The sequence below is a fragment of the Eptesicus fuscus genome, chromosome 4 (assembly GCF_027574615.1).
Source record: "Eptesicus fuscus isolate TK198812 chromosome 4, DD_ASM_mEF_20220401, whole genome shotgun sequence".
NCBI lineage: Eukaryota > Metazoa > Chordata > Mammalia > Chiroptera > Vespertilionidae > Eptesicus > Eptesicus fuscus.
Window position 1 is genome coordinate 47,889,503 of NC_072476.1, and position 288,358 is coordinate 48,177,860.

A 288,358-nucleotide genomic window follows, 5' to 3' on the forward strand; every position below is an offset into this window, starting at 1 on the left:
ATCTGCAAATTAGAGCACTGACCCCTAGGTACTTAAGCCTTCCCTCGAACTTGCACATGCTGCTCAGATGAGTATCTGGTGTTAGTGTAAAAAAATATTCAAACCTGTAAAGAATTTTTGTGAGTTTATTTGAGCCAAGCTGTCGACACTTGCCAGGAAGCAGAATCTCAATGTATTGGGATAATGCTCTGGAGAATGGCAGTTTTTCACCTTGTTTTATACATTAGAGTCAAAGGAGGAAATGTAAGTGGGTTACATGAACTCCATTGGTGATAGACTAGGGAGGCAAGAGAAAGCAAGGGGGAGGGAGAACCTCTGGGATTGGATAAAAAGTAAAATGAAGATACATACTTCTTTTACTTAGGTGGGTACAGAATAGTTAACAGTCAACAATTAACATGATAACAATAATAATGAAGGAATTTATGGTCTCTGTCCTGGCACCCTGACACATTTTGTTGTGTACTGAGGGGTCTGGAAAAAGGGAAGTTACAAGTTAACTCTGACATTTCAGTTATGTTATCTTAGATGCAAAAAGCCAACAGGCTCAGTAAAGATTGAAGTTGATCTTTGTCAGGGGAGAAACTGGCCTAGGACATGACTACCCACTATAAACTGCTTTTTAATGAAAAGGGTTTAATTTCAGACCATCCTTTGTGGTTACTTTAGGTCTCGAGTTTGCAAGGCTGCCACACAGGCCTTCCCTGAGTTAGTCAGGTTAGCATGTGGCCCTTTTTTCATCCACATTGGGAACTTCTCCAGCAGTGCACAGGTTAGACATGCAGTGCCCCTTATAAAACACAATCTTTGCCAGCTCCTTGTCTGGGTGTGCAGCCAAGCTAAGGAGGGCCCCGAAATCTCCTCTGACCATGGAACAATGAACTCTAAGAGGAAGAGTTCTGACTCATGATTCCCTTTCTCCCCTTCTTCCCCATTGGAGGATGGAGGAATTAGAAAGTATTCAAGTAAATGTGAAATGTGGAACATTGCTTAAAATTGTGAGTTTCTTGAAGATGATAAAATCATAACTAGTGTTTCATGGCCACCTAGTGGTCTAAATTGGGCTTTGCAATTGGAAATTTAATTTTCTCTAAAATATTAGTCTAACTTTGCTGTCTAACCACTCTTACGGTCAGATAATATATGAGAAATCTTAGATTTACTTAAGAGACTGCTAGTAAATATGAGAAAGTCAAAAATAGGGGTCACTTTAATTTCCAATTGTTTGTTGCTAGTATATTGATCTTACATCTTTCAATATTGTTAAACTTATTTAAGTCTAATAACTACATAGATATATAGATTTCATAGAGTTTTCTATATAGATGATCATGTCACCTGTGAATAAAGACAATTTTACTTCTTCATTTCTAATCTTGGTGTCTTTTATTCCTTTTTCTGGCCTGGTTGAACTAGCTAAAACCTCCAGTACAATGTTGACTAGAAGTGATGGGAGTAGACATTCTTACCTGTTTCCTCAGAGTAGGGGAAATAATTTTGTCTTTCATCCTTAACTGTAATGTTAGTGGTACAGTTTTTATACTGGCCCTTTATAAGGTTGAGAATAATCTTTCTATTCCTAGTTTGCTGAATATTTTTTGTTTGTTTGTTTTTAATCCGGATCAGATACTGAGTATTTGTCAAATGTTTTTTTCTTTATTTATTAAGATGATCATATTGTTTTTCATTTTTAGTCTGTCAACATGGTGAGTTACATTTCAAATGTTAAACTAACTTTGCATTCCTGCCAGGGTTCTTGTCTCAGTTTTACAAAGGGTTCAGCAATCTGGAGAAAGGAGCTGATACATAGATGATTAAGAAGGAGTCCAAGGATGAAAGATAATTTTGAAAGGCATAGGGGTCAGAGGATCTTCAGCTAAAGGAGCTGAAAAACTACTCCTTGTCTAAGGACCCCGTGCTATTTATTAACACAATTTGTCCTAAGGCAAGGTGGAGAAAACACTTCAAAGGGTAAAGTTTCAAAGGGTAGGTTACAGAAGCATTGTTAGTTTGGGGAATAGCCTACAGCTATTCAGGTGTTTGGTCAATAGGAGGCAATAAAATGCCCTGAGCTGTCTGGCAGCAGACAATCCTATTCAGGTTTGGGGGAAGTACCGTTTAGCTGTTCCAACAGGTAAACTACATATGTGACTCAGCCCTTGTTGAGCTGCCCAAGCTTCACCAACCTTTTGGTGAAACTCTTGTAATTATTACATGCTGGAATTGGTTTCCGGCACATTCCTGAGATAAACCCCACTTGGTCATGATGTATTGACATTTTAATATAGTGTTAGATTTCATTTGTTAAAATTTGGTAATTGTTGTTTCTATATTCAAGAGGGATGCCATTATGTACTTTCCTTATAGTATTTTTTTCTGGTTTTAATATCATAGTAATGCTGGCCTCATAGAATGAGCTGGAAAAGTCTTTCATTTTCTGAAAGAGTTTGCTGAAATATTATTTCTTCTTAAATGTCAGATCAATAATTTTTTTCTATCACATTTCTTCTTAATAATTTGCCAGTGAAGGAATCTGCAAGTAGAATTTTCTTTGTGAGAAAGTTTAAAACTCCAAATTAAATGTCTTTAATAGATACAGGGCTCTTCAGGTTATCTATTTCTCTTGAACAAGCCTGGTAGGTTTGACTCCTTTAAGGAACGTGAAAGTTTTCTCTTTTTTAAGGTAGGAGCTGATATCATTGACTCGAGATCTGTGTGTGTGTGTGTGTGTGTGTGTGTGTGTGTTTAATAGATTTCATGGCAAAAATACTCCCTGTAATTACTGCTTTAGCAGTAATTCCATCAATTTTCATATTCTACATTTTCATTGTTATTCAGTTAAAATTTTTCCTAATTTCCTTTTGACTTCTTTTGTGACCCATGGGTTACATAAACATATGTAATTTAATTTCCAAATATTTGGCGTTTGTCCAGATAACTTCCTGTTATTGATTCCTAATTTAATTCCATTGTGGTCAGAGAACATACTGTGTATGTCTTTTGTTACTCTATCTTGATTGCAAACAGAAATTCAAGCCCATATTTTTGGACTTGTAGCTTGTTTTTAATTTTTGTGCTATGAAAAACAATTCTTGGGTGAAAATGAACTTGGAATCTTTGCACTCATTCTTTGGTATTTACCAGAAGCAAAATTTTGAGTCAAAGAATATTTACTTCCTTTTATAGAATTTGTACATACTTCTAGGTAGCTTATTTTATGCTTTCTTTATGTTCAACAATGTGCAAATATTTCCCTCAGATCAATAATTATTTTCTATCACCTGTTCTTAATGACTGCATATCATTTTATTGAAACACCAAATTATATTTAACAGTACTCTATTGTTGGACATTTCCACTCTTTCTAATTTGGGATGAATTTCCATAGTGCTTTAAGAAGTGATATTGTAGACCATTAATATGTGGAAGAGGATGGGCCTCATAAAAGCAGTGATTTAGGAAAATTAGTCAGGAAGTGGTGCAGAGGATAGATTTGGGTTGAGAAGGACTGAAAGTAGGAGATCTGTTCCCTACTAGTAGGATTTTAATCTAATACCACAAACATGAGGATGAGTGGAAGAAATATTAAAACAAAGGAACCAGTCACACTTAATGACTGATTCAGTGGCAATTAAAATCAATTTCTATCTTTAAAGTGGTAGCATTTGTAGACAAAAGTGTGTCTCCATATTTATCATTAAAATACCTATTGTCTTAGCATTTGTTCTCACTTGTTAAGCAGTAATGTTTCTAATTACTCAAGAAGCATTTCTTCATAGACTATGGGAGAAAAAAACCTGGGAAAGATGCTTTTAAAGCAATTATATCTAAGTTATATATATATAATTATGTCAATTATATATATAACTTTACATGCCTTTATAAGGAATTCTCTTAGTTTCAAAATGTTTTATTCCTTTGAATTATATCCTTACCATATAAAAAATAGTAAATTTGAGAACTATTTCTAATTTTATTACACATTTATTGTTATCTTGCAATGTTTAAAAGCAAAACCTATTTGATCATTGACCTAGAGAAATGGGAAGTACACTATCTAATTCATTATTGCTCACTTAATGTAAAAAAAAAAAATACTGTGGTAACCAAAACGTGCCTGAAGAAAGTCCAGTTTCCATTCAATTTGTGGTCTTCAGGAATTGTCTAGTAGGTCTGTTGTATAGCTACCTTAACCACAAACTCACACAGCAGCCAAGAAGCACCAACTGTAAATTTATCAATTTATGAATTATTTCTCTTACACATTAAGTCCCATTTGCAACTTTGATGGTCTTAAGCTGTTTAAACCCTTTTATGTCTATGTATATAGTATTGGTCATGACTACCTATTCAAATTCATCCTAAAGATCTAAAAATACTATAAATTTCTCCACTACTTTCTTAACACTCATTAACTAAGTCTCTGAAGTGAAAACATTGACGGCATTTATACTATGTGTTGTAAATTTCTGTTTAGTGTTGTGTTAGCAGTCAAAAACTCTCTTGATAAAATATAATGGTCTTTCAGGCAAAATAAGTATCAGTCTATTTTCAATTTTTTATTAAATACTTAATAAAGGGAGTGGACTGACAATTCTTGGGGGAAAGTGGGTGTGGGGGATGCGGGAAGAGACTGGACAAAAATCATACACCTATGGATGAGGACAGTGGGGGAGGGGTAAGGGCAGGTGGTGGGGTGGGAACCAGGTGGAGGGAATCTATGGGGGCGGAAAAGAGGAACAACTGTAATAATCTGAGCAATAAAGATTTATTTTAAAAAATGTTTGATTCTTAACCCCCAGTACTTCAGAATGTGATCTTCTTTGCAGACAGCATTTTTACAGAGGTATTAAGTTAAAATGAGGTCATCAGAGTGAGCCCTAATCCAATGGGACTAGTGTCCTTATAAGAACAGGAAATTGGAGCATAGTTATGCACACAGGGAGAATGCCATGTGCAGATGAAGGCAGAGATCAAGGTGATGCATCCACAAGCCAAGGAATGTAAAGGCTGCCAATAAACCACTAGATTCTCCCTCTCAAAAGAAACCAACCCTGCCAACACCTTAATCTCAGACTTCTAGCCTCTATAACTGTAAGACAATAAAGTTCTGTTGTTTAAACCATCCAGTTTGTGGTACTTCGTTACAGCAGCTCTACTGTGCCTTAAAATAAGGGTCTTGAATGGTAGGGCAACACCCTTAATCTGATCTATGCTGTTGGCTTGATTCTCATTGTCTAGTCCAGAATGTTTTAGAGATATACTTATAAATAGTTGGAGCCACTAAGATCCTTTAGAGCAAATTCTTAGTATTACTTCAGTGTGGAGGTACAGACACACTGATTTTTTTTCAACACTGTAAGGCACAAAATTATTAGGCTCACAAATATTTTAGATTCTCTGGGACAGTTGAAATTCTCTGCTACCATTTTAGATTTTCTATTCTTTCCTTGGCAGAGATATATTCCCTTCATTTCTCTTTGTAGACAGACTAGATCTAGATTTAGTTTATCTTTCTCTTGTAAAACTTTACGAAAGTTGCAGAAGCAACCAACCTACACCATTATGAACTTTTCCAATGATTTAACAGGCTTGATCAAAATGTAATCTCTCTTCTAAAGGCAACCATTTATCAACTGATTTGCCACTGAATATAAGGGTTTCCAGTTTTCCACACCTATCCTCACCATCTGCAGTTTGAACTGTTAAGTCAAGGAAACATACATTAATATCCTTTACGCAGTGCCCCACTTTTAAATGTTTTTATTGGTCAGAGTTCACTTGCAGAGAACAGAATCCATTTTAGCTAGTTTAATCAGAAAGGAATTTAGTACAGGTTTTGTTATGGTTTAGAGAACCATTTGGAGTACTGAGAAATAATCAAGGAATCCTTTGAGAATAGTTCAACAGAGTGGGACCACCAATGCTGATGCTCCTATAGCTACTGGGAAACCACCAAGGCCATAAAGCAATCTTGACCTAGGGTGGGGGATTGGGAAACAAACCTGTGGTAGAATTACAGAAGCAGCAAAAGCATGATTTCTACCTTGCAAATCTCTTACAACTACATCTGATTAACAGGATCCAAGTCAATTCAGAGCTCTAGCTATCAGTGTGTGGGAAATGTTTGTTTTTCTGAACTATGATGTTCCCACCTAAAAAATAGGGGTTTCTATTTCTGTGAGAGAAAAAGGGGGAAGGAGATAAAGAACAACAAGTAGTTAGAGTGTGAAGGTAAATATATTAGGATTATTTCTGACATAGAGCAGGCCCTTAATGATTGACACATTTATAGAAACATAATACAAGTTCCTTCTTTAAGAGAGAAAATGTGAAATCAGAAATATAAGATCAGGTTCGTACAAGGCAAACTATACCACAATCATTTTTTGCTTTTGCTTATTCAAGTACAAATACACTGTTCTCTGAGCTGGAATAATTATAAGTATAACCTTCTGGTTAATAAAGTTAATTATCTGGAGGAGTAATTGACCTTAAAAATGAAAGGTCCTGACCTAATTGAATTCTCTTATATTTTATTCTTTTTCAAGTGGTTTTACCTCCCCATGTCCTCTGATATCCATGCTCCAGGGAAATAAGGGCTCTCAGATGTGCATCAAGTCTGATTTTACCTCGTTAAACATTTCAGTCTTAAATCTAGATTTGTAAAATATGCTTTAGCGGAGAGGTCAGCATTGTGGGTCACACAGTGTTTGCGCAGTTTCTCAATCATGACGTTGTAGTGTGACAGTCCGGCGATTAATCAGTGCTCCTATGTTGAAACAAAACTTTATTTACAGAAAAGGTTAGAGGCCTAATTTGGAGTGTGAGTTGTCATTTGCAAACCCTTGTTTTAAATAATTGCGTGAAGTAAAAAACAAAACAAATCCTTCATCAGAGGTACCTTGCTGACCACTGAAGATGTGGACTCTAGTTGGCCCATTCTCTTTTCCCGGCACATTTAGAGTCCTATCTTTCACACATACACTCAACCTAACTTCCAGTGTTTGAGACATCTTACAGTCATAGAACAGCGTTCTTCTGAACATTTATGAACCTAAACACATTACATTTCTTTAACGTCAATAACTTTCTTCATAAAGAGACAGCAAGTTGCTACCAACTGTGCTCCGCCACACCTGGAGCAACCTCTATGTTCTTCTGGGGGCTGGATTCACCTAAAATTCCTGATATCTTTCACACACCGTGAGTACCATGAGCCAGCGTGACTCCCCACACAGGACAGAAACTCTGTTGCCCCTGACAGGACATTAGCTCTTTACTGAAAGGGGAGAATAGCCATAGTGACCAAGAGCACAGGGTTCCTATCTGACCATCGCCATTCATTAGGCTTTGGCCTTAGGATAATTACCCAACCTTTCTATCCTTGAGTTTCCTAATATGCAGGATGGGGGATCACGGTAATACCTACTTAGAGCAGTGCCTGGACTATTTATATCATTTATGATTATTGTAATTTTGTTAATTGGCCTCCATTTTCATCTGAATATTTTGATATATGAACAATAGGTAAAAGTTGAGTTTTGTTTGCTTGTTTTACTAAAACATGCCCTAAATCTTCTTAAAAGTATATATATATATATTTTTTAAATGAATGAGCATGAACTTTAAACAGTAGGGCAGATAGCACAAAAGAGTACAACACAGGAAGTAATAGAAACAAATACCATGGACAATTCAGTATTGTACCACTGATTCTTTTTTTTTTAAATTACTTTATTGATTAAAGTATCACATATTTGTCATCACCCTCCTCCCCCCGTTCCCTTCCCAAACCCCCCCACACGCATGCCCCCCTCCCCTTATTGTCCGTGATCACTGGTTAGGCTCATATGCAAGCACACAAGTCCTTTGGTTGATCTATCTCCCTTGTCCCCACCCTCCCCTACCTTTGCCTGTTCCTCTGGCCCCTTCTTTTCTAGGAATTCTTACACAGTAGTCACACTGGGCTTAAATGAGCTAGGTCAGTGGTCGGCAAACTGTGGCTCGCGAGCCACATGCGGCTCTTTGGCCCTTGAGTGTGGCTTTTCCACAAAATACCACATGCGGGCGTGCATATACAGTGCGGTTGAAACTTCGTGGCCCATGTGCAGAAGTCGGTTTTTGGCTCTCAAAAGAAATTTCAATCGTTGTACTGTTGATATTTGGCTCTGTTGACTAATGAGTTTGCCGACCACTGAGCTAGGTGGCACAATGCAGGGAGGCTTGTTAGCAGTCACATGCCTAGACCTGCATCCCCAAAGATTCTGATTTAGTCGTTTTAGAATAGGGTTTGAAATCTTTATTTTAGAAATGCCTCTCATAATGCAAATGAATGGGAGACTTGCAGACCTTTGTGCTCCACACCCTCACCCTTGTTCTCCCTCAAGTGTTCCTCCCTCACGCCCACTATCATTGCCTGTGTGCCCCGCAGTGCCAAAAGCTGTGCCAGCCTCGGTAGCACTGTCTCAAATACTTACAACAACCCTGCAAAGAAATAGTCTTCATCACATTTTACAGGTAACATCTTAGTTAGTTGTGCAAACTCTTCTTTCTCTCTCCTTGATAAGAGCATGTAACTAATAGTTGGTATTAGTTGATATTAGTTGATTTGTTTAAGCATGTAAAAAAACCTCCTTGAAGGGATGGGCCAAGTGTCGTACCTCTTTGAGTCAGGGAAGGATTACAAGGAACAGAAACCCATTCAAGACATGAAGGATTACTGAAATGATATAGAATTTCATGGAATCCAAATGTAGAAAATGCAGTTTGGCCTTAAGGAAACTCATTTAAACACAGCCTTGGGTGTTTGTGATATTTGTAACAACAAAAGAAAAGCGTAACTCTTATGTATGTATTCTGACATATGTATAAATGGCCTCACCCAGAAAGTTGCTCAGGCTAGGTGCAGAAGCTGCCCAGGAATGCAGGAATTCCCCTTGTCTCCACATAGCCAAAGCTGAAAATTTTCAGGTCCTCCTTCCTTAGAACTGAGTCTAGGACATCCTGTCCCATCACCCACACCCTTTCCCTGTCTCCAGGCCCATTGCTGGATACAACAAAGGGAGAAAGTGTGGCCAGGGAAAAGGGGCCCTCTATTTCCCAAAGGCTCTTTCACCCTAAATGAGAGAAAAATCAACTCAATTTGACTTGAAAAAAACATGCACACATTTATTCGGTTATATAAATAAAAGGGTCAGAATTAAATTCAGCTTTGGAATTAGCTGGGGCCACTTTATAAACTGCCCCAGTTTCAACAGGTTTCCTACAGCAGGTATTTTATCCATATTTGCTGAATTAAATTAAAGCTATGGATTTTCCTGAGTCAAATGTTCTGGTTAAATTTGTCATAGTCTCTGGTTTTGATTATAGGGATTTTATTTTAAATTTATTTTTAGCCGAAACCGGTTTGGCTCAATGGATAGAGCGTCGGTCTGCGGACTCAAAGGTCCCAGGTTCGATTCCGGTCAAGGGCATGTACCTTGGCTGCGGGCACATCTCCGGTAGGGGGTGTGCAGGAGGCAGCTGGTCGATGATTCTCTCTCATCGATGTTTCTCTCTCTATCCCTCTCCCTTCCTCTCTGTAAAAAAATCAATAAAATATATTTAAAAAAAATAAAAAATAAATTTGTCATAGTCTCTGGTTTTGATTATAAGGATTTTATTTTAAATTTATTTTTATTAATGGTAATATTTATTGATATTTTAAATATTTTATTAATACTTTTCAGTATGCAATAATTAATTTTCTTTTTTATCAGATTTTGGGGGACAGATCTTTTTTTATTTTTTATTTTTTTAGTTTTTAAGTAGTTGGGGATATTTGTGCATGTGTGATTTTGTTTCTAGATTTATTATCTCCTGGTCAGAAATTGTGGATATATTATTTCTGTGTTTTGGATTTTTTTTCCTGTTTTTCTTTTTGGAAATGCTTTAGACTTGTTAATATAGTTAGTCTGATTAGAGTCAGAACTTGTAAGAGAAGCTAAATGAGTTTTGTCTCTTTAGGGTGAGTTTCCATATGGCTGGTCAAATACATTACAAATCTCTTTTGTACTTAAACTCGGGATGAAAAGTTTATTTTTCCATATTAACATTATTCGGAAGGTGGAACTGTCTGTTGTCCTATATGCTATAGTTACATTGTGAGTTTTAATAATAATAGTGCATCCTTAAGGAGTTGTTATCAGGGTTAAATGAGTCAATATGTGTAAAATGCTTAGCACTGTGCCTGGTCCATAGTAAGTCATTAAAAGCTCTAGAGGACATATATTTTTTTTCCAAACCAGCAGTTTTGCTTTTAGTAGCATTCCAGTTTGATGGACATAGGGTGGTTTTTAATTACCCTAACTTGTAACCAAGAAAAACATGACAACAGATGAAGAACAAAAGGCAAAGAAACAGAAACCACCCTCCTGGACATAAGTGTGATGTAATGACCTTATGCAGCAATCCCTTACACAAAAAGAAAAGCCATTAATTTTGTCTTAAACATGTTCTACTGGGTTCTGTGAGGGAATATGCAAAACTGCTGAGCAATGCACCCACATCTGAATCCTAATAATAAGAGATAATAATTTTCTACTTTTCTGAAAAGGGTATGAGAACCTGTTCCTCTCCTCCATTAAATGGTGTAAACCGCTGGGTAGGGATTAGGCCAGGCGTCCTCAAACTACGGCCCGCGGGCCACATGCGGGTGTTTTTGCCGTTTTGCTTTTTTACTTCAAAATAAGATATGTGCAGTGTGCATAGGAATTTGTTCATAGTTTTTTTTAAACTACAGTCCGGCCCTCCAACAGTCTGAGGGACAGTAAACTGGCCCCCTGTTTAAAAAGTTTGAGGACCCCTGGATTAGGCCTTCTATTTCTGTTCCCCACATATGCTTGACAGAGAGCTATGAAACCCATTGATATTTGTGGGAGTTAAGAGTTCCAGTTTTAGAGTCTAGCAGACTTGGAGCAAATTTCAGTCTAGCTACTCAGAAACTAATCTGTCTTAAGGTAATTTGCTAGTTATTATTGGCCAATTATTATGGTCCTTGTTTCCATATAAATGGGTAATACTTTGAGATAGTTGTGGAAAAGTGTTTTGTGTAAAGTTTTACACACTTTATATTTCATTGAATCCACTTAGCCCCAAGGTAGGTGTGTTTTACTTGTGAGAAGATAATGAAAAAGTAATCACCATACAAATTATTATTCCTTTTATACATAGACATTGAGGTAAGATTTTTTAAAAAGCTAGTAATAGCAGTTGGTGTGTGGTGATTCTTTTAGTGATGCTAATTTCAAAATTTATAAAGTACTATTTATTCTCATTGCAAGTCTATCAATAGTGACTAATGGAGTAGCAGTTTTACATATACTGGTAAATATAATTCCTGGTTTTACATATACTAGTAAATATAATTTGCCAACACCTGATTTTTAGAATTCAGATTTGCCAAATATCCTATCAGATGGGTGACTTCACAGCTACTGGGTAAAAAGTTACCTTTACTCCTGATTGGAGTGAGCCTTTCAGAACCAGAGAGACTGCAGTAGCCCCCATATCTCTGTCAGGTGACCCAGACAGAAGGATCCACCTTGAAAAAAAGTTTCTCCATGTGTGTCTTGCTTTCTTTCGTCTGATCTGCTGCCCACTTCCACAACGTTTAAGTGGAAATCAAGGCCCTACTTCAGACCACGTGGCACATCTTGCAGTTTTATTGGTCCTATCTACCCAGCAACCAGCTGCAGCATAGGGATCCTTCTTTGGGAGTTTCTAACCAGAACTGCTTTGGTTCTGCAAGAGAAATCCAGAATTCTTGGGGTCATAGCTCAGCTCTGCCATCAAATCTGTAACTCAGGGAATATGTCCTTTCTTGGGGCTTTACATTTATCTGTCTGTAATGGATATATATGGGACCATTGGGCCACTAGCATCATTTTAAGTTTCTTTCTGGATAAGATGCTACATAGTGAAAGTAAACTTGCTTCAAAGTAAATAAAGTAAGTGACTTGTAATTCAAAAATAAAGTTACCTTCAAAGAGATGAAAACCAGGACACGTTAGAGGCTGCTACAGCCACCTGCCACACCTCTTCTCTAATTTCAAGGTTGTGTGTCCTCTAAATTCCCTTATCGGAGAACAAAGATGCGCCCTGTGGCAATGACTTTGTTTAGTGCGTCCTCTTGGAGCGCTTTCAACTCTGAGTCGGGAGCAGTGGGGGCAGAAGGGCGCGTCTCCCTCCGCACAGGAGCCTTTTCTAATTTGCCTTTTGGTCCCGGGAGGGTAGCGCAGCTGCGTGGTACGACCTCTTAACAGCCCAGGAGACTAAGCCCGCCTAATCCCTTCCTGTCGCCATTCACCCCCCCGTGGTGTCTGCATTTCCCCCAGCTGGAACCAGCCCTGGGACCCCAAGCCCGAGCCCAGCCCAGAGGGAACTTCGCTACCCATGGAACCCGGGCCGGTTCCCGCCACCTCCCACCCACGCGGAATCGTTCCATCCCCCGGTGACCAATCGGCGCTCCGCACGCTGCCACGCCAGCCAATCCCAGGAAACACACGTTGCCCGGGCCAACTTCGGCTACTAGCCCTGCGGGGCACCGGGTTCGAGCCGCGGGCGTGGCTAGAGGTTCGGCCCGCCTTCCCCCGTGCAGCTTGCTGCCTTCTAATTGGCTGAGACCTGCAGTGGCTTGACGCCCATTGGCTGCCGTCGCCCGCGGCCCCGATGGGCGGGGAAGCTTGGAGAGCGGAGCGCGTCAGTGTTCCCGAGAGGGGCGAGTCGGTTCCCCTTCTGAGGCTTCCCCGCTGGGTACCCCTCACTCCTCGCTTCTTCTCAGGTAGCCTGGGGTAGCTGCGCGGGGGCCGCGGGGGCAACGAGGCGGCTCCGAGGGAGGGAGGGCGGGAGGGCGGCCGGCGGGCGTCCTGGGCGCCCCGCCCGGTGCATCTTCCCGGAGCTTTTGCTTGGAGTGGGGCGGGGGAGGCGGCCGTGGGGGCGGAGATGGCGCCCCGTGGCCTCCCGGAGGGCACAGACCTCACCGGTGAGAAAGAAAACGGAGTCCCGGGGCGGGGAGGGGGCGATCCGGAAGTAACCCAGGGCTTGCTCCTGGTCTCTCCACACGACTCACCGGGATTTGGACGCCGATTAGGCCTCCGTTTCTTCATTTGTGAAACGGGGAGGGGGCGGTAATAACCTTGCTTCCGGGGCCGTGGTGAAGATGCCTGAGGTCGCGTTCTGTGAAGGGCACCGTGCTTCCCGGTGTTTAGAAGAAGCACAGACAGCAGAGGGTCCATCCTCCCACCGGAAGCATTGACTAAGATGATGACGATAAAAGACAGCTTTTTCCAGGGCGGACTATAGGTGCCTTCCAAGTTCGGTGCTAAGTGTATAAACTCCTGTAACGCCTCAGTAAATTCGTGTTATTACTGTCATCCTTAATTTACCATGAAGAAAGATTACCTGAGCCCTAGCTGGTTTGGCTCGGTGGATAGAGCGTGGGCCTGCTGACTGAAGGGGCTCTGGTCCTACTCTGGTCGAGGGCACACGCCCGGGTTGCTGGCTCGATCCCCAGTAGGGGGCGTGCAGGAGGCAGCCGATCAATGATTCTCATCATTGATGTTTCTCTCTCTTCCTCTCTGAAATCAATAAAAATATATTTAAAGAAAATATACCTGAGGTATTTTGGGTTCAGAAACCAGAACAAAATATAACAAATCCAATATGATATATATATATATATTTAAAATAATTCTTTATTGTTGATAGTATTACATATGTCTTCCTTTTCCCCCCATTAACCCCCTCCAACCCGTCCCGCCCCAGGCCCTCACCACCCCATTATCTGTGGCTATGGGCCATGCATATATGCATACAAGGTTCTTGGTTGGTTACTTCCCACCCACCCCCTCACCCACCCTCCCCTGACTTCCCTCAGATTCTGCACTCTGTTCCATGCTACCATGTCTCTGGATCCACTAAGTTCATCAGTTTGTTACTTAGGTTCCACATATGAGTGAAATCACGTGATACTTGTCTTTCTCTGACTAACTTATTTCCCTTAGCATGATACTCTCCAGGGCCCTCCATGCTGTCTCAAAGGGTAAGAGATTCCTTTTTACTACTGCATAGTCATATTTTTAGTGTAAAGTCTCTTCTAGCCAGTGATCAGCTTTCCGCGTTTTACAGAATAGATCTTTAGCCTCTGAATTCAGAAGCCCTGGGTTTGAATTCTGGCTCCATCACTTACTAGCTGTATGGTCTTAGACAAGTGACCTGATTTCCCTATTGCCCCTTTCCCTTTCTGTAAAATAGGAATAATTATAGGGTTGGCTCTTAAGGTTCTTTATGAAGATTAAATGAAAAAATACAATTTAAAGTGGCCCGAAAATTGATCACACAGTAAATGATTCAAAAATGTTAGCTTTATTCTTTTAAGTAAAGGATTAGAGCATTAGGAGCTTGAACATTATTAACTTGGACATAAACTTAAAGTTGTGATATTAGAACTTATTATTGCTGTAAGTGTTGTAAAAAGTCTCAACATTGTTGTAAAGCTTGTGCTAAAATCAGTCAAAGTGAGCACTAAAACAGAGGGACACTAGTCACATTGCAGAATAGGCTTCCCTGTGGCAAATGCTGCAGCCACCTCTCAAAAATGAGAAACTCCATAGTTGACTGAGTTAGGAAAGCTAAATTGCCAATTCAAGATTGATTGGAAATCATGCATGTGCTGAAATTTTTATGTTAGGCAGAAAATATAATTTAATGTACAAGGCATTGGTTTGCACCACATCTTGGGGGAAAATCTATGGCATGTTAAATTGAAGCTATTCACATAAATGAAACTCATATCTATTGGTTAATGGAAGGTCGATTTCTATATGAGCTTCTTTAAGAAATGAATTCTGACTTAATTTTACTACATAAGTAGAAACAGATTTTTATGGCATTCACTTTTTATTAGGGGTTTATTATGGTCTATAAAATACAACCTGTGGCCATTTCACTGGACATATATTTGACAAAAATTGGGGTTGTATTGATCAATGACTTATGGTGCTTATAGGAAAAATTTAACTGGGGAAAGCTGTCCACTCTATAATGACACCCACTATCTACACCAGGGATCACTTCAAAAATATGGACATAGAAAACATGAACAAAAAGGTTAAAGTAAGTAAAACATGAAGATAGGCATTACTCAGCACTGTGTAATAAAACTGTCAAGAGCATATAATCTTATATATGGAGCTCTTAGATTCTGATAAAGTTAAGTGGTACTTGTTCTCTCTGAAATGTAAGTGGTAGAGTTGGAGAGTTTCTTGATAAAAGGTCAAGAAAGGGAATAAAAGAATTATTAAGAGGGAGTCCAAAATGGTATTTAAAACATTTCCTGACATCCTCCACAGGTGGAGATTGCAGGAGGGCATATGGTATGCTTTCCATTCAATTAGCATGAATACCCTGTTATATTAGGAGAGCGCCAAGACTTTGATAACCCCAATACTGTCCCTTTTTGGTCCTGGAATATATTTCTAGGGATCCTCTGTCATGCCTGCCCACCCAGGTGGTTTACACAATAACCATTATACCCTTTTGGACTTAATCTTGATGAACAAAAATTCATGCAAGAATTAACTGCCTGGTTAAATAGTTCATTGGCTATAAGAGAGCTTTCCAAGTTTATAGTTTGTTCTCTTCCTGTCCTATCTCCTACTCCACTACCCTTAAAGTGAATCATTAATAATTTTTAATGTTTTAATTTTTGTTATTATTGCAGTTAAAAGTTTACTTGAAGGGTGGAATACATCCATTTTGAAAGCAAAAACTAGATTATATTCATCAATGTCATTCTAGGACCTGGTACACTAGATGCTTGATAAATAAAATAGTAGACCTCTTTGAGAAATTGTTGTTTCATTACATTAATGGAAGTTTTAGTCATTCAGAAGCTCAAGGATGATTAGTATGAATGGACCTGCCTTAGATATCTTGAGGCCTTCCAGGCTAGTAGCTCACCATTATTTTTCTGTTTTATTCACTGTGTTCCAACAGCATGCTAGACTTCACATTTCCTGCCCCAAAGATTTACAGTTAAATGGGAGAAGATGACACGTGAATAATTGCATTACAGCGTTGCTGTGAGAAAACTTGGGAGGGGGAACTAACTTAATTTTCAGGGGAATCCAGGAAAGAAGAGTAGAACTTAGGTAGTGAAGCTTGGCCAGTTCATGAAGGAGCCCATAAGCCATATTAAGGAGTTTGGACTTTACACTGGTCAGTAGGAGTGAACGATTACTAAAGATTCTTATCTTTATAGGTAGTTTTTATTGCTTACATTTTGTGTGCTGGATTTGCACAGATAACGTTGTTTAATAGTAGCGTTTCATTTCCTCTTTGATTTCTATCAAATATTTTTTAAAAATTATCTGCCAACCACAGGATTATCTGGCAGGTGACTTTGGGTTTAAATAACATTGTTTTAATTATGATGATCCTAGTAATAGATAAATGAAATTTCTTTTGCAAGTCTTCTCTAAGAACTTATGCTTGTTTATAACATATTCTTGAATAAGATCATTGTACTAGCTATCAAGTTGGCAATCTCTTGAGTGGAAATGGGATATATTCCTGACTGGCAGACGTTTTGAATGTGCTCATTCACTTTTAGTCTTTGGGTAGGACCTGTACTTGTTATATATTTGGCACCACTTACATAGATCCTAAATTTTACATTATTGAATTTTCTCTATATACTTTTCCATGTTTCTGTGATATGCCACTCCACAATATACCACTTGGGATAAGGATTATTTTGAGCTGAAGGCAGTTAATAAGCAGCAAATGAAAAAATAGCTCTTTTTCCTCCCACTATCTGCCTAAAAGTAGGACGTACGTTTCCCTTTGTGAGGGTTTTCTCTGCCCCCTCTCCTACATCAGGAGGAGGACAGCTCATCACTGGAGACAGATAGTTGGCATCGAGATGGTCTGCACAAACTTTACTAAAATAACCCTATCTTCTATTGTTTTCTTCCATATAATTACTTCCCATAATTTACCACCCCTAGAAGCCCAATTCCTTTTCCTCATCTTGTCACTTCTCCAGAATTAATCACCCTTTATTAAAATGCTGTATAAGCCTTGGGTCTATCTACTACTTTGGGTCTCCACTTTTTTTTTTTCCTGTATTGATTAAACTTTGGGGTAAATAAAATATCTTAGTGATTGCCTCATATGATTTTGATATTTGTTTTCTAAAGTGTTAGGATACTTTTTAAAAACTTATTATTAAATTTTATCTTTAGTTAGAAATTATTTCAAACTTATAGAAAAGTTGCCGGAAGAGTGCAAAAAACTCTTGCTTATCTTTCCACCAGATTTACTGTTAACCTTTTGCGGTGTTGCTTTCTCTAACCTATAGTTTTTTAATTTCAAACCTTGCTACTTGTCCTAATAATGTCCTTCATAACAATTTTCATTCTGGTCCAAGATCCCAAACAGGATCAAGCATTGCATTGTTTCATGTCTCTCTCTTTTTTTCTTTATTGTTCACAGTATTACAGATGTTCCCTCATTATCCCCCTTCACCTAGCCCTTGCCCCTCCCCAGTCTTCACTACACTTCTTTTTTATGAAGGCCTCTGAGCCTTAAATTAAAATGTTAACATCAAATAAGATTTGTGTACCTTTTCTCCTGTTAACCTTTTGTCAGTTTAATTCCCACATTCCGAGACAGAACCTTAAGAGGGTAGATAGAGAAAAAAAGTTTTTTTCCTCCCCTACTGCTCTATGTCATTTCAGTGTTTATCGTTTTTAATGGCTTGTATGCTCTGTGTTGCGCTATTTAAATATTGACTGCAACATTGATTTATTTCTCTCACCTTTAGTTTTTCCACCAGTGGTTTTCAGTCCTGGCTGGATGACAGAAAGATCAGTGAGGCTTTTTAAAGGACCTGGATTTCTGGAGCCTATCCCAGAACAGACCCACTGAATCACACTGCCTAGCAGTGGGCCCTGAAAGCTAACATTTAAAAACAGTGTCAAAACTTGAGGGAGGCAGAAGTTAAAGTGGTAAAAGCAAATCTTATTTGAGAACTACTGCAATGGGAAAAAAGAAACCTCAGTAAAGAACTGCACTTCCTACTGAATGCAACAAGGATAAGTGGGAGTTTATAGCCAAGGAACAGGGAAGATGTCACTGGAGGGAAAGTTACTAAGGGGAAGCATTAGGGGTAAGAGGGATTCTGGCTAAATTGACTGGATAGGATTCTTGCTGAAGGCAGGTCAGAGTGGTTGAAGGAGGGTGGGATGAGGAATTTTTGAGGGTGGGGAATTTTCACTAAATTGATTTAGCAGGATATTTGCTAAAACAACCAAGGGGGCTAAGGACAAGCTCAAGAGCTAGGCCTAGTCAAACATCGGACTCAGAGGAACTAAGGAGAGCGTCTTTGTCAATAGCAGCAACTACTACAAAATACAACAGGTGATTCTAATGCATGCATCTGTAGTTGAGAATTGAAGGCTTATTTCCATAGAGGCTTGATATGTCATTAAAATCTTCTCTTGGCTTGATGGGTCTGTAAATGGGCAGCTTTTCCCCCAAAACCCTTTCTCCTTTTTGCTTTTCCTGGAGAGTACCATGGAACCAAAAGGAGACAAAACGAAGACCAAATAATTCTTGTTTTGAATCAAACACACTTAGGTGCCTGATGTGATCCAGGCAGTGTTCTCATTAGTGAGGCTATGGTGGTGGATAAGGCAGACAAGGGCCCCTGCTCTTAGTTAGGGATGTCATGGTCGAAGAGTAGAAAACAGTATACCAATAAGTGAACAATTTAATTTCAGATCATGATAAACACTGTGGAGAAAATAAAAGAAGACTATAATAGTGACTTAATAGAAGACTGTATTAAGGACAAGAGGTTCAAATCGAAAAATTGTCGTCATAGGTTGTTTTTGGTCATGCTCAAATTTGGGATCTAGCAATCCAGGCAGAGAAATAAATAGCAAGTCCAAAGGCCAAAGTCTGTGACAAGCTTGGCCTGTTTGAGAAACAGAAAGAAAGCTGGTAGGACAAGAACATTGTAGGTAAATGGGTTGAGGGGTGTGGATAGGAACCTCATGTGATTTCAAGGTTTTGGACTTTGCACAGCTGGCTCAATTACCCTTTTACCAGCAAATTCTTCAGATGGGAAGGCTAAGGCAGTTTGAGGGAAGCAAGAGATGCCCATTAGGCATTAAGCTTCTGGATCTGGGAGTGGGTGCTGTCTCTCGCCCTCTTCCCCTGGCTTTCCATATGTCGGCTTCAGGGTAGCCAGATTTTTTTGCATGCTTGCATGTTGTTCAAACGCTCCCAAAGCAATCATCCTAAAAGAAGCCTGCAGAACCTGCATGGGCTTTTCTAAGAGAGTCTGGGAGTCCTAGACTCCACCTCTCCATGGGAGGTGTGTCAGAGAATTTGCAGCAGTGTTTTAAAACCATCACATAACAGAATCCCTTATATTGTTATCTTTCAATATTAGTCACCATTTCCTTTTAAAAACAATGGTGAACAGTACCTTGTCTTTGGGATTATTAATGAAATAGTACTTTTTCCATTTTATATAGTTAAAATGGTTTCCTTAAAATTAACCATTAGTTGACACTGTACTAGTGGTTCTAAAAGTCTTCATAGGACCTTTTTCCTTACACTGTTAACTGATTGAATCCTGTAACACTTCATCAAATGCAATACAATATTAAGTGGAGCATTTTAAAAATGAGAAATTGTTTGGAGTTCTGTAGCCCTGTCTTTAGAAGAGGTTTCCAGTTCTGGTTCTCATTTGTTTGCTAGAATGAGTTCTAAATCTGTTAGACAGTAAAATAAAAAAAAATTTCAGTAGCTAAAATCTAAGGAAGTTTTTAAAGATCTATGACTTGTGTATTATTTTTATATTTTGGAAGTAGCAATTTTTTTTTAAGTGATCTGGAATTTTATTCCTTTTCATTGGATCCTATTAGTAAGGAAATATAGGATTGTATTATTTTTTATATGAGTGATTTTAATAACTTAAAATGATTCTCATCCCTAACTATGTGTTATTCACTTTGGAAATATTTAGGAAAAAACCTATATGCCCAGGACCTACTATCAGAGATTCTGATTACTTGATTTGGGGTGGGGTCCAGGTATAGGTCTTTTTTATAGCTCCCCAGGATATTCTATTATGAAGCCACATTTGAAACCCACTGCCCTACTGCATCAAATTGTGTTTGCTGATGCTGATTTTGGTCTTTGTAACAGGGAAAGAATAAAAAATGGAAGGCCTGCCCGATGCTGCTGCTTTTGCAACTAAACTTAAAAACACTCTCATCCAGTACCATAGCATTGAAGATGATAAGTGGCGTGTTGCAAAGAAAACGGTAAATTAGTTTAATTGGGGTGTATCTTCTGTCTAATGAATTGGTTAATATCTTTCAGAATAGTATGGGAAAATGTGGACCATACTGCAAATGTATGTGCAGGATAGATAATTTTCCTAATAAAGTGGGTGGTTTAGCAGGTCATAAAGGAACAAACATAGTGATCCTGTACTGCTTTCGGTAGTTCTTTAGATATTGGACATGAGAATAGACTTGGGCAACAAGAGCCTAAAGGCTGGCCTCTTAAGTCAACAATAAAGTGTATCATGTCAGTTTAAGGAAGTATAGTAATTGGTAGTTTGGAATAGTTTCAGTTTCAGATATTTCAACAAGCCTGTGAGAGTGACCAGTTAGTATTTTTAGCAACAGGACTTGCCCAAGTTATCTCATGGCTGAGTGTTGACAGAGCCAATCCTAGAATCCAGGACTCTTCCAGTTAAGTGCTTTAGCTATTCTGTTATGCAGAATTTCTTGGGTAATTACCAGAAAAAATTGTAGGGATTAATTCAAGGTAGCACTGTCAGAACATATGTGAATTGTTTAATATTTTAAAAGATATGAGCGAGTTCAGAATGAAATATTTAGGATTCTTAATGTCTTATTCTAAATGTGCCAGTAGACAAGATTGGAATAAGGAAAATAATGAATGGCCAGTGAGATAGTGCCATCACTGAATCTTCACAGTATTTGGGGCACATTAAGCTACTGAAAAATCTTTCTTGGAGGTCTATAATTTAAATAAAATGTGAAGGATTTTAGGATAGAGGAGAAATTCAAATGTGGATCATTTGATGGTATAAATAACTTTATGCATCTCTGAATATTTACTTAAGTTTTAATGCAAACACTAATGCTCTAGACGTATGAAATTGTCAGTTTTATATCCAAGGTTCCGCTTATATAATTATCACCATTTACTGTTTTTTATTTTTCTAGAGAGATGTCACGATTTGGAGAAAACCTTCAGAAGAATTTAGTGGATATCTGTAAGTAAATTCTAGTAGTTTTATGTAGCTCTTAAGACATTGCTAAATGTTTTATACATATACACACAGCAACATTAATGATTACTAAATGATTATTGCCAGTAAAATTAGGCCTCTTCTTTTAAGATTTAAACTTTCTGAGAAGCAAGTTACCATATGAAGTCAAAGCCTATTTCCATAACCCTTCTGGACTGAGTTGATGGTGAGGGGATCATAAATAATGATGTGAAATGACTGATAAGATCTTAATTTCTTAGCATCCTATATAATAAAAGACTAATATGCAAATTGAATGAACGGCATAATGACCGGTTGCTGTGTCGCACACTGATCACTGGGGCAGATGCTCAACGCAGGAGCTCCCCCTGCTGGTCAGTGCACTCCCACAGGGGGAGCACTGCTCAGCCAGAAGCCCAGAAGCCGGGCTCATGGCTGGTGAGTGCATGGGCGATGATGGGAACCTCTCCCGCCTCCACAGGAGCACTAAGGGGAGCGAGCCTAAGCCATCAGTTGGACATCCCCCGAGGGCTCCTGGAATTCGAGAGGGTGCAGGCTGGGCTGAGGGACCCCCCCCCCCGAGTACACGAATTTTTGTGCACTGGGCCTCTAGTCTCTCTCTCTCCACACACACACACACACACACACACACACACACACACACACATATATAAAAGCCTAATATGCTAAGTGTTCGACCAGTTGCTATGATGCACACTGACCACCAGGGGGCAGACGCTTTGACCAGTAGGTTAGCTTGCTTCTGCAGTCCGGCCAATCGGGACTGGGCGAGATGGGCCGGACACGCCCTGGAACTCTCTTGCGGTCCCTCCCCAGCCCCAATTGTGCACCGGTGGGGTCACTCGGCCTGGCCTTGGCCCTCTCGCAATCTGGGACCTCTCGGGGGATGTCGGAGAGCGGTTTCGGCCTGATCCCCAGAGGCCAGGCAGAGGGACCCCACCGGTATATGAATCTGTGCACCGGGCCTCTAGTTATGTATAAGATTCTTCTAATACCCTTTTACATTTACTCAGTGCTATAGTATACTTTATGCTAGGAATTTATCTTGGAGAAATCATCAGAAAGACAATAGTTAAGTTCTTATCTCTTCCATCACAGCATTACCTATATATTAGAAATTAAAAACAACTTGAATAATCAACAGTTGATGAATAATTAAATTATGGAACATGTGACATTTTACATTTTTTTAAAAACACGTTTTCAAATATTATTTAAAAACATAAAAAAATGCTCACCATATAAAGTGAATATTCAACTGTATATAGCACAATTGTGAGTTGACTTTATATATTTTTATATATTGAAATGTTTTTATTAAACACCAAATGTATACCTCTAGATGGTGATTTTGTGGGTGGTTTTATTTCCATTTTTTGGTATTTGCAGATAGTTGAACATGAATTATCCCTTTAACCAGAAAAAAATAATTGCTTTCTAAAACCAGTGGGGACAATTGCTTTGTGTAATTATAGTTGAACTAGAGGCCTGGTGCACAGATTTTTGCTTCAGTGGGATCCCTCAGCCTGGCCTGCGGGGATTGAGCCAAAGCCAGCTCTCTGACATACTCCGAGGGGTCCCAGATTACAAGAGGGCACAGGCCAGGTCAAGGGACCCCACCAGTGCACAATTGGGGCCAACGAGGGACCGCGGGAGGGCTGCAGGGCGTGTCTTGCCCAGTCCCAATCGGCTGGACCCCAACAGCAAGCTAACCTACAGGTTGGAACGTCTGCCCCCTGGTGGTCAGTGCGCATCATAGCAACTGGTTGAATGAAGGTTTGGACACTTACCATATTAGGCTTTTATTATATAGGATGTTCACATCCATGGGACTCAGCCCTTTCTAAAATGAAACTGGGGTCTAGCCCCACTTACTATATACAGAATGTTTTGAAGTGAAATACCAGAGATAGCGTTTTCAGAGAGATGAGTCATACAATATTTATGATGAGGACTGAAAAACTGGGGTGGATTAAGCATTGTAGGCCAGGGTGGAAAGTTAATCCTTTAGATCAGTAATTCCCAGTGGGGGTTGAAAAGAGTACATAGCATTATGCTTGGTGGTTTGAAAGGACTTCATACAAGAGCTAATCTGTGAGCTGAGTCTAAAAGGAATAATTGGAATGGAAGACTGATTCATATTCCAGGCAGAAGGAATTGCATCTACTACATACACACAGATGGGAAACACTTCAAGTTAGTTTAAGGAGGTAGAGTCTAAAAGGAATAATTTCTTAGGGAATGGAAGACTGATTCATATTCCAGGCAGAAGGAATTGCATCTACTACATACACACAGATGGGAAACACTTCAAGTTAGTTTAAGGAGGTAGAAATTGTGTTTGTATAGCTGGTAAAGTATGAGGGTGGGGAGAACATATATGTGCAGGAGCTTTGAATGCTAAACTAAGGGATTCAGTATGGTACTATCCCCACCTCCCAGGCCCTCAAAGGATCTTAAATTTACTCTAATAATATTGTTAAGTAGCATTGTAAAATGAGAGCAGTAAGAGTTCAGAGAAGAGGTTTTACTATATAGACTAGAGGCCCGGTGCACAGATTCGTGCACAGTATGGTCCCTCGGCCTGGCCTGAGGGGATCAGTGGACCTCCATGCCACTGCAGCCCAGCCTTACCCGCTAGCTCGTCGGGCTCCAGCCCTGCCTTTGCCATTGCTTGTTACCTCAACCACTGTCGATCCTGCACAGTATGAAGTAGTGCATGAAGCGGCAGGCAGCTGGGGAGGAGCTGGAGCCTGGGCTGGGGGCCGCACAGCTCCTGCCCATCCCGGCCCTGCTGCACCTGCCGCTGCCGCCGCCACTAGGTAGGCTTGCTGCCACTCCACTGTGGTCTCCGCATGCCTGCCCTAGGGCGATACTGGCACGCCCACGATCACACAGCTGCCACTCATCATCACATCCTCGCTCCTTGTGTGGCACCGGAGAAGTGGCTGTGGGCTCGTGCCCAGTCAGTCCCATCCCCGTCCCAGTCCGGATTGGGGAGGGGAGTGCAGGGGGAGTATCCGCTATCCATGGGAGAGACTTGTGCCTCCATAGCTGCGCTCGCCAGCCATGAGCCCTGCATCTGGTGCTCGTCTGTCAGCTGAGCGGCGCTCCTACTGTGGGAGTGCACTGACCACCTGGGGGCAGCTCCTGCGTTGAGCATCTGCTCCTTGTGGTCAGTGTATGTCATAGCTACTGGACGGTCGTCTGGTTGTCCGGTTACTTAGGCTTTTATATATATGGGTAGGTTGTTGTCAGTTCTTCCCTATAAAGTATAGTGCTACAGTAAACTTCTTAGTATGTCTCCTACACGTGTGATTTTCCTGGGGTATGTACCTGGGTTTTAGGGATGTGCATCATTCAACTTCACTAACCATTGTCAAATTGCTCTCTGAAGTGGTGATAGCAGTTTGAGAGTTCTCGTTCCCTTCCACTCAATACTTGTCACTAAGTTTATAATTTCTGCCAATCTGAGGCACATGAGATGACATCTTACTAGTATTTAGTTGATTATGAGTGAAGATGAACATCTTTTCTAAATTTATTGACATTTCAGGTCAATCTTATCATGTCCTTTGCCCATATTTTTTTTCATTGACTTATAGGAATTAATTATATATCCTGTGTAATAATTATATTCTGTTTATATGTGTTACATATATATTCTTCCAGTCTATAAAAATATGTTTATACTAATAACATGTTAGAGTATAACTGAGAAAAGAATAGCATGCAAAATAAATGGAAACATTACAGTGTTCTGCAGATTGTTTTTGGCCATGGCATAACATGACGGTACTTTACCAGTACTATGTTCGTGATAACATAAAATATAGCCTTCAGATTTCTTATTACATTAGAGGACAAAGAATACATTCTGACAAAATAATTGATAGAAAGGTTGTTGGGATTTACTCCCTTTAATAAATATTCATTGCCCTAGCTGGTTTGGCTCAGTGGATAGAGCATCGGCCTGCGGACCAAAGGGTCTCGGGTTCAATTCAATCAATCAATTAATCTTCATTGACGTGTTTGCTCTAGTTAGTTCTGAACTACATACGAGGGCATGCTGAAATTTTTCATTCAGTAGTATTTGACTTTTTTTTTCTTTCCAGTTTCAAAGCCCAAGGTATTATAGATGGTGTTGTTAATAATATAATGGACCATATACGCCCAGGTCCCTGTCGCTTGGATTGGGACAGCTTAATGACTTCATTGGACATTTTGGAGAACTTTGAAGAGGTATTTGTTTAGAAACATTACTTCAGATTGTGTGTGTGTTGTGTGTGTGTGTGTGTGAGAGAGAGAGAGAGAGAGAGACGCGCGCACATGTGTGTGTGGGAGCATGTGTACACACTTGCATTCATTGCTTTGAGAATAAGTAGTCATGGCAGAGGTCTCACAGGGGACTCCTTGCTGCCTTTTAAAAAGCTTGAGCTTTCTCATATTACCTAATGAGTGTTAGTCAGCAGTGAGTTTATTTTCTGAAGTCTAAGATTCTGAAAACACCACTATTACTGGTAGATTCAGGTTTCCAGGTAAATTGTATGTAAGTTTTCTGTTGAAGCCAAAATCAAAGACCAAAGATGTCCCTCTAAACAAAAGTGGCTTCCTGTCTTTTTCTATTTTTATTAATTTAGTTCTTGCCATGTTTGAATTTATTTTTAAATATAATTTTATTGATTTCAGAGAGGAAGAGAGAGGGAAAAAGAAATAGAAATATCAATGATGAGGGAGAATCACTGATCAGCTACCTCCTGCATGCCCCCTACTGGGGGTCGAGCCTGCAACCAGGGCATGTGCCTTGACCAGGAATTGAACCATGACCTCCTGGTTCATAGGTTGATGTTCAACCACTGAGCCATGCCGGTTGGGCTAAACGTCTTTATTAAATCATGTGGTGTTTTAGTGAATGTATTTGTGTATTTTATCTTAAACACCTAAGGGCTACACCACCTACTTCCATGGATACAAAGCGACTATTGAATTAGAGATTTGGATATGAGATAACATCTCTACATTTTTATTATATATCTTCTTCATGTATATATAGCAGCAGTGAGATTTAGAATACAAGTCTAAACCTGTCAGAATCACTGTAAGAATTATTACTACTAATTATAAGACATTTTAGATGAGTATTAGTTCCTTACTAAGGATGAGCTTATGATCTATGCGTCTGTGTCTGTGTCCCTAGAGTAGTAAGTAATATCTGTTAACTTTTGTCCTTCAGAATTGCTGTGTGATGCGTTACACTACTGCTGGTCAGCTTTGGAATATCATTGCCCCAAGAGAGTTTGTTGATTTCTCCTACACTGTGGACTATAACGGAGGGCTTTTATCCTGTGGTAATGATCTCAAAACCATATACTGTCTTTCAATTTGTTTTAAATATTTGAGTTTTCTAGGTTGGATTTTTTTCTCTATGCAAGGTATGTTCTCATAATTATTTTATAATCCTAAGCTTCGTTTAAAAATGCTGAACCCTAGGGATTAAAATAACAATATCAAGAAGGGTTTTGAAATTTAGGTTTTTATTTCCAGTTACATGCTATCCTCCAGATCAGTGGTCACCAACCGGTGGTCCGCAGACCATTGGTGGTCCGTGAGGTCCGAAAGGTTGGTGACCGCTGCTCCAGATCACAGCTAACAAACATGGATCACATGACTACCTCTAAGAAAGAGATCCAGTAAATGAAAAATAGCTTCTTAGTCACACACACACACACACACACACACACACACACACACACACACACTAATAGTCTTGGTATGTGTTAGGATATTCTCCTTCTCTGAGTTGTGTACAGTTTTTCTTTTTGAAACTAAAAATAGTGCTATTAGAAGGTTCCTGCTTCCTAAGATATATCTATAGGTAAGTTAATATGTTTTCTGTATATAGCTAAACAGTTGTAGTTAAACATCTATTTGTTTATTTTTGACCAGCTACTACCAAAGTTGGATATGGGAGTGCCTGTGGAGAATGGTGGTACCATAGGTTTTGTTTTGTTTTGTTTTTTAATACATTTTTATTGATTTTAGAAAGGAAGGGAGAGGAAGAGAGAGAGAGAAACATCAATGATGAGAGAGAATCATTGATAGGCTGCTTCCTGCACACCCCTTACTGGGGATCAAGTCTACAACTCCAGGCATGTGCCTTGACTGGGAATCGAACCATGACCTTCTGGTTGATAGGTTGACATTCTATCACTGAGCCATACTGGCTGGGTCCATATGTTTGTTATTGGCACCTTGAGGCCCGGATGCTACATCCAAGATTCTTAGTTTCCAAGGAGTTACCAAGACGACATGATGCCATCTATTATGAAGGGATTAGAGTTTCCGCATTACCTGTCTTAGCTCCCTGCCAGAAATCTACTTGATAATTATTTTTTTTCATTCTTCCATGGTCCCTCTTAGGGCTGAATTTTCATCTACAGGGATAACCAGACAGATATTGAAACAAGAAATCTAATATTTTAAATGAGAGTTTTAGACTTATGTCAGTCACTCCTATTAATAGTATTGTTTTAAAATTGCCTTGTAGGGATCAGCCTTGACTGGAGTGAGAAGAGAGCGGAATTTGTTCGTGGATATAACCATCCCTGTGGTTGGTTTTGTGTTCCACTTAAAGACAATACAAACCAGAGTCTTTTGACAGGCTATATTCAGACGGATCTGCGTGGGATGATTCCTCAGTCTGCAGTAGATACAGCCATGGCAAGCACTTTAATCAACTTCTATGGTGATTTACAAAAAGCCTTATGAAAGGCATAAGACCTTTAAACTTGTAGTACTATGACCCTCTGAATCAACTCCTTCTTTCAGCTCCATGGCCTGTAAAAATCATCACCCTTTTCTCTCATCTTTATAGCTTGTACAAGAATTTGAGATATTTTTGTGTTATTTTATTCCTAAAGTAAATAGCTGTCTAAGCATTGTAGTTTTCTGAAATAGTTATTTGCACTTTGTTTATGGCAGTCTGTGTGTCTACGAATGGAGAGCATGACAGAAATCCACCTCGAAGTAGATAACAGGTCTTTGACTCAAACTCTTAAGAAAATGAATAGTGCCTCAGTATGAATTTTTGGCTGCTTGGAATTTAGAGAGAGCACAAGCTTCATGCTGTTAGGTTAAAATAATCTATTTTAGAGCTTTATGAACATTTTGTAAAAGTTTTAATTTTTTTAAAGTTAAATATTAGTGCTTTTGGTATGCTCTATGAGTTTGCCAATATCTTGGAATAAAGAAAAGGCTCTTTATATTTTATAAATAGGAACTTCATTGTCAACTGGCTTGCACTGCTCCAAGTACTGAAAAGATCAGAAATAAATGGGTGGATATTATAGTAACTATAGATTCAAATCAAATACAATTCAATTTTGATACCTAGATAGCATTATTTTGTGAATACCTTTAAAAATATGATTGTTTTTTATGTGCATTTATTTTGGGGGTCTTAAAACATTTATGCATGAAAGAAGCAGTACAAAAACTGCCAACTGTGTGATGGGGACACACCATTGATTGGACAGTAGTCTGAGTTTTGTGAAGTGGCTCTTGGTATCCTGTATTTAGCAACAGGGAATCATCTCTCTAGAAGGTCAGATTTAATGGATGTTCTATACATGTTTCAGTTTTAAAGGTATCACTCAACTCAAAGTATTACTAACTACTTCATAAACATTCATAATTGTGATGAAACTTTTGTCTGGAACTATAACAAATGCATTCAGAGATTTACCCAAATGCTAGATGAGACTTTTTGTAACTAGAATGAACAATAATAATTGCTCCCTTGATTCTATGGCTGCCTTAAAGGAACATTCTACATGATTTGAACATCCCAAATGACTCTGGCTTTTGAACTGTCCACCTAGTTTACTTCTAAAATAAGAACCTGAGGCATCTCAATGTGTCCAGGCAAATTTTTGTATGTATCTGTTTGTGTACATGCACACATCTTGAGATCCATTTCATTGTTCAATGTGAGTTCTTTCTGTATTATTATCATTTTATTTTCTTTGTGTGTGTGTGGTTAATACAGGCAAATTTTTGTATGTATCTGTTTGTGTACATGCACACATCTTGAGATCCATTTCATTGTTCAATGTGAGTTCTTTCTGCATTATTATCATTTTACTTTCTTTGTGTGTGCGGTTAATACAGGCAAATTTTTGTATGTATCCGTTTGTGTACATGCACACATCTTGAAATCCATTTCAGTGTTCAGTGTGAGTACTTTCTGCATTATTATCATTGTATTTCCTTTTTGTGTGTGTGGGTTTATAGGGGTAAAGTGAACTCTGGAAATGCATGCCAGATAGGCCACAAAGAGCACTAGAGCATATGGTGGTTCAAGTGCATGAAGGTTGGATCTGTGTTTTACTTTACTGTGTTTTCCTGAGTGTAAAGAAAGCATAAGTCATAGATCCTCAGACTCATTTTGATAAAGTGAAAAAAGTTGAGCTGGTTTTTATCTTTATATTTTTGCTATTAGCAATGATGTTTAAAAAATAAGTAAATAAATAAATAAAACAAGTAAACAAATAAAAGGTTGTAGTACTACAGTATCCGTGGTGAATATCTCACAAGTTGTAGATTGAAAATAATTTGTTTCAAGAACTGACAGAAACAATGTGTAAATGATCCTATTTTCTTAGATTGAAATTTATTAATATTTTTTTCTAAATTGTAACTTTGTTGCTGGATTTTTCTCCCACTTTTTTCTTCTTCTTGTAATAGGGAAAAAAACTCAGTAGTTTAGTTTTAAGTTTCCTATGGAAATTTATTAAATGTTAGTTTTGACTTTATGTATTTTTTTATTTGTTTTCATTAGTGTAGAGTAGGAAGTTTCTTATATTGAAGTATATTATCTAAGATGGAGAAATACCAACAGATGTTCAGTTATAAGGTGCCCAGATTGGGTAAAGGATTTGTAACAATATTGTACGTAAGGGCTGTGATTGCCTGATCTGGGAACCCTTAAACACAAATGAACTGTCCACTCTCAGTTACTCTAATGTTCCCTTTGTCCTATTCCACTTATACCTCTTGTGAATGATTACATAATCCACTGTTTCCTGTAGACCAACTGCAGGTAACAGGATAATCATAGAAAAATTCTCATTGCAATATTGAGTCATATATATTCAAATTTATATTCAAATTACCTAAAATTTATATGCAGTTTCCAAATGGCACTTCAGATCTACTGGGCTCTAGCTGTATACTTAAAAACAAACAGCTTTATTGAGGTGTAATTTACATGCTATACAATTTGCCGGTTGTAGTATAGTCCAGTGATTATACATTTATAGTTGTGCAGCCATCACCACAATCCAGTTTTAGAACATTTTCATCTCCCAAAAAGACCCCTTTGCCTGGTGGCAGACTCATAACTAACCAAAGTTTAGCACAGTTGCTAGTATACAGAAGATGATGAAAAAAGATTATAGAATAGGATTTTGTTTTGTTTTTAAGAGTAGAGTTGTATTTGAATCTAAGCTCAGGAACCTTGTGTTAATATATTGAAATATGTTATCGCCAAGTACCATAATGATAAAAATTTAAGGATGTGGGTTGGGATTAATGAGTCTGCTGTTTCTATAGCATTGCTTTAGAATAGAAAAAGAATATGAAGCCATATGTCATTTTAAATTTTCTGGCAGCAATATTAAAAAAATAAACAGCTGGGGTTAATTTTAATAATATAGTTCATTTAATTCAATAGATCCAAAATATTATCATTTCAACATGCAATCAATATTAAAAGTCATTAAGCTATTTTATATTCTTTTATATGAATTCCTTGAAATCTGGTGTGTATTTTACTAATGTGGACTTGCCACATTTAAGTGCTCATTGTCCACATGAGGCCAGTGGCCTGTACTGAATAGCCAGTTCTATAGTGCATGTATTAATTTGTTATTCTATATTATGAAGTGGAGAATTTCATGAAATTACTCTTAAATACAAAGCCTTTTCTGGTTACCAGAGCTTTCGGTGTTTACTAAACTGGGACTGCTGAACATTAGAAATAAATCACTTAGTAGTTCAATAAAATAAAAATGATAGCCCTCCCAAATTTCCTTTAAAGATAACTTTTCATAGGACAGTTAATGAAAGCATATAAATCTGCCTTGTTATTATGTGGTGGATTATTTTTCTTGCTTATAGCTAGTTTGTATTAGAAACGTATATACAGGAATACTACTTGGCATAGCACTGTTTTTAGTACATGGTACCTATTTATTTTAAGGAAATTAATTTCATACTAGAAAAGGTAATTTGTCATAAGTGATATTTTTGCATGAAATACTAGTTTTATTTATAACTCTTGATTGGTTAACTCTTGACGTTTGACATAATAATCAGCAAAAAATAATTATGAGAATTTAGTGTTCTACAGTTATATATAATAGAAACTTCTACAGTATTACAGAGGTTATAAATGTTTAAAAAAATCTCTTCATTTCACTGTTCATTGAGGTTGGGTATGTTTGAAATTGTAGATTTCTGTGTCTGAAATCGTCTCTCAGTAAAAAAAGCTTTTAAGTGTAATTCCCTTTGTTATAGATAAAAGTTTTACCTGTTTACTCAGGAACACACTAGCATCCTTAAAATATGTTGTTAAAATCCAGTGTCTTTTTTATTTAGTAGGTGCTGTAGCTATCCCAACCCTATGGGCAAATGAACAGAACCTAGGGAAGGTTGGGGAATGGACCAGACTTCCATTAGAACCTGTATTGTGTAATTATTAGTCTGATGTATCTCCCTTGCCTTTATTTTATTTTTTTACTTTTATCCCTTGCCTTATTCAGCTTCTAGAGAGAGGTAAGGGATGGTGGGATCTGAGTATGGAAGAAACAGTAAATTAATCCCAGAACACAGGAAATTGGACTTATGATGTCTTCATTATTTTGTGGTTTCCAAAGATTTTCACATGTATGATTAAATAAAAATTCATCTCTTGCAATTCAATAAAAGCTATACTATATTGCCGAGACCGGTTTGGCTCAGTGGATAGAGCGTCGGCCTGCGGACTCAAGGGTCCCAGGTTCGATTCCGGTCAAGGGCATGTACCTTGGTTGCGGGCACATCCCCAGTGGGGGGTGTGCAGGAGGCAGCTGATCGATGTTTCTCTCTCATCGATGTTTCTGACTCTCTATCCCTCTCTCTTCCTCTCTGTAAAAAATCAATAAAATATATTTAAAAAAAAAAAAAGCTATACTATATATAGATTTTATTTTTAAGACATCTTGTAATTCTTTTATGAGCTTATCTGTAAAGTTAGAGCTGTTATTATACTAAAAGCATGTGTTAATATAAATAAAATGTGTATATATTTTTAAAATCAGAATAAAATTTCTAGACTCATGTAATTTATCATTGATATTATCTGTACAAGTTGCTTTAACCTTAAATATTGACAAATAGTTGCATATATCTAAACTTAAAGTTTGTAATTTAACTTCCTGAATTCTTCCAAAAGCATACATATAAACTGGAAAATAAAGATTAGTAACACAGATGGTAACTCCCGCTAGTGTCTCATGTAATATTAGCTACAATACTGCTGAATCTTGATGTGCTGTTATATAGCCAGGATGCTAATGAATTATTGTGCCCTTATTACAGTAACATATGGACACATGTACTGTAATATTTATTGTACATATGTTTAAATAATTGTGTTAATTTGATTAGGAATTATGGTGATAATTTTATTTGGAGTTTTAAAAAAGCTGGAAGAGATTGCAAAGAAGTGCTTGATCTGTGCTATAAGAAAGCAGTTATGAATACCATGGATAGTATGCATTAGAAAATATGACTATTAAATGGTTTAAACAAATAGGGATTTACTTTTCTCATAAAAAAGATGGGTATAGGTAATTGTTAGTGTTTATTTATCAGCCAAGAATTCAGGGCTTCTGGCTCAGTTCCTCCTCATTTTTAACTCACAGTGTTGAGGTGACTGACCAGCCGTGGACATTACATGTGTGCTCCAGTCAGGAAGTAGGGGAAGGCATGACACCACTCATCTGTGTCTTTTATCCGGAAAGCAAAAGCTTTCCCAGAAGCCTCCAGTAGTTTCTCTTTCCAGTAGTCTGGGTGGCATGACTACTCCTAGCTGTAACTGTGGCTGGAAAGGCAAACATAAAGATTTCCAGCCTTTTGGAGAGCGGGCATGACTCTGGATAGCCAGCCATAGCTTCAGTGGATCAGCTCTGGGAAGTGTGTATAAGTTTCCTTCAGATGTCAATAGGAGAGTGACAGACCCCCAAAATAGAAGTGAAAATAGCAAAGTAGTCATTCACTTCTTCATGAAACATTTACATAGCTACCCTTAATTCAGGTAGTGAGGTGATGGAGCGTCCTCTGTAGGTTAATGGCTAGTGTCACATGACATCCAACATGAACGATCTGTTTGTATTACACCATGTTCCTATTCCTCAGGAGCAAAGGGTCCACTATAGATGAAGGCTCCTATAGCCGGCGGTGACAGAAAATGGATGGAAAATGTGAACTCACATGTGTCCCAGGAGTGAAGGTACATCCACAGTACTTGTGTTATCAACTGCACAGGTAGTTTAGTGGCATGTAGTATTCTCTCTCTCTCTTTCTTTTTTTTTTTTTTTATAAGAGAAAGTTTTAGAATATTACGGAGGTAGAAGTGAGCCAGTTGGGCTGTGTAGGCTCAGGAAACAAATTACGGAGGCAGGAGGGCCCTTGGAGCTGAGAGAGAAAGGCAAAGGCGATGCACCTTGGTGGGAAGGGGAAGGGAGAGGTGCTTCCCAGAGGGTTTTGTATTCTCAGAAAATACTGGAGCAAGTGTAGTGTGCAAGTACCAAAATAGGCTTTCCGCTCATTTGGATGGTATTCTTTCTCAGGAGCTCTACCTTCCTACTTAGGTTTTGCTTTAGTGACATCCCTGAAGTGACAGCTGATTTTTTGTTAAAGGAAATAGTCCAGGGATTGTGCAAAATGAGGTTGAAATAAAAATTTGTTTCATATAGTCAAAATGGACTGGCAGATGGGAGAGGTTTTTGTTTTCCTCAAGCACTTGCCTCGATTAAAATGTCATTTATTAGGCTACGTGTGTCTTTTCAACAAAGTGAGGATTTGGGATTCAAGGGTAGAAGCAAGCTGTGATTCTGAGGGAAACTGCTGTGTATCTCCCTCTCAGATCTCTCACACAAAAGATTGCTAATTGAGTGGCTGAGCTTAAGAAGGACTTTCAGATCTTTACAACTCGTGTGGCTAACCAGCAGCTTCTTAAGAGTGAGCATGCGGTTTTGTCCGTCTCGTTCTCAGGTCCTGTAAATTCTAAAGCATCATCATGAAGTGATGACTGAATAGCACTTGGTCCAAATAATACTAATCTCACATTAGGATTGTGTCCTTAGAATAGGTTTCCTCAAACACAAAAGGGGATTTGTGTAGTGTTACTGAGAAAAAAACCACAATTGAGACGGCATTATTATGCAGCTATCAGAAATGGGGAGATTCCACAAAAATGTTGGTGTTTTAGTGCTAGGTTGATACCAAAACATTTACAATTACAAGCCTGGAAGAAAAAATAAACAGGAAAAGAACGCTTGCCTTTGGAAGACGTTATGATGTTAATTTTCTGTATTTTCAAATCTTTACAATGAAAAATCAGTTTTTATATGAGTTGTTGCATTTACCTTGTACCCTGTGAAGTGACTTTCCAGTGCTGAGAGCACTAGGTTGGGCTAGGACAGTGGTCAGCAAACTCATTAGTCAACAGAGCCAAATAGCAACAGTACAACGGTTGAAATTTCTTTTGAGAGCCAAATTTTTTAAACTTAAACCTCTTCTAACGCCACTTCTTCAAAATAGACTCGCCCAGGCCGTGGTATTTTGTGGAAGAGCCACACTCAAGGGGCCAAAGAGCCACATGTGGCTTGCGAGCCGCAGTTTGCCGACATGGGGCTAGGAGATGGGCAGCCCAGGTCTCTTTTCAGCCACTAACTGTGACCTCAGGTAAGGCATGTCCTTTTTGGGTGTCATATCTCTTTAACAAAATGACTGTGTTGGATTAAATGATTACTGAGTTCCCCTTTTAATGGTGTTATGATTTTAATGACATCACTGTATAGTGTTAAAAAATGCTATGAAATGTATAATTTCATCCAAGAGAATGGGAAAACACTCAAGGAATGATTCAACTCCATATTTCAGATGTAAGGGAAACATCCATTGTGTTCCTCTTGACTTGTAACATTTCAAAGCACAGAATGCACAGTTTTGGTGGGCTCCTAGATGATTTATTATCATACCGTACATGCAGATTGCTTTACAGATTTCCCAGCAGCAAGATAATATGCTATTGTCATGTGTTGTTTTTGACACATCTAGGTGACTTAGTCAAAGTAACACTGGCCCTGGATAAGGTTAGTTTCAACAGTTTGCCAATATCCATTTTGCCTCGTGTTGCATATTATTCCTTTATGTTCCTGGGAAACACCCAAAAATGAGCCTATGTAGTCATTTAACCAGGTTATCCAACTTAAGTCTAAGAAGGAGCTACAGTTGTGTGTGGCTCTCACGTTGCCTGCCCAGCTTTGGGCAGCTGAGCCAATGAGTGTGCCGTGTGAGAACCGGGACCCACTGCCAGTCCCCACCATTGAAGAATAGGGTAGCTCAATCAAAAGCTAATGGACATGGTTTTGATGAGCTCTCTACAAATGTTTTCTGCATTTACATTTATGGCCAGGTTAGACTTACATGTTTACTTAAAAAAAATTTTTTTTTCAATATATCTTTATTTAAGGAGTCGATAGCACCATTTTGACAAGCTTTAAAAATGAAATGTTCACAGCTCCTTTTTCAGTGCGTTTCCATCAGAAGTTGGGAACATATACTAGAGGCCTGATGCACGACATTCGTGCAAGTGACTCGGCCCTTGCAGCCCAGCTTCACCCGGAAGGTCGGTCTATTTGCATATTATGCTTTTATTATAAATTCCTCCAAATCCTACATGCACTTGTTTTTGGCTAATGACTGGCTGATCTAAACTACTGGAGATGTAGGTTTCCTTTATATAATGGTGTCCTGTCATCTAATCCTTCATACTTATGTCCCTCTAGTTCAATAAACTTTTGACAACCCAGGAATACAAATTTCTCTACGAAAAACTAGAAAGACATACCAGATAATGCCACATAAGCCTGAAGAACCCTTGTAGGAAGTAGTCTTTTCTTAATGCCTGCTAAGTTGTGTTTTCTGATCCCTCCCTATATCTATATCTTAGTTTCCTTTTCATCACTTATATGATAGTCAGTCTTTGTTCCTTCTTTCATTTCATTTGCCCTGAAGAATAATGCAGCCATTCACAATCACAGGCATGATCTGAAACAAACGAAGTGGCAATACAACTAATGTATATATGCCGTAATCTGATCCTAATTGGTATTAAAAATGTTTTGAAGATGGGTGTCAAACACTGCCTGCAAAGAATGATATGAAAAGGGATTTATAGAAGGGTGTGTACTGGGGCAAAAGAGAGATGAAGAAAGGACTTGACAGGACCAGCTTGATGTTTGAGGAAAGCAGTTGTGAACATTTTTAAATTTCATTGTCTGAGACTTAGCTTTTTTAATGTACAGGTTATCTTTTGAAGTGTAAGTGTGCAGATATAATTCTATCTCAACTGCAGGGATTGCCTTTTCAGATCAGATCATTATTAAAGGGTTAAAATAACTATAGCAGAAGTAACTTGATGCAGGCCTCCAATGGTAAAGCTTTAGCAGGTTGTTGGGTGATTTCTAGAGTCACAGGGAGTTATTCAGATATTGGAGTTCTGCAAAATGTACTCAGATAACCACTATCATTATTTACTCTGCTTTGTCAGTGGAGACCTCGCCAGTGCAGTCTGCATCAACTGATGATGTGCAAAAATGTCTCTGATGTCTTGGGTGATTTTTATTCTGCTTCTGGATGCCCCAAATTAGTAAAGTGCATAGGAGATCACAGAGGGCTATGTCCTCTGAGGAAATGCTGTACATGTGTCTTCCAAGAAGAAGAAAGGAGCATGGAGGTCTCTAATTCAACTTTGCACAAGATCCGAGACTTTTGCGCAGTCTTAGCAACACTTCCCTTAGGTTTCAGCCTTTCAACCCCAAGTTGTTCCTTCACATTGCCTTGCATTTCTTCACTCTAAGTTTTTCTGCCAGATGCATCCCCTTCCACCTCCCCACCTGCAAAGACTCTCCCCATCCTTCAAATCCAGCCAGTGTTCCCAGGAAGCTTTCCTTGATCATTCCAGGCAGAAAGGGGCTTTTCTTCTTTCCATCCCTATGGGCTTACTGTCCGTGTAGATGTAGCATGGGCTACACATGTAAACTTGTTTCTCCAACTACAAAGCTCACTCCTAGAATAGCTGAATTCACCTCTGACTCCTTCATTGTGTATAATAGTTTCTCAGTGAAAGTTTACTGAGACAATGGTTTCCTGGAATGGGATACTCCTGGAAGCTTCAAAACTAGCAAATCATTTCCTTAAAGTGTGCTTGTGATGTAGGTCTAATGTCCCCTAAACTCCACAGTTTGAAATGGTTCTGAGAGGAAAATTAGTTATTGACTTTGGTATATTCATTTCCAAGAGAAGCAGGCAACCCAGATGTTGAGGGAAATGTAGAAATGCTTTTAAGTCTACTAACAACTGCCTTCAAACTGAGCAATTAGGAAAAATAGGCAGGTAGGAATGTGGAATCCTAATCTAGATTTTATCTTTTCCCTCTTCCATTCTAATTGTCTCCCTCCTACATACATCAACTAGGAGGAGCTGGCAAACAATTCATCTCTTTCCTCTCCTACCCCACCCTCACCCCGAAACTCTACATTCCTACATAGTGTCTCAGTGGTCACATCATATTACTAATTGCTACAACAATTTCTAGAAAACAATACATTAACAAGAGTCATGATAATTTTAGGTATTCCTAATAATAAGCTGGTAATAGGATTTCTACTTAATACTTCACTTGTAACCTTGGCTGCAGATGTTGAAAGTCAAACACAAAGGTCATTTCTCAGTATCTGGATGTCCTGCTTCCCCTAAGGCAGAAACGATGGAATAAATAATTTCTCTGTGACAGAAATAGACTTTAAAAAGGGCCCTTCTTGGGTTTCTAAATATGTAAGAACAGTAAAGGCAAGCATTTACTCAAGGCCCCCTCTTTTCAAATAAATTATATAACACTCAGAAAAACAAGGAGATTGAAAAGAAGCTTTCTTGCATGAAATTATTGGCCATCTGCCTGCTCCCTGAGCTATTGATGAGCAAGTCATTGTCATGGAATGTCATAATAAAGCACATTTCCTAAAAATGACTAAATGAAGATTCAAGTGATATGAACTACTTGAAAATATTTGGAAGGACTCAGACCAAAGGGCTCTCTTATTTCTTAGCTTACTAAGTAACAGCTCTGAATTGACTTAACTGGGAAATAGCACTGTAAGATATCATTACATGATTTTCAATGTAAGGATCCAATTTCTAAAACATGCTCAGTGCTAGAAAGCTTTTTAATTCCCCTCTCACCCAAGTCAGTTCATACTCTAAATTTCTTTTTTCAGGAATGTTGCAATTTTGAATTTTTAATTCTGTAGGGAAATTTTACGGTTAAGTTGTACTTCCAGCACAGTTATTGTGGTAAGACCATCTGCAATAGAAATAAAGCTCACCCAACTTCCTAAGAAGCAAATGAGAACAGGAACCTTAAGCTGAGGAGAAGGAATCTAGAGCATAGGAATCTGTATTCCCTAGATGTCACCAAAAGGCATGGGGTGCCATGAAAAGCCAGGGTTTGTGGTGTTCTTTTTTCATTAATTTTTATTTTCTGTAAAGGGCTAGATAAACATTTTAGGCTTTTCTGGGCCATATGGTCTCTGTTGAAACTACTCTGTCCTGGTAGCATGAAAGCAACCAGAGATAATATATAAATAAATGAGAATGATTATGTTCTAATAAAACTTTATTTTTTTTTTAAAAAAGCAGGCCTCTGGTAGGTTTGGTCTGTAAACCATAGTTTGCCTAACTCCTGAAAACTGTTCTTGGGAGGTTTAAATTTATTTCCTTGGGCAATTATGTGAAAATTACTTTTTAAAAAATGCCCATGTTTTATATGTATATCACAAATACCATAGAGAAAAGAATGATTAGCATTCAAATAAGAAAGAGTATAAACATCAGCCCCTAACTCTTTTCCTAATGATCACCTTTCACTGATACCCTTAGTTCATTGGGCATAATGAATCTCACTTAAAACCTTGTCTGCTGTTCCTACTCAGTGAACTCATAGGAAATGTTAAAACTTCAAGGGAAACACAGCAACATCTGTCAGACATGGAATGCTACTATATTGTTTGGACCTAACTACTTAATCAAGTGGGCATATCAGGTAATTCTTTTGGCTTTAGGGCAGCCATGAAAATATTACTGAGACAGGGCGTGTGAAGAGAAACACCTTAGGGACTTCTGGCATGAATAATAACCTTGACGATAACAGTGTAAACAAAATTGTCACTCATGAATACGCTATCTGTATCCTGTGTTACTGCATATTAGCTGCATGATAGGCTATGAAACAGGTCAGGTTAGAGGAGGCAGTCATGAGATAAGTTTTCAACTTATAGTCATACTTGTATCCTTTACAAACCAGATTAGCTACCATACATGTACCCAGGAAAAGACAAAGGACAAACCTAGTAAATTTTTATCATCCACAACATACTCAGATTGAGAGTGCTTAGGGAACAACTTTCAAAAATTTAATGTGAATTCTATTGCATTGAGTAGCTTGAAATGATCTTTTAAATGGGCAAGAAAGATTATTCTTTAATCCGACTGAAATGAAGTATTTGTCATTATGCATACAATGAATCACAGCAAAGATCTCATGGGTATAAATATTCCATATCCATGGATTTCCAGGTCAAGATGTCCACGTCAAAATTTCTTCAAAATGTGCTGGAAAAGACTCTTAAGAACTCAGTATAATTTTGCAGTCTTAGTTCCAAAGTAAGTTCTGGGATACCAAGGGCCCCACATTTCTGCAGCCAAGTGTGGGACCTCACAGTCCTAAAGGGCTGCCTGATGGCCAGAGACATGGAACAAGTGGTAGCAAACCAAGACACTGGGAAGAGCAAATGACTGGTGGAATCCCATTCTCCATTACTGAGGAATGGCAGGCAATACACCAACATTCAAACGGCATCACCTTCCATCAGAGCTTGGGAAGAGGTTTTCTTCCATTTGGCTCGTGTGCGCTCAGCCAGGTCAGATGCCTAGAGTCTTCTCTAGAGCAATGCCCGATTCCTGCGAAGAAGGAGATGGTCCCGTCCTGGGAAGACCTGCAACCTGCCCTAGGTGGACCTCTGGGCCAGGCGACAGAGGAAAAGCTGAGTGTTGAAAATCAAGCAAATCCTGAAGTACATCACAAGCATTTATGAAAACTAGAATTTTAAACACGGAAGCATACATTAGTCAAGTTTGTTATTGCTCTCCCAGATAAGTATATAAATGGTTGGACTTCATAAGCTGAGGCGATCTGAAAGGCGTAATAATGACAAAAATTGGTACTTAATAGGTCAAAATATAGAAAGAGGAAATGCTGAACTTGCTTACTATGGGTGGATAGCTGATTTCTCTCCTGTGGTCTTTTATTTTCTCTATTTGCCGAGGGACCAGAAAATTCCCCTGAGTGGTGCCAGGGGAAGAAACGGATGTTGAAAAAATTATAGAAAATGATTGGGTACATTTCTGCTTATCATATGGTTATGAATATTATAATACCAACATTGAGATTACATGTGCATAAGTGTTTACAAAACACTGAAGACACACACACACACACAGAGTCTAACCATTACTTGGTACTTAACCAGGAAGTGTGCAGATGTTAGCTATGACCCTGATCAGGAACACATCAGTGATGAGCATTAAGAAAATTGGAATATGACCTAATACACAGCAATTACAAGGACACTACAAATGCTATTATGTAGGTAAATGTCTGGAAACTTTGCACCATCTAAAACAGTATACTGAATACTCTGCAATGACAAGTAAATTACATAATGGCATTGTAATTATGTCAATTATATATGAAGTTAACCCTCATCAAGAAAAACCTAGTGCTGATTCACTTTGTTGACTTTTTCATTTTGCATTTGCTTTGCAAGAATAATCCTAAAACAGAATAAATGGTTTACTAATTTTACTCTTTGCCTTTTCTGGCATTTACTTTTTTTACCCTAATTTGGAATGCAACCAGATGCTTCTGTAAAAAATAATAACACACACACGTATGCATGCACACACACTGAATTATGAAACAAAATGGCTCTCTTTAAATCTTCAGTTTGTGGGCAACCCAGGCAGTTACCTTGCATGTGAAACTGGAAAAAGGGATTGCTAGATATTCTAAATTAGAAAATATGTTTAAAATGCTATGTAATTGAGGTCACAGTATAAGGCAAACTGTTCTTTCTTTTTAAGTCTGCCACTAAAAATGGCTATGGAACATTGAGGATTATTCTAAAATAGCAGTATGTAAGAAATATCTAAAAGTCATTTGAATCCATGTGTAATGGCAGTGTTGATTCAACCCTTCTAAGAAAATGTAAAAAAAATAAAAAATAGCCAGCTGATGGTCATATCCACACTTGGGGGCTTATTGTCCTCATCGTGTAATCTACATCATTCAAATTTGGTATGTGTTAGTAGATTTCCAGAAATAACTCTTGCCTGCAACACAAGGATGGTGCCAGCCGAGTCCAGGCCTACAAAATCCTGTTAAGGTTCTGTGTGCAGTCCTTCCTGACTGGGGAACATGGTTCACCCACAGTAAATATGGGTCCACAAGGATACTGCTAGGTCCATGGCAGTACTCAGGAGAGACTAGCCTCTAGTCAAGATTCCAGGGCCCAGAGGGATCAGAGGGACTGTGGCCAACTGACAATTGACAATGCCCAGCAAAGTATTGTCCTCTACGAGTCATGCTGGGAAACACGCCTCTGAAGCACATGACTAAGCAGAAGTGGCCAGCAGAGTTTTTACTTATTTCAGGCTATGACATGTCTGAAATATTTTCCTTTTGGCCTCCTATCAACTCATCAGTGTGGAAAACGGAAGCAGCTCAAATCTACTAACCTAACATAGAAACTCAGGTGTCGTTTTGTTTAGAAAATACTCTAGAACAGTACTGTCCCGGTACAGTAGCCATTAGTCACATGTGGCTATTGAGCACTTGATTTACCAAAGGTGTAACATACACTCCTGATTTTGAATAAGTATAAAAACAAACATTTAAAATATTAATTATTCATGTTGATATGCTAGAATAATAGTTTGGATATATTGGATTAAAATATGCAGTTAAATTTGCCTAATACTTTATTTTTTCAGTGGCTAAGAGAAAATTTTAAATTACGTATGTGGCTTGCATCATATTTATATTAGGCAGCACTTGTTCTAGATGATAACTTCTTCAACCATATTATTCTAACTCCTACCTTATTCATGTATTCATGGAATGAATGAGCTTCACAGTTTGAGAAAAATCACTGGGATTCCAATTAGGCTTTTTAAATAGCAGAGATCAAGATTGTCCTTTCTGGGAAAATAACCTAGGTTATGCTATGCATCTGAACTTATCTGAAAACAAAAATCAATAATGTAATATGATAACTGTCAGCTCTAAAATGCAAAACATAATTTATTGTTCTTTGCTGAAATTCCCTTAATTCTTTTGCTTTAAATATAATTTGACTAGGGGTAACATTATGAAGTAGTTTGTCAAAATAAAGCTCAATCTGCCATTATTTAGTTAAGTAATCTTTGAGAGAGATGATCTATCCCATTTCAACAGGTAATATCAATGTTTGTAGTTCTTTCAAAATGTTAACCCAATAATTTGAACCTATGTTGTATTTCTTTCTTTTTTTAATATACTTTTTAAATTTTAGGTTGTATGTTTATGAAATCTTAGATTGAATCTCTTGTCTGAAAGGACCAATTGTTATGAAAGCTTGACTTGTTTTCCACTGAAATGACTAAATTAGCCACTACTTAGGCATTATTAAAACTTAATCTTTAACATACAAGTCAAGATTTAAAACTTCCAGTGATTTTTAAAGAGTGCAATTTATAGATTAAAAGTAAATTACCCTTACATCCTCTAGATTTGTGACCAACAGGCTGAGAACAGCTGCTGTAGAGCCTAAGACCATTGGAAAACACAGATATTTACATTATGACTCATTAACAGTAGCAAAATTACAGTTATAAAGTAGCAACGAAAATAATTTTATGGTTGGGGGTCACCACAACATGAGGAACTGTATTAAAGGGTCGTGGCATTAGAAAGGTTGAGAGCCACTGCTCTAGAACTCATCAAGGAATAGGCATGTGTACTCATTTAGAGGGGTCAAACTCTCACACACACACTGGCCTGGCATTCACAGTGCTGTTTGTAAAGTCCACAGGGCCAACCACTGACGTCAGCCCTGGGCGTTGGATGACAGAACTGCCCTGGGAACAAAATGGAGGTGGCTGGGAGGGACGATATGATCTGATCTTTCAACTAATTGCCATTCTATAATAAGATCCCTTTTCCCTCTCTTCTTCCCATTTGAAATATATGGAACTTTTACTGTACATACCTGTGAAGTCTCACTGGGAAAAGTACACCAGGCAATTTATCTTTTTTAATGGAAATCTTAATGCTTAGTAAAAAAGGCATTCTTAGAGGTTAAAAATAGTGAGCCCTTTATAATAGCTGAAATGGAAATTTTGAGAGAGATAAAGATGGAAAGAAACAGACAAGAAGAGGATAAGTACTCTCTACTAGTTAATAAAAATAAAATAAAATAAAACAAAAATCATCTTTCTCTGAGTCCAGATGATGTGTCTCACTTGAGGGCTATTTCCTCCAGTCAGCGACCTGTCAGGCCCCTCAACTACGGAAGATGAGAAATCCTACCTTGTTTTCTTCTCAGGAGAATAGCAGTAAAGGAAGATTTGTGCTTGGAAAGCAGAATGTCTGCCAAGGTCCAATCACCCCGGAAACCAGAGATTTTATTTCACTGTCCAATATAATAGCTTTGAGGAAGTACCCAAATAATTTTTTTAAGATCTCTTTTTTGGAATAGTATTTTTATGTGATAGTCATTTTTATTATAATTTTGTACATTGAGTGTAATTCTTTCTTGAAATTATGAAAATGTACCAAAATGTGATACATAATTTCATAAAAATGTTCATTTCAATTTCAAATGAAATAAATCTGAGGTAATTTAAATGTGATTTCTATAAGGGAAAAGTGTTTATATGAAAATCAAAGAAATACTTTTGGGGGAAAAAATCATAGTAAAGTATAAAGTCTAATGTTACAGCATCTCAAGTCTGACTTAAAATCAGTGTTTTTTCTTCCTTTCTTTTGTTTTTGTTTTTTAAGGTAAATAAAAAGTTGCACTGTCCTAAATTGACATGAACACTTTCAAAGCTACATTGCAAAATGTGGACACTTCATTCCAAGTGTGAGAAAAAGATATACTAGCTTTTCAAAAATATCTCTAGTTTATAAGCAGTATATCTAAATAACCATCAATTGTAAGGGAAAAAAAGACTTAACAAAAATGTTTCCTTATTCTAGTAAAATCAATAATGATTTTTTAATAAATGATCTTTTAATGAAATACTATTCCCACTCTATTCAGACATTTTGGCATCAGCCTGTGGGGTAGATTTTTCTAAATATTTGAAACTTGGTAATTATAAAGTTTATCCATAACAATGCTCCTATCTTTAAAGTTGTACATGCTCATTAATAAATCCAATTTTACCTGAAAAATAATGAGACAATATTTGTTATTCTAAGTCCTAGTCTTATCCTGTCCTTATCCCTTTTTCTTCCCTAAAATTCTTTTTTTTAAATATATTTTTATTGATTTCATAGAGGAAAGGAGAGAGAGAAACATCAATGATGAGAGAGAATCATTGATTGGCTGCGTCCTGCACGCCCCCTATTGGGGACCCAGCCTGCAACCCAGGCATGCGCCCTTGACCGGAATCGAACCTGGGACCAATTGAACCTGGGAACCTTCAGTCCACAGGCTGACGCTCCTTCCACTGAGCCAAACCAGTTAGGACTTCCCTAAAATTTTTTACTCCTCCCTAAGTGTTGTCCAGGAGAAGGACATCTCATTAGATAGCAATGAAGGATGAATTGGTAAAATACTTTCCTTAGGATTGTAAAATGGAACAATTGTATGATAGAATATTTTTGGTTATTAGTAATATTGAATATATAACTAAGGATAAAATAAAAAAGCATTCTCTACACAAGCTTTGGAACATATAGCTTCATGGCCCTTAAAGGATGCTTCAGTTTCTTACTGTTGGGTTTTTTTGCACATGCCATACAACTATAAAGTATAACCATCTCCTTGTAAACACTTTAAACACACTGATGATAAGTAAAATGTGAATGTCATAGAAATACATCTTAGAGCACTACCTAGCACTGGCTGAGGAACAGTCCAAAAAGATGACTGCCTTGTGAAGAAATCCAAAGGGTACTGGATGGTTAGGTTTTCAAAGCAAAAACCATTTGTTAGTATTTACTTCAAATGTGTGCTACTGGTCCCTGAAAATGCATGTTTTTAAATGTTGTGTTTACTTATAATTTCAAATTTAACTCTCATTGGTATTAAGTATCCATTACGTACCATAGAAAACACTATTTTTCATAAAGCAGTCACATGCATTGAAGTTAGGATTACCAACTGATATATATGTATTTTTTTGCACCTCAAAAACAGCATCACTAGAGCGCACATCATGCTCCCACACCTTCCTTGCTGAAGAACGAAACGCATGAAGTACCAGGAGTTGGCTTCCAGGTTGGAAAGAAGCCAGCTTAGTGCTCTGGCAGGACCACATCGTTCTGCTCAGCTCCAAATCCCAGAGCAGGCTCTTCTTGCCCTTCTTCAGACTCTCCTTCCTCCTCCTCAGTGTTCAGCGGCTCCTCGGCCGGGCTCTCCTCCACTTCTGGGTCAGCCACCTCTATCCCATCCTCTGGTGAGTCGGGCACCATCATGTTGGCCTCAACATCATTTGTATCGGCATCTTGATCTTCTTCTGGAGCCCATATCTTCAACAGCTCAGCCTCTGCCATCTCGGCTGCCAATTGGGCCCCATCTTTTTTAACTTTCTCTTCTGGAACAGCTTCAACAGCTTCACTGCCATCCTGTATTGGAGATGGCTCTCGGCTGGCCTTCTGGTTCTCCTGAAGGCTGCCATGGCTGCTGCTGGCACTGCCCAGCCGGGAGGAGGCCACCACGGCCTTCACTGCTGCCTGATTGGAAACAGAGAAGGGGCAGGTGTCACCACCACTGAAAATCCCAAACTAGAGCCCAATCTCAACTTCGCATTTAGGAAGTTTGCTTTTTATGTTAGTGTTCAATCTTTCAAAATATTATTATACCAAGACTGTTATATGAAAACTCATTTGGAGAAATAACAGAAAAATCTCTTTAATCCCAAACCGGTGTGTGTATTTAATTATCTGGATAATTGAAAGCCCGAGTAAATGTGCTTGTCCATGGATTACCAGTTTTCAAAAATTTTAGAGTGTGTTTCCCAAAGTATTTGTTTCATGAAACATTGGTTCCATAGATGTATTATAATAGAGGTTATGGGGATAAAAGAGTTCCATGGTCAGATTTATTTGAGAAATACCGAGTTAAAATAAGGTTATTTAATCCAGAGTATTTTAAATTAGTTTAACCATGAAACCCTTCAGGTTTATTTAGTATCGGCCTCTAAGTGATGTCCGAGTAGAGCACCATTTTTTGCCCCCAGCTATTCTCTAAAATCCTTGTATATATAGCTGGTCCTAAACACCAATCTATAAGAGAAAAGCTATTTTCTCTATTCCACATATGCCTTATAAAAATAGATATATTTCTCCGGATAATTTTCTATATCATTTGAATTTTTAAAATTTTTACCAAATATGCTAAGTATTTATCTATATTATAAAACATAGTTTTTAAAGATTGTTTCCCAATATTCACATATTCAAGGAAGAAGACAACTTTCTGAATAAATATCAGTTTCCTAAACAATGCCATTTAAGCAGGTCAGCTTTAAGTAAATGAGAAGCAGTGATAATGTATTTGGTGATATACAATATACAACACATTTCCTTTAGTTAACAGTAAATTACTATTACTATTACAATAATTTAAGACTGTAAGTGGCTTTATGCCAGCACGGTTGGGATCTCAAAGCAGGATTTTCCTGTTACCGCAGGAGATGAATAATAGTATTAGATGAAGAATGGTGGAATTGTCTTTGATAGTTCAAGATAAGGGAGACATCTTTAAAACAAACAAACAAATCAAATGCCATCTTACCTTAAGCTTGCGCCGGGCATTGAATTCTTGGAGCTTCTTTTGAGCAGTATCCATGTGTACAAAATTGGCTGCTTTACCTGTGACCCATGGGTGCTGGAGAGCTTGGAAGGTAGTCAGTCGTTTCTTAGGATCCAAAACAATTAATTTCCTGACCTGAAGTGATAAAGAGCCATAAGGAGATTTTTATGGAAATTTGGGTTTGCCCCTCAGCTTGTGAACTTCTATGTCTGATTCTGTTTCCCTAGCTTCACCACTGAATATACTTAAAAAAAATTTTTTTTAAAGCTATCAGAGGCCACCATGGGTAAGAATGGCTTCAGGCAACGGTAGCTGAGGGAGCGGAAAGACAGTGGTGTATGCCACCTGAGAGCCCAAACTGTGAGAAGACTTTCCAACAGAGGTCAAAGAAACAGGTCCTGGCTGGCCTGTGGAGTGAAAGCTCTTTCCAGGAGAACCGGCATCTGAATAATACTAGGCTGCACTTCACATCACTTAGAATTCAGAACTTCTAATACGTCTCAGTGAAGATGGAATCATTCGCTCATCATCATCATTCATTCTGTGGGGATTAAGTGACAAAAATGGGATAGTATCATAGCCTTTATGATTATGCCACAATGCATCCATTTACAGTTCTCTCTAATCCTTTGGGGATACTTGAATAAGCAGAATGCAGGGGTAAAACCTATTTAGAATCAAAGTAAGGTGTCAATGGCTTGGGGACATGATTTGTTTTAAGAACTGAATTCTGCCATGGCAGCCCATTCAGGGAGGTTTACCCCTACTCCTGAGAAAGAGCAGACAATAAATTGCCAGGAAGATCAACAACCCAAATACAGCTAAGAAGGGGGGGAATGAGTCAGAGACTATTTAAAGTCAGAAGGCATGTTTAAGCCCTACTTCCTGTGACCCTAGACAAAGACCTACTGTGAATTGAGTGCTGATGGACACTCTCCTGGGCCCTTTTGTTACATGACCTAATTTCCTTTGTCAATCCATTCATCCTATATAATAAAAAAAGCAGGGCTCATAGCTGGTGAGCACAGTGGCAGTGGCGGGAGCCTCTCCTGCCTCTGCAGCAGCCTACGGGGAGCGGACCTAAGCCATCAGTCAGACATCCCCCGAGGGCTCCAAGACTGAGAGAGGGTGCAGGACAGGCTGAGGGACCACCCCCCTCGAGTCCACGAATTTTTGTGCCCTGGGCCTCTAGTGTGTGTGTGTGTGTATACACACATATATATATATATATATATATGAAAATCTGATAGTCATGGCTATCATCTGTTGAATTCATATATATATATATATATATTTATAATATATATGTATATATATATATATAAAATTTTAAAAACGCATATAATCCTTTGCATAACTTATCAATTCATAAAGGAGGGATGGAAGGAAGCTCAGAAAGATTTAGTGACTTGTCTAAGGTCAACTTGTAATTGGTGGAAAGTGTATTCAAACTCAGGTCTGTGTTACCTCAGAGTTCATCTTGTGGTCACTACACAGTAGTGCCTCAGGCAGTCAACTTCTCTGACCTTTGGTCTACTCAGGTGTAAAATGAGGAACTTTGAATGATTTAAGGCCTGAGGTCTTTTCTAACTCTAATAATCTAAGAAGAACTGAACACAGGCTATCAAAATCATGCAGCATGTCAAACGAAGTATAAATATCCACTTCTCCTTTTGCTTTTTTGTAAAACATGCAAAGAAATGTGTGTTTGGGGTAAAGACACTGAATTTGTAGAGGGCAAAGACGTGATACTGCTTAGGCTTAAAATCTGGGAAGAGGTGGAGGGAGGTAGAGATGATTAAGAAAACGAATGCACAGCAATAAATGAAAATCTGATAGTAGTCATAGCTATCATCTGTTGAATAGGTGAACATAATACTTTTTATGTAAATGATACCTAATCTTTAACAATATCCTTGACAATTAGATATTTTCCTCCCATTTTCCAATTATTGTTTCCCTCTTCCTCATGATTACCATTCTCCTCCTCATGAAAATACAAAGAATTTATTGAAAGACAATAGGTACTGGAAATTTACATATACCAGCATTAATGTTTACATTTGAAGATATTGAAGCACTAAATTGTTAAGAAACTTGCAGAAGGTCAGAGAGATCCAGGTTTCAAACCCAAACCTTACAAATATCCTAGAGCCCCCTTACAATCTGACTCCCCCCTCATTGGCACTGTTGCCTCTGTTGAAGACAGAACAGATGTGGGTTCTGCTAGTAAGTACAGATTCAGGATTCCTTTGGTTCTGAAGCTTTATAAATTTATTGACTAACAGAATTTAGTTAATTCAAGAAATATCACTGCTAACTAATGTTCTTATACATTTAATGTTGGAAGGGATAAAAAATATGAAAGGAGGGCTAAGTAAAGGAATTATTATTGAGCTGGTGGTCGTTACTTACCATATATTATATCCTTTAAGTCTCCCAACAATCTAGTGATAGTAGATTGTGTCATTCTAGTGATAGTATCTAGTGTCATTCCAGATAAGAAAACAAAATCATAGACAGGTTATATAACAAGCCCAAGGCTATACCTTTAGGTTGTGAGGAAGGGGGCACTTGAATCCAGCTGTGTCCAACTTTTAAAAACCAATGGTCTCTGTCCCGATTCATTGTTTCATTCAGTAAACATTTATAGTCTGTATTACATGTCCATATGTCACTAAGATCTGGGCACATATGTTTCATCCTCTTCCAAAGTTTAAGGAAGGCTTTTGCACAAGCAAATATAAGTGGTGACTATCATGAAAGAGGAAGTCGAAGGGCAAAAGAATAATTTAGCAAAGGGAGGAGGAGGGACTGCCAAAGAGGGGCAGACGAAGCCTCCCCGAGGATGTCAAATGACAGCTAAATCTTGAAGATAAGAATTACCCCTGCAAGAGGGGTGTGTGTGTGTGTGTGTGTGTGTGTGTGTGTCTGTGTATGTGTGTGTGTGTGTCTGTGTGCGATGGTGGGGAGTCAGAGGGGGGAGGAATGGAGGAAAGAACATTACAAGGCAGAAGAGAGAACAATGGCCCGAATCCAGAGCTACATGGACCAGGGACTGGAAGTCCGGTGCACTGGAGTGCAGAGACCAAAGGAGAGCAATGGGAAATCAGCGGCACGAGAGAGGGTGACAGGCTCCAGACCAGGCGATGTGAGTAGATCTTGTTATAGAGCTTGGATTGATCCTAAGAGACTTGACATGATGTGATTTATTTGTAAGACCATACCTGTGGGTCCTGTGTAGAGAAGGTCATGAGAAGAGGCAGGAAGGTCAGACAGGAGGTTGTGACAGTGGTCCAGTGGGAGAGATTGGAGCGTAGGTTGGACAGTGGTGGTGGCGGTGGAGAGAAGTGGATGGATTCAAGAGATGTTTAGGAGTGTGGGGCCTGACTTGAGGGCAAAGTTGGGATGACACATCCACACGCCACACATACTCCCTCGCTGCCTATGCACACTGAAAAAGTCATGGCCTATAGGGGATCTGCCTCATGAAAGAACGTGGATGGTAAAGAGAAAATGGAGGGGGGAAAAGCTTTGGATGAGGGGTCTGGAAACCGAATTCTTTAGTTCCTGACAATGACTTTTGCTAGGAAGCTATGTGACCTTTGACAGTCATTTCATTTCTCTGAGCTTTAGCACATTCATCTTAAAAATGAGGGAATCACCTGGCCCGTGTGGCTCAGTGGTCGAGCATCGATCTATGAACCAGGAGGTATGGTTCGATTCCCATTCAGGGCATATGCCCAAGTTGTGGGGCTTGATCCCCAGTGTGGGGCGTGCAGGAGGCAGCCAATCAATGATTCTCTCTCATCACTGATGTTTTTATCTCTCCCTCCCTCTTCCTTCCTCTCTGAAATCAATAAAAAATGTATTTTTTTAAAAAATGAGAGGAAGTCATCTTAGATCCCTTGGAGATCTAATCTCTGTGATTCAAAAGTCAGCTTTTAGTAATTTCTGCATAATTTTTTTCTAGAGGATTGGTGGTAAATGTTTAATTACATGCTAGTATCCTCTTTATTTTAGAACTGGTGGGCCATCTCCCCATTCACTTCCTGAATGCAAACAAACTTCAATGTAAGCCTAAGTGACAAGCACAGTAAATCAAGCCAACAACAGCAAAAAGCAAACAGAATGCACTGTGAGTACAGTGTAACTTACTTACAATGCCAATGATGCATCGTGGGACTTGTGTTAGTATCAGGATATTTTAATAAGTTTAAACATTTCAAGAAAAAAATGTTTTATTTGAAATACAACCAAATCTAGGTAAAAGCCAGCCATGTTAAAACAGAATTCTTCTGTGTAAATTATGTTTAGACTCACCCAGCACATCTGTCTTCATAAGCAAGGCTCTACATTGACTAAGTGGGAAATGATAATTAATACTGTAGTAATTTATAATCTGTGATAACTCAGCTAATGATGAGTCAAGCATATCTATTTTTCATTATGTATAAAGAAAATTTATTAGCTTGTATTGCTTTATTAAAAATATAATTATAAAGAAATAAGATATTAAGAGGGGCAAATGACACTGTCCATTAATAAGCTAAAAATGAATGTGAAGGATTTTATTTTATTTTGTTTTGATCACACTTACCAAGTCCTTGGCATTTAGAGATACTTCATCCCACCAGGGGGAGATAAAGTAATATTCACAATTCAGAATTCTCCTGAACATGAATTGATCGCCTCTTTCATCATAGAATGGCTCAAATCCACAAAGTCTAGAGGGACAAAAGATAGAGAATAAAATGTCTTTTAAAACTTAAGTATCTTTCACCAATATTTTTGCAAAAATTCAAGATTGTTCTTTCTCACAGCTTCTTGTTATGAATGCAAGTCTACTCAGCACAGGTATGAAATTGCCTTGTCTCTTTTGAGTTTGTAAACACACAATGATGTTGTCAGGAAATAGGAATAGATACAAAACCAATTTAGGATTTCTAAGAACAGTTATGCTAATCTTAGTAATTATGACACAAAGCACCAATGACAATAGCTGACATTATTATAGGCATCATGCTTATGATTCTCCATAAATTTTTTCACCAGGATTCGAGAATATAGAGATTGATTAGAGTTCCGGTTTACTAAAAAGTGGAAGAATTAGGATTTAGAGAATAAAGAGATTTAAAGGTGGGAAGAAAAGATTTTTCAGTCATTTTTACTCAGCCCTATTCACTGAATTCCTACATATAAATAAACATTATATTTCCATTGCATTCCAGTTTGGACTTCAGAGTGAACAAAGACAGGAGCTAAAACTACTGTTGGAGAATGGCCTTTTGAAACTTCATCCAGTGAACAGATAAATGAGCAGCCTAGAGTCTCCTCCACCTTGTACGGGACCCTCGCTGTCGTACCTCTTACAGACATTTCACTATGTTCCCGCTCATTTTCCACAGCCGGGTCAGAAAAAGAAATGAATAGAGGAAGTGGGAGAAAAGAAATGGAGAACCACCTGTGGCATCCCACAGAGAGAGGAAAAGTGAGCTCCAGGTCCAGGACCACGAAGCCTCCACTGTTTCTCGTCAGTGGTTCTCAACCTTCCTAATGCCGCGACCCTTTAGTACAGTTCCTCATGTTGTGGTGACCCCCAACCATAAAATTACTTTCGTTGCTACTTCATAGCTGTAATTTTGCTACTGTTCTGAATCGTCATGTAAATATCTGTGTTTTCCGATGGTCTTAGGCGACCCACAGGTTGAGAACCGCTAGCAGGGCCGCCTAAGACCATCGGAAAACACAGATATTTACATGACGATTCATTAACAGTAGCAAAATTACAGTTATGAAGTAGCAACGAAAATAATTTTATGGTTGGGAGTCACCACAACATGAGGAACTGTATTAAAGGGTCGCAGCATTAAAAAGGTTGAGAACCACTGTTCTAGATGGTGAAGGTTCTGAAATCACTAGGAACCAAAAGGAAACTATAGAAAAAAAAAAGTCCCTGCCAGGGCATGTGTTGCATTTGACAGGGAATGGGGCAAGGAAGGGGGGAAGCATGAATAAGTTAAAAAGCATTTCCCCAAAGTCTTCCTGGCCAGATTGGTGCAGAGCACGAAATGGTTTGCATCCCAACACACTGTGTTTCTAAGAAGAAACAATTCCGCACGACCTTTTGCTCTGGGAACATCCCTTTGGGAGAGTCTTTGTCTTTTTCAAATATTCAGGAGCAGCCAGGCAAAGGCAAGGTCAGGGGTGCTGTGGCCCAGGCCATGCACCCACCCTCTCCCACTGCGGTGCCCACACAGAGGATCCGACTCCAGCCTAAGGCGAGAAGGGAGCGCATGTCCACACCTTGACAAGCAGGCAGCCCAGCCTCCCCCGGCCCTCCTGTGCCCTCACAACCCTAGAAAAAGAGCCTGTTGGTTAGTCGTGGAGAAATGAGCCAACTTTCCAGGTTTAGTTTAGCTTGCGTTTCCCTTCCTGGAAATCTAGAGAGAGAAATGACAGCTCAGAAGGTACAGTACTCAAATGCCTTTCTTTCATTTCAGTCATGTCAGCAAATGTGTGCATTGGTGACAGAGGTAAAAAGTGTATGTCATGTCAGCCTGAAGTGCCAAAATTGAAAGAAATGTGACACACAGCAGAGTGCACACCTACATACACACGCGCGCACACACGAGTCAGAAACCCTTCAGAAATGGGAAAATTAGACTGCCGACAAGGACCATTTAGGAGGGTGTTACGATTACACTGGCCTGATGTGTGAATGTATAGTACATGCCACTGCTCCAAGCCATTGGGCAGAACTACAGTGTTGAAAGCTGAAGGAGAGTTTGAATCTCTGACATTAATCTGATTCTGACTCTGACCTCGGCATTGTAGTAGTTGTTTTTGTCTGTGGGGACAAGAGTTTAGTTGTAAAAGGTAGAAGGACCAGAATTCCTGTGAGAAACAACAACATGGCCTTCATTTCCAGTCTACTGTCATCCTTAGAAATAGCAAGGTCATAACACAAAATGGCCCGGTGGAACTTTCTATGGTAACAAAGGAGATGCACAGGTCCAAGGGCACAGTTCACAGTTCAGATGCCAGTGAACACCCCCTCCCCCAGGTGGACTTCACCAATTAGTAATGAGCTACAGAATACATGAAAAGTCCCAGGCCCCCTGGCAATGGCAAGGAGACACCCTATGGGTGGTGTTGCTCTTACATCAGTCAGGGGCCAAGCAGACGTACAGTCCTTGGTTCGTCCTAGCTCGATGCCTGTGTGGGTGGCCAGAGCTGTTTCATGCCTGGGGCACATAAAAAATAAAGGCCCCCAGGCTGACAGGAGTTAGACCAGAATTAAGGGATATTCATTGTAAGCAGCAATCTTGTTTTCATTCTGGGGGTTCCTGCTGCTACTTTCAACCAACACCTATTAATCAAGTAACTAGGGGAAAGGACATTTAAGATTATTTTCAGGGCTATATGATGTGTCTCAAATGATCACAGATTTTTCTCTTCATTTCCCCTTGTCAGTGACCATACCATGGAGTTATTTCATTTTTTCAGGGTGACTGTAACTTATTTTCCTACTTCCATCCCTCTGAGTTCTTATACATCCTTAATGCTTTAACCCCTCCCATAACATTTCAACATGAAATTGTAACTAGGTGGGCATAGTTACATTTTTGGGGCACATATGAATCATTATTTGTGTAGTTCAGTGTTTCACTTCATGTTACTAAGTATGATATGTCCCCTCCATCATTCAGGAGACAATAATCTTTCCCAGTATAAAAGTGATCTCAAATATAAGCTGAAGGAATTTAGGAATTCTATCATGTGGTCTTAGGAATTCATGTTAATGAATTAAGAACTTAGTGTGGCAAATAGAAATTACCTAACATTTTTCACTTTCATAAGAAAAAACATGGTCTGTACCTCTCCAAATCTTCCGAAGCTTCAATGCATTCAGGAAATATCTCTGGACATCACATAATAGCCTCTGGCTACTTAGGGGTTGCTTGTTGACCCTTTTGTCTTAGCTACTGACCAATGTCTATGCTCAGAGTTTACTAACTTGGTTGGGGGTCTGACCCCAGTCACCCCATGCCTAGCCATATTACCTAAACACTGCAATTTCTAAGATCACTATCAAATTAAAAACAAAACAAAACAAAGCCCTCTTTCTTCCATTAACTGAAATGTGTCCCCTTTCCAATTCATGTATTAAAGCTCTAACCAACGTGATGGAATTTGAAGATGAGGCTTTTGGTAGGAAATCAGGGTTAGAGGAGATCATGAGGGTGGGACCTGAGGCTGGGATAAGTACCATGTTAAGAGACACCAAAGAGCTAGCTTCCTCTCTCTGCTATGTGAGGACACAGTGAGAAGGTGTTTGTCTGTAAGTCAGGAAGAAAACTCTCACCAGCTAGACATACTGGCATCTTAACCTTGGACTTCTAGCCTCCAGAACTGTGAGAATAAATTTCTGTGCTTAAGCCACCCAGTCTGTGGTATTTTGTTATGGCAGGCTGACCTGACAATATACTTTCTTTTACACTCTCTAAAACCCCTTTAGAGAATTGAATATTATAGGTTCCAACAATTAACCTTGCAGTATCCTTTAAATGGCAACCAAATCTGCTTGCTTTGAATTAAATTCTGGAACTCATTGATATCTTGCTTTGTTGCTGTTGTAGGCATATTCTTCACTCTTCTATCATTCTTTCTTATTTCCCCTGTATTCATCTGCAATTCCATCATCTCTTTGGCAAGTTTCCTCAAACCCCTTGTTTATTAATAGAAGGAGCTCAAGAATGGAATTGGGGATACCAGAGAGTGAGAGATTTAGCCCATTTTTTTTTTCTACCTAATGTTTCTCTGAGTTTACGGTATTAAACTCAAGGTCCCTGAGAACCTAACAGAGAAAGGAAATAAAATTGATAGCTAAAATGCATTTAAGACATTCGTGATGGGAAATGTCTTTGGGGTTAAGAGATTAAATATCTATTTGCCCTTTAAAAAGGACTAATTATTTTGACAAGATGCAAATAGGTAAAATAACAGCATTTAAAAGAAATGAACATGAGTTTCACATACATTATTATCACCAAATAATGAATGGTTCCCCAAATCTGCTCTGCATTGCATAGCAGAATGAGACACAGAAAGCCCTGGACAGGAGTACTGGCCCTGAGAAAATTACAAAATAAAAAGCAATGCTCAATTTCAGAAAAGTATATCACTAAGTATGTTCAGTATGTTGTAGAAAATCACAAAAAGTCAAAAAGTAATCTTGCTTTTTATGAGGACCGTGAGTAGCTAGCAAATATTACAGTAAAGGCAGACAGTTTGCATGAAGATTGCTTTCCTTCACTTACAGGATGTAGGTGATTATCCCTACAGACCACATGTCCACCTCAGGTCCGTAGGCGCAGCCTCTAAGAATTTCAGGTGCTGCAGGAAGAGCAAACATTGTGTTAAATTGGTGTTTAAATTCAACACTTACATTTTAATAACAAGCAATGGGGAAGAAATGAATTCATCAGCATAAACTTCAGAGGGTTTTATAACCAATCTTCTCTCCCCAAACCAAAGTAGAAGGCTACAGATTCTTACGTCTGTGTTCGTGGGAGAGATTATCCTCTCTGCCTTTGGAGCGCATAAAGAGAAAGCTGTTAGTTTTAACATTCCACATCATGCAGAGCTCTGTCTCAGCTACAAAAGATCCTTTACTTCAAAGGGAGCTTTGTACACAGAAAGGGAAGGAGAAGAAGTTGGGCATGGTAAGGGAAACAGGCACAGCTATGCTACCTTGAGAGCTCCATCTGTTTGGAGCACGGGCGTTCGTGAGTGTTTGTGTTTGACAGTGTACAGGCCGGAGGCCGGGTAAACAGTGGGAAGGACTGAGAAGTCACTAGTGCTGAAAGGTTGGAACAGGAGCTGGGCGGGCCCTGGCATATGCCCCCGGATGGTGTTGAGAACTACAGAGAGCCGCTGTCCCAGGGAGTTTGGGACTCTGAACTGAGAAAGGAGGACTTCTCTGAGTAGAACGGGGCTGCTCCTGTTAGCCCTGCCCACATTGTGAAAGAGGAAGGCGTTCTCAACCACAACACAGCCCTTAGTACAGAACTGTGAAGAGCTCTTTTATGTTTTTATTACTTTGGAGCCGTGAAAATGGAGAGTTAACCGAATCCAAGCCCCGTGGATTGCAGGTGGTGTTGGTTTGCCTTACTAACAAAGGAAGAAAAGATGCTAGCAGTCTACCATCTATGCAGAAATAAGGCTCAGAACTACAGCCCAGAGCAGCCTTTTTTTTTACTGTAAACAAAAGTGCTGTAGGTGTCAGTGGGGTCCCCAATGAAGGAGCTGACTGATGAATGCCGAGAGCTCCTTGAGGGAGGCCGTGGGGCTGGGGGCACCACACGCCTCCTTCCCTCCGGGGACAGGAGAGCAAGTGAACAGGACGCCCTGTCCCTGTAGGCTGGAAATGCCATACTGCCAAAGTGAGCTGTCCGCCTGGGACTCTGGATTTAACTTACAGGAAGAAACAGTGGCTATTCCACTGACATTCCCATGCTACACCCTCCTCCCCATCCTTTCCCAATCAGGAGCTCCTCATTCCTGTAGAACTTGTGTTCCATGCGACATAGAAGAGGAAGAGCTTGTATGGTGAAATGGTGTGCATTACAACACTCTTAGCAGCAAGTCAGCAAGATGCACCCTTTAAGGAATCATATCTGGGCCAAGTAGTTCTCATGCATAGGCAAATTATTCCTAGAAAACTTCCCTTTTAAGATTCAATTAACATAATTAAGGAAAATGCATGCTCCATGCCAACACCATTCACTCTGCCAGGTTAGCTTTCATTTCCCAGAGCTATCTGTACCCCACAGACGGTTCCTTTGGACCCCAACAGCCCCAACACTGAATTCCCACTCACAAATGCTTTGCTCATCACAATGCATAGGAAACTCAAGTTAGGCTGCCACTCTCCTGAGGGATCCTACGTCTGTCTTTGCCTCTGAGAGCTGTTCAGTCTGGGAACTGAAATGCATGCACAGGTCTTCACAGCCGTGAAGGGCTACCAAGCCCCACACTGCAGTTTAAACAGAAATAGGGTGGGCAGAGTCTTTTATAGTTTCTGGGTCTTGGTTTCAACCTCTAAAATCTGAGTGAATTGGACTGGCTATTTCCAAGTTTACTTTGAGTTTTAGCCTGCAAGCCACAGCAATGTTGGTAAAGGGAAAGTCACTGACAGTTCAAGCAAGAGGAGAGGACATGGAACCTGCTACCCTCCCTCCCTCCTGCCAGAGCGCCGTCTGTGTGTGCTGCTCCATGGGCACCTTTCTTGTTGGCTCCAGTGAAATCAACCCTCCCATCCTGTGCTGTTTAGAGGTCAGCACCCTGTCGCAAAGGTCAGACGCTTTTGCTGGCCATTCTTCATAGCTCCCAGGCCAACAGCCTCCAATAAAGTGAATACCATGGAATAAAATTCTCTTCGAATCCACTTTATAGGGCATCTAGCATTCTTAACTGCCATGGCAATATCTCCCTTCATAGCACTGGGCACAACCTCACATTCCAGAGACAATTCATCTCCTTGTAAGGCATTATGTTGCAATGCACGTGAACTTGTGGTATGACAAGCTAAACTTTCTATCATGAGGCTCAGAGACAAAAGGAATATAGAATGTGTTTGTCCTCCATAATACATTTCTCTTAAGATTTTTTAAAAAGGAATTTATAATATTTATTAATCATAATATAAAATTTGGGTAAAAAAACTCTAAACACCCAGACACAATTAGATACCATTCATACTATCCTTTAAATGTTTACAATTACTAGTTAATGTGACCTTGACTTCAGAGCCAGCAGAACATATTCTTGTAATCTATCCGAAACCTTTCCAAGAGCCAAAAGCTTTTCTAGAATGAAGTTCAGGCTCTGGCACGCCAGGGCTTCAAGTCTCCCAGGGATCAAATGTCCTTGCAGGGGATTCTACAAACCTGTGATTTTCTTAGAGTGAGAAATAGTTGACGACTTTCAACTTAGTTCAAGAAAAGGCATCAGATAGCCCACCTTTAACATTATAAGCATATCTGGATGTCCTTCATATATTTTCTCAACTCATTGCCGTAAAAAACAAACGAACAAAGTGGAGGAGGGAGAAAATAATATCAGGTGTAATCGTTTTTAGAGTTTAAAATAATTTAAAGTCACCTTTTCTGAAATAGTCAGTAATCATTTATTGATTTCCCTGGCTATCTTTTAAGTCTCCTTTTCTGCCTGACACAAGTTCCCAGCCACTTCCTAAAATTACCTTATCAGTCATGCTATTGTCCATTGAACACTAAATACTACAGAGGTCCTAGGAGAAAACATACTCCAATCTCCAATGAAGAATAATTTTGGTAGATGGTTTTGGAATTGCCAAGATATCAGACATACCTTTTAAAAAAGCAATTTTAGCTGAATATAAAAATTGTATTAAAAATTCCAACTCTAATTATAATACTTATTCACCAGTATACCACTTAGACCTCACAGTGCTCATTTTTTTTATAAGACCATGGTACCATTAAAATATCTAGAGACTGAGAATCTAGAGATAGGAGGGATTGTCAATTTATTAAACTCACTGTACCAAGTTCTGGAAATGGTCTTAAATAAAAGCATCAGGTATGAGTCTGACACACAGGGACCATTCGTGTAAGGTTTTCCCTCTTTTCCTAAAGCCCGAGGAGAAAAATTAAGGTTGATTTTGGTCCTTGATTGTACCTTCATTTTGTCAATGCCCTAGGGGGGCCTTTATGATCCCTTCCTACCTAAAAAACCAACAAAGTGGAGGGAGAAAATCATCTCAGGTGTAATACAGAGTGGCATTCTTTATCAGAGGACTTTTTCAAACTACTGTTAACTGTTTTGAGAAAGACAAATCCAAGGGAGACTAAGGTGAATGAAATCAACAGGTTCATTCATTCACACATTAAAGAAATATGAGTGATTCGTGAAGCACCTGCTGCATGGCAGGCATACTGTTAGGTGGTGCTGGGGGAAGAAGAGTGAGGCATTAGAGGACAAGCCTGCCATCATGGAGCTTATAGTTTGGAGTGGGGAGGAGAGGTTGGTCAAGAAAACCATGTGAAGAAGCGCAAAGTGGTGATTGGAAGTGCTTGTAGGGAGAGTGTCTCTGATAGAGGGTTGACTTGGTCAGAATGAGAAAGCAGTTTAACCTGAGATGTAAAGGATCCAGAGCAGTTAACTAGGCAAAGTGGGAGAGGGCAGTGGCTGGGGAAAGAGAGAGAAGAGGGTGCGGGGGGGCGGAGGGGTGGGGGAGAAAGCACATATGAAGAGACCTGCGGCAGGAAGGAGCAAGGGGCACCCAAGAAACTGGGGGAAGTCAGTGTGGCTGGAGCACTTAGCAGGCAGGTCAAGGCCAGGCTACAGATTCCAGTAGGTCAGGGTTGCTGTTTGTTTTTGAATTCTTTCCTGTGCTTTCATTTTAGCGATTCAAAACATGTGTGTGTGTGTGTGTGTGTGTGTGTGTGTGTGTGTGTGTGTCTTTTTTTCATCTTAACACCTGAATCTATCTTTACTCCTATACTACAGCATAGGGCATTTTCACTGTAGAGGCTTTTCTTAAATTCAGAGTTTCTTGGGGCCACAAAAGTCTATGTTTTAGGCTCTAACTCATCCTTTCCATTTTTCTGGACTCTCTTGGTCTTTTTTTTTTTTTCCTTAGGGTCAGGGTTAGGGTTAGGGTTACGGTTAGGGTTAGGGTTCAGGCTCAGGTTAGGGTTAGGGTTAGAGCTAGGGTTAGGGTTAGGGTTCAGGCTTAGTTTAGGGTTCTCTCTTGGTCTTTTAATATCCTACATAATAAAAGAGTAATATGCAAATTGACCGCACCTTTGCTATGCCCAAGCTATGACCACCAGCCAATCAGGGCGAGTATGCAAATTAACCAAACCAAGATGGCAGTTAATTTGCATATCAAGAGAGTGTGGAAAGAAGCCAAGATCTGCAGAAGGGAGCGAAGCTATGGAGAAGCAAGCAAGCGGGGCAGGGGAGAAGGAAGGGAAGCAGGCAGGGCGGGGAGAGGGAAGGGAAGCAGGCGGGGCGGGGGAGAGCGCAGCAGGAAGCCCTATTGCAAGAATCTTCCTGCAACGGGCCACTAGTTATAAATATCAGTCAATCCACCTCTCACTTAATATTTTTCATTTAAGTTGTTAAAAAGTTGTCTTTGCCATGTGAACTGTGTGATATCTTCTTTAAGATAATAGCACAGAGGCCACTCCTCTTTTTAAAAATTTATCTTTATTGTTGAAAGTATTACAGATGTCCCTCTTTTTCCCCTATTGAACCCCCCTCCACTACTGATGGATGAAGAAAGTTAGCCTGTTTCTTTTTCTTACCTTTCCACTTTTGTGGGATGAGGTGGAGTATAAAAAAATTAACCAAATTAAAAATAAACCAAACTCATCCTAATATGAAAACTATTTAAGAATCTCTTTTGTAGATGAGATGCAAATATAAAGTCATGGACTTAGAATTCAAACTCTGACTAGTGTTTAGTATGGCAAGTATTGTTTTGTTTTTTTTTTTCTAAAGGTGCTATAAATCTTACTGATAACTATCACTGATTCTTTTGAAACTTTTTATTTCATGCATATCTTTTCTGCAGCAACATTCTAAAATGGAACATTTTGCAGGGTGTTCAGGACCCAAATAACATATTTTAAGTAAGTCTTCTACCCACTTGCCATCAATCAATTCTTCCTTCTGACCTCTATCCCACACATCATTCCCACCCTCACATATGATAACAGAGCTGAGCCTCACAGCCCTGTGCATTCATGGGAACAGCTGGTTCTGTTCCTAAAGTAGTCACAGTTACAAAGAAGTGGGTGCAGAACATGACATAGTATGGAGAGACAGGAGTTAAGGAATACCAGGACCTTAAAAGATGATCTCTAAACCAAAGGAAACAGGAGAAGTGAGGCTATGATGTTGGTGAGAACCTCTTTAGACTCCATTTTATCAGCCATCTCAGGCCAAATTATATTTGGTTAACTTTGATTTAACTAGGTGGTTGCCATACTCCTCAAGTTGACTACACAGTTACACACAGCTGTAGTGGTAATAATTAAAAACCATATATCTGCTGGGTAATTCCAAAAGTAGTGGTATTCTTCCTCTCTTCCCTTGTTGGTAGCCCTGAATCCTGAGAGATAAGTCAATCAGCTTTTGTGACCATTTCCCAACCCAGGGAGGCAGCCTCTTCTACTGCTGACAGCTTTAGATGTTAAAGGAGTGTTTTATACGTATATTGAGCCCCAAATCTGTGCCTTACAGCATTCATTCACAATTCCTAATTCTGTCCTGTGGAGCTTCCTCTTCTATTTGATATCTATAAATGATAAATGTGGTTCTTTCTCCTCTTTCTGACCTCCTAATGGTATTGCCCAGGGATCAATCTGGATCATTTCCTTTTCTGCCTGGAGAGTCTCATGACTTTAAATAGCACATATTAGCTGATAATGCCCACATCTGTATCAACCACCATGTCCTTGCTCCTGAACTTCAAACATATACACCCTTCTGCCCACATGTCATCTCCCTTGGATGTCTAACAGGCATCTCAAAATCAACAAGGCCTCACCTGCTGCTCCAAAAGTCTCCCTCATCTCAGGAAATATTAACTGTATCCTTCCGGTTGGAGCTCCCGGATCCCCTTCTCCTACCTACTGTTTCCCGCCTTGTCACTGCACTCCAACCAACCAGCCTCCTTCCTGGACCTTAAAGACACCCAGGTGTGTTCCTGCCTCAGGACTGGTGTCTCTGTCCCCTCTACCTGGGATGTTCTTCCCTAGACAGCACACGGTTTGCTCTCTCCCTCACCTCATTCAAGTCTTTGCTCGTATGTCCCCTCTGAGTGAAGCCTTCCCTGATCACCCTGTTTAAATCGCAGCCCAGGCCCCTAGCACTTCCTATTCTCTTTCCTAATTCCATATCCTTCCATGGAAATTGTCACCTCTTTTCATCTAACGTACACAGTCACTTTGTTTATTGTCTTCTTCCACTAAAATGTATCATCCTTAAAGAGAAGAGTTGTTTTGTTTTTCACTTCTATACCTCTAGCACCTGTACAACTGCCTGGTGTGTAATAGTAGTTCACTAAAGATTTATTAAACAAAAAAGGAGCAAACATCTACAAAATTGAAGTTCCACAGAATATACATTGTTTAGGTCAGTACCAGACCAATGCAGAGACCTCAAGAGATTCATTTCCTGTAGATGTAAAACTCCCAAGACAGCTTAAAATAAGCCCACATTCAACCTGCAGAGTCCTGTCCTCTGCAAGGTCAAGAACAAAGGAGCTCTGGCCTTTCCTCACCACTTTTTCCTTTACCTGGCACTTGCTCATTTGGATCAGGCACCGTGAGCATGCCTCTGGGACAGTCATATGATGCTTGGGGACACAGTCTATCTCAGGGACAAAGAAGGGCTGTGGTCCGGAACAGAAGCTGGATCTGGGCACCCTCGACCCACCTGCTTAACATTCTCTTTCTTCCTCTCACCTTCCCTCTCCCTTCCTATTGTCGACAAGCCCCACGGGAACCCTCGTGTACACACACCATCTGTCAAGCAGAATGTTACAGAAAGTGCAGTTGACATTTTACTGTGTATTTAATTCTTCTAGTTTTAAAAAAGTTCAGAGTAAGAAGAAAGTCATCACTGGGGGTATTTAATTAATTCTCAGGTGAGGTCATTTCTTACATGTTTGGATTACCTCTAAAGTATTCTTACTATTTCACTTCAGCTATTTAGTCGTCTCGAAAAGAACTAAACCACTTCTTTTATGAAGGTATTTTGAAAGCTTGTATTTTATGTTTACTTCTTTTCATTTAGATTTTTCTACATTTTTTCTTAGTAGTTTGTGTTCTTGTGGCAGAAATCTCTTCTGACTGTAGGTTGTTGAAAAATTGTTTTGAATTTTGGTATAGTGAACATAATAGCTTATTTCTAATGAGACCCTGGGAAATGCCAAGAGATAATAAATTCTTAACAGCTCTGGACCCTGGAAATAGAATTTGAATAAATAGATAAATAGAAATATGAAATATAAAATACACAGTTTAATTGAACATATAAGTGAATTAGATAATTGGTATTAGGAATATTTTTATCTCACCCATCATCATATTAGTTTCTTTCCTACTCTACCAGCTCATAGAGTAGGCCCTTGAACAGCATGAGCATAAACTGCACAAGTTTACTTACACAGAGATCTTTTTCAATCGATACATACAGTGCTGTAAATGTATTGCCTTTTCCTTGTGGTTTTCTTAAAACATTTATTTTCTCTAGATTACTTTACTGTAAGAATACAGTACATAATAAATACATAACATACTGGTATATGCTAATCGAATGTTCATGTGATCGGTAAGGTTTCACATCAACAGTAGATTATTAATAGTTAAGTGTTGGGGGAGTCTAAAGACATACATGGATTTTTGACTGCAAGGGGTTGGCACCCCTACCCTTGAGTTATTCAAAGGTCAACTATCCTTCTTTTCTGTGATTGCTATGGGTAGGTTTTAGCTATTTAACTCTTAAATAGCTAAACAGTTAAGACATTTTGGTAGTAATATTGCATAGTGACATTGTAGCACATGTATCAGGAGTCATGGACCAATGGATTTTTTTTTTAAAACCAATTTTTTTCCCCAAGAACAAGAGATTGAGAATTTATTTAATATTGAACTCTTCATGGGTTATTTCAGAGAACTAGTCATTGATTTCATTTAGCTGGGTCACAAATTTTAATTTTCTGGCCTTGAGTTTTGTTTCAACTGGGCATATTTCCCAGGAAATAATATTTGCATAAGCACGCAGCATCTGTGATTTTATTTTGAGATTTACTTATAAGAGAACCCTCTGGGGTAAAGGGTTTGTGAATGGCTTTTCCTTTTTGTATTTCTTGACAAATGACAAATGGTATAACATAAACACCCACTTTCCAGTATACATAGAAATAATTGACCTAGGATGCAATCACTCTTACTGTATAAGCAAGGAAACAAGCTCTCCATCAGTTATATGGCCCTCAGACCATATAATTTGAGTTAAATGTAAAGTCCCCATGTAAAGTCATGTATGTATCTAGGAGCACACTAGTCTTGTATTTGGGTCTCATTTCTAACTCATTCTATAAATGGACAGTTTCCTTTCCACCTAAGTATCTCAGAAGGACACACACCAAACTGATGTCAGTGCTTATATGTGGTGAGGGGAGAAGGGGCTAGAAGTGAGGGTGGACTTCACAGGGAACTTTAGCCTGGTCTATAAACGGTGCAATTGTTTGTAAGACAGTTCAATAGAAACTATCATTACTAATTTTTAAAAATTCAGAACTCTGCATCTTTCCCTGGCTCTAGGCCATCCACTTCCTTTGCCCTGATGTTACTGTGACTTCTGTTTTCCCCTAACTCAGCTTTTCCAGTTTTTCTGTGTTACTCTGCACAGGTGTATTTTTTAAAATCCTGCGCCCCCCCCCCCACTACTCCCACTTTGAAGTAATATTTTATTACATGCTGAAGTAATATTTTAGTGAACTTCCTTAGGTCAAGAGAATGCATAAATAACTCTGTTTATTTATACATAATTTAGACCGTGCTCTTGTAATTAAATATATGGAACTTATTTGTTTTTGACTTCCAAGCCTGCCTCAGCCTATAAAAGTAATTCCATGCATATGTTTAGTACATGAGTCCACAAAAGCATTTTAATTTTCATTTCAATTCTCTCTCTCCCCCCAACCCAGTTTTCTTGCTTCTTTCTCCTCCTTTTCTCATAATATAGCAAATGACTGCTTCCTGGTGAGCCTCTACCACTCAATTCCCTCTTTCCCAATTACACAGCCCTAGGGTGATCTGGATGTCTACAGAGGAAAAAATAGTAAGTGGAAAATAAGCCTTCATCATAAGGTGGCATTACCTGTAAGACAAGGCTTGTTTATGGCAGGGACAGGCATCTGATATAGTAGTTTTACAATCATTTTTATCTAAAGAATAAATGATTGGACTTAGGAATAGGTCAGACACATTATCTGCTGAGAAGCTGTTTATGAAGTGACAATAAACCATGTGTAGATTTCTGACATGAGAAGGCCAAGAAAGAGCATTTACAATAGCTTTCTAATTTGTCTTCTTCTGACCTCTTGTCTCCTCCAATCCATCGGTCATAATGTCATTGTCAGGATATTTATAAAATACTGATTTGACTTTAAAATATGATGGTTCTGATTAAGAACCTTTGATAGATTACTACTATCTACCAAAGCAAGTCTGAATTGTTTAGATTGATGTACAAATTCTTTGAAAATATGGTCCATCTGACCTTTCCAAGTCCATCTGCATCCTCTGTATCAAGGAGTCTCTGTTCCAGTCGTGCAAAGTGATGAAGTAACAAACAGTCCCTGAACTTGCCCGGTGCTATCACTCCTCTGTGACTTTTCCTGTGCCTGCTGGCAAAGAATGCTTTGTGGCCTCCTCTTCAGTTGTTAAACTCCTACACACCCGTCAGTGTCCAGCTCAAATGCTCCTCTCTGTACCCTTGAGCTTTTGGCTCAGATAAATATAAAATGGATCTTAATAGACTTTGACTTATTATGTACAGGTCTTTCTTTTATAGCCCATGGAATCCTTGGAGGGCGAGACCGTACTGTACTTGCTCTTGTGATCTCAGTGCCTAAAATGGAGTCCATTAGACAGCTAATGTTCATTTCATCAATGAATGAATCATTCATTCACAGAAGGACCATTCTGGTATGCTGCAAAAAAGAATTGCTCTTAATCCTATTATTAAAGCCCTTGGAAGGTTGCTGTTCTCTTTAGTCACAGAAGGGACTCTGAGAGATCACTAATGTAATTGCATACTGGTTTTCCCAAGCTTTAGGCTGTTGGCAGATGAATTTAGCCATTGGGGGGTGGGGGGGAAGGGTGAGTTTCTTGCTGGCATGGGTTAACAGCTATTATTCTGTCTCTGGATTGTGGAGTGTGTGTGGGGTGCCTTCAGGCAATCCTGGGAGATTGTGCAAGAGGATGTGAGGGCTGTTACACTGTCCATCTCCAGAGATTGAAGCCCTTCTGTTAATGAGGCTAGGCCAGTGCCATCAATGAGAACTAGGGACTACCCCATTCTCTCTGCTGTCCTATATACCATCTGAATTAATGACACACCCTTCCTCGCACACCCTCCCAAACAAAAGCAAATAAGGAAAGTGACCCTGCAAGATGTTAAACGTTAAACCCTACAAGAGCTCGTGGCTTTAATTCCCAAAACAAACCAAGCTGTTTCCCTGTCTTCTTCACCAGTGATGGTTCTGCTACGGAGTGGGTCCAAGAGTAGCTACTGCCCAAAAGGCAGGTGCAGAGCCCCCAGTCCTCCCCACATGGGCCCCCTCCATTCCTGCTGTTCTAACAGGGGTGCCCTAAAACTGACATTATAGAGCCCTTATAAAGAAGAAGAGGTGGTCTGAGTATCATTGACATATGCCTTCCTTGTGGAGACTCGCATCAAATTGTAAGCATTTTAAATAGAGATATTAGGAGTTTAAAAAATCAGAACATTAAATAAAATACATTTCAAATAACAGTGAAACTATAAAATGTCAGTACTAAAGAGCGTACCACAATACCCTGGGGTTCCACACACCGTCTTCATGAGCACTTGATGGTCCACAATTTTGGAGAGTCCAAAATCAGCTAACAACACAAGAAAAAAAAAAGTAAGTTTTTTTCTCAGCTTTTATAAGATGACAGAATACCGTAGTTATTCAAAATAAAACATTTGTTTGTTTTTGTATTTGATGAGTGGATATAGATGGAGACCAGTCACCAGGGAGAGAAAAATTAAAAAGAGTAGCAATAATATTTTAAGTCTTGCTTTAAATTGGAGGAAAATATGATTCCTACATACATTTTATACGTTTTTCTATAATTCCCAGCTTTCAGCATATAAGCTATTTCTTCTTGAAGTAATAGTTGCAAGAGACATATTTTGTTAAATATTAATTCTAAGATTTATGAAACGAACTCTGAAGGACAATATAGAATTAGCGATATAATTCAGAGCTTTTAATCCACTGGAACGAATTAAAATAAAAAAAATGAGACTTCATAAATGCTGAAAAAATGAACAGAAACATCAAAAGGTTTATTCTACTTCAAAATAATGTCATTCCCTAGTGTATTTGATGGATAAAAATTTACTCTTGGATGAGAAAGATGCCCTTTTTCTTTTTTTTTTTTTTTTGCAAAAATCCTTTTTATTTATTCCACAGAATATTACCTAGATGAAACATTATCAAAGGCTGCTGTCATTATGGTCTACTTGCTGGGCTACATCTGCCTCACTCAGGAAACACCAGGAACACTTTGAGGCCATTCTTCAAGAGAGGCAGGTGCAGAATTGATGCCATTTTAGACTTCAGAGATAAACCCACTTTTCCACGGAGGTGCCAGATCCTTATCAGAGGAAGCAGCAGGAAATCCTTCAGAGAGAAAGGCGCTCCTGCCTGAATTAGAATCTATCCATCCATTTAAAGAAATTTCTTTAAGGATAAAATCTTTGAAAGTGATGTCAAAGGAAATGGGAGCCTGCCTCCCGTCCGCTGCCTTTCAGGAGTGATTATGAGAACACGCTGCTGCCCCGCAGGACTTCAGCATCTTCTCTTTAGGGTCTTGCCTTCAGAAAGCACGTTCTGTGGTCTGAGCTCTCCCACGATACGTATGACTTAATCTTCAACGGTGTTAACACTCACAAATGCAGTGAACTCATCAGATTAGCATTATAAAGGATAGCACCAAGAGAGAAACGTCCTTCAGAGGATTTAATTTAAAAAAGGTTAAACCCTACACAGGCAGGACAAAACAGATTCTGCTAAGGAGAATTCATCTAAAATGAATTCTACTTTTTTTTGCAAATGAAGATTTACTTTGGAAGGCACATGGAAAGTAATATTTAATATGCTTTTTTTCTAAAATGCTGATTGAAAAATCTCTTTGGGTAGGTCCCAAAGTTCATCTTTATAGTTCCTCAAAATGCTTATTGGGAAAAAAAAAAACAAGGTTTCCAGAGTCAGATTAGATGTCAGCGTACACATTAGCATTTTAAAGGTCTGGGATAAGTCCTGAAGAAATAAAAATCTTGTCCAAGTTGGCACTTTCTTATTCTAACTCAGGACCTCCACGAACCACTTCCCCCTCCCCCAAAGGGACTGACTGGCTCTGCTCCCTCGGCCGAGGAAACAGCATTCCGTGAGGAGCGCTTTGGAAAGCAGAGCTCAGTTTATCTCTGTTCATATAAACAGAGCCTAAATTCACTGATCAGTGCCCAACATTTTGTGTCCGAGTTCTCGATTATCTAAAATTAAGCTCCATCTAATTTGTGGAGTGAAAGTTAATAACCAAGAAAGAAGTATTATGTTATTTGTGATTTTTTTTCCTATATAAACATATTTACAAAATACAAGGTCACCTCCTGAAGTTCCTGTTATTTCCAAGAGTTGTGATTCCTTTGTGTGTCCAGCAATGCAACACTGACTTTAGGCACTAATTCAGATTACTATTCCAGGAAAGCGCACAGACTTCCAACACTGTGCCTTATTCCTCTACAGACAACAAATATCCGAGAAAATTGAGTGGAGGTGAAATTGAATGGAGCCATATTTAAAAATTGCACAGAATAAATTTCTTCTGTTCTGGGAAAGGGGTCAGAGGAGATCAGGATATGTCCTCACCAATTTTGAGGGGTGCATCTGGGGCTGGAGTTGCATAGAGAAGATTCTCTGGCTTGAGATCACGATGAACAATCCCATTTTCATGGAGGTACTAGTAGGGAATATAATGAAGTAACATTCATGTAATTATATTTATGGTTCCAACATTTTTATTTACTATTTTCAGAACTGTAATAATCTTTACCAAATTATGTGATTCAACAACATGCACATATAATTTCAAAATAAACACCATAAAGAAAAACTATACATCGTTCTAGAAGAGCTTATATATAGTTACCTAAAAGTGAAATGCAATTTAAATAATATAGAACCAAATAATTAAATACACACATAAATAGATAAAATAGAACCAATTGCTAGGAATAAAATATTTACCCCTCAGAGAATATTAGTTGCAGTTCTCTTCATGCCTATTAGCTCAAATTGGCTAATTATTATAATGATAAAGTCAAGGTGTGTCTTGAAATTTGTCTGGCTTATTATCTAGAAAGCATAATTGTATGTGCCATCTCATAAATTCCGAACCAGAGCAAAGGCTTCAAATGATTGTTTGAACAGACATTTGGATGTAAGTGATTCTTACAGAGAACACATGCAATCTAGGACCCTGTGCAGGTCTCTCTCCTCACTGCCTCAGGTGTCCGCCCCGCCCCACTCCTATCCCTACTACTGCTCTTGCCTTCAGCAGGCCACTTGGCCAGCTCCTCTCCAGACCATGCTCCATACTGTCACAGGGTCATTTTTTTAAATACATATATATTTTTTATTGTTTTCAGAGAGGAAGAGAGAAACATCAATAATGAGAATCATTGATCGGCTGCCTCCTGCATGCCCCCAATAGGGATTGAGCCCGAAACCCGGGCATGTGCCCTTGGCCAGAATCGAACCCGGGACCCTTCGGTCCACAGGCCCACACTCTATCCACGGAGCCAAACCAGCGAGGGCTCACAGGATCATTTTTGTAAAGTGCACATCTAGTCAGGTCACTCCCTGCTTTCGCTTGCTTTTGGCGTTGAGTGGCCGCAGCAATGCAGCGTTTGCTTTTGTATCCCCAGCAGGGGCCGAAAACTCTCCAGGGGCATGCAGGCACATAAAAGAATGAAGGGAGTTGGAAGAGTGTGAAATAAGAGGGAGACACTGGGAAGTCCTAGAGACTCAGCTGTCCCTGGAGGGAGCACGACCCTGAGGAGGCCAAGGTGACTCAGGGTCAGCCAGATGCTGTCAGCTGGGAATGCAGGCCCCAGGTTGCTAGGTCTTCTGACTTTTCAAGGTAAGATGAAAATTCATAATTTTTAACGTAAAATATTTCAAATTTTAAGTGTTGGCAATGAATTTTAAACCCTGTACAGGCCAGGCAAAACACTCTGCAGTCTTTGATCACTGCTTTGGAGTTTAAAACAATCCTTGGCACTTAATAGGAAATTGTTAAGTACATGAATACGGTATCTTTCCTGACTGCTTCTTAAATTAAATCCTTATTGAGCGGTGCAGTGAGGCTTCTCTTTGCTGTAAACTCGCCGTGAGTGTTTGTGTATTCCTTCCCTTCAGCTTCTTTTTACAGCCCCCAAAAGGACATGTGTAAAAAAAAAATGTGTGGTGGAATTTGATTGATTTTGATTTTTTATTATGTAAAATCCTATATAATAAAGAGGTAATATGCAAATTAACCCTCACACCCTCACAAGATGGATGCGTACAACCAGGCCCGCAGGGGGTTAGTGAGGGATGACCAAACAACTGAACAGCAGGCTGTGTGGGGTGACCAGGCCGGCAGAGGGGGGCAGTTGGGGGCAACCAGGCTGGCAGGGGGGCAGTAAGAGGTGATTAGACTGATGGGGGGCAGTTAGGGGCGACCAGGCTGGTGGGGGGTGCAGTTGGGGGCAACAGGCCAGCAGGAGGGGCAGTTGGGGGTGATTAGGCTAGTAGGGGGCGCAGTTGGGGGTACCAGGCTGGCAGGGGGGGCAATTAGAGGCAATCAGGCTGGCATGCAGAGGCAGTGAGGGGCAACCAGGCCAGCAAGGGGGGGGGGACAGTTAGGGGTGACCAGGCAGGCTGGCAAGTGAGCAATTAGGAGCCAGCAGTCCAGGATTGTGAGAGGGATGTCTGACTGCCGGTTCAGGCCCAATGCCCAGGATCGGGCCTAAACTGACAGTCAGACATCCCCTGAAGGGTCACGGATTGGAGAGAGTGCAGGCTGGGCTGAGGGGACTCCCCCCCCATGCACGAATTTCATGCACCGGGCCTCTAGTTTAACTATAAAATTATATATTACTTGGGTGATACATTTTTAAACATCTTTATTATTATTATAGATGTCTTCCGCTTTCCCCCCCATTGCTCCCTCCACCAGAATCCCACCCCCTCCATGCCTTCAGCACCCTACTGTCTGTGTCCATGGGTAATGCATGTATGCATGTAAGTTCTTTGCACATAATCTCTCCCTACTCCCTCATCCCCTTCCCTCTGAGATTTGTCAGTCTGTTCCATGTTTCTATGCCTCTGGTTCTATATTACTCATCAGTTTATTTTGTTCATCAGATTCTTTGTTTATTTTGATTATTACAGTCAATTGTTGATAGATATGTATTTATTATTCATAAGACCCTTTAACATTTCATGTAATACTGGTTTTGTGGTGATGAACTCCTTTAGCTTTTTCTTGTCTGGGTGATACTTTTTAAAAAATATATTTTTATTGACTTCAGAGAGGAAGGGGGGGAGAGAGAGAGAGAGAGAGAGAGAGAGAGAGAGAGAGAGAGAGAAACATCAATGATGAGAATCACCTGCACACCCCCTACTGGGGATCAAGCCCGCAACCCGGGCATGTGCTCTTGACAGAAATCAAACCCGAGACCCTTCAGTCCGCAGGCCCATGCTCTATCCACTGAGTCAAACTGGCTAGGGCTCCATGATACATTTTTAAAAATAAATTTTATATAACTGGCAGGCCTTTCATGTTTGTTTATCCTGAATACCGTCCATCTGCTACAAATGATGTGCTCCGAATATGAATAAATACATTTAGTTGGTAACTATGTCTGGTCTGAAATTAACTAAACAAACTATGCAATTACATTGCTAGCAGTTTAGAATGTTCTAGTTCAAACCTGTTCCTTAAGCTCTAGCACAATTTTTCCACCTGCCTCTGTCTCATTTCCAGCTGGCTGTTTCCCAGGTACCTTCGGTTCTACATGTCCAAAATGGAACTCTTGACCTTCCCCCAGCCCGATTCTTCCAGCTGCTCCCACTGCAGAATGTGGTCTCTCGGTCAACTCAAGTATTCAAGCCAGAAACGGATTCTCTTCCCCACCCCGCTGCCTCCATCCAATTCTCAACAGAGTGCTGTCCATTCTAATTCCAAAATGTCTCCTGAACTGCCCACCTCTCTGCATGTCATTGATGTGATCTTGGCTGGACCATCACAGCAGTGTTGAACTACTCCCTTGCTTTCCAGGGTGCCCCCTTCGATCAACTCTCCACTCAGCAGCACAGGGAGCTGGGCCATTTCTCCTCCTTGGGAAACTATCCAGAGGTTTCCCAATACTTTATTCGGGCTTTCCAGGCCTTGGTCATCTGGCTCCTGCCTCGCCCTCCAGTCTCATATTCTGCCGCTTCCCCCTCTATTGCTCTCTGTTCTGCCCATACTGACTTCCTTTCCGTTCCTCCAAAGCCCTCATCTCTTTCCTACCTCAGCATCCTTGACCAGCTGCCCTCTCTTATCAGGAGGCTTTTTTTACCCCCTTCACCTGGCCAGCCCTCCTCATCCTCAGGCCACAACTATAATGTCAATTTCTCAGGGAGGCTGTACCTGTCCTTCCAAACTAACATACGTGCCCACTCTTCTGTGCTCTCATTGATGCCCTTTTTTCTCTTTTCTTTCTTTTCTTCCTTCCTTTCTTTTTTTTTATTTTCAGCGTGTCTGATTCCTTGCAAGCTTTATGTTCAGGATGTCTCCCTCACTAGACTGAAAACTCTGTGAAGACATGGAAATTTGCATCTGCTTTCCCAGATTCTTAGTGCCTGGCACTAAGTATGCACTCAATACGTACTTTTGAATGATTAATAAATAACTCAGTTTTCCTATTGAGAAATTGGAATTCCTATTGGTATAATCTGCATTTTTTATCCATTTGCCATTACTTTTTTGTAATAGAAGTTAACATTTTTGTGCTTACTTTGCAACAGAAGTTCCAAAGCAACATCACTTTGATGTGTTTAGCTGTAACAAGGCTCAGCACCTGTGAGCTTATGAAACATACTCTGCTTATTGTTTACTGATACTCGGTCTCCTCAAAGATGCTCACTGAGTATCAGTTAGATGAATTAGATTTACAGCATCATTTTGAGAAAAGCCAAAACCCAATAAGGACATTTTAACTGAAGATAAGGCAAAAAGATTTCATCTTTGAAATGACGTTTTGAATAATTACATAATCCGTGTTTGTTCTTCTACCAATATATTAGCATTAAGTTGATAGTTGTGGCTGAACTAATTTCTTCACATCCTTTGAAGTTGATCTGAACATCATATGCCTCAGGGGAGTTTGGGTAATGACAGTTGAAAATTCATCTGTTAGTTTTCTCTTCCGTTTCTTTCATGATTGAAACATCCGTAAATTGCACTTGCCAGTGTAATAAAATGGAACCGATCAGTGATTTGCCAATGATAATAACATGTTAAGGAGCAGCGGGGAAGCCGAAAGACCTCTGTTAGTAAATGAAGGAGCCCTGCTGAACTCCAGTGGGGAGCTTAAAGGTGACCAGGCCTGCTGGGGTCCCTATGCTTTGGGTTTTGGGTGTGGCCTAGAAGTGTCTGGATAAAGCAAAGCTTTGCTGAAAAATGCTTGTTGGTGTAGCTATATCATGGGGAAAGTGAGCAGGATGCTAACAGAGAGAATACTGATTCTCTGAATTCAGGGGTTAGACATGTAATTAAACTCTCTCTATGGTCCTAACAAAAACTGTGTCATTGTGTAATGAAAGCTGCTGCATAGCAATTTAGTTTAATTACAGCTATGCTGTGGTCGATGGGCTGTGTGTGGTTAATTGATAATGTCTCAGGAGTTAGTAAGGGGAAGTTGGAATCTCTTTAAAAATCTAACAGGACAAAGAACCAGTCATTAAAAAAAAAAAGTAAACAGTGTTCTGACTATAATTCTATTGGGGTGGAAAAATTAAACTGCATGCATTAGCTCTTCTCTATTCAGAAAATTTAGAACCAATATACATCAGTTTAGGTAAGAACTTCATAGTGGAACATTCTACTTTTGGGCTGTATCTTCTTTGAAGGCCTGCCTCTACTTGACCTCACAAAACTGGCATAAAACGGCAACTGCTTGTGAAGAAATACGATAATTGAATAGAAGTTGAATTTGGCCACCAAGAATTGAATAAATCTTCTGTCCAATGTCTTGCTATTGTATCACATCAGGCATGTTGAACTTTTAAAAAAATTTATGTTTTATTTTTTTTATCTTTATTGTTGAGAATATTATAGATGCTCCCCTCTTCCCCGCTCCTTGTCCCCCACCACCCAGTTCCCGCTCCACCTCAGGCCTCTACAACCCTATTGTCTGTGTTCATGGGCAATGCATATAACACATCAGGCATGTTGGACTTTAGGTCCCACCATCATTCTGGTTACTAACAAAGTTACAGAGCTGCTTGCACCTGGAAGAGTCACATCTGTGGAGCTATCATTATTCCCACCCACTCTCGTTCTAAAAAGGGTAGAATATGCATTTGCACATATTCTTAATTTATTTGAGACAGATTTTTAAATCTAGCATGTAGTGCGGCTCTCTTTCATTATGTCAAAATAAGTAGTTTCCAAGAACTGAAGCCAAGAGTTAAAAAAAGTAGAGGGAAATATAAACAGGCACACCTACTGCAATACATCTGTGTCTTTAAAAAATATGTCACTCTTTTCCTGCTATGTGACTTTAAAATGGATGTATCTCACTTGTCTTGTTTCAGTGTTAGCCCTCAAATTCCTGTAGTTGGTGCTTAGGTCTGCTCCCCTGTGTCTCTGGCTTTGGGCCCGACGTAGTCTATAGCAGGGTACAGTAGAGGAAGGCAGACAGCCGTGGGATTAAGAGCATAAACTCTGCAGTCATTTTGTATTTTGCATTCCAATCCTGATTTTGCCCTGGACCAGCTGTGTGACCTTGAAAAAGTTACCTCATCTTTCTGAGTCTCAGTTCCCTCATTTGTGCAATGAATATAAGGAGACCCATAGTCTTATAGGTGTGAAGAGTACGTGAAACAATGTACATAAAGCTTTTGGCTAAAGCTTGGTCCACATTAAGTGCTTAACAACATAGATTACATTATTGTAATTACTGAGAGTTATTATTAGGTCTTAGCCACATTTAGTCCACTTGTATATTCCTTTTAAGACTGTGTCTTCTTTCAGTTTTCTAGCAAAATAGAGCATAAGCATTTAGCTGCTTTGCTAAATGGCCCCTTATATGGGTAAACGGAAGGGATGGATGGCCATTGTGAATCAGTGTGCAACAAGGCTCTTCCTCGGTGATATGAACTTAGAATAAGATGGCGTTTCTAGGATTCTGCAGGCTCCAAAGCCAATAAAGCCTTCAGTGTGGCTCAGTTCTGTAACAGTAATTTCACAGGTAAAAGTCAAGAAGATAATTTAAAAGTTAGATACTGTGGTTTTGGATCAGTTGCAACATTCAAGGGAACATTTCAAAGGATAAACCACACAGATGGTCAGAATCTACGGCACATTCCACACATTATTCATAAAAGTGTAAGTGATTCAAGGTTGAATTTTGAGAAGTAGAAACCATGATTAGAATGTAAAATATATGTGTGAGAAATTACATTTTTTCAATGTGGATTTTCCCCTGTATCTATCATTATGTCAAGGTCTATGAAATTAGATATCTTTCCCCAAACACAGAGAAATATGCCCTGTATATTTACTTAGATATTTCAACCATATGTTCCTTGAAAAATGCTTTCCTGCAGAGCTGGGTTACCATTACCATTTTTTAAAGTAATGTGATTTTGAAAGTTATGTGATTTAACAATTTCTTGAATTATTAAACGTATTTGAAGACACCATGAATATAAAGCCAGTTCCAAAATATTCCTAGGAAGGCAGGGTTGGGTGGGTAGGTAGGAAGAAATTAACCAAAGAACTTGTATGCATATATGCAAAACTGTGGACACAGACAATAGTGTGGTGAAGGCCTGGGGCTGGGAATTGGGGAGAGGAGGAACGGGTGTGGGCTAGGAGGAGTCAATGGGGGGAGGGGGGGGCAGGGGACATGTTGCTGTTTGAAAGTATTATTTTATAATACTTTCAACAATAAAGATTTAAAAATAATAAAATGCTGGGATCCTAAACAAAATTTGTAAATAACTGGATCAAGTCAATAAGTATATATTGTACCTGCTTATGTGCTATGAATACAAAATGTACATAGAGTGTGTGTGAGGGGGGGGAGAGGGGTAGATGGCAGATGAGAAGAATGACAGAAAGAAATGAATAAATTTTTATTCCTAATCTAGAGATAACCTGCCTACTTCAGGAGACAGACTCCTGTACAACTAACCATAACCAGTGGTAGAAATTCTGAACTTATATCTCTCAGGAATAGAAAAATATAAAAATGCAGTTAGCTTCAGAATTTATTACAGGGGAATGAAAAAACAGGTAGAACCTTAGATTAAGGTTCAGAAGTTCTCTAAGAAATGGGACAAGGAGTCATTGAAACGAAAATAGACCAAATTTTTCATCCGCTTTGATTTAAAGAGTGAAGAAAATTATCAAAATCCTACAAGCCTGCTTAAATTAATGGATTTTGTACAAACTGACACAGAATCCCAAAGGCTAGTAAGGAAGACTTTTACAGACGCCTGGCAATGTTGCCAAGCCTAGTCTGGGAGTTTTAACAGCTTTGGTTCTGCTATTTGTACAGTCCCTGAGACTGTGACAATGCTATTTAATAAGGCAAAGGACTTTGCAGATGTAGTTAGGGTTCCTAATCACTTTGGCCTTAAATTACAGAGATTATCCTGGTTATCCAGATGGGCCCAATGTAAATGTATAAATAAGCCTTTCAAAGCAGAAGAGGAAGGCAGAAGAGTCGGTGAAAGAGATTCAAAGCGTGCAAAGGATTGGGTGAGCCACTGTAGGTTTGAAGGTGGAAGAGCCAAGTGTCAAGGCAACAGAAAGGGACTGAATTCCGCCAACAAAAGGCATGAGCTTGAAAGCAGATTCTTCCCAAAGCCTCCGGAGAAGAGCCACCCTGCTGACACCTCGATTTTGAAACTGCGAGACTCCGGTCGATGATGCCATGCCTCACTTCTCACTCCGCCCTACACAACGGGCAGGGCATAAATGCGTGGGTTTTAAGCTTGTGGTAATTCGTTATGCAGCAATAAAAACTAAATACATAAATGGAAGGACTACCAAGGCATATTGTTAAGGGAAAAAATGTCGGACAGCAATATGAAAATACAAATGTATATAAGTATATTGCATGTTAATATATTTTTTTGTGTCAAGAGGCCACATACAGCCTGAGCCACAGCTGACATTCCTTCTTTTTGATCAGGGACTTAGGTGTGACCTTCCTATCTAACATATGGCAAATAGCTTTGAAAACATTTAAAAATACTCTGGTTAGTGCTGCAAATTAACAGAATTTGTTTCCTAACATGTAAAAAGGAGGGGAAAAAAACAGAAAAAAGGCATGAGCACACAAAATAACGGCTACACATTAAAAAACAAACAAACAAGCAAACAAACTAAAACACTTGTGAGTGAATGAATCTCTGAAAGGTCTGAAAACAAATGACATTCAAGTTTATCCTGTGTCTAGGTGTTTGGGGTTGATTAGATTAAATACATTCTGTTGGGAAACGAATGCATCAAACCCTTATTATAGAGAGTAGGTTGGTCTGCGTGTAATAGGCAGAGCTCTAAGAATGACCCCTCTATGAAATTTGCCTTCATATTAAATGCCTTCCCCATTTGAGAGTGGATGGTATCAATGAAGACGACGAAGTAACATTCCAATGACTATATTAAATGACAAAAAGGAGATTATTCAGGTAGGCTTATTCCAGTATCATGTGCCCTTGAAAAGCAGAGTTTTCCTTGGTAGGCAGCAGAAAAAGAAGTCAGGAATTGGAAGCACTTTAGCTGAGTTTGACATGGAGGAAGGCATGTGCCAAGGAACGCAGACAGCCTTCAAGATTGAGAGCAGCCCCTGGCTGACAAGCAGTGAGGAAATGGGGGCTGTGGTCATGCAACCACATGGAAATGAATTTGTCTGACAACCTGAATGAGCAATGAATTGGATTCTCCAGAGCCTCCAGTTAGGAGTCCAGTGGAACACCCGGGTTTCCACCTTGCAAGACTAAGACTCTACGGGATTAGTGCCCTTATACGAAGAGGAAGAGATCAGAGGTGATGTCTCCCTTATGTGAGGACATAACAAGAAGGCAGCAGTCTGTAAACCAGAAACAGAGCCCTCACCATACTGATCTGGGACTTCCAGCTTCTAGAACTGTGATGAAGAAATGTTTATTGTTTCAACTACCCAGTCTGTGGTATTCTGTTATAGCAGCCTGAACAGGTTAAGATAGCCATGGATGCTAGGTAGCTACAAAGAACTGCCTTGCCCAAATGAAACTAGCATTTCCATTGTCCCCACATAAAACTCTTTGTCTTAGTCAAAGTGAGTACTCTAGGCTTTTGTGAACATTCTTTATTCAGGAGCTACACACTCAAGGTGGGACGGAAAACAGTGACTAGAGCAAGAAAAATGAGTTTGACACCTCAATTAAAATATATATTTCTAATTAGGCAGGCAAAATATTTATAAAATGTTTGCAGAATTTTCCCCCAAATTATCTAATAATAATAAGATCAAAATTCCATGTTTGAGGAGTGAAGTTAACAGAATATTATTAGAATACTGCCTGAAAGCTCTTTTTCTGACCCAGAAAAAAAAATTCTACCTAACTATTGAGAAAATTGGTCATTTTTTTCAACACTATTTCTGAGTTAGCCATTCCCAAAATAAAAAATTCATTTTTTAATGGGTCAAAGACATCATAAGTACTAGGTTCATGTTGCTCCAAATAATAAAATATAGGATTTCATTCCCTCAAGATAGGAAATACGTCAGCTTTGGGGCAGACAAGTACTACCAGAAAGCAAGGAAATAAATTTCCTGGTCCTACCCCCATCCTCCAATAGATAATTAATGAAAGAACAACATGGAAGTAGTTAACTAGAGTCTAACCTTTGTCACTCTACCATCTTTGGAGAGAAGTACACTTACAAAGGAAGGATCACTGTTCATCTTCTAACCACAATACTTTCATAATTTCTACACAATAGTTCTTTATATAACTGATTTCAGAGAGAGAAAGGGAGAGGGAAAGAGAGGCAGAAACATCAATGGGAGAGAATCATCATCAATCAGCTGCCTTCCACACGCCCTTCACTGGGGATTGAGCCCACAACCTGAGCATATGCACAGTCATCTTGGTCTGGTTGGTCTCTTAAGATGTTTGTCATTTTTGTTGTCATTTTATTCACCATTAGTTCTTAGAGGACAGGGAAAGGAGAGCAAAGAAAAATGTAGGAGAAGGAAGCAGGAAATGAAGAAAAAGAGGTAATTAGAGGAACTGTGAGACTGGCTGAAGGAGAAGGGTCTAAAACTTCAGAGAGCAAGTGGGCAGAGAGGTGAGGAGAAGAGAATATCTTGGTAAGTGTTAATGAAGGTGAGAAAGTTAGATGAAAAGTTCTTATCAATTGTCTAAATCCTCTATCTGCATGTTCCCTGCTCTAGATTATTTTTCATAATCTCTACGTCTTTGCACATGTAGCATTCATAAGTACTGGCAGTGAAGTTCCAAGTATGGGCTTAATTAATTAGCGTTTTTCATTTCTAGAATCACAAACCATGTCTCTTCAGATGCTTGTCATATTTTGATTGGACATTTTCATATCCTCTTTTATTTTTTTCAAGTAAGATTATTTCTCTTTCACACTAACCATGTTCGGGGGCTGGTGTCGGCTCCACAGCTGTGGGAGCCGGGTCCCTCCAGCTCTCCGCTGGTCCCTAGGGTTGATCAGCATCCTCATAGCCCACAATGGCTGCTTGAGCTCACTATCACCTCCATGTTCCAAACACAGCATAAAAGGCATCCCTGGAAGTCCCACAGGGCACTTCTTATGTTTCCTGATCTAGAACTTAGACACATGACTGCATCCAGATGCAAGGGAGGCTGGGTATGGAGGCAGCTGGGACCTCCATCCTAGAGAACAGGTGGGGTTGCTCTTTGGCCTGTCTGAAAAGACAGACCTGACTAGAGGTTGTCGATTCACAGCCCAGCACAGGCCTCTACCTCCACCTCCCCTTTAACCCCTCCAACTGGGGCTCCCTGAATACAGGACCCTGTTGCCCCACAGACTTCACCTTTAGAATAGTCCTCTCACTTTGAATGAGGTCTGAGTGTCTGCTGGGGTCATCACCAGGACACAGGGCAGCCTCTGCTCTCTGGCTGGGTCGCTGGACGCCTGCCCATTTTCTTTATTAACACATCCTCCTCTTTTAGGATAACACCAGGGTGTTGCTCGAGTGGCTCTTCACGCTCCCCCAACACATGACTATTAAGTTCACGAGCCTGTGGGTGTAAACGGTGCCCGAATGAGGCCAACAGTAAAGGACCCTGAGTGTGTCTCTGTCTGCCAGTCCTGTAGGCCTCCTCACTGGCCTCGCTGCTTTGGGACTTCATGCAGCCATCAGGATACAGGTCCTGCAGCAAAAGTCGTTCCGGGTCTCCTCATCTTCAGAATCACGTGAACCTCTCTCACCAGGCATGTGAACCCTCAGGACAGGTCCCTGCCTCTCTCTCAAGCCCCAGTTCTCACCAGGTTTGTTTCACTATCGATATCTGTGCCTTTGTACCTTTAGTCTATTATGTTTCCTAAAAATTTGTGCGAGAAAAGGAGTATTCCTGGGATTCCTTTTCTTTCATATTGACTGCCTATCAAACAATTTTTATTTCAAAACCCAACTCAGATATAACTTCCTTTGGCAAGATTTTTCTGACATAATACATGTCTTTCACCCGCTCTAATGCCTTTGAATCTGCAAGATGTATTAATTGGTTCACATATGTGATCTCAAAGCCATGTGCTCACATATGTCTATCTGCCCTAAAATCTGGTAAACTACTTCATCTCTGTATCCAAGAGACAGAATCCTCCCAGAAAGAAATGCAAATACCATAGTAACTGACAAAGTTAAAACAAAGAACAAATCCCCACATTTTCTATTCTAGTCTCTTATTACTTAATTGAACGCTCAGACTCTTTTTATTGACAATAAGTGGAGCCAAGCAGGAACAATATTCACAGAAACAAAGCACAAGTGTCAGAAGCAAGCTTATTGTTAATAACCTTCGACCTCATTGTGCCTTCAAATCACACTTAATCCTGACTTACCAATGCATTTGCTAGTCGGTGAAATTCAGTTTTTAGAAATTTGTGGTACCAGAATCTTTTTATCTAGGAGTGTGAGCTCCATGTTATGGCTCGATGGATAGAAAATTACACAAATTGCTCTTGACCACAGAATCATTATTAGCATAAACTCAAAAGTTCATTCAAGAACAAGTCCAGTATCTTATTGCTTTAAATAACAGGATTTACAATTTAAAGTGGCAGAAATATTAAGAAATTTATCATCTTCTGTGAGACATCAAGCAGGAGGAGAATTCCAATCGTGTCTATTTTTTTTCTCTGCCTTATTTAACATAGTTATGTTTCTCTTCATAATTAGAATACAACCAAAGCAGTTCCCAGCATCAAATGCAGATGCAACAATGCCCGTGAAAAAGGGAAATGGCCTTTCCTCCCCTGGGTCTCCTTTTATTAAGGGGGCAAACTTTTCCCACAACTCATAAGCAGTCTGCCCATTAGGACTCATTTGTGAGGACCAGGTCATGTGCCCTTGCCCAGCTGCAAGGAAGGCTGGGAAAAGTCCTGGTATTTTCCATCTTTATAAAGGTAGATCTTTATAAAGGTAGATTGGTTCTGCCAACAAGAAATGAGAGGTCAAACGGAAGATGACTTAAATGTATCAAGTAATGTAAAGTTCAATAATGTGTATGTGTGTGTGTATATATATGTCTATATACAGATATTATATTAAATCCATAGATGTTATCAAGCATAGTGCTTAGTACGAAATATAGATAGTAATTTACTTTAATGCTGCCATACTTGTTTGATTTCATTGACCTCTAGAACCATTTCATGCACATTAGTAAAGATTGTGAACATTTTAGAAAACTCTATAAATAGAAAGAGAAACTTTGAGATTTTTGTTTTCAAATAACTTCCTGTACCATTTATTAAACTATTGTCTCTAAACTTTAAACTCACCATTCTAAAATGGACTTTGTGAAGCTGGCACTGGAATTACAAGCCACACTTTCTGTTGGCCCCCTGTTTGGCGCTGCCATGAGAGGGGACCTGGCAGAGAGCAGGAGGCTGGAAGAGCATGAAGAGGCTGGCTCCATCCTATTTGCTTCCTAAATCTGTGTTTCTGCTTGTTCTCCTCGTGCACCCTAGAAATAATTTTTCATGCTGCAGTAGCACATCATTCTGTAGCAGGTGTTGATGCCAGTTTTTAGTTATTCCAATGCTCATAGAAGCAATCCCACTGTCCCTCCTCAGCGACGTTCCACTGGCTGGCTAGGACACCATTTTCAAAGGTTTGAGTGGCAGCTTCGTGGGCAATTCCTCTGAGCTCAGAATGAGATACCAGCACCAGGCAAGCAGTGAGTCTGCAGAGCACTTCCCTTAGTCCTACAGGTTTTAACCATCTCAACCTCTTCACTGTTCCCCCGTCCAAGGGGAGGCTGCTTCCTGAAGTTCCACGATACCTTATTTTAGTGTTCCCCTTTTGCTTTTCCAGGTCTTCAATACCCAGTCATCAATTCTTTATCAATTGATTCTCTAATAGGTTAAGTCTGTTTTTTTTTTTTTTTTTTGAGGGGGTGGGTTACAGGTTTTTAAAATTTTCACCAAAAACAGCCTGTACTATTTCATCCTTTTCTGCATCGCCGTAATCATGTTCATTTACCATTTTTCTTCACTGTTCAAATACCACGTGGGTTTCCCTAACTTTAAAGGACTAGATGGTTTTGTTTGCAATCCTTCACCCACATCATTACAATTTTTAAAACCATTCTAACCAAAAAATATCTGTGCTGGCATAGGAGACATATTTAATCATTTTCAACAATTTCCTTGTATTTTATTAAATTCAGGATATACTCTCTGTGTACAAATTCCTCCAGGCTCTTAAGTCCAGGCTTTGAAGTTAAAACACACCCAAGAAAAATATAGCTAGACAAAGAGGGAAGGTGGCAGTAGGGGTGGGGAAAAAAGGGACAGTGATTTTTTTGGAAATAGAGGAACAGTAGGCTATCAGTGGTGACAAGGAAAGAACTGAATGTGTGGTAACAGTAAGAGATGTCAGAGGAGATGGAATATTCCCTGGTTATCTTTAAAAGTATATGGAAAAGGAGGGCTTTAAGGGTGTGCATTGTGCTTTATGACCCATCAGGACACAATGACCCTTCCAGAATGCCTGGATCGACCTAGACACTTTAACTTGGGACTCCCTGGAATTCATTTCAAGAAGATAGAACACTCAAGAAGGCTTAAGGACCTTACCTCAAAGACTAACTGAATGAATGAGTTAGGGGGAAACATCTTCCAAATTTATTTTAAAAACTTTCAAAAATGCTATTTAAAGCTAAAAAGCCAAAGAAGCAAGAACACAGTCAGATTAATAGTGTGAAATATTTGGGGTAAGAATTGGGATGAAGTAGGGAGGAAGAAAAGGATTGCAAGATTTGTTACCTAAGGGATATAATTATACCTGCAACATATTTCCCGGGGATGTTTCCATCTTTAAGTTTTCAGCTTCTGTGCTTTCAAAAACCAGTCTTATAAGTGTGTGATCCAGAGGCACTGTGAGACATATCACTGATTACTTTGAGTTCCCAACTGTCCCATTTTTTATAGCTATCTATAGCGATGTGGTTGACAATAAACTATTTTATAAATGTCAGCCACTTCTCACAAGTTTAAATTGCTTGCTTTCTACCTGTGAAACACTTAGAGAAATGACTTTAAGTTTTTCTCTAACTTAACCCTTAGTTGCAGCAATCAGAGAAAATTTGATTTTATGTAAGACTTCTTTCAATGAATGTTTTACTTGAATGTGGTAACCACTTCTTAAACTGGAGCTTGGTGCAGTTTTGTGAGTAGGTAAAATTACAATTTTTTGTTTTAAATTTATAAATAACAGTCTATCTTTGCAGACCTGGAACAGATTTCTAGGAACTCTAGTCCCTCTGTTCTATGTAGGACACCCCTCTGGGGCATCCCAGTTGGGGGCCCTTTTATTTATTAATTGGTAACTCCAATAGGTGGAAAATTTTGATGCTCAAAGCATCCATTTCTCATTCATTGAATGAGAATAGGGTTCTCCCAGTCAGCTACTCAAGGTATAACTAAATTGAAACATGCCCACTCTGATAAGCCAGAAGAATCAAGAGCTGACCTGAATGGGTGGAGGAAACCAGAAAGAACATATTGACAAAGGTGAGTTTAGATGGCAGGAAGATATTTAATTGATCGTAAGGGAGCAGAAAATAATCTGATAAATGGAAGCAAGTTATATAGCTTTGTTTCATATGAGATGAATAGAAAAGTGATAGTAAGGATGTTTCAGTAAATGTGCCATCCTCTAGAGTCTAGAGAGATAAAATCTAGGATCCTGCCTATTTCTGACTATTTTGAACTGTTTTCATTTATTTATTCAGTAAATACTTATTGAGCACTTACTGTTTTTTGTTTGTTTGTTTGTTTTTAGTACTTAGCTGGGGAGTTGGTATGTATATACAGAATAACAACATCTAATACATCTTTAGATGAGTGTACTGAGTCTGAAGTGGCCTATCTTCTTTCCCCTCTCTTTTGAACATTGCTATGGCTTCCATACCTACCTTTTTAGTCTTTTCCACAACCCTGGTACGTTGAATGCTATGCCTATTTTACACGAGGGAACTGAGCACAGAGGTGTTTAGTGAGGGGCCCAAGTTCTCATCTAGAAACTGAACCATCTCTGTTTGACTCCCAAACTACTCGTAACTGCCACACCAGCTGCCGGCCAGAGTTTGGCAAAGTGATAGTGTACCGCTGCCAGCAAGTTTACTTGAGCAGATAATCTATAGTATATAGTAGTGAAAAATGAAGTTTTAAAATTAGTACTTAATAGAGGTGTAAGACTGCCATTATCGAATTCAGAAGTGACAAAGTAACAACAATGATTGGAAAAGAGGATTCTAGACTTCTTTAAAGAACTGGAAGGAAGTAGAAGTGATTTTGTTTGTTTGTTTGTGTTTTTGAAAAAGCATGCCAGTAATAGTCATAGCATGAAATGAAGCAGGATTAGGTTCATGGACAATTTGAAGGAAAATTCATCCGAAGTTGGGAAGGTGAAGGTGAGGAGAGAAGGTAATGGAAGAGTTAAAAAATCATTCCTTAGTTGGCAAGCTTAGGAAACCAGGGGTGGTAAGTATACTATGATTGATAAAAAAAATATGGAATGAAATGATTCTTTTGGGTATGGTGAAAAGGTGAATCTGATATTCTGCTCCAGGCTACAAAGTTTCAATTATAGAAGGTAAACAAATTCAAACAAATGGCTGCAGAATGGAGCTTGAGAGAGCAGGCCAGGGTTGCCGCCGGCAACAGGGGAAGCAAAGCTTTCCGCACACCCTGGCCGGGCCTACCCGCTTAAGGCAACAAAGTTTCATATAACCCCAACACAAATGGCTACTGGCCTTGGAGAGAGCCCCAGGCTTGGCTCCACTCCAGGCTACAAAGTTGTAGAAGGAAAATAAATTCCAGATACCAGGGCCTCTGCTTGGGTTGCCAAGGGGCGTGGCTTGCCTGCAAACCACCACAGGCCCCTCGCTCAGGCAGCCCCATGCCCCAAGGGAACCCCCACCTGATCCAGGACACCCTTCAGGGCAAACCAGCTGGCCCCCACCCCTGTACCAGGCCTCTATCCTATCTAATAAAAGAGTAATGTGCAGATTGATCATCACTGCAACACACAATATAGCTGCCCCCATGTGGTCAAAGATCCTGCCCCCATGTGGACACAAGATGGCCACCACAAGATGGCCAGCAGGAGAGGGCAGTTGGGAGGCACCCTGCCTGCAAGGGAGGGCAGTTGAGAGGGACCAAGCCTGCAAGGGAGGGCAGTTGGAGGTGATCAACCCTGCAGGAGAGGGCAGTTAGGGGTGACCAGGCCGGCAGAGGAGGGAAGTTGGGGGCAAACAGGCTGGCAGCAGAGTGGTTAGGGGGTGATAGACTGGCAGGCAGAAGCAGTTAGAGGCAATTAGGAAGGCAGGCAGGCAGGCAAGCAGTTGGGAGCCAGCAGTCCTGGATTGAGAGGGATGTCCGACTGCCCGTTCGGGCCTAAACGGGCAGTCGGACTTCCCTCAAGGGGTCCCATTTGGAGAGGGTACAGGCTGGGCTGAGGGACAACCCCCCGCCGTGCACGAATTTCGTGCATGGGCCTCTAGTATTCACATAATCAGAAGCTGTAGTGTGTATTTAGAGAGTACAATTCTATGGCATCCTCTCCAGCTTTTATCCACCCCCAATTCAAACTTTTTATCCCCCACCAGAGCAAAAGACCAAAACACTTTTATAGGAAGCAATAATTTGGAAAGACTGGGCTATAAAGCCGGTTGAACTTGGTGTTAATAACTCAATAATGGATTTGGTTAGACCTGAGATCCCCTCTTTCTAGCAGCCCTATGCAAAGGCAGTGAAGGCTGTTTTTGCCTTTTGTCATTGGTATAGAAGTTATTTAGATTCCAGGGACTTCCTGTCCTTTCTCCCAGCTTTTCTTGCCCCCTCCTTCCCATTTTGGTTGTAGGTGAAATTCACAAGACGTGTGCTTGAGTCACTGTGGCTGATTTCTCAAGATACCGAATAATGATTTTAGTTGGATAACTGACTGAAAAACAGAACAGATCTTAATTTGGGGTATATTTTATATAGATCTGTCTCTAACTGATCCTGATCAATATCTCCCCTTGAGCCCCATCCTGTTTGCTCAGAGAATAATTTGTTCTTGCTTTATGTTCAATAAATGAGTCATCAAAGTGTCTTAGCATGTATTAGACACCATTTAACATATGGGAAATTTTCCTTACCAGTGGAGTCTGTTTTATCTCAAATATTTCCTTATTAATTCAATCCAAATAAGCTTTTTGAAAAACATATATTTTGTAAATGTGCATGTTTCCATCATTAACTTATAAAACTTTATTCCACTTTAAAATATTAGCTTCTATTTCTTCAACAAAATTGTCAGTATTTTTCCTTCTAATTCACTCATTCCTTGTCTTGAAAGAAAAATCAATAATCTCTATGCTCCAAGGTCTATATTTATCACATTCAACCTTCTTCCACTTTCCTAACAAACAACAAAAACAATAAAGGAATAAACTCAAGAAACAAAAATAAATTGAAAAGAGAGAAAGAAAGAAAATAACAACTATAGGCACTGAAGTCTGATGTGATTTCATAATAATAGAATAGAAAATATTTCAACAAACTTATGGCATTACATGGCTGGGCCTGCATCTTTAAGAGTTTGAGTAATCAATAGAAAATATAAATTTATTGAACTTATTTTCTCACAAATATTTCACATGGTTTTGCTGTAAACTTTACGGCTTGTCACAGATACATATTTCTTCAATAAGATTCTAGAAAAGGAAGGAAGATATTACCAGGAGTTGCACTACAGCTGTCACTTCATACTTACAGCAACAGCCTCCAGGATTTGTTTAACAGCATCTGCAGCATCTCGTTCACTGTAATATCCCTTTTCCACAATCCTAAAAAACACACACATGCGCTCAGTTGAGTGGATGCTAAAAGAAGTTAATTATATTACTGTTAAAGAGGATGCATCCAAATAATTGCAACAGGCTACCCTAACACCAGGAAAAAGATTTCCATAACCTGGCACTTTGGAAATCTTTGGGTTTATTTAAGAAAATAAAAGACATTCATTTTCTATTAACATTATAAAAATAAATAGGACAAAAGTTTTTTCTTTTTAAACTTTGTACTGTGAATCATTATAAACATATACCAAGTTGACAATATGCCATCAACCATCTCTGTACTTTCAGGAATGTTTTACATTTATTTTCTTCCATTACTTTGGTTTTCTTCATTGGGTTGTGCATTTATACACATATAAATGTTTTTCAACTTTTGATTTACATGGTTCTTCTATAATTTTCTTAATTTTAGTTTATTTTGCAATACTGAGCTACAGTTTTAGCCATTCTGTGGGCACATCCTTCTGGCATGCTTTCACTGCCTAAAGGAAACTTTTTCTGCTTCTTATTTTCTGTGCTCTTATAATCATTTTATATTGGAATTAAATGAGACACCTCTGTTGCTGTTTATGTTTAAGCCAAATTGGTTTTCTTTTTTTTTTAAATTATAGTTGACATACAATATTTTATTAGTTTCAGGTGTACAACATAGTGATTTGACTTTTATATTCCTTACAATGTGATCACCACAAGTCTAGTAACCATCTGTCACTGTGCAAAGTTAACACGATGATATAGACTATTGTCCCTAGACTGTACATTACATCCCCATGACTTATTTTATTTTTTACAACTGGAGGTTTGTATCTCCTTTTCCCCTTCACCCTTTTGACAGAGAGTCGGACCAGGCTATCTTTTCTAGTTTCGTGGCTTTTCACCTTCTGTGTTTTGTGGTGTTTTTTTGTTTGTTTGTTTTTGTTTTTCCATAAAGCATTAAAAGTATGATCTCATACATTCTGAGATATCCTTTATCTGGAACTTCATTCCCTTGCCTCTACCATCTCTACTCTGATTATTGGAGTTTCTCCCTAGCCGTTTCTCCTAAATATTGGGCTTTTTCTTTAAGGGGAGTCAGGTATTAATTTCAGGAGTTCACAGGGCCTTGAATGCATTCGTCACTTCAGACCTTATGTGGATACAGCCTTTACACTTCTCAGAAATTTGGATGGCAAAATTGATTTCAGCTGTTTTCCTTGTACGGTATTGGCCCATCCTGCTTCCCAATAATTCGGAGATTTTAGAAATTTGAGTGTTCTGCCACTCTTAGGTCCATCACATGACCTCTTGTTAACCTTTGCTTCCTCTTACATAGATGCTAACACCACGTGGCTCTTGAATCTGTCATTTTTTCCTCATTTACTTGTATGTTAGGCTTCATGGGGATACCTTGTCACCGGGTTTTGTTATGTTGTCTGTGAGTTTTTGTTTTTTTCTGTCCTAGTTTCTCTGTCTATTCTTAAAGGAATATTTGGGAAGAATAAAAAATTATTTTTTATCTTACCAGAATTTCAAGAGAAAACACCTTTTAGATGGCATTGTAGATTAGCAATTTGCATAAGATGTCATTAGCTAATAAAAAGTGTGCAGTAAAGACGTGAAAAAGATCAACTCAAAACATAAGAGACAAAGCAACCAATTTTCATAATTTTGGATTGAAATTTGTTTTAGATCACTGATTCCTCAAATAACATAGTTATTTTTCAGAAAATATCTTCCTTTTTGAACAAAAAAATTTAGCAAGAAGTTGTAAGTTCTCGAAGTAGCTGGTGTTAAAAGTTGAATTTAAAATCTATAAAATGTTTTCACAATAGGGGATTAAGGGTGAGGAATGCAGAACACAATTTATGACAAAAATAAAAGAAGATACCCCAATGATCATAATTGTCAAGATTCAGAAAAACTATATTGATACAGAAATCCAATTATTTTATTTTCTCCATTCAATTATTTAGAATATTGTCAAGAAACACAAACTCATCTTTTCAAAGAATAGAAGATGGAATATTTTTCTCCCTTTTTTGTTTCTTAGATAACTGTTATGCAACAGGGTCAAATAAAATGTGAAAATACATTAAAATATTTGGGGGATTATTATTAATTGGTTCTTGAAAATCAATTTTCATATATTTCCTTCCAAGAATATACATTTTTCTTGAATTCATGTTTGAGTTTATAGTCTACCTACTAAAAATTTAATTGAAATAATTTCTTGAACTATACTTTCTGAACATTTTTAAATTAAGTACAAGAGAAGGAGAAAAGGACTGTTGCATCAGAGGAAGTTGAAAACTTAGGCTACCATTATATCAACCACTGCATTTTGCTCTAAGTATGGATTTTGTGGGACACCGAACACAAATGTAATTAGTGTCTCCTCTGTGCACTGCACCTGCAAGCCTCAGATGAGACCACAGATAGTAGAGAAGTTATTAACAAAAACATTGTCATTGATGCAATTCATGCTATATTAAGGTTCATACAGATGAAGGGTTTATTAATTCTGTCGTCAGAAATGTCTCTAGCGTAACATGTGGGGCAGGAGCACAAAATGCAGGCACCTTCCCTGCCTCATCTCAGTGTGAATTCTGCACACCATCGCTTGGCCCTACCATCAGAATGCGACTGTTTCTCTTCCAGGTTCCTTCTCCTAAAAGGAAATTTGTTCCCAAGTTGATTGTTCATCAGAGTGTCACCGAGTTAGGTTCCTGGAACTCAGAGATTCAATTTTAAATATTTTATAAGTTGAACTACCACCAAGGCCATCCATGACTGACTAAGAAAATCAATAGCATGAACTTCTCAAGTTGCAAATGCAGGTTTATCACTCAGAACTAAGATGGTAAGTGAAGACACTAGTGACCAAGCAAAGGAAAATGAAGTTCTGCAATCTTTTTCTTTCCATTTAGGTAGCATGACTACAGTAGATGTGTTGAGCCAGTGCCTTCTACAGGTATGGTGGCAAACTTCTTAGTTTCTCACTAGATTGTTGCTTTGATCACCCAGAGAGCCTAACTCCAAGACTTACTCATAGTAGGCAATCAATAAATATTTATGGAATCAATATTAATTACCAAGTAAATGATGCCAGAAAAATGTCAGACTGTGCACATTTGGACAACTCCTTTGCCTATGTTCCTTATCATAGGGAACAAAAGCACTGAACTGGGAAGTACACGGGCCATGGATGCAGGGGAAAACAATCATATAGATGCTTCCCAAGGCAAAATGCAATAGGTGGAAGGGTTATACTAGCCTTAGGAAGAAAGTCAGAGTCACACAGTTTCTAGATATTATTGTAATACATAACATAAATCTTTTTAGAAATGTATTTTGAACAAAATCAAAATGATTCAAATTCATTAAAATAGAGTAATTTTGTTCCATGAAACAACACAAATTCCTACCTAAAATTTAGCTGAAATTTTTTTTTAATTTCCCATGAATTGAACATACATATAAGTAAAGACTTTATAGCTTTACATAGAAAATAGCAGGACTTCAATTTTTAGAAGCAATAAAATGTTCAATCATGATAGTGTTTTTAGAGCTGTAAAAATAGGAGGATAATTATGGTTATTTCCATTTTTTATATTTAAACATACGTATTGCTATATTTCTCTTCAGATTTAATAAACTGATTTCCTTTTCATGCTTTGTAAAATAGTAAGAAGGCATTTACAATGCCACCAGCATCTTAAGATCATTTTCAAAGGCCCAGGGCCATATAGTTTGTTGCTACGCCACATCTGGGTTAGAAGACTCAGTGCTAAAAGCCAAGTCTCTCCTAGGATTTTACTAACAACACTGACCCAAAAGGCTGCCTTGGGACCCCAGTTCCTTCAGGTCCCCGCGTCGCTAACTCGTCTAGCCGACATCTAGAGATCTGGGAAGGCAGCACAAGGTGTGTTTCCCTGGGCTCCAGGCTGTGACTCTGTGGCCCCAACAGGCCTTCTCCTCCAGACTGTGCCTTTCCTTTCCACTGTTTGCTGTGTTAGCTCATATGCTCCTCTTCCCCACAAGTGGCATGTTTTCCTTCTCATCGTTTTAAAATTGTAGGATGAGAAAACACAGGCAAGGCCTCTTCCTCTCCATGGATCTGCTTTAAAATACGACTTCTGTGCATTTGCTTCTGTCACCTTAATTGCTGCAAATTGAATTGAGCACATCTCCAGCCGGGCCGTTAGCACGGGCAGTGCAGCTGAAGAGCTCTAATCCGATCATATCCAGAGGCCTCAGACTTCCTGGCACGTACACTGGGAGCCTCACTGCCTTCTCCACCAATGGCAGCTTTTTCTCAAATGGAGATGTTATTGTGATTAGATAACTGTAGGTTAATGTGAGAAAGACATCGGTCTTATGAAATTGTGTACTAAAAGATTGAATGACAAAGGGTAAAATCCCCAAGTAACATGAGTTTTAGGAACCAGGTCTTAAAGACTGCTGTTACATCATTATGCTGTAACATACCAAAAAAAAAAAAAAAAAAAAAAAGACACTAAAATAAATTCCACTGTTTCCAATTAAATCCACCACTTCTTTATAAGCTTCATTCACTGCTTTTTCTCATTTCATTGATGGCCCATTGGTCTGTATTGATGCTTTTTCTAAGAACTGTCCCAAAGAGTATTAAATTCATATATTTAAACAATAATTTTAAAGGTATTATTACCACCTGTTACATTTGAAAGGTAGGGAGAGGGTGAGGATACTGTGGGTCAGTGTGGGTACTGGCCAGGAGCTGACAGTGCAGGATAAAGGGAAGGCAGATCAAATTGTAGACCTGGGAACAGAGACTAGGGATTTCTAGTTCAATTCTCTCCTACTATACAATAAAGGTCTGACCCAAAGAGGTTATATAAATTGCCCACTGTTTATTGAATCACTCATTTGACAAATATCCAGCAACTTCTTGCTTCCTGTCTCAAACAGCTTCTAAAATGGAGACTAAGGTTCTCATATTTAACCCCCACCAGTGCGGCCTGCTTTGGGACATCACTTTGTCCTTCCCTCTTCCTTTTACCTGTTGATTTATGATTTCTCACTTAAGATTCAGCTCAAAGACTCTAATCCTCCCTGAAACCGTTTCTGATTTAGAAGACTCCCATATTTTGTATCCTGTGTTCTGTTTATTTCCCAATCACAGTATTTATCACCCCTAAGTGAATCCTTATAGCCAAATCTGTGACCAACCTCTAGCAAATACAAAACATCGTATTATATGTCTTTTGTGTGCCAGTTCTTATCTGTATATATTGTTAGTCCCTTCTCACTTATTTATTCTTTTATTTTATTAATTAGTTGATTTATTTATTTATAATGTTCAATAAATTTCTAAGAGTCATGACTAGACCAAGCAGGATGGAAGATCAAAACCTCTGGAGCTTTCTTTTTCACATTATACCATAATTTTGTAGAAGTCTTTTTGGGGGCCAGATTTTCTTGGACATACACATAAAATCACTGATTTTATTCCAAAAATTTTAATCAATCTTCCTTTGCAATTTACTGTTTATATTCTACATGAAATGGAAAATTTCACTTGGATTTTTACTAAGTTTAGTTTTTTAGAAGACCATAAAATAGATCTTTTAGTGCTAATAAAATACAACCATTTTGCCCATAATGTACTAACATGATAATCTTTTCATCAATTGCTCCATTAGTGCATTCATTAGATACAATTAAGGCCATCGTTAGACCAGGGATGAATTTTTATCATCACAATTAAATAAATTTGGTTTTTGACATGAGTACAGGAAAAAAAAAAGTATATTATGATTTTTAGCTCTCAAGAAAGAAAATAATGCATAGATAATAATGATATATTTTCAGCTTGATACAATTTTAAAGATAACTGTAGAATTAAGTAATTTAATAGAGAAACCAAGTTCATCTCAGATATGGCAACAGACATGTAGACAACAATATTAATGGGGAAAGACAGTCTACTGTCTAAGACCACTGAGAGTTTATAGAGTAGTTGAGTGCTTTACTGGCTGTCTGCCATTCTTTAGATGTATTCTGTTAATTCTGAATATTTTTATCAATTTTCTCTGTAAGTGAAATTTATCACCAGCATTTAGTTTTTTTCATTTTGGTTTAAAGCTGAATTAACTCTATCCCATCAAAATCAACTAGACTACAAGATGAGAGAACCAGAATTCTTTCATGAAAAAAAGGTTGGGAAATAAGGAAGGAAAGAGACTCATGACTCCAAAATAACTTGTACAAATAGAGGTAGGTAGGTAAATAATATGTGCTGTTGTTAGACAATAGCTTCAGTGTGATATCCCTGTCCTACAATTATTTACAATTAAAGAACATGAGATTTCTCTCTGAGTTCTCCTTCAAGAGACCTCATGGCTACAAAGCCAGCAGGATCTAACTATAAACAGACTCTAAATGTACCTAAGGAAGGAATATGTTCGTGAAAGAGTTGGCTAAAGAGGTATTAAAAAAGGAGCCGCTTTTGGCAAATTTTGGCAACATTCAAATAAGCTAGTCCAGATGAGTCTTGACTAAGCATGGGAACATGGTGGTTTTAGAACAGGACTTTCCTTATATAATCAGAGTGATCAGACCGTGTCAGATCTGGGACAGAGTGGATCAGAGTGTCTCAGCTTCCTTAGCATCATAGAATTGCATCAAATTTGTTCTGAGGTTCGAACAAGTTAAGCAAATCAGGTTAGTTAGTTATTTGTCCCTTAAGTTTAGCTACTAACCAACTGCCACAAGAAGTACTAGTATATATTTAAAAACTGATGCCCATTTCCCTCAGTTGATTCATTTACTGGTGATGAATGAATATATTGAAAATGTTACAACTCTCAAAGTCTGCTAATTCATATCACTTATTTTAAAGAAATTTCAACATATGTATGAACAAATTATATATCTGTTGAAGATATACATGCAGCTCCAAGCAAGCTGTGTCATTTTGCTCCTTCCTACTTGAAGATCTAAACCTTCACTGGGTAACATTTACAACAGAACCTTTGAAAACCAATATAATTACTTTTAGAAGCTCTTGAGAGAAGTGCTTCCTCTCCCAACACAATCTAAACCTAACCCCTTTATTTTTTAATTATTTTTTAAAAATATTTTTTATTGATTTCAGAGAGGAAGGAAGAGGGGGAGAGAGAGAGAGAGAGAGAGAGAGAGAGAGAGAGAGAGAGAGAGAGAGAGAGAGAGAAACACCAATGATGAGAATCATTGATCTGTTCCTCCTACACGGGATTGAGACTGCAACCCAGGCCAGAATTGAACCCGAACCCTTCAGTCTGCAGGCTGACGCTCTATCCCTGAGCCAAACCATCTAGGGCTAAACCTATCCCCTTTAAATATCTTCCTTCTCAGAGTCTACTCATCTTTTTTTTTTTTTTTAGAGTCTACTCATCTTAATGGTTGTTTATTCGTTCATTCATTCATTTAGCAAATATTTATTGAGAATTTGCTGTACTTCAGGTACCTAAATATATCAGCAGTTCCCTCAGTCTCTTTTCTGTCTTCTGTCTACAGCCCACATCTTCTTAACCAATTTTATAAATCAACAGGAACTTTACATCTGTGCATAACTTCTTACCATTTCTAATATATACCTACTCAGTCTTTTGACTTTTTCCAATTTCATTATTTTTTTATTATGCTCATGAACATAGCAAAGGGGTCCCAAGAGATAATCAGGGTAAACAGGGAATTCTCCTGAGAAGACAAGGAAGGTGGGAAAGTCATGGAGACTTGAAGCTTGTGTCTCTTATACAAACAGTTTGTCTATATTATGCTCTACCAGTTTTCTAGGCATACTCCAGCCATCCTCAAACCTCTGTCTTGAGTGATGAACATATGAACAGACAACTAAAATTGGTTATTATTGAAGAACATGTTATACTTGGAACTCTTTACACAGCCTAATAGAGAAAGTAGGCCTCAAAATAGTCATTTGAAGAGTATTGATTTTTAAGAACTTTTGGATCATAATAAAGAATACAATTTCAACACATCTAACTTTCTATACTTTTTATCTAATGTTTTCTTACAAAATATTGTCATAAATCTTATTGTTTAGTTTAGATTTAGAATGACTTTAGAAATTCTGTGATTATTGCAGAAGTAAATTTTTGCAAAAGTAAATAGATATAATGCTTCCTTTTTTATTCACTAAACATCCCAACTTTTCATCCACTTACATCTTATCAGGTATGATTCTCCTTTTGTTCTACACTCCTCTTAAGATTTATTTTAGTAGAATTTATTAACTGGTATGATGTGTCATTATAAAAAATTTCAGGAGAAATTTCCCTTTAATTCTTTTGTGGTGACTGGAAGCAAAGCCTTTCTGTGGTTGGATTTCCAGAACCAACTCACCTGTCAAACAGCTCTCCTCCTGTGACAAGTTCTAGGACCAGACTGATTTCTGTCGGGGTTTCAAATATCTCTTTAAGTTTTATCTGGAGAAAGATATAAAAAAATGATCACACATTCCTTATTTTCACCTTTCTAGGAAATAGCTAAAGCTATGGCTAAAACAAAACTCTAACAGTAACGTGTTGGATCATTGTCAATGAAGGGTCCTTATGCTAGTATCAGGGAATCATTTGTCACTCTCTGGTTGTTATTATCAGTGACCTCATTTCTTCCAGGGTCCTTTTGAGTTTTGATATTATTCCTTTTGACAGATGAAAGATACCTGCCTTAGAAACACTTTCTAATTTTTATCAAGATATCTCAATTTCTGAATTGCTGCAGAATCAATATATATAAAAGCCTAAGCGACTGAACAACTGAATGACCAGTTGACTGGTTACTATGGTGTGCACTGACCACCAGGGGGCAGATGCTCAATGCAGGACCTACCCTCTGGTGGTCAATGCACTCCCACAGCCAACCTCCCATGATCCCTCCCCTCAGCTGGCCAACCTCTTGCGGCCCCTCCCCCTGGTGGGCCAATCTCCCACGGCCCCTCCCCTGGCCTACCTCCCACCACCCTGATTGGACCCAATCACCGGCCAGGCCAAGGGACCCCACCCTTGCACAAAATCATGCACTGGGCCTCTAGTTTAAAAATAAAAGCAAACAAACAAAACTTCCTAAGTCATTTGAAAGCATCATGGTTGCTGGAAATGCAAATGCATCTTCTCTCAGGAAGGAACTTGGAATCTGGGTCTGAGACAGAACAGGACCAGGGGAAAGGATGTCTTTGTGGAAAGGATGACCCTCAACTGCTAAAAAGTCACTGGTAGATGAAGGGAGCCTCAGAAATGTAAAGTGGCAATGATCTGATTGACCATACCAGGGTTTCCATCACATTCAGATAATCCATCCAATTTTGGATATTTTCCTGAATACATCTGAGAATCTAGTGACAGGACTGATCTACATTTGAGGACAATTCTACATTGACTTCTCTTTGAAAGAAAAAAGATGGACAATGAAAAGTTGGTGATTGTATGTGGCACATTTCATTGACTGCTTACCCAAAGCCCTTCTCCCCCTACTTTATTGCAAACAGAACTTTGAATTTTTTAGGGAAGAAAGGTACCTAGCCTCCAAATATGGATGGTAATTGGTCTGAGTCACTTATGATTACCCTGCTCCCCATTTTCCCAGGCTCAATGAAGTTAAGGCTGCTCTTGTGACCAGCTCTGACCAATAAAATCTGAAGAGAATTCTGCTGCAACTGGAAATTCTGGAAAACTTTTACTCCTCTCATAGGACTCTGCTTTGGGGCCTTTCCACTTCATTCTGTCTTGAATACAGACCTGAAGGCTTGTGGAGTATACGGAACAGCCATTCGAGAACCATGAGGGAAAAGCATGAAAGCAAAGGCACTGAGGGTGGCAGAACCAATGGATAGTAGGCATTTGGGTTCTGCATGACATCACTGAGGGGCTGAACCAGTGCTAGGAATGGCCTGCCTTCGGATTTCTTATAACTTAAGGAGAACATCTGTTTAGACCAATATATTCAAGTTTTCTGTTATTTATAGCTGAATGCTATAAATAACACTGCTAACTCATATATTAAGTTTTAAGCACTAGGCTTTGAGCCTAAGCATTGCAGGCCACCCTCCTGGATGCAACTTTCTCAGAGAAATTAGTAAAATACTTCTTTTAAGTGGTTGGCTCCACTCATAAAAACAAGAGATGGCCTGGAAACTGACTTTATTCTTTTCGCTTCACTGGCTCGAGAAAGCTTTTCTCCAAACCTTGCCCTCAGTGCCTTTGGACACAGCCTAGAGCACAGCTTCTGAAAACCTTTTGTTTTCCCCATTCAAGCACTGCATTTATTTGAACCTACACGTTGTTTCTGAAGCAGACACTCCCTCCAAGGAGGCTGAAATGACTTTTGAAAGCAATGCATTTTCTTCCACAGGCTTTTTCAGTAATGGTATATTAATAAGATGGACACACAGAAGGAAAAAGACGGTGTTTTATTAGCGTGAAACAAAGCTATCCAAATTTTAGCTATCCTTTTATGCATAAAAATAAAGATGTGATATATTGCTGACCTGTCCATTTTTAAACTCTTTGAAAAGGCACTATATTTAAGATTCATTCGGCTAAAGACTTGAAAGTTGTGGTCAGATGAGGACAAGAACCTGTGGCTATTTATGGGTGGTGGATGAATCCCTTTCCCATGATCAGCGTGGACAAAAATCCCATTCTATTACTTTAGAGATAATTTGAAATAATAGTTTAAAAAAATCACTTACAATGTTTGGATGTGAGAGGCGAAGAAGAACTCCTATCTCAGTTCTTACGATTTTTTTGTCCACCTAAAAGGCAAAATGAAAGAGAGAAACTGAAAGAAACTCCCACCTTAGAAATGTCTTTTTTAAAAAATATATATTTTATTGATTTTTTACAGAGAGGAAGAGAGAGGGATAGTTAGAAACATCGATGATAGAGAGACATCGATCAGCGGCCGACGCTCTATCCACTGAGCCAAACCAGTTTCGGCAGAAATGTCTTAATTATAGCAGAGAATCAGAAACAGCAATCACTCAATACCTTGGTGAATCAGGTAATTGGCAGAGGTGCATTTCTAAGGTTTTTTCTTGTGTCTCCTTCACTCCCACCCTCCTTGTCTTTCCTATGTCTTTCCTCTCTGCTTTATACATAAAGTAGAACTTGTTACAAATACGGGTCACAACTTATCAGACCCCTTACATGGCCCGTTTCCTATCAAAAGTCATTGCTATCACCATTACGTCAAAAGTTCATGCCAACCTATTCCTTCTTTTTCTCTCCCTTTCTTTTATGGATCCCTGTTCCAAATCCACTGGAGCTGTCAATCACTTCACCTGCCTTTTTCACTCAGCAGTGGCCACATAACCCAGCCTGACCAATCAGAGTACTGTTTCCTGTCCACAGTGATTGGGTCATGGATATCCACCAGACCCAAATCATCCCAATCAGAGTCTTCCCTAGAAATTTTGCTCAAATAATCAAGGAAGAGGTATTTTCTTTTTCTCTGAAATTGTGGGATCAGAAAAAGAATAGAATATGCCACAACCAGTGTCCAATTTTGATACCATATCAGAACCACTTAACTGAAAACAGAGCCAAAACAGAAAAAAATTTTTTTTTTTTTTCTGAGAGATGAAGAATGAGTACTGGTGACATAATGTAATCCACTGGATTCAGTTATGCATAAACTAGTTTGGCCTTTGAGATTTCTTATTATATGAACCACTAAATTTCCTTTTCTATTAAGTTATCCAGAGTTAATTTTCTGTTGCTTGCCATTAAGGAATCCTAGTTGGGCACCACTTGATCTCTATATTTAAAAGAGTAGCCATTTACTTTAGGATATTAAAAGAATAGGAGTATTCCCCTTTCTAGGTCAATGATTGACACTTTTAATCACAGTGAACTGAAGTTTTAGATGCTAAAAGTCATATACTAGAAAGAAAGGTCTTAGTGTCTGCCTCTCTCAACAAAATTTGTCAAAGCAAGATATGGATAATTCCTGCACTCTTACTATGGTCTCTGCCATCTGAGCTGTCTAGAACCCTCTGATTGGCAAAGCTCACATGGTTTTAGAAATGAATATGCAGAGGTTTCTGTGCGATTCACAGACAAGCTCTGTGGGCATAACCAAGAGAGATGGCTTCAAATAGAGAATGAATTCTACCATTTAATTTACATGCCCTGAGAAACAAAGGGTGGGCCTGAGGAAAAATCCAATCTTGTTTCCATGGTGATAACCAAATATACTTTCAAGATGATGACATTCATTCATTTAACTTTTATTCTCTAATGAAAACATTAATCAACAAAGATATATTGTTTGAAAATAAAGAAGAAATATTCAAGATAATTTTGCAAACTTTATATGTTCTTTTGCTTGGTAGCAACATATAAATATATTATATATATACTTTCCAACACATATAATTTTGCCAGAGCTTAGAGTGCCTGACTTAAAGATAGTGGTCACCATTTACAAATGTCTTTAGTTTCTATGAGAAAAAAAACAACACATTTACAATAAAGAATCCTCATTCCAATAAGAGACTTTTCAAGAGTCTCCTGTTTAATTACTGTACATAATAAAACAATAAATAGCTGTATGGTCATGCTAAATCTTTTTTTTTAATCAATATTTTTATTGATTTCAGAGAGGAAGGGAGAGAGAGAGCAAAAGAAAGAAACATCAATGATGAGAGAGAATCATTGATCAGCTGCTTCCTGCATGCCCCACACTTGGGATTGAGCCCATAATCAGGGCATGTGCTCTGACCGGAAGTTGAGCCATGACCTCCTGGTTCATAGGTTGATGCTCAACCACTTAACCACACTGGCTGGGCGCTAAATCTTCTAAAGCTATGGTAAAAGTTTTAGTCATTCATATGGTCAACTATAAGGCTCAGCGTGTTTTAACATATTTTTGCCAAAGAAAATTAAATTATTAAAATTGATTCACAATGCAAAACAAAGTATATTCTACTAAGGTTGAATGAATGCTAGTCAGTGCAACTCAGCATACTTCTGAGAATACTCATAAATATCCCATATAAAAATGCAGCATCAGTTATAAAGTTGGACTAAGAAGAAGGGACATGTTCCTAAAAACCAATATGAAGCAGTTTCACAAGAGAGATTCACTATGAACAAAGAAAAACAAGTTGGTAAGGAGTGACCAAGTGACTGTACATCGAATTAATAGGCTCTGGGACTTTCACAGTGAAGGAATAAAGGAAGGTACACACAATGCTCTATGTGACTCATGAACTTTGGACACTATTTCACCAGTCTGTCCCAGACACTAAACTATAGCGCAATTCAAACTACATATGAATCAAAACCTTTTTAGTGATAAGTAACACCAAGCTGAAATGTGCTTAAGCCAAAAAGGTAATTTATTAACACATATAACTGGAAAGTCACAGCAAATCCATCTTCAAATATAGCTAAATCTAGGGGTTCTAATTATAGTGTTCTTTCATCCTTATTCATCCATTCTCATTCTCATTCTCTCTCTCTCTCTCTCTCTCTCTCTCTCTCTCTCTCTCTCTCTCTCTCTCTCTCTCATTCTGCCCCCAAATGTCAGAACACATGGACATTGGAAGCCACAAGCCTATATTCTTCAGTTTCATATTTTAAAGAGGAAAGAATCACTCTTCTCCACTTGTACTATCTAACCTAAGGTAGTAATCTCCATGACCTTGCTTGTTTCTTACACCTGTAAAAAAGTGTGTGTGCTCTTACATTTCTGAAATAGTGGTTCTCAAACTTTTAGACTTTAGGAGCCAGTCTCAGAATCCCAAATAGCTACACACACTACTATATTGGCGATTAAAACAGATTTTTAACAACTTAGCCTGGAAGTGTGGTTCAGTGGTTGAACATTAAAAAGGTGTTTTAATAACTAAAATATAACAATATAACAATAATAAACCTATTATATTTTAGCATAAGTAATATTGTCTTTAAAAATAACTACATTTTCCAAAATTAAAAAATACATATACTCCTGTGCTGAGAGCTGAGAAGGTTGAGGGAGAGAAGGGAGAAAAGATTGAAAAATATGTGAAGAAAGTAATGAGGACTAAATTGGAGGTTTGAGGGAGAAAGGGAAAATGTTCTCTTGTAGAGTGAGAGAGCCTTATAAATTAAAAATGGGACCAGTGAATATGATTGTGTGTTTTCTTCCAACCACTGGGATAAGAGCTGTACTACTTTGGTTAAGTTTCAGGGAGGTTAAAAGACCACTTCTTATGTTTGTTAATTACTGTTGACCACCATGGTCACACCTGAGTTACCACAGACCTGGGCATCAGCCACGCCCTGCGGACATTGAGGTTCTAATAGAAACGTGAAAACCGGCACCATTTCTTTGTAGTGCCATTAGTAATTTTCACATGGTTAAGACAGTACTTTTCCCAAAATGCTTTTTAAATTATCAAGAAGGCATGAAAATAAGGAAATTTACTCTAAATTTTACATTTCTTTCAATTGGACAGCAAGTACTCAGTTGCACGATTCCCAAACCGTCTGAAGTGAGAGGCAGGACAATGTATACTCTCAGAGGCCCTGAGATACCCCTTCGATCTTAAAATGAAGTGAATATCTCTTAGTTATAAAACTGAGTAATTAGATATCCAAGAAGCTTCTGACTTTGCAATTTGTAAATTAACAAATACAAAAATCACTCGAGGAAGAATTAGCATTTTAAGCCCCATCAGTTGCATCTTGGGTTGAATCTTTTACTGAGGGTAGCTTTGAATTGGGGAAAGCCCAGACACTTAGAAACTTGCCTGTTTTTTTCCTAAGATCATTAAGATCTTCAAATATCCTGGTCAACATTACTCAAGGATGCTAAAAACTTCCTAAAAACAACAACAACAACAACAAAAAAGAACGGCTATAGGGGAAAAATATTTTTAAATGACTTCAAAAGTAGTATAATCATGCTGTGGAGCTGGAATTGGAAAGAAAGAGGTCTTAAAGATTTAAGGTTTGAAAAAACTCCATTACTGATTTTGCTGCACAGCAGTATTCTTCCTCCGTGTGGGAGTGTGGATTTGACTCCCTTACTGAGGAAGCACCCTAACATGAGTGAACCCCAGAGCTTTGCTTTGCTGAAGATACTAGGTCTTTCCAGAATTAGAAACTAAAGATTCAGCTCGGTCCTTTTCAACATCTTTTTCTTTATAGGAATGTGCACATCCTCAATGCACTCCCATCAGCATGGCCTTAAGCCTCTTTTCCGTGAAAGGACTCAGTTTAAAAGCTCCCCTTAGGCATAATTGGGTAGATATGCGCACATTCCTGCTCCTGTCCCAGCATTGCTCCCTCTCCAATGCTTGCCAGGACTATTTTAAATGAAAAGAGACTCAAACTGAAAAATAAAAAACAACCCTAAAATACCTTTGACTAAAAATGTTAAGTGTTTTTACTCCCAGATATCCAGTGGTACTTGTCTTACGAGGAATTTTAATTGTGATAATAGAGAATACTTCAAATTTTCAGATGTGAGTATGGTCGGTAAATCTTGACACCCACATTCCCCTTCATAAAAATACATCAGAATTTAAAAGATGATGATAATCTTGGATCTGCTTTGATTTATCATTAAAAGAAATCATTCAGAGCTTATAGTGCTCTAGTATGTATGTCACACCTCGAAACTCATCGCAACACCTACATGTGTCTCGATGCCTTGATGGAGAAACAGTTCTAGACTATTCTGATCTCACATCTCAAAGGAAAATCCTCCCGGTGACAGCTGGATATGTGGTAAGAGGATAAAAAGCCATTGTAGATATAACCATCCCTTTGATATAGCTTTCAAACTTCTGGGGTAGAGATAAGTCTGAGCAGCTTGTACTGAATTTATCCTGTGATACTGACACTTGCAGCAGAAAGGAAACTGGAGCTCGATATACACAACTGCACCTGGGCCATCACTGCATCGCCTCTACCATTAAGACAAAGAGCGGAAAGAGCCACGGCAAGCGATGCCTGTATTTTGTATATTATACACCTCCAGTTGTTCTTTCATTTGTTGGTGGCTGTTGTATGCTGATACTCCTTAAACAAAGGTTTTAACAGCACTGGAAAAGAGATATGTTGCTTGTATTCTCTGCACATAGGGAATATTATGTAACCTTGCTTCCCAGTGTGACTTAGAACTGCACTCAGCTTCTCTGTGTCTGTGTGTAGATGAGGGCTTTTTCATCTTTTATACGCTTAGCAGCCAGCATCATCTAGTTTTGGTCCTAAATATGGGCCATGAACACTCCTGACCTCTTATTTGTCTTTTTCAGGACCTAGTTGGCATAAGTGGGAAGGGCCTGGATTGGGGACTGGAAAACCCTGGGTTCAAATTCTACAGGCTATTATGTACCTTGGACATGTCACTTCTCTAAAACTCCTGTAAGTAATCCACTCCCCTGGGGCACTCGGCGTTAACATGTGACAGGGGCTACCACGTAGTGTTTAAGGATGAAATACAGGCTCCATTCTCATTAGCATTATGCTCCTTTACTGTTAAAACTACTGAAGTGGCAAATGCTGATTCGAGTGCTTACTTAAAAAAAAAAAAAAAAAGACAGTTGAAAGCTAATTCAATCCTGAAAATTATTTGGATCTCTTCTAATTAATATCCTCTGCACATAGTCATTGCTTCCTCTCTTTTAACAAAGGAAAGGTTTTGGAGTTCCATAACTTGGCCTTTTGTAAGCCTTGTTTCTCTCCTCTCTTGCTTCCCGCTTTGGATGGATGGATGCAGTTTTGACCACAATTCAACTTCGTGCCATGAAGAAATACAAAAATAAAAACGGATTAAAAATGTTTTCCCTGTTAACAGGAAGATTCTAGATTTTCTCCTTGTCACCAAGGTACAAGTCCTAAGTTTGCTTTGAGGCTGACAGGCTCTGTTCCTCGGGCTCTCTCAGCTCTCCTGGTTGTGGTCCACTGGGTACCAGTACCCCAGCTCCAGGCTCCTGACCTTGGGCCCCTGTCAACTTTCTGCTGCCCAGCACCTCTCCTTCGGTTACAAGACCTTTCTCACTCAGCTCTCGGAGAAATGTCTAGTCTTTTTCTTCTACTTGGGGATAGTAATGTAAGTTCTCCCTCTAAGATTTCCTCTATTTTGGCTAGTTATACATTTCCTTTTTCTGCTCCATAGACTCCATATGAAGGGTAAAGAACACTTTACCTCCAACCACCTACTACTTAGAAAAGTACTAGCGGGTTAAATGTGATAACTTGAGTGGACGGTGTAACTGTAAAGTTTGTTTTGTTTTAGGCAACAGAAAACAGGCATATGCCTATATTGCCTATATTCTCATATTCATATTCATTCTCTCTCTCTCCTCTCTCTCTCTCTCTCTCTCTCTCTCCTTGTCCTCTCCCTTGTTTCAGCTTGCCTCTGAATTATGGTGTTTAGTTTTAACAAAATATCTATAAGAGTTTAATACAATGGCATGATGGATAAGCAAGCTGAACTGTGTCACATTCTAGCAATATTTCTATCAAAAAAGAAAACAAATCAAACTCTAATGACTAATTCTCTAAAAGAATGTTCAGACTTCCAAGTGGCTCTTTGACTGGTAAGGCATACCAACCAGGCCAAGCTTTTAACATTCCACCCCGCTACCTTTCTTCTCTTGTAGACAATTACATGTCTACAAACTGAACAGAAATATCCCTGTTCCTATTCCAGGAAACCTGGTTTAATAGTCCCTGTGAAAATCAATAGGTTCCAACTGACAGAATGCTTGAGAAGTTTCGCTTCATTTGACGCAGCTTGTTATCTGCAAACTACTTTCCTTAATATGTTCTGAGACCTCAATTGAACCAAAAAAAGTCTATTTCAGCCAGTGATTTATTATTCTCCTCCCCATCATTGACCAAAGGTGACCTTGCCTGCACGTCTCGAGCATGCCCATGAATGGTTAAAAGTGGGTATAGTGGTGTAAAAATGCATATCTTTAACCCAAATTGACCCAGCCCTCTCTCTTATGTATATCATAGCAACTGGAAAATGAATGCCCCATGGTTAGTTTTCTATGTTCTCACAGGTTAGAAAGAGAAAAGATCAGGTATTCCTCAGTTTACCCAGTGGTATAAATAGTACTATTTCTGTTTTGGAATTAAGGAACCTGAAAACCTCCTCTAATGGAGATGTCCCAGAGATCCACCTACAAGAGTTGGGAGGAAGCCTGTGTACATTCTATAGTTTAATCTAGAGCAACCTTTCAAATTCTCCTGCAGCATCATAGTTATATACAGTATACTCAAATGCTAACTCATAAGAATATAAGGGAAAATGACTAGAAGTTAAAAACTAACTCATAGGATGATTAGCAAGTCACAATGCATGGTTCTTCATCTAACTGAGAAGAGCATAAAAGGCCAAACTAGCACCTATGAAAAATTTTACATAAGTTATGAGCATTTACTAGGTGAATGTTAATTAAGTTATTCAAGAAAAACATTTCCAGAAACTTATAGGTAACTTTATATTACAATAACTAAAAAAATGACAAAATTCAGACTTGGAGCACTTCTACACTGTGGTCTAGTCACACTACTCCAGTGGTAAGAATCAGAACAGAGCTATAGCGTTCAAAGTGTTCCAAATGTAGGAATTCCAGGCACTCAAGATTTGTGTAAGTGTGAAGCAATATGATCAGAAATCTTTATTTAGTACCACATTAAATTTATGGATACAATATATATTCCCATTTTTTAGCAGAAATTTTAAAGGTATTCCAAAAACAATGTAATTAATTTTGTTCATACAGAAATGCACAATATGTCTGGTGCTGCTAGCTGTGCAGTTTAAAAAAATGATTTCAGAGAGAGGAAGGGAGGGGGAGAGAGGGATAGAAACATCAATGATGAGAGAGAATAACTGATAGGCTGCCTCCTACATACCACCTACCAGGGATCAAGCATGAAACCCGGGCATGTGCCCTGACTGGGAATTAAACCATGACTTCCTAGTTCATTAGTGTACACTCAATCACTAAGCCACAACAGCCAGGCTAACTGTGCAGTTTTAAATCAAGCTAATGGGAACATTAGAATTGCATAGAATAAACTGGTACTATTATAAAATATCTGTCTGATCCCATTATAATTCTATCTAATAAAAGAGTAATATGCAAATTAACTATCACTCCCCTACACCCACAAGCCAATCAGGAGCGACTATGCAAATAAACCCAACCAAGATGGCTACTGCCACAGAGAGCAGGAGGGAGGCTTGGGTTTCCCCAGCAATGGAGGAAGCCAAGCTTTCCACCTGCCCTTGCTGGCCTAGGCCTCCACTCAAGGCTACAAAGTTTCAATGATAGAAGATACATAAATCCAAACAGAAATGGCGGCAGCCATGGAGCTGGAAAGAGCAGGAGGCTAGGGTTGCCCCCAGCAATGGAGGAAGCCAAGATTTCCGCACATCCTGGCCTGCCCAGGCCTCCACTTAAGGCTACAAGGTTTCAATTATAGAAGATACATAAATCCCAACAGAAATGGCTGCCATCACGGAGCAAGCAGAAGGCTTGGCTCCACTCCAGGCTACAAAGTTTCAATTGTAGAAGATAAATAAACCCCAGATACCAGGGCCTCCGCTTGGGTCGCCAGGGGGCGTGGCTGGCCTGCAAACCACCACAGGCCCCTCACCCAGGTCACCCCACGCCCCAAGGGAACCTCCACCCTGATCCAGGACACCCTTCAGGACAAACCAGCCAGCCCCCACCCATGCACCAGGCCTCTATCCTATCTAATAAAAGAGTAATATGCAGATTGACCATCACTCCAACACACAAGATGGCTGCCCCCATGTGGTCAAAGATCCTGCCTCCATGTGGACACAAGATGGCCACCACAAGATGGCCAGCAGGAGAGGGCATTTGGGAGGGACCAGGCCTGCAAGGGAGGGCAGTTGGGGGTGACCAAGCCGGCAGAGGAGGGAAGTTGGGAGCGACCAGGCCTGCAGGGGAGGGCAGTTAGGGGCAAACAGGCTAGCAAGGGAGCAGTTAAGCATCAATCAGGCTGGCAGGGGACGGTTAGGGGCAATCAGGAAGGCAGGCAGGCGAGCAGTTGGGAGCCAGCAGTCCTGGATTGTGAGAGGGATGTCTGACTGCCCGTTTAGGATCAGGCCTAAATGGGCAGTTGGACATCCCTCAAGGGGTCCCAGATTGGAGAGGGTGCAGGCTGGGCTGAGAAACACCCCTCTCCCCCGTGCACGAATTTCATGCACCGGGCTCTAGTTAATAATAAGAATAATTTTCACCATTTATTATATGCTTTCAGGGTGATGAGAAATATGTTCCATACATTATCTCATTATTATCTTTGCTAGAACACCATGAGCTAGACATTCTTAAACCCATTTTACAGATGAAGGAAGTGAGACTGAGAGATTTACATAATTCGTTGTAGAGTCACACAGGGAGTAGTGGCAGAAGTGATCCAGAACCCAAAGTGTCTGGCTCCAAAGCCCACAACTGCATAGCCATTCATCAGGAAGAGTCAGAATACCTATACATCCTGAATTTACACACTGAGATTAATTCTTAGATTCAATACTGGGTATTTCAAGAAAGGGAAAAGATTCTACAGTAAACTGAATACAATCTTTTCCAAGAATTAAGCCACATAGTTTGAAATTACATCTGAATTCCAGAATTCAAATATTTGTCTCCAAAATTCCAGGGACACTATAAGTTACTGGTGAGCATAATTTTCTTACATCTCAATCAGTTCTTTAAAATGAGCTTTACTGGAGAGAAACTAAGTGTGTGATTATTTAAATATACCCTAAGGTGTGTACTCCTAAGGAAGGTAAAGCAAATAAATCGTCCCTGAAATAGTGGCTTCTTATCAACATGTCAATCTTCAAAAGTTGAGATTCCATTTTACTCAGCAAAACTCAGTCCAGGCTGAAGGTTCCAGGTGCTTAATCTCTTCAATTTTAGCACACACTCTCTTTTGTGCAGTTTTAAGATCAGCATATTCAGTCTTGCAACATCAGTTAAAAGGTTCCATCTTGTAAATCACTGGTTGTCCTACTAGCTGTGTCTGTCAGATTTCTTTAATACCCCAAAGTCATTAACCTGAGGAAGTAGCTTAGTAAATATTTCAACTCTAACTCAATTTCTACTAACTATCACAACAAATGGGATGACAGAGGGCTGGTGCATAAAGAGAAAAAATCGCCTTCTTTTCTTCATACTTGATTCTTGTTTTACAAAGTCATAGTAAGTTCTACCACGCCTGCAAACCAATTCATTCTTATGTGCAAATGAGGTAAATGGCACTGCCTGTGAGCCTGTAATTATTTCCAAATAAAAAGTTACAAAATAGGCCACCTTTCCCACAGAGGAGAGAGTATCGATGCCACTCCTAGTGATTTGACTTCTTCAGTACAAGAATCACTGATCCAAAGTGGAAAAAAGTTATAAATACCCAACTAAAACAGCCACTCAGTTAGTTTCTTGCTCTAACCCTTATCCTCATTAATGATGCAATGAGACAAGATAATATTGTTTCTGAACACATCCAGGTTTTTTCAGTACAGTAAAAAGTTGGGTCAACTATCATTTTCTATTTTCTGGCACTAAAATACACCTATCATAGAGAATCACCAACACTTACCATTCAGAAACTGCAAGATCTGGAAATGCTTTCTGAATGTTGAAAGTAATGTTAAAAGTTATATAGAACAGGATCTCATTGTTGAAGCTATGTCTTTCCCAAACTTTCTGTTAGGAGAATTTTCAGTGGTATATGCTGAAATGTTGAAATACCATCATGGACACTAGCATACTGTCTTAAATTCAATAATGGTTTTTGTTACATTTTCTGTCTCTCTCTACCCCCCTCCCATATTCTCTCTATCTCTCTGGCTGTCTGTTTATCTCTCTCTCTCTCTCTTTTGGTTGATATGTTTTTCAATATATTCTAATTCTCTGAATTATAGTTTTCTAAATATATGGTATTATATCCATTTATAAAACATCCTATGTAATAAAGAGGTAATATGCAAATTGACCATCACTCCAACACACAAGATGGCTGCCCCCATGTGGATACAAGATGGCCGCCACAAGATGGCTGGCAGGGGAGGGCAGTTGTGGGCGATCAGGACAGCAGGAGAGGGCAGTTGGGAAGGACCAGGCCTTCAAGGGAGGGCAGTTGGGGGTGATCAGGCCTGCAGGGGAGGGCAGTTAGGGGTGACTGGGCCAGCAGGGGAGCAGTTAGGCATTGATCAAGCTGGCAGGGGAGTGGTTAGAGGGTGATCAGGCTGGCAGGCAGAAGCGGTTAGGGGCAATCAGTCAGGCAGGCAGGCGAGTGGTTGGGAGCCAGCAGTCCTGGATTGTGAGAGGGATGTCCAACTGCCTGTTTAGGCCCGATCCCACTGGGGTCCCAGATTGGAGAGGGTGCAGGCTGGGCTGAGGGACAGCCCCATGAACGAATTTCATGCACCGGGCCTCTAATATGGTAATAAAAATATTTGTATTATAATTACATGTTAATTTCCCACAGGGATATTTTATTAGCTAAAATACCCAATGGTCTGAACATGGCAATTCATGTTCATTATCAGTATTAATTATGTCCTGTACCTGACCAACAATGGGATGAATTTCTCCATAAGAGCTGGTGCTTTAGTCTGTCTTCCTAGAGATAAATTAGAGTATTTGTCTACCACAAATATATGAGTGCCTAATGGATTCTCAATGATGATCAGGGTGTTTTATAGGGAAATAAGTCTCTTATTGCCAATGTAAACAGAATTCTTTATAAAATATTAAACTATGAGAAAGGTACCTAATACTACCACAAAATAAAATGTGGATAAACTGTCCTGAAAAAGTCTTAAATAAATCCTGGGAAAGAGGATTATTGTTATCAAATAATTAACTGTAAAAGAGATAGGAAACTTTCATTGCACTTCTTATAGATAGTATTACAGAAGGAATTGTGCCCCCCCCCCCCAAAAAAAAGAATGATTTGTTTAAGTCCTAACCCCCTAGTACTTCAGAATGTGACCTTATTTTAAAATTGGGTTGTTGTAGATATAAGTAGTCAATTGAAGATGAGGTCATACTGGAGTAGGGTGGACCCTTAATCCAATAGGACTGGTGTCCTTATAAAGAAGAAGGATATTTGGACACAGACTTGCACCGGGGAAAGATGATGTGCAGACATGCAGGGAGAAGATGGCCATGTGACAAGGAGGCAGCAAGTAGAGTGATGCATCTACAACAAGGAACAACAAGCAATAGCTGGCTGTCATCAGGAGCAAGGAGAGAGGCAGGGGACAGACTCTCCCTCAGAGCCCTAGCAGAAATCAGCCATGCTGACACCTTGATTTTAGACTTCTAGCCTTCGGAACTATAAGAGAATACATTTCTGTTGTTTTAAGTCAGTTGTGGTAGCTTAGTATGGCAGCCTTAGGAAACTCTCATAGATAGATAGACAGACAATCTTTCAGATTTCTTAGGTTTAGGTCTAGTCATAAAATGACAACCTAACAAACTATCCAGTGAAATAGTATAGTGGTCCCAAAGTTGTTGAATTAAACAATATGTACCTACTACATTGAGCCACATAAAATTGCCATTTTGTAGGGGGAAAAATGATTTCATAGAGGTAATTTTATGTGGCTCCATATAATAGATTGCATAAATAATTCAAGTTTTCTGAAACCCCCTTTTCTCCTCAAGAGCTGATCCTTGGCTGGATTTGCTAGGAAAATACTTTGTTTTCCCTGCATCAGTTTCCCTCTATAGATTCTTCAGCTTCATTCACTTCACTCAGATAAGCAAGTTTCCATCTCCATGACCTAGCAGAAACCAGCTGGAATAAAACATTGGGGGGCAATTGCCCATTGAGGTGGGGTTTTTTCCTTCTTTTTCTTCTTCCCCCCATTCCTCCTTTGAGGTTTTGCCTGCTATTTCTCTCCTCTCCATGCATGGTTTATTCTAGAAAACAATGCCGGGGATTCTATCTAATTCGTGTTCAAAGCTGAGGTTTCTCCAGGGGATTTTCTCTCCTTCCATTTGGCATAGCAGTGACTGTGTCTGACAACATCTGCCTTGCAGCACTGCTCTGCAGCTCCATCTGACTCTTGGTTCCCATCCACGTTCTCTTCCTGCCTGCCTTCTGAGGAAGATGTTTCCACAACAGAGGTGGAGACGAGAGTACAGTGAGGGCAAACAAGTGCTTTACTTTCCAATGAGAACGAGTCAGGAGCCTACCAAATGTCTTATCCAAAGTTTTTTACTTAAACCAGCACTCACTTGAGCATTCACAAGTCATTTCTGAATGTTTATTTTTCTGTATTTTCATATATCTAGTGCCTTTAAAGGTTTCCTCAAATATGAAAAGAAAAATAACCACTTACACAATGTTTTTAACCTGCAGGAAAGGATACAACCAAGTCCAAAAATGTCTCATGTGTGATTCTGGATAAAGCATGCCAACTTAGTTAGATAAGAAGCAAATATTTAACAGAAAATTCTATTTCATAGAAATTTTAATAATCCTTAGTTCAAATATATTTTATGACTATAAGAAATTGATTTAAGAGAAAATTCCAAACCTTGCCAATCAAAAGATTCCTCTACATTCTGGGATAACTTAAATCACTGCCTACACCAAACAGGAAATCCGGAATATAGAGTTGATTAGTAGCAATTGCCATTAAATTACCAACTTCAGCTCTGGCCAGTTTGGCTCAGTGGATAGAGTGGACTACAGGGTCCCGGGTTTGATTCTGATCGGGGGCACATGCCTGGGTTGCGGGCTCAGTCCAACGTTCAGAAGGCAGCCAATCAATGTTTCCCTCTCATCACTGATGTTTCTATCTCTCTCTTCCTCTCCCTTCCTCTCTGAAATCTATAAAAACATTTAAAAAAATACTACCAACTTCAATTAAACTGTCATTGTTAGTTTGCTATGGCTTTAAACTCTCAGAGATTGTTTCCCAATGTTATGCTACTTCTACTTGACTGAAAACCCTGTGCTATTATCTCATCTTCAATATATGAGATTCTAAAATTTCCCTGTGCCAGAATGATGCATAAACAGCTGGTGATACTAAGTTGTCTTTAGGGGGAAAAATCCATTGCCCTAAAGCAGGCATTATTTGACTTCAAGTTTATGATACTTCTCAGTATACTTTATAACTGTGTTTCATATATATATATATATATATATATATATATATATATATTTCACATATTTGTTGACATAAAATTTGAGAAAGGAAGAATGTGCTATAAAAGGAAATGCTGTCTTTTTGTGGTTTTATAAGGAGAAACAACCTAAGGATAGAAAATGCATGTGGGGCATTAGAATGACAAATGCCCTCTGGGGCACGCAGTATAGTAGTTACATCCTACTGGCATTTGTATTTTGAACTTTCACCTGCATTTCTCACTCACTGGAGATGAGCCTAAGTAACTTTTGCCTCCTCTGCTCTTTTACAGGTATAGAGCAAAAAGAAGAAATCCCCAAACAAACGTTCTTAGATGAGCCAGTTCAGTCCCAGAGACATTAGCCTTTGTCCAGGTGTAATTCACTGAAGCAAACCCAACATCTGAAATCTAGGCCTTTATGTATATCTAAAATCATGACTGATACACAGAGCAAGGTTCACCTGCCAGCTCTAAATGCTTTTCCTTTCCACCCTTCTCCTCCCCACATCCAATCTGAGATCCAGCTGCTTTCAGAGGCACAAGCAGTTCCCATCAGACAACAAGCAACCCATTTGGTTGCACCCTCATAACTGAAATTCAAATGCGTTAACTGCAACGAAGTGGCTCTTTGGCCCCTTTGCCCTTTGCATCAGGGCGTTTGGCTTCTTCAGGTAACAGACCCCTTAGAGATGCTAGCATATATAATGAAATAAACTTACTGTTTTCTTTAACACCTTGAGAGCATAAGGCTTCTGAGTCCCCTTCTGTTTGCATCTGTACACAATGGATGTAGCACCCCTTGAGGGGGAAAAAGACAAAAAGAAAATGTTATGCTCTGGACATGCAATCAAGGGGAAACATTGAAAATACCTATCTCTTGCAATTACCCTCATAGTTGACAATTGTTTATAAGTTCTACTGTAGAACCCACCCAAATGTTGAGAGTATTTTTTTTTCTCTTGCAACTGAATGTAGCTGGCTCCAAAAAATCCCAGGGTTTCTTTCCCTTTGCCCCATCCCTATACAAGCAACAACAAGCTTACTGTTGCAGTTAGTGGCTCCATAATAAACTAGGCCTTCAGGTGAGAATGGCTTGTTGGGTACATATCCACACAACTTGAGAACCCCTGAGCTTTCCTAAAAGTGTGAGTCTGGAGTAAAGGAAGGCATGGTGGCGTCAGTGAGAGGATTTAAGTTCAGCCCTTGGTCAGGGCAGTCTCCACTAGTTGGCAAGGGAGCTGGGGATCTTTGAGAATTTACACCATTTGGTGCCCTGACGTTCTCCTAGAGCCAGTGTTAGTCCTACAGAGATCCTGGCTCCTTTGTGTTGGTGAATACTGCTACCATTTATTTCACAGGCCCTAACGAAAAGAGTTGTGTGAAATGTTCAGGAGGAAATACTATTTAAAATGGTGAAAGATATATAGGGGAAAAAAGCTTGAAGGAGCCCAATCGGTGTGGCTCAGTGGTTGAGCGTCAACCTATGAACCAGGTACCCCTGCTTTTTTTTTTCATTTCCATTTGCAAAAAAAAAAAAGTCTAGATTGGATTGAAAAATCAAGACCAAACTATATGCTGTGTATAGAAAACCATGTGGAATCTAACGAGCAAAATAAACTGATGAACAAGATAGAACCAGAGTCCTGGATACATGGAACAGACTGACAACTGTCACAGGGGAGGAATGGGGGGACTGGATGAAAAGTGGAAGGGATTAGCCAAAGAACATATATGCATAACCCATGGACACAGAAAGCAGTGTGGTGACAGCCAGAGGGAAGTGAAGGACAGGAGCAGAGGAGGAGAGATGGAGACATCTGTAATAATGTCAACAATAAAGTTTAAATAAAGAAATAGATAGAAAGGTACAAATAGGTTAGAAATAAAATGATAGGAAAGAGATACCATGCAAAAACTATGAAAATAAATCAGGGATAGCTATACTAATATTAGGTTAACTAGACTTCAGAACAAAGATAGAGATATTACTTAATCATAAAGGGGTCAATTCCCCAAGATGACATAACAAATATAATTGTGTATACACCTAACAATAGCACTTCAAACTGCATGAAGCAAACACTGATAGAACCAAAAGGAGAAATAAAAGAATCCACTAATATAGTTGGAGACTTCAAAGCACACGGTTAACAATCAATAAAAAGAAAAAAGTAGACAAATTGTCCCTAAAGATGTAGAAGACATGAACAGTACTTTCGACTAAATTAACCTAATTGGCAATTGGAGAGAACTCCACATAAAAACAGCAGAATACACATTCTCTTCAAAGTTAGAGGATTCACGTACTTGATTCCCAGATTTACTATAAAGCTACAGTAATCAAAAGAGTGGTATTGGAGGAATAATAAACATGGAGACAAATGGAACAGAAAGAAGAATCCAAAAATCATCTTACACATATATATGGCCCATTGGTTTCTGACAAAGGTGAAAAAGTAATTTAGTGAAGAAAGGACAGTCTTTCCAACTATAAATAGTGCTAGAACAACTAGACATATACCCACATGCAAAAAAAAACCCCAAATCTTTACATACACCTCATACTATACAAAAAGTACTTAAAACGGATCACAAATATAAATGTAAAACCTAGAACTCTAAAACTTTTTTTAAAAACAAAGGAGAAAATTGTGTAGCCTTAAATATTTAATGCTGTCTTATAAAAAACAAACAAAAGTACAGTGCATGGAAGAATAAATAGGACTTCATTTAAAATAAGAATACTTTTATTTGAAAGTCACAGGCAGGGAGAAAAGTATATACAAATCACATGCCTAACAAAGGACTTGTATTTAGAATTATAAAAATCCTTGAGGCCCAATAATACGAAAACAAACAATGCATTTAAAATATGGGTAAGATATTTAAACATATACTTCACCAAAGCAAATATCTGGATGGAAAATAAGCACAAGGAAAGATGCTCAGTATCGTTAGTCATGAAGGAGATGCAAATTAAAACCACAATAAGATACAACTACTTACTTATTTGATGTGGCAAGCCGGCACGGCCATTACATGCCGAGCCAGCTCAGCCAGGTTCAGTGAGCCTGAGTGGGGGTGGTGAAGGATTTAGAAAAGACAGACAAGAGAATGAAAGCTGGGTCTCAATGGGATGCTGTCCGCTCTGATGGAGAGCTAGTGACAGCGCCACAGACTACAAGCCGTGTCTTTATTTTATAGCCGATGCCACGAGGCAAAGTAAGGGCGTGGTCAAGATGTTTACAACATTCTCGTGGGTTTCGATCCTACTCAACTACATGCACCTGAACTCTATCAAGCCCACATCACTCAGGCAGGTGGGGCCACGTGTTCGGACCATAGGTTCAAGCTTACAACTACAGCTGTTGGCTATCATTGCGCTGGGAGGGCTCTGCCCTCCAAGCTGGGACTTGCACATGGCCATGAGAGGACTGTGCCCTCTCATTAGTCCGAGGCTTGAACCTGTCCAAACACTGTAGCTGCTCTCCACAATTTGACACCTTATAGAAAGAGAGACAATATTATTTTACATAAATTTATATGAGCTGTTCTATTCTTTTTGTTGTTAATCCTCACCTGAGGATATTTTTCCATTGATTTTTAGGGAGAGAAGAAAAAAGAGGGAAAGACATATTCTTTAACAAAAAGGCCAAGAAATACAGAAACTAGAAATTATTATGCTATCATTTGATGAGAAAGAAAATCAATACTCCTTGGGAATCAGAACCTGACTTCTACTTTCAAATTGCTTTTGTTTAACAGAAATCTTGGAAAAATAATTTTTTAGCTCTAGTCTTGTCTAATATGGTTGGTTATTTTAAAAAAAGTTAAAGGCAAAAAGCTCTAAATGTAGACTATCCTGTTTCATATCAGAGAACAAAGAAAATGTAATCAAACCTACTTTATCATGTGTACATGATAACCGTAATGTGATGTATATGCTATTTTATATGTATACTAGAGGCCCGGTGCATGAAATTCATGTGCAGGTACAGTCCCTAGGCCTGGCCTGCAATCAGGATCATCTTCCCTGGCTGCCTACGCTGGCCCCCCCCCCCACCACCACCCACCCTGGTTCCCCGTTCACCATCGGATGATCGGAGCCTGCCGGCTGGGGAAAGAGACCGAGAGGTGGTCAGTGCACCTCATAATGACTGGTCCAGCGATCATTCTGGTTGTTCCATTATTAGTGTCAATTTGCATATTACCCTTTTATTATATAGGATTATATAGGACAGAGGCCCGGTGCACAGGTGAGGGCTGGCCGACCGGCCCTGATGGGGGCCCCCGGATCAGGGTGGGGGTCTCCACTGGGGGGCAGGGCCAGCCGGGGTGAGGGGCTGCTGGATCATTTGCAGGCAGGCCACACCCTCTATCAGGGTGGGGGTCCCCACTGGAGGGCAGGGCCAGCCGGGGCGAGGGGCGGAAGTCTTTCTGGTCTCTGGTCGTTCTGGTTGTTCTGCCCTTTCAGTCACTGGGCTTTTATTATATACTAGAGTCCTGGTGCACAGCTTTGTGCACTGGTGGGGTCCCTCGGCCTGGCCTGTGCCCTCTCACAATCCGGGACCTCTTGGGGGATGCCAGACTGCTGGTTTCGGCCTGGTCCCCGCAGGCCAGGTCAAGGGACCCCACTGGTGCACAGATTCATGCACCGGGCCTCTAGTATGCATATAAGACCTTTGGTTCATCTCTTCCCGCTTTCCCCCCTCCCCCTTCCCTCTGTTCCATGTTTCCATGCCTGTGCATAGAGCATCTGCCCCCTGGTGGTCAGTGCACATCATAGCTACCAGTAGAACTGTTGAAAGGTCGCTTAGGCTTTTATATATAGAGAGAGGACATTATATGCACACACATTATAGCCCCTGTTAAGCTATTAAGAAGCATTTGATGTTGGTACTTGGCCAAACTTATGGATGTATGGAAAAAGCTCCATATATATTTATTTGCCTAGAGACATTTCAAGTATAGAGTCTTTTGCTACTCATTTAGGGCTACTTAGTACAAAAAAAGGGGGCTTTTTAACCTACAGTTTATCTTTACACGTTCCTCCCACTCAATATTTAAAGAACAACTATCAACATTTTTTTCATCTCTTTTATAAAACATGTTTTTTATTTTCTTTTTTCATAATCTCACTCCTTTATTCTCCCCTTTGCTCTCCTTTTTTGTTTTAAGGAGAGATTGGTTCAATTTTATTTTTTCCTGCAAAAGAAATCCAAGCACATTGACCTGTAACTGTCTACCCACCAGCTGAGAGATGGATATCTGAATGCATTCAAAGGGCCAGGTAGAGATCAATTCTGATTCGAAATGGAAGCAGGAAGTCAGAAGTCTGAACTCACATCACTGTTTTAGGGAATTTCAGATACAAATTCTCTTAGAGACACTGCTGACTACTGTTTCTTTGCTCCCACTGTATTTCTGCAATGATATGCTTCATAGCTGTGTAAAACTATCTTTACTGAGGGTATCAGGCGGTATAAGTTATTGAAGAGTTTCACTTTTTTTTTAATGAGAGAGGTCCTGAAATGAACCCAAAGAATCTTGTTGTCATTTTCTAATGTTGTAGGTGCTTGATTAAAGAATATATTATATCAAAATATTAATCATTTTTTAAATTTTTAATGCATTTATTACTTTTTGCTTGTTTTTGCAGTTGATGTTTAATGTTTTTATTTTCAATGTGTATATGTGCTTGCAGGAAAGAGCCTCCTAATGCTCATTATGAAAAGGTTTAAAAGCAAAACTGTGATTTATAAGAACTGTCAATCATCTGTTGAAAAGATAATGTGTGCAATACTACATATTATATTGCTTCTACATGATTGACTTGCTATTGTTTAACAAGCCTACTCTTTTCGTTGATTTTTAATTAGATGAATTATTAAAGAAGACTGGTTATAACCTCACAATTAATTCTTCTTGGGGGTGAAAGTAAAGTCATATTCAGGAACAGGAGCCTGAACTAGTCAGTCTCTAAGTGTTTAATGTCAGTACACACTTTGCCCCATTCCAGTGACAGTTTTTCATTGTTTCATCCTCCAGCTCTGTCAGCCTGTAACTCCTCAATGCTCTTCAATACTTGTTTCAAAATGTTCTTTGGTCACCAAAGACAAGAGAAATTGGAACCTTAAGCAAATAAAGAACTGGACGAAAACTGCTGATAAGACTTAATTACTGATTTGGCATTTTCAATCTACAACTCGAAGAATGAGTGGCTAACCTTTAGATTTTAAAAAGTTATTAGACCTGGAGTTTTTCCAAGGAAGTTAAATATTACAGTCTTAAAGTAAATCTCAAAAATATCATGTTGAAGAATGATATTGAACTCCAGATTTTAAGAAGCGTTCCAGCCCAAGGTTTTAATAAGTTTGGGTTCAGACTCTATCCATAACTACCCACCCCTTCTCTGGGTCACTTACTTGCTGAATCCTGCATGGGTGTGGGCAAGCACCCTATTTCAGTATCAGGGTTATATATATCATGTCCTCCTACTTGGAGTTGTTCCATTTATTTTTAAATGTCTTTATTTGTTCGGCCAGTGTGTTTCAGTGGTTGAGCATCAACCCATGAACCAGGAAGTCACAGTTCCATTCCCGGTCAGGGCACATGCCTGGACTGCGTGCTTGATCCCCAGTGGAGGGATGTGCAGGAGGCAGCTGATCAATGATTCTCTCTCATCATTGATGTTTCTATCTCTCTCTCCCACTCCCTCTCTGAAATCAATAAAAATGTATGTATTTTTTTAATGTCTTTATTTTACTCTCAGTTTTGAGACATATTTTTACTAGATATAGAATTCTGGCTGACAGTTTTTTTCACACAACTTTAAAGGTATTGTTCCAGTGTGTCTGACCTCCACTTCTTTCTGATGAGGTATTAGTTATTCATATCATTGTATCCTGTAGATCTCACATCTTCTTCAGTTGCTTTAAAGATGTTTTCTTTCTCTTCAGTTTCTGTCTTTTGACCACATACCAATGTTTTGTTTTCTTTTAATTTATTATGATTTCTGCTCAATGAGCTTCTTGGATCTGCAATATTCTTTACCAAATTTTGAAAATGTTTGCCTATTATCCCTTAAAGAATTTTTTTTGGTTTAATTCTTTCTCTCCTCTCCCTCTGGAACACACATTACATGTAGAGTAGCCTACTTGGTATTTTCCCACAAGTTTTTGAGGTTTTGTTCATTTTTACCAGTTGTTTTTCTTTCTATTCTTCAAGTTAGGTAATTTGTATTGATTTATCTTCAAGTTCACTGACCTTTTCTTCTGCAGCCTCCAATCCAGTCTTACGCTTATGAATTTTTAATTTCATGTTAAGTACTTTTCAGTTCTAAAGTTTCCATTAGGCTCTTTTTAATAGTTTCTATTTCTGTGCTGAGATGCCCCATATTTACTCACTATGCCCATATTTTGCTTCATGTTCTTGAATAAATTTACCATATTTGTTTCACACTCTTCATCTGTTCATTCCAACATCTGGATTATCTCCAAGTCAATTTTATTGACTGTTGTTTCCCCCCCCCCCTCTTGATTAAGGGTCCAATTTCCTGCTTCTTTGAATGTCTGGTACCTTTTTCTTTTTATTGTGTGATCAAAATTGTAAAATGATACACACTAGGGAGTTTGAATTATATTATCTTCTTTCAAAGAGAGTTGGCTTTTAGTGGCAGGCAGTTAAATTGTTGACAAATCTATTTGATCCTGTTCAGTTTGGTTTTATTTGTTGTTACAGCAGATAAAGTTACAGCAGATCTATTTGAGTTATGTTCTTGGTCCTATGTCGTGGTCCTTCTCCAGGGTATGATCTTTACTCTTAAGTGATCTTTTGGAGATCTCAACTAAATATCTGAGATGCTCAGTAAAGTCTCTCAATCCTTGGCCATAGATCTAGTGTCTTCCAACAATATATGCCTGTCTCCCCTCCCATATGTTTGTTAGCTCAGAGATCCTTCCCAACTGCTCCTGCCTAGCTTCATAAAGCCCCTTACTTGTCCCCGTTAGAAAGCCAAGGTGAATGTGGTACTGACCTTGTGTTCTTTTTCCCTCCTCTCAGGAATCACAGCCCTTTACTGCCAGTTGTTCCGTTACAAAAGACAACTGTCTCATGCAGTATGTCCAAGTCATATATGGAAGGTCAGCTACAGTACCTGCCATTCCATCATTGGCAGAACAGAACTCCTTCCTTACAGTCTTAATTTTTATCACTGTATTGAGTTTGAATCAGACATTAATGTTGCAAAAGAGAAAAATACTGTGTTTTATGCATTGATCAATAGTACATTACAAATGTTGACAATGTTTGTGATTGCAGGAGATTAGCAAATGATAAATCTACAAGAGCTGAATTAAGAAATCCTCCTTTGGCATTCCAGGCCGCTTTTAAAACACCAACAGCTTTTGTTATTGTTTCTGGAGAAGAAAGGAATTTTGAGGCATGAGATGTAATTTTATTATTTCAAAACACTATGCCCAAGAATTTTTCCTGTTGAATAAGATGATCAGACAGACATATTTTAGGACAAAATAACTAACCCATTTTAGATCACAGGCCTTGAGACTGCCCCCACTGCTGCTTCTAAAGGATTCATGTGGCTGAGAGCTGTACCAGATGGCTGACACAGACAAGGAAGATTTCATCTTCCCAGATGAGACTTACAGTCTTGTCACTGGCATTCAGCGACATTTAGCATTTAATATTATGAAACTGAAAGGATTAGAAATCAGTATGATCACTCCTTCAACAAGAGGCTTAGCAGAGAGACAAGGCTGGTAGCTTACCAAGCACACAGATAGGTTTTGTTTGGCCTGCACAGGGTTATTTAAAATGTTGGATATGTTGCCAACATTTAAATATTGAGACATTTTATTAAAAATTTCGTATTTCCATCATCTCTTGAATCTGGCAACACTCATTTTTAATTCGTGTCCAGCAGCAGTTGGCACAACACAAATAGCAACTGTCCTTTAGAGAGGGCCTGTGGTCCCTTCCCACCTCGCCCCATTCACACACCTCCCATCGCCTGTGGTATACACAGGTGCCTCCCCTGATCCAATTAGTACTTAGGAACTAGGGACAGCTGGTCACCAAAGCAGAGAAATGTCTTAAAGGCTCCCTTCCAGAGAGGTAGGTGGGATTATCATTTGTAGAACTCCCTCCACTTCTCTGCTTTCAAATTCAGTTTAGTGGTTAAAAGACCATGATTATTATTCCATTTCACTATATCAAAGATGCCATCAACTTGAAGAGGCATCATTATGCCATGATCACTGAAAGAAAACCTGCCCCCATTTAACAACCACGTCCCATGAACTGAAGGATACATTCTGATTGCAGAGATATTAAAAATGTGGAAGATTTTGCATTTTAATATCAATTAAAATATAAATAGTATCACACATGAATAGGATGCTTTGTCAGTTACAAATCAATTTAAATCTCTTCATAATTCCCATTCCTACTGCCACAGTCTCTTAAATAGGCCTTATCTCACTCCCCTTCAATCCTCCTCCATTCTACTAGTAGAACCATATTTCTAGAGTAGAAATTTGACCATGTGTCTCCCCTGTGGTCACTATCCCCATGAGAGTGAACGGGTCCAGATCCCTTAGCTTTTCATGTGAGACCATTTACCATTTTGCCTTTTTTGTTTTTTGTCTCACCTCCTCGTGCCCTCCCTCTTATACATGGCAACACCAAATTCACTCAGTCTTTGAGCATCCTGCCCTTTTTCTTTAAATCACCTCTTCAAATTTTCTGCTTAACAAGATTGTAGTCATTCTTTAATTCAGCTTGGTCATCACATCTTATTGGAAAGCTCCCGTGGCACACATACCAAATCCTTTTCATTCCATCCTGGAGTCATTCGAAGCTAGCTTGACCCACATCTGCACCTAATATCTGCTTTGTGGTTTATTCACATGCATGCCTGTTTAGACCAGAGCTAATGCCATTGAGATTATGGCATCTCATAAGTTAATTTCACCCTTCACAGATGCATTTTGCCTACAAAATGTCTAGACAATTTTTGTAATTAGGTGTCAACATTAAAAACAGAGACACCTCACATTTTAAGAACACTAAAGCTAGAAACATTGTATTAGCATTCCTGGATACCACAACCAGCTAAATCTATGGCAAAGGCTGCCCCATCAAGATATGATGTATTTTCTACAGTGTGTCAGAAAACCCATCACCCCCCTTGGTCTTTAATGTCTTTTCACTCACCTATAATTCAGGCATGGCCTCTGTAAGCATCAGAGTCTGCAGATTTTTAGACAGACTGTGAACTCCTTGAATTAAGATCCCATTGATCTATGTCCCCTGGTGCCTAGCACAGAGCCTGGCATATATAGTTGGAATTCAAGAAATATTTTATAATTGAATAATCTGATATGATAATCACAACAGTCCAGCAAAGAGGCAAGGTACATATTATGATTCATCGTTGATAAAGAATCTACAGTTTGGGAAGGTAACGTCTTGTTCAAAAAGATAATTCATAAGAGGCAGAGCTGAGATGGAAATCTCTGTTCCATGTTTTAGGATTTCTTATTAAGGCACACAGTCTTTCATCGCTGTCTATATGGAAATATCATGAAACCTTAATACTTTCTCAATTGATGAATTAATCTTCTAGATCCCCACCATTACAGAACTTATCACACACTGCTTTGTATTATATCATTACATGTATGTGTCTCCCTAATGTGATTTAATAATAAAAACCTGTGACCAGCTAGTGCCTTTCATATTATAGACCTGCAATATCAACTTAGAGAATTTTTAAAAATTGAAAGAATAACTTTATATTCTTTATTATTTCTATCATAATAATGCCTTAAATCCTGTATGCAAGAATGGAAGGAAAAAATGGAGAGAGGTAGAGGCAGAGGAAAGGAAGGGAGGAAGGATGCAAGGAAAGAAGGAAAATATTATGATAAAAGAAGAAAAATAAAAATGCAGGCACTTACACCTAGTTACTATTTTCCATCCTTATCAACAGTATCTGTCATGATAAAACCGATAAATTCAAATTGTTTCTAATCCATTTAGGATTTCAAGTGTTACCTATATTATTGTCATACTAGAGGCCCAGTACATGAAATTCGTGCACTCGGAGTGGGTGGGGGTCCCTCAGCCCGGCCTGTGCCCTCTCACAGTCTGGGAGCCCTTGGGGGATGTCTGACTGATGGCTTAGGCCTGTCAGTTGGACATCCTTAGCCCTGCTGCAGAGGTGGGAGAGGATCCTGCCACCACCACTGTGCTTGCCAGCCATGAGCCCAGCTTCTGGCTGAGCGGCGCTTCCCCTGTGGGAGCGCACTGATCACCAGGGGCCAGCTCCTGCATTGAACATCTGCCCCCTGGTGGTCATTGCACATCATAGCAACCAGTTGTTCCACAGATTGCATTTGCGTACTAGTCTTTTATTATACAGGATTTATTTTCAGATATTTGTATTTGTTTCCACTAACGCCACAGTCACTTCTCTCTTTAATAATACCATATGTTCTTTTCATTAATGCCAGATTGTTTGAGTCAATCTTATCATTAGAAGTGATGCTGCTCTTCTGGACAGTGATGTCTGGATTAAATTTTTTCTGACTGATAGCAGAACTTGGCATTTCCAGTTCGTTGGTCCTGCCCCCAAACATAATAATGTCTTCTTCCCCTTCCCCCTTAGATAATCAAGTTCAGGAGGGAATAAAATAACTGTTACTCACAGTTATGTAAGGCAACCAACCCAATAGAGTCTTACACTCCACACACAGTATTCAATAAACCTTGCTTACTCATCCCAGAGAACAGGAACCATATTTGGGCTCTTACTATCTGACAACTTCTAGGCCTGGCACAGGTATAGGGTGATAGGAGTTATGAATTCAGCTAGCCATATATATACTTTGCCAATTTTAAACTCAAATATGGACATCTGGATCACTTTTTTGTGGCTATTACTTACTAAACCATTTTGTATAGTAAATAAATAATGTACTTCCACCTAACGCAATTACTAAATTAACATACTTATAAACCAACCATTACTATGTATAATTATCATCTTGCCATAATGAAAAGCTGGGGTTTGAAGGGGTTAACATGAATCAGTGCTGCAGTTCTCCCCGCATAGAATACAAACCTGCCCTTCTTTCTCAGCAACCTGTCTTCACACACTCTACCATAAGATATTTTTTCAATACTTCTAATGTTTCTTTACATATTACTCCACTTGTTTTAGGATTCTGGACCTATTTGAAAAAGACAATGTATTCTGCATTCAGACAATACAGGGCACCTTGTTCAAAAGTGATTAATAATTTCAAAATGTCAATAACAAAGCATCAAATCAAGTGCCGAGCTCTTCAAAGCACAGAAACCTGTGTGCTGACAGGTCACTTGCTCATGAAGCTACTCCTGACCAGAGACAAATCATTTCACCTCCTTGACCCTCCAAGTGCCTTATACCTCTCATGCTCATTGTAAGGATCACATAAGTTCAAATGCTTTGTAGACTCCAAATCACTTAGAAATATATAAGTTTGTGTTTTAAACTTGTTGGTTAATGCACTGATTTTTTTAAAGTTTAATTAATAAATATTATAGAACACCTCCTGAAGACCAAACCTGAAACAATGAGTATTGCTTATTTCCCTATGAAGACCCAAATTCTTTCTTAAAACAATAGGCTTTACCATGATTTCATTGTGGACTTTGGAGAGTTAGCAATAATATACCCCTTGAAAGAAGAGCCCATTATATAGATCTACCTGAACACAAAGGATGACTTGAAACTAACTTGAACTGCTGCAATGTAACTCTTAAATTTTATGTTCATTTTCTGGCACGTCCAAGTCCTTCCGTCAGTGTGCCCCCAGTTTCACAAGCCTCCCTAGTTTCTGGGTAGAAATTCTCCTAGCATATTAGCTTATCAAATGCATTAATAGCACTTCTTATTCCTGCCTGCTGGTATCAGAGTTTATAAAGAGGGAAGCCTGAGGTCTCCTCACTTCTGAGCTCTTGTATCATTTTGGCAGAATTTCCTATCCTGTGGTGAGTTTTTTTTTTTTTCTTTTTAAATGTCTCATCAGCAATTTTCTTACATTTTGCTTTTGAGTCAAAGGCAAAGGAAACAAACTTAAACCAGCTAGAAATGTCAAAATACATTCCTGTATGTTCTTGATTCTCAAACCACAAAACATGTCAGGATGCAATTACAAAAAAAAAAAAAATCCATTTTTACTGTGGAGGAAAAATGTCTCCACTTTTTGTTCTGATCTTTGTTCTCACTCAGCCTTCCAAGGAACATTTAAATAGCTATGCAACATTAGAATAATACTATTCCTATCCTTGAAAATGTAATATCAATTAACATTATAGAATCCCCTTTCCCATGATTTATCAATGCCAGTAAAGGATCAAGATACACTACAGGCTCCAAACTCCTTTTCTTGTAATAATATAACTATACTGTAGTCCTAAGGAAACTACCTTTTAAAATAAGTAATTTAAACAAAGAATAGAGCTCTCCAGTTGAATATGGCGCTATCTATGACTGTATTAAGAGCCTTCTCTGTGCATCTTCATGCTCCTCCCTCAGCATCCATGTAGAGCTAAGGGTCTAGCCCTCAGAGCTAGATCAAACACTCAACTTCTATCAGAGGCTCTGAGTTCAAAGAAAAAGCCAAATCAGTGCCCTAATCTTCAAAGGAAAAGTGAAGGGGAAGGTGGTTACAACTCAATGCGTGTTCCCAAATGTCAGGTTGGGTCCCCTGCGGAAATGTCTGTGGGGTGGGACTAAGTGGTTTGAGGACAGGTAAGTGGGACAGTAGTGATCACAAAGAGCCCGACCTGAAACTGAAAAAGGCTGGTCACGGAAAAGAACCTGAGTGGGTGCTTTATCTTCCCTGAGGAACTGGTGCTACCTCCTGCGCCATCCCTATGAAGTGGGAATGGCCAAGGGAGGTTGGGAAAAGGAGTCAGGGTATTGGGCCACAAACCAGGGTGTTGGTGTGATTAGAAATCATTGGAAGTCCCTTGGGAGGATGCCAAACTTCTCTTTATGTTTGGTTAGGACCATGAAATAATTTGAGTTAGCCTAAAATGCAATCTTTAATGGCTAAAATGTAGTGGTCTATTCTGCCGCCTACATTAATTAGAAATGGCATCTAATTACTGCCTAATGAGCCAAGCAAAATGGTAAGCTTTGTTGAGCCCTCTTTAACTTTAAACCCAGACCACCGATCTGCTTCCTGGAGAAAGCAGTAAAGCATGTGTAACTTACACAGGCAAAAAGGATTCTGGCTATGGCATTGCAGCCCTTTGCAGTCATTCAGGTAGCAATCCAAATTATTTAGCAGAAGAAGCTGCCACTGGCTGCAGATTGGAAAAAAACTGAGCCTTTTCAACAAAGTATACTAGAATTTGTCTAAACATTGCCAAACAGAAAATCCTTTTTTTCCCCCCAAGCTAATATTTATTTAGGTCCTCCTCTGCACTTGGGGGAAAAGAATTAGTGAGTTTGAGAATTATAGGAAAAGAGGTAAAAATGAGGTTTGGACTTTCTTAATATGTCACAAATGGAGATCACCATCCTCAAAAACCGAGGTTGTCATGAGGATTACATGAGATATCTTCTGAGAAAGGCCCAGCACAATGCCAAGCACAGAAATAGAGCTAAATTAATTTTCATTTCCTTCTTTTCCCCCCCCTTATTGTAGCTGATAAAAGAATCCCTACTGAAGACTAACCTAGTCAGATAGAAAAAAGCTCTTTAATACATGGGTGCCCCTGCTCTGTTCACCACCCACAATGTTAATATTTCAAATTAATCTGAACAAATCAATAGTCATTAAATTGCACAAGGCAAGTAGTATGTTAAATTAAAGTAGCTCACTATTTCTCTACCTAATCAACTGAAAAGCTAATGCTAGCAAAAGTTTCTAATTATATGTGCAAGCAGTGACCTTTCCCTGCCTTACCAATTTTAAGGAGGAAATAAAACCTTTTAATTAACAGGTTTTTTTCTTAAAGAACTCTGTCCAAAAGGTCACCCAAATGCATATTCATTTCAAATAAAGTATGAAAGAATTCCCCAGCAGATCCAGCAATAAACAAGATAAAATGTTTATCAGCAAACTAAGGGTCTGAAACAGAAATTGCTGTGTGGAGCTATGTATGTTATCCATTTGTCATATCATTCACTACTGTGTTCTTGTATCTTTGACATAAATATCTTTCATATCAAATCCATTTCAGAAATGACGCTTTGTCATCTAAATTGATATTGCCTCATCAAAATACCAAGATTGAGAAACCTCATTCAGTTGTGTATAATTGTTTCTGGTTCATTGTAAACACAATAATATATCACAGATTAGTAAATGTCAACTTTCCTCATCTTATATTGTTAATTCTGAAGATGGAAATAGTAACTTAAACATATTATCAAGGTACTTATTTGATTATCTTAGTGGTTTTCAATCATATTCAGAACAGAAATGAAACAAAGTTATATTAGAATATATCATTATAGTATTCATAAGAACTAATTAATCCATTAGCTTCTGTAAATTTTTATCTACAGCTTTTGAAAGTTATCAAAATACAAAAATCTCCTGAAAAAAATGATGAGATGTTTGTCCCTTTTCTGAATTAAAGGCACTATTAAATTTATTGGTCAATAATAAAGCAATTTTTTAAAAATGTAAAATGTGTATTATGGGGCAAATGAGCAATATTATATATTTACCAGAAGAATATAAAGCAATTTACATTCTTGTAATTACATTGAAAGAGAGCAATAGTTTCTAATTATTAATAGGCTTCACTACTATAAAATTGGATTATTGTATACTATTCACTAAGAAATAGATTTGCAGATTCATGATTAGAAAAGTGTTGAAATCATATTAAAAGAAGACTTTCCATTATATGGATCTTGATGTGCTATTGATCAAATATTAACTGTATTTGGGACAAAGATTGTGAAGGTGAGTCTTCATGAGTAGTCAGGGCAGAGGGGACAAGGGACTCTCCATGGAGGGAAAGGGTACAAGGGGAGAGAGCCTGGCATAGGGGACCCATGGAGGGTCTCTCTTTCACTACCCTGTCCCCTCACTCACAGGCCTCTGAGGGGCCTGTGCTCTGGTCTCCAGTCTTCATCTCCCCTGCCTCTGTGCTATGTGCCCACTCTCTGTCCCTGAAGCACATTTCTCACTCTCTTCATCTGTCTAAACCCTGCCTGTGCTCTCAAGACACATCTCAAGCCCTATGAAAAGGTGAAATACTGCCATTTGCAAAAACACAGATGCACCTTGAGAACATTAGGCTAAGCCAAGTAAGTCAATCAGAAGAAGCTAAGAACCATATGCGTTCACTCACATATGGGATATAAAACTGAAACTCACAGACAATGGTTATGCCTAGTGAAGTCGACCTGTGTATGCCAATGGCCCACCAGTCCTCCTGGTTCCGATGGTAAATGTGGAGATACTGTGACCAAGTCCACACTCCTGAGATACAACCAGGGCATAGCACCCTGCTTTCAAGTCTTACGGGCTTCGCTTAACTTGTCCAACATGCTGACGGCTAAAGGGAGAGATTGTGTGCCAGTTGTCATTGCGGGGAGGGGACAGGTCTCCACAAGGAATTATCCCAAGAGTCCCCCCAAATGCCTCACCTTCCAGGACTTGTGGGACACTGTTTAGTGCCCAATTCTACTCTTGGCTAGGATGTGGGAACTAAGGCCTGTGCTTTCATATGGTCTCTTTTCAGCACTTACTCCCAGTCACCCTACTGTGTGTTGTGATTTGTTCTACAGGCCACCTCACATGCCTGGAGGTGGGCAGGAATAAAAAGAGACAGAGAAATGGGGAGGTCTCTGCCTTCTCCAGGAGCTCAGATTAACTGAGAATTTGCTGGGGGAGAAACTAGAACATCCGGCCAGATTCCATTATATTTGAGGCATTTATGGAGTACGGCATATTTAACCAGCTCACCAAAGCCTTCAACTCCTCTGAGGTTTGCTCGCCTCAGCTCCCCCTCAGATCAGAAACAGACTCATAGATACAGAGAACATTTTGATGGTTGCCAGATGGGAGGGGAATTGGGGGGATGGGTAAAAAAGGTGAGGGGGTTAAGAAGTACAAATTGGTTGTTACAGAATAATCATGGGGATGTGAAATACAGCATAGGGAACACAGTATTCTAATAACTATGTATGGTGTCAGATGGGTACAAGATTAATCGGGATGATCACTTAGTAAGTTATATAATGTTTCATCACTGGGTGAAACTAATATAATATTGTATGTCAAATGTAATTGAAAAAAAGATTTAAAAAACAACAAATAAAGGTATTAAGCACACACTTGTATTTTAAATGCCAGATAAAGTAATCAAGTATGAACTTGATTATACATTTTTCTATCAGAGGCGTCCAGTAGTATAAACCAAACAGTCCTGTATTTGCCTTGTCCCTTGACTCTGATGCAATGAAGAAAACATGCAATAAAACTGAACTTCATTGCCCTAATTCCAGGAAATTTCTTGTCAATTTTAGATAAGAGCTCTTTGAGAGAAGCAGCCATTCTTTCATCTTCTATCTTAATGCATGTAAGTTGTAAATATGCCTTAAAACCCTTATGAACTTCACTTCTCAAAGTGTTTTATCCTTATCTCTTTTGATAACCATCTCATTTTCCAAAATGGTTTCTCTGAGTTATTTAATGAACTAGAGGCCAGGTGCATGGATTCATGCACATCGAAAGAAAATTAATTAGAAGGTGGCCGGTGGGGCGGGACTGGGCTAGACGTGCCGGACACACCCAGGAGCCAACCTCCGGTGGTGCCTCCCCAGCCGGCCACACCTGGGGTGGTGCCACAGCTCGAAGGGTGTCTGCAGTAAACCAAATTCGGGGGCCCCAGCAACAACATAACCCACTGCCGAAGGTGGAATTGTGCAGCCCGCGAGGAATCGGCCTCCTTCCTCTCTGGTTCCAGGGTGTGTCACCCGAGAACCACCTCTGCCAAGTCACCTCAGCTCGGCAGCTCCTGCGTTGAGCGTCTGCCCCTGGTGGTCAGTGTGCGTCATACTTACCAGCCAGTCGGACAGTCAGACGGTTGCTTAGCCTTTTATATATATAGGTAAGCTTAGCCCCTTTCTCCTAAAATGTTATTCTCCTCTTCCTTTTAGAGAATGATGAATGAGGCAAGATGTGTACTTTACAAGTCAGCATGAAAACAGAACTCATTAAAGACTTAGCACAGATTTGGGGGAGGGGAATGCAGCTGGAAAGAGCTGTATTTTATGTATGTACTCTATCAATCAGGTCTGGGTTGCAGGCAAAAAATAAAATTATTCTGGCTCTTTTAAGCTAAAAAGCTAAGACAGAAAACTAGGAGTCTATAAAAATTATTGACAGGACTGGAGTAGCAGGCTTTATGGTAGGCCACCAGAAAAGACCACAGAACTGTCTCCCATGTCAGGAATTTTTAGATTTCCAGATCCATGAATCTGGAAGTCGCTCATGCCTCTGTCGTAATAGTCTCCTGACACTTGCCAAACTAGCACCTTGGCCACAGAATGCTGTTATAAAAACATACAACAAAACAAAACTTCTCTACAACTTTACTTTACACCAACGTTAACACCATAGCAGAGACACTGCCCACACATGACTTACTTCTAGATTTTATTTGTGTGCACATAATATGCAGGGCCAAAACACATCCACAACGTTAGTAAAATCTAAAGGAGAATCTAAAAACTCCTCAGCCCTCCCAACTATTGGTATCATAGCAACAGTATAACCAATACTGATACTCCATTACTATTCTGAAGAGGTATATCCCAGCACTCTGAATTTTGTTCTGTGTTTTAATTAAAATGCTCCAAGGTTCACAGTGAGATAATGTTTCCTCTCTAGCTTGCTTCCTTTCTGGTTCTGGTCTCTGCCAATTTGCATGTAGAGCTCACTGTGTCACAGTTACCATCTGTTTAAATAGCCCACATCGTAGAGATTTACATGGCTGCACGTGTCTCAGCAAGCCTTCCATGTGAAGATCTAGGTCAGTCAGCCTGGATTTTTAACAGAATAGTTGGCTTTCCTATAGAAATAATTGTATTTGCAATTTTGGAGAGCTCATTCTCTTTGCCAAGTTCTTGATCATCTGCATACATTTTAATTATAAGAAGACAGCATGATGGAGGGAAAGAAACATGGGTGCTACAGACAGGGCCTTTGGTGGGTTGCCTTAAAACCTGATGTATAACTAGGTTATGCAACTACCAGACTTATTTTTGGTTTCTAAAAAACAGTAAAGGGAATTGAACTATTGAATTCTTTTCTGCCTTTTCAGGTACAATAATGCTTATCTAGTGGCTTCAGAATGTTTCTTCATATCACTATCACCCGATAAGCTATCAGAAAAAAATCATTTAAAAGCCTGTTTTGTTTTAAAATGGGTCCTCTTATTGTGATGTTTAGGAAGTGTTCTTATTCCATTAGCAAACCACAATCAGATATATGAAAACACACATTTTGAGAGGCGTTCTTGTGCTCTTTAGAAACAGTGCCTCCTAATGTTATTGTTTGCAAGTTGCACACATAAAATTGAAATTTTTCTTTTAATACTGTCTGACCTCAATGCTTCTCTGAATACTTGCTCTGTAACACCTCCTCTTCTGTATGACCACCTCCAGTCCACTCGCCAATGAAACTTAGTCGGGAGTGGCTCTATTGTTCATGAAACTTAGCCATTCCTAATCACATTCAACAATTTAAATAGCATTGATGCAGTGCCTTATTAAGTGCTAGATGTGTGGTACAAAGGACACAGGGATAATACCACATAATTCTCATCCTCAGAGCACTCAAAATCTATTAGAGAACAGATACACAACATGCAGTGCACATACACATATGCACGTTGCATGTGCACTACAAACACCATAGTAATGAGTGCCATTCTTACAATATAAAAATAATGTTCTTCAGAAGCTCCTAAAGTAAGCAATTAATAAGCAATGGGAGTCAGGATTTGCTGAACTTACTGTACTTTCACACAAAGTAGAATAGTTGTATTCTATAAACATTGATTATTTCTATCAATAAAAAAGAAATCAACTTCAGAAAAATTTAATCCCCCCTTCCTCTTGCTCATCTACGCTTGGTTTGTGCATCCTTCAGTATGTAGCATCTGGCTTTATCGTGAATTTGATGGCTCAGGGCTGGAGCTGATTGGCAGACACTGCTAAGATCTGCAGAAGTGGCCCCTAGTGTTACTATGGTGACAGAGCTCATGCTTCCAAGCGGCTCAATCAGGGTGTGTAGTACTGAACTGCAGTCACTGGGCCGAGAACCCAGGTCCCCCTGACCCTAGCCTGGCCTCACTCATTTTTCCCGGTAGTATCTATTATTCTACCCTGACTTCTCAGGTGAATATACATAATCATTTCAAGCCTACAACCAAATGTGCCTCAGACAAAGGGAATTTAGGATGCAAACTGGACTCATTTCATCTCTCTGAGGAAGCCCCTGTGATGTAAAACTCTAAGGGGTGCCATTCATGCTGAACTAAAGTGGTGCTCCAGGGGGCACCATTCAGGCTATATTGAGATACCCTACTGCCAAGTGTCTTAAGGCACTTGACAATTTTTTCTAGAACTTTCTAAGGTCACTTTTTTCCTATGAAAAAAGATCTGATACATATATGTTTTTTATTTCTTGTAATCACTTTGAAACCATCCTTTTTTCCCTCACTCTCTATTTTTTTTTTTTTTTTGTAAAGGAAGAACTGAGTGTTTTTTTGCAGGAGGCAGAGACTCCATTTAAGATGCATGGCAAGCCTTGCTAAGAAAATAAACCATAAGTACTCAGACAATAAATATTTGTACACTAGTTTTCTTAACTATTCATTTACGTAGACATAGCAGGATCTCTGTTTATAATATTATAATTTAATTTGATATATAATATGTATATGTATTTAAATGTTACAAAATCACTTTTCTTTTAAACTTTTCATTGAGTTAAAGGTTTTAGTAACTGTGAATGGCCTTTCCCAAATTATTCTGAACTACTTAAGCTTTACTGTGAAAGAAAAAAAAGCTCAAGTCTCCAAATTTCATATTGAAACTCGTTATTCCATAAATCTGGGAACTGCATCAATTAATGGGTTTCAGTCGCTATCCTTTCCCACACAAAGGTTGGCATCCTGAGTGTCGAGGGCTGTGCAAGTGACCCCAAAGCTCCCAAGCCTCCTTTCTAGTGAACAGAGTGTACAGCACTGTAATTATTCATTCAGAAGGGAAGCAAAACTCCTGCCCTCATGGGCATTACCATCTCAGTTGGGAGCAACAAAGCATACAGAGGAATAAACATACTATTACAGCCACTGACAAACAATGTAACAGAGTAAGTTGATTTTCAAGTCCTAAGACACAGAGTTTCACTGCATATTAGCTTTTCCTCTTTCTCTGAGTTATGCCACATCCTGAACTTACTAAGTAATTATTATCCATTATTATCAAACATTATCTTGGACAGTATTGAATTAAAAATTTTTCCAGGTTCACAGTTTTATCCATATATACACACTTGTCATCCTAACACATTCTAAGTTCTCACTACTAAGAAGCAGTTAATAATCATTTGATCCTCTAAGCATTGATAAAAGGAGTTAGTAACATTATAAAATATATGAAATGGTACATGCAGAGTAAAAGCTGGGGTTGAGACACAAAAAGCTGTGTAAATAAACTTAGAGAAGAAAAATGTGTCTGGGTTTCATGACCAGTGTTTAAAAATTCATTTGTGGTTTTATTTAAACATCTAAAAAGTATATTGATTTCAAGTTAATGCCGACTCTTCACCCTTTTGGAGCTGCTGAAATTTATGATACTGTACCAAAAGTCAAGTCATTGTAAACCTTATTACAGGAAACTTTGACAGAGAGATAAAAAGGAAAATAAAAAATAAAATGGCTTCAAGTTTCTTGAAATTGCAACAAGCAACTGGCTAAGTGAAACATTCATTACCTTTAATCTCAGGGAGTCTGTGTGATGTATGATGCTCCTAATGCTTTATGACACAGCATACCCACATGCCACTGTTTAATTCAATGGATATTTTTCAGCGAGTTTCTACAAGAATAAGCCAAGGACTTATTCCAACTTCTACTAGATTCCAGTTTAAGTGGATGGAAGCTTGTTGTCTCCAAAACCACAGCCAACATCTCTAGGATTCAAATACCTCATTATTCATGAAGCTTCCTGCATTATATTTATAAACCCAGTTTCTCAAAGTCTATCATCCATGTGTTAAAACCTTAATGAAAATTAAATAGATCAGAGATAACTTCCCAATAGTATATTTTGGGCTATGTGAACATAACTCCCGGGAAATGAAAATTCAGTCAAGTGGAGATTTTCATTTAAACAGCTAATTTCAATCTAGCAAAAAAAATTGTCTATAGCAAAGAAATAGAAATATGCATGCTTAGTTTTAAGATCAAATTGCTTATAGCCTTGGAAAGTTAAAAGGAGCCAAACTCTTCTGATTGGAAAGGGCAAGTAAATGATAACAGAAATATGGCCAAGAATCATGTGTTTTAGAAATTTCAGTAAGGACTCTTCGGTCTTAAACAGCTCTAATGTTTATATTTATGGCAGGGAAGTTACTATTATAATCTAACTCATTAAGGAAGAGAGGGGAACAAGATGGCAGAATAACTCATTAAGGACTCCCATCCCATTCCGAATTTAGACAAATGACAGAAACAGATTTGAAAAACAAAAAATTCACAAAGCTGGTAGAAAACAAGGTGTGACCTAAGTGAAGGAGAAATGTTTCCATGACAGATTCAGATTGTTAATAAGTAAATAAATAAATAAATAAATAAATAAATAAATAAATAAAGATGGAGGCCAGCTCCAAGTGGCCCAGGGGCTAAAGGTGGTCAGTCAGCTGTATCACCAGTCATGTGCCTCCCCATTACCAAGCCAGCCGCTCCATAACCCCAAGCCTCATTGCGCAGGAGGAGGAAGCAGTGAAGCAGTGGTATCTGACTCCAGGGTGACATGAGCAGGTGTGGCCAAGGCAGGGTCCCCAGAGCAGGCCTCTAGCAATCCAGGAATGAGAATGTCTCATCCCCAAGTGTCTCCTGTCACTTTCTCACAATCACAAACAGAAAAGCAGCAGTTACTGTAAACAGGTCTAACACTCACAGATAAAGGTATAAACACAACACGAAATTACCATAGGAAAGAGAGGCCCAACTAGAACACACAGAAGTAACCCAATACACAGAAGAAAGAGCAAAACGAAGTACACATTTAATAGAACAAATCACCCGCAAAGGTCAACAAGAAGTCTTAAAAATAAAAAAATTAAATATCACATGATCTCACTCATTTGTGGAATATAATGAACAACATAAACTGATGAACAAAAATAGAGATAGAAGCATCGAACAGACCGTCAAATCTCAGAAGGAAAGAAAGGGAGGGTGGGGTAAGAGATCAACCAAAGGACTTGTATGCATGCGTATGAGCATAACCAATGGACACAGACAGTAGGGGGTGAGGGCCTGTTGCTGGGGGATGGGAGTGGCCTGAGAGAGGTCAATTGGCAAAAAAGAAGACATATGTAATACTTTCAACAATTAAAGAATAATAATAATAATGAGAAAAATAATAAAAGTCTGAATTGAAAAAAAAATACCACCCATGATTCTACCAGTGAAGCAAAGCTATTATACATATATATTTACATATATAAATAAGATTATGTCCTGACTTTTTAAGCTTAAAGTTATATTAAGTTTTCCCCTTTGTCATTAAAAAATTTTTTGAGGCAGGCAGAAAAAAGGAAAGGAAGGGAAGGGAAGGGGAAGGGAAGGGAAGGGATATAACTGAAGAGTGAATTCATTCCAAGGGAAAGAAGTGCATATGTCTATAAAATACTTATACAAGAATGTTTATAGTAGCTTCTTTCTTGATAACCCAAGTGTCCATCAACAAGAGTCTGGATAAAGACATCAAAATATATTCATATGATGACATACTTCTCAGAAAGAAATAAACTATTGAGACAGCACCAGGGAAAAAAATCTCACAGACATATTGAGTGGAAAAAAGACACAAAAGATTATATGCTTTATAATTTTATTTATATTAAAATCATGATTGTCTCTGGTGGAGGGTGGGAATGCCTGGAAAGGGACCCAAAAGGACTTTTTAGAATCATGAAACTGCTCTGAACCTTGATTAGAGTGTTAAGCACTTGGGTTGTATGCATTTTGTGTGTGTGTGTTAATTCTCACCCGAGGATCTTTATTTTCCCATTGATTTTTTTAGACAGAGTAAAAGGGAGAGAGAGAGACAAAGAGAGAAACATTGATGTGAGAGAAACACATCGATTAGTTGCCTCCTACACATGCCCTGACTGGGGCCGGGGATAGAGCCTGCATCCGAGGTATGTGCCCTTGACCGGAATCAAACCAGGGACCCTTCAGTCCGCCTGCTGATGCTCTATCCACTGAGCCAAACTGGCTAGGGTGGATTGTATGCATTTTAAAGTATGTAAATTACAACTCAATGAAAAAAGATTAAGAAAGTGAGCTGAAAATTGAGCAAAGAAGGTATACCAAAATGCATAAAAAACAAAAAAGAGCCCAGCTGGTGTGGCTCAATGGTTAAGTGTCGACCCATACACTAAGAGGTCACTAGTTCAAATTCCTGGTCAGGGCACCTGCCTGGGGTTGCATGTTCAATCCCCAGTAGGGAGCGTGCAGAAGGCAGCTGATCAATGTTGATTCTATCCTATCAATGTTTCTATCTCGCCCTTCCTCTCCTCTAAAATCAATATTTAAAAAAAGAAAGAAAAGAAAATGCAAGCTTGAAAGAAAAATACAGAGAACTATTGGATAGATATAAATCTTTAAACATTTATGTAATAGTAGCTCCTGAAACAGAGAATAGATACAGCTGACTGGAGAAAATGCTTCAATAAATTATATATTGAAATGCTTAATGAATAAGAATATTTATTAAACCTAAACAAACACATTAATCCTCACAAACAAAGGGATGAGAGAGTTCAGAGGAGGATAAGCAGACACAGATCACCATCAGTTTGGAAAAACTAATAAAGAAAATGAACACTAAGCTTCTAGTATAAACACTGAAGAAAACAAATTTAACATTAGGTTTAAACATAATTCTCAGTAATATTTGATACAAAAAGATAGTGAGACTATATCTTAAAAGTTATGAGATATATAACTTTGAACTTAAAATTCCATACTCCTAAATTAGAATTCATATGTGAAAGTAAAATAAAGACATTTTCAGGTATATGAAACAAAGTTTATCACTCTCAGATGCGATCTGAAAAAATTACTACACGAGGTACTAAAGTAAAATGAAAAATAAATATGAGGAAAACTGAACACAATAAGTAGTAGTGAACAAAAAAACAACAGTAAAATGTATGGTTAAGTGCAAATAAGCCTAAATTATAAATTTTAAAAACCGCAGTAATAATTTAGAATTTAAATCCCACATGCTATCAATATAAGAAGAAAAGAAAGGGAGAAGAAAATTAAAGTGCTCTCAGATTCTTGTTTTATTCAGTGAAAAATGTAGCTACTGAATAAGTCATTGAAAGTGAAATATGAGTTTAAGTGTTTGTAATAAATGGAGACATTCTACTAGGAGGATAGAAAGAGGAAATGTAATTTTCAATCATTATCAGTTCCAGTTTGACCAGTGCCAGTGTTTTGCCGGGCCAATTCAGTATTTTTTTAAAATCAAATTACTTGCCAACACTTAAAAGTAGGACTAACTTACATAAAAATCCAGATGGTTTGGCAAGCCCATTTTTAAAAAGGTGGGAGAGAGAAACAAATAAGGAATAAAATAGGAAAATTAAAAATAGTAAGAGATTTATAAAGTATTATAAAACACTGAGAAGTTTAACAATAAATTTAAAAATCTAGGCAAATAATTTCTTTAGGAAAACATACAGGGTGAGGCAAGAGTGGGTTTACAGTTTTGAGTACACAAAACACAGAGATTATTCTTGTATTATTATTTATTTATTATTTCATTATTTTTCTTTTTCTTAATATATTTTATTGATTTTTTACAGAGAGGAAAGGAGAGGGACAGAGAGCTAGAAAAATCGATGAGAGAGAAACATCGACCAGCTGCCTCTTGCACACCCCCTACCGGGGATGTGCCCACAACCAATATACATGCCCTTGACCGGAATCGAACCTGGGACCTTTCAGTCCGCAGACCGACGCTCTATCCACTGAGCCAAACCGGTTTCAGCTCATTATTTTTCATACGGACAACTGGAAACTTACTTTTGCCCCACTTTCTATCAAAATTAGCACAAATAAATCAGAAAATTAAAGAGCTAAAAAAAATAGAAGACATGGGAAATATCTAACCCTAAATATCTAAAGTTAACTGTTAAAATAGTTTAATCAGTGAATTTCTATTTCCTTTCAAGGAGATGATAATTCCCAGTTTATAGAAACTATAAATGAAAACTATGGAAAATGAAAAAGCTATTTAAATCATTTATAATGCTAAAATAACTTCTATACCAAAGCCAGACAGGGCGATATGAAAACAAAAGTCAATCTTACTTACAAATATGTAGTAAAAATTCTAAATCAAAATAATAGCAAATAGATTCCATCATGACCAAGTAGATCATTTATTCCAATAATGCAATATAGTCTTTCAATACTAAACTGTGTACCAATGCAATTCACTACAGTATAAACAAAAGGAGGGGGGAAAGCCCATAGGAGGATCTCAAGCAATGAAATCCCAAAACCACGGAGGGTATTATGCTAAGCAAAATAAGCCAGTCAGAGAAAAATAAGTATCACATGATCTCACTCATAAGTGGAATTTAATTAACAAAATAGATCCAGCGACAGAGAACCATGGAACAGACTGATGAATCTCATAGGGAAGGTGGGAGTGGGTGGATAGAGATTAACCAAAGAACTTATATGCATTATGCATAACCCATGGACACAGACAATAGTGGAGTGAAGGCCTGGGGAGGAGGGGTTAGTGTGCAGCGGAGGGGGTCAATGGGGGAATTAAAGGGAGACATCTGTAAGATTTTCAACAGTAAAGATAAATTTTAAAAAACACAAAACAAAACTCATAGCAAACTAAGCAACATTCTTGACTCAATATGGAAGCTACAAGAAAGCAAGAGTAGCCCAGCTGGTGTAGCTCAGTGGCTGAGTGTTGATTCATGAATCTACTGGGGATCAATTCCCAATCAGGGCTCATGCCTGGGTTGCGAGCTCAATCCCCAGTAGAGGATATGCAGGAGGCAGCCGATCAATGATTCTCTCTCATCAATGATGTTTCTCTCTCTCCCCTCTCCTTTCCTCTCTCTCTAAAATCAATAAAAACATATTTTTTAAAAAAGAAAGCAAAAGTAACCATCATATTTATAGTGAAAACTAAAGCCAGGAATAAAAAAAAGGACATTTCTATCTCTTCTATTATTCAACAGTGTACCAAACTTTTTCATCAAGTTGGCTTATAAATGAAAAAAAAAAAAGATTGATATAACATTTAAAAGACTGCCTTTTTTTGGACAACTCTATAAGAAATAGATATGGCCCATGTATACCTTACTGCAAAGACAATCCTTTAGGTGGATACCGATGTTGAAGTTGATGATTAAGTGCCCTCCTAAATCATATCTGAGTGTATGAGTGAGGAAAGGTGATGTACCTAATCTAATGATTGAGTATGGATGGCACTAGCAAATTACTTTTCTTATTTGCCAAGTATTTCATAAACATTGTACAGACAAAGATTATACAAACAAATGACAAAACCTTTTTAAAACCATGGCTTCTCTAACAGTTTCCTATAAACTCTGTGGAAATATCCAACTCCTTTCAAAGAAAGCCACCTTTTCCATTTTTGGAAGTTGAATTTATTTTGATTCCTTCAACCTGGCACTCAGACATTTCGCAACTTTGTTGAAACACTTGAATAATTTTATTTATAGCACTTCCAAGTCATTAATTATCCTAATTACAAAAAAGTCAAATATGAAACATCACCTAATGTCTAATTTGCAATCGCTGGCATAGCACCTAATGCAAAGATTGAACAAACAGCCAGGCAGGATGGGGAGCTCTAAAACACCGGAAGTCTGGTTGGTGGCACATTCTACACGTGTTGTCTGAGGAAGTGGCTCACTTGCCCATGTCCAGCATTGTACGACATACAGCAGAGGCACAAGTAGAAGAAAGTGGTTCAACGGGTGAGCTGAGGTAGAGCTCCAACCCTCCCGCACAGGGAATCCAGAGGTTTCCATATGCTCCAGGCAGAAGATAAAGAGGCGCTAATAGGACTGGAGGTGGACAAAATAAGCACATGCAGGGACTTGGTGAGCAATGAATGCCAAATAGCTGGGACCAGGGAGGTCAGCTGTAAGTGCGTCCATGGCACCCATATTGCAGGTCCTGGTCAGACATCAATCAGCAGCCATCAATCGGTCGCAAAAGCAAACCAAACCAGTCACTGCACAGCAAGGACCCAGGAAGGTCCAGAGGATGTGGATTGGTTGTGTGACCCCCATTTGTCCTACTAAGATCATTATAAGCCCCACCCCCACCCCCACAGAAACAGATGCCACCTTGGAGAGGAAAAGGGGGAGAGGAATATAAAAAATCGAAATTAAATATTCACTGGGAAAAGGATTAGCTATCCAATATAGGTTACTTAAATCGGAAGATAATGTGATACAATGAAATTGTCAAGTTTAAGATTTGCCTTCGCAATCCTCCACAATCAAAGCCTTCACAAACTCAATGCAGATCAGCTCCCCAAGGGGGCATGATAAGTACCTCCGTTTCTTGGCAAGTATGCATGCAGTGTGCATATTTACAGTTTCAATGTACACAAACATAAAAAGGTATCTTCTCAAGTTATCATTATTGGTGAGTATTAAAATACTTTTAAACTAAATTTCCCATACCTTAATTTCATTTTATTCCCTCCAGTCATATATCTCTACAGCATCAAATAAATGTTCCCTACTTTTAGAATTTCTTCTTTGCTGCTTTTCATTATTTGTAGGTTACATCCTTTCTTACACTGATGTAACTCGAGTTGTATGTATTTAGCTTCTGAAATCTTTCCTTTTTAAATAAATACTCATGTTTTCTTAATTCCCTTTTTCCTGCTCTACATGGCATTTCTTTATTTTTTTTACTACCTTTCAAGTTTACAAGTAGATAGAAATGCCTTATTCGTGATGTCTCATTAAAACAGAAGCATAAATTATCCTTGACATGCATATACGGGAAATCTCTGTACCTTCCTCTCAATCTGGCTTTGGAACCTAAAGCTACCCTAAAAACTAAAATCTTAAAAAACAAATCTCAGTGGGGGTCATTTGTGGGCTGGGAACTCAAGGGACACTGCCCAGGTGTAAACTCCAGCCTGCTCATTATTCCCCCTGAAATCTGTTTCAGCCTTGTTCTTCCTCCAAAAGGATGAATAGGTACATATGTTATTCCTAGATCACAAACACACCTCTATCCTTATTTGAAAAATAATTAAGATCCTCTCAAAGTGGCTTTCAAGGGATTAGCCATTAAAATATCTTAGCAGGAAACAGAAAATCAGTACTATACTGTATATTCATTGCAAGTAAAACATATAAATGGAGTATTGCTGATCCTGATGAATCCACTATTTTCATAAGTCTGGAAGTTATTTTTACTGCACGAAAAGTAAAAATAATGAGGAGTAAGGGCCTATTTCTAGACTCCTCCACCAGGCACCTCCTTGAAGTGAATACACTGAGTCTAATTATACTAACCTACGGGTGGAATGTGGAATTCCCACTAGGCCTCTCTTGGAAACCACTGACAACCTCAAGTATAGAGAAGGGAATACTGAGGAAAAGTTATTCCTACTAATCAGTACCATCTGCTACACAGACAAATAAATAATACAGAGGTCTGTAACTTTCTAAATTGATTAGAACATGCATAGAACAAATTCATCAATATTCTCCCTGACATTTCCTGAACCAAAAGCAGTGTATAAATCATGCTGGTGTTGACAGTGTTAGAATTGTTATTCTGAGGCTGTTGGGTTTGCAATGTGGGATATTCTAATTCTATAATCCCCAAGAGTCTCAATGTGGAAGAAAAAAACACAGACATAATATACAAGAGATGAAATAGGAACCACATAGTCCTAAATTTGAATTATAAGTATTAATTTACACACATACATATATATATATATATATCTTACCTAATAATAGAGAAACATGTAAATTGACCATACCTTCGCTACGCCCACAGCCAATCAGAGTGAGTATGCAAATTAACCCAACAAAGATAGCGGTTAATTTGCATACATACCTGGGTCCGGGGAACCTCCTTGGCACCTAGGTCACTCCCAGCCAGCCATCAGGCAGAGGCTTTAGGCTTGGGAAGGGACCAAGCCTGCAATTGGAGGTTCTGGGCAGGGGTGGGAGGGACGACCCCTTTCCAAGCCTAAACCTGGGGTGGAGGCTTTAGTCTTGGGAAGGGGCTGAGCCTGTGATCGGAGGTGCGGGTGGGGGGGACCCCTTCCCAAGTCTAAATCCTGGGGTGGAGGCTTTAGGCTTAGGAAGGGGCCAAGCCTATGATCAGAGGTGCCAGGGGGAACCCCTTCCCAAGCCTAAAACCTGGGGTGGAGGCTTTAGGCTTAGGAAGGGGCCAAGCCCACGATTAGAGGTGCGGGGGTGGGGGGAACCCCTTCCCAAGCCTAAAGCCTGGGGCGGAGGCTTTAGGCTTAGGAAGAGGCCAAGCCTACGATCGGAGGGGGGAGGGACCCCTTCCCAAGCCTAAACCTGGGGCGGAGGCTTTAGGCTTAAGAAGGGGCCGAGCCTGTGATCGGAGGTGCCGGGGGGAATCCCTTCCCAAGCCTAAACCTGAGGCGGAGGCTTTTGGCTTGGGAAGGGGCTGAGCTTGGGATCGGAGGGAAGGGGAAAATATCAATGGAAACATATCCTCAGGTGAGGATAAAAAGAAAAATAAAGAAAGAAATGTCATATCCTATGAAAGACACATCTTGAAAATGCTTAAAGAAAGTTGTCATTTTTTTCATGGTGAAGGGAATGGGGTCTGTGTTGATGAAAATACCTTGGTGGCTGCGGTGACTGGCAGTGGCTGCAGCAGTGGGGTGATGGGGCTGGCGCCTTCCCCTGATCAGCCCAGTCGCCTCAAGCAAAGGGAGGCCAGACTGTGGCTTAGGTCCACTCCCAATGGGGAGTAGGCCTAAGCCATCAGTAGGACATCTCCTGAGGGCTCCCAGTATGTGAGAGGGGTCAGGTTGGGCTGAGGGACCCCTCCCCAGTGCACGAATTTCGTGCACCGGGCCCCTAGTGTGTGTGTGTGTATATAAATATATATATATATATACAAAAAAGCCTAGAAATAATGGCAAATTCTATCACAGCAAGCAACTCTAGGCCCCATATTATGGTCTTAAAATACCATTTCTTACTATAAGAAACTAGGATTTCTTAGGGAAATTGCTGATCCCAGGTCTAGGGCAGAGATGTATAAGGAGAGCCTAAAATATCTTCACAAACTAGATGACAAGAAAGCTATCAGAGACTAGCAGAATCATGTGAAAAAGATTCAGGAACAACTTGAAGAAGCTCCTACTAGCCAATGATGTGGGAGTGAAGGTAACATCTGCGAGACATGCAGGATTAGAAGAGAAGAGGACTTAGTCTTTGGGAAATGTCAATATTGAATGGCCATGTAGAGACTATACCTGTGGGGGGGGGGGAAGACTACTATGAGGCAAGGAGAAAATAAAACAAAGGAATGCTATGTTATGGAAACCAACAGAAAACAATGTTTCAAGGACAGAGTGCTCATCAGCATCAGATATTCTAAGAATTCAAATAAGGTGAGGATTGAAGCACAGTGGATTTAGCACTTTGGAACCATTAGCTGGAGCTATGGCACATGCTCAACCAAAATATAAGAATGAAAGATATAAACAAAATATCCTAGGGCTAGATGTGATTTGTATGGCAAAACATCTCTGAAACAAGTATGATTCCATCTGGTGTGTGTGTGTGTGTGTGTGTGTGTGTGTGTGTGTGTGTCTTGGTGGAAGTAGGTAGGTGTGACTGATTTAGAGAGAAAGCTAGGCCATCTATGTTAATCTGTTGAGAAAACCTAATAAATAGCAAAATACCAGTAGTAATGCATAAAAATAAAGAGCATTGATGGCCAAACTCTAGTCTGGTTTTTTCAAGCATGCCAGAAATGTGGAATATTTTGAGAACTCTAGAGATCTGAAACATGCTTTTAAATACCTGAGAATAATAAAATAGACTCCAAAAACTTATTCCGAAAAAGTAACGCACAAATTACATCTAGAAAATTAATACTTTAGAAAATTAATTGTAAGGCTAAAAGTAAGACACTCATGAAAAACACACAAGGTGTCAAAACAAGCCAGAGGAAAATCATTTGGGCAAAAAATGAAATAGAATCCCAAGTCAAATTTATAGGAATATTTTTATTAACTTTATTAACTTTTGGTCGAGAATATGTTTGTATATTTTCAGAAAACAACTCCGAGACCATGTGGATTCCAGCAACAGAGAGGAATCGACAGGACTACTCCAGCCATGAAGACAGAAGAGAAGCAGTCCAGAGATGGAAGACGCTGACGTGGCCTTCCCATACTAGCAGTTAGCAGCTGTGTATCACTGCAGGTTGCCCAGGACCAAACCAGAGAGAGTCGGACCTGCATTACCACCATTTGTCCACCATCCAGATCTGTAATGTCAGTGCTGACATGTACACATAAGGAACTGTTGGACATTGAAATTGGGTCTCAAAAGAACTGTTGGCCCAGAAAGAAACTCACTACAGACTGATTCATTTGCCTGTCAGCATAACCATTATTGCTTGTCTCATTTTCGGTTCTTATAAGTGTATTTCTAATAGCACATGATCTCACTCATCTAGGGGAAATAATGAACAACATAGACGGCTGAACAAGAACAGACCCAGAAACAGGGAGGCATGGATCAGACTGTCGGGCCTCAGAGGGAGGGGAGAGGAGGGTGGGGGTAAAGGGGAGAGATCAACCAAAGGACTTGTGTGCAAGCATATGAGCCTAACCAGAGGTTAAGGACAACAGGGGGGTGGGGGCATGTGTGGAAAGGGGGGTGGGATGGGAATGGGGGGATGACGACAAATATGTGATACCTTAATCAATAAAGAAATTTTTTTAAAAAGTAACGCACAGGATAGTTCATGAGTGTGAAGGTGAAAAGACCTGGGTTTGAAGAACAGAGTAACACCAATTTAAGATAAATATCGTAAGAGAAAGTTCCTTGTGGGTGCATGATTCTCTCTCTCTCTCTCTCTCTCTCTCTCTCTCTCTCTCTCTCTCTCTCTGTGTGTGTGTGTGTGTGTGTGTGTGTGTGTGTTGAATACATTTCTTTAGGAAAACTACTGTCATTCTATCAAACCCTATTCTGTCATCGCTGGATCATCGTACCACAAAAGATTGCTAATCCATTGGTCTTCCTGCCTCCGCTTGTCTTCACTACAAATCATTCTGCCAAAAAAAAGTCTAATTGACTCTTGCGAAGCACTGCTGTGCTAGTCCTGCTAACAAATCTCCAGTGGCTTCCACACATCTACCAAAGACATTTCAACGCCTTCCAGGAAGAGGTCCATTCCAAAACTTCATGCTGATGCTGATGTTCACCTGAAAAACTCCTATTCTTCCGTTGCCATTTCCTCCATCTGTCAAAATCTTAATGATTATTAAAACCCAACATAAAGCTAATTTATTAATAAAGCATTTCCTGTTCATTTTCCCTCTGTGTGATCACTCCCTTTTCTAGATTCTTCTAGTATTTGTTCTGCCTTTTATGGAATTTACAAAATTTAGCTTATGTTTATCGGATAGAGAGTTTATCTCTCCCTACATAATTTCTTACTCCTTGAAGACAGGATAAAGATCTTACCTTTATGTCTATACCTCATAATAAGCAGTAAAAAGCCTTGAGTCTGATCCCTGCTGGATAATGACTATTAAAGTGAATATATAATGTGTATACAATACAAGAAGCTAAATTTTTAGTTTCCTAGGCAGTAGACATAGAATATACTTAGAGAACCAAATATATCTAACTATCCATGAATATTATCAATTCATCTTTATTCCCCAAAGTAAAGCCTAAAAGATCTTTGGGAACCAAATGCCCAGATGAAGAAAACAGCCAGCCAATAAGCTGGGAGAGGTATGGAGCCATGCAATATTCATTTCTGATCCCCAAGGGAATGTTTCATTGGACCTGGAAGACAGTAGGACATTAATAAATGATATTTACCTATTAATTAGTTCACTCAAATATTTACTGAGTGTATCAATGTTCCAGGGTTGGTTTTTTGTTGTTGTTGTTTTGTTGTTTGTTTGTTTGTTTGTTAATCCTCACCTGAGGATATTTTTCCATAGATTTTTAGAGAGAGTGGAAGGGAGGAAGGGAGGGAAGGAGAGGGAGGGAGGGAGGGAGGGAGGGCTATCTGCCCTGACCATTGTGGGCACCAAAGGGTTGCTGGTTTGATTCCTGGTGAGGGTTTTTGTGTGTGTGTGTGGTGTGGGTGTGTGTGTGTGTGTGTGTGTGCTTAGGTTATAGCAGTATATATGACAGGCAAGATCCTTGTCTTCATGAGACTTACAGTCTCATAGTAGTGAACAAGTAAAACAAAGCAAACAAGAAAATTTCAAGTAATTTTAAGTATTAAAATGTGGTAAGAAGTTAGGTGGATGAGGCAGAGTCTAGAGTCAGTTGGGTTTTGAGGACCACAGTTAGGAGGTGGGAATTTATTTTTAGTATACTGGGAATCAGTGGGAGAGTTTTATAGGTATTTAGCAGAACAATTTGGTCCAGTTAATATTTTTTAAAGCTACTCTGAATAAAAATTTGATTGTAGAGAGGCTATAAAAATTGAAGTATTAATAAAGATACTTCCAGCTGAGATGTGGGAAGCTGACTAGGATTAGGGTGGAGATAGAAATAGAGATGGCAATGTCATGGGATTTGGAGGAACAGACTAATGTGGGAGCCGTGCAGCAGGAAAGAAGTGGAGCAGTGAACAAATGTGGAGGAATAAACAATGGTATTTCTTAAAGAGCACAAGTTACTGATTGTCCTCAAAGAGTCTTTACTGACCACTCATTCAGTACCCGAACCCAGCTCCTATCTTTCCTCTTCTTTCCCATTTCATGCAACTTTATCTAAAAGGTCAGGTCACGACCAAAATCATATGAATGTAACATAAGCCTTGGGATCACTTGGGGAAACTAAGTCAAATACCATTTCTACCAAGTTAAAAAAATAAAAAATATTGGATATAATTAAGATTCACCCTTGAAAGTGTATCCTTTAGAAAGATGATGACATTGAACGATGATATTTTTTTTTTGTTTTCTTACTAACTGCTACCCTTCCTCTATAACTTACCTGCCTTCTGGTCTAGTATGAGTCACTTATAATAGAAACTGCCGAGGTAGGGCACTAAATCATTTTCTGTGTTGCAGAAAGACTTACACTAATGGGTACTTCTACAGTAAAGAGAAAGCAATAATACAAATCAATCAAACCACAAGTGTTTGCCCATGTGATAAATGCATTCACCTCTAATAAGCAGTGAGTCAGAAGGAAGAAAATAGTGATAATTGCAAAGCATTTGTTTTGAAGTGTCTTTCATTTCTCCTCAAAAGGACATAACCTAAGAGGGAAATTACTCACAATTGTATCATATTATTAGGATAAAGTACAAAAGAATTTCATTAATTATGGCACCTGCCCTATTGCACGATCCATTTTATTGTTATTGATGAAATATGAAAAGCCACGTGAAAGCAAGTTAAGTAGGTCATTTGTCTTTTAGTTTATGCTTAGTCACCTGACCAAGATAGACTTAAAGTTGCTTGACTAAACTTTAAACAAGTTTCTTCCTGACTATACACCCCTGACCTCCTTTTTCTTAGAGCATTTAGTTTAGAAAACTTGCAATTATCAATTCTTTCTCTGCCCCTTTGAGATAAAACCTATAACCAGGAATGTCTTTCTACAAGATATGGGAGCTATACTTTTGAAATGTAACCACCAAGAAAGATGGCATCCCTATCTCCCAGTCTCAGAGGGAGAAAGAGGCCCAACTTCCACAAGTGCTGGCTACCAAGCACAGACGGTTTACTCACACTGACCATCCTCCCCATTAGCCCATCCTAGAACTTAAAGCTCTCTTGTCTTTTGTTTCAGTAGAGTTCAAACTCTCTCTCTGATTACATTAGCCTCATCCCTTATTGAAATGGTCTTGAATAAAATATTCCTTGCTAGCTTAACTGGTTTGGTGCAATTTTTCTTTTACACATCAAACTTGCAGATGCAAGTTTTAAGTTGGGTCTCCACGGTCCATGTAGATAAATTAGTGGAGTGAGTGCCCTGGGAATCCATTCAAGGTGCTAATGAATGAACCCCAGGATAAGTGTGCAGATCTAAGGTGCCTAAGCTGTTAAACTACCATGGATAGGGGCTTCTTTTTCATGCCCCAGGCTGTATACCATGAAAAAAGGAGAAGACACACTGTACAAGTTTTGCCTCTGGAAAATGGTTAAGCATGTGAAGGGAAGAAATATTTCTCAGAAAAGCACAGTGCCAGTCACTCAACCTGGCAGTCCAATGGAGCTTAAGCTGGTTCACAAGAGGGAGCATCTGTAAGGAACAGTAAGTCAGGGACAGGGTATTACTCCTAAAGGGGAAAGAGGCAAATTCTGCTTGGGATCAGCACATAAATTGGAAGAGAATGCAATAGAAGTGGAGGCGGAGGGCATTCTCCCCAACTTTTGCACGGTAAATGTGAGTACCAAATAGAAAGAGTGACTATCTCACAAAATTGGAAGCGCAAAAAAGACCTCACTCTAGTGACATGAAAGACAATTGTCAGAGGCAGAGTCTAAAATCTCAAGGATGGCCCTAGCTGGTTTGGCTCAGTGGATAAAATGTCAGCCTGCAGACTGAAGGGTCCCAGGTTCGATTCCGGTCAAGAGCACATGCCTAGGTTGCAGGCTCAATCCCCAGTAGGGGGCATGCAGGAGGCAGCCTATCAATGATTCTCTCTCATCATTGATGTTTCTCTCATTCTCCCTCTCCCTTTCTCTCCGAAATCAATAAAAATAAATAAATAAATAAATAAATAAATAAATAAATAAATAAAATCCCAAGGATAAGGTGAAGTAGATGAAGACAACTACTGTTGGATTGTTTGTGAAAAAGTTGTAGACTTTGGAAGAATCAAGGAACACTTCACCATGTATGACAACCAAACTCTAGAATGAACAGTTCACCAGGTGGACAAGGGCTGAGACGGGGCATTCTAGGAAAAGTAACAATGGATTTTAGGAAGAAGCGTTAAAAATTAAGTTGAGTATTGGAATTGCAGTCAATTCATGTATCTAGAAATGTAAGGAATGATCAGATTGGAAAATGTCTTAAAAACTCTGATTGAGCTTATTAGATTTTAATTAGAGATATATTTCTTACTTGATGAAGAGGGTGGATGTTAAATGGAAGGAATGAGGGATCAGGATACATATTAGGGAACCACTGAAATAATCCAAGTGAGAAAGTTTGAGGGCTTCAAAAAATAGTGGCAGTAGAGAAATAAAGAAGTTTCTGGATCTGAGGGATCTGTAGGGTTGCAATATGACGGAGTAAACTGGGAAATAAGGAGTGAACAGAGCTAAAGAAAAGATTAAAACTACACACTTGGGAGCTTGGTAAGAGCAGGTATATAGGGGAGAAACTGGGTTTCTTGAAGAAGATAAAATATCTATATTGGAAAATCAGGTCTACAGCTCAGAAGAAAATTAGGTACTATAGATACATATGTGAGCCAAGAATACTGTTATAACTAAAAACGTTGGCACTTATGAGATCACCCAGCAAGAGTGGAAGAGAAAGACAGCAGGCTAGGAGTGGCGCCTTGGGGGAAGTTTGGTTGTCATACATGGTGGAGTGTTTCACGATTCTTCCAAAGTCTACAACTTTTTCACAAACAATCCAACAACAGTTGTCTTCATCTTACTGGCTTGTCTCAGAGAATGCAGAACACTTCAGGAGCAGACCAAGAAAGAAAAGCCAGTGAGGAAAGCAGGGAAGGGCTAGGAAAAAGTATCAAGGGGATTTTACTAGAAGGCAAGGTATAAGTGGAACCAAAGGAAAATGTTTCCAAATTTTTGTATGATAAAAGCTATCCAATGCCACAAAGAATTCAATTAATGTAAGAACTAAAAATTTCTGTTGAATTTGGCTAGTAAAAAGAGACATTCATGTTTAAGTTTTAGTGACCTGGTAGGACAGAATGAAGACTGACCTGGATAGAGAAGAGAATAGGAGACAAAGATGAGGCGTATGTAAATGGAATGACTTCTCCTGCAAGAATGTTAGCCATAAAGGGAAAAAGAGAGATACTGATTTTGTCTTTTAGAAATCTTTTCAACTATTATTTATGATGACATTAAAAGAATTTATAGACAATGTACACGTGTATATAATTGATATGATCTCGTAAAATGGCATATAAATTATTTTCTGCTTAATTCACCTAAAGGTTTCAGGAATACTTTATGTCACCTTTGATTGATCTTCAATGTCCATTGCTTCCTAGCACATCAATTTCATATTTTTCTACCTACAGAACCTGTCAGGTTGTTAATGATCTATAAAAATCCACTTTCACACCCTAAAGAAGTTCACTCTTAAATTAATCGCAGGAAATCCTTTGTTAATGTGAAGGCTTTTTGAAATAATTTTAATTAGCTTTGTACAGGGGACAATTTGTAAATCACATTCTCTTAATGCAAACCAGAACAATTAGGAGATCACACATATGGCTGTGGTATTTTACTAAATAGTACAACATCTTCTCATTACTTGGAACAATCAATGCATATACATGGGCCACTGTTATTACCTGGTGAAGATGTTACCAGAAAGGGGACCTGGCCTTTCTGTGGGTTCTTGACTTTGTGCGGGAAAGATTTCACGTGAGTCCAAGTGATTGTAAGGGAACATTTGTTAAAGCTGGAGACAGTGAAACAAGAAAAGGCTTAGCATAGAAAAAGAAACGGGGAGCGTAGGCTTGGGCTGCTCTGATTCTCTGGGAAGTCAGAGAAAATGGGGCCTTGGGGTCAGGTTCAGAGGCTAGCCTGGGATTAGCGGCCATTGCCCATAGCTCCCTGGGTTGCAAGTCTCCTGGGCTCCTTTGGGGTTTAGGAGAAGATGCATCCTGTGGGGGAAGAAGTGGGGGTAGAAGTGGGGGAAGAAGATGGGAAAGGGAATGGCGGGGGGGGGGGGGGTCGGGGGGAGCTGCTCCCCAGAGGAAGAGCATGCACTAGGTCCTTTGTCTTGAGGCGTTCCCTCTTTCTCACAGGTGGGAATCTTAGGGGAGGGTTCCAGCAGAATATCAATGAGTTTTTTAGATGAGCTCCTCAAGGGCCTTGGTCTCCACCAATTGGTCAGTCAGGGCAGGGGGTCATCTGTCATCATAGCTGGTCCTAGTTTCACCCACCCAGTTCTGCTGCTTTTCTGGGTCTGGAACTGAAACACTACTGAGGCCTAGATGTTATCTCTAGGGAGGTGACCTTCTGTATCTGCTGTGATTTGCTCTGTCAGTTTGTTCCAGCTCTCTGTCTCAGTTTCCCTAGTCCACTTGTCCTGCCTTACTGGCTTGTCTCAAAGAGAATTCAGAACAGTGTATATTTACCCACGTCCCATCATTCAGAGACAGCGGATCCCTGTCATTTACAATGAATTATGAACACTTGCCCTTATCCCCTTCAATATTCTTCCCATGAATATCATGATTTCAGTAAGAAGTTCCGTTAGGATACTTGGGTTAAAATCGTTTTTCTTTCTTTTCTACACTTCAAATGAAATTATGCTGAAAGAATCCATTAGTTTTGTATCATTGCTGTAACTTTCCCCTCGACTACACTCAGTTTCAAAAGAACAATTCAGTTTCCATTTATTTAAGAACAACTAAGTGTCAATAGTTAAATATTCAACTCTATGGCAAATTTCATATGGCACTGAGAGACAGAGTTAATATAAAATGCATTACCCTCCAAGAAATATATACTCTGTATGTCTAAGGGAGGCAAGGAAGGGACACCCTTTTTGCCCCTTTCTGAGGGTTGTTCTATATTTTTTTTTTCTTTTTTACTTCACTAAGGAAAGGAAGAAAAGATTGGAAAGCGTGCATACAGCATATTCCCAGAATGACTTAAATTAGGAAAAGCATGAAAGTCTAAATCCCTTTTCTTTCCTTCCCTAGATTTGGGGCTGCCAGTTTTAAATAAATGTCCTACCATATGTCGAGGTTTCTTTCCTCATGGGTTTCCCAGGTTCCCTTTGCCATCGCTTGAAATGCTTGCTTTGCTGAGCCAGCTTAAAGGCCTGAATGTGGAACTTTTTATTTTTTTAAAGCATTAAACAGAAAGTAAACAAGTTCCACCACATTAACAAAATTTTACAACAAAAATGCTAGGATGAGCACATTATTTTGGCATTTGTGTGTGAATATTATACAAAGCCTTTTCCAGTTCTGAGAGTCAATTACTGTACTTATACGAACATCAGTAACTAAATCCCTGTTTTACTTAAGGCTCCTTATATCTACTGGCTCATTTAAAAAATATCTATTTTTAAAGAATTATAGATCCACATGAAGTCGGAAAAATATTATAAAGAGGTCCTGCATCCTTTCACCCTGTTTACCCCATAGTTACATTTTACCTAATTATACTACAAAATCATAACCAGGAAATGGACATTGGCACAATGTATTTTGTATGGCTCTATGCCATTTCATCACAGGTGTTGATTCTATGAACCATCACAATCAAGATAAAAAATTATCCCATCACCATAAAGACCTCACTCATGTTCTCCTTTGGAGTCACCACCAACCCCACCTCCTCCCGACTCCATTCCAAACTCCTGGCACCATTAATCTCGTCTCTACCTGTGTAATGATGTCATTTCAAGACTGCTACACAGATGGAATCAAACACAGTATATAACCTTTGCGATTGGCTTTTTTCACTTAGCATGTGGCCATTGGGGTCCTTCCAAGTAGTTTCATGCACCAATAGTCTGTTATTTTTATTGCTGAGTAATAGCCAGTGTATGGATGTAACACACTGGCTCATTTTTGTAAGGCATATGGATAAATGTTGTGATCAATTAGTCAATGTAAAAATATATACAGCTATATATTGGTGTGTGTGTGTGTGTGTGTGTGTGTGCGTGCGCACGCATTTGTGTGTGTGTGTGTATGTGCTCTAAAGATAAGGACATGTATCTTGAATAAATGTTTTTAATCTTTATATCATTAGTTAAAACCATTTATTTTCTGCATTAATGTTGATTCCAACCCATTACCAACATATCAAAAAATACACTGGGTGAGGTTGTTATTTTAGGCAGTGTAAAACAGTGTTATGGTAACTAGGAAATTATAATTTAATTAGAATACCATCAGACTCCAAATTATCATAAAACAATGACACAATGAATCCATGGATGCAAAGCTTCTGAGACTAGACAGATAAATAATGGAGATTTTACACATACAGTTTGGGGCACTGGGGATGCACACACAACTCAACTCTTGGTTCCATTCCCAGACTGAGCTAAAGTGCTACAGACATTGTTACTCTAAAAGTTGGCAACAAAGATCATAGGGAACTTTAGATAAAGGCTCCACTGCATTTACTTGAACCCTGACCTCGCTGAAGTTGTCAGCAAAAATAAACAGTTTGGTAAACTCTACCAAGAAATATACAGAGAAATAAAAAATCAGCCCACTGCACACAGAAAGACTTGCCGGGGGGCATGAGTCCAACAAAACCCACTCAGATTATGACAAAGACTGTTGCACGCATTTTCTGTGTGTAAGGAGAAATATAATTGCTTGGTACTTGGAGAGAAGTTTTCCATGCATAGCTCACCAAAGTGATCAGATCCAATGGGATGACGACAGCATGAGGGGCAGACCACGTTATTGGAAAGACACAGGCCATCACAGCAGTGCAAATAATATTCAACTCTGATATCAGACCTTTAATCAAGCCAGTAAAAAATGTATTTTAATCAAATCAGGGAATTCTAGTAAGCGGCCCAGTTTAAGAGAAACATACAACCACTCTGTTGTTGTTTTTTAAATTCCAAGTAAAGACTAGGCAAAGCTTGCTTCAAGAACACTGGGATTTTGTTGGATCACATTTTGCAGTCACTGAGCTCACTGCAATGTCATTGCCACACGGTGCTCCTTGTTTCCCCCTACCACCTGATGGAAGCCCATCAAGGTCAACACAAGTAATTGCATGGGGTATAAAAATAGCCCCCAAGAACCACCACCACCACCAGAGAAAACAGGGAATCAAGAGCCACAGGTGCCAACATTGGATGCAGTATCATGGGATTAGCAAAGACAAACCCCTTGCCCTGTAGGTGCTAGCAATCCTAGGTGAAAAAATGATGCGCTCAAGAATAGATGGGATGAGAAGATGTATGTGTGAATCTTCAGAGAAAATGACCTCTTAGCTCTTCACTTTCTCAGTATGTTCATTTCTTCGTATCTTACATGAACATCATCTCTGCCACACTTTAAAAGTCTGTATTTTGGTATTAATGTCAGTTCATGTCATCATAGAGTGGGACGGTGTTAAATGAGGTTAACAGGTCTGTTCCCTGTGTTTTATCAGGAGTCTAACCTTGCTCACAATCTAGGAAAGGATTCATCTGACAGCCGACACTGCAATGGCCACATTGCAGCAACCTTGGCCAGCCTCCTGGACAGTCTGCCCACAATAACCTCCCTTTGGGCTTTACATGTCCCCCACTCTAGCCCCACTTCCTGTCAGTTTCTTTGTACCAAACTCACTGTGTTATGAGTTAATATGAAGCAGCAACAAATGCAGTTATACTCCAGGAAGCAGAACTAAGGCCCTTCCAAAACAGATCTTGACTATGTCTGAGAACAAAATTTGAGTCACTGCCACCTCCACGTGCAGCTTAATCTAGAGGAAGATCACTTATTCTGGGCTTTTATTTTTCATAAGCCAGATTCAATGTTCAGATCTTAAACAATGATAGTTTTACCAGAATGTATATGGATATCATAAGGCTTCTGAAATGCTTTCTAACTGAAAAGAAAAAAATTTATATATAACATAACAAGCAATTTTTTATTTAAATAACTGAAATTTATGTGGAAATTATTTAAACTATGAATTGATCTGTCATTATGCAGCTAAATAGAGCTGATAATGACAAAAGTCTTGTCTGAGATGAAGAAATATCAGTGTGCATATATAAATATCAAATTAGAAAATTAAAATGGAAATTTCTGGCACACTTATTTTTGAATAATGAAAAAACTACACATATAAATTCTATTCAATAGCTTCTTGGTAGCTAAGCCTTTCTAATCTACTATAACATGGAATAAAGTGAAGATCATAGAATTTTAGTTAAGCATTTGAGTAAATGTGCCAGGTTCATTTCTGTTCGTTGTTGTTGTTGTTGTTTAACATCGTGCTTCACTCTTGGCAACATTAAAGCTGTTGGTTATTTTGAGATGGCATTGTGTTCCCCTTTTCTGCTTCTTTTTAATGAAAAGTAAGTAACAGAATCTCAACCAGTATTAGAGTTCACCAGGTGACAGGACTGAGAAAGCCAAATGCTGACCATCTGCTGAGGCAGAACAGCCCGACCCTGCCCGGAACTAAACTGTCTCCTCCCAGGCTCCAGGGCAAAGGGGCGGCCAGCACCTGCTGTTGGTTTGAGAGGTCTGCTTAGAAGAGTAGCATCAGCACATGGCTCCGAGGCTACACCATATGCAGCTGCCAAACTCTAAGGTGCTTTTGGAGGAAGATGAAAGGCAGGGATGGTGGAGCAGGAGAGGCACGACCTAAGCAGAAATCAGTCTCCACCTCCACATCAGGGACTAAGACATGGCCAGTGTGAATGTGAATGTGTGTGTGCATGTGTCTGCGTTATTCTAAACTAGCTATTTAATCAGCAGAGGCCAATGACCTAAAAGAAATAAATCTCTTTAGACAAGAAACCAGGCTTGACAAAAATATATAAAGCTAATACAAAAGCAAATAAATTTTGCAGCTTGAATCCTATATCTCTTTACGTATTATCCACGCAGCGCTGTCACCAGTACAAGTAGCACCACTTGCTATTGCTAAGTAATTGTCAGACTGGCAATGCTGCATCAGTAACTATCATTATGTTGGGGACAAATTCCTTATCCAGTCCTTATTTTAAAAATCAGTAGAATCAGAAAATAGAAATATGTAGCAAGTCACAAAAATGTAGTCAAAGGCTTTCTAATACGTTATTTTGGTTATCATCACATTACAATTAACTTACTATTGCAACATTATTATTACTTCATTAGTACCTGAATTGCTAAGATTGCCATTATAAGTTTTGTAAGTTAAGTATTATGTATAGGTCTTGAGACCTACAAATAAGGCTTACAGGATTTTGTTATACTAACTCCATCAGTAACCACTAATTCCCCAACAGTGTTTTTCTATTTAAGTTGGTTATACAGAGAGATAAAGGGAAAATATATAAGAAAACGTTGGTCTTGAACATATCATGAAGGCCCAAATAAGAAAGCAATCTTATTTGTGTTCTTCTATACTTCTCCACCCTAAACAAAAATATATAAGAAGGCATTTGCTCTTTGCTGGCTTACATACTATTTATATGTCACACTATTTACAGCATGAGCCCCGTATCTCTATGTACAGATTGCACTTCAGCAGCCAACCATTAGAGTCTCCACATAAATCAACTGAAGAAACCGAGACAAATGACTTTGACAAGATTTAAAATACATCTCCAAAAGATCCATTCTTGGAAAGTGTATGACTCCAGACTTGGGGAGTAATTCCCAGAGTTGCCATAAATACAATGGTGCTTTGGCATTTTGTAACTGTAACTATGACCTGGCATCCCATAACTCTGCCCTAGCCCAAATGTCTTCTGTTATACTAACATGACTCAAGAAATAATACAAGCAAAAAGGAAAAGAAAATGTACAAAAAATGCAAGAGTTTGGACTCATAATTATTTCTTGCTCTCTCTCTTCAAATCTACCTGAGTTCATTCGTGGCAAGGAGACATCGGCACTGAAGACCTGCGAAGGAACAAGTCAGTGAATCCCAAACTCAACACCACCAAGTCACATCCTTCACATCACACAACGTGAACTGGAAAAGTACAGGCTTCCTCAATGTACTTATGTACCAGGAAACTTCATTAGTGAATATATGTTTGAATTTCCCTTCCATCACAGCTATGTATCACATTCTTATTTATTTACATCTGGTATTAGAAGCATTTAAAGGGAAGGAAGGGCTAGGCAAAAAGGAATAAAAAAAGCAAGTAGAGACATTTAAAGAAAATCATAGACACTAGAAAACATCACAGAGAGAAATAAAATCCTCCAAGTTAAATTCACATCATTGTATTTTTTATTTTAAAAAGACGTTAAATGAAGATAAGGCTGTAATTAACTCAGTCCTGCCCTCCTTCCAGCTTTGTGATATAGTGGGCATGGAAACATACTGAATGTGTCTTGTTAGATACTTCTCTTCTGATATAGTCGTGGCTTATATTTCCAAGATCAACTTGGGCACTCAGGCAGACAAAATCTCTGCTAGAGTAAAAAATTCTGGGGAAAAAAGTATTTATAAAAGACACCCATTCCTTTGCAATGAAGTGGTTTGGCGAATGGAGAATGAGCTGGATGTCACTCATTCGGTCAAAAGCCTTTGTGCAGAACACAACAGATTGTTGAAAGTACAATAAAATCAGGTTATTCATAACACAAGAGCCTTTGCACATTATGAAAGTGCAGCTAACAGGAGTAGAATAAAAAAAGAAGCTACCCACATTATATTTCTTAAAGATACAAAAATGCCCTCCATTGACTGAAGCTTCAGGTCTGAGCATTCTTCTAGAAATAAAGTCGGCACATTATGCACCCATAGGCATTGACAATGGATGGCAGAATATAGTATGTTATCAGCTAGCCTAGAAGTCTCCAATTTGGGTCCTCTAATACTATTTTGAGGCCATTATCAGACACAGACTTGATTTTAAAGAAAGTCTGTGGAGAAAAGCTTCCTTTTTAAGGGAGTACATCATGCCTTCGATGAGGCGGGACCAGGCAAAGGACTCTGTCCCCTGACAGTGCAGTCTTGTCACTGCTCTGGAATGTGAAAGCTCTCTGAACACTGCTGTCAAGTCCTAAATATCAAATTTGTATGCACGGCCAATTTGCTCCTAATTTCATTCCACTGTATCATAGATATTTTCTCCAGGACCTGGTAAATTCGACATGAAATTCCCTTCATAGGGGGCAATATAATAATTTTAATTATATAATTACATAATTTATAGTCTTTGGAGTCAGACAGATAACCAGACAGTCCTGGGCCATGGCTCTTACTACTCGTGTGACATCGACAGGTTATTGCTGTCCCCAGGCCTGTGCTTCCTCAGGTTAATAATGTCTACCCAGCAGGTTATTAGGGGAATTGAGGACGACAAAGATAATATGCCAAGCTCATGGCACACGCCTGTTAAAGGTTAGCTGCCATTATTGTATGTGATTTTGTATACTTAATGAAAGAACATATTAAATATGATTTAATACTTTAAATGAATCATATAAAAGCATTGAACAATAAATGTATTTCTAAATTTATAAAACATTAACAATAAAGTAATTATTTGGGGAGATAAATAGGCAGAATAATTACCTACATATATTTACAAATACATAAAAGAACTGAGCATAATGTGAAGTGGCCATTTCTGAGTGATGGGATGAAAAGTAATTTTTATTGTCTGCTTTTTGTTTATCTAACATTTCCAAAAATTTCTACCATTTCAGTTTTTGGGTTTTGTTTTTTTTTTAAATTGATTTCAGAGAGAAAGGGAGAGGGAGAGAGGGATAGAAATATCAACGATGAGAGAGAATCATTGATGGGCTGCCTCCTGCACGCCCCCTACTGGGAATCGAGCCCACAACCAGAACATGTGCCTTTGACCAGGATCGAACCTGGAACCCTTCAGTCTGCAGGCTGACGCTCTATCCACTGAGCCAAACCAGCTAGGACACCTTTTCAGTTTTCAGGCTATTATCTCAAGCACATCAGGTAATTTCAGGATCATTACTGTCCTTGGGAGGAAGAAACCTTTTCAGTTTTACAACTTCCTTTAAGTTTTATACCAACTCCTTGACCAAGGGCAGCTTCAAAACATCTTTTTCTTTTGTACAGTAAGGAAAGGAATAGGAAACGAACATGTCCGCTTCTTCATGCCTACACATACAAATGGCTTTTAAGTAATCCAGTTGAATTCAATCAAGCTACTCATTTTAAAACAATAATCTCTTCATATTCAACTAGTACCTTTCTAATTAAATCAGACTTTAAATTTGGTTTTGTTTTCCAAAAGTATTTTTTCTTGTTCACAAGATCCATGCAGACAGATCAGGGTGGCACCCATAGAGGAAGCAGCTCAGAGGATTTGGCAGGGATTCGTGCTACCGTTCACATGCTCAGGATGTGCAGGTGACAATCAAACCTGTCTTTCATGCTCAACTCTCTTCCGGGAAGATGAGTCTGCCCACAACATGATTCGATTACCAGTCATAGTTTTTGGCCAAGACTGTAAGATGCATCTAGACTCTAGATCATATGACAGGACTGCTAGGTTACAGGTGAGCAAATCTCATATCTCATCTCTGTTTGATCTAATAACATGTCATGACGATAAAAAGGGATTTAAGCAGATTTTGAGAAAATACTTTCTCTCCTAAGAGTTAGGCAAAACATACACCAAGCACCACTCAGAGTAAAGCAATGTGCTTGATGTTGTAAAAGGATAGTAAAAGGAAACATAGATGAACTCATTTTCAGGACCTTAACCTGTCTTGTTCTTTTCTTTTATTCATTTTCTATGAATTTAAATAATCTCTTAAATGGAACAAGTCATAACTTTTCAGATTAAAAAGCAAAAGTGATGAGATGAGGCTTATAATGTAGAGAATATGGAACTTGCTCCATCTTATTGGCTGGTTTCCTACAGTGAAAAAAATCTCCAAATGGCAGCAAACATTTCAAAGCTATTAAAATGTAATGTCTGCCAAGGATAAGTGATGGCTCTGAGAGAATATAAAAGATCATTAACCCAAGACTTCATAACTATTCATTTATCTAAGAACATTTCTCAGTCAATATTATTGAATTTCCACTTTGTGAAGACACAAAGTATGATCCCAAAGGGAAACAAAAAAATTGCCCTTGATCAAGTAAGCTTGAGAAATAGTTAAAAACCACAATATATGGGAGCACGTTAAAGAATGGGAAGTCTTAGAGCAAAGTTTAACATAACACTTCTCAACTTTATTCAACCACAGAACCCTTCTTTGGTCTTACACTTAACATCTGCGATGGTGAGTTTTACATGCCAACTTGGCTAGGCTATGGTAGCCTATTATTCAATTAACAGTAGTCTTGATTTGCTGTGAACATATTTTGTAGCTCTCATTAACATTAATATTACGTATAAGAAGATGTTGCAATGAACATTGGTGTACATGTATCTGTTTGGGTTCCTGTTTTCAATTCTTTTGGGTACATACCTAAGAGTAGAATTGCTGGGTCACATGGTAAAAAAAAGAAAAAAGAAAAGAAAAATTATATGTTAAGTATAAGAAGGTATCTTCAATAATGTGGTTGGGCTTCATCCAGTCCATTGAAAGGCTTTAAAGAAAAAACTGAGGTTTCCCTGAGGAAGAAATTCAACCTCAAGATTATAGAATCAGCTCCTGTCCAAGAGTTTTCAGTCTCTGCGGGTTTCAGGCTGGCCAGCCTCCAAGTCATGTACCAATTCCTTGGAATAAAGAAATAAACAATCTCTCTCTCTCTCTCTCTCTCTCTCTCCCTCCCTCCCTCTCTCTCTTCTTCTCTCCCTCCCGCTGTGTGTGTGTGTGTGTGTGTGTGTGTGTGTGTGTGTGTGTGTGTGTACCGGTTCTGTTTCTCTGGTAGAACTCTGACTGACAAAACATCCCAAGGAACTAACATTTCACATAAATTTCTTTAGGGAACACAATAAGTTCCCGTCTTCTACAGCAGTAAAATTAATCTTCCGCAACATAACTATAATCAGATACCACGAGCTGTAGGCCAGAACCCCACTTAATTTATGGATATGATAAGTATTATTAGTTGCTGTTGAGCATCTTCCCTACCAGCACCCAACCCACACCCACCCACAAGTTGGAATTGCCGAAGTCCTGAAAGTAGATCCTGACTGGCATACACAAAACATTGCACTCTCTTTCCCTCTGTCTCCCTGACTCGCTCAGGTGTGGTGGTGCTACGGTAATATGGGTCTAAGTCAGTTAGTGCGCAGACATGCCTCTGGCCACACTGATTGGTTCTGCTTTATGAAATGACAAAAGGAAAGTGAAGATCCCTCTTGGACGATGATGGTTGGTTGTCAACATCAGGACTCAAACTGCTGCATATTTGTGACCATAAGGGAAGCTGGCATGAGGACAAAGCCAACACATCTAAGAGTGCAAAGTTGAAAGAAATGCAGAGAAATAAACCAGTAGTCCAAATCAAACCACACGTGAAACCTGGACAACCTCTGAACTTTAGTTACATGGAACCAGTAAATCCATTCCATTGTTTAAGGCAACCTGAGTTGAGTTTCTTTTGGTGTGATATATACAGTATCTGTTGAATTGCATTTGCATGTAATAGCATCCTGACTGGCAAAATGGAACATAGAAAAGTTAAAAACTGGGAACATAAGAATACAGAAAGCCCTGCTTGTGGATAGATGGACTGGGCAGAGCAGCACAAGGGAAAAAATAAGTTTGCCTAATGATTAGGTTATGCCAAGCTTTGTGCTTTTCGATTGTTCTGAGCATATGTAGGAACCTGAGTGTGTGGACTCCTCAAACATTAGGGGTCCTTAAAACATCTTTGAAATTTTGATGAAACTATAATCACTTTCCTCAGAAAAAAACTGCTTACACACATAAAAGTTAGCTTTCTATTTCAGGAGCTTCCTGTAGTTCTGAAACACAAGCATAGAGGTCTATGGGTCAAAGTTAGGAACCCCTACTCTACAGATGGCAGGAAAAACTGTCGGTGTTGATAATATTTATAAATAGATATGAAAGGATAAAACCAAAAGCATGGTTTGGCTGAACATAGTTATTTGTAATTCACAAATTACAGTTATTTGTGAAACCATTTACTCCTGGGGCTAAGTTGCTCCATGATTATGATGTGCACACCCAATAGAGTTGTTTGGTTTTTTAAAATATTTTTTTATTGATTTCAGAGAGGAAGGGAGAGGGAGAGAGAGAGAGAGAAATGTCAATAATGAGAGGGAATCATTGACCGGCTGCCTCCTGCACGCCCCCACCCTCCCCCCACTGGGGATAGAGCACACAACCCAGGCATGTGCCCTGACCGGGAATCAAATCATGACCTCCTGGTTCATAGGTCGACACTCAACCACTGAGCCACACCAGCCGGGCAACCCAATAGAGTTTTGTGGTAAGTCTCATTTACATCAGTAAACTTTGCCCATGAATGCTTACCATTCATGGTACACAGAGCATGCTCATCTTATCACTTTAAAGTAGATGAGGGAAAATTTTTTATCAGTTGATTCAGAGGCAGTTAAGAGGTTTAAAAAGTGAGGTCAGAGAATCAATTTGGAGGTGGAGGTCAAGTGGAACTCAGCTGTTACTTTTTAATAGACCCATGAAGATAAAAACCAGATTGAAGGGACCAAAGGAGAAGTTTCTGGAGGGGAATAAAGAAATGACAGTGTTGCCCTCACCGGTGTGGCTCAGTGGATAGAGCGTCGGCCTGCGGACTGAAGGGTCCCAGGTTCGATCCTGGTCAAGGGCATGTACCTTGGCTGCGGGCACATCCCCAGTAGGGGGTGTGCAGGAGGCAGCTGATGGATGTTTCTCTCTCATCGATGTTTCTAACTCTCTATCCCTCTCCCTTTCTCTCTGTAAAAAATCAATAAAGTATATTTAAAAAAAAAAAGAAATGACAGGATGTCATAAAAAAAAAAAAAGAAAGAAATGACAGTGTTGCTTCATATCAAACAAGGTAGACCAAGAGAGGAAAAAAGACATCTCTCATTAATTGTTATTAGTATACTAGAGGCCTGATGCACAAAAATCATGCAAGAGTAGGTCTTCTTTCCCCTGGCTGCCGTCTAGTCTAATTAGCATATTACGCTTTTATTATTATAGATGCATTCTTCAACATAGGCTTAGATGTGAACAAAAGAAATAAGACATTGTTACAATTTTCCCTGTTATTGATAATGAAAACTTTTGCTATTTCTATCAATAATAAATTGAAAATGTTTTTTCTTATCAGTTAAAGGAATTTAAAACAGAAGTTGCCAACCCATCACTGTAATCAGCAAAATTGTTGCGTAAAGAAGGAAAGATAAGAATATTTATTTAATGCAAATCAGGTGTTGGTTTCATTCACTGAAATTATGAATAAATATCCAGTATATTTCTCTTATAAATAACTTTTGGAGTCAATAGTGTTCCCAACTATGAGAAAACAGGTTTGGTCTGAGGATATGTGCCAGCACCATAAAAATACTTCCATGTGATTTTTCCAGGTCTTAAGTTCTGCTAAATATTGGAGTAATATATTAAGCAACCCATCTGCTCAAACACTCAATTTTACTGGCATCAGGAAGAACAAACAAAAGTTGATTTATTCTGTTCTATTTTAATATAGGTAGCCTTTTAAAAGTTGGTGGGGCACCTGCATATTTGACTAATTTCTTCAATGATTTGTATAAGAATGAGAATCTCAGCCCCCAAATTACTCGAAAACAAAACCACAATGTACTCTGACATGCGTGTTAGGATTCTTAAATGTGAATTTAATACATTTAGGGACAAAGGTTTTTTACAAGATGAACGAACAATATCAAAGATGTGAAAGAAATCAAGTATAAAGTATTAGCCAATGTTTAATAGGTTTGTTGCATTTTAGTCTTTAAGACTACATTCTCTGCAAAAAAGATAAATGGAAACACAACATGCAAGGTAGAACATAGTGCAAATACAAAAATCACAATCTTTCACAGCTTCTTGGAGATAAGAAATTTTGTATTCTGAAATAAGCTGGGAAAGCCCAGATTTTTGCAAACAGCACTTATGAGAAAAGGGAGTGGGTCACATAGTCAAAGTGCAGAAGACCAAGGTACAGGTTCCATTTCTACCACTGATATGCTTTGGAGTGCTGGGACAGACACGTGCCCTCTCTGTCCTGTGGTTTCTTCACCTGTACAATGAAACACTGTACTGGTTGATTCCTAAGGTGCTATCCACTCTACATTCTTGAACATCTAGATCAGGATCTTAAGAATGATGTAGATGTATGCAAATTTTAGTCATGTAGATACAGGCACAAGACACAATCAAAATATATTCAGTGTTTTTACAATGTGAGGGTCGACATACAACCAGCACTGTCCCTTTTGGAACAGAGGAGGGAACCATTAGCCACATCTCTCCTCATCTCTGATACACTCCATGTAAGCACACGATTCCAGGAACAGCTTCTTCTCCCAGATTCAAAGTTTCCCATTGTCTACCACATTCTCCATTGCATGATTTATTTATAGTGGCAGTATATTTTTACAAGAATTGTGGGAAATAACTTATGATGTGAAATCATTTTATATATATATAAGAATTTACTAGTGATAAAATAATATCTCACAAATCTTCCTTACAAAAGAACTATAAATAATATATGTAGGAGGCAGAGCTTAATCGCCCTCTGTCCCAAGAGTAGTTAGACTTAGTGACCCAGTTCCAAAGTCTAGACAGAGTAGGGAGAGAGACATAGCAAGTGTGCATGGAGAAACTTGGCAAACACCACTGTGACCAAATGATGCAGGTTAACATCACCCGTGAGATCATGTGGTAGCACATGCCTCTGATTATATGATGGGATAAGAAGGGCACTTCATCTCTGTGGTGCTCTTTCCAAAACATAATCCCAGTTAATCATGTGAAAAATCACAGACAAACCCATTCCACAGGGTATCTGGCCAGTACTCCTCAAGATTCTCAAGGTCATGAAAAACAAGAAAAGACTGAAAAAAACTGTAACATGTCAGAGAAGGCAGGGAAAACATGACAACTAAATGCAGTGTGGTTGCCTGGATTGGATCCTGGAAAAGAAAGATGACATTAATGGAACAGCTGATGGAATCCAAAGAAAGTCAGGAGTTAATAGAAAGAAAATAATCGTTGTTATTCAATAAAATTGCATGCAGTATGTGCACAGTTTCTTTGCTTAATACAGCCACATAACTTACCTTTCTTAAATCTTTGCCATAATCCTGTGAAAAAGGCACTAGCATTTTCATTTGACAGATGAGGAAAGTGAAGCTCATTACAGTGTAAAAGATTCATTAACAAAGGGCAGCTAATAGGTACCCGAGTTTGAATGTAGTTTTGCGCTACCCTAGTTATCACTGGAGGTTCTATTAACATCTGTAGTGTCATTGGTTCATTGTACATGGCCTGCAGCCCCCTTTTCATTCTCAGCATCAGGCTACAGCCAACACATTTCTAGAATCTTGGAATCAGAAGACATCTTGAAAGATTGTGCTATCCAATCAGTTGCAATGCCTCCTCCTTCACAGAAAGCCATTCCAGGATTAATGCCCCTTACCTGAATGACACTCAGGTGAGGCATGTCCTACGTCACCTGGTCTCTATGCTTTCTTTTTCCCTAGCTATATCTGTCTCATTAACACCTTCCTCAAAGTTTATTAATTTGTTTTCTTAAGTGCTGCCAAAAAAAAAAAAAACCCACAAAAAAACAAAAAACACAACTCTTCATCAGAAGAGAAACCAAGACAATTAATAGTAGCTACTAATGGAATGTATGATGAAACCAAACTTTTACCATTTAGGTATCAGGTTAGATAAATACATTTTTAGGTCTGATTAATAGTGACATCATTTAAATATAAGAAGTCTCTGCTAGGTCACATATTTTTATCAGTGTATACAGACTGCTTTCAAATATTCCTTACCATATGTGGGTTTTGTTTTTGTTTTCTTGTTTTTTGAATCTTTAAATGATTTCCAAAACTCTACTCTTTATTTCTGAATCACAGTCAAGTTGCAGTAATTCTGGGTCTGGTTATTTAACTTTCCAGTGAAGAATGCATTATCCTGAATAAAAAATGAATAAATCTAGGACAAAGCGTTAAGTTAGCACAAATAAGATCTCAAACCTACAAAATGATTAATATTTTCTAATTTTATAACACTTCTTATAAGCAAAGCAAACTGTAAAAATTACACAGGAAGACCTACCTATAACAATTATTTTAACTACTCCAACTGTCCTTTTGTCTGCAGATATGGAAAACCTAGGTTTATACCACACACTCCTTTTAGAAGGTGAAGTGTGGAGAACAGCAGTCTTTTTAGAATGTGAAATGTGAAGAGCAGAGATCTTACAAACATTAAGATCTCTTTTGTTGGGTCACCTCGTGCTCATGTGAAGTCATGCGGCACGGATATGTGTTAGCTATTCATTAACCTGAGAAACATGAGCCTTATCCTTGAGAATCTGCCATTTAAGACATGAAACTGATAGCAACTGTCAGAGTAAGCAGCCCAGTGCTAAAGAAACGCTGAACAGGTTAATAAATTCAATAAGACCACGTAGAGTCTTGGTAAACTAGGTCCTCAACTAGTCATAAGCATCCCAGGTTTTCTGAGGCTGGAAGTTGCATTTGGAATAAGCAGGTGAAAATACAGCCAGCAACCAGAACAATACGCATTCTCAGTGCTGAGAGAGGTGCCCGAGTGACGGTGTGAGCTGTGCCAGAATGCAGATCCGAATTCTGATGGAAACATATGATACTCAAGATGGGCCAAGTTTTATTTTTTAATATCTCAGCTTCCAGTTGGCAACAAAACATTCCTGTGCCAGCTGCTGAGGAAATAATGTGCCTGGAGCTGGCAGGCACTGGCACTTGGGAAGCCAGCAGGTACGGATGCACAGTAGATACTGAGGTGCTAGTGCCTAGAAGGTGGAGGAGTGGGAGGGGAGTGTGACCGCAGAATCATCCCAGCCTAGAACGCAGCAGGGCAGCACAGGTGCCAGGAAGCGTATTAGTTAGAAAGAATGCAGAGCAACTCAGAGTCAGCTCCAGCCATCCTGGACAAAGCAAGTGTAGGGGTCTCTGGACCTCCTTCCCCAACATCAGGTAGAAGAACAATGGTGGGCATCTGGGAGAGTAAAAGCACAGCGCTGTCTTAAAGCTCTGCTGGCCACATTAGCACAGATGAGCTCAGGTTAGCGTTTGAAACATAATAGGTAGATCCCAAGGTTATGAATGAAGTCAGACAGATATCGAAGTGGAGAAGAAAGGCAAAAGGATGTCTTAGCTTGGACTGCCATAACAAAATATCATAGACTGGGTGGCTTATACAATAAAAAATCTATTTTCTCACAGTTCTAGAAAATGGAAGTTCAAGATTAGGGGCTAGCATGGCTGGGTTCTGGTGAAAGCTCTCTTCCTGGCTTGCAGACATCAGTCTTATTGCTTCTTCCTCACAGGACAGAGAGAGAGAACAAGCCTTTTGCTGTCACTTCTTCAAGGGCACGGATCCTGTCCCGAGGGCCCTCCTCCTTCATGACCTCATCCAACCCTAATTCGCTCCCAAAGGCCCATCTCCAAATGCCATCACATTGTGGGGTAAGAGTAAGAATTGTGAGGGGACACAGACATCCATGCCATAACAAGGGGATATATAAGGAAAATGGGAGAGATCTTGGCTCTGGTGGAACAAGAACAGGGGGAGATCAGGCAGGGACAGAGGTGCTTATGGGTTGAGGTATAACTGGACTCGGAAAACAAGAAGTAGACTTGCATGGAAAGTGGCGTTCCTTCTACCCGTCAGCCCTGTCTCTGCTCCTCTTCCTCCTACACACAGCTTTTCTTTCACCACACTCCCCTGGGCTTTGTTGTCAAAATAGAGACGGGGACATGCAGATTTCCAGAATAATTATTTTGACATTGCATAGAAATTATGAAATAAAGTTAATGACCCTATTTGGAAGTCAAGGAGTGATTTTTTTTTTTATTTTGATCAAAGAATTAGACATCTCAATGGATGGTGTTTAAATAACATCCCCAAATAAAGATAAACACAGAGCAGATCTTCTGTGTTCTTTATTTCCTTCATGATCCTCTGTTTAGCTCTTCCCCTCCTATGGTCAGGCAGGGCATGTGTTACAGGACTATATGACAGGACATTGCTAATCGATTGCATGGTCACAAACAGGTCACAAATCAAGCTTTTTAAAAAGAATGGTCCTGCCCTAGCTAGTTTGGCTCAGTGGATAGAGCATCGACCCTTGGACTGAAGGGTCCCCGGTTCGATTCCGGTCAAGGTCACAGACCTCAGGAGGCAACCAATCAATGTATTCTCTCACATTGATGTTTCTCTTTCTGTCTCTCCCCCTTCCTTCCACTCTCCTAAAAATCAATGGAAAAGTATCCTCAGGTGGGGATTAAAAAAACAAAAAAAGAATGATCCTTTTCAGAAACAAAAAGAGAAGACTGTAGAAAGCTAGGAAGCTTCCCTTCTTGCTAAATCTTGTCCTAGATATGCCAGCATGTGAATGATCCACTAAAGGAAGTAAAAATGAGCAAATATGACAATGAGTACATGTTTCTAAAAAGAGGGAGGCATTTAAAAATAAGAATAAAAAATATTTTTAAAAAAGAATAAAATTATTCCAGGATCTTTCCATACATTTACAAAGCCTTCGGAGCTTAGAGAACCACTTATTCCAAAAGCTACTCTGACTCCTCAGCACCTAGTAAAGAACTAAGATAATCATCCAGAGAATTCAATTGGAAGAAAACACAGATGCACAGATGCCTGTGGCTAGAAGGGACCTTAGAAGTAAGTAATTTAATCACAGAAGGTCATACAGAGATGGGGGCCTTTTAAGAGAGAGTAGACTGATGCAAGAGTTCCTTGGGCTCCAAAGGACTTTCAATTGCAGAAGCCCTGCTGGTACAACTGACTCACTTACAGAACAAATGTTCACGGAGTGCTCACTGCATAGCAGGCATTGTTCTAGGTGCTGGGGACAGAACAGTGAACAAAGGGACAGAGGTTTGGCCCCTAACAGCTTACATTCCAAAGAGAGGGCCACAGGATTGAATAAGTAATTTCACAGTGTGCTGGTTTAGCAGAGAGTTGTGGAGGGAAAATACCATGAAGAAAGAGAGATTTAAGTCTGCCTCATTGTCCTGCAGCTGTTCACCTAACATTTACTCATTCACTCGCTACTACACAAACATTTATTAAGCGCTTATGGGGAGCAGGCAGTAGGCTGAAGAATAGACTCAGCAGTGGGGATAAAAGATGGATAAGACATGGGGTTCCTCTGTCCAAGGAGCAGATGCCCTGGTGGTGAAAACAAAGCATTTGCCTGTCAGACCATAAACATATAAAGTGATATGAGAGCAGGAAGGTGGGAGAAACCTTCTGCCTGGGGTGTGAGATGAGTACTCTGTAGGATTTAGGATAAGGGCATTTCAGGCCAAGAGAGTTTCAGACACAACACCATAGAGATATGAGGGTCCGTGAGGGGTCCTTGAGGCCAAGGCAGGTAGAGCGGAAAGAGAACAGAGCAGGATCTGAATCCCAGCTCTGCCCCCCTCCCCTGCAGTGTGAGCTTGGACAAGCTGCTTGGCCATTCTAGCCCTCAAGTTTCTTCTCTGAAAAATGGTGCTGGTGATGATCAGCTTGTTATATCATTGAAATAATTTTCAATACACATATGACAGTAAAACCACTACACCAAGCTCCTAGTGGTGGGGAATGGGCCTGGCAGGCAAGTTGGGTCAGGCTGCTAAAGGGCCATGTAAACTAGACTTGATATTTCTTCTACAGATACCCAATTTAAAATCATTATCCCCTACCTCCTACCCTGTACCCTGTGTGGGGAATATTAAGCGTATGTGCCAGCTATGGAGCTAAGTGTTCTTACATACATAAGTGATCTCATCTCATGGTCATAGCAACCTTGGGGGAGGATATACTACGATGATCTTCATACAAATGAGGCTGAGTGAAGTTCAATGTTATGCTCAGAGAGACACAGTCATCAAGTAGCAATTTTATCCTGCCTGTTTTCCTGCCCCCATCCTCTACCATCTCGCTCAGTTCTTGTCTGAGCTCTGCCTTGCTCATCAGTCTTCTTTCGCCCCACTGACTCAACCGTCCAGAATGGTCTGCTTGCTGCCCAGCCTTGAAGCCATTCTGAGTAGCTAGCTGCCTCGCCCACCTCTCTTCTTGAGCTGGGGCTACCTGAAGATCACTACCCTCCACCACCTGCCAGTGTAAGCCGGGACTGGTACTCTGCTGCCCCCTCCTGTCTAGGGCCAGAACCTCAACTGCTCCCCCCGGGGCCTCAGCTTAATCCTACCATTCCATTTCCTCAGTATCTCAAGATAGAAAAGAACTGTACTGATTTGCTATGATTTCCATTTCAATAATGTGTCATACATACACATAAAAATCTCTGTTTATTATGTCTTTAGTTTGCTTTAGTGACAGGTTACACCCAGGAGAGCTTTTCAAAAGTTTATCTCATTGAACATTTTTATCAGCTTATGTGTTCATGTTGAGGGAGAAAAGAGAGGAAGGACCCAGAGTCCTATAGGAGCCACTCAAAATGTTTCCACTTACACACGAAATCTTCAGAGGCCTATAATGACTGAACACTCTGGGACAGGCTGATTTATTGAATTTAGTAATATAGAATAATAGTCTTGTCCTAACAGGGAGCTTTTAAAAAATATATAAGATACCACTGAATTAATATATAGCAGTATATTTACATCCTGTCAAAGATAAAACTTGGATTGACAAGTTGTCACAACTAAAGAACAATACTGTACAACGGTTAGGGTCCCAAATGCATGGTTGTCACATCCTAAATTAAAGTAGTCACTAACTACTGTCCCTTCAAGACAGTGCAAGTAGGTTAGGCCAAGATAAAAAGTGTAATGAAGGATAAAAGGCATGCAAAGGTCCCTATTAGAGTCCATAAAGATTTAAAATAGGAAGAAATCCTTCAAATGCTGCATTGTAGGTAACAATAAATGAGTGAACATAATTACAGATTTGCTATTCCCGACTCTTCTTCTTATAGTTTGTAATATTAGTTAAGTTCTGTTGATAATCACGACATAAATCAAAGAAAGTGCACTTTCAACAAGGAATGCTACTATAAACTGAGAGAGAAAGAGAAAATGTCATGACCATTGCCTTTTTAGCAAACCATTCCAATCAGCAGGTTATTCAAGTCTAGCCTTTTTTATTTTTAAAGAAATGTTTCTGTACCTGGTTAATTTTTCAACCATATCACCCTGAAGCACGACTTAAGAAATAATTAAGTGATGACAATGCATTTGTTAACAGGGTTAAACTCAACATCCTGGCACTAATGCCCACAGCTCTTCAAGCTCTGCCCACCAAACACTTCAGGCAAAAGCAGTCATCTGCTTAAGACAGCAGTGGGCAACATTTACCATAAAGCAAATTAGACATATTAAAACCAAGGTTCTTGCAAAATAATATGAAATCTGCGTTCAACAACAAAGAAAAATAGATTTTATTTAACCCTCTGCTTGATGAGCAAGCTGTATTATTTTTCTCTTTTTCTGTTTTTGTTTTGTGACTTTTTTGGTTACAACGGCAGTAAGTTCTTATCAAAATCTTTCATCAGGTAGTCTTAAAAGGCATAACAAGTGCACATACATAACCACTTCCCCTTTCTGCACAAAGACACACCTTGCAATGTGATTTCTTTTTTGTTTGCATTTTGATATATATCTATATCTTCAGTTCAATCATTTTCATACAGCAGAATATTATTTAAATATAAGTAAAGAAGCTTATTCAGTATCCACTTATAACTAGCATTTTCAATGTGATAATCATCCAACGAGATGTTTTAAGCACATGCTCCTCCCGTTATATATACTTATGTTCCTATTTAAATGCCATACATGTGCTACTGAACCAATATGTACTGTGCTCTTTAAAACATCCAAAAACAAAAATTAAAAGCAAAAATTAGGAAAAATGGATTCTTTAATACTTTCTTGTAGCACCCCACTATATTACACACACCCTGGATGTGGACATCCCATTTTTGGAGACCTCTGCTTTAGTCAAAATATGTGGCCAGTTTAGTACTAAAGTCTATTCAAAAAAAAAAGTAATAATGCTATTTTAAAAAATAAATTGCTTATTTAAACATAATCCCAATTTAAGGACTGTAACTAGTTCATCTGAGATATATACATGGCTTATACAAGGATTATTCAAAATGCAGATAATATATTAATAAACAGATAAATTAATTAAACTTTACTAGAGACAAATCTTTTATCAATAGTTTATTTAGCATATCATTTTATAATGGACTCTTCAAATATAATAGAAGAATGATCAACTTGAAACATATTTATTATATGTAAAATAAATTATCCTCCAATAAATAATCTTTGGATGTGAACACTGATCATGGTATGAAAATCTAACTTACACACACTTCTTGTAAAATTTCACCATTTTCAAAAATATGAATGATGAATGGAAGTAGCTAACATGCTGCACAGGTAAGAACTGTGTTAAGACGTCAATAGACGTAGGAAAAGGATGAGTAGGCAGGCATTTAAAGGTTGTGCCCACCTTAGAAAATATCAGGTTGACATTTTCAAAGTGTAATGGAGGTGGTTCCTTGAATAAATGAAGTCTTGATATTTTAACCTGAAATGCTCATGTAACTGAAGAGGAGTAGAATTTTAGCTTGATGGATCTAGGTCAGTGTCGGCAAGCCATGGCCAAGGACTGCTTGTCTTAGTATAGTCTGCAACCTAAGAGTAGTTTTTACAGTTTTAAATGTATTTTAAAAATTGAAAGAATAAATAGAAAAAAATATAATATTTTGTGATGTAAAAAGTATATGAAATTCAAATTTCACTGTTATAAAAAAAGTTTTATTGGAACACAATCATGTGCATTTGTTTCTGTGTTGTCCATGGCTGTTTTCACTCAACCATCACAGAGAGCATATGGCCCACGAAGTCTAAAATATTAATTGTCTGTCACTTCATGGGCACTTTACCATGATGTTAGTCCTCTCAATCCCAAACTTCCCCTATCTGTAAGAGGTATTTCTTTCTCTTTTTAACAAACTTGGTAAGTTCTCTCTTACCCATTCCCCTGGCTTACGGGTAAGTGGCAAATTCTGAGTCCCACAACTTAAACCCGAGATGCAGCTGCTTTGATATAGACACCTTTTGCTCTCAAAATGGTTACTTTCTTTTGCTTTCAGTTGATATAGACAGTTTTTTTGTTTTGTTTTTACATGCTATCTTTGGTCTGACATCAACTTATTGTCCCAACCTTATCTGTCATTGAAATGTCCATGTTTTGTAAAGTTTACAAAATGGGTAGCCTGCATTTTTCTGTTTTTGCCCTTAAAAATATTGATTTCAAAGAGGAAGGGGGAAGGAGAGAGAGATAGAAACATCAATGATGAGAGAGAATCAGTGATCAGCCGCATCCTATGCCCCACACGGGGAATTGAGCCCACAACACAGGCATGTGCCCTGACCAGGAATCGATGCTCCTGGTTCATAGGTGGATGCTCAACCACTGAGCCATGCTGGCCGGGCTTGCCTTTTTTTTTTTTTTTAAACGTACTTTTCACCTGGCATGCCCTTCACAAAAGCTCTACCTGTTAAAATTCTGCCAAATTTCAAGGTCCACCCCTCCTATAAAGATACCTCAATCCTTCCAGTCAGAATTATCACAGTGTTATAAAGTGGTTCTACTATTTTTTTTTAATCTCATATTATTTTACCTGGTATTTATTTTATTTATCTCATGTTAAAATTATTGTTGATACGTTTGGAGGCCAAATAGTGTTATATACATCATATCCATTCATACTCTAGCCCCTCGCACCACCACACACACACAACCAACATATATTGCCTAGTTCCCTGGTCGGCAAACTGCAGCTCATGAGCCACATGCGGTTCTTTGGCCCCTTGAGTGTGGCTCTTCCACAAAACACCGCGAGTCTATTTTGAAGTGGCATTAGAAGAAGTTTAAGTTTAAAAAATGTGGCTCTCAAAAGAAATTTCAATCGTTGTACTGTTGATATTTGGCTCTGTTGACTAATGAGTTTGCCGACCACTGGCCTAGTTCATAGTTATTCAAAAGGTCAAACCTATCAAGGGATTTTTAGGTGGCACAAAGGCATGGAATTAAATAGCAAGGAATCAGAAAAAATGAGAACTTCATTCTCTTTTTAATGGTTCTGATTACATCAAGAAGAAAACCTCAATTTGTACTACTGTGGTTTTAATCCTGATAACTTTAATAATCTCCCTTTTAAAAAAAGAGAGAACAATCCTCAAGTTTGGAGGCTTTTGTAGACAAATATTTCTAGCTATCTATATATATAAAAGGCTAATATGCAAAGTGTCCCCTTGGGAGTTCGACCGGAAGACCGGGAGTTCGATTGCTCACTATGACGGATGCTGACCACCAGGGGGCGGTGTGGAGCATGGTGGGTAACCAGCAGTGGTGGCAGGGCGCTGAGGGAATGAGGGAAGGAGGAGGCGGGGAACCTGATCGGCCCTGATCACTAGCCAGGCCTAGGGACCCTACCCATTCACGAATTTCATGCACCGGGCCTCTAGTCTAGATACATATAAAAGCCTAAGCGACTGGACAACTGGACAACTGGACGACTGGACAAATGGACAACTGGCCAATAGCTATGACACACACTGACCACCAGGGGGCAGATGCTCAATGCAGGAGCTGCCTCCTGGTGGTCAGTGCACTCCCACAGAGGGAGTGCTGCTCAGCTGACAGACAAGCACCAGACACCAGGCTGACGGCTGGCAGGCGCACCTGCGGCAGTGTGAGCCTCTCCCAAGGACACTCCCCCTGTGCGCCTGAGCAGCGGCAGCAGGCACAGTGGGGCCAGGATGAGCGGGAGCGGTGCAGCACCCAGTTTGGGCTTGGGCTCCTCCCAGGCACCTGCAGCTTCACGCACTACTTCGTGCTGTGTGGGATCAACGCAGACAGCGGGCTGGAGCCTGATGAGCTGGCAGGTAAGGCTGGGCTGTGGTAGTGCGGAGGTCCACTGATCCCCACAGGCCAGGCCGAGGGACCCCACCGGTGCACAAATCTGTGCACTGGGCCTCTAATAATTTAATGAAAACACTTTGTTTTTATTGCAATTTATTCTTACAATTTGCTTCTATTTATGACATGAATACTAGTTTTCACTTTAATAAAAGTAAGTATTCTTGATAAGTAAATTTAGGTTAACAAAAATGGGGTGGTTTAAACAAAAATATTAAGCAAATTATAGTACAGGTGGTATGCACAGATGAGAGAAATCTTAATGGTGTTACATAAAAATGGAAGAAACATTTGGTCATAGCAGATACTCAATAAGGTCAAATAATCTTACTCTATCAACCTCCCTGTTGTTAAGCATCTACACAACTATAAGAAAGTCATGTAAAAGCCTAACCTCAGGCTTCTGAGACAGTGGTTCTCAGCAGGAAGTGGGGGATGGGTAGGAGACATTTGACAATGTTTAGAGACATTTTTGGTTGTCACATTTGGGGTTGGGGGAGGATCTAGTGGGTAGAGGCCAGGAGCACAGCTAAATATCTGGCCCCAAATGTCTACAGTGCCAAGGTTGAGAAACCAAGCTCTAAGAGAAAAAGAGAAAGCTCTACTGGGACTACTCTTTGCCCAGCTCTGCTCCAGTCCTCATTTGATCTTTGCCAATGATAAGATTACTGGGGAAAATCCCAGCCCAAACCTTTCACTATTTGACATCCCCACACAATCACTGCGCTCCATTAAGATTAGAATTATTTTTTAAATGGACTGTATTGGAAAGTCCATGTCTTTTATGTGCTAATACTATGCTATCAACATTTAAATCTAACGTCCTAATTAAAACACTGTAGTTATAAATTTTCAGATGATCTCCCATTATCAAATAGGGGAAAAAATAATTAACATAAGGATTAATATAATTTGAGTAAAACTTTTATTCTAGCTGCTATTATTTTATGTAAAGTTATTCTTCAGCCTGAGTTATATGGTTCAGGGACTCAATTAAATATATATTTTACATAATAAACCTGACTTTGAAATTTTAAAATTTTAACTTTTTATTAGATACTAGAGGCCCGGTGCACAAAATTCGTGCACGGAGGGGGGTTGTCCCTCAGCCCAGCCTGTACCCTCTCCAATCTGGGACATCCCTCTCACAATCCAGGACTGCTGGCTCCCAATTGCTTGCCTGCCTGCCTTCCTGATTGCCCCTAACCGCTTCTGCCTGCCAGCCTGATCACCCCCTAGCCACTTCACTGCCAGTCTGTTTGCCCCCAACGTCCCTCCTCTGCCAGCCTGGTCACCCCTAACTGCCCTCTCCTGCAGGGTTGATCACCTCCAACTGCCCTCCCTTGCAGGCCTCGTCCCTCTCAACTGCCCTCCCTTGCAGGCCGCGTGCCTCCCAACTGCCCTCTCCTGCTGGCCATCTTGTGGTGGCCATCTTGTGTCCACATGGGGGCAGGATCTTTGACCACATGGGGGCAGCTATATTGTGTGTTGCAGTGATGATCAATCTGCATATTACTCTTTTATTAGATAGGATAGAGGCCTGGTACAGGGGTGGGGGCCAGCTGGTTTGCCCTGAAGGGTGTCCCTGATCAGGGTGGGGTTCCCTTGGGGCTTGGGACGGCCTGAGCGAGGGGCCTGTGGTGGTTTGCAGGCTGGCCACACCCCCTGGCAACCCAAGCGGAGGCCCTGGTATCTGGAATTTATTTTCCTTCTACAATTGAAACTTTGTAGCCTGGAGCAGAGCCAAGCCTGGGGCTCCCTCCGTGGCTGGCAGCCATTTCTGTTGGGGTTATAATTGAAACTTTGTAGCTTAAGCGAAGCGGGTGGGCCCGGCCAGGGTGTTCGGAAAGCTCTGCTTCCCCTGTTGCTGCCGGCAACCCTGGCCTGCTCTCTCAAGCTCCATTCTGCCGCCATTTCTGTTTGAATTTGTTTACCTTCTATAATTGAAACTTAGTAGCTTGAGTGGAGGCTTAGGCCTGGCAAGGGCAGGCGGAAAGCTTGTCTTCCTCTGTTACCTAGGAAACCTTGCTCTCTGTGGCTGTAGCCATCTTGGTTGGGTTAATTTGCATACTCACTCTGATTGGATGGTGGGTGTGGCTTATGGGCGTGGCTTGTGGGTATGTCGGAGGTATGGTCAATTTGCATATTTGTCTATTATTAGGTAGGATGTTAGCTTTCCCAAAAGGGAGTCTAAAGAGAACTACTTTTTAAGCTAGTCCCACCCCCCCCCCAAAAAAAATAATAATAATTAGCATAAAAAAACTAGTGGTTGAAAAAATTTGTTTGGCTATCACTTAGCACGCTATTCTCAAATGCATTAGTGTAGGCACATAATCCACACATATATATCTGAGGGTAAACTGTTTACAATCTTTGAAGCGATTTTGTGGTTAGTGCTTTCTTTCTCTTTCTCTCTCTCTCTTTTTCCAAGTAAAGTTCTTCATAACAGTTTAGAAGCAGATGGCACCTGTGTCTCTTTTTTTTTTCCAAATTAAGAGTTATTTTTACCCTTGCAACAGTATTTAAATATGAAAAAGTAGTGTGTTGTTTTTTAAAATATATTTTTATTGATTTCAGAGAGGAAGGGAGAAGGAGAGAGAGAGAGAGATAGAAACATCAATGATGAGAGAAAATCATTGATCGGCTGTCTCCTGTATGCCCCCCCACTGGGGATCGAGCCCACAACTCGTGCATATGCCCTTGACTGGAAATGAACCCAGACCCCTTCAGTCCGCAGGCTGACGCTCTGTCCACTGAGCCAAACCAGCCAGGGCAAAAGTAGTGTGTTCTTTTTTTTCTTTTTCTTTTTTTTAAAATACATTTTATTGATTTTTTACAGAGAGGAAGGGAGAGGGATAGAGAGCTAGAAACGTCGATGAGAGAGAAACATCGACCAGCCGCCTCCTGCACACCCCCCACCGGGGATGTGCCCGCAACCAATGTACATGCCCTTGACCGGAATCGAACCTGGGACACCCCAGTCCGCAGACCGACGCTCTATCCACTGAGCCATACCGGTTTTGGCAGTAGTGTGTTCTTAAAGTAATAATTCTATCACAGTCTTCACTTAATATTGAGGCTCTTTACAATGAGTACATTTCCAAATTTAGCAGTTAATATGTATGAACTTCAATTGTTGGTATAGCTGAGAGGCATCTCATGCCTTTAAGTTCAACTTGAGCTAACTCCTAATTCCGACACACCTGTGGTGAAATGATAGTGAAGGTGAAACTGAATCCCTTTCATTTCAGAGATACGAAGCCATCAGAAAGGCAGCACTATTTTCAACACCTGCAAGCTACAGAGTGGCAGTTATTGGTACTCCCACTGTGAAGACAGGAAACCAACCGCCGAATGACATCAGGGTCATGGCTCCACACGTTTTGGGAGAGAACAAACAGGTCAGAGGATTTCCCTTTCCCCCAAGTCTGAGGTCATCACCTCAGGACCAACAGAGACCACATGTCAAAGAGCAAGGGAGCATGCCCACTGTGCCTAGTCCATTTCATTATCATTCATCCACTCCCTAAAATAATTTGTTAGGCACCTACTGAGCACTGAACGCTGTGCTAGGTGAGGAGCACACAACGGTGAACCAGCCAAATCCACCAACGGCCTTCTGGGAGCTTCCAGTCAGTGTCCTGCAAAGAGCCGGTGCGGCGGCAGTTTCTATTCTCTCATTGCAATCCCACCTTGCTCCCGACTCAACAGCCTGAGAAAAGACTTGGTTTTGTTACAAACATTTGATGACCTCAGACCTAGGGACTCCGGGGAAAGGTAAAGACTAGTTTTGTTACAAACATTTTTTCAATTTCATACAACAGACAGGAACAAAAGGTGTGAAGTAACAGAAAACAAGACATGGGTTTGGGTGCACAGGGCGAAATCCTCACCACAGAGCAGGGCAGGCCCTGGTGGGGGTGGGGGGTTGCTGGAAAGGGGGCTCAGTTAGTTGGAGCGTCATCCCGTGAACCAAAAGTTCTGTATTACCAAGTGGAAGACACCACTGCTCAGGCTCCTGAATTCCTCCCCTCTACAGTGAAGGTGTCCAGACCCAGCCTCCTGCCCCCTCGGCCGTTCCAGAGTACAGTGCACCCAGCAGATCTTGGGGAGACACCAGAGTTTGTAGAAGTGTTTGAAAAAAGAAACCCAATAATGATTTGGAGGCAAAGCTAGGAGACCTTTTCTCTACAGAGCTGTGCAAATGGAGACCACTCAATGTTGCCAACTCGTTTGCAGGGCATTTTTCAAAAGGACTCTGCCTCATACTTTAACCTGCATACACTGAGTTAGGGCCTAAAACAGCGCTTTTCAAACTGTCACAATCCATGGGTGGGATGTGAAATCACATGGATTCGGCTGATAAATTTTAATGAAACAATAAAATCACACAGTGTAAAATAGGAAATATTAGAATACATTGTTGGTAATAAGAATAGACATCGTTTTATTAAACTAGTTTCCATTTTACACACACCTCTGTCTCACCATCTAAATCTAGTTGGTTCCTAAGCAATAACACATATAGCAAGGGACGCTACATGATTGTGCTTCAATTGGGTGCCATATAAATGCATTTCTTTTCATTGTGGATCAGGTTGTGGTGAAGGTAGGAACTGAAAGTCACTAGCCTAAAGAAACTATAGGTAAGTGGAATGGAAAGTTTTTTTTAATTTTGATTCCAAAATAATTTAACTCTTTTTTTGTCCTAATTATTTTTTTATTTGGTTTCCCTGAATTTGTGTGCCGTGTGTGCCCATCCAGTTTTGTTACAAACATTTTTTTCAGTTTCATACAACAGACAGGAACAAAAGGTGTGAAGTAACAGAAAACAAGACATGGGTTTGGGTGCACAGGGCGAAATCCTCACCACAGAGCAGGGCAGGCCAAATCCTGCCCTCCTTGTGCCAAACCACCGGACAGAGTCTGGACCAGACACAGGCTCTCCCTTCTCCCTTGGCAAAGCCATTAAAACACCAATTTCTCAAATGACTGGGCAAAGGACCAACCTCTCTCTAAGATATGGAGCCCTGAATAGGATCACGGCCAACTCATATTTTTAAGTAGAAATGAATTTGTTGGTGTATCATGATTTTTGTAAACTTTATGGCAAGCTATACATGAAGCAGTATTTTCAAATGTGAGTTTTGAAAATATTAATCAGTTGCCTGTTACTCTTTTTTTAAACAGTTGACACTTCATATATTTTTAATATGTTTTTATTGATTTAGAGAGAGGAAGGAAGGGAGGAGAGAGAGAGAGAGAGAGAGGAGAGAGAGAGAGAGAGACAGAGAGAGAGACAGAGAGAGAGAGAGAGAAATGTAAGAGAGAAACATGAATGTGAGAAACATCAATCCTTTGCCTCATATTCCCGAGTGGGGATCAAACCTGCAACCTGGGCATGTGCCCCAACCAAGAATCAAACCAGAGACCCTTCAGTGCATGGAACTACGCTCAACCAACTGAGCCATACCGGCCAGGACCTTGATACTCTAAAATAATCCTCCTTACCCCTACCCCCACTCCTCACCTTCATCCTGAAATAAATAAATAAATAAATAAATAAATAAATAAATAAATAAATAAATAAAAGCTATCACATCTGCTCTGTTCTAAATGGCTACATATAGATCATTGTTGTCTCACCACCCAGGGGCTTCGAGTGGTTATAGCCTTGGGAATTTAGCTGCCTGGAATTTCCAAACACATCCTCAGGGTGTGTGGCCCTAAGGTTACATGTCCAATCTTCTTGAATTCAGGAGCCCCTGACCTACAACAGGTAAGGGTAACAGAAGAAGGACTACTCACAAATTCGTTTACCTAGTGGGGATTGTCTGTGCCCTGGAACCAACCGCACTGGCACACACATCTGGAGCATAGTTCTCTTGGCATCTTCATGATGACTGTGCTACTAATGAACGACATGTTTTGGCCTTAGAGTCAGGCAGCTTTGGCCCAAGACAGAGTCAAGAGAGCAAAGACTGGAAACCAGTTGTTTCAACTTTCTCACTAATGCAGGAAGGAAGAGGCCTTTTGTCACTCAGTCAATAGCTGCTATTATAATTGTGTTGCACTTTCTGGCTTTATAGATTCTTAGTAATTATACCTGTAACACAAGTTGCTTTATGTTTTAGGTCTTTAAAAAAATAACTTTGATTGTGAAGTGATATTTCTCAAAGTCTCAACCAAATGGAGTAAAGCAGGCACCTCACCAATTCTGCCATCTACAGAGAACTGACCTAATACACGACTGCTGAAAAACAGCAAAAGTAAACATTTTTAGTTTTCTCAAAACATTTTAATTCTGTGATTGTCAAAGTATTGAAACAACTAGGTAGCAGGCTGAGAGTCTTAGCAATATAAATCTGATTTAATCTGTCCTCCAAAAATGTATTGCAGGATATAAGCTTACACAATAACTTCAAATTCCCTAGGTTTTCCCTATGAAATCTACCATCCCATATATGTGTACAACTTGCAGTTTATTCTCTTTCTAACCCTGTGGTCGGCAAACTGCGGCTCGCGAGCCACATGCGGCTCTTTGGCCCCTTGAGTGTGGCTCTTCCACAAAATACCACGGCCTGGGTGAGTCTATTTTGAAGAAGTGGCGTTAGAAGAAGTTTAAGTTTAAAAAATTTGGCTCTCAAAAGAAATTTCAATCGTTGTACTGTTGATATTTGGCTCTGTGGACTAATGACTTTGCCGACCACTGTTCTAACCATTTTCCCATTCCTCAAATTAAGTAAAATTTTGGTTTCCTGATGGTGAAGCTTATTGATAAAGATTAACATGTGCTGATGATACATCGTTGCCAGTCAGAGGCACCTGGGGTGGAGGGTAGCAGAAAGCAATTAGATTGGGTGGTGGGACAGTCCCTGCAGCACCCTCAGGCACTTCCTCTACTGGGTGGCAGTTTTGAAAACACCAAGTAAACAATTGTAAGATCATCTCTCTCCTCAGAAGTTCACACTGCTCCCCTGCAGCTCATCACACAATTATAGGAGTTTGGAGCCTAGGAAGGAGACATTTCATTTTCCACTTACTAGTGAATGCATGCAACAGCAGATCTTCAGATGAACACTGAAAAACGTGGTCAAATCAGGATGTTAATGTAGACATTACTCCATGCTCAAATATTTGGAACATTTTTAAATAGTGACAGACTCCTAAATTTTCATTCAGTTCTGCCTTTCTTATACACCTTCGGTACTCCAGGAGTTAGTAACAGTCGTGACAAACTGGAGGAGGGGGTGACCCTGACACCTTCCCACTAAGTAAGTACCAGCATCCAGAATCCTGCACGGTGGCCTCTGATGACATAGAAAGAAATAGGCTGTTAGCTAAACTCTTTACAGCAAAAGGAGAATGAAAGTGAAATTGCAAAGAAGCACTCAGCGCAGAAGCTTCAACTTGTCAACAGTTGAAACTACGTCTTCAGATTCCCCATCATAAAGGGCCTGGATCTAAGATCCAGGTGAAAAGAACTCCCCTTCGCTATGGATAACAGAAAGGGAGGAAGGGGAAAGAAAGGAAGGGGAAAAATAATATTCAAAGGGTGAAAGTCTGAGACCATGTGGCATCATTCAGGTGGCAGAACTCCCACCTGTTTGGATCTTCAGAGGAGGGAGGGGGGGCATTTCTGCAACCCGCAGGGAGGTGGCTTTTCCAGACACAATTTAAATAAATCACTCCAGTACACGAAACTAGGAAGAGCAGCAGAAGCCTTCTCATTTCCACTGCCTGGACCCCAGGTGCTGCATTTTTCTTTAAAGCCATTATTCTTCCATCCACTCTTTTAAGTGATTCATGCCCCCCCTTCACTCGGAGCAGACTTTGCAGGGTGGCTAGTATTTGAGTTTCATTCCCAGTGTCACTTGCTTTGGAAAGCTTGCTGAGGTGAAGGGGAAGGATCTAATTTATTAATTCCGCTGTGATTTGGGGGGTTACCCTCCGCCCTCACCCCCCCAAAATCACTAGGCAAACAGGACCCTCTGGTAAGCTATAATCCTGAGCAAAGACACCGTTTGGGAAAGCGGGGCCCACGTGCGATGGGAGCTGTCACCCAAGGGAAGTGGCAGCCGGCGAGGAGGAGGGAGAGTGGGAGAGAGTCGGGCTGCTGGGCTGCTGGGCTGCTGCTCGCAGCTGCACCGGCCTGAGCGCTCGGGGAAGCCCTGACTCCCCCTGGAACGGGGCTTCGTTCTCTCCTAGACACTAGGCGGGAAGACATCGGAGGGCAGGGAGGCCGCCTTCCACACCCCAGGCAGCTGTCGCTGCGAAAGGGACAACCCCGGTGCGCGCCGCGGGCTTTCCCAGAAGCCTGAGCCCGCGCACAGGGCGCCGGGCTCCCCCAGGTCCGGGGCGCCCCCGCCCCCAGCGCCCCAGCCCGCCCCCCGCCCCCGAGTCTTACCGTCCCAGCTCCGACTCCACCTCGAAGAAATCGCTCAGAGCATCCCTTTTGGAGCCGTCGATCCAGTAATCCGGGACGAGGTTCCCGGCCCCCCGGTCCACACTGGCGGTCGAGGACGAGCACGAGGGCACCGTGACTTTCAGCATCTTCGCGGCGGGACTCCGGAAGCCGCCACCGCCGCCGCCGCCGCTGCCGGAGCCCGCAGCCCCGCCGCTCTCGCCGGCGCCTGCGAACGCGGAGCGAGAGGCGGTGTCCTTCCCCCGCACGCACACGCCCACCGTCGCCTCCCACGGCGCCCTCGCCGCTCCGCTGCGGCTCCCGCTCCGCGCGCTCGGGAGGGAAGGTGGGCGGACGGAGAAGGGGGCGAGGAGCTGCGAGAGGGTGTGGAGGCAGGACCCGAGCGGCCGCCGGCGGAGAGAGGAGGCGGGTGCGCCGTGCAGGAGAGAGATTCCCTCCCCCTTCGCTCCTTCCCGTCCCACTTCCCCTCCGCCCTCCGCCGAGCCTTTCCAGCGCCCCCCGCCCCCCTTCTCCCTTCTCCCTCTCCCGCAGTGCTGGCGGCGGGGCTGGCTAGGGCCGCTCCGAAAGCAGGAGCTCGGGGAAGCGCCGGGACCCGAGCAGCATCCTGCGGGAGCCGGGAGCCTGGAAGGACCGCGCGCAGCGGGGCGCCAGTGGGACGCTCGCGCCGGGAGTGGCGGGCGCCCAGCGCGCTAGGAGCACGTGGGTCCGGGTGGGCCAGCGGGGTGGTGAGGAAGGGACCTGGCTGTTGGGGCAACTCTCCCCTCCTTGAGCGCATCCCCTCCGCCTGCCACCAGCTCACCAGCCATCCCTTGCTTGTACCGCTATCAAAGCTTCCAGGGGTGGTCTGTGTCCACGCTGGCTGACTCACCTTTGAGAGAAGTCTTCTGCTGGAATAGATCCCGTGGAGCTGCTGCTGGCGCTGCCTCCTTGGGCACGGTGGAAGCTCGTGAAAAGGCGGGTACTTGCTGTGGCGCCTTCACGCCCAGGTTCTGAGGGCGAGCAGCAGAAGGGACCCAGAGAATTACAGACCTGGAAGGGCCCTGTGGAAGCCAACTGGACCCGCCCTGTGCCCCGAGGCAAGAGCAGTCACCGTTCAGGTCAGAGAAGATTGCTCCATTTTAAAGCTCTGTCCTCTTCCCAAGAGATAGGTCCCATCACAAACATTCTGTCCATCAACCTTCAGGGTACTGTTTAAATATTGGTTAACTATATATCCTGTATATTTCTATCCTGGAACAGTTTCTTTTTAGATTTCAGCAGAGATGACCAGCAATTAATTATATTTTGCAGTAAATATATATGAAAACAATGATTGCATCCCATCTCATTTCTGGCTAATATACTCTAAACTCTTTATATATATTTTTTAAAATATATTTTATTGATTTTTTTACAGAGAGGAAGGGAGAGAGATAGAGAGTTAGAAACACCGATCAGCTGCCTCCTGCACGACCCCTACTGGGGATGTGCCCGCAACCAATGTATGTGCCCTTGACCGGAATCGAACCTGGGACCTTTCAGTCCGCAGTCTGATGCTCTAGCCACTGAGCCAAACCGGTTTCGGCTAAACTCTTTATTTAATGTTACTTCACAGGTGTTACTGTTAGTCTTTTTTTTTTTTTTTCCTGACTCCTCCAATATGCATTAAACTCTTCCCAGTAGGACCCCGTTCCCAATAATACCAGTACACAAGGTCCCATATTTTTCTCTCAGTTGTTTCTTTATTGCTCACACTTAGAACTTTTCTATGTTGGTGAATTACCAGCAAAAAATAAAATAAAATAAATTAACCAACTAGTAGTAGAAATGTAATCCTTAGTTGACTAGAAATGAAAATCTGTTCCACACAAGCAATTTTGTGACGATGACCACGTGCTCAATTTACAAATAGCCTAACCAACAGCAGGTACACCTCGACTAAAGATGCTCACAACTTTTTACTTTTCAGACAAGGGATTCATTAATCTTCATGTTAGAAAGTCAAGTTCATAAACGAAGCAAGCTAATAAAACACTCTAAAGTAAATTCCAGTTCTCAGGAGGTAAGTTTCCCTTCGCTTGCGCTGAACAGTGGAGGGGTGGGCACGAGGGGGGCCAGGCCATTTTAGTCGCACCTCTTCTGGTCCTGAAGTGGCAGCACTGCGTGTAGATACTTGTCTGCCGTGAGCAATTCTTTCACAGTGTAAGTCCAAAGCAAGCATATCACATTGAAAGATATGATAAGCCTTTTTTCTCCTGACATTTTAAGGAACAATAGCTAGAGAAACACCATTTCATGGTCCAGGGTGTGACGGTAGAGTTGATATTTATTTTCAACATTAGTTTAGTCATTTGACACCTTTGCTTTATGAAAGTACTACTAACTGAAGGTTAAAGAGGGTATTTGGCTTAAAGAATGCAGTTTCTCAATTTAAAAATATAAGATGAGGGGGCCCTTCCCCCTCCCCACGTGGGAGTCTGTACTAGTTCTTCAATAAATCTCCACCTTTGCTATACCACCTGCTGTCCATGGATTCATTCTTCAACTCCGGCAGACAAAGAACCCGGGTTCCAGTCCAAAAATTCCGTATCACTAGGATTAAAACACAGGAAACCAGCGTCCAGAGTTTCCCACCCGCAGTCCCAATGGCCAATGGCCAAGGCTTCTATTTCTGAAAGGAAGGGGGAGACTTCTTCATTTCTGGTCACGGTTGGAAGGAGGTTCGTGTGGCCATCCACACACGTGCTCACACAACTCTCCAGCTGCCTCCCTTGCACTGTACTCCCGGCATCTATTGAACCTTTGGCTTTGTCAATGCCGCACGGTGCACCGTTCACCAGGCCAGGAGGCCCTGCAACTTCTCCAGCTCCCAGGCACCAGGGCCTGGGCTTGAGCCAGACCGCTCAATGCACTGGTCTGTCCTCACAACAGGGCCCTGCCGATGTCCTCCCTCTCTAGACTCTTCACGGAGTCCGCCGCTGCCTGCACCGGAGCTGCTGAAGGTCTGCCACGGGGCTCCATGCCGTACCTCCTGGCGCTAGTGACCACCTGTGGGAGGTTTTTGATTACTGCTTTGATTTCATTAGTTGTAATTGGTCTGTTCAGATTTTCTCTTTCTTCTTGATTCAATTTTGGAAGATTGTATGTTTTTAGGACTATATCCATTACTTCCAGATTGTCCAATTTGTTGGCATATCAATGTCCATAATATATTCTTAAAATTATTTGTATTTCTGTGGTGTTAGTTGTTACTTTTCCTCTTTCATTTCTGATTTTATTTGTTTTTTTTGATGTGTCTAATTAAAGGTTTGTCAATCTTGTTCATCTTTATTAAGAACCAGCTCCTGGTTTCATTGATCTTTTGTATTTTTTAAGACTCTGTTTTGTTTATTGTTGCTTTGGTCTTTATTATTTCCTTCCTTCTACTCACTTTGGGCTTTGTTTGTTGTCCTTTCTCTAGTTCCTTTAGGTGTAAGTTTAGATTGTTTATTTGAGATTATTTGTTTCTCGAGGTAGGCCAGTACTGCTCTAACCATGGCTCATAGATTTTGTGTTTATTTTCATTTGTCTCAAGATATCTTTTGATTTCTTCCTTGATCTCATTGTTAATCAATTTTTTGTTTAATAACAAGTTATTTATCTTGATGTGTTTATGTTTTCTTCAGTTGTTTTTTTTATTATTATTATTCATTTCTAGTGTCATACCATTGTGGTCAGAGAAGATGCTTGATATGATTTCAATATTTTATAATTTATTGACACTACTGTTTTGTGTTCTAACATGTGCACTTAAAAAGAATGCATATTCTGCTGCTTTGGGGTAAAATGCTCTGAAAATATCAATAAAGTCCATCTTGTCTAGTGTGTCATTTAAGGGGAAAAATAAAAAATAAAAATATAAGATGAAGATAAGCATTATTTTAAAACAGGTGGAACAGAAATTAAGTCCATGCAATTTATCTTCACTCCTTACAAAATATCATCTAAATTGACCAGAAAAGGAACAAAGCAGAAATGGAGAAATCTTAGAATCAAGGAACAGATGGACTACTGACATAGAAAACTGGGTAGACCTGAAACTCAGATTTGCACTGGGAGAAGACATTAAGAAATCTAATTCTTACCACAGAATTCCAGATATGCCTGGAAATTAGAGTACCAGATCCTTCTAATGTGGAGCAGAGAGTAAGACATTGGTTGAATGGTTTTATAAGAAGCTCTTAGGCCCCTACATTCCTTCTTTTACCATTCATAGCAACAAACAAACAAAAACACTTTCCAAACTCTTGGAAAAGGGAGTATACTTAATCTTTGAAAATGTGGAACAAAACTGATGTCTTAGATCACAAGGTACAGCTGAGATCATATTGAAAATAGGGGGATTCATGAAACTCTAAGAAACAATGAGACTTCCAGGTGCATTAGATTCCCAGAATGCTGAAAAATATGCTTATACCTATCACATGCCTAGCCATAGAGGAAATTGGAGGGTCATTCACTGAGAAAACCAAACAACTCCAAAGGAGGAGGAACTATGGATACTATTAGAACAACCCGCAACAAAACATCCTGATTTTTGTCAACATGTTAAAGTGAAGCCCATCATTGAACAGGCTCAGGGACTCAGTTTCTAATGAGCTATTTTGTGTCTCACTTAAACATGAATGGAAGAGCAAAGATGAGATATCTGATTAAATGTGGACATTGATGGAAAATTATAATGTAGGATAAAAATGATAAGAATAGAATTGTTTATAGCTTTCAAACAATAAGGTGGGGAGAGAAAAAGGACAACAAAAATTTTATAGAATGCAGAGGGATAAAAAAGAAACACAACAGTATCCTATCTAATAAAAGAGTAATATGCAAATTGAACATACTTCCGCTACACCAAGCCACGATCACCCGCCAATCATGAGCAAGTATGCAAATTAACCCAACCAAGACAGCTGCAGCCACAGAGAGAGCAGGAGGCTTGGGTTTCCTGGGCAATGGAGGAAGCCAAGCTTTCCGCCTGCCCTGGCAGGCCCAGGTCTCCACTCCAGGCTACAAAGTTTCAATTATAGAAGATAAATAAATCCCAACAAAAATGGCGGTAGCCACGAAGCTGGAAAGAGCAAGAGGCTTGAGTTTCCCCCGGCGATGGAGAAAGCCAAGCTTTCCACCTGCCCTGGCCTGCCTTGGTCTCGGCTTAAGGCTACAAAGTTTCAATTATAGAAGATAAATAAATCCCAACAAAAATGGCTGCAGCCATGGAGCCAGCAGGATGCTTGGCTCTGCTCAAGGCTATAAAGTTTCAATTATAGAAGATAAATAAATCCCAGATCCCAGGGTCTCCACTTGGATCACCGGGGGGCGTGGCTGGCCTGCAAACCACCACAGGCCCCTAGCCCAGGCCACCCCACGCCCCAAGGGGACCCCCACCCTGATCCGGGACACCCTTCAGGGAAAACCAGCCGACCCCCACCCGTGACCGGGCCTGCAGGGAAGGGCAGTTGAGGGGGACCCAAGCCTGCAGGGGAGAGCAGTTGGGGGGGACCAGGCTTGCAGGGAGGGCAGTTAGGGGCAAACAGGCTGGCAGGGAGCAGTTAGGCATCAATCAGGCTGGCAGGGGAGTGGTTAGGGTGTGATCAGGCTGGCAAGCAGAAGCAGTTAAGGGCAATCAGGAAGGCAGGCAGGTAAGCAGTTGGGAGCCAGCAGTCCTGGATTGTGAGAGGGGTGTCCGACTGCCTGTTTAGGCCCGATCAGACATCCCTCCAGGGATCCCAGATTGGAGAGGGTGCAGGCTGGGCTGAGGGACACACACAACCCCCTGTGCACAAATTTTGTGCACCTGGCCTCTAGTTATAAAATATTTGAAATGGTAGTAAAGCAGATGCTGTGATGCAGTCAATAATGTCTCACTCAGATTTGGCCCCCTCCCTGAGAGTAGTTTGCATCCAATTACTCATCCCAGACTCCTTGTCTCTGAAGGTCCAGCCCATCTCCAGAGCTCTCTGAGGAATTGGCTGAGACCTCTGAGACAAATGTATCACAGTTCAACCTCTCCTTCTACTCAATCCTTCCTTAACTCCCTATTGGTCCTGATTGTTCCCCAATAAACACTGTGTATGAATATGTCTGTCCTCTCTATCTCAATAAATGTTTCTAAGGGGACTTCACTTCAGATAGTTGGTGCCAAGTAGTCCAAAGAAGCATATTTTAAAGATGGAATTTTGGAGCCAAATCACTCACCTGCTGCCTAAGAATGAAGATCCCATTATTGTTTGTGAATGAAGTATGGTAGCTCATGACATACTGTGGCAACATATTCTGATTACATATTGTTTTCTAACAAATAATTCCAAAGCACTGTGGTTTAAAATAACTATTCCATTATTGCTCATGATTCTGTGGGCTCAATTGAACAATTCTCCAGCTTCAATGAGCCCGAGGTTACAGTCATCGAGGAGTTCAATTTGGCTTGTTTACATAATTGGGAGCTGATACTGGCTTCAACTGTGAGATCACCTGAGACTGGTGCCAGAGTGCCTACATGTGGGCTTTTCACTGCATGGCAGTTGGAATCTCAAAGGGAACATCCCAAGAACAAGAGTTCCCAAGGAGAGGATGTAGACACTGCATCAAGTAAGGGCTAGGCAAAGAGCATCACTTATACCATAATATTAAATTGATCAAAGGGACCCCAAGCAAAGTCCACATTCAAGGGGAGAGAAAATAGTATATGTGACACATACATGTAGGATGCGGTGAACTTGGGACCATATTAGGAGACTAGCTACTGAGCAGGATAATTGTTAAAATTTCACTAGTGGTGAACAAAGATGGTAAGGAAAAGCACTAATGGGGACAATGTCTCAAATCTTCAAAAGGTTGGGGGAAAGTCATTATTATAAGGATAATAGAATCAGATATATTTTGATGAGTGAAACGAGGCATTGGAGAAATAAACAAGGCAATTAAAATTTATTTTTTAGAAGACTTTAGCACAGTGATGGCGAACCTAAGACACGCGTGTCAGCACTGACACGCATAGCCATTTCTGATGATACATGGCCGCTGAGGTGGCCGCATGCCGAGGATGAAGCATTTGCTGCTCCTGAGGATGAAACATTTGCGAAATAATGTTTTTTCCTCAAAGTGACACACTATCCGAGTTATGCTCAGATTTTGGTGAAGTTTGACACACCAAGCTCAAAAAGTTGCCCATCACTGCTTTAGCACCAGGTTATTTCATAGAAGAATTTTGTCAAAGTTTAAATAGCAGATATTTTTCATATTATATATAAACTGTCCCAGAACAGAAAAAATAATATGAAAAGTTTGATAAACAATTCCATGAGAATAGCAAAATTCTAGTCTCAACAAAAGACAAAAGATATACAAAGAAAGAGAAATATAATCCAACCTTTTCTCATGGGCATGGATGCCATAATCCTAAAGTAAATATTAACATTTTAAATCCCGGCAGAAAACTAAAGAATGAATCATAATCAAGTAGAAGTTGTCTCTGTTCTAGATACTAGAAAAAATCAGAGAAAACTTGCTTCTCAGATTTAAAAAATAATAATAATATGATAAATATAGAGGCAGAGATTTCAGTGCATTAAGAGATTTAGAAAATAGAGTATTGCTCAGCCACAGTGGCTCAGTGGTTGAGCGTCCACCTTTGAACCAGGAGGTCACAGTTCGATTCCATTTCAGGGCACATGCCCAGGCTTCGGGCTCAATCCCCAGGGTGGGGTGTGCAGAAGGCAGCTGATCAATTATTCTCTTTCATCATTTATGTTTCTATCTCTCTCTCTCCCTCTCCCTTCCTCTCTGAAATTAAAAAAAAAATAAAGAAAGAAAATGGGTATTATTCCATTGACCATTTATTCTATAGCCAACATTATATTACATACAACTCAAATATTGTCACACTGTTTTCAACCTTTTGTTTATGAGATTTGGTTTCTTTTTTTCATGTACCTGAACTAATATTGACCTCCTTCTTCCCGCTTTAAGTGAGATAGACGGATCTCTGTCAAACCTCTCCTAGTGCAGCTATAATTGGCAGTGATCCTGCCCACTTATTATTCAATTGCTTTAGTCACACTAGTTAAATGGTTAAATTTCTCTCTGTTCTTTGGTAGGAAAGGGAGAGGAATAATCTTGAAATGTACACTTATAAAAAAGATTCTTCTAATTAGGGGTTTCTCAGAACATCTGGTTAAATATTTGAAAATAAATGCATATATTATTCTTAGCATATTAAGGGAAAAAATCCATTTGATTATATCCAACTATATTTAATGATTCAAAAACTAGCAAGCAGAAAGAGAAACATCCTCAATCTAATAAAGGGTGCTTTTGTGAAATCTAAAGAAAATACTACAATAGTTCATGGCAAATTATAAGAAGCATTCTGACGAAAGGCACAGAGAGATAAAGCTACCATATTTCTTTATAAGCAATATCTGGTGAGAAAATAGTTCTCATTAAAAAATATAAAATACCTGGCAAATAAAATCCAAAAGACTACACATACCTATTTATCTAGCTAGATAGCTAATCTACTCTTTCATAAGAAAGAAAAGATGCCCCAGAAGAGCCAAAAACATTTGACAAAGACTATCCATGAGCAGGATGTCTAAATAGAACTGAAGAGCTGTTATGGGACCTATACTAATTAAACTTGGAGAGTTTAGGAATAGAAGAATAAGTTAATAAAATGGAATAGGGTATATAGGGAGGCTCATGGGTATGTAAAAATTTAATTTATTATTAACTTGACCTTTTAACCAGTGGGAAAAGATTGTGTCTTATTAAATTGTAGAAAAGTAGCTATCATATGAAAAGTAAAGCAAAATGCTATCTATCCTTCTTATTATTTACTAAAACAAATTCCAGATGGTTTAAAGCATTAAACATTAAACAAAAATATAAATATGTTAGTGCCAGGGTGGTGTTGCTCAGTGGTTGAGCGTCATCCTATGAACCAGGAAGTTGTGGTTCAATTCCCAGTCAGGGCACATGCCTGGATTCTGGGCTCGATCTGCAGTGTGAGGCATGCAGGAGACAGCTGATCAATGTTTCTCTCTCATTGATATTTCTATCTCTATATCCCTCACCCTTCCTCTCTCTAAAATCAATAAATATTATATATATATATATATATATATATATATATATATATATATTTAAAATACAGAATATTTTTTAAAGCCTTGGGTAGCAAAGATTCTCTCAAGTGAGACTCCCAACCTAGAAACCATCAAGAGTATATGACAAATTTTTCTTACAAAGCTTTAAAACTTTTGCATAAGGGGGGATACAAAAAGACTAATTTCTCACATGGCAGAGAGAAATTACTGCAACACATTTAGCAGACAAGGTATTAATAACCAGAATGTATAAAGACTGCTATAAATAATTTAGGAAAAGGCAAACAGTTCAACACTAAAGTGAGTAAAGGATGCCAGATGGCAATTCTCAAAAAGAGAAACAACGTGGATAGTCATTCTCACTGGCAATCGTGTGTGTATGTGTTTTCTCACTTAGAAGATGGCATAAATTGACAAATTTATGGATAATAAGAGGAAACGGGCATATTCATATGCAGTAGATAGAGGTCTTTATGAGGTGTTTGGAAAGGAAATTATATATTTTCAATCTTAAATTTCTTTGGGCTGAAAATTCTGCTTCTAGCAATGCATTTTCAAGAAATATATTCTCAAGTGTCCAATGACACCCTCAAAGCTATTCATAACTTTGTTGTATCCTAGGGGCCTGGTGCATGAAATCTGTGCACAGTAGGGTCCCTAGGCCTGGCCAGTGACGAGGGCCGATTGGGGCCTCTGGCTGCTGGCTGGGGCCTTCCTTCATTCCACACTACCCCCTGTTGGTCAGCGCATGTCATAGCAAGTGATCGAACTTCCAGTTTCCCAGTTGAACTCCTGAGGGGACACTTTGCATATTAGCCTTTTATGTATATACTAGAGGCCCAATGCACAGAATTCATGCAAGGGGCTCAGCCCTTGCAGCCACAGCAGCTTGTCTCAGCCCTCGCAGCCTCAGCAGCTTGCCTCGGTCCTGGCAGCCCCAGCTTTGTCTGGAAAGTCGTCCAGAAGGACATCTGGTCTAATTAGCATATTATGCTTTTATTATTATAGATAGATGTTAGTGTAAAACTGGAAACACTGAAATGCCCATCAATAGGAAAGTAGTAAATGGAAAATGTATGGCTTGTAAAAAGAGTAACTTATACCTATATATTTACATGAAAAAATTTCCAACCATGTTATTTTTACATGATACCCTTTGTGTTAAAAATTAGAAAGTAAATGTATATCCATATATATAAGGAAACATATATAAAGAGTATGAGAGAGAGAAAGAGAGGTAGAGAAAAGAGAGAGATAGAGGATCAGAGAGAGAGAAATTGAGAGAGAGAGAGAGAGAGAGAGAGAGAGAGAGAGAGAGAGAAAGAGAGAGATAGAGAGAGAGAGAGAGAGAGAGAGAGAGAGAGAGATGTAAATTCATGGGAAGAGACAAGAATGCATATCAGACTCTTAACAATGGTAACCAACTGGGAAAGGAAAGTAAGGAGACACATACTACAGGGGTCATTTCAGGGTTTGTTCTTAATACTTCTGAGTTTTAAAAACCTTTTACAATGAGAAAATATTGATGCATTACTAGGGTAATAAAAAAAAAGACAAAACAATTAGAGCAATGCAGTAGCAAAGAATTTTTGGTTTTGGTTCATTGCCACATCTGTTTGTAATGGAGAAACAGCACCCCAGCTTGGCCACTCCATTTATTTTGGTCCTTTATTCGTCATGCTTTGAGACAGGGCCAAATACTCAGTGAATACAGAGGAAAAGAAGCAACATACTTCTCAAACAAATTATTCAGCAAAACAATCTCAAAAGCTCACTTTAGATACATATTTACCTACCTTCTGCACTTTCCTCCCCTGGAATCTAGAATTTTCCTTCCTGAAAATTCTAGTTGCTAAGCAACATTTCCTTCTTCTCTGTGGAGCTTGGTTGCCATATTAACTTTTCATCAGCTTGATATTTTTCTTTCCTCCTAATCATCACACACACACACACACACACACACACACACACACACACACACAGTTTTCTACAGTTCTTTCATGCATATGGTGTTCATTCATTTGCTCTGTAAGAAATAAAGTCTTATCTTTTGTACTGTTGCATACTCATAACCAAAAGAATGAAGAGAGGATTCCTCTTGCTCCTTCTAAGAGTATAGCCATCACAGAGATAGCTTTCCAAAAACTAACAAGAGGACTGGTCTAGGCGTTTGAGTTTGGAGATATCCTAGGTCCTACTCTTTACTTTAGAGTGATGGCTTTCAGATGGGTAAGGCCTATTAGAATTTCATTCAGTAAATACTTATTGAGCTACTATTATGTCCCCTATAATGTATTGGATATTGAGAATGCAGTGGTCAATAGAAACAGTTCCCACCCTCAAGCAGGTTACATTCAAAGATGATGGTAAAGTATGAATGTATGTCTGCTCCAGCTTCCAACTACACCCTAAGCTGGATGATGGTTGTCAAGGAGGAAGAATTTGTAGGAGGGCGTGTGCAAAGTTTTCTGCCCACCTGGGTTCTGAAGGAGTGATGGGATACAGAACATTTTCCCCCTTTGGCCAACAGTCTAACAACTAGTTGTGGAAAGGCCTGGAGCAAGGATCTGAGCTCTGGAATTCCTTTTGAGATTTTGGCCTCTGGAGACCCATGGTCCCTCTGGAGGAGCTACTGGTCTCGTTGGCCCTGGGAGAGCTGCTGGGAATACATACCTGAGTAATGCTGCTAAGGCCAGAGCACCACGTTCCCTTGCTATTGACAAAGACTGCCTGGATTGAAGTCCTGGCTCCATTGCTTCCTAGTAGTGAAAGCTCGGGCAAGTTCTTAACGCCTCTTTGGTAAAATGGCAATAATAGTGTGTAGACCAAAAGGTCATGATTATAGGAATGTTTTAATTTTGATAAATTGCTTAGAACAGGACCTGACATGTAACATGGTCAGAAATATTGATTTTCTATTTCTTCAGCCCGACACTAATTCTGTAGCTCAGAATGGAAAGAAAGGAGGCTTACTTAGGAAAGAGCCATGCATGTCTGTCATCAACTCACAAGAGTATACAATGCCATCTCTCCCAGTCTTTGGTTGGTTATGCTGTGTTTGTAGGGCCCGACTAGGTCAACCTGAGCCCTGAAGGCAATAAAAGCCAGTTCCCAAAGGTACCCATCACCTGATGGAGGAAGAGCAATCAGCAGAAAGGCAGCACCTGGGGATAAGGACTTCTGATGGAAACAGGCCCCACCTTTAATAGCATCAACAACAACAAACTAAGAGCATTTAAGGACATTTAACCACAGCAGTGAGATATACTTCCTGGAAATGAAAGGCATGGTTTAATTTTTTTTTAATGCAATGCATTATATGAAGTGAAGAGCAGAATGAGCAGTGCTGAGAATTGAATTATTGTCATGGAAAATCAAAGTATAGAAATGTGTCAAAGGTGAAACAAAAAAATAAAGAGGTTAAAATACTGAAAGAAGAGAGGAGTGATTTGGAGAACACATGAGAGTCCAAATAAGCAAATGATAGATGAATCAGGAGAGAGAAAAAGGGGGGAGGCAACAATTAATTACTAGGGGAAAATTCCCTGACTTCAAGAAAGATTTGGTTCTGCAGGTGTAAAGTACTTACTGAACTTGAGCAGGATTTACTTGTAAAAGACAACTATGCATTTTATGATAAAATGCTTGAATCCTGAAGATAAAAAATAAAACATTATAAGCTTCCAGACAGAAATAATTAGTTATAAAGAAAAAGAGAACAGACTGACATCAGATTTCTTGTCTGTGATCCTAGAAGACAGATGGCATTTAAATAACATCCACAGGCTAGTGAGAGAGAAAACTGTGAAGAAATAAACAAGAATTCACAGAAGCTATCAGCACACAACTCTTCTGAAGAGAATACTAATATATATATTTAGTCCAATAAGTAATTCAGAACAGAAATCTTAACATAAGCAAAGGTAGAGAAGAAAACAGTGATGAGAAATGAACTTTGCAATAAATGGGAAAGTGATTTGAAATAGTTAAGTGATTGAAATATAATGGCATTCTCTAAAATGATAGTTTAGAAGAGCAATTTTCAATTGGTGTGCCGCAAGAATTTTTAAAATATGCATATCTGACTATTTAGTCAGGGACACTGATCTTTTTTCTCTTAGGTTATCAAATTAAAAAATGATGACAGCCAAGACAACAATAACTGTTTGGTGTGAATAAATCAAAATTATACCAATTTTTTGGAGGGGTCAGATCAGCAAAAAAAAAATTTTTTTTTTTTTTTGGTGCACTGTAGAATTTTAGTAATTACTTTATGTGTGCCATGAGATGGAAAAGTTTGAAAACCATTGGTTTAGAAATAAAGCACAAAATAATTTCACCAAACCTTTTGTGCTGAGAATAAGGAGAAAGGGAGAGAAGTAAAAGAATTCTAATCATAGCTTAGGGAATTAGGGTATTCATCCACCCATCTAATGTTAGGGGAACAGCTGGGGATTACATGTGGCGTGGTCAGGGCAACTATCTCAATTTGGACTGCAGTCAGCTACACAAAACAAGAAATCTAACTAAACGGGGCTGTGCTTCTCATGTAACCAAAGTCGGGAGCAGACAGTACAGCAAGTCCACGCTGCCAGCAAGGTCCTAAAATAAATGTCCGAATTTTCTTCTCAGTCCTCTTTCTTGTGGCTTTCTCATCATGATCACATCATGCTAATCCACTTCTGGACACATCTGCATTTTAAGCAGGTAGAAGGCAAAAGTCAAAAAGTACATGCTGAGTATATATATTATTATTCTTTCTAAAATCCCACCCAATAAATTTCTTGCTATTATTATTAGCCAGAGAGTGGTCCCCTGACAACTCCTAGTCAAAAGAGAGCATGGATTTCTAGTTTGCAATACCCATGTCCCCCAAAGAAATCTACATTCTGATTAGTACAGAAGGGGAGAACGCTATTAGTTAGATCACTAGCAGTGTGAGCAATGGAAACAGTTCATATTTTCCTTTTATATCACAACTGAGAATTTTGTTTGAAATTGAAAGTTAATCCTTAGTGCAGTGGAAATGTAAAGTTGAACTTTCAAATTAACATGAGGAAAAAAAAGAGAATAAAGTATAGTTTGATCATACCAAGGAAAACAAAGACAAGAAGGAAACAGTAAAATAAAACAGTACACATTAATATGACAGAAAGTATAGAGTTTATTTCAAACAGGAAAGGGCCAAATTGTTCCAACTTTGTTTAAAAAACAAAACTACCAGAAAAATGCAAAAAGAAAGGATCAGAGTGAAATATACATATTTGAACAAGGTACAACTTAAAAACACCATCACTACTCAGCCCAAAGGGCCAAATATAATGAGAAAATTTCAAACTTTTAAAGATGATAGGCACATTCTTATATGCATCGAACAACACAGTAACTAAAACACATAGTGATATAAACTGTTATAACTATAAAGTTGAAAAAATTATAGAGGGAGATTTTAACATCTCACTCAGGATTAGGCCAATCTAGTAGAAAAGAAGCTTACTTACTGGTAGAGTTATTGGGAATGATTATAATTGCAGGCAAGCAAGAATAACTTAGGGAAACAACTGCTATGATAGAGGTGAATACAGGGTATCCCTAACCCAACTTCTTCTCTAGTAGATACTACCTGCACAAAGTAGATTAAACAAGGATGGCTTCTGCCTTCAAGGAGCTCATGATTAGGGCAGCAATTTCGTTTTGTGATACACTTTAAGGTCATCTTTTTGTTTCTAAAGCTGTTCCTGGTTTAAAGTGAAAACTTAACAAGTACATCATCAAAATAACCTGCAATAAGCACATGTGACTTCATTAAATAGAAAATATGTTACCACAAAATTGACTTCTTTTTTTAGATCATTGACATAATCCATTAAAAAGTTTTAATGGAGTAAAAGTCTGAGAAAATACTCACCTAATTAATCTTTTTTTTTTCTTTCTCATTTATAGTATATGAGTGTAGGCCCTAGCTGGTAGGTAGCTCAGTTGGTTAGAGCATTGTCCTTATATGACAAGGTTGCAGGTTCAATCCCTGGTCAGGGCACATACAAGAATCAACCAATGAATGCACAAATAAGTGGAGCAGCAAACTGATGTCTCTCTCTCTCTCTCTCTCTCTCTCTCTCTCTCTCTCTCTCTCTCTCTCTCTCTTTCTAAAAAAATCAATAAAAAGTTCTTATAGTATATGAGTGTATAGGGGCAGGTGTTCACAGGTCCTCTAAAACAATCACTGTTTCAGGACGAGAATGTTGATAAGTTCCATTTACTTCTGTAATCATCTGTTTGACTGACAGGTCCTGAGGGGCTCCTGAGATTGTGAGTTCATCACTTAAGTCACCCACTATTCCTTTATCTTCTCAAGACAGCTGACAGCTTCCCTAACATGTACTTCTAATGCTCCCTTTTTCCTCCAAATTTAACTACTTTCAGTTGTTTTTTTTAACTTACTCTGATATAGTTACTGTTACAGTTCTGAAGTGTACTGAATCATGACTTGAATATGTAATTATTACTGGAGTATATTCAGACCTTGAATTTTACAAAAAACAGTGAATTACATAATCCCTCTTTTTAAAAAAATCCAGTGCCTTGATAAAATGCCAACAAAGAAAAATGCTTATGAGAAATATACACAAAACTACTTACAAAAACCTGTAAGTATAGCAATTAGACACAAACTTTTATAAATATGATGTTCTGTTACATAAGAATATTCATCTCTGAATTTTAGATCTTGCATTTCTTCCCTTCTGATTGCCCCCCATCTTGCAGCTTAGTGAATGCTGAGCATTAAAAATCGCTTAGCCATCTTTCAAACCATTGCTAAACGTTTTCATTCTTTGAGTCTGACCCAGGCAAGCTTATAACTGAGGTCCACTGCATTGATTTTCAGTGAAGGCTGTCCCACACGCAGGGAGAATTCGGTAGATCTCTGGGGCCATGTTGGGTCATCGCAAGGGAGAGATGTGAGGGGGTCTGCAATGCCAGGAACAGCCATACACATTGAAGGGCTGCTTCACATGAGCACAACTTCCAATATCCCGTCAGATGATTATGTAACTGAAGGACCAACTTGGAATTAGCTGAACATAAAGTATTTGACATGTAAACACATTTAAAATCTTTAAAATGTAATTACAAAGTGTCTTCTCATGGTTTTTCCTCCCTAAAGTTACATTCATTTTTATTTTTTTACATTCATTTCTATTTCTTTTATTTTTTTCTTCAATGTAAAAAGATTTAAATGAAATTGAGAAGGAAAAATATTGTTTCATACACAAACATTTAGATCTCCTGATAACATCTTTACTAAAACTTAACTATGGTTTAAACTTCTGAAGGCTGTTTCTAATAACAAAATGGGGTACGGTCCTATTAATACCAGTGTGGGAAGATCACATGGTTTAACGGAGAGAATGGATATTTCACAAAGGGAAGTGTTATTTGGATTAATGGGTAGGTGGAAACATCTCTTCTAGTTCTTTCTTTAGCAGACGGCGGTAACAAATTGTACTCAAATGCAGAGGCATCTGTTAGAGCAAATTCTCTTTGCAGAACGTCAATAATTTTGTGTACTTCTAATTCCTCTCTGTCTTGAACTTCTGAGCCTCACAAAATTAAAATTACTCATTAAGAGGAAAACCAATTAAAATCAAACCTTGGGTCATGTTTCACAAGTTTATAGTGGTCCAGCCTGGGAGAGCCAGTGCCTGGGGAGCCTGCAGGGACCGCCACTTCAGTGGCAGCCTGGGCCGTGCACAACATCCTCTGAGGTAGACAAATACAGATTCTGTAAGGCAGGGCGTAATTAGTACTAACAATCAAGAGGATTTCCCCAAAACTTTTAATAATGAACAAGGATAACTTGCCAAAAAGGATGAAAAACAAACAGAAGATTTCAGTAACTAGGCCTTTATGTCTTAAATAAACATCATACTAAAATAAAATAAAACAAAATAAATTAATCATTTCATGTTTTAAATTGTTATTATGTATACATTATTTAAAATGAAAATATCTCTCCCGACCTTAGAAAATTAAAATTGCAAATCAAAAAAATGTTTTTCCTATTGGATATTTTATTGCCATCTACATTAATAAACTTACAAAATTTGCACACCTTTTTCTTGCCTTATAAACATATTGAATGTATTAGTCAGGGTCCAGTTGTGAAAACGGAAACCACACAGTTATTTTAACAGAGTAAATTTAATGCAAGGAATTGGTTGAAGAGTTATTGAATGATTGAAAGGTAAAAGGACAAGATATAAGAATTATAGAAAGTGCTCCTACCTCTACGGCTGGAGGAACCAGGGTTGAGGTTATTGAAACTGACCAGCTGGTGCTGGTATTCTAGGAGCTCAGAAGAGGGCTCTTCATAGCTGGGACTCAGATGTCTGAGGAAAGGCCACAGAGGGGGCAGCGGCAAGCTGGTGCCGCTTTGTAAGGAGGCAAATGAGACGCGTCTGCAAGTGCTGGAAATAAACTGCCACTACCAGGATGGAAAACCATTGCTGTGGTGACACTGCTTTGAGCAGGAGGTAGAACTGGAAGGAGCAAGTCTCCTTTCCTGCCTCTTCTTTTGCCATCTGCCTCTTGTGCCCGTTTTTAGCAGGGACCAGATGGCAAGGAAGAAATGCTGTTTGCAAAGTTCCAGCCCCGGGATCATAGAGAAGAGTAGAGAAGGGTTGGTTTGAAGCCAAGAGATAAAAGCTAATAAACAGGGAGAATCAGTAATTATACTTTTACATTTTAATGGACATGCATAGTAAAAATTTTAAGAATGAATTAACGTTTTAACTCTTCATCATTCTTTCACTATACCAAATGCAACCCCCTGAAAATTAAAATTGCAATTAAATGTTTTCATTAATATCACATTAATGAACTCATAAAATGTGATGCTTTTTCCTTGCCTTGTAACAAGTAATGGATTACTTATGCCATAATTTTATTCAAGTTGCCAGTGACATCCTAAACTACCTTAAACCTTGGTTTATAACAGTGTTAGAATTCTTTGATTAAATTAATCTTGAAATTTGTCTCTACATGTCAATCAATCTGCAAGCTTTTTCTTCAAATATGATTTTCTTCAAATATTACCATTATATATGAAAATAATATAAAATTATAACATGCAGTAACATAATTTTGGACCAATTAGGAAATTGTAAGTGTTTATTTTCAACTTTGACTCTAAAATATATGCAGACATTTTTTTTCTGTCAAGTCTTACACTTTGGAATAAATAAAAATAACAATATTTATGGAATAGCTACTTTGTACCAAATGCTGCCATGATGAATACATGGATAATCTTCATTACAAATGTTTAAGGGAGCTACTATATTACTATTTTATAATTAAAGGAACTGAGAATCTACATTAAGATTACATGATTAATTGTTAAAAGTAAGCTTTATTGTAGTGCCAATATCAATTGCATTACCTATACAGTCCATCGGTAAGAGCCAAGCTTGATTTCATTTTCTCTAGAATGCCATAATACTTCTTTTGAGGAAGAGTGTGATCTACCATCCTTACAATTCTCTTTCCTCATGTAACTATGTTCTTAGTTGTGTTTTGTGCTGTGTACTGCTGGAAAAGTAGTAAACATAAGGAGGATAGCCTAATCCATAAGTGATGGAATAATAGTCTCAGAGATGGTAGGGACCTTAATAAACATCACCTAACCTAGTTTACAAATCTCTTCTCATAATACACTAAAAAAATTATTGGCACTTGCTTTTGCTAAGTATAATGCTATATGGTGTATAGGCACTGTCTCATTTAATCTTTACTACAATAGAACTAATAAGTGGATATAGGAAGATGGTTAGGTTCAAGATCAATGTACAAAACTTAATTACCATCCTACATACCAGCAACAAAAATTAGAAAATAAAATAACATCATTTACAATATTATCAAAGCTCACCAAATACTTAGAAATAGATTTAGCCGACAGTGGGTAAAATTTCTGTACTCGAAACCACAAAACATTGTTGAAAGAAATTAAAGAAGAGCTACATTAATAGGTGTAATAAGCCATGCATATGAATTGGGAAACTCCATAATGAAAAGACGTCATTGTCGATGAAATAATAATGGATATGGGTCAATATGCATTTATCCAAAGCCACAGAATGTACAGTGTGAACTCTAACGTAAACCAGAGACTCTCAGTGATAATGATGTAACTGTGTAGGCTCATCACGTGTAACAAATGTAACCCTCTGGTGGGAAATATTAATAGTGAGGGAGACTATGCCTGTGTGGGGCAGGGAACATATGGAAATTCTTTGTACTTTCTGTGTAATTTTTCCCATGAACCTAAAACTGATCTTAAAAATAAAGCTTATTAATTAAAAGAAAGATGTCGTCAATTTGCCTCAAATTAGTGCATAGCATCAGTTTGGTTTCAATAAAATATTCAACAGGTTGTCTTTTTTGTTTCTGTTTCTTGCAAAAAAAAAAAAAGCTAATTTCAAAATCCATATAGAATTACAAGGAGCTAAAAATAGTTAAAGCAATTTTAAAGAAATTACAAAAAGAGCTATCAACATGTATTAAAAGGTATAATATTTTAAAATGTGGTATCACCACAAAGATAAGCAAATTGACTGGCAAAATGTAATAGAGAGTGAAAAAATACTGAATTTCTCAAAAAGATGACACTGCTATCTTTTTGATACATAACCCTTAGTCATTTAGATATCCATATGAAAAGTTATTTTAATACCACTTTAAGCTGCAAGAAAACTGGAAGCAACTTAACATATCTTGACCTTACCTTACACCATACATAGAATCAATTTCAAATAGATTGCACACTTAAAAGTAAAAGGCAGCAAAACAAAGCGTTCTGAGAACATAGGGAATGTCTTTAAAGCTGTGAAATAAGCAAATATTTCTTAAAGTCAGACAAAAGGCCCCCCAAATTGACACATTGGATTATATTAAAAATATATGACTTTTTGATGATACTATCAAGAGACTAAACAGACAAACTATAGAATAGAGACAGCATATATAGTCAACAACTCATATCTAGGGACATAAACAACTCCTACAAATCAATAATAAAAATATGGTCCAGCAAATAAAATATGAACAGAAGACAGACAGTTTCCAAAAGAGGATATCAAAATGGCCAATAAGCATATAAAAATGGGCTCAACTTCATCAATAGCCAGAGGAATACAAATTAAAATCTAAAGCACAATGCAGCACCACTGAACACCCAATAGACTGACTAAAATTAAAAAGACAGAAGGTAGCAACTTTCTGTGAGAATGTGGGAAATCAGATCACTCGTCATTGCTGGTGAAAAATGGCACCACCATGTTGTAAAACTGTTTAGTTGTATCTCTAAACATATGTATATTCTACATAGCCTACAATTTCAATCTCAGATTAATATGAAACAGAAATGCATTTATATCTTCATTAAATACAAGAAGAATGTTTATAGAAGCATTCATTCAAGTCCAAAACTACCCAAATGTCAGAAATAGCTAAAGGAAAAGTCAATAAACAAAGTGTGGTACTTTATCAAAAATGAAAATGTATGCAATAAGAATACGTTATTTATAATCTCATGCAGCAACATAAATAAGTCTCACAAACATAATGTTGAGCAGCAAAGTCAGGCACAAAAAACACACACGCTACACTTACTTGTACAAAGCACACAAGGTACAGTAAAGTACCTATGTTGTTAGAAATGAAGCTGGTGGCCCTAGCCAGTTTGGCTCAGTGAATAGAGTGTCAGCCTGCGCACTGAAGGGTCCCAGGTTTGATTCCGGTCAAGGGCACATGATTGGGTTGTGGGTCCGATCCCCAGTATGGGGTGTGCAGGAGGCAGCCAGTCAATGATTCTCTCTCATCATTGATGTTTCAATCTCTCTCTCCCTCCCCCTTTCTCTCTGAAATCAATCCTATATAATAATCCTATATAATAAAAGGGTAATATGCAAATTGACCCTAAAGGCAGAATGACTGTCACTATGATATGCACTGACCACTAGGGGGAAGATGCTCAACGCAGGAGCTGCCACCTGGTGGTCAGTGCACTCCCACAGGGGGAACTCCACTTAGCCATAAGCCGGGCTGATGGCTGCGAGCGCAGCGGTGGTGGCAGGAGCCTCTCCTACCTCTTCAGCAGTGCTAAGGATGTCCCTGCAGGGAACGGGCCTAAGCCACAGTTGGATATCCCTTGAGGGCTCCTGTGCTGCCAGAGGGATGTCTGACTGTCAGCTGGCAGGTGGACATCCCCCGAGGGCTCCCAGACTGCGAGCGGGTGCAGGCTGGGCTGAGGGACATCCCCCCACCAAATGCACGAATTTTCGTGCACCAGGCCTCTAGTAAAAATATATATTTTTTAAAGAAATGAAGCAGGTGGCTTTCCTTGTGGGAGTTGTGACTGGAACAGATCGTAAGAGGAGTTTCTGGGGTGCTAGTAAACTTCTATTCTTTGGATGTAACACCATTACACAGGTGTGTAAAATTCGTGAAAATCCAATGACCTGAACACTTACAATGTTTTCATTATATAGTTATACTTTATAAACGTTTGAAATGCCCATACCCTCAGACTTAGCAACTCCTTTAATCCCATAGAAATTAAATGACTAGTAAGTAAGGGTTAGGTACAAAGTTTTTATTGTAATATCAAGCTTCAAGAAAATTGGAAGTAACTTGAATTTTAATTAATAGGTGAATGATTAAATGTGGTGTGCTTCATTCACACCATGGAGTAATATGGCAATTAAAAAGATTATTGGATTTCTACCAGCTGACTCAGAGACATCTGCAGTGTGTGTTATTGAGGAAATCCACAGAGAAGTATATAAATGATGAGTTCATATTTATAAAATGATCTCTGTGTGTGTTTGCTTGCATGTGAGTATGTGTTGATAAAATTGGTTACTTAGGGTGGGTGGGTGCCAGAGTGGAGTAGAGAAGAGGAGAGGAGAGTCTCACACACACATGCACACATATTCATAAAACTACATTTGGAAAAAGTGGCTCATTATTAAAGAAGAAAAAAGTCATACATATTCTGCCCTCATGCATGTGCAGTTGGACATAGGCATAAAGAGATAAAGAAAAGACTGGCGTTTTAAATGTTAATTGGTTTCTCTCAGGCTTGTGAGATTTCATATATATTTTAAAACTTCATCTGTCATACATATACGCATTGTTTGAATTTTTACAATGTGTATGTGTAATTATATGACCAAATATACAATAAGCTTTTTTTCATTATAAAAATAAATTTGTGATAGGTGAAGAAATTGGTATTTATGAGAAATGTAAAACAAACATTGATCAAAAGGCTACTGAGTAATTTGAGAAGATATTTTTAAAGAGATGTTACTAAAATGCAGGAGCACAGAAATATGGAAGTAATGATTAGACTTAAAACTTTTTGTATTGTTAAAAAAGAAGTTTCAAAAACTATGTATGATATTCAAACATGGGAGAGAAATTTACAATTTAATGACTGTGTGTATACACTGGTATGGGATAGGACACATTTGGCATGATTCACAACAAATTGTCTGAGCCCCAGTGGTTGCCTATAGGAAGAGGACATGGACTTACTTTGACTGTCTAGCTTTGTGCTTTCTTTTAAAAAAAACACAAACTTTATATTAAGTATCACCCCTTCAAAGGAGTAAGGGAGGGGAAAAAAGAAGGAAGGGGACACAGAGAGAGGGAAGAGGTGTTAACTTCAGTGCTTTATCAAGAGTCAACATTAAGATTTATTTTCTTTTTCTGACAATATCATTGCTCACAATAGCAAATCTGAGTGGTAAAATAAAAATATGATTAGCTCTTTAAAAATATTTTTATTGATTTCAGAGAGAAAAGGAGAGGGGGGGAGAGAGATAGAAACATTAATGATGAGAGAGAATCATTGATTGGCTGCTTCCTGCACCCCCTCTCTCCCCATGGGGGATCGAGCCTGCAACCCAGGCATGTGCTCTTGACCAGAATCGAATCTGGGACCCTTCAGTGCCAGGCAAAGCTCTATCCACTGAACCAAATCAGCCAGGGCAGCTCCTCTTCTTCTTCTTCTTCTTTTCTTCTTCTTCTTCTTCTTCTTCTTCTTCTTCTTCTTCTTCTTCTTCTTCTTCTTCTTCTTCTTCTTCTTCTTCCCTTCTCCTTCTCCTTCTCCTTCTCCTTCTCCTTCTTCTTCTCCTTTTTTAAGTCAAATGAGATTCTCTCCTGTGAATCAATAAATATAAGTGTAAATGTATATAATAATGCTCTATGATCAACTTGGTTGTCTTGTTATTTTGTGTTGAATGGAGATCAATGTAGAATCCAATGCAATGAGTGGACATAGGACTTCTATATAGAAAGTGCAATCCAGTGATTTTGAGAAAGGGATAGGCTAATCATTTTATGAACAATTTTTTGTGAGTAGAAAGTTGTTCCTGGAATAAAATGTTCACTTTTTTTTTTCTGGAATAACAGGCAGTGGAAGTGCTGGGAATTTATTATAGTGTGCACATATTATTATGAAATGAGATTTATTTTCCTTGACATAAAATGACTGCAATCTTTTCTGTTGCCATGTTCTGGTGTTTTGTTTTGTTTTTTTTTTCTATATAAGATTTAATCTTATTTCAAATTCCAACAAGTTGCTTATATTGAGAATAAATGGATTAAAATAGATAATGAGAACTAAGTAGAAAAACTTGCACCTCCTGTCAGATCCAAACAATTCTATTGAGCACAAGACAGTCTGATGGAAGATTTTCTGTCAGTGCAGCCTTACGAGAGTTCCTTCTTTAAGTTGTGCCATGTTTTTGCAATATACAAATTAATTAAAAGAATGATGATCCAACCATCTGTGATGGTTTATCATGGGCTGGAGGTCTGACTATACAGAAATAATAAGTAGTAATCTCTCCATGGATATTCAAGTTAGTAAAAGAGATAGATGAATAAAATAATAATTACAATACTATAGAAAGGTTTCTAGTTAAAGAAGGTGTCATAATATGTGCATTTATCTTCACTGCCAATTGAAACCCCATTAAAATGACAGTAAAGGACAAAATTAAATTTAAATTAAAAATTTAAAGGTATAAACCTACATGGAAAAAATAGAACAGAAGAAATTATAGCAATAGAATTTATAAGGATGAAATTCAGGTGGATGAGTAACAAATAACTTCACAAACCTGAAATATCATCAAGTTACAATGACTCCAAAGTTCCCATGTTGTTCAACAGTATTGGACCGCTCTGGTCAATCTGTCAGGACTACAGTGCCGAAACGCTGACAAGACACAGGCAACTCACAGTCCCCATTATAGGCATTTCTTTTAACATGTAGCTAAGCTTTGTTTTTTCAAGTGAGATGTATTAATCTTATTAAAATATTTTAATGATTGTGTATACCTTTTCAGGATGGGTAGGTACATATTTACGTGCAGACTAGCATAATCATTGGCAGCAAGAGACATTTACATGACTTAATTGCTACCCTGCCTATTAGAATCAGAACTCCAAAAATTCAGCAATACCTTATATCCCAACAGCACTCTGAACCAGTGAGGAAATAGGTCAAAATAGAATTGTGAAAAATGAACTCACCAAGATTTGTGCAGGAACAAGACATACTACCCATAGCTCATGTGAGTAAAATTGTCTCCCTCACAAATGTTCATGAGTAGACCCAGGAGACTTCTGGTTATATAAAATGATGGGCCTGGGTAGAATTAGCACTTGACATGAGTAAATGGACAGGAAATAGAACAGAGAAGAAAAAGTTCCTACATTCCAAGCCTGCCTGTTCTTTATCTGTCTTAATTGTAAATAGTAATCACAAAATTGGTTTAAAGGAGCTGAAATCAATCAATAAATCAGTTCTTCAGCTCAGTAGCCCCACTCTGAAAGTCAGCCAATCCCTAAACTCCAGCATAAACATCAGCCGATTTTTACAACAAGAAGAAAACAGCTATAAGGATATAAATTATTTAGAAACATTGTCATGCAATATCATCTAATCAGAACAACACAACATCTAACATAAAAAAGTGTAATAAAAAACATTTTCAGACTTTCAAAGTCTCACATATATATCTCCATACTCACTCTTTTTAACAAGCTCTAAAGGAAATGCTTCATTATAAGACAATAAACTAAGAAAGCAGAAAACATAAGGCACATAACACAGAAAATCCAATACCATGAGAGGCAATGGGAATTCACAAAATGATGGTGAACCCCAAATGATAGCTGAACAACTGGCTCAGAGAGAAATAATTTCAGATTTTGGCAAAAGCATAGGAGAAGGGAATAAAAAAAGATTAAGTTCATAGAAATATCTATTAGTTTGAATTGTTGACAAAATTTTTATTTAAGGTAAAGAGTGCACAGATTGAGGTAAATCTAGTGTTAGCTACACAGAAACCTTAAGGAGACAAGAAAATAAGATTTATTCTGTTTGAGAAACACAAAAAGCTATGCAAAAAAAAAAGAAATGTGATCATAATATTTTTATACTAGTGGCCCGATGCACGATATTTGTGCAAGAGTAGGCCTTCCATCCCCCAGCTGCCGGCACCAGCTTCCCTCTGACACCCGGGACCCAGGCTTCCCTTGCAGCCCCGGCTTCTTCCAGAAGGTCGTCTGAAAGGACGTCCGGAAGGAGGTCCAGTCTAATTAGTATATTACGTTTTTATTATTATAGATTGCTCAGCTGCGAGCCTTATGGTACCATTGTGTATATCTACATTACAAAGATTGTGGAAGTGTGTGTGTGTGTGTGTGTGTGTGTGTGTGTGTCTGACTATCTTTATTTTATGGGTTGTGGAGGGAGTGAAAAATCACACACATTAAATTCTTGTTTTTCCACCAAGAGAAGACTAAAACATTAAGAAACCACAGGATAAGCAATAAAAGCTTGTCATTTAGCGAAAAGGAGTTAGAACTAAAAGAGGTCACCAATATAGTTGAAAGTAGTTGAATTTGGACAATAGGATATTTTTTATAATAAAACTTACAAAACTGTTTAAATTATATGAAATTTAAAAATTTTAAACAATGAATAAATAGTTTGTGAGATGTTCCATAAAAATGAAGTAAGGACAGTATTCTTTGGGAGCATATTATCTCAGTTGGGGTACAGTTTAAGGAAGTCTCAGAGAAAGTTATTCTTTACCATAAAGATAAATTGAAATTAATCACAAGGTTGAGGGACAAAAAGTTATCATGGACAGAAAAAACAGTCTGAATGAAAGCTAAGTATCATTCATGAATATGCTTCATTGGTGGATCTCAAGTAGTTATTTGGGGTTGGAGCATGGAATGTGGGCAGAGAAGAGACTGCTGAGGAATGGGGTTGGCTGGGTCTGATGGTGCTCAAGTCATGAAGGACCTTGTGTGCTCAGAATGTGACTGACAGAACAGATTTGCATTCTGAGATTAAAATGATCTTTCAAATGAGAGATGTATTGAAAAATGAATGTATTGGGGCAAGCAGATCATTTAGGAGGCTGGTGAGCTAAATTAGGCAAGAAGTGCAAGCAGTAAAAATGGAGAGTGAACACCTAACTTATTTTAAAGAGGTAGAACCAATAGCTAGGACCTGGGGGAAATGAGGAAGGTAGAGAAGTCACGGGTGATTTGCATGTTTCTATTTTCACTGCTGGAAGAATTTAGTGGGAAAGAAAATAAAAGAAGGGACATATTTTCATAGGAAGTATTATGGACTAAATGTTTGTGTTCCTCCCAAAGTTCATATGTTGAAACCTTAGACTCCAATGTAATTGTATGAGGAGGTAGGGCCTTCATAGGTGATGAGGATTAAATGAGGTCCAGAGGGCAGAGTGCCCTTAAATGGAACTAGTGTCCCAAGAAAACTTGCTTCTCTCTGCTCTTTGTCATGTGAGGATACAAAGAGAAGACAGCCATCTACAAGTCAGAAAGTGGGGTCTCACCAGACCTGCCAGCACCTTGATCAAGGTCTTGCCAGCCTCTAGAGGTAAGAAATAAATATTTGCTGTATAAGCCTTCCAATCTATGATAATTAGTTATAGCAGCCTGAATTATAACAATGGGTATGAGTTCAGCTCCCTGGGCGTAAACCCAGCTCTACTATTAAGCATTATATCCTAAAAATAATATTCTCGTTTCCATATAAGACAAGCTGTGATTGGATAATTTCAGCCCAGAAATTCATAGACACAGGATAACAATAGTTGGAATTAAAGATTTGTTTTTTAGTTCTCCCTAGATAGGGAAGAATACCTAATTGGACCTCATTCACGTGCCATGGTTTATTAATTCCGTCACTCCCTCATTCATTCATTCATTCATTCACCACCAAAACTTGTTAAGGACCCCTACCTTCACAGCTGACTGCCTATTAGAGCAAATAAGCATATATATATATATATATATATATACACCCTCAAATAATTCTATTTTTTAAGTAAAAAATGAAGAAGATCATTGGATAAGTTAGAAAGGAGCAAAGATGGGGATGAGAAATAGAGCAATCACTGTCCACTTAGGAAGTTCTTGATAAAAGGAGGATAAAATAGAAAGAGAATAGGAAGAAGGTAAGGAATGGGAAACATAAAGAAAAATTTTTTAAATCATACTGCCACAATAGTGCTGTAAGACTTCTGGTTTTGAATTACTAACCAACTATCTCCTATCTCTATTTAAATCTGTGTCTTACTAATCAGAAAAAGTGTTTATCATAACAGCGAAGTCCAGAGATGAATAAAGAAATACCAAATCTGAAATTATTAAATATATTATGTATTCCCATGGGACTAGGTTAATTTATGGACCATCAACTGACCCAAAAAAATAAATTTTAAATCATGTTTGAAATTTACATCTTTAGGTAATTTCCTTCATTAGCAGCATTAACATTTCTTCTGCATTTCTCATTATTTAATCACTGCTGGAAGTACATGCCCAGCTTCTCTTGTGATCTAAATCATTGTTCGTGCATTTTTATGAAACCACCAGCCTTGTTTGACTGAAAACAAAACCTAGACATTTTCTAAATCATGATTTCTGGGTTTGCCTGCCTGAACATGGTAAAGGTTTTTGTAACCAACCACAACCTACATCTCATGACCTACATTATGCACATGCATATTTTTCTGGAGAAATTTAGATGTCCCCAAACTTTCTGGAAAAAAAACATTCTTTCCTTCTTAGATAATATTCTAAAACATATTCATTAACCTGAGTTTTAAAAAGGGCAGAACAAACCATAAATTTGCATTTTTAGAAAAACTGTATGGCCGCAGCTCTTAATAGTAAGCGAAACAGATCATGTTTTTTAGAGGAGGGAGGGGAGAGGAATTATTATAATGATATTAAATTAATCTAAGAATCTCAGAAGGAGCCCAGCCGGCAAGGCTCAGTGGATGAGCATAGACCTATGAACTAAGAACATCAGGGGAGATGGAGAAGGAGGCTCATAGGCTATGCAGATAGGAGCAATACTTAAAATAAACCAGCAGAAGCAGCCTGCTTAAAACACCAAAACCACTATTACTGTCACAAGCACCAAGTACTTCAGCGTGGACAGCCAACAGCACCAGCACTGGATTCTGGACACGGCCCTGGCACTGCTGCATGGCTGCCCTGGGCACTCCATCCCACTACAACCACCGCTACCAGAGGGTCCTCCACAGTTCCCCACGCTCTATCTTACTAGCTTTCAGTTTACAGATTGGTTGGATGCATATGACTGGCAGAGCTAGGTCACATGCTCATACGCTTGATACAAGGAAGGCTGGAAAAGTAGGACCTGGTATCTTCAACCTCTGTATTTGGAGGTGGTTTTCCTCCTACCAAAATTCACCAGATGAGAAATACCTCAAACGTAGGAAGAAGGCTTACATGATAGGGAGGCTAAAAAAAAAAAAAAAAAAAGATAAATGTCGACTCAAAAGATATGGATGTATTTCTATACTGTGTCAGTTCTTCATGGGCTCCTCTTTCAAATGTTGGGGTCTCCTTTGTATTACGTTCTCATCTGCACACTTCTCTTAAGATCTCATCCATCCGCACAGTGTAATGACTCAGAAATATACATCTTTAGCCACCTTCACATCCTTACTCGGACAGAGGCTGCTCACAGTCTACCAAAATCTATTACCCTTTTCTTCCATAGAAATCAAACTTTAGTTTGGCATGGAGCTTTCAAGACATACAAAATTTCTTTCTTGAAGTTAGTTGTGACTACACTGCTAATTTGCCTTCAAAGGAATGTGAACAAATAAATATGATGTGTGCCACTTCTAACTCTGAGACTTAGGACATCAGCTCTGTTTCCTCCATATTTCATGTTCTTTCCCCTTTGCCTCAGCTGCCACCTGCAGCCATTCACCTCAACCACGCAGATGCTGACAAGGCTTTGAGGAATGGAGAAGCAGCCTAGGAACCCACCAACCTGAAATGCTGAACTCGGACTGATATGTGAGAGGGAAATAAAGGTCTATTTTTTGTAAGCCACGAAATTATTGTTGGATGTCTTTTTGATAGCTTCTTAGCCATAAGCTAACTCACACTCACACACACACTCACACACACACACGCACTCACACACACACACTCACAAGTTTACCAATTCTAATAAAATCAATATCTATTCAAATGCCAATGTTCAAAATCTTGGGGTTGGCCTAGACTCTTCCTTCTCTCTTTATTCCCCAAATTAAACCTATTATTTATACTTTATTAATCTATCTCTTTCTCTAAAACTAAAGATACCACCTCAGTCTGGGTTCTCAGTTTATTTCTCCTGATGTGAGTTCATTGTTCTATTAGTCAGCCTAGGTTGCCATAATGAAATTCCACAAACTGGGTGGCTTAAACAACAAAAATGTATTTTCTCACAGTTATGGAGGCTAAACGTCCCACTTGCTCATTCCCATCACTTTGTTACTTAAACCTCTTCAGCTAAAGACCACACAAGTTTCAGTAAAAACCATCATTTTTAAAATCAGAACAACCTCATTTCCTTGCGAACTGAAGTCAGTCCCCCGAGAAACACTGATGGGAAAGATAATTACAGAATCCTAAAGCATTAGGTCTCCTGTCCTGATTACAACATAGAAATTCGTGGGCTTTCCATGAAAGAGCCTCTCCTGGAAATGATCCTGTAATTGGGGTAAAAAGCAAGAGGAAAACAAATTTCAGACCAATTCCCTTGTGTTCCCATATTTTAAATTTGTCGCATGTCTAGATGAAGTAAGACTTCAGTGTGTTCCTCTAAGATTCACCGCTTCCTTCCTTTTCGTATGCAAGTTTGAAAGCCCCAACATAGCTCACTGAAACAATTCCAAATTCTCACACCATGCTTTGTGTGAGGTGGAATCATCCCATGTAAATACTGAGTAACACAGCTCCGACGGGATCCACTGACTTCTGTGATCTTGAAGGATCATTACCATTCATCATGATGATTATCAAATTAAATAATGACATGATCCCACTTACACTTTTGCCCCTTTCATACAAAGAATGCTCATTGAAAACAGCTAACAAATTTGATGACAGAAAATAATAATTCCTTATTCAATGCCTCAAACTTAAGGGACTTCTAGCCAGGAACCTTCACATGTTAGATGCTATTGTCATCTACTGGCCAAATGTGATATTGCATCTATGCAACTCGGCCTTGTATCTGGAGGAGACTGGCTCTTCCTCAGGGAGCCCGTGCAGAGGGAGAAGCCCGCCTCCCAGGAAGGGCTTGTGATTTACTTGAGGGAAGACATGTTTTTTCTGGGTTTAGTCTATAGATTCAGCCATCCTCCAAATTCTTAAGTAGAGACTAGTACTAGCAACTAAAATCTGATGCTGGGCCTGAATGTGAACGTTGGTGGTAGATCAAACTGTGCTTTAATACAGAAAAAAAAAAAAAATAAGTTCATAGAGAAGAATACAGAAAGAAGTATTTATGGTGAAAACTTTAGAATTTTTATGTGGATTAGACCAAAACATCAACCAATGATAGATCCAGAATATATTATATTAGGAGCCCCTCCTGATTTTTTTTTTTTTTTTTTTACTGAGTTATGCTTTTTGTTATTATCCACCTATCTGCAGGGACATTATAACACTGAGAGTTGCCTTTCCCATCATCATTCACCCCTTCTTCCTCACTAACAGAATCCCAATGTTGTTCTAAGAGAAATGATCTCAAGCTATAAAAGTCTGTGTCTAGCACTCCACCCCCTCGGTTAGGGTCTCCATATGACACAGTTCCTGCCAGGGCGATGTAAGGAACAGTCTGCTGGGAACTTCTGGAGAAAAAAAATTGCTTCCTGATAACACACGACCCTTCTTTTGCATCTTTTCTGCCACCAAGATGAGCTGCAACCATTGGAACAGAAGCCACATGCTAAGGACAACAAGGAAGGGAAACAGATGGAGCCTAAGACAGTAGTAGCATCATACAGCTGCTACACCAATCCTGGATTTCCTTTCTCCAGAATTTTATATTTAAAAAAAGGAACCTAGTTATGGACTGAATTGTGACTCCCCTCACCCCACCAAAAAAAAAAATTTGTATGTTGAAATCCTAATTCCAGATGTGACTATATTTGGAGATGGTGCCTCTGAGGAGACAATTAAGATTAAATGAACTTGTATGCATATATGCATAACTCATGGACACAGACAATGGGGTGGTGAGGGCCTGGGGGTGGGGTGAGGAGGGAGGGCCACTGAATCAGCTGGAAGAGGTTAAGAGGAAGGGGACCTATGTAATACTTTCAACAGTAAAGATTTTTTTTAAAAGATTATATGAGGTAATAAGGGACCCTAGTCAGATAGGATTAGCTAACTTTTAAAAAGAGGAAGAGAGGTCTTTTTCTCTGTGAATAAAAATCAAATGTTTAATTGAATTTACAAAAAGAAAGCTATCTCTCTGTCTTCCTTCCCTCCCTCTCTCACTACTCCTTCCTTGTGAGGACACAGCGAGAAGACAATCATCTACAAACCAGTCAGAGAACTCAACCAGAAAACTAGTGTCAGACTTGTAGCCTCAAGAACTATGAGAAATAAATTTCTGTTGTTTAGCCACCTCGTCTGTGGTATTTTTGTTAAGGCAACCTGAGCAAACTAATACAAACCTCTATTTAATTAAGCCAGTGCAATACGTTTTCTATTACTTGAATATTCATTCTTCACTGATACAAAATACAGCACCTAGTAAGTGTAATGTTTCATGTAAAAGAACCAAAAGTGTGAATTTCTCAGGTAAAGAAGGTTGAGAGACAGGAAACTAAGTCCCGCTATTTCAAGCTGGAAATCTGATCTTTTTTTATATATGGTGATTACACATTTAATTTCATGCACAGACTTTGAGCTTCAAAATATGTGGGGTGCTTATTGCTGATTTTTGCAAAGTTCTACCTGAGAGAGACGAACTCAGGCAAGAGCAGGTCAGTCTGGCAGCTGAGAGAGCAGGTCTCTGCCTGCAGCCTGCAGTCTCAGTGGTCCGAGAAGCCTATGCCATGAGTCTTCATGCTCCGGGAGGGAAACACACTGCTTTCCACACCAGAACAGAAGCCCATCTCACCAGAGCGGAGGCAGTGGCTTTACCAGGGGCTGGTATTATTGGGTTTCCAGTTCGTTCTTCACGTTCTCTGCAAGACAAAGGAGGTAAACCTGCTGGTAAAAAGGGCGAAAAGATGTTTCTTTTCCTTCAAACTTATGATTTCACATTGCCAATAGCAATTAAGTAAAAACGAGGGGAGGATGTATGGAATATGAAAACCTGTTGCTAGGAAACAATATTTCCCAGGTGTTCACATTATAACTCTGTAAGATCTCTGGGTGTGGTTGTTGAGATGTAGAGTTGACTGGAAGAGACTGAAAGCCTACTGGATTTTAGAGGGAACTATATTTCTAAACTTATACAAGAATTCCAGAGCCCCCCAAATTACACCCAGAGGAAATGAGCTGTGTCAGCTGTGTAGCCCCCAAAAGGATGTCCTCTCCAAGCCTTCCTCGAATGTTGCCATGGAGTTCGGCTACCCAAGGAATCCAGTTCACTGCTAGAGGAATGAGTGCTCGTTATTCTCCCTCAACAAGAACTGACCTGTGCTATGGAGACCAGTGCCTGAGTTTCTCCTTCTCCCTTTTTCCAAATGGGGGCTCATAGCTTCTGTTTAAGCTTATTGATCACCAGACTAGAAGGGGCCACCTCAACACCTGACAAAACAGCACATCACACAGAAACCTCGTCTTCACACTGGAGGAAACAGCCGATAGGAAAATGGTGTGGTAGGACTTGGGAAGAGTCGGGAAGGAATTGTATTTATAGGAGGAAAGGTGTGTGTGAAAGGTACAGTGCCAGGTGGTAGGAACCGCTGGTTTTCTAACAGACAACCTTTTATTCCTTACTAACAGAACATTAATTGTGTTCCGAACAGCAATGTGTCCAAGAGTTGGGAACACAGTGACTGATCAGTTTCCCCTTTTCACACTAACTTCTAGAAGTCTTGGAGCCAAGACTTTTCTGTTGTGGCTCAAGGAAAGCTCTGTGGTGTGCAGTATTCTAACAGCCTCATTTCTAGCATTATCATAAATCTCCAGCAAAGATTTAAAATTTTCTTTTTCACCTATTTTCATAAATAGTATGTTGCTGCTCTTAGTTGTCTCATTAAACCACCTTAAAACATTCCAAAACAAACCATGTGTAAGAAGCGGCTAGGACAGTCACAAGAAATAGAGAAAGAGGAGGAGAGAGGAAATAGAAGAAAGGGAGGGAGGGACAGTCGGAGGGAGGAGTATAAGTGAGAAAGGGAAGAAGGGAAAAAATGAAAGAAGAAGGTACAGAAAGAGGGAGGGAAGGGAACCTAAAACATAATCAGGAGAAAAGGAACTTTGCAGGTCCAAATCTATGAAGGAACAATGAATGCTATTACTGCCAATGACTCATTATAAGAATGAAACAACATGGTCTATAGAGAAAAAACTGATAAATGATGGGAGGGCCTGGCCGTTGTGGCTCAGTGGTTGAGCATTGACCTAGGAACCAGGAGGTCACCGTTGATTCTGGGTCAGGGCACATGCCCATGTTTTGGGCTTGATCCCCACTAGGGGGTGTGCAGGAGGGAGCCAATCAATGTTTTTCTCTCACAGATGTTTCTATCTCTCTATCCCTCTCCCTCCCTCTCTCTCTCAAGTCAATAAAAACATATAAAAAATTTTTAAAAGATGGGAGAAACTCTAAAGGTATACAAATGCAAAACTAATTTCCTGAGGTATATGATTTTTGTTCCAAGCCTTTGAAATACACTTTCTCTCAATTCCTGGTCTCGTATAGGAAATCACAATAATGCAATGGTTGCCTGTAAGTTTACCAGGCCAGCTGTTCTAGGGGCAAGTGCCTGTGGTCACAAAATAGCTCACCAATTAGCCCGATGAGCTGCTATGGTTTTTAATATGGCAGAGTATAGGTGGGGCCAGAATGGGTGTCACTAATGGAGATGGATTGAAGATCTCACAAATAGTGAGTGTCTCATCTATAGTTAGTATATTATAAAAACTTAGTGTCTACTTGTTCCTTCCATCACTTTCTGCATTCACACACATATTCTCTACTTGTCTAACATATTTTATGGCTTCCCAATTTACTCATCTCTGCTTAACAAAAATAAGGTTTTTCCATCTACCGTATTTTCTGGCGTATAAGATGACTGGGCGTATAAGACAACCCCCAACTTTTCCAGTTAAATATAGAGTTTGGGATATACCTGCCCTATAAGATGACACCCGGCATATAAGATGACGCCCGACTTTTGAGAAGATTTTCCTGGGTTAAAAGTTGTCTTATATGCCAGAAAATACGGTAGTTTTTTATCTCACTGTCTATGGCAAACTGTAATATCCTCCAATAAAAAGAAAAACTCACAATATACCTGGCATCTTTCACATTAGCAATGCTTCTTTCTTTCTACACTCTAACATAAGCAGAGGAAAATATTAAGCTTTTATTTTAGCTTAAGGCACCTCACTAAAATATATAAAACAATTTTAGCAAAAGCCTATACATAGAATATATACTAATATCTATTTATACCTTAGCTTGGCTTCCCAGACATATTTCACTAATCCTCCTATTTTCAAAAGGGCAACACTGAATTTGTTTAGGTATTTCCTGATAACTCTATATCAGTTTTATACACAATATGCTGTAGTCCAACTTCCTCAATTGAATCTATACTAATAAAAGCCTAGGTGGTGTCTTGCCCTTGCGTCATCACAAGATGGCTGCCCCCATGTCATCACAATATGGCTGCCACAAGATGGCCACCACAAGATGGCTGGCAGGGGAGGGCAGTTGGGGGCGATTGGACTGGCAGACGAGGGCAGTTGGGGGTGATCAGGCAGGTAGGGGAGGGCAGTTGGGGGCAATCGGGCTGGCATGCGTGGGCAGTTGGGGGTGATCGGGCCAGCAGGGGATCAGTTAGGGGGTGATCAGGCTGGCAGGCAGAAGCAGTTAGGGGCAATCAGCCAGTCAGGCAGGTGAGTGATTAGGAGCCAACAGTCCTAGATTGTGAGAGGGATGTCCCAGATTGGAGAGGGTGCAGGCTGGGCTGAGGAACACCCTCCCCCCCGCCCCCCCCCCCCCCTCCAGTGCACGAATTTCATGCATTGGACCTCTAGTATTCTAATAAGGGTACAAGAAGACCTTGGATGAAATATTGTATTATTGAACTATTACAATTTAATAAATTATTGTGAATTAGTTAAGTACTTTCTTCACTGTTTTGAATAATAATACAATTTCTGATTGTATTCCTGCTATCAATTCCTGATACCATAAAAGGAAACAATTGAAGAGCCAAACTATTTCATCTTTAAATAGATACCAGGCTATTATTGCTCCCTCAGAACCTTTTTCCTAAAAATAATTCTAACTCTCAGTTATGAGGAATAGGCAGGTGGTGGAACAAATTCCATTACAAAGTGGCATAAAACAGTTGTGTGCCCTAGTTCCAATTATCTTTAGTTAAAAGGACTAGATGTGCCTTTTAGATGAATGAGTGCCATGTTTTCCAGCCACAGCGAAGAGATAGACAAATGCTCTGTTCTATGTTTATGGCACAGAAACCAAGTGTGGTAACAAGAAGAAATGGAAACTTCTGGTCAACTGTTGTTGGAAGAGCTAAATATTAATGATTCACAATAAATCATAGTTTATATTAGATACTCCTCAGTATTCATAAGGCAATAAAAGTAGAGCCTAAGGCTTACATAAACACACCCAGTAAATAACTCCATTAAACAGGTCAATTAATCTAGCAATCTGAAGGCATATTTTTCAACTTACTTATATGAAAGGTAAATATTTCTATCCTAAATCAATCATTATACAAATGTTGTCTTAGTCAATTCTGGCTGCTATAACAATACCACAGACTGGATGGCTTAACAGCAAACTTTTATTTCTCATGATTCTGGAGGCTGGGAAGTCTAAGATCAAGGTGCCAGCAGATCTGTTACCTGTTGAAGGCCTTCTTCCTGTTGTGTAGATGGCTGTCTTATTCCACCCTCACACGGCAGAAAGAACAGGCAGAGAGCCAGCGCGCTGTGTCTCATCTTATTTAAGAACGCTAATTGCATCATGAGGGTTCCACGCTCATGAACTAATTATCTCCCGAAGAATCTACTTTCCAATTCTATCAAATTGGGGGTTAGGATTTGAGCACATGAATTTGGGGGAAACACAAACATTCAGTCCCTAACAGATGCTGTGAGTATGGATTAGTTTTAGAAATATTGTTTGTGGTGGTTAAGGTGCCCCATTACTGACAAATGCCTTCTGGTGGCCATATTCCAAGCTGGGGTGTTATCTTGTACCCTTTATTGAATGAGTGCTTATCTTTTAGAATTTTTGGTATCCTGATATAGAAAAACTGCTAAGAAAAGGTATCAAGACTTGAAAAAAAAAAAAAAGCAAATATATTACTTCACGCCTTACTAGAGCATTGTCTAAGAAGCCACATGTCCAATAAGAATCATCTGATGATGTAGGGGAAGGTGACTTTAACTTACCATTTACTCTTAATTAAGGCCCTGTTTCTGTAAAGATATGTGTGTACTTAGAAAATATTGATAACTTGCAAATTTGTTTTTTCCAGTATGGATGCAAGTAATTTCTTTTTGGAAGAAAAGATATTCCAGCGTTTGAAGTTTATTTCTCCATAGAATATTAAGCATTTTTATATCCAACTTAGGAACTGATTTTAGCAGTTTTTCTTTTCACCTTTTTTTTCAGTCTCTTGTATTCTCTTTGAACCAGATTTATTTTCTTGATATTTTCATCATTAAAATGAAATATAGAGTGAAATATAGAGTGAAATATAAAGTGAAATATATCTATCACATGTGCTCATTATATATTTGTATAAAAGCTATATTTTCAAAATTTTAGTTATATTTTATTACACTCCTCTTTCCACCCTGATGCAAATTAAATTAGGAAATAGGTAGAAGTGTAGGAAAGATGATACACTTAAAGATAATATATTCAAAATATCTACTTCACTAGAACATTTGACTGGAGGACATGGAGTTAGAGCTGGAGCCAAGTAGTCTAGACAATACTTCACTCTTGAATTCAAGTCACTTGCTCACCCAGCTCTTGGCAGACCAGTTCAGCCTACACACTGTCTCCACTCTACATAGATAAGCCACTTCTACCATGTGGCAGAGTGTAGATACAACATTCACCAAAGACAGGGAAAGGAAAAGGAGTTTAACTGACTTGTACAATTCCCTTTCCCCAGTCCATCAGCTGGGTTAGTCATGTCCTTCCTGGGGGCTAGGAGGAGTTCATGAGCTGAGGAGTGAAGATTAAATATTAGGACATGATGTCAGCATGACGGAATATCCTACCTCATGTGCAAATGGCATGACCCTCCAGTCTAGAGAAAAGTACAAGACAGGACTTTGCCATAATAAATGTAATGTCTCCTGCCTACATTGTTTGACACTGTAAATACATATCTAGCAACAACAAGGAATACTTTTATATTGGGACCTTGCAAGAGGCCTCAATCTGTTCGTATGTCAAAATAAGTAATTTTTAAAAATTCAACTTTAACCTTTAATACAGCTTAGAGTTGGCACTCCAGCATGCGCTAAATGAATCAATGACTGAGTGAACACAGGAATGAGGCATAGGATGTGATTTCTGCATATTAGGGGAAAGTGAAGTTTTTCTATGAGCAAAGTGGGAGTCAAGTCAGACAGCATAGCATATCTCTACTGCGACAGCTAATGAATTGGTTTCTTGAAAGAATGATGGCTTAGGACTGAAAAATAACATATGGAATAACATAGGGAGACATTACATTTATTATGGCAAAGTCCTGTCTTGTACTTTTCTCTAGACTGGAGGGTCATGCCATTTCCACATGAGGTAGGATATTCAGGCATGCTGACACCATGTCCTAATATTTAATCTTCACTCCTCGGCTCTCTCCTGTTGCTCATGAACTCCTCCTTACTTCTGCCTTTGAATCTCATCCAGATCATCCCAAATCGATCAGAATGAGTATCTTTAAAGTCCTTCAATAAAAGAGATGTCACTCGTACCCTTGGAATAGAATTCCAACTTCTTCAAATCTTATAGTTGAGAATTTCTGAAGTCCATTTGAAATCTTCTCTGGTCCAAAAGAAACTTAATCTTATTTTCTCTTCAACAAAAGAATGAACTTTTTATTAGAGAAACATAAGCTTCTCCTTCATTATTTTGCATGAAGTCTACTCCAATTAAAGAATCTCAAACCTTTTAAAAAGGAAATTTAAACAACCCCAAACTAGAAACAATCAAAATGTCTATAAAATGGAAAAATAAATAAATTGCAGCAATGAAAAGGAAAAACTACAGGTATACACAAAAACACGTATGAATCTCAAGGTGTTATGTGGAGTGAAAGAAGCTGGACACAAAAAGCACACAGTGTATTATTCTCTGTATATAATATTCAAGGACAGGCAACATTAGCCTATGGTTATAAAAATCAAAAGAGTAGTTGTTTCTTCCATGTGTGTGTGGAGGAGAAGGGAATTGACCAGAAGGGTCAAGCGATAACATTCTGGCACAGCTGATGTGGCTCAGTGGTTGAGCATTGACCTATATGAACCAGGAGGTCATGATTCGATTCCCAGTCAGGGCACATGCCCGGGTTGCGAGCTCAATCCTGAGTGTGGGGTGTGTAGGAGGCAGCCTATCAATGGTTCTCTCTCATCATTGATGTTTCTCTCTCTCTCTCTCTCTCTCTTTCTCTCTCTCTCTCTCTCTCTCTCTCTCTCTTCCTTCCTCTCTGAAATCAATAATAATATATTTTTAAAAAGAGATAACATTCTGGGTAATAGAAATGTTCTATCTCTTGTTTTGTTTAATAGGTTCATTAATATATACAATTGTAAAATTTCATTGAACTGAGCACTAAACATCTGTACATATACGTATGTGTAAATTAAATTCCAAGAAGAAAACTTAGGAAAGAAATACAGGACCACAGGCATTGCCGACGGCCTTGCCAGCACTTTCCATAAGTCAAGGACCCTTAAGTTTCCATTGCCTTTCTGAAAGCTGAGATAATCAGAGGTAGACAAGCAATCAGTTTCTGGCTGGCTGGAATTTTTCTCCTCTGGAAGTGGTGAAATTGGCCAGAAGAATATGTGAGTCAGGAAGTCAGTTTCCAAATAGTTCCATGTTCCTGAGGGTGCTGGGATTTGAAGAGAATCAAAGCCAGGAATTGGTAAGACCTGCCCTCTATTAGCTAGGTTATTTTTCTGATGTACTTTCCAAACAAACAGTTCTAGAAGGCAGTTGGGTGTGCACTTTTCACAGCTATTCCCATCAGCTACTTCACCAGATCAGTAAAATAATTCTTGATGAGAAAATTAGGAGATCATTTGTTTTCATCTGCACAAGTACAGATCTTTTCCCCAAGGTGAAGAGGAGGTTACCAGTACTAATTAATCCCCGCTAGGACTCCCCAGAAATTATGAAATATACAAAAAGTTCTTTATTCAGTATTAATGACATTGGCTAAGTGAATAGGCTCTGGAGACAAGGAAGACTGTCTACTACTAACTAGAGAATGATCTTAGCCAAATTACTTCACTTCTCGGAGGGAATGAGAAGATGAAACAAGATTTATTGGAGTGATCAAGTGAGGTCAATAAATGTAAATCCTGAAATGAGATCCTTTCTCATTGTTTCCTTAAAAAATTTGCGTGCCACGTATGTGGAAGGATGGATTTGATTTTCTTTTGTGGAAAATACTTTTTTCAGAAATGTAATTGAGACTCAGTAAGCTATTCCACCATTCTATCAGGTTCCTTGCTTCGGTACCATAATTACTACAGAAAACACCAAAATCTTTGTAAATATTAATGAAGAATAAGGGAGCCAATTATTTGAATGATTTTTAATTACTAATTAGCTCCCCCCCTTTTTAACTTTAGAAGTTTATGACTCTTAATTGAATGGCAATGTTGGGATATATTTCTTCTGAAGTGTGGCAGGGGAGAAAGATAGGGTGAGAGTGGGGCGGGGTCCTTGGTTCTTCAGCAAATGCAGAGAAGTATATCATCATGTTAATTGACTGTCAGAGGAGAAAGTGGGACATGTTACCAGGTTTGAAATACCTTTAACATGATAGATTCCTAGACTGGATTATCTACTAGCTTCTCTCAGGGCTTTTATACATGTGAGAACTTGAGGTCGCTGACTGAATATGATGATCATAGCTTCCTTCACTCTGATATCAGTAGATAAGTGCCATGAATATTATGTATGCATCACTTTGGATGAGTTAAATAGCTAAAGTAATGCTCAAAGGCTACTGCAACTACATCCAGACAACTCCCCTGGGCTTATTCCATTTGGCTAATTAGTATGCTGGGTATTTTATCCAGACAACATATGCAAATTTTGATTAGTTGCACAACTTTAGAGCAATGACTCTCAGAATGGATCAAGGTGAAGGTATTTGTGTCCCATGCGAATATCACCAAAAGGCATCCTCTGCAGAGGAAGCTTTCAATAATCAATGGACACGAAGATGAATTCTGTGAATGTCCGTTGGCCTCTGTTCCCAGCCACCCTGCTGCTTGTTTAAGTGCAAAATGGCCATGGCAGCAGGGATGGAGGCTTAGCCTTAAGTAAGTGCATAGGCTGATCTGGCTACTGCTACTGCTAAAGCTGAATGCTTTGCTTGTGCACAGCAGACTAATGCTGAGGCTCCAATATACCAGTCCCCCCTGGGAGGACCACCCTGGTGGCAGGTTGCTTACATTGAACCTCTTCAATCATAGCAGGGCAACAATTATATTTTTGTTGGTTGGTTTTCTTTTATATTTTTATTGTTGACACTATTACAGATGTCCCCCATTCCCTCAACCTTCTCCCCCACTTCTACTCAGCCCCTGCCCCCTTCCCTCTGGCCATCATTACACTCTGTGTGTGTCCATGGGTTATGCCTATATGTTCTTTGGCTAATCCCTTCACAATTTATTCTCACTAGAATAGACTCTTATTTCAGATATGCATTTATGTTCTTTGCTTTTAATACTTCTGGCCGCATCACCATGTATGAAGTTACAGAGTGCTTTATTTACCATCATACTATCCCCACCATATTATTTCAGATCAAGAAACTCATGTCATGGCAAAAGTACAGCAATGGGCTCGTGCTTACAGAGTTCACTGGTGTTACCATGACCCTGATCCTACAGAAGAATGTGGCCTAATGGACTGGTAGGGTAGCTTCCTGAAGACTCAATTATGATGTTAGCTGAGCTTACTTAAGACTCAATTTTGATGTTACTCTAAAAAGATGGATATTATCTTAGAAAAGCAGTATGTTTTGACTGATCAACCAATACATGGTGCTGTTTCTCCCATAACCAGAATGTCCGAATCTGAAAATTAAGTGGTGAAAGTGGGAGTGACTGACATTTAATTATCCTCTCTGAGTTCTTGCTTCCCTTCTTCTCAACTTGGAGCTCCTCTGGTTTGAAAGTTTTGGCTCCTAAGGGAGAAATGCTTCCACCTGGGAACAAATCAGAGGTTCCACTGAACTGGAAGTATGGTTATACTGTAGAGTGTAAAGAAATAGGCCAAGTATTGTGCTGTATTCTGGGTTTCAGTGGCAGAATGGGGAGTTAGTACTCAGTTCATTGGCAACACAGGGACTGGAATGTGGGCCAGATGGAAGCAAGGAGTTACAGATACGCCAAAGCCCAAGCAGTGAGGGTGTGCAGCCAGAGCAACGAGGAGGAGGTCCCTCTCCAAATGCTGTCTTTCCGCATAGTCTCTTCATCCTTCTGCTTTCCTGCTACCCCTCCATTTCATCACTTTATGTACATCTTGTAGAGTAAGTGGTCAAGAAGATTGTAGTTAAGGAGGTCAGGTATGAAATGATTTGAAGTCATCACCACCACGTATTCCTATATGGTGCATATGTGGCCTGGGAGCAGACTACAGCCTAAAACTTGGGTAAATTCTGTAGCACAAACAACTTTTTACAGGACACTAACCACAGTCGACATCAGTTTTCCACAGCCAACAACTTTCTGGCCACTGAAAAAGTTCCAAATGGTAGGGTTTTAGAGAGGCAGTTTGATGGTTATTGTTTTTGAAGGAAGAGGTATATTTTTAAGGTACTATAATAAGTTTAATGAGAAAAATACGGAGTACTCTATGTGTGTTTTTTTTATATTTGTTTTCTTCAGAATTCATTTAAAACATAGCATTAGTTTCTGAAAAGTAATATGATGTGCTTTCTCTACTTGAAATATGTCATTTTTCTTTCTGTCACTTCTTTAATGGAAAGTAAAATTTATAAATATGGTTTTATTTTTTAAAGTAAACATTCTTTTTTCTGAATGTAGGATGTTTTAATGCTATTGACATTGGTGGCTTTTTATTCAATAAAAACCCCTGGAAAATACGCTGAAATCTTCCCTAGAATCTTCTTTCTAATCCTAGGTCATTTAACATTTTCAGATGAAAGGACAAGATGAAACCAGCTGTTAGCCAACACGTGATTGAAATGCCCTTTCAGTCCTTAACTTTAACAGGGTGTTACTACTAACAGACGCAATATTGATAAGGCTGACTCAGCATCAGCACTTTGCCCACACATTCTGGACTTGACCTGAGGTTGCCTTTACTTCTTCTAGTAGAATGAGCGTTGGACTCCAGGAGTCAGTAGAGGGCACTCTGATCCAGCCATGGTGTGGCAATGCCTTCCGGGTGTATGCATGTGTCCAAACTCATCAAGAAGTATACATTACATGTGAAACTTTTAATATATCAATTATAACTTAAATAAAGCTTTTAAAAAACAACAACAATAATTTGAGGAATTACTAGACTCATACTGAATCAGCAGCATGAGGACCTGAGGGTGGTGGGGCAGGTGAGAGCATTAAGACTACTTGGTACCAGTTAGAAGAAGCCTGGAATTTAAGTGGGCATTAAAAACCATATTCATACAGGAAAGCAGCATCAGACATTGTCACAAATGTCACCTTTGTCATTAAATCCTAGCTTCTTCTAGATTCTTTTCTAAGAAGCAGATTGCTATCAATTCTGGAAGTGTTCATCATTCATGGAAGTGTTTGTTGTATATCACTTTTTTCATGGACCGTTTTTCATTTCTTTATATCCAGGCACTTTCATTTCATACTAAAATAGTTTACTATTGTTAAATTTTACCAAATTTTGTTCATTTAAATCATATTTAACCCACAACTCAATAAAAACAATCTCTAGTAGACAATGAATTTTTGTTTGTTGGTTGGTATGATGAACCAAAGGACAGTGTCCATTGCCAATGTAACCGTGATGTCTACCATTCCTTCCCTTTTAACAACACCATGTTCATATAGTGCCCATTACAGGTCTGGGGGATAAATCATGTTTGATCTAAATTAATCATTTTATCTTATCAGTGATTAGCCAAATGGTAGTAGTCATGTAAGCCAGTTTTGATCCATGAGACTTGGAAGAAGTGTGTTTGTGAGATAGTTGGGTGGTGGTGGTGGGGAGGGGTTGGGGATGGGGGCCATCCAATTAAAAGAAGAAAGCCTCAAATGAAGAAGTAATTTTGCCTCTCTCCCTTCTTTTCTGTTTGGGAAAGTTCAATGATGTGCAGAGTTATTGGCAGGCATCTTGAGACCACAAAATGACAGGCATGGGGAACTTTGTTCCTGTCATAAAAATGAAGCAGAGAAAGTAGAACAAAACCTCTATATTCTTTACAGCATCACTGAATAATTGAACTAAGATCAAAAACCTCAAGACTTTTTCATTAATAAACAAAATCAATCATGACCATTTGTTGAAATCATGATTAGTTGGAATTTTCTGTTACTTAATCTTGAAATTATTTTTAACCGACAGAATATCATTTCTATCAGGTAAGAGGGAAGAGGGTGAATGTGTTTTCATTTGTATGAAAGATAGTATTTTATTATTGTTGCTGCTGTTATTGCTGCTGGGAAGTTTAAGTATAAAAGGGTGAGTGTTGGATAGTCAAGGGCCATAGGGATGTCTGTCCTACTTTATTTTTATTAAATATTTATTTATTTACATATTTTACTCCAAATACCTTGAGACCACTCTTTCTATTTTTGGAGAATTTCGACTCAATGTCCCTGCATCATAGAATCCAGAACCTCTCTTGGCCTCCCTTGTGACTTGAGTTCAGGCTTGAGCCTTAGACTGTTCCAACTGGATGCACCCACATAACAATATGATTGTAAGGCATTGCTGTGGAGGAGATGCTGTGCAGAATCTGTTCCAGTGTAGTCAAGACCCCCAGCCTTCAGTAGCTCTGAGGCCAGTATAAACCATGCAAGTGACTTGGTATAATCTAGACGTGGTTCTCAGCCCATAAAAGATTTGGAAGGGTTCTGTAACATTCTTTAATAAATTTGTTTTCTACTGAAAATAGCTGGAACTGATTCTAAACTCCCAGACTGATACATTGCATTATATTAATAATTGAAACATTTTTGATTTATCACTTCATTGTCTTAAGCTAAAGTTTGCCATCAAGTCCTAACTGAACTCAGTAGACTACTGATCCCAACTACATCTGAGATTGAATGGGATCTCAAAACCCAAGAGCTTCCCTGGCCCCAGAGGCTCTCAGAGGATCTGAGAGTAGTATTGATTTATTCCACATCGTGGAACATCAAGTTTTAGGCATTTTTGGAGCTAAGCATTGGGTATTGCGTAGTAAATGCTGGTGCCTCCTAATCAATCAATCAGGTAGGGTAGTAAGTCTCAGCATTTTTGGTCTCAGGACTTTTTCACAAAAATTATCAATGACCCTAATGAGCTCTGGTTATACTGATAATACCTATTTATATTTCCTGCATTTTGAAGTACTGAGATCAAAGAGTCAAATAATTTCTTAGCCTTATTATGAAAATGGCTTTTCATAACATTCTGTGGACCCCTGAAAGTATTTCAGGGACCCCCAGGGAACATTGAATCACTCTGTAAAAACAATGGAATTAGGTATTTATTGAACACTTGTGGTGTGCACAAAATTTGGTCTCTATTGTAAATTTGGAAGCTCAGCTGAGGGCAAGAGCACAAGCAGAGCCAGAGCCCTGGGAATGAGGCTACATTGGCACAAGAAGAGGAAGCTAGCCAGACTGAGCCTTAGAATCCTGGGGAAACAGTGAGAGACACTTGCTCATATGATCTAAATTCACCTTATGTGCCTCTGGGAAATGCTCTCTGTTCAGGGGTTTAGCTAAATAAGAACTATAAGAAAAAAGGCCTTTTTTTAAAAAAAAAAAAGAATAATAATATTTGAAGAATTCATATTTTTTTTAAAAAAAATAAAATTGGTTTCAAGTGATACAAGGTGTGGTATACTTGGTAAGTGGCTGTCATTTCCCAGCAGGAAGAGGAATGGTAATTTCCTCCTTTGGGCTCTGGTAAAGGGCAAAGAGATAAGCTAATTGAGACTATGTCTCTCTGTGCCATTTAGTTCATGTGGAACCAAGAGGATTATTTCTGTTTATTGTTAAAAGGGAGTGAAACTCTCCACCCCAATATTCCTCATGCTTTCTGGGAAACCTCAGGTATGCACCATTTAGGTGAGGATCTCTTGTGCCAAGAGCTGCCCTTCCCACCACTTCCTGGAGGAGTTCGAGGCTCAGACAAGTGCCAGGTGACTCATGGCCCCTACCATGGGTCTCCTGCCGCCCTGCTCATGTCAGCATAGTGCAGAGAGGAGATAAGACCTGGAGACTATCCTCTCCTCTTAAAGAGCAAATGCTAGGGACTCAAATCCAAGGGGGTGTTATCAGGTCAAGTGGTACCTAGAGGTTGCTGGGAAGAGTCAGTGACCCGGTCAATAAATACAGTTGTAACTTTCAGGGGTGGTCTTCCAGAAGAAGTGACATTCTGGCCAACCACATAGGATATATGTACATACAAGTGTATGTACATATGGATGGTGATTTATATATAAACTAGAAGCCCGGTGCATGAAATTCGTGCACAGTGGGGGGTTGTCCCTCAGCCCAGCCTGTACCCTCTCCAATCTGGGACCCCTCAAAGGATGTCCAACTGCCCGTTTAGGCCCGATCCCACCAGGCAGTCAGACATCCCTCTCACAATCCAGGACTGCTGGCTCCCAACTGCTTGCCTGCCTGCCTTCCTGATTGCCCCTAACTGCTTCTGCCTGCCAGCCTGATCACCCCCTAACCACTCCGCTGCCAGCCTGGTTGATGCTTAACTGCTCCCCTGCCAGCCTGTTTGCCCCCAACTTCCCTCCTCTGCCGGCCTGGTCACCCCTAACTGCCCTCTCATGCAGGGTTGATCACCTCCAACTGCCCTCCCTTGCAAGCCTGGTCCCTCTCAACTGCCCTCCCTTGCAGGCCTGGTCCCTCCCAACTGCCCTCCCTTGCAGGCCGGGTGCCTCCCAACTGCCCTCTCCTGCTGGCCATCTTGTGGTGGCCATCTTGTGTCCACATGGGGGCAGGATCTTTGACCACATGGGGGCAGCTATATTGTGTGTTGCAGTGATGATCAATCTGCATAGTACTCTTTTATTAGATAGGATAGAGGCCTGGTACAGGGGTGGGGGCCAGCTGGTTTGCCCTGAAGGGTGTCCCTGATCAGGGTGGGGTTCCCTTGGGGCGTGGGGCGGCCTGAGCGAGGGGCCTGTGGTGGTTTGCAGGCGGGCCACTCCCCCTGGCAACCCAAGTGGAGGCCCTGGTATCTGGAATTTATTTTCCTTCTACAATTGAAACTTTGTAGCCTGGAGCGGAGCCAAGCCTGCTGCTCCCTCCGGGGCGGCAGCCATTTCTGTGGCAGTTAATTCACCTTCTACAATTGAAACTTTGTAGCCTTAAGCGGGTGAGCCCGGCCAGGGTGTGTGGAAAGCTTTGCTTCCCCTGTTGCCGCTGGCAACCCTGGCCTGCTCTCTCAAGCTCCATTCTGCCGCCATTTCTGTTTGAATTTGTTTACCTTCTATAATTGAAACTTTGTAGCTTGAGTGGAGGCTTAGGCCTGCAATTTAGGCTATGGAAAGCTTGGCTTGCTCTGTTACCTGGGAAACCTTGCTCTCTGTGGCTGTAGCCATCTTGGATGGGGTTAATTTGCATACTCACCCTGATTGGCTGGTGGGCATGACTTGATTGGTGGGCGTGGCTTATGTAGCGGAGTGATGGTTAATTTGCATATTACCATTTTATTAGAGAGGATTTATTTGTAAGTATATATAAATTTTATTTTAAAACCTAAGGAAGAGTAAAAAATAAAGTAAAATAGGGTAAAAAACAACTCAATACAAAAAGTATTGGGATGTACTAGAATATATCAAGGCCCAGAATCAATAGTTTATCCTATTTTGTGTAATTAAAAAGAAATTTACCATGCAATAATGCAGAAAAGTTTGTTTCCTTTGCATTTAGGTCATGGACCCACACATTCCCATAGTTAATAACTAGCATGCAGTTAGCCGCCCCTGCCTTCCTCCTGCCTTTTTCATTTCCCCTTGGTTTCTGAATTCTGTCTTTCTGTGTACCCCCCTCCCCCACCGCTCTTTCAAGATCCAAGATAGTCGTCCTCTTCTCCATGCTGTTCTGCCTTTCCTCCTGCATAGCTCACCTGGAGTTGACAGTCAGGCACCTTGTCTCATTAGCATTAATATCTCCAACGCCTTGTGGAACCTATGCAAGGTTACTGAATGGAACACTGAGGAAAGGGAATGGGGTGGGTGGAGAGAGGCACATGGGTTCCCATATACACCTGGCATTTCCTCCCCCATTACAGTTCATGGTTGTGCATTGCCCTTCACTCTCCTTCATCACCACAGCCACCAGGCATAAACAACTCATCATGTCCCTTGCTGCACTTTCCCATTGGGTTAGACTGTTCACTGTGCCAACAGCTAACATGGGCACTCAGCCCCCTGGGGAGTGTCCCTCAGCTCCCTAAGCTATGTCTAACAAACACCGAAAGGCCAATTCCTTGCTTTTGCTTCCCCAAATATGACCATCTAGTACCAACCCATTTCCTCCAGAGAATGCAAGAGGTGGTGCCCTCAGAGATAAAAGAGTAGGACTTTTTTTTTCTCATTTTATCCCTTCATATGTATTGACTTCTATGCTGTAATAAAATTCTTTGTTAAAACAAGAATGGCAGTAAAACAGCATGCAGGCTTTTATTCATACTGTACTTTCTTCCATGCAGATATGTGTACATTTAGAAGCTACTTGAGACCTTCTGTCTGCAGGCATACACATATACACACTCACACACGCATGCACATGTACTCCACACTGAAAAACAAGGAAACACCTGGCAATCCCTTTTTTGGAAAGTGTGAAGGCTTAGAAACAGTTTCTCTTCCATCTTTGTCTAAAGAAGAACACAGGCAAAGAGGCCAGGGGAGAAATATAAAAGAATGATTTGCTAAAATTAAACTCCACAAGGACCAGGAATCCTTGCATGTTTTGTTTTCTGCTATATTTCAAGAGCATAAAACAGCATCTGAGACAGTATAGGTACCTCGTCTTTGATGAAATAAATCAGTCAACTTCTTAGAGACTACTCTAGAAAGCAGGGTGTGGTCAGGAGTGAGGAAAGAGGAACCAGTTATGGGACAGAGGTCAGATTGGAACGTTCAAGTGGGAAAAAGGGCCCAAAATGAAGAAGTTGTAAAGACTAAAATTTAGTCAAATAGTGGAAAAATTTAAATGGTAGCAAAAAAAATGCTGATTTGAAATTCCTGGCCACAACAAATAAGTGATATAGCTAATTATTAGGATTTATGCCATTCTTACTTTTTTTCAACGAGTCTTATTAAATCATTATCTATATGGCTGTGGATATAACACATGGAGATTTTTTAAAAACTGGAAATTAAAACTATTGAAAATTTTATATAACTCCTTAGGGACATTTAGTAGAATTCAGCTGAAATTGGAAATTAGCATAATTGGAAGTAGAAATTCAGTAGAAATTTTCAGTAGAGAAGAGAAAATCCCTACAGAATTTATTACTTGATATAACTGATTACATTTCATCACAAGCCCTCTAATGGCTGGATTTGGAGGAGAGGGGTGCAAAATTACCAAATAGTTTCTCAGTCTCTTTCACTTTAGTTTAGACTCTTTTGAATATTAGTGAAAATTTATATCCAAATTTTCAACTAAGCCTGTTTCTTTCCTCTCAGCAGTTCAGTCCACTCCTTTTTTCTTTCCAAGATGCCATGCTGATAAAGAGAAGCCTTCTGTCTTGCCAGATCATTCCCTCACTCTCCTTCCACCCACCACCATCCTATGCCTTGTCTCAGCGCTCCAACTGGGCCTCAGGCTAGGGTGTTGCTGCCACCCTAGGGTCATGGCTCACTCTGCCACAGTGGCTCCACAGCCAGCCTGTTGGCATTATATCTCAGCTCCCTCCCTTGTTGCCCTAAGGAAGCAGGTGGAAACTTCCAGAGCTCTCCCAACATTATGCAGTCATGGAAACTAAGCTGCCACAAGCCTCTCCCTCTGCCTAAATATGTTACCATACCCCTCTACTATGGCTCAAAGTTTAAGTAGGCTCATAAGATTCTATTTCAGGATTTTAAAAAAGATAATCACTTTCTGCCTGAGAACCATCTGGCTCAGTGGTTGAGTGTCAACCCATGAACCAGGAGGTCACAGTTCGATTCCTGGTCAAGGGCACATACCTGGGTTACAGGCTCAATCCCTAGTCGGGGGCGTGCAGGAGGCAGCCAATCAATGATTCTATCTCATCATTGATGCTGCTTTCTCTCCCTCTCCTGTCTACTCTGAAATCAATAAAAATATATATTTTTAAAGATAATCACTTCCTAATTAGTTTAGGGGGAATATATAAATTCAGAGCTGCTGGCAGTTGAATTGCCTCAAGTTTTAATCAAGTACATCTCACAGCACAAATGAAATTCTGGCACACAGTATCCTCAATAAGTATCTGAAGAATCAAGGAATGAGGAGACATCTTGACTGAGCATTTACCCAATAATGGGGAAAGCAAAAGGGGGAGATGGAGAAACTGATTCCCAAGTAACCCCTAGATCTAGCAGTAGGTAAAGCCAATTTTTATCCCTGGACTTTGCAGACACTGATGAATTTGAGTTGAGCTTCTGTCATATGCATCTGCGTGATTAATAAAAAGGCATAACCATAATAATTTACACTAATAAATGTGAAATCTATATTAAAGTCATGATTTATAAGGAAAATATAAATTTTTGAGACAAAAACCCAATTATTTTAGTAATCATAGAAAAAATTCAATAGACAAAAATTACCATATAATACTTTATGCAAGACTGTTTTCACCATTTGATGAGGCAAATTTAAATATATAGGTGAAAATTTATCGACAGGAAACAGACAAAAGCATCAGTTTCACCTTACCTACAAACAGTTCTATCCTAGAAATAAAAATATGAATCAATAATAACAATCTTTGACTAAAATTCACTGAATTGCAACAATTAAAGAAAATACTGATTTTTTTTATATATGTTGAAAAATCTTTTTGTTGTTAATCCTCACCCGAGGATATTTTTCCATTGATTTTGAGAGTGGAAGGGAGGGGGAGAGATAGATATAGAGAGAAATATCGATGTGAGAGACACATTGATTTGGTTGCCTCCCACATGCGCCCTTAATGGGGCTAGGAATTGAGCCTGCAACTGGAATCAAAACCATGAGCAGCTGATGCTCTATCCACTGAGCCAAACCGGCTATGGCTGAAAAATCTCTTGATAAATTCTATATTTACCTCTAGTTTAAAAAGTACCAAATTACTAATACAATAGAACTTAACAAAAGGTATCTACCAGAAATTTAGAGCATACATTATCCTTAATGGTGGAACATTAAAAGCATTTCCATTGAAATTAGTCAAAAATTTCTGCTAAGCACTGCTATTATTCAACATTATATGCCAGATCATAACTGAAGCAATTCTAACAAAACAATTAAATGAAATACCAATACTGAATAGGAAATGAAGTCTTACAATTTCAGAAGGTGGGATTTTCTTAGATTTTCTAAGAATACACTGAAACTTCTGCTATAATTTTAGTGCAACCAAAATAAAAACTTCAAAACATGCTCACCAATAGCCAAGAAATTTCTAAAAATCATTAGGCTTTCTCCCCCACCAAATGTATAAACATACCAGAAAATTATAATAAAAGCAATATATTATTTATTAGAGCTACCAATTAAAGAATTTAGCACATAATAACACTGATTTCAAATCAGTGAGTAAAGAAAAAATGGACTTTGGAAAATAGATTTTGAACTTTTGAATAAAAGTAGCTCTTAACTGGGGATGTGCCCGCAACCAAGGTACATGCCCTTGACCGGGATCGAACCCGGGACCCTTCAGTCCGCAGGCCGATGCTCTATCCACTGAGCCAAACCAGTTAGGGCAGAAATGCTTTTAATGTATCTTACACTCTTCACAAAATTCAATTCCAGATGAAGAACTAGGTGCAAAAATAATAAATGTCTTAGAAAATACAGAATATGCTTTGTATTTTGAAATGCCATAAGAATTATTTATCAATTTGACTATATATAAATATGAAACATCTACAAAAAAGATGCCATAAGTTAAAGTAACCAACTGAGACCAACACTACTAACAGACATCAAAGACTATCTAAATTATGTGAAGAACTCCTAACAAACCCATGAGATGAAAAGACAAATCATTCAACAGAAAAATCAGCAGTGTAAAAGATAATTCACATGAGAAATAGAAGAATGCTCTAAAATAAACATAGTAAAGATGCCCATTCTCACTTCATCAGAAATTTTTACATTAAAACAATAAAAATGTTTTCACCCATTAGATTAATAAAAAATTATCTAATATCCTTAATGATATGGGGAGCAGGTACTCATTCATTGCTGAGAAGAAACTATAAATTGTTAATAGTCATTTTAGAAGCCAACTTAAGTATCTCTCTTTAAAACTGCCTAGTTCTGGCCCAGCCATTCAAAAGCTAAGCATATACTACAGAGAAATCTTTTCACTTTTTATTTTTCAACTAGAGGCCCGATGCATGAAATTCATGCAAGAGTAGGCCTTTCTTCCACTGGCTGCAGGCACCAGCTTCCCTCTGGCACCCGGGACCCGGGCTTCCCTCACAGGCCCGGCTGTCTGGAAGGACATCCGGTCTAATTAGCATATTATGCTTTTATTATAGATTATGTTCAATATTATTCCGTATTAGTTTCATGTTTACAGCAGTGATTAGACAATTGTGTACAAAGTGGTCCCCCTATCTCAAGTACTCATCTGGCCCCATAGTTATTAAGTATATTCTCTATGCTGTAATTTACATTTCTATAACTACCAATTTGTACTTAAGCCCTTCACCGTTTTCATTGAGACCCCCAAGCTCCTTCCCCTCTGTGTTCTCTGTGTCTGAGTCTGTTTCTATTTTAGTTTGTTCTGTGGATTTCACATGTAAGTAAAATCATATGGTTTTTGTCTTCCTCTGTCTGACTTATTTCACTTAGGATAATACCCTCTAGGTCGATCCATACTGTCATAAAAAGTAAGATTCCTTTTTGTTATGGCCGAGTAGTATTTCATTGTGTGTATGTACCCAGACAAATCTTATATGCAGAGAGAATAATACAGGATGATATTCTTTCAGCACCGTTATTAGAAAAAAAGGAAAAGAAATCTAACCTAAGTTTCCATTATAGGCTATATAGATTGTGGACTACTATACAAAAGAGGTAGGATTATAATGAAATGAAAGATAACCAAGTAGAAAAGTTGCTAAATGATATACATATATTTATGTAAAAAACAAGAATTACACACATTTTATTTCATGTGGCTATATATAACATCTATATACATTCATAGAAAAAGGTATAAAAAAAGGTATAGATGGAAAGTCAACAATTGTTACTTCTAGGGAGGGTATTGAAATTGAAGGTCAATGTAAAAATATAGAACTGTCTCTGATGTTTTTACAAGTCAAATGCCATATAATACATTTGTAATTTAAATTTTAAAGGAAAAGCAGTATGCAAAGACATGAATTTCCAGAAAAAATATACACACAAATTATACTTTGTATTCCCTTCTTTCTCCCTTCCCTGATGGCAAACACACAGGAAAGGTTCTAGAGTACCTAAAAATGAGGATGTAATACTGTCTGAATAGAACAATATCTCAAATAAAAACACTCAACTTCTGTATTCTCATTTGAAGAGAAAAAAAAATTCAGTTCAAGATTTATAAAAGCAATGCAATTTCAGTTTAGAGCTCTTATTTTGTTTCAGTCATTTATAATTTTCACATGGTACATGCTTATATTTTAGAATTTTGCCACAACTTTATAATATAGTATTGGGCCAGAGGGAAATACAGTTTCTAAAGTCAGAACTTAAGTCATTATTAATATTTTTATCAGTGGCTGTAAGTTTATAGACACTTCTAAAAGAAAAACAAAACCATAAAATCAGATTGGCTTATTTCTTTAGCAGTTTACTAATTCTACCTTATATATTTAAACTATATGCTTGATATGTTATCACTGACAACTCCTTATGAGGACTGTTCCCTCTGGAGATTATTCTGTAAAACCTTCTTACCCTAATGAGAATTATATTGGCATTCAAATACAACCAGGTGAATTACACTACTTTTAAGTATATAAACTAAAAATTGTTTTTACTTATTTTTTCTTACTTTTTAAAATATTTTTATTTCAGAGAGGAAGGGAAGAGTGATAGAAACATCAATGATGAGAGAGAACCATTGATTGGCAGCTTCCTGCTCGCCCCCCACTAGGCATGTGCCCTTGCAGAACTGAACCTGGGACCCTTCAGTCCACATACCAATACTCTATCCACTGAGCCAAACCAGCTAGGGCTAAAAATTGTTTTTAGAGCACTGTGCTTTTAAGAATTGCTTATTTTTAATTTACATATTGCTGGAGTTTTGAACTATGAAAGGAAAATAATGGTGAGAAAGGAGGAATTGCCAGAGCTATCTGGTTTCACAATGGTGATGAGAGAAAAGTTGAGTCAGCAGTTTCTTGCTAAATAAAGAGGTCATCAGTAAAGAAAAACCTTTGAAGGATATCTTCAATGGAATTTGGAATTTCCCTCATCTATCCTAGGTATCTGTTCAACTGTCTCCTACAGCAATTTGCCAAGTTAAAGTGCCTCTCACATTCCTAAGAGAACATTTAGAAAAGTTACATAGGTGAGAGCACTAGGGCAGTGTTAGAACACCTGGCTCTGACACTGAGGTTGCAAGCTGACATTAGCAGATTCCTCCTCTGATTACAAGAGGGCTGCACTAATGTCTGACAGCCTCCCAGCTCTAAGATCAGTGATCCCCATGTTCAGCAAAGGCCACCAATAAAGGAAAAACACCTTTTTACTTCATATCATAAAGGTGCTTTTTATATCTGTACTAGAGGCCCAGTGCATGAAATTTGTGAACTTGGAAGGGGCATTCCTCAGCCTGGCCTGCGCCCTCTCACAGTCTGGGAGCCCTCAGGGGATGTCCAACCGAGGACTTAGGCCTGCTCCCCTGCTAAGCCTTCAGTCAGACATCCTTCTGGCAGTCTGGGACCCCTCACTCCTTACTGTCCCCCAGCTCACTGCTCTTTACTGCTAGGCTCGCTGCTCCTTAGCACTGTGGCAGAGGTGGGAGAGGCTCTTGCCATCACCCCTGCGCCCGCCAGCTGTGAGCCCAGCTTCTGGCCGAGCGGTGCTCCCCCTGTGGGAGTGCACTGACCACCAGGGGGCAGCTCCTGTATTAAGTGTCTGCCCCTTGTGGTCAGTGCACATGATAGCGACCGGTCGTCCCACTGTTTGGTCAATTTGCATATTAGCTTTTTATTATATAGGATTATAGATCAGTTTTATCTTCAACACGATTAAGCAACATTTTACATGAAATATCCAGAATCTCTTATATGCTACAAATATTCAAAAAAACGAGTTTGTGAGTACAATTTTTTAAAAAGTCATACCTAAGTAACTAATGTGAAGAGGCTCAGAAAATAAATTTTTTGAGTAGATTCTTTTAAGTTTTTCAAATGAAAGGCTGGTATAATTTTATTTTAAGAAAGTATTTATCTTTTAAGTGGAAAATGACTGACCAGTCAGTAATGCTACTAGCATTTATTTTCTTTTACAATGAAACTTGGAAAACAAAATATGAGTTAAACTGAACCCATTTAATATAAAAGTCTTCAGTTTATAAAAGTCACAAATTTATTTTTATTGTAACAAAGCACTTTTAATATAATTTAAAATGCACATGCTCTGATTGAAGAGTGATTGCAAATGAATCCAGTTTTCTTCTACCTGGGATGACACCTGTGTCATTTCTTCTAGAAGTTTTGGCTCTGAAGGAAGCATTTTAAGGTGTAACTGAAGAAAAAAAATAGTTGAACATTTAAGAAAATTAAATTTTGTTTATTCTGGACTCAACGTTTTTACTAAGGAATGTCAGAAGACACCATTCTGATTATTTTTTTCTTAATTGCTGATTTGTTACCATCTCCCATATCCCTCTACTCTATCAAACTTTTCTTAGTTTGAGTTCCTTTATGTACTGTCACACCCTTAGCAGAAGTGAAGTGGTCCTCATTCCCCTCTACTAAGAATAGTCCTCAAATAGACCCAGAAGCAAGGACATAGTTCTTACACTAAATCCTTTTTCCGTGCTTCTTTAAGTTTTTCCTTCAATTGTAACCCACTGGTAATACATGCAGATGGGCTCTTTATTTTGTTTTCTAAAGATTTAGGTAACTTTTTCTTTTTTTGATAAATTTGGGAAAGGATATAGAACAATTAGTACCATTTCTATTTTTTTTCATACCACATGCTACCAACTAAGTATCTACTTTATAATTTTAAATAATCATATCAAGTGAAAAGATATTATATATTGATGAAGAATCAAATGTGCTATCATTGAAAATCAGCATTATCTACCTCCTTCAATCCATTATACTACTGAAATTAACATGAGTGCTTCATTATATTAGTCATGACAGCAACTCTGTTATTGCCAAATCACTTGAAACTCCTTCAACCAAAAGAAAATATTTTTACCTTAGCATAGAAAAAGACAAAGCAAAAAATGAATATAAAACCTGACTTTCTCTTCATGATCACAGAAAGACAGCCAAAATGTAACTATTTAAAAAGTTAATAGATGTCATAGAAAATTCACAGCTGAGTCAAAATTCTTCTGAGTAAAAAATTTAAATAAATAAATAATTAAATTAAAAACTACCAAGCTGTGTAGTCCAGCTGCCCAGTATGGTAGTCACGAGGCACAGGTGACTGTTTAAATTTAATTAAATTCCCAGAAAATGAAAAGTTCTGTTTCTCAGTCACATCAGCCACATTGAAGTGCTCAGTAGCCGCATGTGACAAATGGCTGCCATGCTGGACAGCACAGGCATCGAACATTTCCATCTTTGCAGAAAGTGCAATGAGAAAACACTGCTTCAGAGGAAGGCAAGCTGGGAAGTTCTGTTTTACATTAGACTTACCTTTAGAAACAATGCAAGGTAGGCCTGGGCTAACTCAAAATCACGCTTTCGATCCAACATCATTCCGATCATCTTTAAGAAACTCTGCATAACTTCTACAGACCCGCCACATTCAGGAGACAAGCTCCGCAGCTCTGTTTCAATTCCCGATGGACCTAATTCTTTCAGAAGGTTAACAGCAGCATCATCTGTATTAAGTTTTAAAAAGAATCCAGTTATTACCTACATCAGTTCACTTAGGAAACTAGTTTTTCCACTTTATACCCCAAGCAACATACACATAAATTGCACAGGAAATTCTTTCTGTGGATTAATTTTTTTCTGTTAAGTAGTAGAATAAACCAAGTTAAATAAAACCAGTACAAATAATGATAGCAATACAATAAAAAGTACTAAAAACACTGCTTCCCTTCTTTGTCTCCCACCCCTAAAATAAAACTCTTTTATGAGCTTGCTATTCTTCAGTCATCAGTACCATTCTTTGACTTTGCAAATGTAGACTCAAGTGATTTCAGTACAAAAACAAAAGGATTTGGAACAGACAAGAGGATAAATCAAATAAGAGAGTGATTGTGATTTTGTAATTGCTTACAGCTCTTACTGTTTATCATTACTAGCTACAGACTATAGCTTTCAAAAAGATAAATCTACTATTAACAAACTCAATAAATTTTAAAATTATCTTTTGAGGAGATAATTTGGGAATATGTAAAATCATTGAAGACAAAAGTCTCTGTTACATTCCCAAACTGTATGGCAAACTGTTTTTGTAAATAAAAACAAAAACAAAATTTGAAAATAAAAACAAAAGCATTAGAAAAAATCTAATTTTCCATGTAAAAAGTGTGAAGATTTTCAAAAGACTATTCTAATATTAATATCATCTTAGTTTAGTGTCATTCATCTATAATAATAAAAGGGTAATATGCTAAATAGACCGATGTCTTCCGGATGAAGCCGGGGCCGGAGAGAAGCCAGCCCGGGTCCCAGGTATGAGAGGAAAGCCGGTGCCGGCAGCTGGGGGAAGGAAGGCCTATTCTTGCACGAATTTCATGCATCGGGCCTCTAGTTTAATATAACAGTAGAAAAGCTAAAGTTACTTCAGAATAAAACCCAAGTTTCAACCCTTTTAATTCTTACTATCTTCTTTTAGCTACTGAGAAAACTGTTAGTATTTCACTCAATTTCTTTTCATAGAAAGTAAAATAAGCTAAAGATACTTGGTATATATTTTATAATTTAACTTACATTTATTATTCATGAGTCCTTCTTCAAGTTTCAAGAAGAAATCTGATTTTTGAGCCAGAATTCCAAGATTTACCACTTTAGACTTAAAAATAAATACACATTATTAAAAACACACAAGTGTAACAAAAATATATATAGTCTGTAATTAAAAGCTATCATTAATTTACTCTATATGCATAAAACTGGGTGTTGGTAAAAAAAACTACAACTATATAATACAAACACCCCTCCGCCCCATATACTTAGAATGCTCCAATTTGGTTTTTACCTGCTGTGGGTCATTATTTTGCTCAGGCACAGCATATCTGGGTACAAGGCCAGGAACTGTTGGTATAAAAAATGGTGCTGACTTGGGTACTTTGGGAGGTTCCTTTGGTTTATTCTTTTTCTGATTAAAGAGAAAAAAATAAAAAGACAAAAGCAAGTAATCATCTGGCTAACAGTTACTAATATTTAATTCTCAAGAAATTTTTTAAAAAGTCCAAAAAGGAATGAAAATTTTTCAATTAGAATGTTAAAATAAAATCCCATCAATCAATATCACAGATATCTTTAAAGTGGGTTTCCCAATGCAAATCTTCAGAACCTCTGCTAATAAGGCAGAAGAGAAATGACAGGGTTCAGGAGAAGCCCTAGGACAGTGGTCGACAAACTGCAGCTCGCGAGCCACACGCAGCTCTTTGGCCCCTTGAGTGTGGCTCTTCCACAAAGACCACGTGCAGGCGCGCACGAACAGTGCAATTGAAACTTCGTGGCCCATGCGCAGAAGTCGGTTTTCGGCTCTCAAAAGAAATTTCAATCGTTGTACTGCTGATATTTGACTCTGTTGACCAATGAGTTTGCAGACCACTGCCCTAGGACAAATACACCTCATTTTCCTGAAACATGAATATTTAGGTGAAGAAATAATAAACACTTCCGAAATTCTTTAATATTAAAATATAATCTTTTTATCAAAATGGGCTAGAAAGCAAAATTTACAAATGCTCAATATCTTCCCAGAGCCCAGAGCCTTTAGAAGTAATTAGGTGTAATATTTTTGTGAAGCTTATCCCTAATTCTTCTACGTTGTTGAAATTTTTTATTTTTCCTTAGCAATCTGTGTTTTTTAAGAAGAGAATACTATTAGCCTGTTTATAAAATGTTTCAAGTGTTAGTAAAATTCAATCAGGAAAATCACTATCGGATTTCCCACCAACAGAATTTAGTTTTGATGACAACACGCTACACATCACTATCTCAAGAGCATTTGATGAAGAGCCTTTGTATGGCAAACTGCCTGATAGAGGGGTCTCACAATTTTACCTCCCACTATTCCTCTGCCATTCCAGGAGCTCTGTAACCTCAGGGAGATTTGCTTTTTGAAAGAAAACTAGGGATATTGGTGGCCTTAAAGAGGAATAGAATAAAAGAAAGTTACTACCTGAAAACAGAATAAAGTACTGCTAAATTACAAGGTAAGTACAGCCCTTCTTTGAGATGGTAGAGGAGTAAGAGTCACAGTTTCACTTCTAACTCACTGCTACAGAGTGACAAGGGAGACAGTCCATGAACTGTAAGTAAAAAAAAAGGCTTTGGAGGAGCACCACAGCGCTCTGAAGATTATCTATCTCCTACGGAAAACCAAAAGTAGGAAAATTGCCACAAAACAAATATAAAATTCTAACATTTTTCATTCAGTAGGATATAAAAATATTGGAAGTGAGCACTTCTCATAAAATCACTCACTCAGATTTCTATTTAAGTTTTTATGCAGAACAAACTATGTCTTAGCAAGGAACAGAGTAGTCCAAAAACTTAGCTTATTAATTGGGCATTACTGGTTGCTACCTTCACTCATCTACTACTTGCACTTTTTCATGCATCGTTTTTTTTCAAGTTACTTTTATTTATTTATTTATTTATTTATTTATTTATTTATTTATTTATTTATTTTATTGATTTTTTTTACAGAGAGGAAGGGAGAAAGACAGCCAGAAACATCAATGAGAGAGAGACATCGATCAGCTGCTTCCTGCACACTCCCCACTGGGCATGTGCCCGCAACCAAGGTACATGCCCCCGACAGAAATCAAACCTGGGACCCTTGAGTCCACAGGCCAATGCTCTATCCATTGAGCCAAACCAGTTAGGGCTCATGCGTCGTTTTTAAAGCTAGTCCATGGAGCACTACCTTTAGCTGACAGATTGGGCAAAAGCTTTAAGGAAATTAACATGTGAAAACTTTCCTTACCCAAGACACTCAAATCTGTTGGGTACTAAGTTATTAGTTACAAAAATACTTATTACTTTGTCATAGTTATCGATGTCCTTACACATTTTTTATGGCCAGCCCACAATATGACTTGCATACATATGACCTCTAATGAATGTATGTGTATATCTTACCAAACCAAGCTTCATAATCAATGCTTAGCATTATCACAGGATGGCCTCTAAAATTTTCTACTCTAGTCTATTCCTCTCAATTGTTTTCACTACTCACAAATGAGGATCATAAAACATACTTTGAAAAACACAAATATATTATCTATTTTTCATGTAAAATTATAATTTCCTCAAATACAAAGAGACCAGGTTTTTTTCATTGGCACTGTCACAGGACATTACCTAGTACCTAGTTCTTATTAACTTACATGCCTGGATCCAACACAGCAAGCTCTAAACATCTTCTTATAGTTGGCAGAGTAGCATATAGAATAATAAATGGTAGTTGAAGCTTAATTTTAAAAAGACTACTGAAAGTCTTTTTATTTCCAAATGACTAGTGATAGATAGATATCACACGTGGTGGCAATATTTTTTCTTGTTTTAGAAGTTAAAAAAGTAGTATAGAGACGGTATTAAAAACATCAAATTTCTAATAGCTCTGCAGTTGTAGGCTGTACTTCTGCTGTATCCAAAGGTCTGCTGAATGCTCTCAAAATTAATATATATAAAGAGAATTCTGGATAATCACACTTAGATTAAACGGGATTCAACTAAATGCCATGCTCTTAGGTATTAATTATTCCTCCTAAAGCTCTCAAAGTAGGGGAAGCTATTTCTACTAAAGACAATGCTTCTGGAATGTGTCTTTAGGGGTGAATATTCACTGTACTATAGTAGTACCTTAATAACATCAAGATTAAGAAGATTTTTCCACCGTGATTCAGGAAGGAGGGATAGAGTCACCAACTGCTCATTCAACTGTTCTGGGGAATCATACTCTATCATTTCATCACTTGGTTCTATGGTTTCTTCTGATAATTCTACATCTGAAAACAAAAATTGGGGGTAAAAAAAATTAATACAGAATAATATTTTTATCACGTAAAAGAAATTTAATTCAGACCAAATCTATTAGTATTTCATAACACGTTTACTCAATGTAGATTTGTTAAACTCTTATTTAATTTCCTCATCTTCTCATTAACTATAATTCCCATCACAAGACCTAAAACACTTCTCCCTAATACCACTAGATAACATTATCAATCACATTTTTGTAAAAATTTATGAAGTCATTCAAAATATTTCATATCAGTTAAATAATACTTCGATTGAATAGATTAAACTTTGCCTTCAGCAGCAATACCCCCATGTTAGGTTTATATTACACTTCAAAAAATTACTATTTTGTGATTACCTTCGGTTTGACAAGTTCCAGGAAGCATCACTACTGAAGGAACATAATCTGTGGGAAGTGGCCGTAATGAAACAACTGAATACAGGGAAATATTGGACCTAGGAAATAAAAACATAAGCCATATTTTAAAACTTATAAATATAGGCTTTTTTGGGAAAAACTTCAATTACTGGTCTAAAAAACAAACAAAAAAACTTCAATTACTCTACAATTTTGAATTTGGCTACAGATTCCAATCACGTACAACTTAAAAACAACCTCAAAGATAAATAAAATAGTATTAATTTGAAAATGTCTTGATTCATGTCATAGATGTTACCACAAGAAAGCTGTACATAAACATTATTAATGTAGTACACAAAAATATTTGAGAGATCAGTACTAGGTAGTACTTTTATAAAGTAACATAATCTCCATATCCTTATATTGTTTTGATAATTGCCAACCTTCAGTTAAGGAAATAATACCTAACTGAAGGAAAGACAGACTCAGAGAGTTAAGTCAGACCCAGAGTAAGATAATCAGATTCTTGAGATTGTAAACAGTCATGGATTTCTCCTTCCCTAGAATGGCCCTCTAAGTGGCCATGTTTCTGCTACCTTGACCCTATACCATGACCTTGAATGACTAATCAAGATGTAACTTCCAATCCCAAAGTGAGTTAATCAGATTCTGTTTTCCATACATAATGAATTTAGAATGAAAAATAAAAGTTGGGGAAATGAGGTTCTGAGCTATATTAATAGTGATACTACATAGCTGCTAAGGTCCCATAGCTACTATTTTCCTCTTATCTTGATTGTTCAAGCTTCACAGATTCCAGGAGATACTCCATTTTGCTTATTAAGGTGGCCAGAGTGTATTTCAATTGCAAACTGAATTTACTTTTGTGTCATAAAAATTTAATTAGAAAATTTTGTAATTAGAAAAAAAAGGTAAGTTTTTTTCTCTTCCTCAATAATTAATAACAGTTAAAAGACATAGACACCTGACCTTAGGAAATACCCAACACTTTTTTCTCGGCCCAGATGATGGACCATTTACCTTGACCTCTTACATTTTCATCACAATGGAGTTGGGTGTGAAGAGTTATGCAACTAGAACGATCTCAGCAAGCACCTTTCCCAAACAACACCTTATAGATAAAGTAGTCGAAGTTTACGGTGACTCACTAAGGTTATAAAGCAGTATTGGGGTAGTAGCAGGAGGGCTAGGACCTGGCTATGGACTCCCATTTTTCTAACATTTTAAAATTTACATGTCTTTTCTGCAAAATAAAAGCTAAATAAAATAACAGACAAAAATCAATTGTGTGGTTGAACAAAGGTTTCTAAATTATCAAGCAGATGCTGAATCAGCCATAAACTTATGGTAAATTAACCCTCTGTCAACAATGTGACATTTCCATTTTATAAATTTAAAAAAAAAAAAGGTGATGTTAGCAACTATGGTTGTCTGACAATATCATCTTCCTTCTCCTCCTTACCCCAAACAGAACTATATGAATGAACTCACCACAGATAAATTCCAAGGTGGTCCACATGGGAAGTGGCCAGAAAGTCTCCGGTAGGGGACATAGTAACATTGAGAGGAGCTGAGTCCAACAGAAAGCTGTCTATAAGGCTATAAAAGGATCAAGATGTTAAACTCTACCAAAACATTTAATTCACAAATTTATTTTTGTTAAAATAATATGAGATAATACAGAAAAGTTTCATTTTTATTTTTTAGTAATCACCAATACCAGAAAGGCATCAATAACAAAGAGCTTTGTCAGTAATGTTACTATGTGAAAATAACCTCTCTTAATGAGAATGACCCGGAATATCAAATTGATCAATTAGCCAGAGAAAGTTTCTGGAATGCCATTTTGGTAGACTGACTTGGGAACATTTCTGAAGATGTCACACATTTAAATAAATCTAATTATCAGTACTCTCTTGTACTTTTATTATCCCAGTGAAAATAATAAAAGGCTTAGGCAACAGAAGAAATTAAAATGACTATAAATAAGAAAAAGAAAACAGTAATGAAAAAAACTCAAGCAAGTCTGTTTTTCAAATAGGTAACCACACTATACATGAAACATATGAAAGAATTCAGTCTACAGACCATAACCATAAAGCAGTGTATAAAAACTAGTCTCACAGCTTGAAAAGTTGGAGGGGCTGAAAAGTTGGGGAGGAAGGGGGAGTGATCACCCCCAGGATAGAGGCTCAGTGTAGGCTTCTCAGAAAACACAGTGTTGGAGATGAGCCTTCCAAATGGATACGATTCAATGGATGTTGATGGCAGAGAACGCGTATCCTGGCTGAGGGAAGTGTGGAGGGCCAGGTGAAGGAGAAAACAACTGGGTTTAGTGAGGAGTGCAGTTTCGTACATAAGCATAAGGCTACATACAGGCTCTTGAATACAAAATACCTAAGTTTGTTTTTACTTTAATCAATGAAAAGTTATTGAAGGCTTGTGAGCAGACAGTAATGTAATCTTCACTTTCATAAAAAATCTGCCATCAGAATGTAGAGTATATCTGAACAGGAAGAAGAGTGAACTTGTGCTAGCAGCCATCTAACAGCATTAAAGATCTGAACTAGGATGGTGATAGCAGGAAGTGACATGAATGAATTTAATGAGCAAAGAGAAAGATCTGCAAAGGAAGCTTCTTAGGTTGGCTAAGGGTGTGAATACTTTGTGTACTTTAAGAGAAAATATACTGTTTTAATCACAGATATTTTAAAAACCATTTTATTCACTGAAGGCAGTACATTATCCATGGGAAGGCACAACAAAATGACTGAAGTTCAGAATCTACATTAAATAAAACATAATAATAACAATAATAAAGAAAAATAATAACAATAGTTAATTTTTTTTTTAGTATTCTATGCTAGGAAGTATCCTGAGCCTTTGAGTCTGCTAACTGAATCCTCACTACCCTATGAGGCAGATCTGTCTTTATTATATAAACTAGATGCCCGATGCATGAAGATTTGTGCAAGAATAGGCCTTCCTTCCCTGGCTGCCGGCACCGGCTTCCCTCCAGCACCCAGGACCTGGGCTGCTTTGCTCCTGCCATTGCCAGGCATCTGGGACTGGGGCTGCTTCACTCAGGCGGCTGCCGCCACCCACCGGGGGCGTGCTCCGAGCCACACCGTGGCCACTCAGAGCCACACCCTGCCCCCCTCCCCTGGTGTGTGTCTGCTGGGGCTGGGGGCAGCACGTAGTCGCCTCTCAGCGCACAGCTTGGCCTGAGTGGTGGTGATGCAGCCTCCTCCTGAGCCGGTCGTGACTCCCAGCTATTTTGCACATTACCTTATCCTACCTAATAAAATGGTAATATGTAAATTACCATCACTCCACTACGCCTGCGATTGGGCCAGCGGGAGGCGCAGGGGGCGGGACTTGGGGTGACCGAGGTAGCTGATTGGGCCAGCGTCTGCACCATGGCTGTGCTGCGGAACAGAAGGGGCCTCTGGGGCAGCGAGCTCACGTCCCGCCGCGGACTATCAAAAGCGGGGGAGCTGGGTGCCTGTCTGCTCCGGCACCAGGCCTTTCAGAAGCCTCCGCTGAGCCGGAGGCTTCCAAAAGGCCTGGTGCACCAGCAGACAGGCACCCAGCTCCCCAGTGATCGAAAGCAAAAGCGTGTAGGTGACCCTACATGTGCATGATTCAATCATGCACTGGGCCTCTAGAGTGTGTGTGTGTGTGTGTGTGTGTGTGTGTGTGTGTGTGTGTATATATATATATATATATACACATATACACATATATACACACACACACACACACACACACACACACACATATATATATATATATATATATATATATAGAGAGAGAGAGAGAGAGAGAGAGAGAGAGAGATTATATATATAGATCAGAAAATGAGGCCCAGTAAGATTTAAAAACTTGCTCAAGGTAGAAAATTGAGCCAAGAATGTCACATAAGCAGTCTGTACTCTTAATCACTATAAAAATCAGTAAAACCACTGCTGAAACTAAAGTATAATAAGCAGCTCAACAGCACATTTACATGCTGGGAATGTCTACACTGGTGATTCACAAACAGCGCAGACGTGAATGAAGTCTCTCCAGTGGAGACATTAAGTGACTTGTCCAAAATAAAATCTCTCGCCCAGCCAGTTTTGCTCAGTAGACAGAGCATCGGCCCATGGACTGAAGGGTCGGTCCTGGGTTCAATTCCAATCAAGGGCACATACCTAGGTTGTAGGCGTGATCCACAGCTGTGGTTTGGGTGCAGGTGGGAGGCAACCAATCAATGTGTCTCTCTCACATTGATGTTTCTCTCTCTCTGTCTCTCCCCCTCTCTTCTACTCTCTCTAAAAATCAATGGGAAAATACTCTCAGGTGAGGATTAATTAAAAAAAATTAATTACACTCTCAATTGTTCAGAGTGTAATTAATACTGTACAACTTAAATAATGTTCCTTAAAATTAAGAACACTGGAAACACACACCAAAGTGTGCTTAGGACAATGACTGTTTTTTAATTCTTATTTATGGGGAAAAAGGTGAATAATAACCCATCTGATTTCTGCTCAAACTTACTCTGGAAGCTCACAAGAATGCCTTCTCTTGAGAATCAAGAGAATTGGGGAAAATAAAACTTTGGTAAACATTTATTATATACCAAAGACTGTTAAATTATTTGTTATCTAACCCAAACAACCCAGAGCAGAAACATTACTCCAATGTATATAGGTGAAAATTAATCCTAAACACAGCAGTTTCAGATCTTACCATTTCTTGTCTTGATCAATGTTTGTGCATTAACTTAACTATGTGAGGGGTGAAACGTCCTAACATGTCTGCTAAAAAGATAATCTAAAATCTACTGCTTGAGCAAATTTATTTTATATAATATTATAATTATTTTGTCAAATTCATTGTGCAACTTGATTCCTCAGCTGTTGTGTGTGGGTAGACAGACCTTCCGTTATGTAAAAGCATCAAATTGAGGAAGATGATTTCCACATACAAAGCATATTTTACATGGCCATATTAATTCATAAAGCATAAGTGTGCAGGCTTAATCCCAGACTTAACTACTATATAGTCCCTACCAAGGTCACAGAATGAAAAGTCCCAGATAAGGTATATACTTTTTTAGAGAACATTAATAAAATCCTCACTGTAAGAAATCAGATTTTCAAGCACAGAGCCCTGTATACTAAAAGTCATTTCTGGTTATATCAGGGGTGGGACACCTATTTTCTGCCAAGAGCCATTTGGACATTTATAACATCATTTGTGGGTCAAACAATATTGTCAACTTAAAAATTAGCCTGCTGTATTTGGTTAAACATTTAATTAACTCACTCCTAATGCCTTGCCAGGGCCAAACCAAATGATTTCGAGGGCCTTATACAGCCCACAGGCCGGATGTTCCTCACCCCTGGGTTATATCCTGAACAAATGCAGACAGTGTGTAGATGATCAATTTCCAAAGTAATGGAATCACCTTACACAAAAATCTTTAATGAGAAGAAGAAAGGGATGGTTTTGCCTCAGGGAGAAATGCAAAATAATATTCTATTCCAATTATTCTCATGCAATGCTCCTCAGAAAACAGCAATGAGACAGAACAAAATGCAAAATTCTACTAAAGCTGCACAACTTCTATGACTCAGTGGTTGAGCATTGACCCATGAACCAAGAGGTCACAGTTCGATTCCTGGTCAAGGCACATGCCTGGGTTGTAGGCTTGATCCCCAGCAGGGGACATTCAGGAGGCAGTGGATCGATGATTCACTTTTATCATTGACTAGAGGCCCAGTGCATGAAAATTCATGCACTGGAGCGGGGAGGTCCCTCAGCCCGGCCTGCCCCCTCTCACAGTCCAGGAGCCTTCAGGGGTGGGAGGCCACCTGGCGATCAGGGGAAGGCAGCACCCCCAACTCACCTCTGCTACTGCCACTGCCGGCAGCGCAAGCCTCGGCCAGACCTGGTTACCTGCGCCTCGGGCAGGCCCTGGGCAGCTGGAGGGCTGAAGGGACTGGGGGACTCCAGAGGCAAGTGCGTGGAGCAGCTGGGTCCCTACCACCCCGGCGGGGCTGAGGGGACTGGGCACCACCATCTTTGAGGGTGTGGCAGTCAATTAACATATTCCCTCCTTATTGGGGCTGTGGGTGCCGCCATCTTTGCGATGACATGAGTGTCAATTAGCATATTTCCTCTTTATTAGATAGGATGTTTCTATCTCTCTCCCTCTCCTTTAATCTCTCCAAAATCAATAAAAACATATTTTTAAAAATCTATTAAAGCTATTTTATACTTTTCTCATCCCCAAAAGAGTTCAACATGAACGTCCAGTAGATTGAAAAAAAAAAGAAATAAAGATGATAGTGGTAGGGAATGACAAAAAATTTCAACTCTGCTTCTCTGAGAACCCTACAAAATAAGAAAACTTTCTCTATTTTAAAACAACTTTACAGGAAACAGTTCAGTGCCTATGCAATTGTTTTAGATAGGCACAATTCCAGGTAGATACACCTGTATGTTACCACACCCAAAGGTTTACTCATAAATAGTTTCACTTTTCAGACTATGTAATGAGCATATTCATTCTTTAAATATTTAACATGTTATGTAAATGAAGAAGCTGCATACTGAAGAAAGAACTAGGAATCTCCAAAGATTGTTATATAAATTATGATTTAAAAACAGGGGAATCAAAAACCCCAACAATTACATATGGATGTATGATGAAACATTAATCCTCACTTCCTTATTATCTTCTACATCAATAAAATTAGTTCATTCTTAATAACATATGACACAGCCCAAGCAAGGTGGAAAGCAAAACTGTTGAGAAATGTTTTTTCCTCCAATGCTTATTGCAGCAAAATGTAATTTATGAAATATGCCACCATGGGCAAGTCACGTCGCTTCTCTTTGAGCCTCCATTTCCTCATTTGTAAAATGGAACTAATAACAGTAATAGTACCTACACCCATTCAAATACGAGGGAAGATGAAAAATAAAAGTATATAAAGTGCTTAGTAGCTAATGGTAAATGCTAATTTAGTTGTAATTAGACAGCGACAGTTGTGTGACATGGCTTTTCAAGCTTCCTCATTTACTCCATTTCCAATCTTAGCCAAAGTAGTACTTATTTTTGTTTTTATTAAAATTAGGCTTTGGTTCAATCAGTGTAGATATAATTATTTTCTTTTAATAATCCCTGTGTGACTCATTTCTTGTTTTTGTGTCTCTGCCAACTTCATGCCTTTATATTCATTTAAAATTGCCCCAGTGTTCACCTAAAGATATCAGAATCAAAAACTTTTCAAATTTAAATCTGCATAACTTTTTACTGAAATAAAAGATTTAGCAGAAAGACTAATGCTGAGTCAAAGACTGATAGGTTTAAATGCTTCTAGATCCTATTTTTTCCATTCCAAAGATAAACTTGCCACTTTGTAAAAATATTTTGCCAATTTAGCACTACTGAACATTAAGCTATCTCTCCCATCTAAATGTGAACTAAAACTACTAAAAAGGAAATGACAAGGGCACATGTCAACTCTATTACTTGTACACCTTTCCTACTGTAATTAAAGCAATTCAAATTACAATGTTCATTTTTAGAAAAATAGCAAAAGTCCTAAACTACTAATATTTCTAATGATGCCTTTTTTTTTAAAGTAAGGAAATACCAACTTTAGGTGAACTTTTTGAAGTTAGAGGACACAGCCCAGTAACTAAATTTTGCTTTACTCTATTTTAAATGAAAAAGAGAAACATGTGTGGACATAAGTTCCTAGTTATTAGAGCTGGACTAATTAGTAACACTCTTTTGTTGCACATATTCCAAATCAGGTGCCTATGCTGGATAAATAGTTGTGCCTCATTCCTATAGCAAGCTTGAAAGGAAATGATTACATCAGGGTTTTTCCTTTCTAAAGGTCAAAGTGCTTTCAAGTATGAGCTTATCTAATTCCTCAGAAAAAAAAAAAAGTAAGTAGAATTGGACAGAGCTTAGTAATTTAGAAATATTTCAGAAGATTAAAAAGTACCATCTTCTTTCTCACCAATGTCTTTCCTTATGGTATATTCTTGTTAATTAGATACTTTGCTACTCCCATCACTCCTTCCTAAGCAATTCTATGTTAATACGATTTTAAACTGCATCTATTCCTATATAATTTTTAAGAGTATTTTTTTATTGATTTTTTTGAGAGAGAGGAGGGAGTGAGAGAGAGAAACATTGATCTGTTGCCTCCTCTATGTACCGCAACCAGGAATTGAACCCAAAACCTGGGTATGTTCCTGGAATCAAACCTGCGACCCTTCGGTGCATGGGACAATGCTCAACCAACTGAGCCACAAAGACCAGGGCTATTCCTATATAATTTTTAACAACAACAAAGCACTCTAAGTCTATCAGATAGATTTCTGAACCCTACTGGGTTTTATCCAAATCTTTTCATTCTTGAAGGTATCTAAAATGTCTTCCTTCAAGAATTATGTTAGAGACAGAGAATATATAACATACATTAAGGAAAGTTAAGATTTTTGACCTTTTAACTAAATTCAGTATGAACAAAAAAACATACAAAATAAAAGTTTGAGTCATATTTTTAAAAGCACATAATCCATTAATTACAGGTAAAATGATTGAGAAATTTTCTGATAGAGGTTAGGGATTTAAAAATAAACTCACCACCCAGAAGGAAGGTCCCAAGTTCTGATAGAGCAATCCATTGAAGCACTTATTAACCAACGACCATCAGGACTGAAAGCCTTTAAGTTAAAAAAAAATAAAGAAGAGTACATACATAATCTGTGTGTGTGTGTGTGCGTGTATACATGTATACGTATGTTTGTAATGTTTGTGCCTGAATTTTTAACAGCTTAAAGAATGCAATAAATTAAAAGATGCAGACTACATGAAAAACTAAGTTTGAGTAAAATTTAGACTACCTTATTTTATATAAAAGAAACCATTTCTTATATACCACTGATTTGGATATAGATAAGGATTAGGCTTTTATAGGCATTATAAAAACTTTTGAAAATTAACAGTAAAAATTAAATATTTACTCCAGAATCTCCTATATTTATAGACAATTAACAAACTGTGTTTAACTACAAATCATTTTAAAATATAAAGCTGCTGTTCTGAGAGCATTCAATTACTAGTAGAAATATTTTGTTACCTAATTTGATTACAATGTATCTGTGAAAGCAACAAAAAACTACATTTTCTTAAAAAGAGTCTATATATTAGACTAGCTTTCTAAGAATAATCCTAATTTTGAATGCAAATTATCTTAAAATATTAACGTTACTAAAAAAGTCATTATACTTTTACTTATAGTTTCAGTTAAAAATCTTTTCTTCATTAATCATGTCTGATTTCCAAAATATAACTTAAATCTGCAAAAAGAGTTTCAAAATAAATTTACACTATAAACTACTCATAACGAGATATAGCTTTTCTATCAGTAAAAATGAGTAATAATAGCTATCTCCTTGCCTGTAGCAAGTGTTTTGAGGCTTAAATCCCATCAGATGTGGAAGAAGGCCCAAAAGGAAAACTTTAGGGTTTATAATGGCAGTAGATTGTATGCATCCAGAAGTCTAATTTCAATTATTTGAACATTTTTAAACTAAATAGAAGCAGAAATGAGTCAAGTTTTGTTTAAACATTTAGCTTGTTTTACCATGTCATTTATTAGGGATCATGACTATCCATATTGGCACATGATATTTGGATAATTGAACTCTAATTTGTTCATCAGGGCTGCAGTAATATTGTGGAAACTCAAAACTTAAGGTACAGAGAGATCAATTTACAGAATAGAACAAGCTATTAGAGGACGGGGAAAAGGATCTGATAAGTAAACCTCATAGATTTAATTTAAGAGGAATAATTTAATACTGAGTACTAGAAACTCCAGACACACAAGTTGAAAATGTGAGAAGGAAAAAAACAAAAACAGGAAGATTGTTGGCACTTACAGATGTTTTAAAAAATGCTATTTCATCATAATTACTCCACTCCCACCCTCATTTCTGTAGATACTGTCACAACAAATTCTGTTGATGGGTAGTTCTACCAATCTCCAATCTCCAGAACAACACCATTTCCTGACCATTTCTCCTTATTTTTAAGGAAATGGGTAAGCATTGCAAATTCTGACTTTTGGTATGAGAATGAATAAGTAAAAGTAGCTGTTGGAACTGGCATTCAGTAGCTAGGATTTTATTTTTATTTTTTTCTCTTTTCAAATAAATCAAGGAATCTGCAATTGATGCAAAATGACAATATAAACTTAATATGGTCCTCTACATACACAAGAGTGCTTCTTATCATTTCATAGATCCCTCCATAAGAATACAATAGTAAGCTAAATCACATTATCAGTTAAACTCTTTTGGAATTAAGCTATACAAACTCTAGAAATAAAACAAAACTAGCACATACCAGGTACCACATATTCCAAGTCTCCTAGTATTAATTTTTTATGCATGTAGAAAACCAGAAATAAGTTCCTTCAGCCTAGTTTAATATTAAGTCAGAAATGATATACCTACGTTTCAATCTCTAAAGTATATTTTGGTCCTGTTTGCAGTCTAAGAGAAAAAGATAAACTCTGCGATATATATTTTAATCTGATGGCATTAACTCTATGAGAAATACTAAACTTTCTTTTAATTCTGTATTTTCTTTAAAAATCTCTTTGAAAATTAGTCTCCAAATTATTTCTTTTAAATATTTCCTCATACTAGTATGATGAGTAGTTTAATGCTATTCAAGGAAAACAATTTCAATTATTTGAACATTTTTAAACTAAATAGAAGCAGAAATGAGTCAAGTTTTGTTTAAACATTTAGCTTGTTTTACCATGTCATTTATTTGGCCTTGATGTCCAGAAAACTCTCTGACAATCTTTCTAGTTTCTATGTCCAGAACATTAATGGAGAAGTCATCCAAGGCGAGTCCCAGAATGCCACTAGCAAGATAAATGCATCAGTTTTAATAAACAAACAAACAAAAACTTGAACTAAAATCTCACAGGCATTGTAATTTTTTCAAATCAAGTGTACCTTTGGATTCTGAATAAGCAAAATGCTATTCTTTTTATATTAAAAATCTGATTTTTTTCCCCACTTGGTAAATTATATACTTTATTTAAATTAAGAACTTCTACCAAAAACATCAAGAGGAAAATTCATTATCATTAAAAGAGAAACTTTACCTGTCTCTGTGTAGCAGCATCATATTTGGAGATGAATCAAGATTCATAGAATGGATTAAAATTTTGTTTTTAAAGTTCCAAAACTTGAGTAATCCTTCACTACCAGTCGTAATTGTCAACTGGTTTAATCCATCCACTGCAACACCTCTAACAGACCCTTTATGAGCTTTAAAGCATATGTTAAAAGAAAAAAAGAGTAAGAATTGATATTGGCTCTCTGAATACTGCACAGAGTGATTCCTTTATTTAAATATCTAAGTCCCACTATTTACCTTTCCTAAAATTTTGATATTACTCTGAATTTTAGGGAGTAGGGAGATTATTATATTGCTCGAGTAAAAACAAAGTTGATCAGATTAATACACAAAAAGTTTCAAAAAACAGTTAAGATTTTCTGCTCAAAGCAAGAAAACAAAAATTTTAATTTGTATATTATCTACTTTCCCATAACATCTGTGACTTAATTCTCTGAGTATTTCAACATGGTGGCAATACGATGTAATGGCAGTATCTGTCATATAGAGTTGACAATAGCCCATCAAAATGGCTGGCAGTCAAAAATTTAATACATGCCAATGAGTTATTAGCCTCATACTTATCTATATTATTTTTTTAATAAGAAAAAATGCAATACCTTGATCCTCACCAAACCTTCCTCGATGTAAACCAGACTGCATGTTATATACATCTACAGTTCCTGATGAGAGACCAATTACAGCAAAGTTTCCACAAGAAGTTATATCCACTGCCTTAGGGGAAAAAAAATTAAACACAAGTGACACAGCAAATAACTAACATTTTTATTGTACTTCAGCTTCCATAGTGTTTTTTATCTACTAATTACCTTACTCTTTTTAAAAATAACCTTAGACTTCTGGATGAATACAATGGCATGATAAATTAATTAGTTCATTAATTTTCTTAAACATTCCCGTATTTGGATATATAAGAAATATCTGCTTGATTCTCCTTTCTCTAAGAAGTATGAAGAAATTATTATCCAAGACCATAAAACATAACTGAAGTAACTCAGTTGAAATATACAAAGTCAGAATAATTGTGTTATCATCTGCCTTCAATTTTTAATTTATTCCTTTGCAGATACTGACAAGCTCATCCTAAAACTCATATGGAAATGCAAGGGACCAGAATAGCCAAAACAATTTTGGGGGGTGCAGGAGAGCGGGAGAATAAACTTGAAAGATTCAATCTTCCTGAATTCAAAACTTACTACAAGGGTAAAAGATACCAAAATCAAGACAGTTTGGTACTGGCATGAAGATAGACATATCCTATCTAATAAAAGAGAAACATGCAAATTGACCATACCTTTGCTATGCCCACAGCCAATCAGAGTGAATATGCAAATTAACCCAAAGATGGTGGTTAATTTGCATATGCAGGCACTGAGCGGCCTGGGTCCCAGAAACATCCTCCGGACCCAGGCCGCTCCTAGCCCGTAGGCCCGCACTTAGGTCCTGAGCGCCAGGGGTCCCAGAATGTCCCCTGGCCACTCGGAGCCTATGGATGCAGGCACCAAGCAGCCTGGTGGGGTGTGAATATCCCCGTGTCGCTACAGCCGCTTGCAAATGCTCCCACACCAAGCGGCGGTCTGGGTCCATGCCCCCAGCCCAGCACCCACGACTGGGGGCTGGCTGCTGGCCTCTGGGGTGTGCTGAGACCCTGGCGGCCACCGCTGCATGCGGCCCAGGGTCCCTGCATGCCCCCAGCTTGGTGTCCATGGTGGGGCTGGCAGCTGGCCTCGGGGGCATTTGGAGATAGGATGTTCTGGCCCTGCCCCCAGCCACTTGCAAATGCTCCCGCACCAAGTGGCGGTTTGGGTCCACGCCCCCAGTCCGGCGCCCACAATGGGGGGCTGGCTGCTGGCCTCTGGGGTGTGCCGAGACCCTGGCGGCCACCGCTGCGTGCAGCCCAGGGTCCCTGCATGCCCCCAGCCTGGCGCCCATGGTGGGGCTAGCTGCTGGCCTCGGGGGCGTTAGGCGACGGGGATGTTCCCGCCCACCCCCAGTGGCTTTCCGCGCTCCGGCACCAAGTGGCGGTTCGTGTCCATGCCCCCAGCCCAGAGCCCTCCACAGGGGGATGGCTGCTGGACTCTGGGGTGTGCCAAGACCCCAGGGGCCACCACTGGGTGGCAGGGACACGCCCCTAGCCCAGTGGACACAATCCAGGGGCTGCATGAGCTGCAGAGGATACACCTTTTGAAAAACATATATATCTTATTGATATTTTTTTACAGAGAAGAATGGAGAGGGATAGACAGTCGGAAATATCAATGAGAGAGAAACATCGATTAGCTGCCTCCTGCACACTCCCCACTGGGGATGTGCCTCCAACCAAGGTACATGCCCTTAACAGGAATCAAACCTGGGACCCTTCAGTCTGCAGGCCCACGGTCTATCCACTGAGCCAAACCGGTTTGAGAGTAAATACCTTTTCTGACAGCTCATTGGCTAAGCTCCCTGTAGGCCACCACTTGCAGTGTTCTTGGTAATTTGTGTTATAAGAATCCAAGAAGGTTTTTCCACCCCACTCCTGGAGGAAAAAATGAAGGTCCGCTACTGGAGGGGCTAAGAAATGTCATATCCTGCCCTAGCTGGTTTTGCTCAATGGTTGGAGCCTTGGCCTGATGACCACAGGGTCCAGGTTCGATTCTGATCTAGGGCATGTACCTAGGTTACAGGCTCCTACCTGGCCGGGGCCCAGGACAGGGCTCATGCAGGAGGCAACCAATCAAAGTGTCCCTCTCACACTGATGTTTCTTTCTGTCTCTCCCTCTCTCTTCCACACTCTCTAAAAATCAATGGAAACATATCCTCAGATGAGGATAAAAAAAAAAAGAAAAGAAAAAGAAATGTCATATCCTATGAAAGATACATCTTGAAAATGCCTAAAGAAAGTTGTCATTTTTTCACAGTGAAGGGACTAGAGTCCGTGTTGATGAAAACACCTTGGCGGCTGCAGTGGCTGGCAGTGGCTGCAGCAGCGGGGTGATGGGGCTGGCACCTTCCCCTGATCAGCCGGGTCGCCTGACATCCCTTGAGGGGTCCCAGATTGGAAAGGCTGCAGGCTGAGCTGAGGGGAACCCCCCCTCCTTCCCCCTCCCCCGTGCACGAATTTCGTGCACCGGGCCTCTAGTAGAACAATAAAAGAGAACTGAGAATCCAGAAGTAAACCCTCACATAATGTCAAATGATTTGGGGCGAGGATGCCAAGATCATTCAATGGTAAAAGGATAATCTTCTGAACAAATGATGCTGAACAACTAGATATCAGTATTAATTCAGAAATGATTATAGATCTAAAAATAACAGCTAAAACTATGAAACTCTTAGAAGAAATCACAGGGGTAAATCTCCATGGCCTTGGGTTAAGCAATGATTTTTCTAAAACCACAAGCAGTATAAAAAAAAAATAGGTTAGACTTCACTAAAGTTAAAAAATCTTAGGCAGAAAATGATACCAGCAAGAAAACAAAATGATGGCCCATAGAATGGGAGAAAATATCTGCAAATCATGTATCTGATAAGGTACTTGTACCCAGATTATATAAAGAGCTATTAAAATTCAATATAAAAAGATAAACAATTCCATTAAACAATGGGCAAATGACTTAATAAACATTTCTCCAAAGAAAATACACAAACAGCCAATAAGCACATGAAAAATGTTCACCATAATTAAGTCACTGGGGAAATGCAAATTAAAACCACAATGAGATACTCACTAGGATGGCAATAACCAAACGAACAGACAGTAACAAGGCTAGGATGTATAGAAATTGGAACCTCTATACATTGCTGGTTAGAAATGCAGTTCCTCAAAAATGTTAAACAGAATTATATTATGACTTAATCATTCTTCTCTTAGATATAAATGCAGAGAAATAAAACACATGTCCACATAAAAATCTATACACCAATGTTCATAGCAGTATTTATAGCCAAAAAGTAGGAACAACACAAAAGTAGGTCCATAAACTAACTGACCAATGGCTAACCAAAATGAAGTTTATACACAAAATGGAGCATTATTCAGCAATAAAAGGTATACAGTATTTATACAAGCTACAATATGGATGCACCTTGAAAACATTATGCTAAGTAAAAGAAGACAAAGAACATATATTGTATGATTCCCTTTATATGAAATGGCCAGACTAGGCAAATCTATATATCGATCTTCTATCCTATCTAATAAGAGTAATATGCAAACTGACCATCACTCCAACACACAAGATGGCTGCCCCCATGTGGACACAAGATGGCCAGCAGGGGAGGGAGTTGGGAGGGACCAGGCCTGCAAGGGAGGGCAGTTGTGGGCAATCAGGCCAGCAGGGGAGGGCAGTTGGGGGTGACCAGGCCTGCAAGGAAGGGTAGTTGGGAGGGACTAGGCCTGCAAGGGAAGGCAGCTGGGAGTGATCAAGCCTGCAGGGGAGGGCAGCAAGGGGAGACCAGGCTGGCAGAGGGAAGTTGGGAGCGACCGGGCCTGCAGGGAAGGGCAGTTGGGGGGGGGGGGGGGGGGGGGCGGCAGGCCTGCAGGGGAGACGAGAGCAGTTGGGGGGGGACCAGGCCTACAGGGGAGGGCAGTTAGGGGTGACCAGGCCTGCAGGGCAGGGCAGTGAGGGGCAATCAGGCTGGCAGGGGAGCAGTTAGGCATCAATCAGGCTGGCAGGCAGAAGTGGTTAGGGGCAATCAGGAAGGCAGGCAGGTGAGCAGTTGGGAGCCAGCAGTCCTGGATTGATAGGTAGCTATGACACGCACTGACCCCCAGGGGGCAGACGCTTAAACGTAGGAGCTACCGAGCTGCAGTGATTTGGCAGCTGCAGTTCTCGGGTGACGCACCCAGAACCAGAGAGAGAGCCTGACTGGGGTGTGTCACCTGTGAACTGACCTTTTGCAAGCTGGGACCCCTCGAGGGATGTTGGAGAGTGGGTTTAGGCCTGATCCCTGCAGGCCAGGCCAAGGGACCCCATGCACCAGGCCTCTAGTCTATCTATCTATAATAATAAAAGCATAAAATGCTAATTAGATCCAATGTCCTTCCAGATGTCCTTCCAGACAACCTTCCGGATGAAGCCGGGGCTGCGAGGGAAACCCGGGTCCCAGATGCCAGAGAGAAGCCGGTGCCGGCAGCCTGGAGAAGGAAGGCCTACTCTTGCACGAATTTCGTGCATTGGGCCTCTAGTCTAGGGAGATGGGAGAGGGAAAAAGTGAGAGAATGCAGATGGCTGCTAATAAGTACAATAGAGGATTTCATTTTGAGGTGATGGAAATGTTCTAAAATTAAATTCATAAAATTTTGGTGATGATTAGTAATAGAATTTGGTGAACCAATTCAATTAATATACATAAAACCACTGAATTAATTGTACACTTTAAATGAGTGAATTATATCTCAATAAAACTGTTTAAGAAAAAGCAGAGGTAATATTTCTGCAAACCAAATTTGACATTTTTCTTTATATCTTAAAACTGAACCTAACAGAAGATTCACATGTTAACAAAAGAAAACAAAAATAAAATTTCAAAGAGGAATAAGAACTTAAAAATAAACACTGTCATTTAAAATCTGTATTTAAATATGCTTAGACAGTACTCAATCAGAATTTCTCTAAAAGGCATTTATCACAATAGACATACACGGAAAAACAAGAAATAAAGGATTTAAATAACTTCTATCCTACTATGCATTAAAGATTTACCTAAATCCTACTCATACAGTGAAAGAAATCAAGGAAGGAAGGAAGGATGAAAATAAAGAGGGGAAGAAACCTTCAGATTCATATTTATTGAATATAATACTGTACACTCAACATAATTCAGGTGAAGAAATATATTAATAGTTCTGGCCTGGTGGCTCAGTTGGATGGAGCTTTATCCTGTGCACCAAAGGGTTACTAGTTACATCCCTGATCGGGGCAGATGTGGGAGATAACCAAACTATGTTTCTCTCACATCAATGTTTCTTTCTCTCTCTCTCTCTCTCTCTCTCTCTCTCTCTCTCTCCCCCCACCCCTCTCTTTAAAATCAATAAAACATATTAAAACGTATATATATATTAATGCTGAAATAATCTTCAAAGGGTATTCTGAGTAATCCTATGTAAGAAAATTTAAGAAACCAACATACTACATCTGATTAAGCAAAGCTTAACTTAAACCTAAAGTAATTCTCTGTAAGCTGGAAAACTTAATATTATTAGGGACTAATTTGAAAATGTTTATGTTCTTTCAACCAATATTATCATCAATAAAGTTGAGTATAACAAGATTACAAGATGGTTTTATGGGGAGGAAATGCTTTTAAAACAAGCTCACTTACAGTTGCAGTAATGTCATCTTTCTTCAGCTCTTTTGGCTTGAGAAAGTAAGCGCCTATTGTAGATCTTTGATAGTTCCAGGTTGAGCAAGATAGCTTACCCTGATGGCAAGCAATGATACCATCCCAGTCACTTTCACGAGCTTCCTCTAAAACGTAATTAAAATCATAAACCAATTGCTTTCATTACCCCACTAATTTCTTCACCTATCATTTATTAAGCACATAATCGTCCATGTTATCATTAGACATTAGAGATACAATTATAAACATGTAATTCCTGCTAGTAATGAGCTTGCAATCTAACAAGAGATTCTGATCAGCAGAAATTACAGTAAAGTATGATTGTGCCTTATAAGAGCACTCAGGAAGTTTGCTAAGAAATTGGGGAAGAGTAATAAATGGCTCCATGAAAGAAGCAGTAAAACAAGTAAAAATTAACCGGGAGGATGAGGTAGAAGGGTACACACAGGTCCAAGAGTAATCTGAACAAAATTAAGTACAGCAACTAAGTGAAGCATTTTCTTGAGGGGTGAGAGGAGGGCAAGGCAACTGGAGCCACACGGCAAAGTGTCTTGAAAACCATGTAAAGAAAGGAGATTCACCCTAAAGGTAATAAGGGGCCACAGAAAGGTTTTTAAGATGAGTGACATGATTCAGATGTTTTCGAAACGTCACTCGGTCCTAAGATAAAAACTAAAAAGGAGGATGGTCAAAATTAAAGTTTAAAAAAAGTATCAGTCATCAGGTTGTTAAAATAACCTTGAAGTAAAAATGGTGCTTATACAGATTTTCTATGATAGTTTTCAATCAATAATCCCATTACCTATGCATTTTTCTTCAAATTACTTCTTTGAATGAAGCACTGCTCAAATGAGATAGTACATATTAAGATCTGTGTATTTAGATCTTTATTAAATTAGAGCTCTGTATCCTCAGTTCTTGCCTTTTTACGCTAGTGAATTTCATTATATTAGGCATATGACAGAATAAAAAGGGCTACAAAGTGATATATCAAGTATTGTTTATTAATAGCTCTTAGAGATGAGCAAGCCTGAAATTAATAGATAACAAGTTCAAATTATAAATAACTCTTTTTCAGTCTTCACACAATATTAGCACGCACTTGGGTTACCTTCCAAATCTTATTAATATTTGCAAAAATATCTTTTAAAATAGAAAAAAATAAAGAAATGTATAGTAGGAAATAAATGACAAAGCAGAACTTCTCAAAACACAGCAAGAAGTTACTTACCAGCTGCAAACTTTGTGATGGGCGAAAGTCTCACTGACAGGGTATTTTGAAGTCCTTTACGTTTGACTCTTTTTTTGTTTATTAATCCTATGGTTGGGGGAGAGGGGAATATAGCTATAAATCATTCTTAATGAAATGTACATAAAAGTTATTCACTGTCACATAACTATAAAGTTCAAGATATTCTCATTTAAGTCAGAGGCAAAATAAAGATGTTATTACCACTGTCATTAAATTGCTTGTCAAGTTTAGCTAAGTAATGCCATGAAAAATTAAACTATGATATATAATTTATAAAAGATGGTAAAAATATCTTTTATTTGCAGGTGAAATAATGGTGATATAGTCATGTCAATGAAGAGAAACAGCCAAATAATAATTAGAAGTAAAATAGTTTCACTGGATCAGATACCGAACCAATACAAAAAAAAAAAAAAAAAAGATCAGCAAGTTCCCTACAATGCAGCATTTAATATCATTATAATATAAATAATATATTTTTGTATTTCATTATATTTCTAACTGCAACAAAGATCCCATTCATGTTAGCAAAATAATAAATATTAGAAAATCATATTAAAATATGTAAACTACCACTGAGTGATCTTAAATATGTAGGACAACAGGAGGAAAACTAAAAAAAATTCACTCAGGAAATGAAAAGATGACTTGAATGAGGAGATATTATATTGCTAGATGTGAAGATTCTTAAAGATATCAAATTTCTTCAATTTAAGAAAAATTATTTTGGATACTGATTTTAAAATGATCCTGAAATTCATCTGTAAGTATATACATGCATGAAGAGCAAGGACATTAGCTTACAAAAAAGAGTAATTATGAATAAAACTGGGAAACATTTTTGTTTAGCAAACAAAATCTTTAAAATGCTAGGAAACCCTGGGAAGGGACAGAGAACAAAAGACCTATTTACAAAAAGATGGGATACTTGGATGCTTTCTCTAAGCTCCTTTCCATCTTTAAAATTTTGCACTTTACAGATGGCTCAAGTTAGACCATCAAGGTGTTTTGGGTAGCAGCCATATGTTTTTACACCCAAGATAACTCTCTTTTCAATAATCTTACAGCAGCACCTCAACCACTTCTATAGCAACAATGATCTTAGGAATCTTACTACTGCCCTTCATACAAGGGTTTTTTAATTTTATTAAGAGCAAATGTATCAATAAAACCTCTTCTGGTCATCTCACAGAATCTTGAAATGTTTCTTTTGGGATCAACAGGTTTTTTTTCTACCTTGCAAATGACCTACCATGTCCCAAGCTCTTGTTAAATTTTTCATGTATTGTGGAAAATGACTGAAGAGTTCCATCTTGACCTGTTGACATATATAGAAAATGCCTAATCAAGCTTCATCAAAACCATGGGCCATCTAAATCACAGATCTTATAGATTCTATGAAAAGACAGAAGTTATAGTTTGGGACAGTCAGATTGCAACTACATCCTTCATTACAGTATTCAATTGTATACTTATTAAGAACAAAGAATAGAATGAAATATTAATAATTCTCAGTATATTATTAGAATAGGCAAGGGCTACATTTTCAGAATCTGACCATTTTCTCTCAGAATTAGTAAACAGAATGACACTCCAAATGAAGATAATTATCATCTACAATGTTTCCTGAGTATTCCAAGTTAACACATTCTTCTTCGCTTCCTTTAACCCTTTCCCCACATTTCCGAGTAAATCAAAGAGACATTTGAATTTTAAAATGTGCAAATACCAAACTTAATAAACCAAAGAGACATTTGAATTTTAAAATGTGCAAATACCAAACTTGACATATTAAGCACCCTGTTCTCAATACTTGCTGGAATCAACTAACAGTATGCACAGAAACTCACTTGCGCTAAGAATCTGTTGTCCATTTTGTCCATAATATCTAATTTTGGTAAGAGGAGCACTATGTCCCATTCTGAATCTCAAAAGCCGGCCTTCACCGGTGGGACCATCAAATATCCATACCTGCCAAGAAATAAAATGGTAAGGTTCTTCCACAATGTAAGTTATCTGCAAGCAGCCAAATCATCTTTGACATAAATCAACTGGCAGTGGGTAGTGCTGGCCAGGCTGCTGACCCTGCAGTGGAGGGTTAGGGGAGCGATAAACTATAATGCTTTCTCACTTCATTGCAATCAATGTAACCTGCTGTGTTTTTGTTTCATCTCTACCAGTATCTTATTCCACATTCCTTCCACCTTCTAGGTTTCAGGCTAAAATATTAAAGCAGACTTGTAATAACCTGAAGAGTAGGACAGATGAGCCAGGAAGATGACAACAACAATAATCATAATACCCTAAGAGCATTGTCAGCGCCATTTGTGACAAGAAGTGGCTCTCTGTGGAGAAATGTCAATCCGGCAATTGCTGTAGAATGTGCATTTCTCATTTGATTGATAAATTTTTTGTCTTCAAGATCCCAGAGTCCAATATGGCCACATGGGCTTCCAGCTGCCATAATTGGATGACCATCTGTTATTAAAATAAAAGACATTAACAAAAACATGCACCATAAAATATCAATCAACTCTTCTTTCTACCCTTTTAATCCATAAAGTGAGAAAAGACTATACACCAAGAATCTATCAATGTTCCTCTGACTCTTTATACTCAAGTATTTCATTCTTTTGTTAAATTACAAAAAAAATCTATTAAGAAAATTTCTGTGAGTTTCAGAGTAATGCACTTTAAGTGTTCTTAAGTCGTAGCAATAATTAAGAGTTACCTGTGCGAAATGAAATAGAAGTAATAGGTCCCCAGTCTTGACGAAACTTCATTAATGTTTCATCAAACTTAATGTTATGAATGATAACCTGACCCGACATAAGACCAACAGCAACAACATCCACAGCTGGTGCCTAAAAATTAAATTATTCAACTTTTAAAATATTTTCAAACAGCTTTAATAATCCTGACTATATGCTTCCTTATTTACATGTTATCAGAAGAAATCATGTTATTTAGCACGAAAGTATATAAGAATAATTTTTTCCCCAAGTAATTTCTCACCTTCAAATCTGGTAGTTACCATCATCTCCCCTTCCCCAAAACATGGCTGACTTGATAAGAAAACAGCCATAACAGAAATGAAAGTTCATGTCTGAAATCACTATAGATCATTGAATAGTTGTAAACAGAAAAATAAGACAATTCTTAGAAAACATAAAAGCCTGCCATATGCACGGGAACATAAAAGGCCAATGCATGACAACATAAAAGGCCAACTACAAAGGAAGTAAAGAGTTGTTTACTCAAGGAAAACAGGAAAAACCTATAAAATACGTTAAAAGGCAAAAGAAGTCTTATACTTAGTCTGTTCCAGCTTGAATAGCCTATGACTATAATCTTCATTTTATATAATGATCTTACATACAGGCTCTATAATATGTTTCTCTATTTTAGCACAGAAAATCAATGTCCAATCCTCCTCCTATATAATAAAAGGCTAATATGCAAATCAACCAAACAGTGGAACAACCAGTCGCTACGATGCCCTCTGACCACGAAGGGGCAGACGCTCAACACACAGGCTGTCCCCTGGTGGTCAGTCATTCATTCAGACATGTCTGATACTCAAAACAAATAGCAGTTATTTCTGGAAGAGCCCAGAAAAAAATATTAGTATTTGGGCCCCAATTATTTCAAGCTACAAATCTTAACAACCTGACAAATGTCTGTGTGACCCACAATGAACAACTCATCTCCATTCCGTACAAGGCACTAGACGACATGCTTGCAGAATGATTGGTAAACACAGCTACACAGCAACGACTAGTTAAGAGCCTAATTTCAGGCAAAACAGTTTCCACAAAGTTTACAGACAAAGGTTTTATTATCTGTTTTCAATTACATTTCCAAAACAATATTTTGAGCATATTCATAAAGATAAACTAGTCTATATATTATTTTGTGTTTAGGTCTAAAAATATAATCAACCCCTGAAACTGAAAGATACAACTACTAAATCCATTTCTTCTTTGACTTAAAAAAATACTAACCTGCTGAAGAGCCGTCACTCCAACTTTCCATCCCGGAAATGTATATAGAAGTTTACTACAAGAAGAAAACAGTTGGAAGCTATTTTTCTGGGAGGAAAACAAAATCAACTACACATTAAAAATTAAAAGAGCAAGTGATAATTATTACGTTCTTACTCTGCCCCACACTATTCTAAAAATACATATTAACTTATTTAATACTCAAAACAATTCCATGAGGTAAACTTATACCACTCTCCAGATAAAGAAACCAAGAAACTTAAAATATGTGAAATAATTAAGTTAAGGTCCTGTAGCTAATAATTGATAGAGCCCAGAGAGATCAATTTCAAATCCCAATCTGCTAATAACTACTATACTATTCCAACTCTTTAAAAAATCAAATAGAAAAAAAATACATGACTAAAAACTACTTTATATTAGAGGCTATAATAGAAAACAATCTTAGAATATAGGCAAATCTCATTTTTCACTGCAATGTTTCTAGGAACATATCAATAGGGATTATAACTACAATACCTCGTATGTTATATAACTATTATATGACAATAGTGAAGCTGCTCTAAATTTCAGAATAAAGCCATAAATAACTAAGCCCATGGAGCAAACAGTTATAATCAATGAAGTACTAAATCATGTATTAAATTCTGTAAGTGGGTACAGTTTAGTTCACTCAATGATTATCCAAGGGATATTTAACGTACAATAAAAAATGTAAACATCACATAAAGAGCCTAATAAGATACACATAGAGGCAGAGATAATATCTCAGTCATCCCTGAGCCTACTACAGTCAATGATATTTGTTAAATTGAATAGAAACGCTGATCTAAAACTAAAAACTAAGATAAATATTAAAACCTTGATAATCTTGCCTGGCTGGTGTTGCTCAGTGGTTGAACAGCAACCCATGAACCAGGAGGTTGAGGTTCACTTCCCAGTCAGGGCAATGCATGGAGTGTGGGCTAGATCCCTGGAAGGGGGCATGAAAGAGGTAGCCGATTTATGAATCTCTTTTATCAATGATGTTTCTATCTCCCTCTCCCTCCTTTCTCTGAAATCAATAAAAACATATTTTAAAAAAACTTTATCTTATTTTCTCTTTTGAATTTATAAGGGCTTTGGGAAGGATAATTTAAATGGTCATATATATATATGTATATATATATATATATATATATATATATATATACACACACACACACACACACACACACACAGATCTATCACACACGCACACACACACACACATATACTAGAGGCCCGTTGCACGATATTCATGCAAGAATTGGCCTTCCTTCCCCTGGCTTTGCTCCGGGCTGCCTGGGAGCTGCCAAGTCCCCACTCTCAGGCTGTCCAGGAGCCGCCAAGTCCCCACTCTCAGGCTGTCCAGGAGCCGCCAAGTCCCCACTCCCTGGCCGCCCGGGAACCACCAAGTCCTCGCTCCCGACTGGAGCACCGCTCCTGTAGCTCCCTCCGCCCCCCTTCCTCCCCCTCATAGCAGGCGTCCCGCCCCAGCTCTACGCCTGCATATGCAAATTAACCTGCCATCTTTGTCTGGTTAATTTGCATACTCACTCCTGATTGGCTGTGGACGTAGTGGAGATACAATCAATTTACAGGTTTGTCTATTATTAGGTAAGATATATATATGTATACACACACACACACACACACACACACACACTGAGTGGCCATATTATTATGATCTCTGAATGCATAATAATCTGGCTACTCAGTGTGTGTGTGTGTGTGTGTGTGTGTGTGTGTGTGTGTGTGTGTGTGTGTATATATATATTTTAGAGGCCCGGTGCATGAATTCGTGCATGGGTGGGGTCCGGCCAGCCTGGCCAGGGGGTGGGGACATGGGCTGATGGCTAGCCTGCCTGCTGGCCAAACTCCTGGTGGAGGGGGCAATTTGCATATTAGCCTTTTATTATATAGGATATACACTGAGTGGCCAGATTATTATGCGTTCAGAGATCATAATAATCTGGCCACTCAGTGTATACACACACACATATATATACACATATAGTATTGATTTTAGAGAGATAAAAGAAGAAAGGGAGGAAGGGAAAAAGGGAAGGAGGAAGAGGGAGGGCGGGAGAGAGGGGAGGGGGAAAGGGAGGGGGAGAGAGTGAAAGAGAGGGAGGAGAGAGAGAGAGAGGGGGGGGGGGGAGAGAAAAAGAGAGGGAGAAAGAGAGAGATTTGTTATTTCACTTATGCATTCATTGGTTGCTTCTTATATTCTTATAGGTGCCCTGACAGGGATCGAACTCACAACCATGGCATATTGTGATAACACTCTAAACAACTGAGCTACCCAGCCAGAGCTTGAAGTCCTATGTTTTTGTTTGCTTTTTAAATACTATGTAAAGAAGCCTGAGCTGCCACTTTTTTTCTCTGGATAAACGTTCAAATAATAGGTAGAGGTATTCAAAATCATTTATCTAGCCCTCAGCTATACCAGAATATTACAGTGGATGTCTATAATGTTTGTGATGGATGATAAGAGTATTTTTAATCTGAAACCACTCTTAAATGCTACCACTAAATTAATACTGATTTGCTTTGCCTTCTTTTACACTCTTAGTTTATCAAAAACTAGAAGCTGCCCAGTGACAATCTTATAATTATTTTCTGGACTTATGTTACTTTACTAGAGCCTTCTCTACAGTTACATGGATTTTTTTTTTTTTTTATAATGACTAGGGCCATTAGTATATACTTTCAATGGGCATATATGAAGCTGTCTACCATGTGCCATGACCACATGCCAAATTTCACATATGTGATGCCATAAGTAACAATTCCAAAAATATGTATATTTATTGAAAGCCCTCCAAGTATACATATAAAGGCAGAGAGAACTGAGAGACTTAAGTTACCCATTAGGTAGGAATAGATAAGGCAGGAGCCACCCATACTATAATCTAAATAAAGTGCTCACTTGGATTTCACATTCCACAACTGCAGGCTTCCTTGTTCACTGCCAAGAAGTATTTTATTCAAGTAGGTACTTGGATGCAAAATTGCAGAAATTTTAAATACTGATTTATCAAAAGTCAATTGCAGATATTCTTCTACAAAAGCAAAAGTTATGAATAACATGTAATTATTTTTTATAAATTAGTTCAAAATATTTTCATATACCCATATATTCAGCACTTAAATAAGTCTACCACATCAAAGATTTATATACTAATATAAATCAAAGACTTATTTTTACAAACTTATAAACATTCTGTAAGAAATTAAATAAATGTAATGGGGGCAACCTGTAAATATAATTTAAAATGTCAAAAATTTTCTAGAAGTTCCTATATCAATACTACTAAAAATGTCTCTCACTGCCAAATTGGTTTATAGAAATTAAAAATAAGAACTTAAAGAAAATGACAATAGGAATAAATAAGCCTTCATATTTTTATAATCAATACTGCATGTTCCACATGAAGTGCTTGCTCTGAGCTCTTCCAGGAAATGAAGGGCCAAATAACCTCAAAGATGTAATAAGTAAGAGGCAAACCTCAGTGAAACTAAGAACATGTCCCTCACATATTTCCACAGAAGAACCTATAACACGTTTTGAAATGTTATATATGTTTAAAATTCCTATGTATGAATTTTGTTTTCTACTTCATAATGAAAACAATATTTTACTAAATTTTCCAATAAATTTGAGTATCCAAGCAGGTACTTTTCACTTAATCTTTAGTTCACATACTATCGGGTACACTGCTACACACTTCCATTGGTATGTGTATCCCAGTCTAAGAAGCATAGATACAGGTAAAAATTATACAAAGTTTACTTTAAATACTATTTTTAAAAGATTCTCACCATTATATGAATTAACAGTTTTATTAAAAATCATTACAAACAACTCCCTGAAGACAATGTGCTGCTCTAACAGTAATAAAAACCTGGACATCAGCATCTATGGAAAGCCAGTTGGACTCCTAAGAATCAGATTCTCAAACTTTATAAAAGGCCTTTTAATATCCATCTGCACAGGGACTACTTTTAGAGGTAATATAAGGTAAATTATAAATGTATTAGTTTACATATACTAGTAAACACATTAAACAGGTTATAAAGAGCTCAACTAGCTGACGAAAATTGCTTATCCAGTTTTTACTTAGAACCTTTTTCATTATACATGTTACAAATTTCAGATTTAAAAACAGCTTTATTTCATAAGAGACCCACAGTCTTTTACTGAGGAAAGCTGGGGATATTCTGGTGATGAATGCCTAACCTTTGAAGATAATATAGTCCCATAAACATAGGTCAGTGCCACTGTGTAAAAATATCATTGTTAGAGAACACTGACTTATCCTTAGAAAAAGGATGTACATTTTCCTTCCGACTATAGCAGTGGTTCTAAACCTTTTTAATGCCGCGACCCTTTAGTACAGTTCCTCATGTTGTGGTGACCCCCATTTTCGTTGCTACTTCATAACTGTAATTTTGCTACTGTTAATGAATCGTAATGTAAATATCTGTGTTTTCCGCTGAGAACCGCTAGCGGGGTCGCCTAAGACCATTGGAAAACACAGATATTTACATTACGATTCATAGCAGTAACAAAATTACAGTTATGAAGTAGCAACGAAAATAATTTTATGGTTGGGGGTCACCACAACATGAGGAACTGTATTAAAGGGTCGCGGCATCAGAAAGGCTGAGAACCACTGGACTATAGGATCTTCAAGTTTATTGTTACTAAAGTTGAAAATACAAACCAAGAATTAACAGGTATAAACATATATCAAAATTCATTCCAGAGAGAATACAACATGTCACTAAACTTGAAGAGCTGCAATGGAAAATGTATTAGTTTACATATACTAGTAAACACATTAAACAGGTTATAAAGAGCTCAACTAGCTGACTAAAATTGCTTATTCAGTTTTTACTTAGAACCTTTTTCATTATACATGTTACAAATTCTGTTAAAATTTTTTTACTGCTTATATGTGAAATCTGGTATAGATTTTTTTCAATTCTATCTCTAAACATGCCATCCCAAGATAAAGCGATAAATTGGTTAATTCTTACCTTCTGAGTATATGTGCCAAATAATAAGAATGCTGTCAGTATCAACAGAGATAACATGATCCCCAAAGGGTTGCAAAAGATGGATTTCTGCCTTATGACCCTTAAAGGTATGTACTACCTACAATGTCAAAGTTCAAAAGAATTTCATATTATTCATTCATCATGCAATATTATTCATATTAACAAGAAAACACAACAACAGGTTAATCCTGAAGATGTTCATGTTAAGGAAACGTGATTTAACTTCTGACTATCCAATGCTAGATTAACAAATAACAAGGAATCAGGTATTTTCAACTGCTCTTCAGCCAGTTCAATAATAAGGAAACATGGATTGGAAACAGAAATGAGATCTGAGAGGCTGAGCCTCTCAACTGAGCTCAGAAAGGAGGCACACACACAGCTGGGGTTCCTCACTTAATCCAACCAGCACAACTCCATGCATCCTAGAAAAGTGGTATATTCTAGAAGGCTGACCTCCACAGACTCCATCAAAAGCTGGCTTCCAGATGAGATGAGGAAAGGAGAGAGATATAGGGTACTTCTTTCCCACAACTTTGTTTTAGGGAAGAAGTATTGTGTTACTCAATAACTATGGTTTCAGTTCTCACCAGGCTCCTGTAACACTATTTCTTCTTCTTATCTCGTTGGACCTAGTGGTAGTGACAGCTTTCTACAGTTAATAGTCTTTGATGCCTTCCCACACCTAATCTATAGTAATAAAAGCAAAATATGCTAATTAGACCGGAAAACCTTCCAGATGAAGAGAGGCTTTGAGGGAAGCCCTGGTCCTGGATGCCAGAGGGAAGCCAGTGCCAGGAGCCAGGAGAAGGAAGGCCTATTCTTGCACAAATTTCGTGCATCAGGCCTCTAGTGTGTGTGTGTGTGTGTGTGTGTGTGTGTGTGTGTGTGTGTGTGTGTGTGTATGTATATATATATAAAATCTCTCAGAGAAAACTACAAACTGCAATACTTTGCAAAAAACAGACATTTTCCCTAACTCTCTAAAAACCCAAACATCTCCCATTAAAGAACTCCATAGGTAAACTGCCATCCTACCACAAGTAGTGATGATGGAGGACTTTGGGAACAAATGTCAGTCCATTCAACTCTTAACAAGTACAATGATTCTATCACTTGGCCAGGCATCACTACTGCCACTTTCCCTTTCATTCTGGACCACTAAAGCCAGATCATCTCTCTAGTTTTCCCAGAACAAACTTAGATTAAGACAAAAAAGACTGGTAGATTAAGACAAAAAATAAAAAATTAAAAAATTCTTCGTTATTAGTGGGGCAAACACAAGAATCTAGCTTTCTCTATAAAGGAACAAGCACTTAGTTCTTAGAAAAGGAGTCAGAAGCTGAGTTGTCCACAATAAAAAGCCAATTCTCATAAAGCAGTGGTGCCAATGTGAATAAAGTCCCAGAAGGATGCCAACTTTAAAGTTCTCTCCACTATCGTGACAATTGACTACTAATTGCAAAAGACAATCAAATTACAATAGTCCAGTGATACAAACCTCTTTATTACGGGCAAATGCAGAGAAAACATTCCCATAAGCAGCAAAGACCAGCCTCCCATCAGCTGCCATACAGCAGATATCCTGTGGAAGAGAGTTACCTAGGGAAAAAAAAAACAAACGAAGTGATAAAAAAATTAAGATCTTGAAACAGATGGAAACCTCAAATATACATATAACATTTTTCCTGGTTATAATTTAAAAATATGTGTGTGTACAAATATGAAAGCTAACCATCAGAGTATAAAATTTTGACTTGAATGTTATTTTAGACATCTAATAATAACTATGAGGCTGAAACTATGAAATCATCTTAACCCTCAGTAAGAGAACTAATGTCTTGTATTTGCAGACATAAAAACATAATTCTAAGGAAGTGAAAAGAAGCTTTTTTGAGGTTATCTGGGAAAAATCCTTACTTAATACACAAAATGCTAGCAGACAGTCATTCAGCCCATATGTGAATGTTTTCAGGAACATCAAGTTTACTAATAATTCCAGGAAAATTTTTAAAGTAAATAAAAACTTAGAACCCCATCTAACTCTACACTTTGGAGTACCCTCAAAAATACTCCATATGGCCCTACCTGGTTTGGCTCAGTGGATAGAGCATTGGCCTGCGGACTGAAGGGTCCCAGGTTCCAGTCAAGGGCATATGCATGGGTTGCAGGCTTGATCCCCAGGAGGGAGCGTGAAGGAGGCAGCCAATCAATGATTCCCTCTCATCATTGATGTTTCTATCTCTCTCTCCCTCTCCCTTCCTCTCTGAAATCAATAAAATTATATATTAAAAAAAAATACTCCATATGATATTCTACATGCTAACCCTTAAAATGAACAATCTGGCTTCCACTCCGTCTTCTCCAAGGTAAATATGCCTATCAACTGTTGTCATTTGTCATATATGATTCTCTCTCACTGTCATGGTCACCCTGGCCTTTTTTAAATTTTCTGCTTAGGGGGTTAGAGGATTAGAAGATAGAGGATTAAGCATTTTTTTATGCTGCATATTACACTTTGGGATTTCATTTACAAAATGCTATTTTTATAGGTTTACTAATTACTTCTGTATTCAACTGAGGTTACATTGTCCTTCTTCTGCCTCCTATAATCTTTTAAAAATGTTGTTTTTATCAGATATATCCAATAGATTCCTTACAGTTCTCCTCTGTCTCTCTTACAAAGTTCATAATTGATAGTAAACCTAGAATCTCTGCATCCTGGCAAGCCCTTTATTTTATTAAACAGTTTCAAAAAAATAAATATTCCTTCCATTAGAAAAATATCTAAATGTGTGAAAAGGGAAAAGGTCTTCCTTACAGTAAAAGTGATGATGAAATATGAAAAGCACTATTTGATAATCATAATACTGATTACTGATTCAGGTAAGAAATATCACTGAATGATAACAGCAGCAGATGACACTTTTAAGAGTAACAGGATATTTATAGAGTCTCAATTTATCTTATTACAAGATACATATTAATTACAGAGGGCAAAACTTTAAAATGGAGCCTCCTGACAAATGTCATCTTAACAAAACTATCAGGTATCACTGTCAGGAAAAGGGCTAACCAACAGTATGTGTGTTCTGATATGATACACTGAGAATTCAGCATCATTTCTTTGTTATTCTCCACACAGTACATCACCTGAACTTAATCATAACAGAAAATTTTTTAAAAATCAATTTAACAGATATTATAAAAAAGAACTAGCCTATATAGACTTCAAAAATGTCACTGATGTAAAACAAAACAAAAAAGATAAAAATGTCAATGATGTGAAGCATAGTGAAAGTTTAACAAATTATTCCACATTAAAGAAGATTTAAGAGACATGACAACTAAATGTAGCACATAATCCTGACTTTTTTTTTGCTATGTAAGTTTATCAGAAATACATACTGGATTCCTTGTATGTTCTGTAAGTCTTACATTTATGTTGAAATTTTAAAAAGATACAAAATATACATAGATTCAGAATAAAGTTTACACTTACTTACTGCAACCAAACTAAGTTTCTGAACCTGTTTTAAAAGAGAAAAAAAAAATGATTAAATTATCAATAACAAAAATCTATAATAATAAAAGCATAATATGCTAATTAGACAGGACAGCCAAACGACCTTCCGGACGTCATTCCGGACATCCTTCCAGATGAAGCCGCAGCAGCAGGGGCCGAGGCAGAGTGGTTAGGGGCGATCAGGCAGGCAGGCAGAGGTGATTAGGGGTGATCAGGCAGGCAGGCGAGTGGTTAGGGGTGATCAGGCAAGCAGGCAGAGTGGTTAGGGATGATCAGGCAGGCAGGCAGGCAAGCGGTTAGGAGCCAGCAGTCCCAGATTGTGAGAGGGATGTCTGACTGCTGGGATAGGGCCTAAACTGGTAGTTGGACATCTCCCGAGGGGTCCTGGATTGCAAGAGGGTGCAGGACAGGCTGAGGGACCCCCCTACCCCCATGCGTGAAATTTCGTGCACCAGGCCTCTAGTAATTATAATAATCTAACATTTGAAGATCAAAATATAATCTCATACATAAATTTGATATGCTGTCCTTCCTAAGACAATTACTGATTCTAATTTCATTATTAGGAAAACTTATCATTTCAACTATTTCATCAGGAATGGTGAAGGAAAGGGTAGGTGAATGTTTTTTTATAATGGGCCACATAGAAAATATTTTAGAGCTTTGCAGGCTATGTAGTCTTTGTTGTGTCTACTCAACTGCTAATGTACTAAGAGAGCAGTCATATATAATGCATAAACAAATGTGTGTGGCTGTATTCCAATAAACGTAATCTTATTTTTCATATGCCATGAAATACTATTCTTTTGATTTTCCCCCTAAACATTTAAAAATGTCTAAACTGCCCATCTCAGAAGCACAGAGCTCCAGAGGGGTATATGTGAAATCAAACCCCAGAGATACAAGAGTGCTAAGATTGAAAGGGCCCTTAGTGATGAATTAAATATCTTATGTTTCTTAAAAAAAAACCCAATAGATGCATGTCTCCATCCCATGCCAAATTTGATTATACTGCATCCTATTACTGTGCAAATTTTACTTGGAGCTTGTCATGTTATGTTAGAATAAACACAAAAATACATGGAGAAAAATAAGATGTCATACAAAAATAAATGGTGAGCATAGTTTGCTGACCCTAACCTATGGTTACTGGTCCAGCTGTGTAACCTTGAGAAAGTTACTCAAGCTCCCTATGCCTCAAAGTCTTCATAAAACAAGGATGAATATAGATACCTACTTTATGAAATTATCATGATACTCAATGAGTAAAATTTGTGTAAAACAGAATGGAGCCAGTCATACAATAACTGCTCAATAAATGTTAGCTACTATAACCATCACCTCCACCTTGAGCATGGCCTTCACTTTCCTATTCCACTAATTCAACAGGCTACCAACAACCAGTTCTTTTTGCTAATAACCCATTTGATCTTCACAATCCATCAAGGAAGAGAACTTTATAGTATGGTTTCCAGAAAAAGTGCTTATTTAACACTTGCCATTATCATCGTCCTCATAAAAGAAAAGCTTAAGAACCATATGATTGCACTTATATGTGGGATAGAAAACTGAAACTCAGAGACACAGATAGACAACAGTATGATGGTTACCAGAGGGAAGGCGGACAGGAGAGGTAGAGGATAAAGGGGGCCAAATATATGATAACGGAAGATGATTTGACTATGGGGGTGGATACACAATGCTATATACAGATCATGCATCATAGTAATGAACACTCGAAACCTATGACACAATTGACCAATGTCACCTCAATAAATTTAATTTTTTAAAAAAGAAAAGGTTCCTGCTTTCACAGAGTACATTCATTTGGAGAAGACAAAAGAAACAAGTAAACAGCAAAAGAGACTATTTCAATCACTCAGGAGATATGAGATGCCAGACCCTCAACACTGGTGGAAAACAGATGCTCAGGGGAAGTTTAGGGAAATTCCTTTGCTATCAAATATGGACAGTCCCCTAAATCATAATTAATCTCACCCTCTCCATCACTCTCAATATATGTTAGTGAATTTCTAATCCAGCTGTGTCATCAACTGCACGATAAAATGCCTTGCAATTCTTCCTCATTAAGAGTGCGGGGTCTAAGGACTTGTCTCAATCACATTTACATCTTCAAGAGAACTAAAATAATGACCTACCGTACAAAAACATATTACCCTAGAACTGAAATGTTCTCCAGTGCTTTCCCCTAACCAGACTGCCTCGGAAACTCGGCCCCAGCGGACTGCAAGGTCTAAACCAGCATTGGAGGTGAAGCGACGGTGAAAAGCAGCAGGAAGGGGATAAGGAAGAGAAGGGCAGAAAGTGTAGTCCTAGGCGGGCGGGAGCGGGAGGGGGGGGGGGGGGGGAAGGAGAGCTTGATGACCCCAGGCCAGACCTGGGGGCCCGGGAGGGTGGTTCCCGGAGAGCGGGTGAAGGAAGAAGTCACTCACGTCGTAGGTGTGGAAGCTCTTGCCCACGCAGGTCGTCACGTAGAAGCGGCGCTTCAGCGCATTGAACCGCACCACGTGCGGGATGTCGTTGCTGAAAAGCCCTAAGGCCCGGAACCCCGCGAACAGTGCGCTGGCCGTGCGGCCTCCTGCGTCTCGCTCCATCGCCGCGGGGGTCCGGTCGACTCTGGGCTCCAGTCCCGAGAGAAACCACGCACCCGGTGTTCAGCGCGACTCGTGGGGCAAGCCGGGGCCCGGGCTACAGACTCATAAGCGCTTCCGGTGCGTCCTGCCAATCGCGTCAGCGAAGACGGTCCTCAGTGCAATGGATAAAGAGCTCCCTCCAGGATTCACAGTGGAGGCGTGACTTCGGTTCCGGTTCCGCGGGCCACAGTCTCCAGATGGTTAGCGGTGCTCCCAGCTCCGGTGCGGCTGATCAGTCACTTCTCAGCAGGACCTTCGGGGAGGAGAGCGCTCAAGTCCAGGAGGTTGAATGGGAGACCAAAGTCTTAAAACCAAAATGAATCAGGTTAAACATGTGAATATGAAAACTTATAAAACATGAGGCTATTGAGAAAATTTGAACGCTAACTGGATATTTGATGATTATTATATTTATGTGATAGTAGTATTGTTACTATGTTTTTTAAAGCCCCTTATCGTTTGGATATACATATCGATATATTTACGGATAAAATGATATACCCGTATTTGCTTTCCAATAATTAGGTATATAATGTCGGGTTTGGATGAAACAGATTAATTGTTGAACCTAGGGAATAGATATATGAGTGTTTGTAATGCTATCCTGATACTTCCAATAAAATAGAAAGTTTTCATAATAAAAATATTTATTTATTTATTTATTTGCTTTTTGCCGAGTTTGTTCACAGTGGAAAAGACTGGAATAGTAACTGATTAGTAATTGTTTACCTCTCTGTTACAGAACATGCACACACAATTTTAATTGCTAGATTAACATTTTTAAAGAATTTTTTAAATTGTATATAATACACACATTGTTTTAATAATCAGAAGCAAAGACTTCTGCAGCTATTGGCAGTTTAGGGAGAAAATTGAAAAGTTTCCCAACCAGGCTCTACAGTTCACGGAGCCTTTGACACTTATCTTAATATAACCCTCAAATTAAGGCTCAGAGGTGTTTATGGCAAAAATCATAGTGCTGTTTAATACACAGGGAATTGATTCATTGAGGATAAGTGATTTGTCCAAAGTTCCAAGATTATTTAATGCCCCAAATCAGAGTAATGCAGTGTTTAGAAAAGGAGAAGGGATCACTGAAGGGCAGCTGGAGGATGGGAGAAATATGCATTCAGCAATCATATTTTCAAGATGAAATGGGCCTAATGATGGGTGTAGATTCACATTAGATGAGGGACATGAGGTTCCTGGAGATTAACTAACTTGTCAATTAATTAAATGTAGTGTAGCAATTTGAATGTAGGCCTGTCTGACAATCACACTTATGGTTTTTGACCTACATCTGGACAGTGAGCACAATTTAAAAATTAGAACTGTCATGAAAAACCTAGTAGCAATAGGTATACATGTTGGCTGTTGTGCTGTGATCCTTTAGAGGGAAGATTTTATGAACTGATTGTAAATTTTCTAGTTTTAATAGTCAGTGAGAGTTCATTTCTTCCTACCAGTTACCTCCCTGAGTTACTTGCTATTCAGCTGCCAGCAAATTGTATGAGTGTGTGTTGGGAGAAAAGGAATAGCTATTATTATTTTTATTTAGAGATGTCCCCAAGGATGCTGATACCAAGTAAGATTTAAAGAAAAAGTTTATGTAGTATATTATTAACAAACTAGAGGCCCAGTGCACAGATTCGTGCACCGGTGGGGTCCCTCAGCTGGCCTGCACCCTCTTGCAGGGACCCCTTGGGAGATGTTGGACTGCTGGTTTTGGCCCGATCCCCACATTCCAAGCTGAGGGACCCATTTGTGCACTGGGCCTCTAGTATGCATATAAGATCTTTGGTTAATCTCTTCCCGTCCTCCCCACTTTCCTCTGAGATTCATCAGTCTTTTCCATGTTTCCATGCCTATGTGTTAAGTGTCTGCCTCCTGGTGGTCAGTGCTCATCATAGCTACCAGTCAAACGGTCAAAGGGTTGAATGATCACTTAGGCTTTTATATATATAGATGATCATTTTCAACTTTATTCAATGCATTGGAGCATCACAATATTCAGGAAAATTAAATATATAGCTATGTCATTTCTAACTTTTAAAAAAAGGTTAAATAGGATGGTTTTTGAATAGTTTATATAATAATGACCATTTCCTTTTTGTTACTAACTTCATGTATTGTGATCACCAACCTTCAAGATGGCCCTCAATAATTCTTACCTCCTCGTATTCATGTCATTGTATAGTCCCCTCTCATACTAAATAGGGTTGGCATGTATATCTAGGCTATGTCATAAAAGACACTGAACGTTTTGATTTGTTCCTTCTTGGGTCATTTGCTCCTGAGGAAGTCAACTGCCCTGCTGGGAAGATACTCAAGCAGTCCTATGGAGTATTTCACATGCCAAGGAACTGAGGGCCTCTTCCAACCACCAGCACTACCTTGCTAGATGTGCCAGTAAAGCACCTTGAAAGCAGATCTTCCAGCCCTAGCCAGGCTTTCACATGATTGCAACTGTGCTGACATATTGGCTGCAACCTCATGAAAGGTTCTGAGCCAGAGCCACCCTATTAAGCCACACCTGTATTTCTGTCTCAACTGTGTAACATGATAAATGTTTATTGATGTTTTAGGCCACTAATTTTGAGGGTAATGTGTTACACATTAATACATAACTAATGTATTTATGGTTAGCTTACTAATCAAATTTAGAAATTCTTACACTTCATTGTGTTGACAGAAGCATGTCGGAAACACAAGGAAGCTTCAAGATCTTTCTTGTCCATCCCATTAATTCACAGATGTGTGAACTAATGTGCAATATGGCGGTAGAAGAGGAGATACCACATGTCAGTTCTCCTTATTCTCAATCCAAGACTCTTTCCACTCTGGGGAGTTGTTCATTTTTTCCCTGGTGGTGGAAGATGTATGAGAACATGTCTGTTACTGGCTCAGTAGTACCACTAGAATATACATTGCACCAACATATTGTTAACCAGGGTAGAAAGAAGAGGTTGCCTGAAGAAATCAGATCTGACTTTTCCACGGAAAAGCATGTACATATCACTAAAATGTTGTCATGTGAATTCTGATCTGGAGTTTGGAGACTATAGGAAATGCTTGTTTTAGCCAGCCTCCTTGATAAATGTCACTTAAATGTTGCATAGAAAAACCTCTTTACTAGCACACCATTTATTTCAACTCTTTTCATGTAAATCCTTTTTTACCTATCAAACACTACTCTCTGCTTTCAAAGTAATAAGGAATTTAAATTAATCTGCTTCACAGTTTTGTCTATGACCAGATCTGCTTCGACTGTTTCTCTAATCACTTACTTTGATAACATTGCACTACCCACATAGTCAGTTCTGAGAATTATCAACATTGCTTCCTTTATTAAAGTTTAACATGGAAATGGATGGTGGTTGCTTTTCCCAAAATTCAAAACAAACTTTGCCTGATAAAATAACAGCAAATGAAACAGTTCTTCAATAGTACCTATGCACTTAGCCTGAGGAAGAGTCAGCTCCCCAGAGGGAGTGTGCTTAGGTTTGCTATCACTATCAGTGTCCATTTAACAGTATCCTGTCCAATAGTCTGGCTGGATAAATTCTGTTGGTTTTAAAGATCCTTTTACTTCCTTTTCAATTACGCTGGGAGCTCAAAGCTGAAATACTCCATTGTAATGAGCTTGGATAATAGGACATGTAGGCTAAGGACATCAGAGGATGATATTACAGAAATGCCATTCAATGTTCTGCTGTTCTCTTAAGGACTTTTGTGACTTGAGTGCCAGAAATCTAGCTCCCCACCACCAAATGATCTATAAAATGAAGCTCCCAAAGCACATTGCCTTTCATGTAACAGCTTTTCCTAAGTATGTTATACAGTCTTTTTCCTGAATAGATTTTTGGTATTATATTAGACCCATGTAGACTCACTGACAGTGAGACTACTATCTTTCTTTCATCCTGATTTGAAAGAATATCCCAGGCTACATTGATGGGAATAGAGCCTTTATTCTCCATTCATTACCATACCTTTTTGACACTAAGGGACTAAGAGTAGCAAAAAAAAAAAAAAAAAAAAGGTGCACAAAATGAAGACATTATGATTATAGGTGTCCACCAATCTGGAGAATTGTTAGAATAACAAGACCAATAAAGACTCCTTTTCATCAAGTTCACTTTCTAAAAATGCATTCTGTTCAATGGCCTGATTTAGCCTTTGTTTAAAGTATTCCAGTGAATCTATGGATGCTCACTCTAGGTGGTCATGCTCCAGCTCTCTGACATACTTATGCAACTGCTCCTTAAAGGCCCGAGTCTGACTTAAATCATCTTCTAATACTGAGACCTGCTTGAAGCTCAGTGCATATTCTAGTTTCTCCTGTAATGCTTCCACTTCATATTTCAGCCTTTGGTTATCAGCTTTCAAGTCTCTATTTCTTTGTTCAGCCTGTACTAATTGTGCCTCCAACTCTGCTTCTAATTCTCTGCTTTCTTCCTAAAATTCAACTAGCTCATCCCGAGCTACCTGGAAACTTTGTTTATACTTTAAGTACAGTTTCATCCAATAAGCAATTTCCTCCTATAAACTTGAAAAATCTGGCATATCTTCACCATCCATGATCAAGAAAGCCTCCAACGTATCAAAAGCACATATTCGCCGCCACCCAATGTCTCTGCTCCGCTGGCCTCCCCAGCCTGAGTTCTACCTTTTTTTTTTTTTTTTTTTTTTTACTTTTTGTGTGAAATTTTGGAGGGTAAGTATATTCTCTCTCTCTCTCTCTCTCTCTCTCTCTCTCTCTCTCTCTCTCTCTCACCAATAGAGGTGAGAAAGCATAATTTCCCATGCTTATCTCATTGGTATAGAATCAGTACCCATGGTTGCAAAAATGGCCTCCCCAGAAGCAATACCCTATCTATAAAAGACCCCTCTAAAAGTAGAAATTTTTAAGGAATAATGGGTTCTTGTAGTTCTTTTCCTTGTCTGTCATATATCCCAAAAGACCATATGTTTAAACTATATTTAAGGGTCAGTTTAAAATTCTAAATAACTGAATACATGGTTGGCTGTCTGACTAAATTGTCAATGTTGGTGGCCAATATGCAAAAGAATACTGAGATCCTACAAAATAATATTCTGATTCAGAAAGAAAGGGGGGACAGGAATCTGCATTTAAACAGGCTTCCCAGCTCGGAGAAACCAAGAGGGCAGCATAGGTAAGCACCTAAACTGCTGCCTCGCATAACAATTTCAAAACTACAACTAAAAGACAGAACAGACATCATCCAGAACCACAGGAAAGCTGGCTGAGTGGAAATTCTACTAGAAGGAAAGAGAAAAGCTCATGGAGAATCAGAGGAGCTGCAAAGGGCTGAGGTACAGAGACACGCATGCAGAGAGGAAGGGTGGCTGAGTGCCTGGCTGGCTT

General features: G+C 39.0%; 3 protein-coding genes and 2 pseudogenes across 8 annotated transcripts; 2 read left to right on the plus strand and 3 right to left on the minus strand.

Annotated features, from left to right (window-relative positions):
• Positions 1-12,725: 12,725 nt before the first annotated feature.
• Positions 12,726-46,312, plus strand: STARD4 (StAR related lipid transfer domain containing 4). Of its 2 annotated transcripts, XM_054715006.1 has the most exons (7): positions 12,726-12,823; positions 20,266-20,384; positions 21,321-21,370; positions 25,504-25,630; positions 26,622-26,736; positions 27,936-28,108; positions 46,243-46,312. In XM_054715006.1, exons 2-7 carry the CDS (start codon positions 20,280-20,282, stop codon positions 46,249-46,251), a joined length of 579 nt encoding a protein of 192 aa, XP_054570981.1. In that variant the 5' UTR covers positions 12,726-12,823; positions 20,266-20,279; the 3' UTR covers positions 46,252-46,312. The 2 variants fall into 2 exon arrangements, with proteins under 2 accessions (XP_054570981.1, XP_054570980.1); XM_054715005.1 differs by lacking the exon at positions 46,243-46,312 and having other exon boundaries at positions 27,936-28,327.
• Positions 46,199-186,912, minus strand: CAMK4 (calcium/calmodulin dependent protein kinase IV). Its single transcript, XM_008144489.3, has 11 exons — positions 186,730-186,912; positions 115,508-115,586; positions 100,335-100,397; positions 97,988-98,070; positions 89,539-89,611; positions 70,613-70,703; positions 68,502-68,576; positions 57,183-57,258; positions 52,460-52,586; positions 47,842-47,994; positions 46,199-46,778 (listed from the first exon to the last, which is right to left on the minus strand). The coding sequence occupies exons 1-11, from the start codon at positions 186,873-186,875 to the stop codon at positions 46,341-46,343; spliced, it is 1,404 nt and encodes a 467-aa protein (XP_008142711.2). The 5' UTR covers positions 186,876-186,912; the 3' UTR covers positions 46,199-46,340.
• LOC114232633 (small nucleolar RNA SNORA48) lies at positions 54,976-55,119 on the plus strand (annotated as a pseudogene).
• A 55,737-nt stretch (positions 186,913-242,649) lies between the features above and the next one.
• WDR36 (WD repeat domain 36) lies at positions 242,650-283,025 on the minus strand. 5 transcript variants are annotated; one of them, XM_054715007.1, is made up of 23 exons: positions 282,769-283,025; positions 280,292-280,319; positions 278,291-278,391; positions 276,769-276,886; positions 274,655-274,787; positions 271,702-271,756; positions 270,429-270,561; positions 270,000-270,175; positions 269,548-269,668; positions 268,950-269,015; positions 267,677-267,763; positions 266,425-266,570; positions 260,718-260,832; positions 260,084-260,249; positions 259,729-259,837; positions 257,542-257,621; positions 250,371-250,478; positions 248,856-248,953; positions 248,339-248,484; positions 245,496-245,615; positions 245,228-245,309; positions 243,980-244,167; positions 242,650-242,846 (listed from the first exon to the last, which is right to left on the minus strand). In XM_054715007.1, exons 1-23 carry the CDS (start codon positions 282,928-282,930, stop codon positions 242,694-242,696), a joined length of 2,691 nt encoding a protein of 896 aa, XP_054570982.1. In that variant the 5' UTR covers positions 282,931-283,025; the 3' UTR covers positions 242,650-242,693. The 5 variants fall into 5 exon arrangements, with proteins under 5 accessions (XP_054570982.1, XP_054570983.1, XP_054570984.1 ...); XM_054715008.1 differs by lacking the exon at positions 278,291-278,391 and having other exon boundaries at positions 280,296-280,319; XM_054715009.1 differs by lacking the exon at positions 250,371-250,478.
• Positions 283,026-287,064: 4,039 nt separating this feature from the next.
• Positions 287,065-287,550, minus strand: LOC114232575 (nuclear distribution protein nudE-like 1; annotated as a pseudogene).
• Positions 287,551-288,358: the final 808 nt, after the last annotated feature.

Excerpts from the sequence above, each read along its gene's own strand:
- STARD4 (XM_054715005.1), top strand. The coding sequence starts at position 20,280 with ATGGAAGGCCTGCCCGATGCTGCTGCTTTTGCAACTAAACTTAAAAAC. Across the intron at positions 20,385-21,320 it reads GGCGTGTTGCAAAGAAAACG|AGAGATGTCACGATTTGGAG; the intron begins GTAAATTAGTTT and ends TTATTTTTCTAG. Across the intron at positions 25,631-26,621 it reads TTTTGGAGAACTTTGAAGAG|AATTGCTGTGTGATGCGTTA; the intron begins GTATTTGTTTAG and ends TTTGTCCTTCAG.
- CAMK4 (XM_008144489.3), bottom strand. The coding sequence starts at position 186,875 with ATGCTGAAAGTCACGGTGCCCTCGTGCTCGTCCTCGACCGCCAGTGTG. Across the intron at positions 115,587-186,729 it reads GTGGAGTCGGAGCTGGGACG|GGGTGCTACATCCATTGTGT; the intron begins GTAAGACTCGGG and ends TTCCCCCTCAAG. Across the intron at positions 70,704-89,538 it reads AAATCCTGGAGGCTGTTGCT|TACCTCCATGAAAATGGGAT; the intron begins GTAAGTATGAAG and ends ATTCCCTACTAG.
- WDR36 (XM_054715007.1), bottom strand. The coding sequence starts at position 282,930 with ATGGAGCGAGACGCAGGAGGCCGCACGGCCAGCGCACTGTTCGCGGGG. Across the intron at positions 271,757-274,654 it reads TTGTGGAATGTGAAATCCAA|TAAACTTCTATATACATTTC; the intron begins GTGAGCACTTTA and ends TTCTTCTTGTAG. Across the intron at positions 244,168-245,227 it reads AGGACTCATGAATAATAAAT|ATGATGCTGCTGTTAACCTT; the intron begins GTAAGTTAAATT and ends AACTTAATACAG.